Source organism: Manis javanica, chromosome 5 (genome assembly GCF_040802235.1).
Source record: "Manis javanica isolate MJ-LG chromosome 5, MJ_LKY, whole genome shotgun sequence".
In the NCBI taxonomy this organism is placed as follows: domain Eukaryota; kingdom Metazoa; phylum Chordata; class Mammalia; order Pholidota; family Manidae; genus Manis; species Manis javanica.
Window position 1 is genome coordinate 42,530,939 of NC_133160.1, and position 288,358 is coordinate 42,819,296.

General features: G+C 46.4%; 3 protein-coding genes and 3 long non-coding RNA genes across 16 annotated transcripts; 4 read left to right on the forward strand and 2 right to left on the reverse strand.

Annotated features, from left to right (window-relative positions):
• The first annotated feature begins 618 nt into the window (after window positions 1-618).
• DSTN (destrin, actin depolymerizing factor) lies at window positions 619-32,796 on the forward strand. Of its 2 annotated transcripts, none has more exons than XM_017654834.3 (4): window positions 619-767; window positions 26,246-26,553; window positions 29,486-29,562; window positions 31,604-32,796. In XM_017654834.3, the coding sequence occupies exons 1-4, from the start codon at window positions 765-767 to the stop codon at window positions 31,711-31,713; spliced, it is 498 nt and encodes a 165-aa protein (XP_017510323.1). In that variant the 5' UTR covers window positions 619-764; the 3' UTR covers window positions 31,714-32,796. The 2 variants fall into 2 exon arrangements, with proteins under 2 accessions (XP_017510323.1, XP_036878376.1); XM_037022481.2 differs by lacking the exon at window positions 619-767 and adding an exon at window positions 3,681-3,814.
• Window positions 32,797-37,202: 4,406 nt separating this feature from the next.
• RRBP1 (ribosome binding protein 1) lies at window positions 37,203-105,126 on the reverse strand. Of its 6 annotated transcripts, none has more exons than XM_037022477.2 (24): window positions 104,931-105,126; window positions 75,401-77,844; window positions 62,748-62,896; window positions 61,852-61,974; window positions 57,706-57,858; window positions 56,544-56,662; window positions 54,790-54,943; window positions 52,860-52,998; window positions 51,025-51,203; window positions 50,864-50,889; window positions 48,322-48,412; window positions 47,453-47,545; window positions 44,496-44,588; window positions 44,330-44,410; window positions 44,077-44,166; window positions 43,343-43,435; window positions 42,890-42,961; window positions 42,219-42,314; window positions 41,619-41,702; window positions 39,951-40,058; window positions 39,098-39,181; window positions 38,682-38,780; window positions 38,076-38,186; window positions 37,203-37,763 (listed from the first exon to the last, which is right to left on the reverse strand). In XM_037022477.2, exons 2-24 carry the CDS (start codon window positions 77,823-77,825, stop codon window positions 37,728-37,730), a joined length of 4,698 nt encoding a protein of 1,565 aa, XP_036878372.2. In that variant the 5' UTR covers window positions 77,826-77,844; window positions 104,931-105,126; the 3' UTR covers window positions 37,203-37,727. The 6 variants fall into 6 exon arrangements, with proteins under 6 accessions (XP_036878372.2, XP_036878370.2, XP_036878371.2 ...); XM_037022475.2 differs by having other exon boundaries at window positions 38,043-38,186; window positions 104,931-105,125; XM_037022476.2 differs by lacking the exon at window positions 104,931-105,126 and adding an exon at window positions 79,343-79,497 and having other exon boundaries at window positions 38,043-38,186.
• BANF2 (BANF family member 2) lies at window positions 105,121-162,046 on the forward strand. 5 transcript variants are annotated; one of them, XM_073236956.1, is made up of 6 exons: window positions 105,121-105,233; window positions 111,645-111,692; window positions 114,521-114,643; window positions 143,068-143,196; window positions 156,987-157,161; window positions 160,163-162,046. In XM_073236956.1, exons 4-5 carry the CDS (start codon window positions 143,071-143,073, stop codon window positions 157,131-157,133), a joined length of 273 nt encoding a protein of 90 aa, XP_073093057.1. In that variant the 5' UTR covers window positions 105,121-105,233; window positions 111,645-111,692; window positions 114,521-114,643; window positions 143,068-143,070; the 3' UTR covers window positions 157,134-157,161; window positions 160,163-162,046. The 5 variants fall into 5 exon arrangements, with proteins under 5 accessions (XP_073093057.1, XP_073093055.1, XP_017510322.1 ...); XM_073236954.1 differs by lacking the exon at window positions 105,121-105,233 and adding an exon at window positions 105,308-105,609; XM_073236955.1 differs by lacking the exons at window positions 105,121-105,233; window positions 111,645-111,692; window positions 114,521-114,643 and adding exons at window positions 119,947-120,054; window positions 121,712-121,757.
• Window positions 162,047-189,617: 27,571 nt separating this feature from the next.
• LOC118973170 (uncharacterized) lies at window positions 189,618-201,927 on the reverse strand. Its single transcript, XR_012131952.1, has 3 exons — window positions 201,796-201,927; window positions 190,129-190,233; window positions 189,618-189,723 (listed from the first exon to the last, which is right to left on the reverse strand). It is a non-coding gene; the product is annotated as an uncharacterized lncRNA (long non-coding RNA).
• Window positions 201,928-224,777: 22,850 nt separating this feature from the next.
• LOC140849766 (uncharacterized) lies at window positions 224,778-226,011 on the forward strand. The gene is made up of 2 exons (XR_012131953.1): window positions 224,778-225,776; window positions 225,894-226,011. It is a non-coding gene; the product is annotated as an uncharacterized lncRNA (long non-coding RNA).
• A 10,566-nt stretch (window positions 226,012-236,577) lies between these two features.
• LOC140849767 (uncharacterized) lies at window positions 236,578-237,227 on the forward strand. The gene is made up of 2 exons (XR_012131954.1): window positions 236,578-236,792; window positions 237,054-237,227. It is a non-coding gene; the product is annotated as an uncharacterized lncRNA (long non-coding RNA).
• The last annotated feature ends 51,131 nt before the right edge of the window (window positions 237,228-288,358 follow it).

Consider the following 288,358-nt stretch of genomic DNA (forward strand, 5'->3'; position numbering starts at 1 on the left):
ATTAGCAGTGACTCACAGAACACTCGGAACACCCACAGCCGCCTGAGGAAGAGGAAAAATAGGCAGATTTTTCCCCTCACGCGAGGGCCCGACGTGCCAGGCTGGGCCAATAAGGAAAGGATGGCGGGAATCGCACCAAAGTAGGTAAAAAAAAATGCTGGATGCAAAGTCAGCGCCATTGCCTGGGCCCGAGCTCCAGCCGGTCCTCCCTCGGGTCTCCGGATTCGGGGACCGCCCCGCCCATCCTCCGGGTCCCAAGCTCCGCCCCCAGCAACGGCGCACACCTGGCCAGGTGGCACTTCCCGGTCCGGGCTGCGGCGGCTTAGTAGGCGGGGCTCCACGTGGCCCCGCCCCCGGATGAAATGCCTCCCCAACCCCCCGCTCCACTGCTCCCCTCTTGCCGACAGTTGCCAGCCCAAGCTCCGCCTCGCCTCCTCATTCCTAGTATTTGAGGGAGGATCCAGCCGAATAGACCCGAGGTGGTGAGAGGGGGACCCGGTGCCCCAGTCTCCTGCAGGTGGGAAATATCCAGCTACCCGCAGGGAGTCGGGAGGGCCTTCTGGGCGGGGCGCAGTCAGGCCGGCCCGTTGCGTAGCAACGGCGGGCAGCGCGTGACGTAAACAGTTGCGTTTGGGTCCGAGGCGCGCGCCCGCCCCCTGGTAGCTTTGCGCCTCGCGTTGTCTCGCTCTGTTCTCTTGCCGTGAGGAGGAAGCTCCGCAGATTCGGCGCTTGCTGGCTACCTTTCCCGGGTCACTGCGGCGAAGATGGTGAGTGCAGGGGAGTCCAAGGCGTGGGCTGGCGCGTAGCGGGCGGCGCGAGGTCGGTGCTGAGAGGCGAGAGCAGCGTCCTCGCTTGGGCAGGGACCCGGGCCCAGCTGTCGTCCGGGCAGGGAGTGGTTTCCCGGCTTCCGCGGTGCACCAACCCGCTGCGAGCGCCGCACCCAGGGCGGCTCCCGCGCGGCTGTGTCGGGCGCAGCTGCTGGGAGGCCCAGTCGGGACCGTCGCCTACGCGGTTCCTTCCGCCCGGGTGGGTGGGGGGCGGTTAGGCACGGCCAGCTTGAGTTAGGCACCCACTGCCTCGGGGAAAACGGCCGGATCGCGCAGCCGTGGGTGGGGGGCGCAGGCCTTGTTGGCTCAGGTTTCCCCAAGCCGAGCACAGAAGCAGTCAGTAAGCGCCTTGTGCTAGTGTCGGCCGGTGAGGTGTGCCCGTCTTAATAAGGAAAATAAGGCCTTCATCGAACAGCCATAGAGGGCGGAATGATCATTACGAGGATGACCCTGGCATGATGAAGAACGGGTGGCCTTGCAGCCGCTTTGTTTGTGGTATCTGGCAATCAGCTTCCAGCAGCACTGTCTTAGTGCTTGTCAAGCTTGGCGTTGTCTCTCTTAACCCTTCCCTGCCCGATCTCTCTGTGTATGGTTAGAAATTTTCTTTTACCTGTAAACAGTTCGACTCTACAGGAACCTAGCGTGCAGAGGTGTGGGCATTATGCCAGAATACTAATAAAAGCAAATGAAGAAGCTTTTTAAAACTCTCTTAAATTATCCAAGTCACTGAAAAGTGAATTTGCTCAGTGTATTTTAAATGGTGGACTCTCCTTAATTTACATATTTCACCCTCTAAAACTGTCGCTCTGATTTGCTGTAAAACAGTATTTTCAACTTGATGAGTAGAACATTTTGTCATTTCCTTTAGTGTGTGCACACTATTACCATTTTTGGTCAATGATTTGCAGGCAAGGGCTTACCAGACTTTGCTAGAAATATTACACTGTTATTGTATCTGTCCGCTTGGAAGCAGTTGGTACCAGCTTATCTATATATGAAATGTTTTCACTGAATAGCAATTGGACTAGGTAGATAGGCTCAATAGTGAAAGGAAAAGGAATTAACCAGAAGTTTCCTTAATGATGATAGGAATTTCATGTTGTTCAGGTTTGGTTCTTTGTTTTAATTCTGTAAGCTATAAAAGGGATCAGCTTCTTAAAAAATTCTCAACCTCTTTGAGATTATAAATGTATATACTACTTTTTACTAAAACTTTTAATTTAAGTGTTTGAGTCCTCATAATTTTAGGACCGTTCGTTCTAATGAAAGTGCTTGGAAGTGGGCTGAAGCCTGTTTTAAGGTCTTCTCATTTGATACTCTTTTTTGTGTGTGTAAGGTGCTACAATACAAACTATTTTCTTTTTGAAAATAGGACCAATCATTTTAATTAAATGCTTACACTTTAAGTAAAGCTTAGCTTCCGTATTTGTGTATATTCAAATAATATGAGGAAAGAGTCTGTTTTATTTACTGGTTCTTGGGGAAGGAGGAGAAATAAATAAATAAATAAAGATGGGCAGATTCCAAATACATTTTAAACTTGGCTTTAGGGAGGTCAGGAAGACCCTGCAAGCTACTCTTGTTTGGATCCTGGCAAAGAAAGAGTTCAAAATAAAGACCATATAAAGGCTGTTTAGCCTAATCAGCACAGAGCATCTTCCGTCAGGCCAGCTGTTAGGGAATATTGTAAAGATGGAAAGTTCCTGTTTTATCCTAGACTTTGGCACTTTACCTCTATTTGAAACTGTGTCTGTTTATTAGATGATTGGTTCTATGTTTCTAAGTTTTTTTTAAGATTAAATTTTAACTGCTGATGGGCTTGTACATTGTACATTAACAAATCAGTTCCTGGTACTCACCATGTCTTCTAGAAGCACTTGAAAATAAAGCAATTTGAAACCAACTCAGAAGAGCACCCTGAGCACTCTGAGATTAATGTTTCCAAAGTCTCACTTTACAGTGCCAAAAACAAGTTTACTCTCCACAGGAACCACATCTGCACACCCCAAACAAAGCTTCTGTGTACACAGGGTATGTGGCCGCCTCACTTCGGTGTATGCAGGGTATGCAGCCTGAATATAGGGTACATGGCCTCCTGGCTTCCTTGTATGCAGGGTGTGCAGCTTCCTTACACAAAGATGATTTGCTAACCCACCAACTTCCTTAAATTATCTGCTCAGTAGTTCTGTTGCACATGGATTGAGACAGCACACACAGACTTGCCTAGCTCCTCTTGTAACTTATAGTACATTAATTTAAACATAGTATAGCCATGTGGCTTTCTGGGAAATAGGAATGCCTGATAATCAAATCCTTACTTAACCTTACCCTAATAAGAACACTGCTCTAACTGTTAATTGGCTCCGGCTGAATTACAGATGTATTCTACCACTTGATTAGCAAAAACACTGTTACTGGTAACAGCCTAGTGCAATGTGCTGGGCATGTGTTTGTGTGCCTATTTAACAGATGAGGAAACAGACTGTAAAGGATTAAAGAATGGATTGTGACCTTTTCTGACTCCACATCAAGTTTTAAAATAATTTGAAAACTTATTTTGAAACATTTTAAGCTGAAAAGTACACAAAATAGTAAGTCCATTTGTACAAGAAAAGGAAAGGTTAACTTTTTACCATATTTCAGGTTTTTATGTTACCATTGTAGCTAGGTGCACACGTATTTTTCTCATCCCATTCTCTTTCCTCCCAGAGATAACCAATCCTGTGTCAAAGACCTAATGTACTGGCCAATTAAGGAGATGATTTTTGCAGGCTACTGCAATTGGGAGAACATAGTTAATGAGGAATGTCTCAAAAAAGGACGGGTTTCTGGGCAGGCATACCAGCGAGTGCTGAAGAAGCATGGGGATGGGTTTTATCTCATAATAAGCAAGGGCAGAATCCGTTTGTGTTACCTGTTTCTCATAACATAAAATGATGAGGGTGGATTTTTTAACCATCACTGCTTTCCAAGAGCACAGGGTTCAGGTAAACTTCGACACTGTTATCTGTAATTAATATATTCTCATTGATATTGTCATACTTTTAGCTATACATGTGTACATCTGTAGTAATACATATTACCTTAATGTGTTTGTAAATTTCATGTAAATGTTATGTTTCATGTATCATTTTGCAACTTAAAATTAAACTTGGTGAGTTTTCTCTGGGGAAGATGACTTTTGGTTTTAGCTGTAACTCTGATTCTTTACTGAATTGTTTGCATTTTATAGCTATATATGCTATCCATTCTGTTATTGAAGACACTAGATAGTTTCCCACTTTTTCACCCTTGTATCTTTTTTTGGTCTATTTGAACAGTTTTACAGATGGTTTCCGTGTTACACATTACTTCTCTAGCCCCAGTGTGTGTCATTTTGGCATGTATCTGGAAGTGCCTGAATTGGTGGGCATGCATTTGTATTCTTAGTGGTTCCCGTTGGTATCCATCCCATCAGCAACATTTACAAACCTGTTTCTCCATTTCTTTTCACCACGGAGTATTATGAGACTTGAAACCTTTGCCAGATCTGCTCATTGTGAAATGGTTTCTTATCCTTTTAATTTGCATTTCTCTGATTAGTAATAGTTGATAATAATAATAGTTTATAATGTTTTTACATGCATGAGCATCTGCTGAACCTGACCTTGTTTAAATACTCATCAGGTCTTCATCTAAGCTTATTTTTGGAGCCATATAGTAAATCCAGTGTCAAAAGAAAATCCATAAGGATGTGATTGTCAAAGTCAGAACTGCCCACTGAGGACTAATATCCCTTTCTGGCACCTACATTTCTTTGCATGTCTCAAGCTACTAAATAACAGAGGTTCAATTCTGTCTTAATTCTAGTCACCTGCCTCTGTCAGGCTTTGGTAGTAGTTGAAAGCAGAGTGATCCAAGATAAAACTCCATGTTTGCCAAAGCCCGTGGAACTTAACAACCTCTGCTTTACACTTACCCTTTCTTTTTTCCTAGGTGAGATCTATAGCCAAAATGTTAAAACAAACACAGGGGATATACAGGAAAACTCTACTTGCCATTCAGTGTTGTCATGAATCTTTAATGTTTCTAAAAAATAAAATCTGTTTTAAAAAAAAGGAAACAAATTGCCATGCCTATTTTTCACAAATAGAATTGGTTTAAATCAGAATGGTATTTAAATATGCAGGAAGACACCAAATATTTGTATTTTATGTTAATGTAACTGTCTTGCCAATGGGTTTCAGCCCCAGGCAAGTTCACTATGGATTCAATGTGACCAAAGAAATTGACAGCAAAACGTTCTTGGGGTGAAAGTGTTATACCCAACTTTATTTCCAGGTGGCAGTCAGTCACTAGAATCCCATTCACTCAGAACGAGTCTGCGTGCAGCAAGCCGGTCTCTGCTTCTGGGCCCCTCTGTCCGCACAGCCATCCTACACAGTCATCCCACAAAGCTGTCCTCTGGGCCTCTCTGCACAGTCATCCTGCACAGCCGTCCTCTGGACCTCTGTCCTCAGCGCTGCCACCACTCCAGCCTCTGCTGTCCCCCAGCCTTGCAGCCCTGCCACCGTGTCATGCCCAGAGCACTGGGCCGAGCTCTTTATATAAGAGTCGACAGCTAAGTAGTGCTCACAGGTGTGCAATGAGCTGGTCAACCAGGGCCAGGTGAGAATCCTGGCCACAGGAACTCTCATTTTATCCACAGTAACTTTATTATTTTCTTTAATAACTAAGATAATTTGAGGTGAACAGAAACAAACACCACATTTGTAATTCGAGACTCTTGAAAAACTGGGTTTAACATATATGCGTTGTTTTGTCTACAGAGCTGCTCTAGTCTGAATAACTAGGTCTAGTTTATTGTTTGCTGTATGCATACCTAAACAAAGAGCACAATAAATACCTAGAAGATTGTTATTTAAGTATCTTGAGCTTCTTTTCCTTGTAGAATATACTCCTCTATAGATAGTGCATACCAAAAGATTTACACATAACACTTCAGAAATACTTCAACCAGTTTTTCTTCTGTCTCTGCCTTTTTTGCCATGTGTTAGAAATGAGTTTTCACTTGGAAATGTGCTTCTAAAAGCTATCTCCTGTTCATTTTCCTTGAAATTTTACATTGAGAGAAGTATAGAAAAATAAGCATCAGATTGTTTTCATCTCAGTAATACTTGTAATACTCAGTAATACTCAGTAATACTTCTCAGACAGACTTGTTACTTGCATTCGTCATAGAATCTTCTGTACAAGGACACCCGTAGAATTGAGTAGTTTTTAGTTTAGAATGATTCTTAACTCTTTCACAGGTTGGGTTTCTAGTAGCTGACATTGTAATGCCTTTGTACTCTTCACCCCAGTACATGATTTGCTTTGGTATGTTGAAATTGAAGAATCAGATTTTATGTAGATCTTTAAGAAGCAAGTGACTTAAGTAAAAATCCAATTAAAATTATTAAAGTTCAGATTTTAATCTGTTCTTGAAGGTATGAAAAGGCCAAGAAAAAACTGAGATTTGGGCTTTTTTTTTTTTAACATGAGAAGGGAGCATCAGAAATGACTTATTATTGCATAGGATGAACACTTGAAAGACAGAAACTTAAGTGCATACTGTAACAGGAAACTACATTTAGAACAAATTTGTTACTGTGTTTGTGCTTCTGGTTCACATCAGAGGAAGACTATCCCATTCGATATTTGTGCATTACTTTGTTATTCCCGTTTGCCATTTCACAGAAAAGAAAGATGAATTTCCCACTGATATCCCTATCTTGGCTTGCTTTCAGAAAATTGCCATCTTGTAAATGTAATGAGCATTTGTTTTAAAATTGTCTCACGTGGTCCCTTTTTTTTGGTGGTGGTTAGTTATAGAACTAAAAGTACAGGCAAGTCAGACTCCTCCAACTTGCTCTGGAGCGTTTGTTTTCAAGCTCTGGAGCTCTGAGGAATTCTCAAATCATTGAAACCTTGTTTTAAGAATGTTGTAAGTGATCTTTAGACCAATGTTGTCAAATAGAAATAACATGGGAGTTATATATATACTTTTAAACTTTCTAGTTGCCCCATTTAAGAAAAACTAAATTTATTTAACGCAATATATCTGAAATATCAACATTTAATCAATGTAAAAATTAATGAGACATTTTACATCCTTTTTTCATACAATTTGTTTAAAATGCAGTATATATTTTACGCTTACAGCACATCTCAATTCAGATATTCAGTTTTCACTAGAAATATTTGATATGTATTTAGATATAAAATTTATAGTTGAAAAAGTAGATTCATAGACCTAAGTTGCTTGAGATACATAGTTTGCCAGTAATGGAATTGATCATTTTAAATTTTAAGTTAATTAAAATGAAATATTAAAAATGCAGTTCTTCTGCATCCATGGATGTTTTATTGCCCTTGTCTAGCTTGGATTAACACAGTCTACAGGCACACACCTGATCATCTACATTTGCTCTCTTACAACACTAAACTATGTTTTCTACCTTTATCTTGCATCTACCTACCACTTCAGCATTTTATTAAAAATAATAATAATAATAAAGGGATAAATGTGGGATTCACATATAAATCAAGTATGAAAATCAAATGAATATTCATATTTGACCTGATTGTTTATAGTTCATAATGAGTGATCAAAACCGAAAGTTTTTGTGATGACTGCCCTTGTACTGTTCACCATGTAAGAACTTACTCACTATGTAAGAATTCGTTCACCATGTAAGAACTTGTTCGTTATGCTTCGGAAGATTGGAGACTGACAAGAATTAGGCTGGGGGTGGATTAATGATTGTGCATTGAGCATTGACTCCCCTATACAGAATTTTACTGTTAACAACCATTTGATCAATAAATATGAGAGATGCCCTCTCAAAAAAAAATAAAAAAATAATTTTAAAAAATGCAGTTCTTTAGTCACAGTAGCCCCATTTAATGTGATTCGTGGCCACCTTAATAGATCAGCCTTAGACTTTGTGGACTGGACTACTTAGTTTGTAAGGGGAAGTTGACATGGGTACCAACACTGTTAATTCTCTGCATTTCTGCACATGTCTAAGCAGTGCTAAGAGAGCACATGAATTCCTTTTTTGGCACTTAATTAGAATGCTTTGTGGAAGTAGACTATTGAGCTTCTTCAGATAAGGTTTGTATGTTTCAGTAGCAAGGTGCTTCTCTCATAATAGGCCCATGAAGTTGTTACTGAATGAAAATGAATGGGTAAATGAGAGCACATTGGTAATTATGACAGGGCCCGGTTTCCCTTGGAGATGGGTTACTTTAATTTTTTTACTTTCTATTCCCACATACCTTTTTTTAATACAATAGAAATTAAGTTTTAAGTACTAATCTAATTGAATAGTACCTTCCCTTTGTGTACTGCATTGCAATTTAATTTGAGTCTTACAGAGAAAATCCTTGTAGATAGATAAGGCAAGTGTTATTAGAGTAGTAGTGCCTTTAAAATAATTCTAGCATACAGAAACCCCTCAATAAATACCAGTTCCCTTTCTTTCCTTAAAAATGCAACTGAATGGTATTTGATGCTCAGTGAGGCATCCTGAACCACAGAAAATCTCTTGAAAGCCTAACAAATGAAAGAACAAGAAGTAATGGTTCTTAGATAGCTTCCAAGTATTTACTGTGTGTTAGGCATTGTGTTACCTTATCTCGTTCAATCCTTATTTCAACCCAATGAGGTAGATTATTATCATTCCTGTTAAGCTATACCTAAAAGTGTTTGAGCATGGCTTAAGAGGTCTAGGTTTTTTGAATCTTGGCTCTGCCACTTCCTAACTGTATGACCTTAGGTAAGTTACTAGCTGTTCTGTGCCTCAATTTCATCATTCCTTCAGATGGGAATAATAATAGTATCTGGTATATCACAACAGTTTGGGTGACACATATAACTATTTTAAAGCAATGCCTGGTACTTAGTAAAATGTTTATTTATCATCTTGGCCAAAATACATTAAATGAATTTTGATCCTAATTAGATTAAATTAGTCGGTCCTCCCCCTACCTTTGTGTTCTGATTACACCAGTGCATGCTTCAGTAATTATAGATAAAATGAAAAGAGTGGAAGGAGTGCATTAGAATGTGTTTCCAGTTGTTTTATTATTTCTTTAAATGAGTGTTATTTTACTTGGAATTACTATATATGATAAACCTTTTTATAATCAATTTGTTAATTTGATTTTCCAGGGTACTTGATTCTTGATGTAAAACTATCTTGTCTTCCACTCGTAGCTATATTTTACCTGAAGTAATCAATGGAGAATCGAACACAGTTCTTCATTGCCCTCAAGATTGAGAATAGCAATCATTTGTTCAGTAAATAGTTGAGAAATTATTACATGCCAAAAACTGATCCAGTGACTTGGGATACAGTACTGAAAAACAAAGGCCTTCCCTTGTGAAGTTACATTCTAATGTGTGAGGGAGAGAGAAAAACAAAGAACAAATGACAAGATCATGTCAGATAATATAAGTAATAAGAAGGAAATAGAGTAACCAAAAGGGAGTACTGAAGGCGTTGGCTGCTTTTACCTAGATTGTTAGGGAAGGCATTTTAGGAAATGACACTTGAACCAAGACTTGGTGGCAGGGAAGAGCTAGCTAGCCATGTGAAGAGCATTTCAGGCAGAAGGAGCTCCTTAAGTGGAAAGGCCTCGTGAATGACATGCCAAGGAACAGAAAGGTTTGTATAGCTGGACTTCAGTGAAAAGTGGAGAGAAAAATAGCAAATGGATTGTAGGCAAGAGTTAGAACAGGAAGAGCCCATGGGCCAAGGTGAGGAATTTGAGTTTTATTCTGATTGCACTAGGAAGCAGTTGTGTTTGTTGAGGGGGAGGGGCAGGGACTGTTAAGTAGTGGAATAAGATATTTATCTCTGTGGAGATGTACAGATGGGGTCAAAGACCAAAGAGACTATTGGTATTATTTAGACATTTGATTGTTAGTGGGATAATGAGGAGTGATTAGATTATATATTTTAGGGGATAGCTGACAGTACTTACTTAATTTGGATGTGTAGCATAAGGGAAAGAGATATCAAAGATAACTTCTAAGATTTGGACCTGAACTACTAGGTAGTTGGTGGTGTCATTGTGCTGGGGACCTAGTACAGAAGCTAAAATACAATAGTTTGGCAAAAATTGTGGTTTGTAGAACTTGGAGAAATAATAAATTGATCCAGAAGTATTACCAATCTTTAAAATACTATAATTTCATATCTAATTATAATGTACATTCATTGTAGAACATTAATAAAAATTTAGTTGTAATGGCAGTTCCAACCAAAGTAGTAACATTCTACTGTATTTCCTTCCAGACCACTTAAAATATATGCTTATTTTTCAAACAAATATTGTTATGTACCTTCTAGGAACCAGGTATTGTTGTAGGCTCTGGAGATTTAGTAGTATACGAGACAAAGTACCCGTCCTATGAAGAAAACATTCTAATGGGGGAGACAGATAAGAAGTAAGTAAGTGAATAAGATAATTACAGATTGTAATAAGTACTATAATGGAGATAAGGGAGAAAGTGAGTATCTGGAGACTACCAATAACAGTTTTTGTCACATGGTTGAGTTCATCTGCAACATTTTTATATCCTTTATTTCCCATATACCAATGTGACAAGAGCGCCAAGCTAATTCAGTGGGGGAAAGAGCAGTGTCGTCTTCAGCAAATGATGCTGGGACAAATTTAGATCCCTGCTTCACACTATATACAAAATTGAATTCAAAATGTATCATAGACCTGAATGTAAGAGCTAAAGCTATAAAACTTCTAGAAGAAAACATAGGCATAAATCTTTGTGAACTTAGGCACTGGTTTTTGGCAGTTTTCTTGCCATTCCTAGGCAGTGACACCAAAAGCACATATGATGACAGAAAAATAAATTGGACTTTATTAGAATTAAAAAAAAAAACCATTTTCCTATCAAAGAATACCATCAAGAAAGTGAAAAAGACAACCCATGGAATGGAGGAAACTATTTACAAATCTCGTTTGACAAGGAACTTGTATCCAATCCAGAATATATAAAGGACTCTTACAACTCAACAATGAAAGGACAACCCAGTCATGTTGGCAAATGCTTTGAATAGACATTTCCTTAAAGAAGGTGTACAGATGGTCAATAAGTATGTGAAAAGATGCTGAAAATCATTAGCCATTAGAGAAATAAAAAGCAAAACCACAATGAGATACTATTTCATACCCACTAGAAGGGCATAATAAAAAAGGCAATATACATAATGTTGGTAAAGCTGTGGAAAAGTGGGAACTCTCATATATATATTGCTGGTGTGAATGTAAATGGTACAGCCACTTTAGAAAGCAGTTTGACAGTTCTGTAAAAAGTCAGACTTGGGAGTTAACCAAATTAACCCAGCAGTTTCATTCCTAGGTATATACCCAGGCAAAATGAAAACATGTGCCCACATAAAAACCTGTACATGAATGTTCATAGCATTATTAATAATAGCCCAAAGTGGAAATAACCCAAATCTCTAAGAACTGATAACTAGATAGATAAAATGTAGTACATCCATACAATGGGATGTTATTTGGCAATAAAAAGAAATGAAGTACTGACTCATGCTACAACATGGTTGAACCGTGAATATGCTAAGTGAAAGAAGCTAGAAAAAACCAAGACTACATCTTGTCTGACCCCATATGTATATATAAAATATCTGCAGTTCCTTAGAGACAGGAAGTACATTAGTGGTTAGCTAGGTCTGGAGTCAGTGAAAGTGGGGAAAAGAAGTGATTGCTCCGAGTACAGGATTTCTTTTGTGATTCTCAAAATGTCTAAAATTATGTTGTGATAGATGTACAACTTTGTATATACTAAATATGCTAAACTTTGAATATACTAAAACCCGCTGAACTTACACTTTTAAATGGGTGAATTTTATGCATATTAAATATATCTGTAAAAACTTTAAATTGTTTAATGATGCATTACTGTGATTATTTTAAATCATCCTCCTGTTAAACTTTTTTTTTTAGGAGAACAAGGCAGAGGCTTTTATTTAGAGAGAAAGCGAGAGACAGAACTCCTGGCTCAGGCCACGAGGGGACAAGAGAGTCCCCTCTCCTGTTAAATTTAAATCCATTATTACGTCTTGCTCTGTCATCTTTGCACATAAACATTGTGTGCATTTGCATTACTATTCAAAAAAGAGTCCTAGATATGCAATCACTGAATCAAAATGTCTGTGTATGCATATGTATATTTCCAATTTTAAAAATACGTCATCATAGAAAACTTGGAAAATACAGAAAACTGGAGAGAAGATAACAATCACCTATCTTCCCACTGTTAGAGAAAAAGTTTTTCTTTCCGCTATGCTATTTTACATGGTTGAGACTACACTCTCCAAAAACTTTATATTCATCTTGTCTTCTCACTTAAAGCAAATCATAAATATTTCCCCTATGTCATCAACAACTTTTCATGAACATGATTTTAACGGCTGCATCAGAATCTATCCTGTGGATCCACCGTAATTTTCTTTGTGTTTATTTATTGGGACTGTCTGGTTTTTGGTATTATGCAGATTATTTTCCCCAGAATAAATTCCTAGTGGGATTACTGGATTAAAGGGTCAAGGGGTTTGGATTATTTAGAGGTTTTTGGTATAAATGGGCAAATTGCTTTCATAGAGGTATAAATGAATGATACAGTTGCCTATAGTGGAAGATGAATCTGCAAAAATAGGTTGAGATAATAAAGGGCTTTTTAATCTTGGGAGTGAGTGATATGAGATTTTAAGAATAGATGAGAAGGAGTAGATTTGAGATACATATTTAAGGAGGAATTGGTGGGGCTTAGAAACTGAGTGTGACCATGGAATAGAGGTAGGTCAATTAACCAACAACATCAAATCTGTTTCCTATCTTAGGTTCACTGCCATGCTAGCTAATCATCCAGAGAGGAGCCAAATTGTTAAATCAAGGAGAAATCTTTTACCTTTAAGTTATGTGTTCAAAATGATTTTTCTCAAAGGGTCATAGGACATATTTCATATTGTGGTTTTTGAAGCATGGGCTAGAAGTAATGTGTAATTTTTTCCATTCAGGATAATTCACAGAAAATTCATCAGTTTTAGTGTAAGTTCTGCAAGTTTGGGCAAACAAGTACAGTTGTAAAACTACCAACACAATCAAAATATAGAATAGTTACTTCACTACAAACAGTGTCCCCATGTTAATTCTCCCTCCCACCCCCAACAACCACTGATCTGTTGTTTTGTCCCTATATTTCCCCTTTGTAAGAATATCTTACAGATGGAACCGTCCAGTCATACACTTTGAGTCTGCCTTTTTTTTTTTTTTCACTTGGTATAAAGCATGTGCATCAGCAGTTTGTTCCTTTTCACTGTGAATAATAATCCACTCCCCAGTTAAGGACTATAAATCAGTTTCCAGTCTTAGTGAAGGATGAGTTGTTTTTTTTTTTTCCTAGTATTAATGCCTGAAATAGTCCTCCTCTCCACCTTGGCCTTGGATGAAACTACTGATAGATATATCTGATTATTAAATAGTGCTCTTTTTATTTTTTCAGCTGTAGAATTAAGTGGCTATTTAACATGGGTGTAGATTGCAGAAATTTTGAAATGTGTCATTGTGTTTTATGGGATATTGATTTCTTCAAGGTCATGCTCTTTATATATTGACTTCTGTATACATTTTTTTATGTAGCATCCTGAAATTAAGTGATGCTTACATGTCATATGCATAAAAATAAAATATATGTTTGTAACTTTTAAAACAGACTACTAAGAGAACATGTATTGACTAAGAAAAACATTTAAGCAGCTTTATATTTCTGGATAGAGGAGGATCTGTGTGAATGTGTTGGGCAGAGGGGATTGATAAAGATACTACAAGTTAAGGTGACATCTCATTGTGGTTTTGATTTGTATCCCTGATTGCTAGTGATGTTGAGCGCCTCTCATGTATTTGTTGGCTATGTGTGTGTCTTTTCTGCAAAAATATCTATACCCATTTTTAAATAAGATTGTTTTGCTTTTTGCTATTGAGTTGTATGTGTTCTGTATTTTGAATATTAACTCTGTATATCAGATATATGATTTTGCAAATATTTTCTCCTTTTTGGCAGGTTGTCTTTTCATTTTGTTGCTGGTTTCCTTTGCTGTGCAGAAGCATTTTACTTTAATGTAATCTCACTTTTTATTTTTGCTTTTCTTGCCTTTGCTTTTTGTATCATAGCCAAAAAATCATCAAGACCTATATGGAGTTTACCACCTGTCTTTTCTTGAGCTTTATGGTTTCAGTTCTTACAGCCAAGTCTTTTTTTGAGTTAATTTCTGTGTATTGTGTTAAGAAATTGGTACAGTTCATATTTTGCATGTGGCTGTCCAGTTTTCCTAACACCATTTATTGAAGAAAATTCTCCTTTCTCCATTGTAAATTCTTGGCTCCTTTGCTACAGATTGACAGTATATGTATTAGAATGGCTATTACAAAAAAAAAAAAAGGCAAGAAATAAGTCTTGGTAAGAATGTAGAAAATAAGGAACCCTTTTGCACAATCAGTGAGAATGTAAATTGATGCAGCCACTGTGGAAAACAGTATGGTGTTTACTCAGAAAATTAAAACTAGAACTACCATGATATAGCAACTACATTTCCAAATATCAGAAGTGAAAACACTTGAAAAGTATATGCACCCCCATGTTTATTGCAGCATGATTTACAATAGCCAAGATATGGAAGCAACCTAAGTGTTCATGGATGGAGGAATTTGATAAGAAAATGTATGTGTGTACAAGCACACTCATACAAAATGGACTTATTAGCCATGAAAGATGGAAGTTTTGCCATTTTGACAACATGGATGGACCTTGAAGGTGTTATTCTAAGTGAAATAAGTCAGGCAAAGACAAATACCATATGATCTCATTTATATGTGGAATCTAAAAAAACAGCCTCCCCCTACACATCCATACAGGGAACAGGTCGGTGGTTGCCAGCAGTGGGGGTGGCGTGGGGAGGGAGGTCAGAGGGTGGGTGAAATGGGTGACAGTGCTCAAAAGATAAAAACTTCCAGTTACAAGCTAAGGGGAAATAACGTACAGCATGGTTACTATAGTTAATTCTGTATTGTATATAGGAAAAGTTACTAAGCATAAATCTTAAATTTTTTCATCACAAAAATTATAACTGTATGTTGATGGAAGTTAACTAGACTAATTGTGATCATTTCACCATATGTATAAATATTGAGTCATGTTATACACCTGAAAATAATGTTATAGATCAATTATAGCTCAAAAAGTCTTTCAATTGTATCATCTCAAGGATGTTCATGTTTCTATAATGTAGTGAGTTGCCACTTATAAAGTCAAATAGTGGAGAATTTTTCTATCTTTACAAGTTTTTTCTTGTCAGTTATGAGTCTATTCAAATAGTATTTCAGAGGACTGAAGTTTTGTATCTTTAGTAAAAAGAGACAGTAATAGCAGATCTCATCAGGACCAAAATATTCCAAGGGAGATTAATAAAAATTGCTTAGAAGTTTTTTTTTTCTCTCAAAAACCTAAAGTTTAAGATGGAATATTATCCTTGGTGTACACTGAAGAACTGGACTATAGAGGATGGGAGAAAATTTTCATAAGAATTTTAAGGGATAATCATGTTTTCACAACCTGGTAAAGCAGATGATAGTTCTTAGAATAGTGTTGAAAAAAATACTGAGTTCTTGTACTTGGACACAGACTAGTAAGAGAATCAGATAGCCAATAGACAGTTAATTACAGTAATAATATTATGATAGAAATAATTGTATTCTATGTTAGTACATTGCAGGATCACATATCTTAGCTTAGAGGTGCTGGCTGAGGGGCCTAGTAGTAGTTGCCTTCCCAGAGGAGGTGATACCTGAGCTTGAGCCCTGAAGAATTTAACCAGGTGAAGAGGAGGAAGGTAAAGCATTAGGAGAATGTGGTGTGTTCAGGACATCCCAAAGAATTATGTGTGACTGGAGTTGCAGGCTACATACCAGGCAGAAGTGGGAAAGGAGGCTGGAGAGAGAGAGCATAAAGGGCTTGACATGGCATGGACTTTATCCTGAAGGAAGTCAGAAACTCTTGAAAGAAAGTAATGGCATAGGATGATTTGTCATTGTGCTGCTGTCCCCTAGGTTGCCTCCCCCCTCCCCCCACCATTTTTCTCTCTAGTTTTTTGAGGGAAGAGGAAGTACGAAGTATTATGTGCTGTGTCAGACCTATAATACTTACTGTTCCAACCTCCTTTTCTTACTTTCTGCCTCCTACTTGGGGTGGGAAATCATTAAATTTGTTTTATTGGTTAGAATTGTTTTTAAAATAAGATTGCCTATAATCTGAATGAGATAGATTATTTTTAGCAGCTGGGCTTTATTATATCCAATCCACTCTGGCTATTGAGATGATTTTTCTATGTTATTTTGGTGGCATGTATGGTGTTCATATGAGAGTTTCGGTTCTGGAATGAATTTTTTTTCCCCACTAAGAAAGGTGTAACCATAAAATTGGTTTAGTGGAACTCTTTAAAATTAATGTATAGCTAGTAGAATTGCTATTCGATTTGCATAGGCTGTCTCAAGGGCATTGTCTATACTTTGCTGTGAGGTGAATGAAGGGCGTCTATAATTGCAAATTGGTTGTACATTTGAACTATTTAGTCACCCTGGTTTTTGGGAATGAACCAGTGTATTAAAGCACACTTAATTTGAAAAATTTTCTGAATCACTGATGCTGATAGCCTATTTAGTGACTTTGTGTAAATTATGGAAAAGTACTCCCTCTGGATGATGTGGCAGATGGCACTCGTTTAGACAGGTGAAACCCCGAAGGCACATCCCTTGGCTGGTAGAACATAAACTTGGATTTAGTTTGTCTTGCAGCCTTAATAAGGCACAATGATAAAACTATACAGAGCAGTTCTGGACAGTTTGAATTTATCAAGGGATTGGGGATTTGCTGTGTTCTTGCTTGACAGATGTATATTGGCCAGGGACAAATTTTAGGACAAAGCTTATTAGCTCACCCCACAGGTTCCAGTTTTCGTCCTTGTAGATTTTGGTTTACAGCTGTAGGTGATAGAAGAATGACAAGAGGCAGTGTAAATGAATCTTACCTGTGTCAGAGAGGACTGTTCATCGTCCTTTTTGCTCTTGCTGTCTTTGCTGTTGACTAATAGACGTGGGAAAGAAAGATCTTTCAGAAGTTAATATGTTCTTTAAATTCATAGTTTTAATAATAAGAGAACAGATAGAAATTATTGTCCTCTCAGGATTTCTTTTATCTGTAGCTTTCTTTCCATTACCCAATTAAAAACACTGGAAAGTAGAAAGAGTTGAAGACACGCTCTAACGAGGTTTTCCGATTAGTAATAATGAGTCTTCACTTACTAAATGACAACTGCTTTTGCCAGGCACTGTAGTTAGGTGATTTACATGTGTTGTGTTATCAATCCTCTTTTCATAACTCACATTTTACAGTTGATGCAGTAGGTTTAGAGGAGATTACCGTGTTCAGGTTACAAAATTAAGTCTGATTCAACTTTATGTTTACTCTGGTTTAAAAGGTCTTCTAAGTTTAAATGCTCTAAAGTCTGTTTATGAGGAGAGCACAGCAAAAAAAGAATTTCATTTGTAATAGCTTTTGTTTAATATAATACAAAATGAAGTTATCTTTATTGTTGTTATTATATGTCTTGTATTTTCAATTCATTGTTTTGGTTCTCCCCCAATATCCAGGGTTTTTGTTTTGTTTTTGTTTTGCTCAAGGAATAAAATAACTTCTTGTTGCGCTATCTGTAAAAATTAAAAACCTTTGCTTAAAGTTAGGCCTTCTTGTCTGTAGTTTTATGACTATTTTTCATTTTGGTTGTTTTGACTCTTCCAAATTAGCACTTAGGATATTTACAGACAAACCAAAAAAAGTCTGTATTTGCCTCCAAGATTGCTTCCTTGCCCCTAGAAACAGCCAGTCATAATTATTATAGTAAATGAGAACTGAAATCTTGCCTTTGGAGACATTGTTCTGTCACTGCATAGTATAACTAAGATTCCTGATGACATGGGTCTTCTCTAAAGCTGAATAACATACTAGTTTTCCAAGACAGAAAACTATGTAATACACTTTAAAATTTGTTTACCTAAAACATACTATTTTGGTATTGAGAGTTTTATGTGTTAATGTTAAATTATTTAAAATAAGAGAAAATTAAAAATTTGGTTCCTTAATTGGATTAACCACATTTCATGTGCTCAGTTGCCTTGTGTGGTAGTGGCTGCCTTATTGGACAGTGCAGTTACAGAACATTTGCACCATCTGGAAAGTTGTCCTGGACAGCATGGCTCTTAAACAGTGGGAGTTATGGATTTAGTAATTCATGGTCAAGCTTCAAGGTTGTGGTAGTAGAGAGAGTGTCTTAGCATTCATTTACATATGGTCACCTATTTTCCTGTTTTCTGTATGACAACTAAGCCAGAAAGACCTACTGCTCACCCTCTTCCGAAACCCAGGGATATGGGAGGTTGGTGGTAGGGTGGAACTCACTAGGGGATCTAGGGAACTTAAGTGCTTCTCAGACTAATTTCATTCATTCTTCCTTATTTGAACTTCCATGTTTCTTCAGTTTTCTTTGTCCTTGTGGGTTTATGTTCTTCACCTTTTTTTTTAACAACCCCCCCTTTTTTTTTTTCACTTCAGTGGAGTTTTGGTAGGAGACAAAGTAGACGAATACCTTCAGCACTCCCATCTTAACATAGAACCTGTGAGGCCCTCAACATTTTTGTGTAGATGTGCCTGAAGCACTTGTCAGTCTCATTTTATTTGTTGTCCCATTGTTACTTCTCAGAGGCATCAGTTGTTGTAGCCAGAAGCCCAAATATTTTGCAGTCAGTCCTTTTTCTGTTTCTTTTGGCCCTGTGCAAGACATAGTGTAAATAAGGGGGAATCGTGAACCCATTTTTAAATTCCCCAAGTCCTTTGTTAGCAGTCATTCTGAATGTTTAAAAGAGTTGATAGGTTGCAAAAGGAGCTAATGCCTATTTTCTGCCAGGTGTTTGTAAATTGGAAATTGTATTTGTCTGCTATGCAGTATCCTATTTTCAAATATTTTAGACTCTTAGAAATGTAATTTTTTTTAAATTAGTAATTTTCTTTGGTAGGAAAATAGCTTTCATTCCTGTTTTCTCCAGTGAGTATTGGTAAAGAGTAGTTGGTGGTAATTGTGGAGCCAAAGTCAGGTATCCTATATGAGGTTAATAATACAGAAATAGACCATTGTTTCTGATATTTTGGTTTAAGATAGACTGCTATGACTCATTACATTTAGTTTTTGGATTGGTTCAGTTGTTTACAAAAATTGAATCTGAAAAGTTTGATGATCCTTTCAAATATTGCCACCTTATGCTAGAATTCAGAGAATTGATGTTTTAAGTGTGTTCTGCAGTTAGCAACCTTAAAATATGCAGTTACATATTCTCTGTAGCATTTACTTCCTCCTGTTTGTGAGTAGTAACTGTATATAAAGCAGCATACATGGGGTGAATCTTGAGTATAAAACAGTGCCTCAGATGTATTCATTTAATTTCTGAATCAGTGTTTTACAAAAGCTCTTCAGGAAGAGATTCAGACAGGTTTGAGATCTTTTTTTTATGCCTCATGAACAAGTTAAAAACTGGTAGTCAAGTGAGATGAAATACAGTGAAGTAATTGTTTAATAGCAGCCATTTTGACATGGGGATGGAGTTATAAGAACAACTGTTATCCCCCAGTGGTTGCTAGTATGGAACACAGAGAAACTGAAGTTGTGGGGAACATATCTTTTTAAGGTAATCACAGAGCTCTTGTTGTAATAGCAGTCTATTTTTGCTCTCAATGTTTTGCTCTAAATGTTTTCCTTCCAACTATGAAGCAAATTTTGGTGCTATGTTCATATTATCCTTTAATGGTCTTCATTGTTAAAGCTTTGCAGTTGAATATAAATAACTTAGAAAAATAAATTTAAAATAGAAACAGAATTTGATTTTGCTTTTAAAAATACACTTAAGATTTCTTGATAGCTGAGGAATTAATATGTTTGTAATACAAGATTTTAGAGAAATACTGAAAAATAGTGATGGGAGAGCACAGTGTAAAGAAGAGGTGATTCTGTGGAGCAGTGTTATAATGCTTTTTGTTTTAGGATTCACCATAATGTCTCTTGGTAATTACAAAGACACCGAAATGAATACTGCTACAGGAATTCTTAACCATCATAGATGAGTTATATTTCGATGTAATTGGCTTCTTTTGTAATGTTATGTACTTTATTTGGAACATCATTTTGAGAAAGGACCCATAGGTTTCACCAGTGGCCTCTTCTACCTGAACCCAGTCCATGTCTCAATTTCCTCCTCCTCATTTGCCTCTCATGTTGTATGAGGCAGGTTCTCTGTCAGGAACTATCTTTTCATCCTCCCCTCAGTCCCCTTATTCTGGAGTGCTCTAAGTGTGCTTACATGTGAAACCCTGACTACCTTCATGTCCACCCTCCTAGTTTAATCTCTGCTTTCTTTAAACTTCCTTCCATTGGAGTTTATCAGGGACCAATGAAAGTTATACCAAGTGTTGAAGCTTTATGTATACTGTCTTTATCTTCTCCATTAGACAAATAAACTTCCTTGGGGATCTGATTCATCTTTGATTTCCTCAGAGGAAAACAGTAGTGAAGAAGTGTCTATCATAAAGAACTATCCACCTATTTGGGGAGACAATCATTAATTAAATAATCTTAGTATTGAAACTGTCGTAAGGGCTATGGAGTAGAGATACATGGTTTCATGGAAAGATATTATGGTGGTTTTGACTAAGATGACTTTTTTGCAAAGTGAGAATTAATCTGAGATCTGAAGAGTGAATTAAGCAAAGAAGGGAAGTGCTCTCCAGGCAGAGTGTACTATGAGCAAATGCCCTGAGGTGGGAGGGAACATGGCAAATACAAAAGGGTGAAAGAAGGCCCAGGTAGTGAGCTTCAGAGCATGTGTGGTATAGGGCTGGAGAGGTGGATAGGGCCAGATCATGCATTTTAAAGAATTATTACTGCTTTTACCCTCGGAGCACTGAAAGCTATTGAGGTGTTTTGAACATGGAGGATTGGTTTGTGTCTCAGCTCTCTGGCTACAGTGTAGAGAATGAACTGGCTGGAGAGGAGGGGATCAGAAATGGGCAGTCCATTGTATTTGAGCAGCTGCAGTAACAAACCCAGAATCTCAGTGGTTTCACATAGTGAAGATTTCTCTTTCATGCAGAGTCTGGCAGATTTGGGTAGCCCTCTTCTGTTTTGAAGTGTGTCCACCAAAAACACTTTGTCAGGGGAAGATGGAGCTTGAAGACCACTTCTGAAGAGCCAGGCCTGCAAGTGGTTTATATCACTGCCACCTCTGGCTGAGCAAAGTTATCACGTGGCCAGAGCTGACCTTGCAAGGAAGGCTGGGGAATGTAGTCTTCCTGTGTGCCCAGGAAGGGGAAACTGTGGTGCGCACATATCCTGATCTCCCCTTCCCTGCGACCACTTGGGAGGTTATTGTAACAGTTCAGGTAATAAATAGGTGGTAGTAGCTTGGGCTGGGAGGGTGACAGCAGAGATGTAGATAGATGAATGTCTTGGAAAAAGATATGAAAAGCCTAAGAGCTAAGTGAGGTGGGGAAGAAGGAATTACTGAGGTTTGGAGCTTACGTAATTAGGATGGTGATGTGTACTGAGAAAGGAAGACTGACCAGAAGGGGACTTTGGACATACCGAGAGTGTCATAGCCCTTTGAGACATCCAGCTGGGGATGTTAGATAGGAAACTGGGCGTAAAGGCTGCGAGCTCTGAAAAGCAGAAGTCTGAACAATTTGTGAGTCACTTGGGTCAGGTGATTGAAACCTCAAGCGTGGATAGAATCTCTTAGAGAAAACTCAGACTCCCTCCTTTTCCACCTGCACTGCCATCAGCACCTGCTTTCCTCCATAATTGCTCTACCATTGCCCTCTACAATCTCTGCTGACCCTTCAGGTGTCCTCACAGCCCTTTTGCCCATCCTTAGGAGAGTACCTTTGGAACTCCCCATAACAGTTACTCTAAATCTTTACCTCATATGCTCTCATACCCCTACTCTACTCCTGGCTTGTACTTCACAGAGAAAATAAAGCCTTTCAAGCATAGCTTATAGCAGTCTATCTTCCTTCTTTAAGCTTTTATCCTCCCTTTTCCTGTTTTAAAGTTAAAAAGGTACAGGTTTCCCCTGTAATCTCAAAGTGAAGTGTTCCTGTGAAATTTTTTGTAAGCTAAAATGGCATAAAACAAGCAATTACCATTAATTTACATGGAAAAATACAAATTTTTGGAGCATTTCCAGACTCAAAAATAACGTGTCTCAGACTTTTGTGCTACCTTACAGTACATCTTGCTAACTGATGCACAAAGTAAATTGGGAAGGCAGGTGCACACAGTTCAAAGCTCTTGACTGCTTGGCACCAAGATGCCGAGTATTGTTCCCAGGGAAGCATCTTGGCATGCCCTCTTCTTGCTGCTCTGGGTGTGGGATGCCTGTATGATGGCTCACTACAAAACAAACACTGAGCACTATTTCCACCTTTGACTTTTTTCCTAAGAAAATCCTCTTCGTATTTCTTTTGGTTAGTGAAAATAGGTACTAGTGTAGGAATTTATTAAAATCTTAAGTGGCAAAACACAAACTTGAAAAGCAGGCATATCCTTTCTAAGGCTCACTTCCCCAATTTGTGCCCTTAATCTCATCTATCTCAGTTATGAGTGGTTAAGAGTATTCTCCTAAGCCAAATTGCCTGAATTCAAGTCTTAGTTCTGTCGGTCTTTCTATGACCCTGGCCAAGTTAGTTCATCTTTCTATGCCTCAGTTTCCTCCTCTGTAAGATGCAGATACTAGTAGCTATCCCATAGAATTTCTGTGATGTAGAAGTGTCTGACAGTAGTGTTCAGTATTAGTTTTTTTCCTCAGTGTTTTTGCTTTCCTTCTCTTGTTCTTCAAGCTTTTGAACTTTTCATATGGTCTGATTTCCCCAGTCATAAGGCAGTTTGTGTAAAGTTAGCACTCAGTCTTCCCTTTTCCCTTGTGTTTTCTGTCTTTACCTCCCCAGTACCCTGGGTATTCTCAGCCCATTACTCTGGACTTCTGCCCCATTCTCTGATCTCCTGAAATGCACAGAGGCCCAGTTGCCAAACCCAGCAGTCTGTTTGCGTCATTCTCAAATTTGGCAGTGTTTGGTACTGATGACCTCCCTCCTTAGCATCTAGGATGGTTTTTTCAGCCTTCTTTCTCTATCATCTTAGCTTTTGATGTTGATGCCTCCATTGTATTGACTGTAGTCCAAAAATATCTGTTAGATTTTTGCTCATAGTTCCTTCCAGTTACTAACTGGTCATCTCTATCTAGATTCTTGTAGGTGCTTCAGAATTAACATGTCAAACCATCACCACCCCATTTATACAGTCTTTCTAGTCACCAGTCTAGAGAATTCTGGTTCTTATTTGATGTTCTCCTCCATGTTTCACTCAGCTGTATTAGTTCTGCTTTGAAATGGCCTTGGATTTTTTGTTTTCACCTCCACTGCTTGTAAGTTCAGAGTTTATGCTCTAAATATTTGTAATTGCCTTCAAAGCAGTCTTCCTATTTCCAGTGTCTTTGCCAGTTTTTCCATCACAGTCTTTAGTGTTAATTTCCTCAAGCAGAAGTGTCTATAGTATTTCTCACTTCAGAAACCTCCCAGATCTCATTTCTGGTAGAAAAATGCCCAAACTTCTTACTGAGTCTTTCAAGGTACCTGCAAATTATACCTGAGATAATGAGGTTAGTTGCATTATAACTGTAGTATACACATTTACTTTCTGTTTTCAATTACTGACATGTGATTAATTTAATTCCCAAATCAGAATTTAAAGTATTGAGATACTTCACTTAGACATTGACAGATACATTCAAATATTGATTGGTTAGATATAAGACTTCAAATGTTGCCCTAATGCCTTTAAAGATTGGGTGGGTCAGATGTGATTTACAAACCAACATTATGGACTTAGAGAGTTAGAGGAATTGGGATCTGTTTCTAGTATTCAATAGTTTTTCTTACTTTGAACATTTTATCCATCTCTGTTCAAAAAAGCCAAATCAGGATCCTTACTTGCTTAACATAGATGAGCTGTAAAAATCAGAATAATACTATTACTAAAGCAGTAAAAAAAGGTTTAAGAAAAGTAAAAAGTAGGAAAATTTGAAGATTGTATAGCTTTTGAGGTAGTTTTCTACTCTTAATTTTCTGTATCTACCACTTCATTAAATTTGGAGTGTGAAGTGTTCATTTATACAGAAATCTAACCCACAAAATGCTTGAAAGGATGGTTATGATTACACCAACATCTCCAACCCAATTCTGTGGGTTAGGTAGGATTGAAGTGGATTATGATCAGATGTCAATTATATTAGATAGAATTGAAGTGTATTAGAGCTCTGTTAATGAATAAGATGACTAAATGGCCCAATTACCTTAATATTAAGTAAATGCTAGGATCATAGTGTATTTTAACCCCCAGAATTCTTACTTGGATTTTTAAGTAGCAGCTTTATTAAGATAAAATTCATATACCATGAAGACAACTCAGTATATTCACAGAGTTGTGCATCCATCACCACTGCCAAGTTCCAGAACATTCCCTCACTCCAAAAAGAAACCCATATCCATTAATAGTCACTCCCCATTCCCCTCTCCCCTTAGTTCCTGGAAACCACTAATTTATTTCCTGTTTATGGACTTGCCTGTTTTGAAGATTTCATAGAAATAGAATCCTGCAGTGTGCACCTTTTATCTCTGGCAGCTTCCACTTAGCATAATGTTTTTCAGGGTTCATCCATGTATCAGTACCTCATTTTTTATGGCTGAATAATATTATATGAATATACCACATTTTGTTTATCCTTTTATCAGTTGGTAGACATTTGGGTTCTTTCTGCTTTTTGACTATTAGGAATTATGCTGCTATGAGCAATTGTGTGCAAGTTTTTGTATGGATATAGGTTTTCATTTCTCATGTAGGATTGGGATTGCTAGGTCTTAACTCCATATGTAATTTTTTGAGAAGCTGCCAGACTGTTCCCTGAAGCTGCTGCACTGTTTCACAGTTCTGTCAGTAGTATACATAGGTTCAGTTTCTCAGCAGCTTCACCAACATTTGTTACTGTTGTCTTTTTTGTTAGTCATCCTAGTGGGTGTGCAATAGTAGCTCATTGTGGTTTTGATACTTACTTCCCTAATGAATGGTCTTGTATTTTTTCCAAGTGTACTTTTTGGCCATTTTATGTCTTCTTTGGAGAAATATCTGTTCAAGTTTCTTACCCATATTAATTTTTTTTTATAAGGTAGAAGGGAGACAAGTTACACAATTGTTACTTAAACATGTTTAGAACAAAATGCACAGGGAGAGGTCAACTCTTAGTACAAACTAGCAACTAAACCACAATAATTTACCTTTAGAAACTATTTTCCCTGTGACACTGCTTTTACAATATGCAAAAACACAAACAGAACTTACCCAAGGTATTTGTCACATTCTTTCTGTATTGAATTTGGAAACATTTTATATTAAATTTATTCAGATTATTCTTATGTTAAAAAACTAAACAAGTGAAAAGCTGTACCATGTTAAATTTTTTTTTTAATTGGGTTGTCTTCTTTTTGTTCAGCCTCTAAAGGTAATTTATTCTCGATACAAGTTCCTTAACAGATATGTGATTGCCGAACATTTTATTCAGTCTCTGTTCTATGAGATCTTATTTACTCTGATCTTAATTTTAAACTGGGAGATTTTAAAGTGTGACTAATGTTACTGAATATTAATCACATAGTTTTGAAATATGAGTAGAACAAAGACCTTTTAATTCTTCTTTTATGAGAGAAGGATATGCTGGAGGAATGGAATTTTCCCAACCCAGCCACTCTGTCATGTATTATGAAAAGAGTTCTGGGTATTAATACCCAAACTAGGGAGATGACTGCCTGCAGGTGCTGAGCATCCATAAGGAGGAGAGAATCCAGCACCACAAAAAGCACCTTTTCCAGGTTTTAGGGCAGGAGGGGCTGCTATAGCTGAATCTTCCCTTGCTTGCTCCCACATCATAGTGACAAGTGGCTTATGTGTGTAATCTTTTAAAAAGTTCAATGACTGAAGTTAGTGGTTGCAGCTCAGATTTTCTAGTTTTCCTACTGGGATGATATAGTATACCTTAAAATTTTTAAGTGTAACTAGTCTATCACCAAAAGTAAATAACATTTTATATTTGACATGATAAAAAGTATAAACCTCTTAGTGTTTCTCTCTCTCTCTCTCTTATAGGCCTCAGGAGTGCAAGTTGCTGATGAAGTATGTCGCATTTTTTATGACATGAAAGTTCGGAAGTGCTCCACACCAGAAGAAATCAAGAAAAGAAAGAAGGCTGTCATTTTTTGTCTCAGTGCAGATAAAAAGTGTATCATTGTGGAAGAAGGCAAAGAGATCTTGGTTGGAGATGTTGGTGTAACCATAACCGATCCTTTCAAGCATTTTGTGGGAATGCTTCCTGAAAAAGATTGTCGCTATGCTTTGTACGATGCAAGCTTTGAAACCAAGGAATCCAGAAAAGAGGAGTTGATGTTTTTTTTGTGGTAAGCATCGTTATAAATATTGAGCCTCTGTAAAACTCAGCGTCTTATTGTTAGGTTAGCACTTGTAGAACCAGTTCCTGGGGCAAAAGTAACTTTCAGTTACACTATGTGCAGTAATTGTCACTTAATTTGTATTTACAAGGATTCATAGGGTCTTAGCTAGATAGATGTTTGAGGGACTGAACCTAAATTTTAAGCACTCTTTGTCTACTTGAAAGAACATGACGTTCAACAGTTGATTTTTCTGGTGGGGGAAGGGGCAGGAGGTAGATTTCTGTGCATCCTCTGAACTCCTTTTAAAGTAAAATTTATCTGAAAATTCTATCTAGAATACTGAGGAGAAAGTTGTCTCACCAAAATCCTTCTCCAAGATGCCTTCCCAGGAACTAGCCTCCGGCAAAACACTGTCCTTTGTTTGTGCCTCCGTGGTTCGCTGATTTTGCAGTTGGTACTGTCATTGCCACCAGCTGTAACTTGCTCTGTGTTCACACTGTCTAGGAGGAGAGCCACAATGGCTATTTAAGTATAAACTAATTAAAATTCAGTAAACTTTAAAACTTATTTTCTTAGTTGAATTGCCATATTTCAGATGCTCAGTAGCCACATGGGACCAGTGGCCATCTTACTGGATAGAACAGATGTAGAACATGCAGAAAGCTCTGTTAAGTGGACACTTGCTCTAAGTAGTGAAAAGTGCTCGAAAGTGATTTACATAGCCTTTTTCTTTAAAAGGCTGTCTAAAATTAGTTACTGTGTTTTCAAGTAAATATTTGAGATTAGTTGAAGTTAAAGGTCACACCTGTATGTCTTGTGTTTGTTATTCTAATTAATTGTGTTATTCTGCATTTCTTGATAATGGAATTCTTATGTAGATTATTCTCTGGCCCCCTCAGGAAAGTAGGAGTGGTAAATGGCCTCAGATTATGGGGGAGTGAAGGTCCTGTTGATACTTGGCTTGGGCCAGGGCAAGGCAATGAGGGGCTTAGCCCTCAGCTGTGTGCCACCAACAACTTGGTGCTAGGGGCTAGGACCTCAAAAGAATTCTGGTTTAAAGGAAGGTAATACTAGGTCACATCTCCATTCCATTTCAGAAAGCCCTTATTTTAGTTCATTAAACCAAGATGCTGTGAGGAATGTAAGAGGCCCAGGATCACGTGTCGGGGCAGCTTACTGTTGGGCAAGCGTGGCAGCCACAGACACACATACATAAAGATTGTAGTTAATGAGACTGAAGATTAGCACCTTCCTGATTTGAATGAAGGTACATTCATTCAACTTTTATTTCTGCTACATGTCAGGTATTGTGTTGGGCCTGGGAAAAGAGCTATGATTAAAAGGGTGAAGTCCCTGCCCTGCAGCTAAGTGACAGATATGGCAGTTAAAGGTTTAGTCTTTAAATTGGTGAATATTTCCTTCATTTGCACTATTTATTCTGTTTTTCATACTTCTTTTTTCACTATGAAAATGATATGTCTTTATTAAAGAATATTTGGAAAATAGGAAGAAAAGGAAATTCAGTGTTCGTGCAGTGTTTTATTTTGCACTATTGCTTTTTTAAAGAAAAGGTAAAACCTTGTAGAGGTTTTCTGTAACAGACTCTGTTTAGAGCCCAGGGAGTGGCTCTTTATCTTAAAGTGTTTTAAATAACTGGTTAGAGTAAAATCAGAAGGGCTAACACTTTCCCTGCCCCTGAACTACTTTGCATAAGAAAAGTATCTACTTTGCCTCTCACGCAACTGCCAGACCTGTTACTGCTGTGGCTTTGCCTCGATTCGTGGAACCTAAGAATTGGGAGGAGCATTATCTGAGAGACACAGAGACTGCCCTTTTGCTGGTTACCGAGAATAGAATCCTGCCCACTGTGGGAGGAGTGAGCTGGGTGAGGTCCTTGCCAGCTCTCCATGTTAATGACTGAGACAGCCTGGAAATATGGCAGCTAAGTGGAATCATTAAGTGCTTAAAATATTTCCACTCCTTTACCTTTTGTTACTCTGTTGTGTGGAGTGGAGCCAGGCCTGAGGTTTAGTGGTATAATGGGATAGAACTCTTTGAAAGATAAGTAGTTTGAATAGGATGAGATTTTTCTGTCCAGGGTTAATATTTCTGTTATTTTTCCATATTGCTGGTGAAGAGACTTGTGAAGCATATGCTATGCTTCCAGTATTCATTGAAGGGGGGTTAGGTACTGACACTTTTTATAAATACGAGATAAGAGTAATATTGACAATTAAGACATAATTAATGCTGAGTTGCCATTAATTTTGAAAGAAGAAATATTTGTAACATGTTTCATTATGTTAGACTGAGATGGAAAACAAATCTTCATGTGGTCAGAATTTGTTATTGTAACAGGCATAAATGAAGGGACAGGGGAGGGATAAGAAGGAGACTTTTTACTTTATTTGTAATAGATTATTTTTTAGGAAACAATCTGGAACAAAACTGCTAAAATTACTTGCATTTCTTCAGTTGGGGTGGCAGACACTTGATTTGCAGATTATTCTGCAGACACTTGATTTGCAGATTATTCTGTGTACTTTCCTGAATTTTGAAACCTTTTTCCAACGAGAAAGTGTCAAAAAAAACCTTTGTGTAAAGATGGTTATTATTAGCCTGAACTTAAGCCTGAACTTTTATTTATTGATAAAAATGGGGGAAAAATTTTAAAACAGGTTAGGTAATACAATGAATTTTCCAGTGTTGGTTCTTTTATTATGCCATTATTCTGATTTTTAATCAGTGGTTCTCTCCTTTTTTTTGCCTTAGTCTACATGAGCCATCTGTGCTGCCCATCCAGAGTAGTTATTCTCCAAGGAGGTGGGGAAACAGAACAAATTTGAGAACCCTCCTCCATCACTGATGCATATATTTTGCACAATGTAAATTGTGCTTTCTCTGAACCAGTGTTTTCAGTTTGCATCTCTTTATGCAGGGCACCAGAACTAGCACCTCTGAAAAGTAAAATGATCTATGCGAGCTCCAAGGATGCAATCAAAAAGAAATTTCAAGGTATGATCTAGATTTACTTACAAATATATAGAGGTGTGGTGAGCTCCTGGAGCCAGTGCTGCTTTTTTTCTAAGAAGCGCCTTGCTTTCCTTGGAGAGCCTTGGCCACAGTGAAGGGAAGTACTGCCCTTTCTGTAAAGAAAATCCAAAAGGTCGAACCTGGCTTCCAGTGTGTCTTCTGTGGGTTACTCTGGGTCTGAATTATTTTCTCAACATTGTATGTGTATCACTCATTCAGGCTGTTTTAAACTTGAAGATGCAGGTGGGACTAATTACTGTATATTGGCCATACTAAATAATAACTTCACTATTGCTTTGGAATATAGTTGATGTAGCCAAGTTGCAAAAAGGAAAGGTTCATAAATGGAAAGGATACTCAAATCTCTACTTTGTAGTAGTATAATTTTCGGTAAATGACTCATCTGCACCCAAAGGAAAGGGCCCTCATTCCTTGAGCTGGCCAGTTATATTTGACTTGCCGCTGGGTGATGTGATCCTGGTGAGGTGGCCCGAGCGTACTTACTGGCTCCCGCCGGGAGGACATATTGGTATGATGGAAAAGCATGGGGCAAGTGCCTGTAGCCTGCACTGAGGGCTAACCTTGTCTTCTAACTGCTGTGTGACCTTGGCCAAAACCACATAACCCCGTCAGGTCTTGATTCTCTCAGCTGTGGAATGGGAGCTCAGTCTCAATGGTGAGCTCAGTGTAAGCGGTTATCCCACCACCTGCCTGTTGTGCCTAGCTCCAAATAGCTGGGCCCACCAAGGTCACAGGGGCTTGGCCCAGTGTGGTTTTCATTTTATTTGTTTTACTGTGACTGATTTTTGTTATCTTGGGGTGGAACAGGTTTGGCCTAGCTTGTTTTACTAGGAAAACAAAATCCTCACTTCCTTTTCTGCAACCTGCTGTGTACAGTTCAGGCCACGTCAAGTGCTACATGTGTTTGTGTTGATGTTGGTCCATTCCCGAGAAGTCTGTCCACTGGTCAGTTAACATGACTCTAGCTTCAGGACTTCCTCAGTGCGACCGAGAAAGATGCAGAGGCTTCCTCATCATTCTTACTCTGCATTGCCATTCAGTAAAGGGCGTTGCTCTGTAGGCTTTTGATGATAATAAAGATGGTTACCTTGTCTTTTTTCCTAGTGAAACCATCACTGGCTTTTTCTAGTCAGTCCTGAGTTGTCCAAAAGCTGACCTGTTATGCTTTCAGCAGCTTAAGAAATGGTCTTAAAATTATGGAAAATCATAAACAGTGCAACTGTTTAGAAGTTGGCAGCTGTTTACAGAGAAGCTACTGTATTTAGTTCCATAATTGAGCTCATTCTGCAGTGTGGTGATATAATTTTTTTGAGAAAGCAATCAGTAACATTCTGCCTAGCTTTCATTGTGGTAGAGTTCTTAAATGTATAATGTATAATACCACTGAAGAGCTCTGTGCTAGAGCAAAAGGGATGCCATTTGTAAATATCCTTACTCTTCAGTACAGTTGACTAACTCATACAATCAAAACATTGAATTCTTATTTTTACTTGCACTTTAAAAACCAAGAAAAATTATTCCCAGACCTGCTTTGTAACTTTGTATTGAAGTACAGCATATCTGTAGAAAAGCATAGGTCATGAGTTACTGTTTAACTACTTCAGTGAATTTTCACAAACTGAACGTAATGGTAGTTTCTTGATTTAATGACCAGCAGCCCAAAGTCTCCCTGGTGCTCCTTCCAGTCACATCACTTCCTCTTACTTCCTCCACAGGGTAACCAGTACCCTGGCTTATAGCAGGCTAAAATAGCTTTGGCTGATTTTGTATTATACAAATGGAGTCATGCAGAATGTATGCTTTTGTCTGGCTTCTTTTAGTCAACATTATGTTGTTCATTTTTGATGCATGTGATTACAAATGACTCTCATTACTGTGTAGTAGTTCATTGTAGACACAACTTTTCTTTCCATTTTAGAACTGCTCTTTTGAAAGTCTGGTATCTTAGAGATATAGGTAACCTATTGATGTAATTCTAAATATAATTGTTTTTCCTCCCTAGGCATAAAACACGAATGTCAAGCAAATGGGCCAGAAGACCTCAATCGGGCTTGTATTGCTGAAAAGCTAGGTGGATCCTTAATTGTAGCTTTTGAAGGATGCCCTGTGTAGATCATTATTCAGTGCCACAATTCGAAAGCTTCCGTGTTTAATGTTATTCTCTTGCTATATAAGTAAAGCATATGTGTTTAGGCCAGGGTCTCACTGAGGGGGAAGCTGTCTTGCTACCCTTTAGAGTAAGTATTCTGCAAACATGTGCAAATGGCCCTAAATAAATCTAGAATATAAAGTTTTATTGGTGTAAAGTTAAATTCTTACTGGCCAAATACCTGTTTTGATAAGTTGGCATGCAAAGATTTTGTTAAGCTCATGATTTTTAATGATGCAGTTCACAGTACAAGCCATATGAAGAACTATTGTATCTTTAGCCTCAGCAGTTGTTTCTTTTGCTTAGAGAATTGGCCATATTCTGTTACAATTTTGCCCCCAGTTCTTTACTCTCTCAAGCTAAACTGAATAATGGAAACTAATTCTCCTCACAACATGTAGCACTGGTATCTAACTACAGGAAGATGAAGGCAGGCAGTCTTTGATTCTACCCGTTGTGTAATGGAGGCTGCCTCAGAACTGTGTGTGCTTATTATAATCAGCGCTCATCTTGCAAAACACTATTTCAGGCACACAGTTGACTATAGGAAGCAGCTCCCTGCTTCTGCGGTGAGCTCTCCACTCGGGAGACTGTTCTAAGTGACCTTGCATCTTGGAAGTCATGGTGTGTCCTCAGGAGAATGTGCAGTATCTTGTAACAACTAATTATAGTGCAAATTAGGGCTCCATTGTAATACACTTTGTTAACAAAAATGATTAAACAGTATATTGACAAGCTGGGACACATGTGATACCTTTGTGGCTCCTTGAGAATTTTGTTGGTTCTGGTACAATAAGGTGTGGAAGAACATTAAGTATATGTTTCCTCAGGGGCCTTGGAGAACTTCTTCATTTCCTAGAGCAGTTTTATCTGTGTGTGAAGTGGGGAGCAGGCATGCTGGGTGACACCCACAGGAAGCCACTACCTGATGACACTTGGAAGCAATTGTCCTTAACATCACAGGCACCTTGAACAATAGAGATGCATAGTTGAACTTAGAAGTAGCAGTATTGGCTTTATGTAATAAAGGAAGCATTTTTAACTTATCTCTTGTGTATTTATTTATGTGTGATTTGGAAGTAAGGGACTTTTGTCTTCCATATATGGGGTAAGTCATGGAGGTTTGAGTATTTCAGGCAATTAGACTTAAGATCACAGCTCCCTCTTACAGAGTAAGAGTGTAAAAGTCAGGAATCTTATTTACCCAACTACTAGGCTTTTACTCATTTCCTTTCTGATACATTTGGGAGGTAAAAATGGGTATGCTCTAAAGAAGATACTTCTTTCAAAATTGTCTAGAATATAGTGCTGACCACTGGCTTACTGATAAGCTGTTTGTCATTTTTTGGTCCTGAATTTTTTTTCTCTACTGCAAAGCAGTGTTTTTAAGTGACTGTATCGACTGGCCTCCCAAGAAGGAATACATGCCCAACGCTAGCTCTGCTCAAGCAGCAGCCTGTAGACGGAGCCGGGGATTTGGTCACAGAATTTTAGCAGTGTCTTCTGTATGGTTTCAGCCTGACACGGGCCGCTACTGCAGGGCGCAGGCTGTGGAGGGAGGAGAGGCACATGCTCCGGGGCGGGGTAGGGGAGCATTTCACGGAATGTGAACTCTTGGCCCAGAAATGGGGAAGATGTTAACAGTTGCTAAGTGTCTCTAGCTAGGGATGCTTTTGATAAGAGAGTCTTACTGGATTCCTGGGGCTTAGCCCCAAAAATCTACTAACAAGCCCTCCAGGTAATTCCGATGCAGTCAGTTTGAGACCTGGGAAGTAAAACTGCCATATTGTCTGCTTCCAGCAAACCTATTTACATTTTTACCAGTGTTAACCCATTACAGAACTACTTGTAGAAGGCTGACTTAGGCTCACTTAGTGAGTGTTCCCGCCTGAGAAAGCAGCAGGTTAAAACCACTGCTAACAAATGAGAGCCTCACTGAAGTGGTTACCTCAGGGAATATTCATCTCTTGAGAAAATGGTGAACACAATGATATGAATAATAGAATTGGGCTTGGTTGAGTGGTTTCCTTTTTGCAGAGCTGCCCAGTGTTGGCTGGTCCACACCCAGGAAGTGCAGCTTCAGTTTTTTGAATGGTTTATTGCTCTTTGGACTGTTAAGAGACTAGATATGCCCAAAACCACCTCACGTTCATGCTGGGACAGCTCTGAAATAGGGGAAAGTATCTCCAAACTGGGCTGCGGCTGGGAGAGGGGGAGGTCCAGGAGCCAGGTCCCAGGGGAAGGTGCTATGCTGTTTGGCCGCAGCTCTGTGGGACCCGCTGAGCCCCAGAAAGGCAGCAGGGAGGGGAGCCCAGCCCTGGCCAGTGCCCCCAGCCAGCCGGGGTGAAGTGACCTCACTGTCACACAGCGAGCAGAACTGGATGGCAGCGTGGGGGTCTTGTGGTCCTGAGCTCTCCCCCAAGGCACCCCTTGAGGGCTCGTTTCTAACACCTGGGATTTTAAGACTAGGTGAATGGATAAGACTCGAATTGGGGCAGAAAGGAAAACGGTTCGTTTGGGCTTTGAGTCCTGAAGGGTATCTAGTGATTTCTAAAATCCTGTTTTTGTTGCTCATAGGCCAGGCATCCTGCTGTTTGTGCATTTTATTGATAATCACCTAGAGATGAGCAGAGGAAGCTAGTCAAAAGAGCTGCCACTGGCACAATGGGGCTTCTACATCCCATTCCTTGTCTTCCTTGTTTATGGGCTGCATGAACCTGGAGCTTCAGGTCAGCTCTGGGAGCCTCTAGAGGGGTTTAGATGTTCTCAGAGCTCTTCCAGCTCTGTTGGTGGTCTAAACGCAGTCACAGTTCCAAGCCCAGGCTGTGGCCTCTCAAGCCAGGACTGGGGGAGCTGGCAGTGGGCCAGCCAGGGCCTTGTAGTTGACAGGTGTTCTAGCCCAGCTTGGGTGACTCTTGTCTGCACACTGAACTTCATTCCATGTGACCACAAAAGCTAGTTCTCCAGTGCTACAGGGGCCCCACCACATTTGTAGGACAGGGAGCTGTGAATGGCTGGGTGAAGAAGCCGGGCTCCCTGGGTGTCTGTACCTTGTCAAGGAACGTCAGGGGGCTTACCAACCTCTTGTAGTATCTGGCCAGGGCAGCTGCTTCCAGTGTCTTACTGAAGAGCTTTCCTCCCTCCCCAATCTGATGGTGGAACCTTGTCCAGAACAGCGCTGACAAGTCCAGGCTGAGGCAAGGCCCAGCAGGCTGCCTGGCAAACTCGGGTCCCCTCTGCTAGCCTGGGAGGTGCCCCTGCTGGGCATCAGGGCTTCTCTGCCTTTGGTGGGGCAGGTGCAGAGGCTGACAATGATGGGCCCTCAGGGCTGCAGGTGGCCTCCAGAGTGGCATTTTCCTGAGCCCCACGGGGCCCCACCCCTGCACTGTGCCTGCCTTCGGCTTACCCCCTCCCCTCAGGTAGATGCTGGGGCCGTAGCCAGAACCCAGGGAGCTGCCATTGCCTGTGGAGCCCGAGGCAGCAGGCTGGTACCCCCATGTCTCATGCCCTCCCTCCACCTGAGGTCTGCCCACTCCTCCCCGTGCCTTCAGAGGGTGTCTGCACAGCATAGAGGGTCTCAGTTCTGCAGTCAGTATGGCAGGGGGAGGGACGCTTACTGGAAACAGGCTCCCATGGCCATGACAGCTGTTCTGGTGCAATAGTCTGGTGTGACAGAGGTCTGGCCTGACCTTCTCACCAAGAAGCTCACCAGGGCCCCAGACCACCTTGTAGGAGGCCACTGTGCAGATGAGCTGGGATCCAACAGGGCCAGTCCTCCAGCAGAGCCCTGTTCCTGGCACCCATGGCACACAGTGATTGATTCATGGAGCCTGAACACCCCAAAACTAAACTTTGCCTCCACCTGCCCCCACCCCCACCCCCCAGGCAGCCTGATGCACCGCTGGAGTGTTAGAGGTCAGTGTGATGACTCCTCCCTGCCTTCTACCGGGTGAGCTGCCTCCACTTGCGTGGGGAGGCTCGCCCCACCACATGGGACTGAAGGACTTCATGGGGAAACAAGCACACGGCCGGGATCAGGTGTCATGGGCCATTCCGTCCTGTCAGGGTCTTGGCCAGAAACTACAGCATCCATATCCCAAGTCCTGGGGGCTCCCTCTCCACTACAGTGTCTTCCAGAGCTCCAGAACAGGCATGGTTGTCTCTCCTTCCTTAAAAGCCTCAGTGGCTCCTACTGCCTTACCCATCCAGACCCCTTGTCCTTGAAATCTGGTTCCACAGAGCCTTCTTGCCCTCCCCTTCTCGTCTCTGTGCCACTGCACTACTGTCCCCTTGGTCTTGACCCTTCCTCCCCTGCTCTGGTGAACTCCAGTGTAAGCTCACTTTTCTGTGCAGTCTTCCCAGAACTTCAGCACCCTGACCCCAATTCAGCCATGGTATACCAGTGCCTGGCAGCATGGAGATGTGGCCCACAGACCCAGCACCCCTGGAAAGCCAGGCCCTGATGTCAGTTGTGCAGGCAGAGATCAGCACCACCCAGCCCTGGCAGATGCTCAGGGTGGGGCTGGAGACCAGAGGATACGTGCCCCACAATACTGCTCGGAGTCAAGGTCCCCACAACAGCCACCCCAAAGAGGAGTCGATCCTACTGCCTAAAAGGTTTGTGAAATGCAGAGTGGCCCCGAGCAGGCGATGGAGACTCCCTTGGGGCTTTCCCTGGGAGACACTCCTTGGCCTCCCCACCTCCCGGTGGCTGGCCTTGCCAAGTGGGCAGTCCTCCCCAAGCCAAAGCCAGCCATCCAGATCCTTCCCCCAGGACTGAGGCTTGGGAGGGAACACACAATACTGTGCATGGTAGAGGCAGCCCCTTGGCAGGACAGTGAGGCCACCAAGGCCTGAGGCTGCCCGATTCACCTCCAGTCCTGGGTTAGTTCAACCCTCCAGGGACTTGGCCTCTAACTCTGTTTTTTTGCCTAAGCTCCACATTATTATTGCTTACACAGCCCTCAACACACCTCCTGGCACAAGACGGCTGTGGACCACACCACCTTGGGTAAACCTTGGAAGTCTGAGTCTCACAGGAACTTAGCTGGCTGCTCCTGCCCTGAGGCACCTCCTGAGGTGTGCATGGTTGTCCAGGACCCAGCCAGGACAGAGATCCCCTTGTTCATTCAGAGCTCACACAGCAGCCTAGGTGACCATGGCCCTGCTCAGGTAGCCTCAGATCCTCAAGGGTAGGGACTGTGGTCAGCACGTATGACCACAGGCTTCACAGGCCACGCGCTCTCATCCTGCCCAGTGGGCACTGGGGCCTGGGTGGCATCATGAGGGAACAGGAAGCATTGAGTTTCACCCTGACTCCAGAGCCGCTGATCCAGGAAAACAAGAACCACAGTTGTTCTGTCCCTGAGGCTGCCAGCCCCTCTCCGTTCCTCATCCTGGGCCCAGCAGCCAGGTCAGGGAGCCCCCGCAGAAGACCAGACGAGACTGAAGCGCCGGGCGACAATGTTGGTTTTAATGGCATTAACATCCAGGAGGTCACACATCAGTTCTGGTTGGCAACTTCTTCCTGGGGTGAGAGGCTGCTACCCAGCTGGCCTGGGCTGTGGCCCTCCAGTCTGCTCCACAGCCTTTCAGACTCGCCAGTGGGTCTGCCCGCCTCCCGCCCCCTGACCCGCTGAGACCAATTGATTGCACTGATTGACATACAGATACCCAGAGGTCCCGGCCTCCCCAGCACACACCCCGGGTCTGTCACAGCTCATGAGGGCTTTGGCGTCTGCTTGGCGCTGGGCCAGAGCTGGTCCCAGGAACAACAGTGTTTATCAAATGTGACACAGGTTCTTTTACAAACTGGGGGTCTGGAATATCTATTTCTGTGGTTCTGAGACTCTCGTCTCTAATAGCTTCCCTCAGGGCTACTGGAAGTTGGGTCTGGACAACGCCGTGGTGATTGGCTGGTTGGTTTGTAAGGAATGTGTAAGGCATTTTGGTTGGTTGAATAGTTAACTTCTTTTTCTCAGACAGAAGTGCCCTCCTTTGAGCTGCTACCATCCTGTGAAAAAGGCAGGTAGAGGGAGGGAGAGGCTGGGGCCCAGGAGCAAGGAGCACTCCCCTGAGCCCTGGGGACCTGGGACCTACTACCCTGGACTGACACCCCACTCCGCTCCCTCCCGGCCCAGCAAGGCGGGAACCAGAGCTGGGAGACTCGGTGGGCCTCCCGGCAGGAGGGTGGGTCTGGGTGCAGGCTGCCCGCCTGGGCCTGCATCCGAAGTCTGTCCCATCCCCTCAGCCCCCAGATCGGGGCCTAGCTGTCCTGCACCCCCACACTCACTGTCTGGTCCAGCTGCTCCTGCAGCTTCTTCACCGTGTCTTTCTCCTTGGCCAGTTGCTCCTGGGTCGTCTTCAAATGCTCTTGTAATTTGGTGGTGGGACGTCCCAGGTCACTCGTTAACTTCTTCTCTTTTTCTAGTCTCTCCTGTGGGTCAGGGTTGAAGGGAATCAGCCTTCATGTGACTCGCAGCAGGAAAGCCACCCGGCTAAGCTTGGGCAGCCCCACGTCCCAGGAGCTGGGAGCTCTCATGTGAGGGTGCTGTCCCCTCCCAGAGACAGGCAGTGCTGGCTGAGTCAGCTCTGTGTCCTGTGCCAGCGCAGCCAGGAGAGCTTCCTGGGACAGTGGGCAGGATCTGGGGTGGGTTGTTCAGTGCTGCCACCCCTGGACACACGTGGTGGCTGCTGAGCACTTGCACCGTGGTTGGTGCCACTGAGGACTTGAGCTCCAAGTGCTGTTTACACAGCCGTACTGGACATTGAGAGAGCCTCCTGCCCCCCATCTTAGGCTGGAGCCTGCTCAGGGGGCCTAAAGATGGCTCCTTCCCACTCCCAGCCCAGGCAGGGGGGAAGCTGGGGCCAGGAGCTGGCCCAGGGGGTGGGCTCCCCTCCCTGTCTGAGCCCTGGAGCAGGCAGCATCCACCTTTAGTTGCGCAGCCGACTCTGCTTCTGAAGGCTCCGAGGGGCTGATGCTGTGGAGTTTCTCCAGCTCTTCTTGTAGCCTATTCGCTGAGTTCCGAGCCTTTGCAGAGAGGGCAGCAGGGTCAGGGCAAGACGCCTTATAAACGTGACAAGCCCGCTTGGAGGCAGGAGGGTGCCCGGCAGGATGGGACCACAGTTCAAGCCTATGGCTGGGAGGGCAGGCCAGACCCACCCACGTGGGGGGCAGGGGACTGTGTAGTGACACTCCCTCGGGAACAGTGAAGCTCAGACAACCCCCAACTCCCTAGACTTGTGGCAGCTCCAGACCTGTGCCTGCCTGCCTGGGCCACACCACACCCCTCACCATCCCTGATGCTTGTAGCCCAAAAGCTTAGGGCCGAACAGACAGGGCCTGACCTCTTCAAACTCAGCAGTGAGCTTCTGCCGCAGCGTCTGCTCATCCTCCAGGACCACTTCTGTCTGCTCCAGCTGCGTTTTCAGCTGCATGGGGACACCACAAACATACTCTGGGAACCTGGCAAAGCGGCATCTTGGGAGCAAGGGCTCCTGGGCAGGCTGAGACCACGGGGCTCCACTGTCCAGCTGCTTCTAGTGCTCCCTCGGCCTCGCCCTGCCTCCGGCTTGCTGGGCTGGCCCGTCTGCACCTTAGCCAGCTGAGCAGGACATTCCCAAAGCTCCCCTTTGAGAAAGTGCTGCCTCAGCCCCAGGTACGGAGCTGGCGTGGTCGGAAAGAGTTGCTGATGGACCCTCTGCTAACCTCAGGCCCCTTTCATGAGGCCCACAGACCCACTCCAAACCCTGGTCCCACAGCAGCAGCCCCCCACTAATACTCTGGCGCCAGGTCTCTGCCTCCTGACCAGGGCTCTCAGCAGAAATTACGTGGGTCAAAAGTTTGGAGAGCAAGTACCTGGCTAGTGACATCCCAGCATGGCCACAGTGGGAGCTCAGAGCCCCTCATTGGAGGCCTGACTGCCCAGCTCCCTCTTCCAGCCCCTCTTGCACATAGTGTTAGGGTTGAGCCCCCGACAGCTCCCCACCGGGCCCACCTTCCATGCCCCTTCCTCTGCTGTATGGCTCCCTCAGACCTGGGTGACGCCTGCCTTGGCATCTAGGCAGAGCAGGGTGGAGAGGAATGGAGGCTGCAAGTAGTAGCTGGTGTGTAGCCAAAACAGAGGCCTCCAACTGGGGTGGAGAGGGCCCACATGGGCAGTTATTGACAGACATCTGGGGACCTGCTCACCGCCCTAACCTCGACGGGATCCTGCTCTGCTTGGGGGGCCTCAGGGGGGGCAGCCAGGGACCCAGCTACGTCACCATCCTCTACGTGGCTCTTCATCTCACTCAACTGCTGCCTGACCTGAAACAGGGAGGGGTGGGTTTGTGCAAATACACAGCCAGATGCTCGTCTACCTTGCACATTCTCAGACATGCAGATCCTGTAGGAGGACTGAAGATGCTCTCACAGCTGAAGCCCCTATGGGGACCCTGGTTTGGTACCTAACCTGTGTTGGGGTTCACTGTGTACAGGTTCACTGTGGCAGGGGGCTGACACCATGACCCTCACCAGACTGAGCCCAACTAGGTGCCAGTGAGGGGCCCGGGCTGGCACCACTCACGTGCTCTGCTCCAAGGCCAGCCAGCGCAGGGCCCTCCCCTCAGACACGGCAGCCCCGATGGCCACAGCCCACACAGAGCAAGGAAGCCAGAAAGACGAGAGGCAGGCAGCCAACAGGCTCTGACAGAGATTGCAGGCACTCCTGCCTAATGAAGCCCCCACCCCAGAGCTCCATCCCTGGGGTCAGGCGACACGTCCAATGGCCTCCAAGCTGCTGACCACTGAGCCTCAAATCCGAAGATGCACAGCATCTTGCATGGGACCTGGATGGGTCCCTGGCATGAGCTCCCCAGGGAGCATGGGTGGCCTCAGGCCCCATCCAACAGGTACCCCGAGCATGCTTCCTTCCTGCCCTTCCCACAGCCCCCAGGATGAAGACCAAACTGTGCCCCACTGGTAATGAGAAACTCTGGGGGCTTCCTCTGCAATGTGTCCCCAAGGGCCTACCACCCAGACCTGCTTGGACAGCAGCTCTGGTAGTAGCCTTCAAGCTCAAGTGGTGGCTCAGCCTGGACAGCACCTGCCCTGGGGTGAGATGGTCCCAGGTAAGGCCAGGTGACCAGAGGGGGGATCCTGGGGAGCTTGGGGCTCGTGCCCCAATGCAGGGAGCTGCCTGCCACCCAGTGGGGGCTGCTAGCCCCCAACCAGGCCTTTGAGCTCCTCTCAGAAAACCAGATATTGGTACAATGAAATCAAGACTTAAGAAAAAAAGACTGCAGGTCAAAGAGAACACGTTTGTGGCCTTACAGGCTGCTGCTGGCAGCTGTAGCCCCAGGGCCTGACTGGGCAATGCAGGGACGGTCAGTCGCCTGGGCTGAGAATGGGGAGGCCCAAGAGGCTATCTGCACAGCAGGGAGCTCTGCACATCTGCAAATGGGGCACCTGGTACTGCCAGCTGTGCAGCAGGCCTCCCTGCATACCGGCAGGTTCGCCTGAGCGGGTCCGTGTCACCACCAAGGCGAGAAAAGCCCTTGAGCCCCATGGGGGCAAGGCTCGTGCTGAGAGCAGGGTGGAGGGCAGGCAGGCCCACAGGGGCCCCAGGTGACGCTAGGCTCTGACCAGCAACAAGGATGCACCTGGGACGTGGGACCAAGCATGAGCACCATGGTCTGGGCAGCAACAGGCCCAGCTTGGAGTTTCAGCAAAAGTGCAAGGAAGTCCTTCAGCACACCCAACCAGGGCCTGTCCCAAATACTACTCAGTGCATGTCCACTCGGCTGCGCTTCACTACCTCTGCGGGTGTAAAGCCACGGGTGGCACAGCGACCTCGCATGCAGCCCCCACCCAGCCCCACTCACTCACCAGGGCGAGCTCACTGCTTTGTTTCTGGGCTTCGCTCTTGGCCGCATCCAGCTGAGACTGAGATTCTAGTAAAAGTTGCCTCAACTTGGAGAGAAAACAGACCCAGGTGATGGAAGAAAAACGAGAGAAGATAAAAAGCCAGCTCCCATGAGCCATGCAGTCCTGCACACCCCATAACCCGGACACTCAGGATGGTTTATTGGGGCCCAGGCCTCCCAAAGACACTGCCTCCCTTTTGAAGGCTTGTAAGGATGGTGTTCACTATGCACCTTCTTGAATGTTTATGGACTGTCTCTCGCAGAATAAGGTCAAAAGTTTGAGATCCAACTAGAATCAGGGGTGCCAGGTTTGTGCTTCTGAGCAGTCAGAAAACAGTATAAGATTTAGATCTGTTCCCCCAGGGATGGGCCATCCCCAGGCGAAGAATTCTCAGTGGGCTCACCCCTGCCCTGTCCATGGGCCTGCCTCTTTTGAAATCTCTCTGGGACACCTCCTCAGGTCAGCTGCCCAAGACCAGGGAAAAGCCTGGGAAGCCAGATTCTGAGCTCGTGCCAACGAGAGCTATGGGCGAGGCAGACCGAGGGTCCCGGGAGGTCTCACCCCTGCCACCTCCTTGGCATAGCTCTGGCACTCAGCGCTGGCAGCTGCCATGTGCTTCTCCAGCTCTGCCTCCAGGTGCGAAGTGTGCTCCCTCACCTGGACACGGACACGCACAGAGGCCTTGAGTCGGCCAGGAGGGCACGAACCACGGGAATAGGGTGATGGGCTACAAGTCTGACTGGCCCTGGGATAAGGGTGGTAGGAGACCTCTGGGGCCAGCGGCTACTGGGCCCACTAAGGCCAGGCGGAAACAAGTCCATAGCAATAGAACACCCTCCTGAAAATGGCACCCCAGGTCCTGATGGTCAAAACCTCAGCAGTGGGGACAGGACAGCTTTTAGAATGACTTGCTAGGTGGATACCAGGGGTACCTCTCTTAAGGCCAGGGCTGACTGTGGGTCTGAAGAGAGCAGTGGGGCCACTTTGCATATGGCCCACAAATCAGAAGACCATCACAGCAGCCAGTGCTTATCAGGGTTGGGCACTCACAGGGCCCAAGGCCATCCAGGCCACTTTTAGGCTATAAATGGTCCTCATAAGGAAAAGCAGGACTGACGGGATCCCTTAGCCTCTCTAGGACATGTGATCCACGAGGGAAAAATACCTAATGTGGCCTCTGTGGTATTTCCCCTGTAATAAGGAGAGCAGCTGGACGGAGCCCACATGCGTACCTGATCTGAACTGTCAAGTTCTCCTTTTAGCTTCTCTGTGAGCTCTTCGAGCTGTTTCACTGTGACGTGTGACTGCAAAGCAAGGGGGAGGTCCTGTCAAACATGAGGCCCAGGAGAGGACTTGTCCCAGGACCCAAGGGGACTGGGCACCATCTCTCAGGAAGCCCAGAAGTGCCTACCCACTCCATGACCCACAGCCTCTTCCTGGGGTGGGTGGCAGGCGGCAGATGTCATTCTGCAGTGGCACTCTGCAGCATCACCGAAACCCAGCAAACATCAACTCCCATCTCCCCAGTGCCCCAGATCTCATCTGCTTCCCCCCTGGAGCTTATGGTGTTCTGATACAGCTGTCTGTCTCTAGTGAGTGGTGTTTCAATTCCTAGGAAAGGTGGACCCTGGAGCAATGCTCATGTCACTGGAGGCTGGGGAGGGTTTCAGAGGCCAGTCCTGTACCTTTTGGAGCTCCTCCTCTGTGGCGCTCACTTTGGCCTTCCATACCTGCTCCTCCTCCTCCACACTCTTCTGCAGGTCTTTGAGCATGCCCTCCTGGGGGAGGGGGACAGTGAGGCAGAGCCCTCTCCCTGGAGATTCCCGCAACACACACAGCCACATCTTCCTGTCCCCTCAGCTCGTCCGTGATGACCATCTGACTGCCAGCATGGCCCTGCTCTGATTCGTCACAGTATCACATGGGGGAAAGGTGGGCCACAGTCCTGCTGGGGCTCCCTGGCCAGTATGTGGGCCACATGAGGGAATGAGGTCACTAGGACTCTCATCTCTGGTGTCTATGCTGTCAGCACCAGCCACAGTGCCCAGGATGAGGAACATAGACAGGGTTGGCCGGAGTGGGAGGGCTAGACCCAGCATGGCTCCTGGAGTCGCTGAAGACAGTGGCTCGGAACCAGCCATCAGCCAGACGCTCCCCTCTTCCTTCACCAGACCGTCCCTGACAGCCAAGCCCCCTCCCACCACTGAGAGCCACCCCCAAACCTACAACTCAGGCCTCTTCTCAGCTCAGAAGCAATGCAGCGCAGAACACCTTACGCATCCCCTTTACCATTCAGCCAGAGGAAGGGGCCAGGGGAGGCACAGGAACATGACCAAGGAACGCAGGGCTCCTTTCCCGAGGGCCAGTGGGCCTCCTCGCCTCCCCACCTGCCTCCCATGGGCAACCCCTTGCAGCTCACCGTCTCCGCCAGGATGGTGCGGTATTGGTCACACTCGGCCTGCAGAGTGCTCTGGATCTCCTCGGCCTCCCTCAGCTTGGAGGCCAGGTCCTGAGGGCAGGGTGTAGAATGGGTCTGGTTAGCCAAACACAAAGGTTTCTCCTAGCTGCCCCATAAAACAAGTCCAGGCACTCCCTTCCCTTCCCAGGGACAGGGGAGAGCAAGACTAACAGTGGCAGCCCCCGCGAGGTGAAATGCTGGCACCCACGCCTACCGAGGAGGGCTCCATGCTAGCCGGTGGCCTCAGCAGCCCAGGGCCTTTCTCTCTCAGTTCCTGCAGCCACTCAGAGTAACTCTGCAACAAAAAGTGTGAGATGGGGCCCAGAGACACTCCCTAGGTGTGGTGGGGCCCCCCAGGAACCCCCTTCCCTCCTACCTACCTGGTGAGCCGAGTCAGAGAGTGCAGGGACCAGAGCCTGCAGAGCCTCCTTGGTCTGGGCCTCCATCAGGCGGAGCTGCTTCTCATACTCTTCCTGGGCAGGGGTTGGGGCAGGGAGTGGGGGAAGGGCAGTGTTCAGCCACAGAGTTTTAAGGCAGCCTAAACCCCATTTTTCCTGGAGGCACTGGGGGCTCTACCCCACACAGGCTCATCCTCAGCAGTCCAGGGACAAGAATCAAAGGGGAAAACAGGTGACTGACAGGGGCAGTGGTGGTAACTGCAATGGGTCTAGCCACCTGGGCCTGTGCCAGGGCAATTTTAAATGGACTTCACTCTAATGAAGGGGACAGCAGGTACCCACAGGGCAGGTGCAGGGTGCTCTGACGCCTCCCTGGGGGTATGCAGGCTCAATCGTTCCTCAATTTCTGAGCTGTGTGTGTATGTGTATTTGTGCGTGTGGAAGTCCAAGGAGCTGGACAGGAGACAGAGAAGAGATGCATCTCCCATCAGCCACCAGTTAGGTGCTACTGCCTAGGAGCAGCCAGGCCCAGCAACCCGGGAGGGAGGGACAGTCAGTGACCCCACTTTGCAGAGGGAGATCCAGCTCAGAGGCAATAAGAGTGTGGGCAGGGTCCCCTATCCACAACTCCATTTGTGCTGTGGCCATGCTGTGCTGGGCCAGAGCTCCCATCTGTCACTGGGGTTCCCACTCAAAGCATGAAAAAGGAATGAGAGGACGGAGGGAGCTTTATAAAGCAAGCCTGGAACACCAGTGTCCCCTGGAGACAGATAATGCCCTCTCTCCACACCCTGGGGGTGTGGCTGTAGATGTCTGGCTAGAAGAGAGTCCTATCAAATGCAAATTAAAACCACAATGAGATATCACCTCACACCAGTTAGGATGGCCAACATCCAAAAGACAACAAATGCTCGTAAGGATCGGAGAAAGGGGAACCCTCATACACTGCTAGTGGGAATGTAAATTAGTTCAACCATTGTGAAAGCAGTATGGAGGTTCCTCAAAGAGCTAAAAATAGAAATACCATCTGACCCAGGAATTCTACTCCTAGGAATTTACCCAAAGGAAACAAGATTTTATATTCAAAAAGACATATGCACCCCTATGTTTATCACAGCACTATTTACAATAGCCCAGATATGGAAGCAACCTAAGTGTCCACCAATAGATGAATGGATAAAGATGTGGTACATACACACCACAATGGAGTATTATTTAGCCATAAGAAAACAACTCCTATCATTTGCAACATGGATGGAGCTGGAGGGAATTATGCTCAGTGAAATAAGCCAGGCAGAGGAAGACAAGTACCAAATGATTTCCCTCATTTGTGGAGTATAACAACGAAGCAAAACTGAAGGAACAAAACAGCAGCAGACTCACAGACTCTAAGAAGGGACTGGCAGTTACCAAAGGGAAGGAGGTGGGGTGGGTGGGTGGGGAGGGAGGGAGAAGAGGATTAAGGGGTATTATGATCAGCACGCATGTGGCAGGGGGAGGGGGAGGCACGGGGAAGGCAGTGTAGCACAGAGAAGACAAGTAGTGACTCTATCATCTTACTACGCTGATGAACAGTGACTGCAATGGGTTATGCAGGGGGGACTTGATAATATGGGGGAATGTAGTAACCACAATGTTGCTCATGTGAAAGCTTCGTATGACTGTGTATCAACGATACCTTAAAAAAAAGAGTCCTATCTAACAGCCTGTCCACAGCCTGGCTGGACCTACTGCAAGCCCCACCTCGAAGTGAGTGAACCCCGACTGCACTAGAGCCCATGAGTGCTACTCTGAGTGTGCGTGTGGAGGACAGCTGACAAGGGCCCTCAGGGCCTGCACTCAAATCTCAGAAGCAGACCCTTCTTGGCTCGCCCAATGACCCACAGACAATGCCCTTAGCCTGCCATGGACCTGTGACCTTGTGACTACCTTTCAGACCCCCTCCACAGCCCATATTTTGGGAGCCTGAGGACAAGAGCCAGAGGATCCAGAGGCCAGCTCATCTTATCTGACTGTGTGATTGCAAGTCAGGTGACACATCTGGTCACAGCTTTTGCATTTACCACAAGTAGGCTAGACAGGCTCCCAGGTCACATCTGAGGAGTCTGAGCAGTGGGCCAGAGGCCAGCCCTCCACCCAACACCTTGTCTCAGGGCCTCACCTGATATAACCCTCAGGCTTCCAGGAAGGCTCAAGAAAAGTCACTGCAAAGCTCCTAACAAGACAGACATTCCTTCTGAATGAGTGACATGGGGAGGGGAGGGGAGATTTGGCTACCTGGGGCCTTTCATCAGGGACGTTAATATGTGGCCAAGGGGGTGGATGGGGCCTCCACCTGCTGCGGCCACCAGCCATGTCCTCCAGCTCCAGAGGTGACATGGGGGCTTCAGACACGGAGACCCCACATTCCCCCCAACTTGGATGGCAGAGCACAGGACCAAGATGCAGTCCAGGGCCTAAGTGGCTGCTGCTAACGATGTCCTTCCCCACTGATACACTGTAAAAAGCAATCACAGAACCCACTGGGCCATGATTCAGAGGGCCTGAAAGCAGAGGGCCCACTCAGACAAAGCACCGTGGGAGAAAAACCACCTTAAGGCAGCCCATGAGGACAGCCCAAGCCCGGCTCAAAGGCATGCAGTGAGGTGGGCTCACAGCCCCATGGCCTCACTCTCTGTCCCAGCTGAGAAAAAGCAGTCAAGGTTGCCTTTCCCCTTCATCTTAAGGAGAGCTGAAAGGAAGGAGGGAGCGAGAAGGGCGAGGAGGAAGATGCAGAGGCCTGGGGCCCTCTGTGTGCAGCCTCTCGGCCCCCAGCGTGGATTCCTCACATGCTGGAGGCTGCTCTGCATGCAGTTTGTGTGTTCTGCTGACTGCTAAACTACACAGGTGTTGTTAATCAAGTCTCCACTAGCAGGCAAGTCTGAGGACCCGCCTCTGACCTTGGCCTGGGTCAGGGAGCGCAGCTTCTCCTCACAGGCCCTCTCAGCTGAGGCCAGCGCCTCCATGGCCTTCCAGTTCTTCTCTCGGAGGTCCTGGGAGAGGAGACAGGAAAAGGTCAGCTGCCAACTCATCCACTGAGCTGCCTCAGCCGCTCTCATGAGGCAGGGCAAAACCCCCTGGCCCCACTCTGGACCCCACCAGCGGTCTGCAAAGGGAAAAAATGCCCTTTCTATTGGCCCACATCCACTTGGCCTCCCCCGGGCAGCACTGACATAGGTCACAGAGCTGCAGCCCACTATGGGCTGGCAGGGGCATGGGGCCATGAGGTGGTGAGGGTCCTTTCAGGGAGACTCCAGTGTGAGAGAAGAGGGTCAGGCTAGCTCCTCAGCAAGGAGGCTGCTCCCCACAAAAGCAAGCACTGACCCCTTGGCTGGCTTGGGCTAAGCCAGGCACAGGGAGGCACAGGGGGCTCCTTGGGGCAGAGCAGCTGGGCAGCCAGCAGGTCTATGAGAGGCAGTGGGCAGGCAGCCCAAACAGGAGGATGTAATGCAGAGGAGAGGGGCTTCTATGTCCCCTTCTCCCAGTGCCAGCCTCACCACTCCAAGGTGACCACATGACCCAGGCCAACCTGCTCACTATGTCCCCACCATAGGGGCTCTAGGCTGGACCACACAACCCAAGCTGATCCAATGGGAGTCAGCTCTGGGACTTCTGATGGACCCATGGGGTAGGGAGGCCTCCCCACACAGGAAGGTGGGCCTTCAGCCTCGAGTAGCATGACGGGATGATGGGATTTCAAGAGGAGCTCAGCCCCGTCCTGCCTAGTCTGGGGCAGGTTCCCCACAACAGGCCTGCCCTCAGCACGCACGTTGTTCTTCACTTTCTGCTGCTCCACTGCCTCCTTAAGCTCGGTAGCCTCCTTCTCCAGACACCACACCTGGGACTCCAGCTCCTGGAGGCTGAGGGGAGATAGCGGCATCACTGCTGGGCTCCAAGGGCTCCCAGGTTCCATCCTGGGAGGGCCCCTCCTCTGCCTGGGCAGCCACCCCGGCCAGGAGTACCAGCGAGGCCAAGCCACCTGGCTGAGATCAGGCCCCTCCGCTCCCATCACCACCTCACAGGGCACAAACTTTCAGGGAACCTCCAGCAACCACCCAGCTCTTCCTCCCACACATCCCGAGTGCCTCGGAGCTGGGGCACAGACCCTCAAGTCTGCTAGAGTTCTACTCGGTGACACTGGCCACCAGGACTACGGAGGTGAGAGCAGCCACAAGCAGCCAGCACAGGGCTGAGCCGCAGGTTTTCAGAATGCTTTTCTTCCAGCAAACTAAGATCCTTGCCTATGCGGCTCCTGCTCAATGTGGTCCTGCTCTGTCCCCACACAATCAGCCAGCTGGCCCTTCCCAGTGGCCATACCTGGCCCTCAGAAGCCATGCACTGGGCTTTCCCAGAGGACACCTGAGCTAGAGACTCATCTAGTGCTGTGATCTATATACCTGGTGAGATTCTGGGCACCGCTGCTCTTGGCAGTTCACTATAGGCCACCGCTTCCCACTGGGTATGGCAGGACTACCCTTGGTCCAAAACGTAACTGCTGGAGCCCAAACGCTCCTCCCTCAGTTCTGTGCCTGGGCCTTAAGGAATCATCTCTGAAGTGACCCCAGACATCATGGGGTTGGTAAGATGTCACGCCCATCTTTTCACACTTCTTTCCAGATTCATGGGCCCAGTGGGTGTCATCTACCCTCATCATCCAAAAATGAGAAGTCAATACTGTTAGAACCGTACTAGCTGATCTGAGGAACAGGCTCCAAATTGACACTTTAATAAGCTACCTTCCACATTAAGATTTAGTAAGGGGAAGGGCCCAGGGACATGTGAAATCCAAAATCCAGAAGTGGCCCATGCTGACTGGTCAGTACCACTAAAGCCACCGTGAACTCAGGAAAGCAGCCTCTGCTCCATGCTGTTCCCACCAGAGGGTGGCTGCCACCAGGCTCGGGGAGGTGGGGCTCTGGTCACTGCCAAGCAGGTGGGGACATACATATTTTATATTTCTTATCATAGGCCATGGTCAGAACCTTTTGATAAACACCATTCTAGCGTATCCCAGGAGCAACATAGTTTCTGGGTGCATTCTAGCTCTCCTGACAACGCACCCTGGGAGTTTTTATCCTGAAGTTTTCATCTGGCCTTGGAGACAGTTGTTGACTTCCTTGGGTGTTGGTTTCAGGCCCACAGAACCTTGACCCTTGACCCCACTCTCAAAGCTCTGCTAGGACCCTCCTAGCTTTTCCCTCAGGCCTCCCGTGTTACCTAACAGCCTGCCCCCAGAAAACCCCTCAAAAGCATCTCCAAAACAAAGGCCCCCGAGGAGGAAGTCAGGCCACTGCCTCACCTCCAACCCAGGACAGGATGGCTTGGCTGAGGCACAGCTTTCAGATAAACTGAGAAGGGAAAGAACCTGAACAGCATCTGCCAGAGACGCCTGCATGAGGCAAAAATCAGGGCCAGCCCTACACACAGCCTGACTTAGGGGCCCTAGTACTGTGCTGTGTGGTCAAGAATCTGATCAAACGCTTAATCAAACACAACCTCTCTACCCCAACAACACTACGCGAAACAAGGTTCATCCAGGCTTTCTGCAAAGTCACAGGGAAGGTGACTCTCTGGCGGCAGCAGCCAGAACAAGACCTTGTTGGCTGATGGCCTGGGACATGCCCCACCACCTGCATGGGACGGAGGAGGGGACCTCCCACACCTCACCCGTGTAGTGGCCCTATGGGCCCCTGGCCACAGCATCCAGGAACCACCTCCCAAGCCCGTGGTCACCTGCTCAGGGACACATGCCCTGGAGGTGACACAGTCCCAGGAGCCCAGCACCCAGGCTTGAGCCACCCACTCTGGCATCAGCTCTGGCCTTGCCATCAGCAAACTGTCCCTGAGCACAGCCTGGGGCAGGGCCATGACACCAAAGGAGGTCAAGGTCTGCCTGCAAACCGGCAACTCGGTCAGCTCTGAACCCCACTGACATCTCACAGCTGGTTCTCCATACTGGGTGTGTAACCATTTTTCCTATCAGATTTATGACCTCGCTTACTAAAATCCCTCGCCTTGTACCCATGGAGAGAACCTGTGTCCAGCTAGTCCTTCCCCATCGAGATGGACAGATGGCCACTTGGCAAGAGAAGATCCAACCCCCTGTGAGGCTCTCCACACAGATGATGAGTCTTGATCCTTGAAAGCAGGCAAGAAGCTCTTTGAATCACCCTCTTTCCTGCCCAGGCCTGGCCCCTGTCCTCAAAGTCACTGGAGGGATGGGGAGAGGCAGGGGCCTCTGAAAGGGGCTCTTGCCCTGCTGAAAGGCCCAGCTCCCAGGGTCCTGAGGCTGCAGTCCTCTCCCCGCTTACCGGGCCTGCTGCTCTGCTTGGCTGGCCTGCAATGCAAGAGAAAAAGCTCCTTGTCACCATGAGTCTTGCCTCATGGGGTCAGGGCAGGCCCATTCACTCTCAGCCCTCCCACAGGGCAGGCTGGGACCCCAGGTGCTCTCCCTCTCCTCCCTCAAGCTGACCTGGGCATCCTGGGCTTCCCGGGCCTGGCCCGCCTCCAGCAGGGCCTCAATGGACTGGATCTTCTCTGTGAGCTGCGAGTTCTCATCCCTGGCCTCCTTGAGCTTCCCGTGGAGACTGCTCAGCTCCTCGCACTTGCTCTTCACCTCTGCCTCAGAGGACTGCAACTTGCTGTGCAGCTCTGAGAAGGGGAGCAAGGGCAGAGTGTGTTGGGGGCAGGAAACGCTGGGATGGTCTTCCCCCCAACTGCTGCCTTATATCAGGGCACTGAGGGCTCCCCCTCTCCTGCCTCTTCTGTGTGCCTGGGGATTTAAAGACATACTTCTGACCACTGGAGCCTTTATAACTGTTGGAGGAAAGCTCCTCTCTGGCTTTGTTCTCCAGGACCCATTAGGGTAGAGTGAAATGCCCTCAGATCACTCATGGGAAAGGGCAGAAATCTAAAATGGAATCTGGTTGCAGTTTCTAATTTGTTCTCTAAGAGGACTAGCTCATATTAGCTGAGCTCTGCTTAGGTGCTTGAACCCAGCCCTCCCAGCCTCCCTGGCCTCCTCGATCTGGCTGCTCTGCTTTCCCAGGGCCCCACTGTGGCCCATCTGAGAGGCCCATGGATTCCATACCCACTCTGCCAAATCCTTCCCTGTTGACCTCTGAGGTCACCTGGGCCCTGGGCCTGCCCTGCTCCAACCAGCACAGAGAAGCCACGGCACACGGGATTATGCCAGTCCTCTGTCCCACACGTGCTGACTGTTCTCATCACACGGCGCAACCCAGCTCTTCACAGGGACACCTGGGTCCTGACCATCTGGCCCCGTGCCTTCTTGCTGCAGTCACATTTGCTGACTTTCTGTGTTTGTTTCTGGTCTGGGCCAAGTTCAAGTACATTCCCATTCTCAGGGGCCCCATTGGTCATTTCTGCCTCTTCCTGGTCATTGTGAGGCCACCCCTTTCTGTCACTCAGACCTTGGCTTAAACTTCCCCTCCACCTCAGAGAGGCCTCCCTGACCACCCAATCTAAAGCCACAGAGTGGGGTCAGCAAACTAGGCCCTTGGGCCACCCCTGTCCACTGTCTGTTTCTGTAAAGATTTATTGGCCCATAGCCAGGTCTATCTGTTCATATATTGTCTTGGGCTGCTTTGTACTACAGCAACAGTGCTGAGCAGCTCTGGCAGACACTGTATGGCCCACAAAGCCAAAAATATTTACTGTCCGACCTTCACACAAACAGCTTGTAGCCTCTGCTCTAGTTCATGTTGGCTGTTTTGAGTCTATAGAGCCCAGGGCTGTGTGACCTGAGCAGCACACGTTCACGCGTGTCCTCTGGAATGTGCCCGGGACAGCACTCGGCCATGGCAGATGTTCAGGAAATGCTGGTGCACAAGCGCCTGTTGAGCTGTCACTGGCACTGCACTCCTTGTTCTCCAGGAACCCTTATATCCCTGACTTGGCCACCCTCTCCAACACTGGCCTCTTGGGCTGAGTGAGTGAGGACGACCAGGAAGGTCCAGAACGTATCAGCTGAGAGGGTCCGCGAAGGCCCCAGCAGTGCACAGTGGAAGTACAGCCATGCCCCAGGGGCCCAAGGCAGGAGAGGCTTGAGGGGTGTCACCTTTGAGATACCCCTCCCAGTTGTCACAGGCTCTGCCCTCTGCTCCCAGCTCCCCTCCCAACAGGACATATTAACCCACGCCTGTGACTCTGAGGGGCACTCAGGGATCCCAAGCTGCCCTCATATGCCAACAAGGTGGGCCCATGTAATAAGTTCCAGCCCCTGGGCTGGGGATGTACAGATGCGCTTCCTGCCCAGACCCCATGGGCCCACAATGCCACCCTCACCGGCCATCTGCTTCTGCTGTTCCTGGACCTTCTCGGCATCTGCACGCAGGCTGGCATGGCTGGTCTGCAAGCGGCAGAGCTCCCGGCTGACCTCGTCCAGGCGCTTCTGCAGGGCCTCCTCACTCTCCCTGTGGGACACCTGGGGACCAGGCAGAGAAGATGGCCGTGAGCATGCCAGAGGGAGGCCAGACCCTCAGCTAGCTCTGAAGTCGAAGAGGACAGAGAACTCCTTACACCCTGACATCCTGTCTTAATGACCTTTATAAAACCCTCCAGGATTTCAAAGTCAGTTCATCCATTGGAGAAAACCAGGGGGCAACATCCACCCTACCCCTGAAGAGTGGACTCACGAAGCACCTAGGCTGAAGGACAGTTGCAAAAAGGAAAAAGTCCCATTTCACTTCAGTGTGACAAAGAAAGGTGCTTCCTGTAGCCTGAACCTCCCATCTGCTTTGATCTCTTGAGTGGGTCCTTGGAAGGTTCACATTTATTGAGCTTTTTCTATGCAATGCACTATTCTAGGTATGCTGGTTGATCCCCAGCCGGTCCAGGAGACTGTTATGCCCATGTCACAGGTGGCGAGAACAAGGCCGTGAAATCCTGCAGCAGACCCCAGGGGCCTCTCTGGCAGCACCATGAAGGCTTGATGAGGCAGCCTCATACCCTGGCCTCCCTCTCCACCCGTGGTCAGCCACTCCCAGCACCTCTGTTAGAGGGGAAAGAATGTGACTCTACAGCCCAGGCTGAACACAAGACCTCAGGCCTGGGAGTCAGAAGATGCTCAGAGCCTGGGGCTTACTGCTGAGAAGCAGGCCCAGGTCTTGATCCCAGGCTGGGTCCTTAGAAATGTCACATGTACTCGCAACACCATGGGTGCTAGATTGGAGGTTCCAGCCCTAGAAGCACCAGAACTATCTGGAGCCATTAAAACCTAATTATGGCCAGGCCCACCCCAGTGTTCTGATCTGCTGGCTTGGGATCTGCTTTACATGAAAAACGAGCAAACACCAAATTGTCCATCTCAATTCCACCCAAACAGTCCAAACCCTATCTGTTTATATGCTTTCCATCTTTAGTCCCTTGTTTGCAATTTCATGTCATTGTTTTAGTCCCTTCTACAAGACAGCCCCCTGCCCCAAGTGCCACAGCCTGGTCACTTGACTGAGCAGAAATCGGGATCAGAGCCCTCAGGTTGCCAGGACTTCCTTGTTATCCAGTAAAGTTAAATGCACAGCAGGTGTGATTGAGGCTTCCCCAAATCAGGGTAACTGTCCCCCACCTGGTCATCCTGTCCTGACACAAGCCAGTGGGGGCCAAAGTTAACAGGGGCTGACTGTGCCAGACGACGCCCAAGGTGCGGAGGGGACAAGGGGACAACCTTCCTCCCACTGAGAGAATGGGCATCCTCCTGGGAAAACAAGAGCTTTCAGGCCACAACCTGAGGCTGAAAAGAACACCCACTTGGCTTTGAAGCCGGAAGATGCATGAACTTGGCTGGCTCTGGCCAGCTGCAGTGCCAGGGTGGAAGGGCAAACACGGCTCTGGGTGGACCCAGGGGTTCAAATCCTGCCTCTGTATTAGCCTGGACTTGTTGCTTAGTGTCTCTGTGTTTCAAATTTCCTTATTGGTAAATTACAGATAATAATGGCACCTATTTTATAGGGTTAAAATGAGAATGAACTGAATTAAATGCTTATATCTTGCTTAAAACAATGCTTAACACATAGTAAGCACCCATTTGAGGCTGCCTAGCTCCACTATTAATGAGGCCACGGTTGAGGGCTCAGGGTTTAGAGCCCCAGCCCTGCATGAGTTGCTGTCAGTCATGGCTAGGAAGGGATGGTCCAGTGTGGCCAGGCCCGTCCCTGCTGCACAGACCAGCTTAATGGGTGGTGTGAACAGGACTGAGGTGGTTGTCACCCTGAGTCACCTGCAACTGGAGGACCTGCTTCTCGAAGGTGGCTGCCTTGGCCTCCAGAGTCTTCCGTTGCTGTTCCTCCTGTCGCACGGCCTCTGATTTCTCTACCAGCTCCTTGCTGACCTTGCCAAGTTCCTGCCGGAGCTTAGCCAGCTCCGCGTTCTGCCTGCAAGACAGTCACCAGTGCCTTACTGACAGACAGAAGGGACTTGAATCAGCTCTCTCCAGCCCTGAGAGCTGCCCCCAGGTGGCTGGGACTGGTACTCCAAGCCTTCTCCTCAGGAGCCCGATTTTTCATACATGGTTGACTGAGTTTTACAGCCATTACCCAAGCCCCTCCTGCATGATCAGCTGTGTGCGGTAGGCGTCTGTGAGTGAAGACATCTTACCAGCATGGTCTAGGTGCCAGAGAGAGCAAAGAGTAAAAATTCACGAAAGCATCCTATGGGAGTCCCTCCTAGAAACAGCTAGAAATTCAGACAGAAAAAAGGCATGACACTCTTCTCATTGCTGATCTGGCTCCCAGCAAGCTGTGGAATGCAAGCTGACTTGCTTCAACACTCCTGCAGAGCCAGGGGCAGCAGCCCCTTGGAGTCCATGTGCCCTGCTTCACTGGCCAAGGGGACCACAGCCAGGCTGGGAGGCCCCCAAAGTGGGAGGCTGAGGTGCTCTGTGGAACAGACCTGCAGCACTGTACAGAAGCTGGGTGTCAGGCCAGGGAGTAGCTCACAGGCCAGGGAGGGAAACCTGACTGGAAGGAAAATGGGCAGTTTAAGACCTGCCTTTTCCAGCATGTGGAGGTAACCAGTACATCGGCCTCTTTCAGAAGCACAGAAGACACCTCCTCAGGCAGGCCTGGCAGCCTCGCTGAGGGGCGATACCACATAAAACAAGGGGACAGCAAGATGGTTCCCAACCATGAAAGGTGGCATCAGGCCAGCTGGGTAGAGGCGAGAACTCTGGCTAAGCGGGGAAGTGAGTGTCCCTCTGTCCCCATGTTCACCTTCTGCTTGTGGCTACTGGGAGAATCACAGCCACAAACCTCTGACCTGCCTATGGGACAGGACAGACAGGAGGATGTGGGCACACACATATCCAGGGGGACCTCCAGGCAGAAGAGAGAGCCCGAGGCAGGTGGCCCACAAACCTCACTCTGTGCCAGGGGGCCACCAGCAAAAAGAGACACATGGCCCAGACTTCCCTCCCTGGGCCAGCTCCTGGCCCCACCCTCTCCCCACCTGACTTCCACTGAAGGAAGAGGATACCGGTGCTATTTACCTCTCCTCTTGCCAAGAGGGGATGCTCCAGGGGTGGTAATGCAGACCCCAGAAAGTCCCCTCAGGATGCCTCAGGTAAAGAGATATAAATCAAAAGAAAATACAGTGGGGTTTCTTCTGGGCCAGCCTATTGAAACTAATGCTCAATCAGGGACTCAGCACCAGGCTGGGCAAACTGGAGCTCATCAACTCACCCTATGGCCTTGACCATGTGAGAAGATGCCAGCCATGCATGGGAAGGCTCAGCAGCTCAGAAGCAGACAAAGAAGGGGAAAGTCAGAAGGTGTCCGAAAGAAGGGGCCGTGGATTCGCACAGCCAGCCCTGAGCACTCCCATGGGAGGCCCTGTAAGGCTGCCACACCAGAGCCCGCAACCCAGCAGGAAACTAGAGCCTGTGCCATAGCGTGGGGAGAGGTCAGAGGGCCCTCTGGCTCTGGAGCACCCCCAGGATGAGCCAACGTTGTGTCCCACTGGGAGTGCTATGCTTACTTGCTCTCCACCTGGCTGGTGGCCTGGTTCAAGGCATCCCTCAGGATCGAGTTCTCCTGCTGCAGACGGGCCAGCTGTGTGTTGGGACCATTTTCCAGCTGCTCCTGAAGAGTCCGGATCTGAAAAGTCAATGGGACATCAGAGTGCCGCTCGGCCTTCAAAGAGAGCCAACTTTTGGAGCAAGGTTAGTGGGGTCACCGCCCACAGAGAAAACCAAGGGCAGCACATTTTCCACATGAGGTGGGGAGGACCCCCTAACACAGGCCTGAAAATGCACTCAGAGTAGCCCCAGCCACATGCCTCTGCCCTCGCCTCTGCCTCCCGTGTCACAGCCTCCAGGTGGCCGAGTGCTCAGCCCAGAGCCCCAGACGCTCCACACACTCTGCCTCTGAGGTCACTGCGTTAACTCTTCTGACACAAACACACAGCCACAGGCCACAGCCTACAATTACTCCAAGGATGCCTTGTTTCCTGCATTCTGCCATCCCATGGCACCTCCTGAAGCATGCAGTGGGAGGCCGCGGGCCACAATGAGCAGAGCCTGGTTTTGAGGAGACAGGGCCAGGCTTGACAGGCAGCCCCCACAGGCCTCATGCAGTTTTCAGGCTTCTCATTTTATGGGGTCCTCCCAGCTTTGAGTGACAAAGGCAGAGAAAGCATTACTCCAGGGTCACACGGAGGCTGGGAACTTGACCCACAGGCACCCAGCAGATGGAACACAGGGCTACCACTTGGGACAAGGCAGCTTTCCAGAAGTGCTCTTTAAAATGTGTCTTATGTCTTCCTGGTTACTAACATTAAACACACACATGGTTGTTTTTTAGGCCAGTTGACACCACCTGATCTGATGGAACAGCTCCCCCCACCCCTCCCTCCAAAAACACCCTTAACTACCCTCTGGGGATGGCTCTAGGCCCCCCGGCCGATGCCATTGCCCACCACCATCCCCACCCCACACCAATCACACCCCCAGCCGCTTGCTGCCTACCCTCTGGGGATGGCTCCAGGCTCTCCCACCAGCCCTGATGCCCCTGCCTTCCCACTCCCACCAATCACAACCCCAGCCTCTGCCTGCACTCTGGGGTGGCTCCAGCACTGCCCCACACCCCATAGTCCTGCCCACGTGCCCCCGACACCAATCAAACCCCTAGCCGCTGCCTACCTTGCCCTGCAGCTGCTGTACCTCCTTCACATGCTCCCGGTAGCTGGCCTGCATGCGAGCCTGCACAGCTGTGATCTCCTGCTCCCGGGCCATGAGCTGCTTTTTCACCTTGGCCTCCCCAGCTGCAGCCTTGGCCTTTTCTGATGCCAGCTCCTGGGATAAGCAGTGGGCAGAAGGAACGGAGCTTATCATATGGGACCAAAACAATCACAATGCAGCACATCACCTGGGGCTGTGAAGAGCCTGAGAACAGAGCTTGGAGACCCTTCCTCCAAGGTTCTCAGACAGGCCCACGCCAGGCAGCACAGAGAACAAGCAGGAGACAATGAGGGATCCCTGGAAAACCCTGCCAGCCTGACCAGTGGAGGGGTCAGTGTCAGGCCTTGTCCACCATGGAGGCAGTGGGTACCAACAGGAGCTGCATAAAACACAGTCTCTGGGCTCTCCAGGAACACAGGCATGATCCCTGGTGTCTGGGCCCCAGGCATGCCCACCTCTACATGAGTGCCTTTGCCAGGATCAAAAGGCAACCAGCCTTGATAGTGGATGGGTCAGCCCCACTCCTAGAGGGCCTGTGTCTCTAGGCAGATGCTAGGTCCTCCACCCCAGCCCAGTGAACATCTGCTCTTGTCAGTGTCAGATGCCCATGATGAACATGGGATGCTGAGCCTGGGGACCCAGAGCCTCAGGCAGGGGGCAGAGCGTAGGTGGCGAAGGGGTGGTCAAGGGAGAGGGACTGGCTGGGGTCTGTGTCATTCCTGAAAGAATGGCAATGGGCAGAAGCCACAGGGAAGCAGGCGGTGACAATTCAAGGAAGGGTTGATGCAACAGGCTCTTGGGTGGGAATACTGCTCCCTATCCTGTCGGCCTCCAGCCAGACTGGCAACTACATGGTATGGGCCCAGATGGCCTGGGTGACCAATGTCCCATAAGAATCAAGGTCCTGTCCCTTCCCTGTCCTGAGCAGCAGACCAGAGAAGGGGAAATGGAAATCCCCCTATTCCCTTGGCTGGGAGGTCCATCCCAAAGGACCAGAGTCCCCTCCTACCTGAGATGGCACCATACTGAGGCCAGGGAGGGGCTGGGCTAAGGGGGTGGCCACTGGGTGCCAGAGCTGCTCTGGTGTTCCCTGCAACCACCTGGGACCCATTGGGCCCACTTCTTAAAGGCAGTCATCTTCCTGGCTCCACCCAGGCAGCGAGCCCACAGGAGCACAAGATCTATGCTAAACGCATTATTGATTATCTGCAGAAATGGGAGGGTGGCTACCACTGCATGCCGGCTTGGGGACAAGCACAAGTCTCATTCCCCATTTTAAAGCTGAGCTCACTGAGCCATGGAAGGACATGACATCCAAGGCTGCAGAGCAGCTCTAAGTCGCAGGAGTGGGCTGGAACCTGGGACCGTGAGAGCTCACAAAGATTCTAGCAAGGGGGAGCAATGGTGAGGTGCTTGGGCACCTCTAGGAAGCAGGAGAGGGCAACTTCATGGGGATTCGGGTCCACCCGCTTCCTCTGACACATTCCCCACCTGCAGAACTGCCGTGGCAGGGATGACCTGCAGGCATCCCCACACCAGCAATGTGGGAAGCCCATCTCCACTGGGTCTCCCAGATGAGAGCCCCCTGAAGTACATGGGCTCGTCTCTGAAGAAGAAAGCAAAATTCAGAAAGGCCCAACTGCGCCCCTGGCCACAGTGGCAGCCAGCAGTGCAGCCACACGTGAACTGTCCTCTGCCGCCTCTGCTCACCACACAGACACTCAGAGGCTGGCACTGAGCATCTCTCTGGGGACAGCCTTCCCCACCTGGGCAGGCCTCCGGTACTTCTGAGCCTCTACCAGGCTCAGGATATAAAGGTCTCAATTTCCTGGGGACACATGGTCCCAAAGCCACCAGAATTCAATGGGATTTCCCTTTCTCTCGCTGCTGGGCTTTTTTTAAAGAGCAGAGAAAAGCCAGCTTCTCCTCAGGGCATTTGTTTGGTTCTGGCTTCTTTTTCTCACAAGACCACAGAATCCCAGGATTCTTCCTGCCTGTCAAATTCTTAATTCAGTTGCAAGGGTCAGATTTATTTTCTTGAAAGGCATGCCTGGTGGTGGGGGAGTGGCTCCAACTGGAGCCCAGTTTTCTTTGACTGTGCTGGGCAAGGAGCCAGCACTACCAGCTCAGAACTGGTGCTCTGCTCCCTAGGTGGCATGGGCCCTGTGCTGTGTGAGCTCCTGAGGCAGCTGCAGCAGGGACAGGAGGTGGCTCCCACCAAAGAGGCCTGCCAACAGAACACCTCCCAACCACCTCTGCAACCGTGCTTACCCTGAGGGTCTCCTTGACGGCTTCAAGCCCCATCTCCCAGGCCTGAGTGAACTACAGGATGGGGACTAGTCCAAGGTGCCACCTCAGGCCCCAGGCACAAGGCCCCTGGTGCATGAGAAGATGACAGCTGGAAAGACGGTTTTCCAGAAGAGCTGTACCAGAGCCATGTGTGGTTCCTCACCCCCACACACAAGGCCCTGAAGACATGCACAAGCCAGAACAGGGGTGTCAGGGGCCCAAGGATGTTCCTCCTGCAGCTGGTGCCTGACACAGTCCTTAAACCCAGCTCTGCTGGGACTTTGCTCATTTGGGAGACATGGATCGATAGACAACCCCCATGTTTTCTCTGCATCCAGATCAGTCACAGCCCACAAGAAAAATCATTCACCAAAACCCTCTTCTCCAACTACAAAAACTTCTCTACAAGGACAAAGAAAGCAATGTGGAAGGAACTAGAACATGAACGCGGATCCTATCTCTCTCTCTCTTGCAGGAGGTTAAGATAAAAGAACTTCCACATTCTGAGTAATCTAGTTTCTCATATAGCTTTCCTCAATAGTGCTGGGCTAAACGTGACACAAGAATGCAGTAACATGCTAGCTATGCCCAGAAATCTCAACAGAGAAATGCAGGGACCCAGTGTCCATGGACTCCAGGGTACAGGAAGGAAAAGTGGCCATGCACAAACCATCAGAGGCCTCCTCTTCGCTGTGTGCTGGCCTCAGTGTTCACTTGCCAACAGGTGGCCTGCTAGGCTGAGCCAAGTAAGGCGACCAGAGTCACAGGGGACAGATATGATGACACATAACTGTAGTGATGACCTCTGTTCTGGGACAGGAAAATGGCAGCTACAAAAGGGTCCTTGAGGGAGGGAAATCAAACTGAGTCTTTAAGGATAAGGAGCGAATTTCCAGCCAGCCAAGCAGTGAAGGGCAGTTGAGGCTAATGGAAGGGCAGGCAGAGAGGCCCAGAGGATGCAATGAAGGATGAGGCATGTGGGGAGTAGACTTGAGTATAGGAGCTGGTGGCAGGGCCTAAAGAGGCCCTGACAGGACCAGGCCGACACTTAGAGCCCAGGGGGATGCAGTCGGGCGTGGGGAAGGCCCTGGCCGAATGCCCAGTCAGACTTCCCACAGGGTGTGGGATTATTCCCAAGCCTGGGCCATCTCCCTGCACCCATGCCCGGATGCAGGAGGCGGGTGAACAGGGAGAGGGCCGGAGCGGCCTGCAGCATTCTGCTGGGAAAAGACAGCTTCTAAACTGGGTGTGACCTGCCCGGGGGCTGGGACAACCAAGACTTACTCCTCAGGAGGTAAGGGAGAAACCCAGTGAGTTCTGGCTGTGGTGCCACATGTCCTGACTCCCCCTGAGGGACATCCCGCCCCTCATGGCAGCATTGACGCATCACTGACTGCTCCTAACTGACACAAACGCTCCATGCCAGTCATCAGCCGGTAGTAAGGAGCCAGGCGTTCCCTGCAGAGTTGCACCACAGATGCAGAAAAGGGAGAAAAGCAGCCCCTTCATGCCCTCCCCGCCAGTTTTTGCTACAATTATCAAGAAAACAACCTTGGACAGTTGTGTCTGGTCTCCTTCCAGGGTGGATAAAAGGTGGCCCTCACTGTGGGGTTGCCAGTGACATTCTGTACAGCCCCACTGCAGATGGAGGGCCCTAACTCCCTCATAACATCCCCACTCTCTACAGTCCCCTGAGGGGTCCTTGTGGGATGCTAACGGCCAGCAGGCTCCCGCACTCCTGCAGTCTTGGAGTGCCTCAGGCTGAGGAGCCGAACCCAGGACCCCACAGCCTGGGGGCAGCACAGGCTGTGCCTGTACCTTGTTGAGCTCCCTCAGTTTGCTCTTGGCAGCGACCGCATCCTCCTGCTCTGTGGCCAGCAGCTTTTCCTTCTCTTCCAGCTGGCGTTTCAGAACTGCCACAGGGTCGCCCTTCTGAGTGGCCTAGAAATGCCCACAGAGCTGCGTTAACAAAGGGGACGGAGAGACAATTTGTTTGTGCCCCACCCCCAACAGTGAGACCCTGACCCACAACCAGAGCAGCAGCCTGCTAAAGAGGGAGCAGGGCTGCAAGATGAGTGGGCTTCATTCCAACTCCAGACACCTCTGAGGGAAAGGTGCCCCGCCTCAGCCACCCAATCCACCCGGCATGTGTAGGAGCTGCCTGGGCCAAAAGCTTTGGATCAGCAGGGTAGGTTTTAGGAGCACAGTGTTTTCCACTAACTAGGGTGGATGGTACCCAGGGTGTCTGCCTGCCCCACTGAGGGGTACCTCTCATGGCCACTGCTTCATGCTTGACACCCACCTCTCAGAAACCATGTGCAGAATGCAGGCTACTGGCTGACGTGTGGAGGCTGTGGGGACAGTGACCTGATCTGCACTCCAGCTTCCTCCTTGGAGGAGGAGTGGTCATCCACCAGACCTCCTGTAACATAGAGCTCTGTCCTGGCTCTTAACAGCCTTCCAGTTTTGGGTGTGGGGCTCTGGCAGGGCTGTGGCAGAAGCCAAGGCACTTGCAGGGTGATTTGTGCAGCCTGCATATGGGAAGGGGCTGCAGAGTTTTCCCTCAAGAAAGGCTGTTTCATGAACACTGCAGCATAGCAAGCCAGGTGTGACCAGCCTTCATAGGCATCACTCAGGGGAGGCTGGGGCCCCAAGACCAGGTACCCCTGCAACCCGCTGGCCTCTGAGAGGGAGAGGGAGGAGGGTGGGCCCACCTTATGCCAGGTGTCCTGAATGATGCCAGCTTTCTCCGATAGGATCTCAATGAGGCGCTGGGCCTCACCATCATTGAACACCATGCTTCCAACAGTGGAGACCAGGGTCTTGTAGGGAAGGCAGAGAGGGCTGTCGGAGTCCAGGGGCCCTGTGCAGGAAGAGGGAAGGGGACTTACAGACACCAGCAAGTAAACTCATCACAGCCTGAAGCAGCAGGGCCATCAGAGCCAAGGGCTCTGCCCAGCTGCCCAGGCTCTGCAGGCTGCATGGTGAGCCTGCCCTGGGTATCTGGACTCTCTCAGAGCACTGAGAAACAGATGGAACTGCAGGGCTGTACAAGCCTCCCAAGTCACAGTGCCCAAGACACCAGAAGAGAAGGTCTTCAAGTAAAGGCTGAGTTTTCCTGGCTTGGAAATCCCCACTATTTATCATCAAAATGAGCAGAATTAAGCAAAGCATACTGTTCCCAAAGATACTTTTCCTTCCTTCTTTTTCCAGCGGACCATGTGGTCCACCTCTCACCCTGCAGGGCCCAACAAGGTTCACCTCCTGCCATGACCAAGCCCTGTGGCATCTGACTGACCAATGAGCCCATCATTCCCCATAAACACAGAATGCCCCCCCTGCATCCCCACAGTCATGAGAGAGGGACGGAAGCAAAAGGCCCGTGGCTCCAAGGCTGCTTCTCTGTGGTCCCAGGGGAAAGGAGGCTGCTTCCTATACTCAGGCTCAGACCCTACTTCCACCTCTCCCTGGATGAGTGTGCAGCAGGTTTTGGAAGAGGAAGGTGAGGCTGGGTTCTTCCAGAACTGTCCATTTGTCAGTCCATCACACTTCCTGGAGGTCAGTGTTCCAAAGCACTACTGATGCACCCTCCACATATACATTGCCCTCTCATCACTGGCCCTCAGGTGGCCTTGAAGGCAAGAAAAGGAGAACTGAGATGCCCCACCTTAAATGCCTGCACAGTTCCTCATGTTGAGGCCCCAGTCTGCCCAACAGCTGGACGACAGGCCAAATGAGTTGGACAAAGAGAGAAGGCTGTTCTACAGCAGCACCTTCAGTTAAGCCCACCCCACTGAAGATGACAACTGGGGAAGGTTTCCATAGCAACCCTAAATTCTCTGGCTTGTCACAGTATTTTCACTTCTAGTCACAATATTTTCATCACAAGTCAAAGCATTTAGCACGATACCTTAATAAAGGGAATGTGGTGTGTGGGTGAGCTGGTTGCTATGAGCTCCTTCATTTTAGAACATCTCACCTTGGTGAAGCTCAGGAGATTAAAAATAACCATGTTGACATTAAGGCCTAAGAGCTCAAGGGTGAAACAAAAATTGGGGGGGACCTTCAACCTTCTTTGTTGACACTGAAATACATACATAATTTTAATGGTAAATTTATATACACTTAAAATCCTGAATACAGCGAAGCCAAGCTCTCAAGTTCACTATTGGAAGAAAACCCCAGTGTTAGCATGTTGGCTTATGGGCTTCCTGCTTTCCCCCTCAGCCTATAGACAGATGTTTACTGTCAGTGTCTCCCAGAAGAGGGAGGCCCACTCACTTCAGAGACTCTGCTGGAGTGTGACAAGACAGGATGGCCTCTCTGAAGCTGATCACTGCGATGCTTTCCCTTCCTGACCCAGTCTGCTCCTGTGTTGGCCACCAGCCACGTGCGACCACTGGGTGCGAGAAATGTGGCTAGTGTGAATGGAGGTGCACTACACGTGGAAGCACACACCACGATGAAGACTTGATATGAAATGAAAAATAAAATACCTGTAATAATTTAATTGATTGCATGTTGAAATGCTAATTTGGGTAAGCTGTGTTAAATAAAATATATCATTAAAATTAATTCTATTTGTTTACTGTTTGCCTTTTTTAATGGGGCTACTAGGAAAGTTTAAATTACACACGTGGCTCATATGTGTGGCTCATGCTGTATTTCTACTAGACAGGTTGGTCCCTTCTTTCCAGCCATGGAGACCCCCAAAGTTCCCTGCTCAAGTCCTGGCAGCCCCTGTCCCGCAGGGGTCCAAGAGTGATGGGGGCTCAGCCCTCCCTTGAATGCTCTCCCTGAAGACCACCCTACAGGGCCCCCAGGGCCACCACTGCACCACACCTGGATAACACAGCCACACCTCACTATGCGATGTTTCCTTCACAGGCATCATCCTGGCATTCTGGGCAATTATGTGTCCCCTCCTAGAGGGCTGGAGAACAGACCCCAGAGGCTCTGTCCTCAAAACTTCCCAGTACCACTCTGTGAGAGTGTCATTCTAATATACCCTTATTAAAACTTTCTAATGTAATTATATGAAATTTTATTAGACATTTTAGTGAACAAAGTAATGAACACTAAATGAAACAATCTAATGCTATGTTGAGCAAAACTTAACTCTACGCTGCCCACCTCCTACACTCCCCACAGAAACTGCCACGGCCTTCTCCATGCTCAAACACTATCTTTTCAATTATTTTTAGAGAGCCATAACTATATTTTTTCACTAAGTCTTCCAGGTTAGAATGGTGCTGTTTCTATTCTCCCCACGTCTGGGCAGGTAAAACTCAACAATAAAAAGAAAAGCGCTTGAAGTAGTAACTAAGTTCTGGACCTCTGCATGAGTCAGGCTCAGAGCAGTGGCAGCTTACCTCTGACGAGGCACCCGTTCCTGGGAGGAGGACACACCGACTCCATCAACAAATACTGCACTGGTAAGGGCTAACACGTGCCAGAACACCATGTGGGTCTCCAGCAAATACTCACAGACTAGAAGTAATCCTTGGTATTACAAAATCTTAAGGCACTGAAATAAAGTTGTCAAAGACTCAACATCTAATCTGTTAAACAACAGATCTTACCAAGACCACGTGGCAGTGAAGTGCAGTGAAATCAGCTCCTGCAGCCAGCATTTGGCCCACCCTGGGGAGCCTGAGACCAGGAACAGTCGGCAGGGAGCCCTGGGGAAGGTAGGGGGCAGCAGGACAGGGATAGGTGGCAAGGCAGGGCCAGTATCCTACGGCTGGCAGTGATCCTGACCCTTCTGGCAAGGGCCTGGCCCTAAAGAAACTGGAGAGGCCTGGGCTCACAGCACAGCTTCTCCTGAGCAGGGCAGCCTTGGACATGTCTTTCACCTCCAGGTGACAGCTCTGCTGTGGTCTAGGCCAGAACCTACAGAACAGCAGGCTTGCTGAGGAGAGCTGGAAATGAGATTTTTATGTGCCATCTCCTAACCTTTAGCGCTGCCAGCTAACTCAGTGAAAAATAAATAAAACCACTGTAGGGCTGAACAAATACATCTGTGGGGCAGGTCCAGTCTGCAGGTCACCTCTGCCCTTGGATTCAGCTCAGCTCCTTCCCGCCTGTGCGTCCCAGGGCAAGTAGCTTTGCCGCCTTCACCTCATTCTCTCATCTGTGAAATGGGGGTAACAACTGGTCCTCTCTCCCAGCCGTGCCACAAAGACTAAGTTGCAGTGTCTTGGAGCAATGCCTGGCATAGGGTGAAGCACGCACAATCAATCAACAGGGCCACCATTGAGCCCCAGTCACAGGAGAATCCCAGGCCCTGACACCTCTCTGAACAGACCTAGGGAGGAGCTCTGAGTGGGTGAAGCAACTCCGGCCTTTCTCCTACTCCCAGCGTAATGGTGCCAATGCAGAGGTGGTGCCCAGGAGCCAGCCCTCTGAGGAGAGAGCACCATGGCCCAGGCCCTCTGGCTCCTGCCTCGCACTACTGTCCTCCCTCACCAAGGCTAAGGGACAGCATGCTTAGGCAGGCAAGAGGCCCTCTGCCTCCCTGGGCTCTCAGTCATGAGGTATGCAGGGCTCGGAGCATTAACACTTCAAATTCCAACACTACACTCCCTTTTGTGACTGTGCTGGGAGGCTTAATCACCTAAAATTAAACTTGTCTTACAAAAAGGCACTTAGGAGTCTCTTTCTCTTTGTCAACTGTGAGGTCCTTTGAGGAGAATCTTCTCTCTGCCCACATAATTACCAGGATCTCCAATGGGACTCTGCAGCCCAGTGCTGTTTCAGCAGCAGCACCCCCAGTGTCCCACTACTGGAATGCTCCTGTACTGCTCCTGCCCAGTTTACTCAACCAACAGCAAAGGTGGTGGTACTGCTCCCATGTGCTCCACCAGCTATGCAATGAGAGGCGGAGGGGTGGGGAGAGGGACTGTCACCATGGCCCTGGGACATCAAATAGCTCCACCTCAACTTCAACTGTTGCTGCAGATACCTGGGAACCCTGCCCAGAGCCAACAGGTCCAGGGGGTCTTCAGACAAAAAGTGTGCACCTACTGTGTAGCTGGCAGTCTGCAAAATGCTTGGCTCAGAAAGGTAAGTTAGAGGTGAAACTGCCAGCTAAGAGGGAGAGGAGACAGGCCACATGGCGACCACAGAGCACAGCCACACATGGGGAACCTGTGTACCGCCAAGGGAGCAACCCTGGCAGCAAGGTCAGGAAAGGCTTTCAGAACAGGGGATGCCTGAGCCACTGGGAAGAGAGGCCAAAGGCTCAGGGAAGGAAAGGTATTTAAGGAACGGGAGCAGCAAGGACAGGCACTAAGGCTCACAGGGACCTTGGTAGAGTACAGGAAAGCGAGACCAGAGGAGGTTCAAGTCTTCACAGATCCCAGAGATCCAGATTTTATCCTGTAGGCAAGGAGCAATGCCTAGAAAGGAGCAAGATGTGCATCTGGGAAAAGTTATTTCAAAACACGCATGGGGACAAGGCTGGAGTTAGATCAGGGAAGATCCAGGGCCAAGGGCAGTCAAAAAGCTAAGTTGAGGGACAGCGATCCAGATGTCAACCCAGGGACTGACAGCAGAGCCTGCCATGGGGGCTGGGGGAGAACTCCAATGGCAGAGACACTCTCTGGGAATGTCTTTCCTCAGGGAATGGCCAGACCAGTTCCCAGGCCTCTGCCTTAAACACAGACACAGGCTGCATGGCTGCTGCCTCTGGACCCTGTGCAGGTGCCACAACAGTGCAGCCAGACCCCAACCTTAGGGAACCTTTCAGGCCCTGACATCCCCAATCACCTGAGCCAAACTCAGCTTGAAGGCCCCTCCACACCTCCATGAAGCCAGGGCCACACAAGCAATCACCAGATTTAGAGTGGAAGGCAAGCCCCCGACTCCTGCTGACCCTAAGTCCAGAGCATGTCACCCCAACTCAGTGAAGCCGGCTGGTACTCCCACCCCTAGAGACGAGGAACCGGGCCAGGGTTATCACTGGCCTCCCCACTAGCTGCACATCTGTGGATGGTAGCCACAGGGGTCCTCCTGAGCTTGCGGGTAAGTGGCCCTGCTGAGGCCCTCAATGAAAGGCCTACCAAATGCGTCGGAAGCCTGGCTGCAGCACCCTCTGTCTACACCATTGCCCCTCCACACCACGACAGAGGTGGGTTGGAGCAGCATGCACACAGCCACTCCAGGCCTAGCTTGGCTGTGAAGCCCAGTGCTGCCCTGAGGCTGCACTGCCTTCTGATCAGATATAGGCCCCTGACGGGGGCTCCACCTGAGCCCTAACTGCCATGGACACTAACATTTGATGCTTTAAGTGTACCAGAACAATGGGCAAACAATGGCAGGAGAAACCCTAATTGGGGCCTTTGAATTAGGCCTCTTCCTTTGGTTGGAGAAAAAAGTAATCTGTTAACAAACTGGGAAGTGGAGCATTTAATGATGTCTCAAGCAACTTAAAAATTCTGTAGTCCGAATGACTGTTTTTCTCATTATGCTTAGAGATTTCACCCCCAAATTTTAATACAATTTTTATCTGAAAACATACACAAATCATAATGGTTCTTAAAGAAAGACAACCTCTGGGGGACCTCTGGGCTAGATCCTTCCTCGGGCTTCCTATGGTACACAGGCTGGTCTGAGGAGAGCACCCCTCAGGTGACAAGCAGTTACCTAATGCCTGCAGGAAAAGACAAGAAGCGCCAAACTATGGGCTTCCTGACCTCAGCTGCCTAAGGGCAGCAACTGGAGCCATAGTGCCACGTTTCAGGGAGACAGGATGGAGAGCTCTGAATGGACATCCTCTGGCGGCCTCTCTAGGACGTGGTAGTGCCACCCTGGGAGTTGGCTTGCTTCCCTAGGGGATGGCTTGGTTCTTTTAAAAAGAAGAAACAGAAAAGTTGGGTTTGAAGAACTTGCATAGAAAGTGAACAAAGGCTCAAAAGCTCCACAGAGATTCTTCAGAGCTGCAGTTCAAAAGAAAGAACAGCAACCTCAATCTCAGTACACACACGTCTGTGCACTTCAGCCCATAAGTGGGTGAAGAGCGCTGCTGACGGTGCCTGGGCCCAAGGCTCAAGGCTCAGGTTCCTGCTGCTATTTGCTGGCTGTGTGACTCCTGGGAAATCTCAAAACAGGTAAAAACTATGAATCCATCTACAGAACGCTGGGGGTAAATGCACAGAAAAGAGCTTCATAAACCACACACCTAACCAAAAATCTGGTTGAGGAGAACAATGGTGTCACGTTCCTGGTGGTGACAGAACACCAGGCTAGGACATAGCAAGCACACAGTGCATGAAGGCCAGAGACAGGACATGCAGGAGGAAAGGATGTTACTACCAAGTCACCTGCTACAAGTCATTACCCCTGCTACACTCAGGTACCCTGAGTAGCCTTCCTGCTGGGTCTGAAAATCTTTCCCCATATCCTCTGACCTCTGGGGACCACTACCCCTACAGAACATGCTCCAATTTGTGCATTTCCACCTGCTCTGCTGCTCTGGCAGAGGCAGAGGCAACCCTGCAGCACAGCATGGAGCTGAAGGGCCCAAGATGCTGCCAGGCTCATAGTTGGAACCACCTTGAACCTCCCATCTCATCTCAGTTCATGACTATTTACTAGGTGCCCAGGGGCTGGGACAGACTGAGAACTGGCCGCTTTCTTTCCTCAACCTAGCCCCCACGAAAGAGCAAGGACTCCTCTCTGCTGCTCAGATGACACTCAGGGGACCTATGGTCAGGGCTGGGCTGCCTCACAGCACCCAAGATGACAGGAGTTCTGCTTTGGTACAGTGTGGGCCTATTTATTTGACTCTCAACAATAGTTTTTATTGTTTTTTCCATTTAAAAAATAACATGTTACAGAAAAACTGGAAGATGCAGAAAGGTGAAAGGGAGATACCAAAATTTACCCAATTCTTCCCTGCAGAGACAGCCTTTCTCCCATGTTGACTTAGGTAAAGTCACAGCAGGGTGACAAATGCCCATGTCTGAGAGGTTTTCTACTTCCTGAGGCTGGCTGGGCTCTCCTGGGCCCTGAAGTGATGGCCTTCTGGCCCTGGAGTAACAGCCTATGTCTGCAGGTGGACAAGGGGGATCAGCATCAAGCCAGTCCAAGAAAGAAGGACCATGCCTGGAACACCCACCTTGTCTCAGCCTCACTCAGCCACCACATTGTGGAAACCAAGCCCCAGTGGAAGCTTGATGTTCTAGAGCCCATGAAGAATGTGGAGTTTCCAGAACGCACATCCTGTGCTTCCCAAGTCTAAGCCTTTGGTTTGCCCAGGGCCCAAGCCCTAACAGTATTAATCTGGGCTCACTTCCAGGTGCTGGAACAGAACAGCTCTCTTGAAGGTGTAACATTAACATTGCCATTAGCACATGTGGGGTGCAGGGGAGGCAGGCTGGCCTCATTATGTCTGCAGAGACTAAATCTGAGGACAAAAATAAATTTAAAAAAAACCCACCACCACGTACACACACTTCCTGTGAGAGAAACGTGGCTTTCCTAATAAACACCATGCACAAGTGCCACTGTAACAACCAGGGAATGAGGCCTGCACAGTGCTGCAAATACTCCTGCAAATACTTCTCTACAATTCCATGAATCCCCTCTTCTCCAACATTGAGAAAAGAATCTGTGCTTTTTGTTTTGTAAGCAAGTGTTTTCCACATCTGGGTTTCTAATGCTTCCCTAGCATCATCCACGATTCTGCAGTACCACATGAGCCATGGATCAGATGGAAGGCACTGGAGAACACTCATGTGGGCCCTCATTGCTCTGCAAGGATGGGAAGTCATGAAACATCTTTGAAAAGCTGTGTAGCACTGCCTTCCTAAATTAAAAGTATACCTCCTTTTTGACTTAGCAATTACATACCTAGGGATTTACAGATATACTCATACGACAATATGCCTACATCATGGCAGCACTAATTTTAGCAGCAAAAACATCTGCATACTACTTAATGTCCCTTAAATAAATTCCAATACATTCATGTGAAGGAGTGTGACGTGGCTGAGAGCAGCAGCCTTGTGGGTGCTGTGTGAGAGATGTCACCAGTACTCCAGCAAAGAAAGCAAGTTCCAAAGCTGCGTGCACCGCAGGCCCCCTGTATGAGCCAGGGTGAGGAGTATCTCCAGGCTTCCCATGTGAAGTGGGTGGTGAAAGGGAAGGAGTAGAAAGAAAAGACTTTCAATTTTCACCTTCCATGCTTCCATACTGTTTGAGTCCTATTTGCTGGAAGCACAATATTTACACAATAATAAAAAAACAAGGATTAGGAAGGCAGGTGTTCACCGTCAAATTTGACCACATACAAGTGGTAAAAACCTGTCACACAGCCCCAATTTGTTCTTGTAGGAAAATCAGATCAGAAGTTCTGGAAAAGTTCCAACTTGGGCCTGCAGCAGCATGTCTGGTGTCCACCTCCACACCCGCCGGGCTCCCTCTGAGATGCCTGTCAGCTAGGGCCCTGATCCACATCTGTGGTAGACCCCAACTCTGGGGCAGGTTTTGCCGCTGATTTGTCACATGTCATGAACCAGCCACAGCCTCCACGACCTCACTTGTCACATCTCACTGTGACACAGAGGACAAAGGACAACAGGGCACTCATCCTACCTATTCAGGATATAGGCAGACCAAACAAAGCAGGCAGGGAGCTGGGTGGCACCAACACATGGCTGCAAAGGCGTGTTGATTTCCACAGGGTCACCTCCCTTTCTACGGCTCCTGTTCAGAGCAGGGCCGTCCAACAGAAGTTATTATACTCTTAGAGATGTTCATCTGCACTGTCCCAAAGGGCAGCCACCAGCTATGTGTGACTACTGAGCACATGCAATGTGGCTAGTGCACCTGCTTCTCTTTTACTAACTTTTGATTGATTTGAATGTTAACTTAGATAGCCTAATGTGACCAGCAGCTCCTGCACAGGATAGCATGGCCTTAGACTCTGGCTTTCTGGTGTCTGTGGTTAAAACCTCATGCACTGGAGCCCTCCCCTGCCTGAGCCAAGGGCTCCTCAATTCTGGGAAGGAATTCCTTCCTGGCCTGCTCCCCACCAGTAATCCAGAACCCACTCCCTGAGCACCTCCCCACGGTCATTAGGCCACTCCCCACCCTGCCAAAACTACTCACATCTCCAGGCCCCGGAGTTTCTGGATCCCCAGGGCCAGCCACACCAGCCAGAGCTGTGCCCACAGTTCCCTAGAGTTGGGCACACATGACCCCTGAGAAGCTGAGGGTGGACAGACCCTGAGCAGGCAAAGAAAAGCTCACCCCAGGTGGCAGGAGTCAAGGGCAGGTAGCCAGGGCTGACCACACCCTTTTGAGCCAAGGGATGAACACAGGACATGAGGTATAACTGCATGAAAAGAACACAACCTGCCTCTCACTCAGAAACACAGTTTTGGACACAAAGGCTAACTTGAGTAAAATTAATCCTGGATCACTAAACTCTACGTACAAGATGTAATTGCAAGGGAAGCGTAAGCCCCATTCCCTAAGCCAGTGGGAGAGTCCCTGCATCCACAGATTGGTTCCTCACACCCTCAGCTCACGCAATGAAGAAGGCAGAGTGCTAGGAAGGCAGGGGCCTTCCTGCGAATGAGGAAAGGCTCCTGCAGTGGAGTAGGGCCTTGATGACAACAAACAACCCACAACCCACAAACAAAGCATATCATTGGCTCCTGAGCTCACAGTGGGTCTTCAGAGCAAGCCCTGAACTGCACATTTATATTTGGGAAAACCCAGAGCACCCTGAGGAGAGAAGCACACACCTCCTTCTTTACCCTCAGGCCCACAGTCCCCTAGACAGAGGTGCAAATGCATGAAGCCAGGCATTACAAAGACAGTCAGCCTCACCCTTCCTGTCCCCCCTAGCGGTGACTTCGGTATCCTTACTATACCCAAGCATGATCCTGGGACCAGGAGTATCAGCATCCCCTGAAAGCTGGTTAGAAATGCAGAGTCTCAGGCCCCACCCAGAACTACTGAGTCAGAGGGCATCATATGTATCTTAAAACTGGAGAAGCAACAGCACTATGGAAAATCCCTATTTCTGAAGACAGACTATTTCGTGATCTTCACGGAGTTGGGGATGGGAATGGCCTGCATCTACCATGGCGGGTGGCTATTGGGGTGGATGGGTGCTCGAAAATGGCTTTACACACCAGCCATAGGAACACAGGGCTGAAATTACTCAGTGCAAATTCAGGGAAAGGAAAAACTACGTACAAGAAAGAATTTTCCCCATGTTGTTCAGAAAGTGAGTTTCCCCACTCAGATACCCTGAATAAAGAATTCACCTTTCAGATGTCCTATCTGCCACACACATTACCCCGTGCAGCAGTGTTTTCACTGCGGTCCTGTCTTACGTTTCCACAAGGCTGGCTGTGTGGCCAAGCACCTTGGCCATTTTCTCACTACAACTTCCGAATGACATCAGGCCTTCCACCAACTTCACTGAGCTATATTAGTTCTGGCTGTCTTTTCTATTTCCTAGAGTTTGATTTCTTTTTAAATTAAATCTAATTCATGCAACCCTATATTTTTAGAGGGGTCTAGTCTAAGCAGGCTCTTCCTAATCTTGACCATGCTGCCCAAGATCACTGCCTGAATGTTTCTCCTCCCCAAGGAAATGATGCATCCTCCCCTCACTGCAGTTCTTAAGAGATGACCCTTTTATTCTGTGGCCTGTCTGTCCTTCAGCTAGCACCCTATTTGTAATAACAATAGCTTGGAAATATGTTCACACATCAGAGAGAACTGGCCTTCCAAAGGTTACTGAGAAATCTATCCAATATCCTTACCTAATTTCCCCTCCAGATGGGACTTTTATAATACACCCCTCAATAGAACTGTTGTGTAGGTTCACACAGGTCATCAAATTAGACCCACCTAACAAGGGTCTCTATCACCTGCAAATTAGGGCCATTTGATACCTTCCTAATAGTATCATTACATTTCTGTTTCATGCCTTATTTCAAATGTCTAAAGCCATGTGTGGTAATAATGGCTATAGGATACAGGAAGCTATTCTGGACATACCTGGTGTGGGAAAGCCAGAAAACAGGCCAGCTCTCAGTTACATCCATACCTTAAAGACAGAGCAGTGTGCCCCCTCCAGCCTGTGGGGAAGAGCTGAGGCTGAGTGTGTGAGGCCCCTGTGGGGCCAGTGGGCTGGACCTTGATGCTCAGCAAGAGCCTGAAGCCATGGGGCCCATTGCACTGAGCAAATGCCCCCTACCCTCCCCCACTAAAAGCTGGGGAAGGAGGAAACCTGAGAAAAGGTAATGTAGCTTCACAGAAGGGCAAGTGAGGGAACCCAGCTAAAACCTGAAGGTCCTGTGCTGCCTGGCATGGGTCCCAATCTTTTCAGACCCCTAAGATAGCTCATTAAGACAAATGCAATTATTTCCAAATCAACTAATGGCTAGTCAAAGACTTTAAAAGAAAAGAAAAAGAAAACGTAAGACTACTGAATTTAATGAATATGAAAGAGGAGCTCATTAGCCCAATTTCTATAGTAATATGAACTAAAAAAGAAAAGGAAATTAATGTTCTATATTTTATACACACACACACACATATATATGTATATATATATATGTACATACACACACACATACATATCAAATATTCCTTTAAATAACTGGGGTAGAGGTTGGGGAAGAGGGGAAATGCTGGGTGGGTGTGGGGCAGGTACCATTGCTCCTCAAAAACATCCTACCCTTATTCACTCAACAAACATACTGAAACAAAGCTACCCTAAAGTTATCAGGTAAGGTAAGAACAGAATAGACTGACAGAATGCAGTCAGATGTTTAAGAATTATTTGCCAAGACACAGAAGTGTTCTGGATTGTGTGGTAGACAAATTCCTAATTCTTCCTCTCTCCTTGTACTATCACCCTTCTCCCATGTCACCTTGCAGTCTCTCCCAATGGAGTCAGTGGACTTTCCACTCCTTGATGCCGGCTCAGTCACATGACTTGCTCTGGCCAACAGGATGGTGGTTTGAAACATGCCCTTTATAGTTCTGCCATAACCATGAAAAGGGTCTCTGCCCTGAGTCAATGAAGCCTCAGCCTGGGCCCCAGAATGAACACATGTGGAAGAGACCTATGCTTGACATGCAGAAAGGAGCCAAACCCAGTTAAACTGCAGCATGAAGCAGAGCCACTCAGCTGAGACCACCCAGACCCATCAACCATCAGCCATAAGCAAGAATAAACGACTGCTGGTGTAAGCCACCAAATTCTGGAATGTCTGTTATGCAGCCTTGTTATGGCACTAACTGACTGATACAGGTGACTCCCTAAAAGGGAATCCATAAACCATTTAAAGATAGCTTTTCCCTCCAAGTTTATAAAAAAGTCAAAGTTACTTACCAGGCTCACCTTTCTTCTTTGAACCAGACTTCTTCTTGGCACGAGCCTCTTGTTTTGGTGCCTCCTGGCTCTGGACCACATCTGCATTTCTGCCTTGGATGGGAGCTGACTCTGCTTTCTTACCCTGATTGGCAGATGCCTCCACCTTTTTGCCCTGGTTGAGGGACCCTTCTGGCTTTTTGCCCTGGTTTGGGGTTCCCTCTCCCTTTTTGCCTTGATCAGAGGACCCGTCTGCTTTTTTCCCCTGGTTTGCAAAACCCTCTGCCCTTGTGCCTTGATTAGCAACCGAATCTGCCTTTCTGCCCTGGTTGGATGTCCCCTCCACCTTTTTGCCCTGGTTGGGGGTCCCCTCTGTCTTTTTGCCCTGGTTCTGGGCCCCTTCTGCCTTCTTGCCCTGGTTCTGGGCCCCCTCCACTTTTTTGCCCTGGTTGGGGGTCCCCTCCACCTTTTTGCCCTGGTTCTGGGCCCCCTCTGCCTTCTTGCCCTGGTTCTGGGCCCCCTCTGCCTTCTTGCCCTGGTTCTGGGCCCCTTCTGCCTTCTTGCCCTGGTTCTGGGCCCCTTCTGCCTTCTTGCCCTGGTTCTGGGCCCCCTCTGCCTTCTTGCTCTGGTTCTGGACCCCCTCTGCCTTCTTGCCCTGGTTCTGGGCCCCCTCTGCCTTCTTGCCCTGGTTCTGAGCTCCCTCTGCCTTCTTGCCCTGGTTCTGAGCCCCCTCCGCCTTCTTGCCCTGGTTCTGGGCCCCCTCTGCCTTCTTGCCCTGGTTCTGGGCCCCCTCTGCCTTCTTGCCCTGGTTCTGGGCCCCCTCTGCCTTCTTGCCCTGGTTCTGGGCCCCCTCCGCCTTCTTGCCCTGGTTCTGGGCCTCTGCCTTCTTGCCCTGGTTCTGGGCCCCCTCTGCCTTCTTGCCTTGGTTCTGGGTACCCTCTGCCTTTCTGCCCTGGTTGGGGGTTGCCTCCACCTTTTTATTCTGGTTCAAGACCACTTCTACCCTTTTGCTCTGATTCTGCACCCCCTCTGCCTTTTTGCCCTGGCTTGGGGTCCCCTCCTCTTTTTTGCCCTGGTTGTGGGCCCCTTCTGCTTTTTTGCCTTGATTCTGCACCCCTTCCCCCTTTCTGCCCTGATTCTGGGCTCCCTCCACTTTTTTGCCCTGATTCTGGGACACCTCCGCCTTTCTGCCCTGGTTGGGGACCCCCTCCACCTTTTTGCCCTGATTCTGGGCCCCCTCCGCCTTTTTGCCCTGATTAGGAGCCCCCTCCGCCTTTTTGCCCTGGTTGGGGGCCCCCTCTGCCTTTTTGCCCTGATTCTGGACCCCCTCAGCTTTTTTGCCCTGATTCTGGGCCCCCTCTCCCTTTTTGCCCTGATTCTGAGCCCCTTCTCCCTTTTTGCCCTGATTCTGGGCCCCCTCCACCTTTTTGCCCTGATTGGGGGTACCCTCTGCCTTTTTGCCCTGGTTCTGGGCTCCCTCTGCCTTTTTGCCCTGGTTGGGGGCCCCCTCTGCCTTTTTGCCCTGGTTCTGGGCTCCCTCTGCCTTTTTGCCCTGATTGGGGACCCCCTCTCCCTTTTTGCCCTGGTTCTGGGTACCCTCTGCCTTTTTGCCCTGGTTGGGGGTGCCCTCTGCCTTTCTGCCCTGGTTGGGGGCCCCCTCTGCCTTTTTGCCCTGGTTCTGGGCTCCCTCTGCCTTTTTGCCCTGATTGGGGACCCCCTCTCCCTTTCTGCCCTGATTGGGGACCCCCTCTGCCTTTTTGCCCTGGTTGGGGGCACCCTCTGCCTTTTTGCCCTGGTTGGGGGCACCCTCTGCCTTTTTGCCCTGGTTCTGGGCTCCCTCTGCCTTTCTGCCCTGTGCAGCACCAGTGGCTAAGGTACTGGCCTTGGCACCCACTGGGGGTACAACCACCATAGGCACCTCTTTGGGAGCAGTTTCCAAGATTGCAGCCTTTGAGGCAAGAACCTGGATGGAATTCACTATAGAACTGACTGCTGGCTCCACTTTTGCCACTTTTTTCTCCTTCTTCTTTTTGTCCTTAGGCGAGGAAGCTGGCTTCTCTTGAGGCATGGCTGGCACCGTGGCTACAGGGGCAATGACCACAGCAGGCTGGACCAGGGTTGGAGCCACAGCCACTGCAGGTGCCCGCACTGGGTCTTTGAGGAGGATGGTGACGTTGGGGGCTGGCTCATGGTCAGGTATCTTCCCATTGGGTTTCTCTTCCTTTTTCTTTGTTTTCCCTTTCTTCTCCACTGTTTTCTCCTTCTTTTTCTTCTCCACTTTGTGGTGGTGAGTTTTCGCCATCTCCTTACGCTGGTTTGCTAGGGCTTCCTCATAGGACGTCTCCTTCATGGAGAAGGTCGAGACCAGGAAGATGCCAATGGCAGAAACAACCATGAATCCACCAAAGACCACAACCCCCAAGGTTTGAGTGTCGTAAATATCCATCCTGGCTTGCTTCTTTCACCTGCCAAATACATACAAGTAGATTACTTTTTGCGGAAACTGAAGCACTGATAGTTCCTATGCCCAGCCCCATCACCAAACTTGGGGTTTCATTAATTCTTCAGATTGATAAAACCAAAGGAGAAAGAAAATCCAGGCAATCTCTGATGTCATACATTCTTACCCATCCCACTTTAGAAGTGAACAATTTTTATGCAAGACATGAACAAGGTGTAAAAACTGGTGCCAGAAGATACAAAGCAACAGAGATGGCAGAGTGCAGTTATAACTGAAAGACTCAGCAGCCATAACCACAATTCTGAATGTTCACCAGCATTGGGGTCAAAGATCACATGAGCACAAGCACAGGCCAGGTGTAAGACAATGAGGAGAGGTAAGTGAGGACTATAGCAAAAATGGCCCAGTAAACTTGGGAGCAAGTGTCCCCAGCCACAGCTGATTATTGCAGAAATGTGAGCAACTATGCTAGGAGAGCTTCTGCTTTTCACATGAAGCCAGAAGTCCTTTTTTCTTAATGTGAATTTGAGTGATTAAAAAAAAAAACAATGGTGAACTAACCTGAACACTTCTGCAGGCTTTCAGCCACTTGCCTTCAGGCCAGCAGAACCCTGTGAGCCGACCCTACTCTGCTGCTTCCCTTCCCCCCAGTGCAGGTAAACACAACTAGTCAGAGACAGAGAAGAAAACCTCTGCACTGCAATCTGGAGAAGTGATCGAGAATCTGGTGAGGAGAAACAACCTTGTGCAGTGATAGCTCCTTTAGAGTTCTGGATCCTCAATGTGCACATTAGAAACAGGAAGTACCAAGTTTTGGAAGGCCACCAAATAAAAGACTCCAGCTTTGGAATTTCACATCTGGAGACAAGGTGGGAGGGAGGACAGTGTTACCCCCTAAGCAGGCCCACTCCTTGCCCTGGGGAGGGCGCCCTTTGCCTGAGGACACTCCAACCAAGAGGATGAACCAGCCCTCTCGCTGCCCAGGGACCAAGTCCAAAGGGCCCTAAGCAGCCAGACCCACACCTCCCTGGCTGCCAGCACAGGCTAGCTCTGACTTCAGTGGACAGCTCCACCAGGTTTATTTGGATGTGTCCAATTTCTATCAACTAATTTTCATGCTATTATCACATTCTCCCTCCCTGGACAGTGAGAAACAGGGCCTAGCCCCCACCCCCCAATCCCAACAAGAATCAGTGAACAGAATAGAATGCAAGTGTGAAAAGGTGGGTAAGGGAAGGTGCAAAGTCAGAGAAGGGAGCAGGGGAGAGACCCCTCTCCCCTCACCAGCATGACCCCACGAAATCTCTAGATGCTGTGATAGAGGCTTGTCAGTAGCTTAAGAGTTGAGATTCCTCTTTCCTTGGAAGTGGGGGAGGGAAACAGTGGGAATTTCTGAACAACAATCATGAAATTCAAATTTTGACTTTAGGGCATTTTAAAGAAGGACCTGAAAAGGATTGTTTTAAATGTCTAAGCATTATGTTCTAAGAAAAATCACTTACCCCAGAACAGTTTCACTGAGCCTTTCTAATAAAACCCTCGCAGCAAGAAGGTGTGGTGCACTCAGGATAAAAACTTCACAGCATACCCTTTCCATGGGGGCAACTCCACAGGCTGCAGCTGTGACACGCCTCCTCCCGACCAACACAGTCTGCAAGGACCAAGCCAAATCCTTCTGTATATGAAGTCTCAGGCAGGCTCATGGAGCTTTCAAATCCCGGACAAGTGGATTCTGACCTCTGGTCATGGGTTCTGACAGCATGACCCACAGCCAGGCCACCCTCTTATATAACAGTCAAGAGAGGCTGTCCCTGTTTAGCCTTTCCAGGAACACACTCCGAGGCAAGGTACTGAAAAGGAACCAGTGCCCTGCTCAGTCCTGGAGAGATCCAGTTGGCAGGGAGGGAGGGCTGGCAGGGACAAGAAGGCTTACAAGGGTCTGTGGTCAACTTCCACTGCTTGGTGCATATCCACCAACTAAAACTCCCGGTTTTCACAAGGACCTTTCAGAACTTTGACAGCATGGGCACATTCAGGTACAAAAACTACATCATAATCACTACTCAGTCTATTCAGATGACAAAAATCCTCAGAACACTCCCCTTCTCCTGGGTTACCCCGGCTGAGGGTTGCCAGGCTGAGGCAGTCACCAGGCTCCTACAAAGTGGGCTCTATTCCCCACTGAGCACTGTAAGATCTGTGCAGCTTGGTGTGGGCAGAAAAGCCAAGGCTGAAAATTAGCTTTGAATCATACTCAAGTTAAGCAAATATGTGACATGAAAATGTATTCTCTGTTGGGAGCACAGATTCCAGAAAAGCTAGTTTGAGAGACTATTTTTCCTCTGAAGCGCACACAATTGTATGTTTAATAGCAGCATAAATGTGTCTTCCCAACTTCTGCAGATGGAGATGCTCTAAAAAGAAATTACATCCCCACTATTAAACTACTGCTTTAGAATTTCTTTAACAGAAACCTTTCACAGGAAAAAATGAAAAGTCCTTGTCTTAAGAATACACTGAAACATTTAAGGCTAAGGCCATATCACCATGACAACAAAGAAATCTAAGGAAAAACCAGCCTTCCTACTGCTCTGCTGTCAGCTTGGGTGGGACAGAACACCACGGGGAGATCCCAGACTCATAGGAATGATCAAGCCACTGATGCCTCCCAAACATGCTCCCAAGATCGGTGTTCTGGATGCCTTGCTTCTGAATTCCCACCATCATAAAAGGACCCCCACCAGGAATCTCCCCAGGATTTTCCCACAGGGCTGTGGGACCAGACGTGTGCCCACCATACCCCGTATGGCTGACCACAGAGAACTTATATTCTGGAAGGAAGCAGGAGGCCACCCAAAGGCTCGGGTACCACTCTCAGGCTCCGTGGGCTGAAACTCACTGGCCCACCTCAAAGGTCCTGAGAGAATGGCTCTTCTTTTATTCCCAGGAATGATTTGGGGAACAAAAGTAGTGGAAGCCCCAAATTCTTTAGACATGAAATACATCTGCTAACTCATGTGGCTCAACCAGTCCATCCAGTTGAGTCCAATTTGCCAACTGGGATTTGAGTAGATTTTGCAAAAAGACCCTCAATAGTGCCCCTGGGACTGGGTCTCATCACTGATCAGCTGCTCTGCCATGGACCATGTGTGGGTACTTGGAGAAACTGTGGGGGAAGGGGGTACTGGGGGCTGCGGTGTCAAAAGAAAGTCTCAGTCCATTTCCTGGGCACAAGGTGACCTACCAGGAAGGTTAGGAAACTAAAAGAGAACGACAACGAAACAGAGACTCTAGCAGATACAGCTGCCTCAGGACCACTGTCTCCTGATTTTTAAAAATATGAAATATACAAAAGATTAAGAAAAAAATATTGTGACCATCCATTTACCTACCACCAAGTTTATTGAATCCAAACATTTTACCACTTTTACTTCACATATTACATTGTCTCCACAAACAGAATGCAGTACACTGCTCTGAGTGCTGGTGACTGCTGCATAAATGACACTACTGCAGGACATTATTGGGAAAAAATTTTTAATTAAATTTCATTTTTGAGACTTATTTGTATAAATACACATAGTTTTAGCTCATTTTAACTTCTGTATTTTCACACAAACCTGTAGTGTGACCTGCCTCCCAGGTTCCTTGGGTCCGTGTGTAGATTTCTCCACCACGTTCCTGCTGGGTCAGAGGGTGGGCATGACTACAACACCACGCACTGCCAAACTGTTCCCCGAAGGGGCAGTGCCATGAAAGCCCTCCTCCATATACAGCTTGGCCAACATTTCCCACTGTGCTCAAAATTGAGACATGGTGCCCATCAAACAGATGTGACATTGGATTGTCCACATTTACTGGTCCTTCAGGTTCCTTTACTGCTTTACCTGTTCATATTCTTTGCCTATTTTCCTACTGGATTGTTTTTTTTTTCCTCCGACTTATTTATAGGCATTCTTTATGTATTTTGGATATTAACCATTTGTTGTTTTATATGTATTGAAGTCTGTGGTTTCTCTTTCAACCAATTTAGTGTTTTTGATACCAACTTATACAATTAATGTACAACATACTAATATTTGCCTTTGTCTTTCTTGATCCCCAGCTACTACCCCAGATTCATAAAAAGGTTCCCCATTTTTTTTAAAGTAAAAATGTCACTATCCTTTAAATTTAAATAATTATTCACTTATGTTAGAAAGAGTCAATACATCCCTATGGGTCAAAACTCAAAGGAAGCAATGGTTTGTAGAGTGAAAAATCTCCATGACAGCAGGGACGCCAGCTACCCAGGTTCCAACCACTGGGAGAGGAGGTAACGATTGTAATAGAAGTCGCTCTACTGTTAAGAAACTATTTACCTCTAAAAGCCTCAGTAATGCTTTTGGGTACTAGTTTTTTAGTCACCTGGGGCAGGAAATAGATATAAAACTTCTCCCCACCAGTTTAATTACCCAGCACCATTTCTGGACTGGGCTATCTGCTCCCCCTACCCCCACCCCAACACTGGCTTCCACAGCCACTTCTGTGCCATCAAGTCTGAAATATGTATGCATCTGTGACTGGACTCCACATTTTCTTCCACAGGTATATTTATCTATGCCCTGCATCAATAACACCACATTTTTGGCCTATGCATCCCCTCCAAATATTATACTGGAATTTTTATTAGAATCACACTGTATTTACAGATGAACCAAGGGAGACCTGACATTATACACTACGGGAGTTTCCCATAAATGGATACAGTGTGGTGCAGCAGCTATATTTATTTACATGTTGTTTTTTACTTGTGGATGGCTTTTTATGATCTTCTCTATAAAGGTCTTAACCTCTTTTTTGTTAAGATTATTGCTATTTTTAAATGTACTGGAAAAAGATACCTTTTGTAAATTACTTTCTATTTCTAGCTATAGACAACCAGCAAAGTTATTCATTTTTGTGTACATGTCATTTACCCAGCTATTACACTAAACTCCTGTCAGATCCAGTTTGTAGAGTCTCGTAGATTTTCTTTACTTAAAAAAAAAAAATCACCTATAAAGAAAGACATAATTGTTTTTACTTTATAAGAAAAGTATCTCTTGTCTCTTTCTCTCATCTACCGAACTCTGAAACAGTGTTCAACAGGGTGGGAGAGGGGTCTTCTGGGACTCACTCCTGAGTCTTCACTTCTGTTTCACTATTAGATGCTGAGTTGACCGTAGATCGTTGGCAGAAACATTTTATGCAGGTGAAGCTATTTTATGTTTCAAGTTACCTTCCCTTTTCTTAACAATTAGATGCTGAATTCCAGCAAATGCTTTTTCTTTATCACTTGACATTTCCCCTCATTTGAAATGGGTTGAGAATAGTAACATACATTCTAATGCTAACTCACAGATGGTTCTATTGATATAAACCCTTTTTAATGGTGGGCCTCTTCTTTTTTACTATATAACTAGATTTAGTTTGTTCACATTTTTACATGGGATTTGTATGTGGTCTTAAGTGAGGAAAGTTAAAAGTCATTCTCAGATTTTTCTTATGTGGTCTTGGTAGCTAGGTCACCTGAGTCTCATAAAAGGAGCTAAGGATCATCTCTTTTCCCCTGTTCTTTGTAGTTTTAGAAGAACTTGCCTGCAAAACTGTCAGGATCTCGTGTTTTGAGATCTGCTCTTGGAGCGGAGGATAATAGAGAGGTTCATTTTTAACGGCTGATTTAATTTCCTCTCTCTCAGTTTTATTAACATATAACTGATACACAGCACTATGTAAGTTTAAGATATAAAGCCCAATGACTTTATTTATATATACTGTGAAATGATGACAATTTAGTTAATATACATCATCTCATACACATACAAAAATAAACCAAAAAAGGAAAAATTTTTCTCCTTGTGATGAGATCTTAGGGTTTACTTTTAACAACTTTCCTATACATCACATACACTAGTGTTAGATATAGTCATTATGCTATACTTTACAGCCCTAGTACTTATTTACAACTGGAAGTTTGTATCTTCTGACAAATTTCATCCCCTTCAATCTCCTGCCTGCCTATGGTAAACACAAATCTGATCTATTTTTCTATGAGTTTGTTTTGTTTTAGATTCCACATGTAAGACTATACAGTAGTTCTCTTTATCCATGTGGCTTATTTCACTTAGCTTAATGATCACAAGGTCCATCTATGTGTTGCTGCAAATGGCAGGATTTCTCCTTTTTCATAGCTGAATAATATTCCATTGTGTATATGTACCACATTTCTTTAACCATTCATCTGCTATGGACACTTGGGTTGTATCCATGTCTTCACTATAAATTGCTTAAGCAATTTCAATGATTCCAGAACCAGCATTTGGGTTGGTGAAATCAATCTATATAATTAATTTTCATCATTCCTTCTACTGGCGTACCTATTCTTTCTAACTTTTTGGCATGGACATTTACTAATTTTCAAGGCTTTCTTTTTTCTTGCAGCAAATATTTAAGGCAATAAATTTCCTTCCAAATAATGTAGCTTTATCCAGAAACGGCAATGCACAGTATTTTCCCTCTTTTTTTTTGTATCATTAATATACCTTACATGAACAACATTCTGGTTACTAGATTCCCCCCATTATCAAGTCCCCACCACATACCCATTACAGTCACTGTTCATCAGTGTAATAAGATGCTTTAAAATCACTACTTGTCTTCTCTGAGCAATGCACAGTATTTTCATTATTGTTTAGATGTAAGTACTTTCTAATTCCCATAAGACTCCTAAAAAGACACTGAGGTGGCAGTGTCTTTTTAACTTTCCTAACATGTGGGAGCTTTGAATTATCATTAATAATGCCTCATTTAACTGCGCTGTAATCAGAGAATCTGGTGTGTCATATAGGACACAGCTTTCAGACTTTTAACCATGATCCATTAAAGTTTTTAGCTTGATATAGTCCCACTTGTTCATTTTTTGCCTTTGTTTCCCTTGCCTGGGGAGATATGTTCATGAAGAAGTCACTCATGCTTATGCCCATGAGATTTTTGCCTATGTTTTTTTCTAAGAGTTATATGGTTTCATGACTTACATTCAGGTCTTTCATCCATTTCGAATTTACTTTTGTGTATGGAGTTAGACAATGATCCAGTTTCATTCTTTTACATGTAGCTGTACAGTTTTGCAAACACCAGCTGTTGAAGAGGCTGTCATTTCCCCATTGTATGTCCATGGCTCCTTTATCATATATTAATTGAGCATATATGTTTGGGTTAATGTCTGGAGACTCTATTCTGTTCCACTGGTCTGTGGCTCTGTTATTGTGCCAGTACCAAGTCTTGATTACTGGGGCATTGTAGTAGAGATTGAAGTTGGGGTGCAAGATTCCCCCCCCAACTTTATTCTGCCTTCTCAGGATTGCTTTGGCTATTCGGGGTCTTTGGTGGTTCCACATGAATTTTTGAACTATTTGCTCCAGTTCATTGAAGAATGCTGTTGGTATTTTGATAGGGATTGCATTGAATCTGTAGATTGCTTTGGGTATGATGGCCATTTTGACGATATTAATTCTTCCTAGCCACGAGCATGAGATGTTTCCATTTGTTAGTGTCCTCTTTAATTTCTCTTAAGAGTGGCTTATAGTTTTCGGGGTATAGGTCTTTCACTTCCTTGGTTGGGTTTATTTCTAGGTATTTTATTCTTTTTGATGCAATTGGGAATGGAATTGTTTTCCTGATTTCTTTTTCTATTAAGCTCATTGTTAGTGTATAGGAAAGCCACAGGTTTCTGTGTATTAATTTTGTATCCTACAACTTTGCTGAATTCCGATATTAGTTCTAGTAGTTTTGGAGTGGAGTCTTTAGGGTTTTTTATGTACAATATCATGTCATCTGCAAATAGTGACCATTTGACTTCTTCTTTACCGATCTTGATGCCTTGTATTTCCTTGTTTTGTCTAATTGCTGTGGCTAGGACCTCCAGTACTACATTGAATAACAGTAGGGAGAGTGGGCATCCCTGTCTTGTTCCTGATCTTAGAGGGAAAGCTTTCAGCTTCTCACTGTTAAATATGATGTGTTAGCTGCGGGTTTTTCATATATGGCCTTTATGTTGAGGTACTTGCCCTCTATACACATTTTGTTAAAGAGTTTTTATCATGAATGGATGTTAAATTTTGTCAAATGCTTTTTCAGCATCTATGGAGATGGTCATGTGGTTTTCGTCCTTTTTGTTGATGTGGTGGATGATGTTGATGGATTTTCAAATGTTGTACCATCCTTGTATCCCTGAGGTGAATCCCACTTGGTCATGGTGTATGACCCTCTTGATGTTTTTGAATTCGCTTTGCTAATATTTTGTTGAGTATTTTTGCATCTATGTTCATCAGGGATATTGGTCTTTAACTTTCTTTTTTGGTGGGGTCTTTGCCTGGTTTTCATATTAGGGTGATGCTGTCTTCATAGAATGAGTTTGGAAGTATTCCCTCCTCTTCTATTTTTTGGAAAACTTTAAGGAGAATGGGTATTATGTCTTCTCTGTATGTCTGATAAAACTCCGCAGTAAATCCATCTGACCCAGGAGTTTTGCTCTTGGGTAATTTTTTGATTACCGATTCAATTTCATTGCTGCTAATTCGTCTGTTTAGATTTTGTGTTTCTTCCTTGGTCAGTCTTGGAAGGTATATTTTTTCTAGGAAGTTGTCCATTTCTTCTAGGTTTTCCAGCTTCTTAGCATATAGTTTTTTGTAGTATTCTCTAATAATCCTTTGTATTTCTGTGGGGTCTGTCATGATTTTTCCTTTCTCATTTCTGATTCTGTTGATGTGTGTATATTCTCCTTTTCTCCTAATAAGTATGGCTAGGGGCTTATCTATTTTGTTTATTTTCTCAAGGAACCAGCTCTTGATTTCATTGATTTTTTTCTACTGTTTTATTCTTCTCAATTTTATTTATTTCTCCTCTGATCTTTATAATGTCCCTCCTTCTGCTGACTTTAGGCCTCATTTGTTCTTCTTTTTCCAATTTCAATAATTGTGTCTTTAGACTGTTCATTTGGGATTGTTCTTCCTTCTTTAAATAAGCCTGGATTGCTATATACTTTCTTCTTAAAACTGCTTTCGCTGCATCCCCAGCAGTTTGGGCTTTGTGTTGTTGTTGTCATTTGTTTCCATAAATTGCTTGATCTCTATTTTGATTTGGTCATTGATCCATCAATTATTTAGGAGCATGTTATTAAGCCTCCATGTATTTGTGAGCCTTTTTGCTTTCTTTGTACAATTTATTTCTAATTTTGTACCTTTGTGGTCTGAGAAGTTGGTTGGCGGAATTTCAATCTTTTTGACTTTACTGAGGCTCTTTTTGTGGCCTAGTATGCGGTCTAATCTGGAGAATGTTCCATGTGCACTTGAGCAGAATGTGTATCCTGTTGCTTTTGGGTGTAGAGTTTTATAGATGTCTATTAGATCCATCTGTTCTGGTGTGTTGTTCAGTGCCTCTGTGTCCTTACTTATTTTGTCTGGTGGATCTGTCCTTTGGAGTGAGTGGAATGCATTGCATTCTCTTTCCTCCTTTAATTCTGTTACTATTTGTTTCACATATGTTGGTGCTCCTGTATTTGGTGCATATATATTTATAATGGTTATACCCTCTTGTTGGATTGACCCCTTTATTATGTAATGTCCTTCTTTATCTCTTGTGACTTTCTTGGTTTTAAAGTCTATTTTGTCTGATACTAGTACTGCAACACCTGCTTTTTTCTCCCTGTTGTTTTCATGAAGTATCTTTTTCCATCCCTTGACTTTTAATCTGTGCATGTCTTTGGGTTTGAGGTGAGTCTCTTGTAAGCAGCATATAGATGGGTCTTGCTTTTTTATCCATTCTATTACTCTGTGTCTTTTGATTGGTGCATTCAGTCCATTTACATATAGGGTGATTATTGAAAGATATGTACTTATTGCCATTGCAGGCTTTAGGTTCATGGTTAGCTTCTTTACTATCTTACTGTCTAACTTAATTTGCTTATTAAGCTATTATAAACACAGTCTGATGATTCTTTATTTCTCTCCCTTCTTATTCCTCCTCCATTCTTTATACGTTAGGTGTTTTATTTTGTGCTCTTTTGTGTTTCCTTTGACTGCTTTTGAGGGTAGTTCATTTTATTTTTTGCCTTTAGCTAGTATTTGATTGTTCTGCTTTCTTCTCTGTGATTTTATTTTTTCTGGTGACATCTATTTTGCCTTAGGAGTGCTTCCATCTAGAGCAGTCCCTCCAAAATATCCTGTAGAAGTGGTTTGTGGGAGGCAAATTCCCTCGACTTTTGCTTGTCTGGGAAGTGTTTAATTCCTCCTTCATATTTAAATGATAATTATGCTGGATACAGTATTCTTTGTTCAAGGCCCTTCTGTTTCATTGCTTTAAATATATCATGCCATTCTCTTCAAGCCTGTAAGGTGTCTGTTGAGAAGTCTGATGAGAGGCTGATGGGTTTTCCTTTGTAGGTGACCTTTTTTCTCTCTCTGGCTGCCTTTAATACTCTGTCCTTGTCTTTGATCTTTGCCATTTTAATTATTATGTGTCTTGGCGTTGTCCTCCTTGGGTCCCTTGTGTTGGGAGTTCTGTGTGCTTCCATGGTTTGAGCAACTATTTTCTCCCCCAGTTTGGGGAAGTTTTCAGCAATTATTTCTTCAAATACACTTTCTATCCCTTTTCCTCTCTCTTCTTCTTCTGGTACCCCTACAATGTGAATATTGTTCCATTTGGATTAGTCATACATTTCTCTTAATAGTCTTTCATTCCTGGAGATCCTTTTATCTCTCTCTGCGTCAGCTTCTCTGTGTTCCTGTTCTCCAATTTCTATTCCATTAATGGCCTCTTGCACCTCGTCCATTCTGCTTTTAAGTCCTTCCAGAGATTGTTTTATTTCTGTATTCTCCCTCCTTAGCTCTTGCATATTTCTCTGCAGGTCCGTCAGCATGGTTATGACCTTTATTTTGAATTATTTTTCAGAAGATTGGTTAAGTCTATCTCCCCAGGTTCCCTCTCAGGGGAGGATGACTGTGTGATTCTGGTTTGGATAAAATTCTTCTGCCTTTTCATGGTGATAGAGGTAGTTGTGAGCAGTTGGCGCATGTGTCGGCTGGAAGAACAAAGTCCCTTCCTGCTTGCTCCTCGCCTTCCTCTCCTGGGAGAACGGTGACCCCTAGCGTTTTGTGCTGGGCAGCTGCACGGAGATGGGGTCTCTGATTCTTGCCCAGGCCACTGTGGAGGAAGCTCTGCACAGCTGCTGTGGGTGTGGCCATAGCCGGTCTCAGGCTGCTACTCTGCTATGGCGGGGCCGCACCAGAGGGGGAATGGGTGGGAGGCTGTTTATCGCCATGAGGGGCCTCCGAGCTGCATTGCCACCTAGGGGGTTAGGGCACCTGGAGTTCCCTGGATTCCCAGCTGCTAGGCTGAGTGTGCCGGGATGCTGCCTTCCAGCTGTGAGGCTACTGTCCCTTTAAGACTTTCAAAAAGCACTCGCTTTTCTTTTGTCCCAGGGGCACCGGCTGCAGGGACCCGCTCGCATGTTTTACTGTTCCGTTTCCCTAGTATCCAGCGCACCACGCACTTTGTGTCTATGCTCCTGGTGCGGATGACTAAGGCTGGGTATTTAGCAGTCCTGGGCTCCCTCTCCCTCCCTGCTCCAACTCCTCTCCTCACACCAGGGAGCTAGAGTAGGGGTGGCGCTTGGGTCCCACTGGGCCATGGCTTGTATCTTACCCCCTTCATGAAGCGCTGGGTTCTCACAGATGTAGATGTAGCCTGGCTATTGTCCTATATCTTCTGGTCTCTCTTTTAATAATAGTTGTATTTGTTGTATTTTCAATATATACGGTTTTGGGAGGAGATTTCCGCTGCCCCACTCATGACACCATCTTGCCTCCACCCCTCTCAGATTATGGTCATTTTTATAAACACATGTATTCCATGAAGTTAAAGTTTCAATGTGTATCCTTGGATTGAGCTTAATAATCTTCTGTAGAACCAAACTGGTTTTTTGCCTGCTTAATCTAATAGCTACTGAGATCTTTTAAAATTTCCTACCATAATCATAGACTGATCACCTTCTCCTGAGGATCTGTCAATATGTGCTGGATTTGCAGGCCACCTTGTTAGGTAAATGTAAGAACAGAATTGTTACATCATCCTGAAAAAGTGCCTGCTATTCCCCCAAGTATATAGTAACTTCTTTATCTCTAATAATGGATTCCTTTTTTTTCCCATTTAAATACACTTTGATTATTTAAAAAGTTATATCAACTTTTGGGAGGTTAATATTGGCCTAGATTTATTTTCTATTCTCTACTTTCAACCTTTCTGTGTTCATGTTGTAACTGGAACTCTTAAAAATAGCATATAGCTGGATTTTATTTTAAGACTAGTGTGGCAATTTCTCCTTTTAACTGGTAGGTTTAGATGTCAACATCTATTGTGATTTCCTATACAATTGGATTCATTTATAACACTTTTCCCTTGGTTATTCTCCCCTTTCTTTTGCATTCTGTTGGACTCTTCAAATTTTTTCCCCTTTTCCTCTATGGTGTTTTAAAGTTGTAAATTCTATTTCTACTTTGTTTTAGTGAATATTAAAAATATAATTAAAATTTTCCCTTACATTTTTGTACCCTACACACTTGGCCTGATTTCACCAATGCTCCAGCCACCTCCCTAGCAGCAGAACTGTAGAAAGCCTTGGTCCTGTGCCCCTCCATCTGTCAGGAACCCCTTTTCCACCCTGGTGCACCCCTCCCCATCCCCTTCTCCACCTCACTCACCAACACTATTCCCTGTTGTTTTGTTCCAGATAGCTTATATTTTAAATTACCCATATGTTTACCAGTGTATCTACTCATCACTGCTTCTTGCATCTCACTCTCTTCTTGTTGAATCTTCCCAAAGTACAGCCTTGACTAGTTCCTTCAGCAAGGATCTCTTCTCCATCACCTTTCTCGGTCCTCACAGCCCTAACAAAATTCCTTACTCCACCTCCTTCTTCATGAGTGGGTTAACTAGATGTAGACAGCTATTCTTTTCCACTACTCTGAATGTACTACTTTATCTATCTTCATTGAGGCTTTTCCTGGTTAGGAGGAGGAGTTTCTACTGAGAAACATGCTGTCAGTCAGCGTGTCATTCCCTTACCTTTAAAAAAAATCTCTCATTACTTTTAAGACCCACCTTTGGGGTTCTAAGGTTCAACAAAATATTTTTAGATGTGTATTTTTACTTATCTTATTCAGGCTTGCTGTGCTTTCTGAGTTTGAGGACTCAAAATTTTCATCAATTCTGGAAAACCTTGGCTACTTAGTTCTTTGAAGACTTCCTTGCTCCTAGTTCTTTGTGGTACAAGTCTTGATTAGCCTCAGTCTCTCTGTGCTACCATTTGTGAAAACTCCTCACATACATGTTTCACTTCATCAACTGTCTCTTCAGTTGAATCAAATCAGCTGTACAATTAGTTCTTTGATTTATTCTATGTTTTTCCAAGTTGGCCTGTTTTTTCTCTGGTTTTGTTTTTTTCCATTAATGCTTTTCATTGCCTACGTTTATATCTGTAATAGTAATTTTGTACTTCATCTTTGGTGGCACTTAATCATTGGCAATCCTGTCTGGGCTGAGTTTGAGGACTTATCTCTAAAGAGCTGTTTTACCTTTGCTTGACTGGCCCTCAGAGAGCACAACAACCAAGGACTAATTTTTACCAAGGCATGGGACTCCTGTTACAAATTCACAGGGGGCTTTGCCTCCTCTGCCTTGGGACAAAACAAGTAAGTTCCCTTGTCATCTGCCCTTGCTGTAGTCTGTCCTCTCATTGAGGGTGCAGCCCTTCAAAGGTGAAGGCTTTCTGTGGGGGTAAGGGGAGGCTCAGGTCCCACCTCCACCACACAAACTCCTGTTCCCCAAGACATGACAACCCTATCCACACCCCAGGGCTGGCTACTCCTGAAGGATCTCCTCCCCCTTGGTTTGTGAACTCTGGCAATCTCTGTTACCACCTAGCAAACTCAGCTATGCTTTTTAGAGAATGCTTATTAAGTTTAACATTTCTAAATGTTTGGAGAAGAGAGTTTTCAGATCATCTCATCTAAAATTTTAAGAGTTTTCAGATCATCTCATCTCACCTGTTTTTTTCTTAACCCAGAGAAACTAAGGGAAAAGGGAAATACAGTCACTAAAAGATATCCTGGAACAATTTATTTCATGTGTTAAGAGGATGGAAATAACTGACTTCTTGCTTTAAAGAAACAATGCTCCTCATTTTAAAGAAAGATGAAACCCAAAAATTAGAAATGTATTCTATTATAGGACTCTGCTTATTCACTGGCCATTTCAGATCCAGTTTCCATGCCTAAGGAAAAAAAATAAAGAACTGACATGTTTTTGTGTTTCTCCAGAATAATAGTCTTTGGAAAAGTAGGTACTTAAATGGACCTAGATCTTCTGAGAGCTTACAAGAAGCCTACAGGAATCCTGACTTTTCAGAATGGACAGTTAAGATGTGCTAGCACTCTCTAGAAAGCATAGATCAATTCCCCAATTAAACCTCAGCACATCAACATTCCTGTTTGCTGAATGAACGCTGTTACTAAATAAATAACACGTAGGACAAGAGTCACTCACTTAGATGATCCTAAGGACCACATCTAGACAATAAAATAGGTATCATGCTAGAGGAAAATAATGCACACTGTGGGACCTTACAGAGTTTTGGAAAGAGTCTTTTCTTGGTTCTCCACAGGTTTTACACTACTGCAAATGGTGTCTTTTTTAAGTTTCATTTTCTGTTTGTTGCTGGTATACAGAAATGTAATTGATTTCTGCAGGGTGACTTACTTCCCCAGCAACCCTGCCTAATTCTACTAAAATTATCTGTGGATTTTTTAAAAACTTTTTACATATATAAACATATTCCCTATGAATCACAGCTCTGCTCCTTCTTCCTAATCTTCCTATCCTCCTCTTCACTTGTCTTGAATTTCTGCTTAGGGTAGGACCTCTGACATAGTGCTAAAGAGAAGGAATAACAGTGAACACCCTATGTTCCTGATACTAAAGGGAAAAGTTTCGGTGTCTTGCTACTTGGTATGATGTCTGCTACAGGCTTTTTGTAGACACTTTTTTTTTAAAGGTATCATTGATATACAATCTTATGAAGGTTTCACATGAGCAACATTGTGGTTACTACATTCACCAATATTATCAAGTCCCCCACACACATCCCATTGCAGTCACTGTCCATCAGTGTAGTAAGATGCTATAGAGTCACTACTTGTGTAAACATTCTTTATCAGATTCTCGTTTCTCTTGGTTTGGTGTTGTTATATTTTCCTATTAATTTATTTATGCTGCCAGAGCTTGGAAATTATTGCCATGCTGAGATGTAAAAAAAAGAAGTCTTCTATGTATAATGTGCGATACAGCCCCTCCTGTGGATCCTTCAGATATTTTAATAAACACCTATCACACTGATTTATTTTGATTAAGCACAAGGTGTTCATAACCACCATTAATCTTTTTTAATGTCTGCGATGCCCATAGTTAAGCCCCATTTTATGTTCTTGATATTACTTGTACCTTTTTCTTGATCAATTTCACTTGATATTTGTCAATATTATTCATCTTTAGGAAGTTTTGGTTTTGTTGAACTTCTCTACTGTTTTTGTTTTCTGTCCCATTAATTCCTTTCATTGCTACTTTCTTCTGACTGGTTGAGATTTATTCTGGCATTTGTAACCTCCAGAGACAGATACTTACTTAGCTCAATTTTCATGTCTTCCTTTTTAATGTTTGTATTTAAAGTTATGTTTCCCTAAATAATACTTTAGCTGCATCCTACAAGTTTTGATATGTATTTTCATTATCATTTACTTAAAAACATTTCCATTTTCTATTTTTCATGGCCTACAAATAAATGATAGAAGTGTATTTTTTATATTTCTGAATACATGGAGATTTTTCTATTCCTTTTTATTCGTATTTCTAGTTTAACTGAATAATGGTCAGACTACCTGCTTTATATAATTTTAATCCTCTGATATTTGTTGTAACTTACTTTAAGGCCCCAGACCAATCTTCGAAAAATTTGAAGTCAAATATGTGTTAGTTGGCTAGGGTGTTTTATTTATATATAATCATAGATCACATTCCTAATTTTGTTTAAAGTTCTAATCCTTATTGATTTTTGTCTACTTAGCTATCAATTACTGAGATGATGTGATAAAATTCTCTACCTTGATTATAGATTTGACAATTTCTTGTAGTTTTGTCAATTTGTTTTTATATATTTTGTGATTATGTTGATAAGATGCACCCAAAGCTAAAATTGCCAATCTTTAAGCTGAATCAAACTTTTATCATTATGAAGTAACTCTTTCTCTTTATAATACTTTTTTGTATAGTAAAGGTATACTTTTTTTTTTACCAATAATACAGTACACCATAGTGTTTTTATGGTATATCTTTGTTTATTCTTTCATTTTTAACCTATCTCTGGTAAACCGTACAAGAGTTGGATTTTTTAAATGTGGTATGATATCTTTGTATGTTAATCAAGTATTTAGTCTATATATACTTTAATATGAAAGCTGATATATTTGAGTTTAATCTTATTTTTGTGCTATTTTCCCATCTGTCTTGGGTGCTTTTTGTCTCCTTTCCTACTTCTTCTCGGATTTTTTTTAAGTCACTACATTTTTCCCCCTTTACTATTACAAAATACCTTGTTTCTACTCTTTAGTAATTACTTTGAAAAAATAACAACACGTAGGGCTCACAGAGTTACCCCTCTCCACTTGTTCCATTATTGCTTTACCTTAAGTGTTATTTTCATATATTTAATCCTTTTTTCAGCTATGTAAACCCCTACCAAACATTGTTATCCTTTTACATTTGCTGCCCAAGTACCTACCACCTTGGTCATTCTTCATTGCTTATACATCTCACTCTTTTCATTTGGCATTACTTTCCTTCCAAGAACATCCTTGAGAATGCCCTTCACTGAAAATGTGTCACTAAATCTTTGTCTTGGTTTCTGACTTAAAAAGTGATCGTGACTTCACCCTCCCTCTTGTTGTTTCCTTTGGTCACTGTATTCCTACACTGTCTCCGGGTGGGTTTATTTTCTTTTTTGGATGGGTGTCTCATCCACTCTGGAAAATTCTCAGTAATTACCTCATTCAAATACTGGTTCTGTCCCATGACCTTTCTCTTCTCCTGGGTCCCCAGTGAGACATGCTTCTCAGTCTCTCCTCCCTGATTTTTAACTGGTCTAACAAATTACTCATCTTATTTGGTTCTCTCAGATGAAACCTGTTATTTCCTTATGGTTTATCTTCTAGTTCATTTATTCTCTTCAACTTGTTGGGTTTTTAATTACAATTATTGAGCTGCTTACTCTAAGTCTAGAAGTTGTAAGTGATTCCTTTCGGAAATTTGCTAGGTTATTTTAGCTTCCTTTCCTTGTTGGTACTTTCAATCTTGTCTATTACTTGAGGCATTGTAAGAAGCATTGTTTAAAATCTGTGTCAACCACTGCATCCATTGTCTTGTGTTTTCACAGACCTGTTTCTGCTGGTCCTCACGCCCAAAGCTCTGCATTCCTTGCTTCTACTTTAGTAACTAGGGTCTGTTTTCCTTTGCAAATTACATTTGGGGATTCACTAAGCCTAGGATAAAGGTGCAGTTTTTAAAGATCTGCTTGCTTTTGGACTGGGCTGGGAACACTATCAGTCCAGATGCACTCTAAAATAAAGAATTTTAAATCAGCTTGAGAATTTCCTACCACTTAGGTTGTGGGATCTGCATGGGGACAGCCTGTGGGTGCAAATTCTCAGGTGGAGAATGGGCTTCTCCTTCTGGCTCAGCTTTTCCCTGAAGGTCTGTAGCCCTCCGTGGTTCCAGATCTAGGGGGCAGGGTCTCCCATCAAACTGCCCACTCTGATCTCTGCCCCCTGTGCCAGAGATACATCAAAACTCAGTTCCAAGTTTGCCAAATGTCCTTAGTGCTGTGCTTTCTTTCCAGGATTACTTCTGTCACTGGCTTCCTTACATCTTAACTCACTATTTTCCAAGCCTTAAACAACAACCTAAGTGTTCACTGACAGATGAATGGATAAAGAATATACGGTATACACACACAATGGACTACTACTCAGCCATAAGAAAGAATTAACTCTTGCCTTCTGCAACAACATGGACAGGTCCTCAAGGGCGTTGTTATGTAAAGTAAGTCAGACATAGAAAGACAAAAAACACATGATTTCACATTTGAGTAGAATCTAAAAAGCAGAACAAAACCCCAACTCACAGATACAGAGAACAGAATAGCAATTGCCAGAGGGGAGAGAGTTGGAAGGGATCAAATGGGGAAAGGAGATCAAGAGGCACAAACCTCCAGTTATAAAATAAATAAGTCACAGGCATGTTAACGCAAACATGGAGAAGACAGTCAATAATACTGTAGTGACTTTCTATTGTGACAGATGGTAACTAGATTTATTGTGCTCATCAGTTCACAATGTACACAAACGTGTTATCACTGTTTTACACATGACATTAATATAAAATTGTATGTCAATTATACCTCAATTAAAAAACAACTAACAAGACTTCCAAGCCTTCAGAAGGTGTTATTTACCTGTTATGTAGCACCTGCACCTCATCCTGTCCTATCAGAAGACTGGCCCAGACCACCCAGCAGTCCACCCTACCACCAGGAATGCAGTGCCCTTCATTCTTTAAGCTGCTAACTAACACCTGGCATTGTTGTTACTCCTTGCCAAACCAAATCACAGCCAACAAAGCTCTTACAAGACAGAGGAGATGCTCTCTGTTAGGTGACAGGAGGGCTGGACAAGGGAGACCCTCCCTGTTAGGTGACAGGAGGGCTGGACAGGGGAGACCCTCCCTGTTAGGTGACAGGAGGGCCGGACAGGGGAGATCCTCCCTGTTAGGTGACAGGAGGGCTGTGCTAAGGAGACTTCCAAATCCAACCAGACACACCTACACTACTCCCAGGAGGTGGCGGACACAGGGTGTCTTTGCACCACTCCAAGAGGCAGGTGGACTTTCAGATTAAAAATGCGTGTGTCGGGTCTGCATGACATCTCATACCCAGCTGCTGGCTCCTTTGTTATAGGAAGTCCACTTAAGACTCCAACACTCATTAGTTAACCTGGGGGCAGGAGTCTATTGAAGAACTCAACCTCCAGATCTGAGTTCTGCTCAACTCCTCCCTTCTGAACTGTGAGAACAGCCACCTTACCACTCAGATTTGTGTTTAAAAGGCAGCATTCGCTCATCAGCTATAAAATGTGACGATCCTTCACAAGCCCTTTGCAAAGGCCCATTTTTGATTTAACGAATTCTGCCGCCAAACAGTCCCATCTCTGTAACAAAGGAAAACTGCAGCATGAATGTGTTCTCTCTCACTAGTAGCAATGGTAACTCCAACTTCATTCTGGTTTCTTTTTAAAGTCAGTCATTGTGTAATGTATTCCAAACTCTCCAATACTCCTGGTGGCGGGAGTAGACCCAATGGAAATGCAGACAAGTGGTCACCCAAATCAGGTGCAAGACTTTCTATTTCATGTGCTGGAGTACTATATAACAGAAAGAATGAACACAGCTGGCCCAACAGCACGGATGAATCTCATACGTAACATCAAATGAAAGACCCAAAAAAAGTAAATGCCATGTGATTCCATGTACATAAAGTTCAAACACACAAAGAATGAGTCTGTGTATGAGAAATCAGAAGAGCAGTTACCTTTGGAAATGGGCAGACTGTGGGACACAAGAGGAGCTTCTTGATCTATTGGTTAAATAAGGTGTTCAGTTTGTGGAAGTACATGAAGCTGGAGTCTCGAGTGCGTTTTTCTGTTTACGTATTTTATTTTCATAAAGAGTAAAAATATATATATATATACCAACTTTGGAAGGAAAACATATCACACAGATCTTGAAGGAGAAGCATCTGTAATCGCCTAGATGATCTGTTACTGCCTTTCACTCCTGCCACCTCCCAGCCCTCTGCACACATGATGTTGTATCCCCCAGAGAGGCCAGTGTCAAGGCAGGCAGTCACCTCCTGCACTAGGACGATTAGTCTCACAGACCCTAACTGTCCATGGCTGTGCCCACTGCACTGTTCTGAATGACTCTGAAAAACCAAACTGTTCAGCATAAGGCTCAGGAGCTTCCGACTTCAGAGGAAGCAACTTAACAGAGAAAAGAGTGAGTGGACTTCAGAGTCATTGCCAAAGTTGACCTTTTAACTGTCCCTTGACACATCACTGTAAGACTTCATTAAGGGGGGGGCAATAATTCATTTATTCTTTAGCACTGACTCCTTTCTCTCAGTCACTATGGGACTACTACTAAATTCCAAAAAATTGTAGATTTTCTTTCTAATTACTACTAATACCTAGACCACACAAATAAATGAAAATGTATTCAACAGAAATACAGCTACAACTCAACTTTTCAGGATGAGTCTTAACTGAAAAGAATAGTTTTTGATGTAGTTGATTTGTACGTTTTAACTACTGAATGAGAAATTTGAGAAAAACATATTACCTGGACCTAAGACCAGAGCAACACTCTTCGACCATGCCATAAAATGAGCAGGCCAGATCCCCCTGTCAGAAAGTGCTAAAGATCCAGGGTATCCTTTTTATTTCTTTGCCTAACAGCAGAGGTAAGAAGAAGAAAAAGCAAAAAGATGGGGCCAGGCCTGGAATGAGCTCTGCCCAGCTATGGTCGGCCTCACCATGTTCTTTCACCTTCCCTGCTTCCACATGCCAGTCCTTCAGAGGAAAGGAACCACCAGGTGGGGAGGCTGGAGGTTAACCTCATCAACTCCTCTGACTCCTCAGCCTGGCAAAATCTGACCACAAGAAGACAGAATGAGAGAACAGAAGGCTAAGTGCAAGAAAAGAACCTTACCTCCTACCATTAAGGAATGCTCTTGCTAATTGAACATAAAACCTCCTTTCTCAGAGGAAGTCAGCACACTGTTCACACCAAAAACAACGGTTTATATCCTGGAGAGCCAGTCGTCATTGATGTGCTGAGCTGCTCACAAGCCCACCTGATGCTCACCTGCCACACAGGGAAGAGAGATACTGGCTGCACCTTCTCCTCCCGGAACCAGGTGAGTGAATGGGTGAGGCTGGTCCTGAGACACAGGGATGGGCCAAGGAGGGACAGGTAGCAATCACCAGGGCCTCTGCACAGAACAGGACCAATCCCATCTGCCCGCACCCCTCACAGGCATTAATGTTAGTTTCCCAACTGGAGCCAGGCTGGAGGGAATCCAAAAATCACTTGGCTCTGGAAAATGTTTTTTGTGTTTACATTTGATGCTTTAGGAATCCAGCCTACTTCAGGCTAAATAACAATATACTCACAGAGCGCAAGCACTAGAAAATCATCTCTCAGTTAGCTCAGCAAGTATAGGTAGGCATCAACTGCATGCCGGTCACCGTTCCAGGCATTAGGGATATTTGGGGAAAGAGGAGATACATCCCTGCTCTGGCAGAGTTTACACTAAGGTGGCACAGACGATAAAGTCAATCACATATGTGGCACCATGGGTGGCAATAATGAAGAGAAAGCCATGCAGAGAAGTGGGACAGGGAAAGAGAAGGGGTGAGGATCACCAGGGGCTGTCACATTAAATAGAGTGGTCAGGCAGGGAACACTTCACAGATCTGAAGAAGGTTGGGGAACAAGCCATGTAGCCGTCTGGGCAAAAGCTACCCAGAGAACAACAGCACATGCAAAGGCCCTGAGGCAGACACAGGCCTGAGAAACAAAGAGGCCAGTGTGACTACAGCAGAGGTCAAGAAAGCAGGGCTCTTGAAGGCCACTGTAAAGACTCTGGCCAAGGAGGGCCTTGAACAGAGGAGTGACATGACCTGCTCTAGCAGGAGCTGAGGGTGAAAGCAGAGAGGCCTCCTCAGAGCTAGTGAAATAACTAGGAGAGCAAGAAGAGGGGTCTGGGCCAAGGAAGGGCCAGGGGCAGTGGTGAGGCAGGTTGCTTTCTGGCTCTTTTCTGAAGGTGGAGCTGAGAGGATTTGCTGCTGTACAGGGTACAAGTGTGAGAAAGCAAGGAGTTAAGGGTAAACCACAGTTTGTGGCCTGAAAGATGGAGCCATCTGGCCTAGTTTCATTTAAATGAGGAGGAAACTGAAGCCCAGGGAGGAAAAAAGTCATGCTTAAGGTCACACCACTTAATTCTGGGATTAGAAGCCCCCACGGGTGCTTCTCCCACTGCCCAGAGCTGCAGCTCAGCAGGAGACCCTGTGTGGACAGGGCCACCCGATGCCCTCTAACCTCCCTTGACTCACAGATGCAGGAGTAGACAGTGCCCTCTCAGGGACTGGCCGCAGTCAAGAATATGAAAGTAAGGGTAGGGCGCTGATGAGCAAGAGCAAAGGCCCTGCCCAGAGAGAGACACCACAGTCAGAAATTACCATTTTCCCTAAAAGAACCCAATAGTCTTTTTTTAGATTTTAACAATAACAAAAATGTCCATTTTTATAAGATGGCTTAATTGTTCAGCAATACAAGGTTGGTCAAACAAATCTCATGTGCAGGCCAAGTTCAGTCCATGAGGGCACCAACCTGGAACCAGTCTCAAGACAGCCTAAAACAGGCCTGGTTTGCTCATACCTCAATCTTGGTCAGAGCATGGAATTAAAGATTTGGGTTTAAAATGGTCTTTAATTTCAACTTTTCAGGTAGCAAATGACATTCACTATCACTACAAATAGCTGTTAACTTCAGAAACAATCATAGTGGAACCAACACAAGAATAAATAGCTGTCCATCATGCCGGGTTCTTTGTTAACTTTGCTTTAATGTTATTCTACATGGAGCACTAAGATGAGCCCATAAGTACAGCCAAGAATTGAAAATTCCTCCCAAATACTATGCAATGATCCTCTCAAAGTTACATGGAATATCACAGAGCCCGACATGTAGTCCCTGCCTGAGGAAACCACCTCTGCCAGCCAGGTGTGAAAGCACCCGTGTGACAGAACTTGCCAGGTTTGGGGACAGCAGCTGCTCCAGTCTTGCAAAAATAATGGAATTTATAAATTATAAAACTCTCTTTATAAATTAAACAAATTTGCTTCCTGTTGCTAGACAGGTGGGAGATACATGTCACTAATGGCACTTAGAGGAAACACACCAGACGTGTCTGGGTTTTAGATGTGGGAGTCAGGCTGCCTGTTTCAGGAGACCCATCAAAGTTTCTCTAAGAGGATAGCCTCCTAGGAAGTCCCCAAGTTAACTGTCTATAATGCTAAGTGGCCCTCTTGCTTAGGCTCCATTATTTAGAATTAAGTACATAACGTGGGCATACGCTTTCTGTCCAATACCTACAATCCATGTTTGGTACATTTGACCATTACAAGCATTTCGTATTAGGTAGAATCTCTTCAGGGCAGGCCACTATATTCGTGCTGTTGCCCCCTTTTTTCTTGGTATGCAATTTAAAATGCACACACAAATCAAGAATAAATGCTTCCTAAAGGTGGGATCTTATTAGGTTAAAGCTCATGAACTGCCACTAGTCAATTATTTTTGATGTATAGAATGGGCATTCATACAGGTCAACATAATGGTATTTCTAAATGATCACGAGGAACACATAGGCTTGAATATTTAGAAAATACCAGTACCCCTAGACCAATGCTGTCCAGAGAACTTTCTGTGATGATGGAAATGATCTAAATGTGCACTGATCAACATGTCTACTAGCACTTGAAAAATACCTGGTGTAACCAAGAAACTTAATTTTAAATTTTACTTTACTTTACTTGTTTTAGGTTAAACAGCTTTACATGCTACTGTATTGGACAACACAGTTGGGACAGTAGCTTCTCCAGACAAGAACTAGGTCTCATTTGTGTTTATAGTGTTCAAAGGCCATGGGAGACACTTGATAAAGAAATGAAAAGTACCTTCTTGCACTACCACGTTTTTAACTGACCCTCCCTTCTACTGCAGCTCTTAATTTCAGTCTTCTAGTTCTGTGTCCTCCCTCAGGTAGTTACTACCACAGCAAGCGTGGAATTAAAGGGAACTGAAGGTGAACATTCAGAATTTAGATCTGCACATCGCCAGCAGCTGAAGATTGAGTCACTGCAACAGGAGCTGGCCTGACAACCAACCGCCTGACCTGCTGGCCTCCATGTTCTCATCCACTGATTGTGAACAACCATACTTACTCTATAAAATGAGGTTGTTGCAAGGCCTAAATATAGGTCAAAGTTGTAGAATTTGATTCTAAATAGTAAACCTTAAAAATCAAATTGGGCTCAGCTTCAGTTGTTCAATGAGTTAGGTGGATAACTTGCAAGAATATTTTAACAGCAGTAACAGTCTACCTCATTTAGTCAACATTTATTGTATTACAGACTAGGCCTTAACCACTGCAGGCCCAGGATGCACACATGGATAGCACTGCCTCTGTTTCACAGTTCTGACTGACCATTATTTTTTTTCTCCTGACACAAGATTTTATCTTAAGAAAATTCTGGTGTCTCCAAAGAGCTGTTGACTCACTACCTATGTTCACTCACCTGTTAGCTAAAGGTCCAAGTTATAAAAGAACAAGTAAAAGGAGTCTGGGGTCCTAGCACATTTAAAAAGTGTCCCTGTTACTTAAAAAAACAATATTCCAATTAAATAATTTGCATTCAACCACTTAAATGAATCTGGTGCTGTGTAATTACTGCAGCCTGTTGACTGAGGGCTCATTTCAGCAAAGAGCATAATTGCTCAAATGTGACTCAATGATTTAGGATTGACTTAAAACTCTCCCATAACTAAAAAATATTCATGCACCAAGATGCCACTCTACCATCTTAATCTCTACAGATGTTCAGAAAGAAAAGAGTTCTGTTACAGCACAGTGCCTTTGGCTCTACCCACTGGATGCCCCGTTTCCAAACCCCAAGATGCCTTGCTTGTCCCCTCCCAGCCTCAACATGCCAGATGTCCTGCAAGCCAGGTTTGCATTGCTCCATGTACAAGGAAAACTGAACCTAAGAGGTCTGCCCCACCTTTCCTCCCTTGCTTAAATAGAAAGGGAAGCAGCATCTCAGGACCTCAGAACCGGAAGCTTCTTTCTGGAAGGGAAACAGGTTGGCAGCCCATAGTGGGGCTGACCTTTGGAAAGTTCATGAGGGAATTGAGACCTCACCACAGTAAGCAGCAAGCTGCAGAATCACCAAGAACTTCTCTGGTATCACATTAACGGGAAGTTAATATGACCAAGTACAGAGGGAAAGTCAGTAGGAGGCAGAGTCGGTGGGAGAATGCTCCCCAACTTCATAGGGCTGGTGTAAAAAGTGCAGCTGTCCCTCCTGGGAGTACTGGACAGAAGCCCCTGGGGGCCCGTTTCCCCAGACTCCAGAAAATGCTATCCAGGCGTCCTCACCCTAAAGGTGCCAGCACAGTGAGCAAACAGTGACGTGGGAAGCTTCCAGGCACCTTCAAAGTTTCATTTCCTTGGTGTTTTCTACTGACCTCTGACCTCCAGGAGTTATTGCCAAACTGCCTTCTGTTTGTACAAGGTTCCAGGTTTTCCCAGCACTTGCCTGAGAGGTTGCCCTGACCCTATTATGAGTGGGTGGTATTATCTCCAGGCTACAGATAAGGAAGCTCAGGTTCAGGGAAGTTAAGGGACCCGACCCTAGGGTCGGAAAGTGTGGCTTGGGGATGAAATCCAGACCCTGGGATTTCTGGTGTCTGCAGCAGGCAGGCTGGATGGACCCAGACTCCACCTCCCTTCCGGGCCCCGTTAACACCAAAAACCTCATCCCAACAGCAACAGCGAACACTTGTTGACTTCCCCCTACGGGTGCAAGATCTTTGCAGCTCTTCCCTTAAGGACCAGCAACCCCATTTTTTCCAGACAGGGAAGCGGACACTGGCGGTGAAACTGCCTGGTCGGGGTCAAGCGGTGCCGGGATTCCAGAAGCCCACTCCTTGAACCACTACACTACACGGGTCTATCATTTATGACCCATCATCGGGGGAGAGGTCCCTGAAAATTCTCGGACGCCCCAATGCAAGCGCGGATCCTGGCCCGCCCTCCCCAGCCCCCGGGAGCGGACTGGGAGCCCGGGGGGCCGGGGCGGTGCCAGGCCAGGTGCCAACGCGCTTGGCTGGCCGGGCCGGAGGTGCCCGCTTCCGCCCGGGTCTGGCACTGCCGGTCCATTCATAGTGGCGCGGGTGGAGCGGACCGGGCAGGGCTCGAGTGACCCCAGCCCCCACTGGGGGCCTCGATCCGGGCTCCGCGCGGCCAGGCCGGGAAAACGGTGCCCCCGGCCCCGCCGCCAGGGGGAGCAGAGCCTCCGCCCTCACTCCGGGAAGTTGCCACCGCGGCAGCCCAGCCGTCCGGACCCCGGACGGCCCCACACCCGCCGGCGTCCCCTGCATCCCAGCGGCCCAGGCCCAGCTTGTGGGGGGCTGCCCGCCCTCCAGAAGCGTCCCCGAGCCGCTGCCCACAGGCGAGCGTGCTCGGCCCCCGGGACCCCCATTCAATCCCGCCCTCCTGCCCCCCCTCGCCCCCGGCTGGCCTCCGCCGCCTTCCGCCCGCCCCCTACCCACTCCAGGCCGGACTCCAGCCCGGCAACGTCATCCGGCCGCTTCCCGAAACTTAACCCCTTCCTTCGCCAGCTGTGCGCCGCCCCGCCCCGCCGCCAACTTTCTTCGCCCAACTTCGGAGCGCGCGGGCCGGCCCGACGGCCCGGCGGAGAGGGAGGGGTCGCCACGTCGCGCCGCAGGGCCGCCAGGAAGGTACCTCCCGAACAGCGAGAGGCGTGGGGGCCACATCGCAGGTCTGGCTCGGCCGACGCCCCTGCACCGGGTTCGGCTCGGTACACGCCCCCCGGGGCCCTACGCGACCCGAGGCTCCGCGGCCGCATCGACGGCCGGCAGCGCCCGGCGCCGCCGGGGGAGGGGCTGCCAAGGAGACGTGTCACTCGCGGCGCGGCCAGCCCCGGCCCCCCAACGCCCGGCCCGCAAACCGCCTCCGCGGCCGCTGCAGGGCCCGGCCAAGTTTCTTACCTGCAGCCGGAGACGAGTGAGGGAGAGCGAGAGGGCAGGAGCCGCTGCCGCCGCCGCGAACAGAAAGAGAGCAGCTGGCCGAGCCTCCGCCGAGAAACCGCCCCCGAGCAGCTGCAAGCACCGCGACCCCGACGCCGTCCGCCCCGTTCGCCGTCCGCTCCGGCCGCTCGCTGGCTGCGTGCGCGCGTGTGGAGTCGTGGCACTTTCTGCCTCAGAGCTGGCGAACGGCCCCCTCCGCCGGGATCACCGCCTCCTGCCTTCCCAACCCGGGCCAGCCATTCATCGAGTCGCCTCTCCCTATTGGTCAGCGCCCCGCCACTCTGCCAGCCACTAGCCAGTCAGGGCACAGGCGGCCGAGCCGAGGCGGCGGCCATTGGACGGAGAGGAGGGTCTCCGCCTCTGCCAATAGCGGAGGGGTGGAGCTGCGGGGAACCGCGGGGGGCGGGGCCATGGAGGGGCGGGGCCGCGCGGTGCGGCGGTCGGCGGCGCGGAGGCGGGGCGGGGTCAAAATGCTCCACCACACGGGGTGAGGAGCGCAAGCCGGCCCCGCCTACACCAGGCCTGTGGCGCGGCTTGCAGTTGCGGACTTGCGACGGGCATTTCCGAGGCTGGCGGCAGAAGGTTTGAATCCTGGTAACGCTAGGCCTGCGCCCCTGGATCCCGCCGGGCTGAAGTGGCGGTGGGTGTCACCCTGAGCAGGGTTGCGCAACCTGCGAGCAGCCAGGAGAAATGCTTTGTTTAAACCCAGCTAACTTCCCCCGAAGCAGCGCCCTCTCTGGGCCCGGGTGTGAGGACAAATTCTGCTGGGGGTCAGCCCAGGGGGGGAAAGTTCCCATATTCAAAAAGATTGCAATCAGTACTAGAAAGAATTTTCTTGACTAAGTAATTGGTGTACAAAGGCCAGAAGGTACACAAAGAATGAAAGGTGGACATCATTGCACCCATTTTTAGGGACAGTACAACTGAGGCACAGTCTGAGTTACTTGCCCAAATCACAGCTGGCAGAGCAGTAATTACAATCCACCTTAGAGCGTTTTACTCCATGCAGAAAGCGAGGTAAGAGTGTCTGCCCTAAGAAAACTCACTCATTTCCCAGAAAACTGAGCAAATAGTACTACTTCGTTACCACCCCCCACCTCCCCATAAAAGCCAACATTGTCTTTGCATAACAAAATAAGTCTTTCAATTAAGATAAATTTAGGCCTGGTTTTAACCATTATATATCAGTGTCTCTTAAAGCTAACTGTTTGAACTTGAGCCAAAGCCAACATCTTTGAAATTAAGATTTCTGAGAGGCCCAAAGGGTGGCTGCAGCCTGATCTGCCCTCCACCATTTCCTGTGGCTGCAGAATCGTGTTCCTCATACCTATTTCTTGGACAATATCACATATCCCACCTTTTGTCACTGGTACTGAACTAGTTGTTAGAAAGATATGGAAAATACAAGCCATACTGAGAGACTAAGGAGGGTCTGAGTTGAAATTAAACCTTTCATTCTTATTTTTAATCTCAGCAGTTCCTTATCACATTAATGATTAATCAATGGGAATTAACCTGGATTAGCTTTCTACAGCCTTTTTCTAGTTGTGAGCCCCTGCTTGAAATAAGTAAAGAGTCCCAGCTTCTGGTTGGTATATGCTACCAACTAGTTCTAAGTGACCCTGGTTAAACCAGTTAACCTCTCTGAAAATGAGTGTACTTCTCCAGGGCAATCACTGTCCCCTCTGAGTTTTATAGAGGAAATTCATCATTCATTCATTATTTATTGAGTGCCTTCCTGGTATTAAAGCAGCCTAGGTCATACATAAACCCAGTAAAGACCGAAGTGCCCTTGAGGGCCATGCTGTGGACAGTTACCTCCTTTATCTTATTCGCTGTTTAGGTTTTCCCAGAAGCAGATCCTGACAGGAGGGTTTGGATTCTAGTGAATCACTTGGGGGATGATCACAGGAAACTGGTAGAAAAGGGGGATGAGCAGTGAATGGGAAGGAGCTGATAACACAGTATCAAGCAAGTGACCGCTGTGGGCAGCCAGGGCTCAGTATAGCAGGGCATGCCAGGAAACCATGTGGAATGCACCCAAGATATCTTACCCAATGAGGGGTGAGGAGGTGGGTTCTTTGCCTACCCACTCCTAGTCCTCATTGCTTGAGGGCTTTTTCTGGCAGGACTTTAATTCACCCTATCAGCCAGAGAAAGCCTTCAGGCAGAGAAAAGCAGCTGCTTGTGGCAAGAAGCCTTTGGCAGAAGAATGAGTGCCTAGGAGGTCTGGTGGGGTAGGGAGGTGACAATAATGTCTTCTACACAACTGTGACCCAGCCCCTGACTCAATGTCTGCACAGAGTAGAGGCTTAGTAAATAAAATTACAAAGTTCCTAGGAAAGAGGGGTACTCACAAAAAAGGGCTTTGTGTCTGTTCCCTCCCATAATTTATTGTTTGGTTTGGCCTCAACACAGCATACACTTCAGTATGGAAAGGTGGCCTGGCCTGAGCCTTCACCTTTCCTGGCTCCCTGCCCCTTGTCCTTCTCCCATCAGACTCCATCAGCAACACCCCCACCCCCAAGCCCTTATCTGCCACATCACAGCCTTCCAGGGCAGGAAAGATGTCCCACAGCACAGTCCAGCCTCCAGGTCCTGTCTGCTCAGTGCCAGGCACCAGGCCAGAGCCTGCAAACAGTTCCCTGCCATCCACCCAGGTGACAGTCCAGGTGAAGGGCTGTCACATGTAAATATGTCAGAGAGAGAGAGAGGCCCAAGGTGAGGTGGGAGCCTGCAGGCAGGGGTGTTAACCCAGAGGAAGGAGAGCAGAGGGGTGACAGCAGGAGCTGGAAGGAGAAGTGGGAGTCACCAGGCCTGAGTGGGTGAAGGGCATGCCTGATGATCTAAGGTAGCATCCTGCACAAGGAGCAACTATAAGCTGGTGAGTTTTGCCAAAGCCTGAAGGGTTAAGGAGATGAGTCTCAAAGGTGGTTGTAAGGAGCACCAGAAACTATTTTAGGTGACATGAATTCTCTGTATCTTGGTGATAGTGATGGTTACATGATCACATTGCACACTCCTAAGGGGGAATTTGATTTGTATGCGAATTATACTTCAATCAACCTGACTCCAAAAAAGGACATATTGGGTTGTAGTTATGTATTAAAAGCAAATAGAGCATCCCTATTAGGAAAGACTAAATATACAAGAATAATTACCTGGTATGGTCCATTTACTCATGACAGTGCTTTGCTTTCTATTACTAAATTGTAAATATTATTTTAAAAGAGTAGGCAGAAAGCTGAGAATATGTTCTATCGTATAGCACAAAGAGAGGTTTTGTTTTCTCAATAACTATGAAAGGATGATATATGACAAACAATAAAATGTCATGTGAAAAAAAGCCACTGTAACAATATATAACAGTTTACGTCTCAGCATGTGCCAGGCACTATTTAAGATGCCCTACAAACAGATAAAATAAGTTGTTAGAAAAATATGGAAAATTATTTAACTCAATAACCAAATAGGTTTAAATTATTTAACCTTGGAACAACCCAACAAAGGAGATACAGTTATTATCTCCATTTTAGAGATGAGGAAATGGAGGCACAGAGAGATTGAGTAACCTGCCCAAAGTCACAGGGCTAGTCAGAGGAAGTATGTTTGACCTCAGGGTCCATGCGTATAACCACTGCATTTGATGCCAGATTCTGTTCCTGTACGGCTTCAGTGGTGGTGACTCAGCGAAGGGTTTGTATTCAATGGCAGCTGAGATCACTGTCTCTGTAACTGTGATTTTCACCTTGGTTGGGGACCCATTAGCATGGGTGACCATTGCAATAGCTCCAGGGATGGGGCTTGAACAGGGCAGTGGCAAGGGTGTGAGGTGCAAGGGTCCTGGGTGAGGGGTGATTAGGAGGTGAAGTAAATGAGGCTTGATGGCCATGGGATGCAAGGGACAGGGAGGAGCCCCCCAGGAGCCCCTGTTCCTGGCTGGAGTGACAGGGAATGCAGTGGTGTTACTGCTGAGGCAGGACACACAGGAGACTGGACAGGTGGGGAACAGGACTTGGGGAGGACATTGCATATTGTTTTGACATGTTGCATTGGAGGAACCTGAGAGAAGTCCAGGTGGAGATGCTATTTCTGCAGGTCTGAAGCTCAAGGGTTGAGGCCAGTGTGGGTGATACAGTTTGGAAACCTATGCATAAGAGTGGAGGTCCAAACCTTAGGGACAGAGATGATCATATACAGCATACAGAGCTGGGAGTGCACATGGGTAGAGATAGGAGATAGCCAATGCTTGAGTCCTGGACAGAGAAAACCCACAAAAGAGTCTATATCAATCACCTTTTTCTGTGTAAAAAACCATTCCAAAACTCAGTGGCTTAAAACAATTATGGTTTCTAATTAGAGTTCACACATCTGTGGGTCAGCTGAGGCTTGGCTGACCTTGGTTGGCTCACCCATGGGTCTTCAGATGGGCTGGAGATTCACCTTCAGTCTGGGCTTGACTGGAGCACCTTAGAAGCTCTGCTCCACTTGGCTCACTCCCTTCTCCTGGGATCAGTGAACTAGAGAGGCAATTACTTCTCTTGGCAATGGTTTAAGCAAAATAAAAGGAGCAGAAACACACAAGGTCTCTTGAGGGCTTATAATTACATCATATCCACCTCTTTCCGTTGACCAAAGCATGTAATAAGGACAAGCCCAGTTTGAGAGGAGGGGAAATACGGGCATGGTGGGGGGAAAGCAGTGTAGAAATGGTACCACTGATGTAATCTACCATTGAGTCCAAGAAAGATGGAAAAGGCAAATTAGGATAAGATCAGTCCATGGAGGGGAGACGGCTTCTAGAAATAAAGAATAGTAAGCACTGTTAAGTGCAACCTGGAAAACCAGCAAGAAAAAGGCTGGCTTGGTGGTGGGTAGAGGGAATTCCTAATTTGTAGCATTGCCAGTTTCTGTGGTGTAAATACTCCTATCATAGCTGATTCAAGCTACTGAATCACTGAACACAGGTGGGAAGAAATTTGCAGTAACGTACCATTATATACCATGTAGATAACCTTATCAATAATCTCAAGGACATGTATAAAATAGTAAGTGTAGTAAAATAATTAGGAAGTGATGGGACTGAGTACTGTTTTTAAAATCAATCTATTTCATTGTAAGTTTATATAATTAACTTTTTAATAATAGCTATGTTTAATGAACTGCTTGAAAAATCCCTAAAAATGTATCTTCTCTTATGAGCCAACTGACAATCAGCTCTTATGAGCCAGCTGACTCCTCCATACCACTGAATGTAATAGTCATCTGGACTGGAGTGGAGTGTGTGTGTGTGTGTAAGAAAGAGGGAAAAAGTGAGTGAGAGTGAGATCCAATAGGATTTGAAACTTAGAAAGATGAAATACTGTACATGTTCATGTTGACATTCCTGCACACATTTCACTCCCAGTGGCTCTCACTGATGCATCATTATGTTCCTGGAACACCAAGCCCAGTGCCTTGATTCTGGTAAAAACTTGCCTTGGGCTGGATCTCCCCAAAAGACCTGGGAAAAAAGATGTGAGCGAAAGCAATTTATCTGGAAGGTGATCCCAAGGAATCACCGAGAAGGAAGTGGAAAACTGAGGGAAGGGAGGACAGCCAGTGAACAGTTGCTCTGTCACCAGCTGAAGCCCATTCTCACTGAGGAACTCTAGGAGACAGTGTGGTGTATGCCTCAGTTACCCAAACTGAGAAGTGAGGAAGCTGGAGTATGTGTTCACCAATACTATATGTCACTAGTTGAAGGCTGCTGCTGGCATTTCCAGCCCATGCCTTAGAGAAAGCCACAAGGAAGAAGGCTGCTAGTGTTTGCAATCAGAGGCTATTGATATGCACAGGAACAGCGGACAGCATGTGAATGGGGCAGTAACAGTGTTGGTTCAAAATCCATAAATATTTCTTCAATGAATGAGCAAAGGAATGAATGAATGTAGGGCCCTTTGAGCGCCTTTAAACACAAATTTAGTGTTTAAAAAATGTTTAAAGAGAATGCAGATCTTTCTACTCTTCGGTTAGCACATTTATTATATATTTTTGCAAAATCTAGAACAGATTATTTAAATTCTGCAATAGAGCTTTCCAAAAGCAGAGTAATGCTGTTATATAATTAAAGAAAAATCTCTCTAGACTAAAGTAACTGTCAAAAAATAAATAAACTTTACACAAGGAAAATAGATGGTAAGTGTGAACCCAAATCACCAGTTTTTATTGTTGGTAGTGGTAGTAAAAGATAACTTGGGTAAGAATGTTTGGTTTGCTGTCTGGGTGACATTGGAAGTGAGTTTAGAGATAGGAGCTTTTGCAAAAACAAGGATTGACTCGTGGCTGGTTGTGAGTCCCCAAAAAGAACAAGGGGAAAAAACAGACTAATGATGTTTGACACTTTCCTGTTTCTAAAGTGCCTTGCAAATGATCCTTACTAGAACCATGGGAGGCAAATATTATAATTGTTTCCCTCCAGTTACAGATGAGGCAGCTGGTGATCAGAGAAGTACAGTGGCTTGCTCAAAACCTCACACTTACGAATGACAAAGTTAAATAAGCCTCCAAGATTCCAAAAATGACATTTTCCCATGATATGTCCCCTCTGTTTTCCCCATTGAGAAAAGCCAGTGGGGAAATGAGCAGGTATAACAGACCCTACATGAGTTAATGAAACCTTTTGCTTTTCCACAGCCCTTCCAGAACTCCGAGTCTCCCTTTCAGCTTACTCTTTGGATAACAGTGAGTACTTGGTAAACTATCAAAAATGTTTTAGTTGAGCTGAGGACACTATCCAGTTGTGCTGCCTATCTGTGTTGTCCTAGGAAGTCTAGAATCATACTCCTCTGTCTCAGACGGGAAGTACCAGACATGAGAAACACTTCATGGCCCTCAGGTCAGCCTGGAATGGTTAGATGCCTCACACTGGTTATTTGGCTACAAAATCCAAGGGCCACTGAGTTAGGCACAACAGGGCTTCATCTGTCCCTGACAGAAAGCATCCTTAATTAACCTCGCTAGTTAGACGTCTTGGCTCTTCTCTAAGATTACAAGTGATAAAGAACTCAGGACTCCCGAACTTTGTCCCCTGTTCCTGGTTTGCTTATTTATTCACTCAGCAAATACTCATGGAGTACTGCTGTCTGCTAAGGTCTATGCTAGGTGCTAAGAATTCAGCAGAAAGCAAGACAAATAGGGCCCTATGCTCTATCAGCCCATATTATAGTCTCAGGCAATCAATAATTCATTAGACTGACAGTCAGCTTTTAGTAGTTGTTCCAAAGTAAATAGAGTGAAATTGTATACAGGAACTATGAAAGACCTGTCTTCTTTTTTTTCTTTCTCTTTCCAATCCATCCTGCTCACTTTTAGCAAACTTAACCTTCTAAAACCACTACTTCCTTCTTTCTTGCCTACCCCTCAGGAGCCTAAAATGGTTCCCCCCATGTCAAATCTTCACTTCTCTGTCTGACTTTTGTGAATCCCATAGCCTGTTGCCTTCCTACATTCAGCAAGTTCTGCCTGTTCTCATGTGTGCCCACTCTGTGCCTCTGCCCAGAGCATATGCTCCCTAACCTTGAACGATCTCCTCCCACTTCACGTTTCAAAGACTATCTTTGGTCATTCTGGAATCAGGCCCTAAGTTTGCCAGGTCCTCTTTTGTTGGTGTGTATGCAAAGGTAGACGGAACTTGGTTTCTCTCTGCCCTTGGAGAGCCCAGAGAACTGCTTCCTCCACAGAAACCACTGATGCATTTTTTTCCCATATAACCAGCTCCATATAGAGGATGCCCAACACAACTGGGCGCCAGTTTGCAGGTAGAGCCTGTGTATAGGAATTATGACTTGAACAATGATAAAAACTTGTAAGTGGCCTGAGACACACATTCTTCTTTCTGACTTCCTTGTGATTTCTGGTTCTGCAATGAACTGTCTTTAGCTTCACAAAGTCCTTTCTTAGGTCTAGCTTAAATCACTGCTACCTCACTGTGTATTTATTTCTTTAAGTCTTATTCTTTATGGCTTAGGGACAGAGCTAAGGCACCCTGCTTAATGCTGGGTGTCTGCTAAGTGTTCACAGAGTGCATGAGAGTTGATTAGTAAGTGCCTGGCACTTAAAAATCATTATTCTATCCCCTCCTCCAAGTTCTTCCAACCAGACTTAAAAACTGCAGCTCTTTAAACCTTTCTACCACGTCCTTTCCCTAACCACTTAATCATCATGTGGCTTGTCTCAAACTCTGTTAATCAGCTTTATATATATATATATATAGTTTTGAAAAGGGTCTTTAAACCAGAAACAAAAAAAAAAGAAAGTATTATAAATCTGGAAAGAGCCTGCTAGGGCAATTGAGTTCAGCTCTGCCTTTGGGCTGGCAGGCCCTTCAACCAGCTAATAGATTAAGCAGACTGGCTCAGCTCAGGGCCAGCCCAGCCTCCAGTCTAAATGTGCACTGCAGAAAATTTAGATTTGGTGGAGTGAGACCATAGCCTGTAGCTCCACTGACACTCCTTTTCAGACTGCTGATGGTCACTATAGTCAGAAAAATCCAGGCCTGAATAGAATTTAGTTATCTGGTTTAATTTATGCAACTCTCATTCCTTCTGTCGTTTCACTGTGAGTCCATAGACTCACAGAGTCCTGGGTGCCATCTGTGGGGGTGCATGTGAGAGAAGAGAGGGAGATGAACTCAGACTAATTCATACTAAAGTTTTACTGACTTACCATGCAATGCCTCTCAAACATTTTCACCAAACTGCCTCTAATGGCAGAAGATAGTGAAGGTGGATATTGAGGTTCAGGGATCTGGGCTCTAAACCACCTGCATCAGAAAGACCCTAAGATTTATAGTAAAGATCCAAGTGATCTTTGCATTATTCTCTAAAATATATCCACAAAGACAGATTTTCTGGAAATGGAAATCATTTTATGGTAATTTTTATGATATAAGAGTAATGTATATGAATATATAATGCAGATAATACAGAAAAAAGTATCAGGAAAAATGTAGAAATATCACCCAAAGTCTTAAATCCCCAATGTGATATTTTTTACCTTTTCCTTCTACATTATTTTCTGTTTATACATATACATTGTTTGTTTAAAAATAACACAAAGTTTTAAATTATTGATCACTGTGTAAAAAGATTCCAGCTATTTATGTGGTGGCATCAGGTCTAAGCACTGGAAACGGCCCACCGGTTTGCCAAGTTGAAGAGCAGGGCCTCAGGAGTGATCCCTCCAGAAATCATGCACATTTCAGAAGAGGAAGGAAGAAAGCTGGCAGAAGAATGTACTGGATGGGCACTTTAGTGGGTGGTGGGGTGCATTCCTGCCTCTGTTCAGTCTCCCAGGGCCCTGCCACACCTCGGCCTACAGGCATCAGGCAGCCATAGGTGTGCACCACACCCAGGGCCCTCACATGCCTGTGAGCACTTTTCAGTGTACTGGTTTTTCCCTGAATGACCCTCCTACAAACCTAGATTAATCTTCCTCGTAGGGAGGCCTCACCCTCCTTCCACAGAATGCTAAACCTGCCAGTTCCTAAAGAAGTGTTTTCTTTCTCTCAGGCAGGAAAATTAATGAACTCCATCTTTGGCATGGATTAGAAAATTCCACTGTGCCATTGATGGCGCTTACAGAGACTCCAGAACTTTACAGAAACCCTCCATCGAAAGCTACAAGGAACACAGGTAAAGCTGGCCTGATTTCCTTGTTCACAGTCTGGAAAAGAAAGGGAGAAGGAAAAGGAGGAAAGTACCTGGCTGGGGGAAGTGTGCCCAGACAGAGGGAGGTGCTTTCCCGAGCCGTTCTGGGAACCATCCGTCTCTGCAGCGGCACAATGCCCTCCTCATTCCCTGGGTCCTCGCGACATGGTGGCTGACTTGGAGCCTTCTCTCGCACAGAATCAGTGGCAAACATTCAGACTTGTGGCCACTGGGCACGTCTTGGGCAGGCTCCTTCAGCCACTGGGGTGGGTTCCCACTCTCAGCAGAGATGGGAACAAACTGTATTTGCCTCACACATTTCTTGTGCTTAGAAAACAGTTGGCAGACTGAACTGAATAAATATAACATATTACCTACTTATCAATGATAATTTGTTCGTTCATTCAGTAAATGATTTTTGAGCACCTACTGTGCTCCAGGGCCTGGAGATATAGCATGGGCAGAACAGACATAGACCCTCTTCACAAAGGTTTGGGTTGGGAAGTGGACAATCGGCATTAAACAAACAAAATAATTTCAGGCACTAATGACACAGGGTGATGAGACAGAAAATGATAGAGAAGAGGAGGCTATCATAGGATGCTTAGGTAGAGCCCTGAGTGACAGTGCAGCTGAAACCCTGTATTGCCCGAAGCAAACAGATGTGGAACAGTATGAGTGCAAAGTGTTCCAGGAAGAGAGACCAGCATGTGATGAGGTAAGAACATGTTAGACGACCTCAGGGAACTGAGTGAAAGCTAATGAGGAAGTGATGGTAATGAGCAAGGTGTAAGGAAAGGCAGAAACAAATTTATTGTGAGAGTCATACATCTAACATTGTAGAGTGTGTTACAGTCTACAGAGCGCTTTGAACACACACTATCTCCATTCAAGCATCCCAACATCCCTATTATATAAATAAGGAAACTGAAGCTCAGGAGGTAAGTTCCTCAGAGTCATGAAATTAGGAAGTGGTGGGACAGGGACTCTGACCAAGGACTCTGCACAACCACAGAGGGCACTGTCCCCACAGCAGGGGAGAGCCATTTGTATCATTCTTTGGAGTTCATGCAGTGCACAGCCTGAACCACTGTACATAGTGACCCTGTGCCAGCTCAGGTCTATTTTCTCCAAATTTCTGTGCTAGAGGCTGTTGGGAATACAAAGAATAAAGATATATTGCTTCAGAGAAACAACACATGAAAAGATGGTGGAAAATATAAAATAGCATTTGTTTCCAGCAAAGACATTATGAAGGATTTAGTAGGCAATGTGAGGTTTGGGCCTAGCCTGAGGATTTAGATTGGTGGACATACAGGAAAAAAATCCGTAGGACTTCATTGCACAAACATGCAATACAAACCTAGGGTATTGTAGCCCACCATAAACACTTGCCTCCAGCACCTTGGAGCATTTTTAAAAAATGAATGTTTTTCATTCTATCACATTAAAAAAAGAACCATACAGGTAAGATTTTGGCAAATCTGAGAAAAAAATAGTCATCTCTAATCATCTCAGTCATGAAACACAACCACTTTTCACATTTTAGTGTATTTCCTTCTGATTTTCCTCTCTAGGCAACCAATGTATGCCTCTGTGTATGTGTGTATACATGTATGTGAATGCATGTATATGTCAGATATGTCACATACACACACCACAAATAATATACACGTATTCTCACCTTTATGGAGTATAGTTTACATGCTTCAAAATTCACACATTTTAGGTGTGCAGGTCAGTGAGTTCTGACAAAGGTACGCACCTGAGTAACCACCACTATGCTAAAGATGTAGAAAATTTCCTTTACCCCTCAAAGTTGCCTTGTTCTTTAATCCATTCCTCCAATCTCTTCCTCCAAGCCATCACATTACTGAACTTATCTCTGCAGCCTTAGACTAGTTTTGCCTGTTCCTCATCTTCATGTAAATGGAGCCAAGTGTACTCTTTAGTCTCTGCCCTCTGCTGCTCTGTGTACTCATGTTATCATGTATATATCTGTGTTTTTCCTTTTCATTGCTGACTAATATTTCACTGTAAGAATATGCAATAATCTGTTTATTCACTCACCTGTTGGTGAACATTTGGTTGTTTCTAGTTTGGGGATATTATGAATTAAGAAGTTGTAAATATCCTGTACAATTGTGGAGCTGTTCTCATTTCTCTTGGGAGTGGAATTGCTGGGACATAGAGTAGATCTATATGTTTAACTTCACAGAAAACTACCAAACAGTTTTCCAAAGTGATTGTACCATTTTGCAATGTGTGGGAGTTCAGTTTTCTCCACATCTTTACCAACTCTTAGCCTTGCCTCCTTTGTGATATTAGCCATTCTTGTGACCATGTGGTGGTTTTCATTTGCATCTCGCTGATCACAAATGATGTTGAACACTTTTTCACAGCAAGTGTTTGCAGTTGTAACTTTTGGATTTTTTGCTTTTTAAATTTACACTTACTAGTACCATTCTTCTCTGTTAGCCTGCGGTCTTCTTGGCCATTATATTCATGGCTCCTAATATTCCAACAAGGGAATTCTCTGCTATGTATTTAATCATTCCTTTATTAGATGTTTAAATTATTTCCAATTTCCCACATTGACACTGAAATTAACACAGGGACATGTATTTCCCCTTTATTTTAAATTAGTTCATTTAAAAGAATTGCAAAAATAACATGATTGGATCAAAGGTATTTTTGTGGCTTTGGGAGTATAAAAGATGAGGTGACATTAAGACCACTGTCTTTGAAGGCATAAGCTAGCTGCTTTTTAATCTCCTAGCTCTGGGCTGAGGTCTGGGAATCCAGCCAGTTCCTGTGTGTGATCCTTTTGTCTAGAGGAAGGGCTAATGGCTGTTTCATAGCCAATTATTTTTTGAGTCCTGGGTTATGCTGAAAAGGCTAACCTGTTACTGACACAATGCTCTAGTACAATAGGCTTTGTTGTCCCTCTAGCCAAGTTGGAATGTGGGAAAAGCAGAACTCTGGGGTGGCTTGTCCCCTAAGAATGATCTGTGAAAGTGTGCAGCCAAGCAGCAATTGGGTCCAATCAGTGGCAGATTCAGAATTTCTGTACATGACATGTGTCTGATTGGAGGTGGGTAGGAACTTAATTTGAAGAGTATTTTGATGCCATGCACACTGTTTTCATTTGGATTATATGTGTAGGGACTTTGTCAGGGCCAGTGACAATGATGGGGAGGAGTTGAGGGTTTACGGCCCACTGCCAAGGCCATAGAGGAGTCAGACTAACCTGCTCAGTGCCATGTTGTGGGGTGAGTACCTAGGAAAGTGTGTCCATCCTATCAGGCTAGCAGAGACCCTTATGAACCTCTCTCCAATGATGTGACAGACCCCAAAACCTAACAAGAGCCATAATTTATATGGTGCCAGGGCTATCTCCATAGTCCTCTTTCCAGAGGAATTGTCCAGGGAGGTGCAAAGCAAGAGATATTTGCATAGCAAATCAGTCCTCTGCAGGTAGCACATTCAGGCCTCCCTGTGTGAAAGAAAAGGCCTTTTGTCCTGGTTGCCAGGCCCCCTTATCCCCATGGCCTCCCCCTGAGAGGACCAGCTGAGCTCCTCCATTTCCTCAAGGCATCCTTGATGACACTCCAAAAATCAAGCAGCAGAACGCAGCCATCTGCCCCCAAACTCAGCACTCACCAGCAATTCCCAGAAATTCCTGGTTGTACTAAGCCACATGATATGTCTTTCCCCCTCTAAATGTGAACTTATTCACACTCTCTTAGCTTGGGGTCCCCTAGAAGCAGACCCTGAAACAAGGATTCAGGTACAAGTCATTTATTTAGGAGTGATCCCAGGAAACTACAGTAGGGGATGGGGAGGAGAGCCAGGGAGGGAGAGCAGCAAGATGGTGTGTTACCAAGGCAGTTACCCCTGTGGGCAACTGCGCTTGGCCCTGTGGGGACCAAGAGCTGGTACAGATCATGCCTCCAAGTTACCACACCTGCACAGGAGGGAGCTAGGGTATTTATCCACCAACCATTAACAACAGTTGGTTGAGAATGTTTCTTAAAAGACAAGGTGGGCTCCAGCAGCTGGAGAAAGCCCCCAAACAAAGAGAGACAGGTGCTGACACCTGGAAGTCAGGCTACCTGTGTGCACTCAAGTGGTAAAGCCAGAAAGCTACAGTGCATGGACACAGTCAGCTGGCCTCCTCAACATGGCTCAGCCCTGGTCATGAACAGATCCTCACTAAAGCTGGGTGGCTGAACCCCGAGGGCCGGCTGGCTTTGGCCCCAAAGCTATAGCTCCTGTTTTGTTCTCCAGCAAACCCAGAACACTGCCATCAGCAGACAGTGCTATTCAAACCCAGGAGACTAGCACTGCTTACAATTTTGAGCAATGGTTCTCAAGGTTTAGACCCTTGACCAGTAACAGCAGTGCCCTGGAGCTTGTTAGGAATGCACGTTCTTGGGTCCTACCCCACACTTAGTGAATCAGGAACTCTGGGGGATAAGGCCCAGGAATCTATATTTTAACAAGCTCCCTAGGAGATGTGAATGTAGCCTAAAGTTTAAAAACCACTGTTTTAGACTCTAAAATTCAGGACCATTTCCAAGGCAGGGCCATGTGCTCTTTGGTTAGAATGCTTCCCATTCCCAACCTCCCAAATGACAGCACAGAGGGAGAAGGGATGGAACCTCAAGAAACCTTTTAGACTTTGACCCCTTTTATAAGTCTTTTTTTTTGTGGGGGTGATTATTGTTAAGTTGTACCTAATCACCAGTTCCCTCCAATGGAAAACAGCAGGCATACAGATTACAGAAGATAACCTAAAAGATGTCTGTGCTTGATTTAACTAAAGAGATGGACAGAGGGTGGGGAGATTTACATTCTTGTTTTCCTGAGTGAATATTTAAATTATTTTGCTTGCCCTCTGAACACACCAGGGGGCCAGCAGGGGAAAAGCCAGGGGTCTGCCTTGACTTTTAAATCAATCATGAAAAATGTGCAAAGGGAAAGTTGAGCATTGGGGGTACCCCCACTGAAGTCAATTTGCGTGGGACAGCAGTATAAATGCTGGACTTGATCTGCCTGTGTTGACCCAGCCGGGACACATGACACTGGGCTGCTTCCTAATCCTGCTCCTAGGCTGATAGTCTCTAGCAAGGCAGAGACTACTCACTCACTGCTTCTGGAGCAGCTCTGGCCCAGAGCAGAACCCAGATGTGTTCATTTCTTTAGGCCTGTTCCCTGACACCAGCAGTGGGCCCCTCCCCCCACCCCACCCCCCACCGTGGTGTGATATCACAATGTCGTCCACTAAGCATCTTTGGACAGACTAACCCCTTAACCTCCTACGGCTGACCTGCATTTACAGGGCCAAAGCAACTGAGACAAGCTGATTTCCGGTGCCAACCTACCGGCACTCGGTGAGTATTGAGACTTGCTGAGAGCGAGGGAAAGAAATACAACCCCTGGCAGTGGGCCTGGTTCTTTGGGGTCTGCTACTCACAGAGCAGCATTATCCAGTCTGGCAGCCAGGAAGGCACTATAGGACACACTGAGAGCCCTTCAGGAGAGGCTGACTTACCTTTTCCATCCTCTTCCTGAGGTGTTACCATCTGTAGGAAATGATATTCTAATCACCTCTAAGGCCTGTTTTGCCCCCTTTTCCTTCTCCCTGGGCAAAGGTCAATTGTGTGCCTAACAGAGGCTCAGGCAGGGAGGCCAGGCTGTCAGATGGCAAATGTATTGAAGCTTCACTCAGAGTCCCGGCTGAGGTCAGAGGTGGCCACTGGCCCAACAATATGGCTTACAGCAGTGTGAGCAGTGTAACCTTGGGGTGGTGCGAAGGACGCTGAAATGACCTCGCTTCCAGAAATGTGCCTGACAGCCCTTCCTCTCCGTACACTTCGCCAGCTCTCTCTAAAATCCAACTCGCCATGGTCCCAGTGTATCAAATCTCTTCTTTCCCTTTTAGGACAGTGAGGGAGATTTGAAGCCATGATGGAAAATGGGTAGATGGATTAGGACACCAGATGAGCAGTAGGAAAATGGAAGAAGGTGGTGGGGCTGGGGGCAGGGCTGAAAGCCACCTCCCTGAGAGGATGCAGGCCCCTCCCAGCTGGGTCACCAGTGGCTGGGGAGGGCCTTCCACAGCCCACAGAGGGGGACCTGCTCAGGGCTTTGGAGGAGAGCCAGACTCCCCAGGCCTGCACCCCCACAGCCTGCCCATCCACCGCCTTCACACATCCTGCTGGGCTATTCGCCATCTGAGAGAACCAGCAGGTCCATGCAAACGGAGCACACCTCACACACGGGAGGGTTTTCTGGGGCCCATGAGTTTGAGCAGGCTCCCAGCTTTACCTGACTGTGTAAGGCAGAAAGCAAGGTGGGTGGTCGGAGAAATCTTTTATGCTGAGTCTTTGTCATTTCTGCTCTGTCCTATCATGATAGCTGACAGCCTGTCTCTACTTCACACATGACAGTCCAAGAGTAATGGTCCTGCCAAGCCTGTTGAGAGTATTTTCACATCCCAGACCCCACTAGGGCTGAGCGAGAGGTCCTCTGCCTGTGTCAGCCCTCATTTGGAGAGGACAGAGGGAATGAAAATTTATTAAGAACCTACCATGTGTCCGACCCACTACCTGCCTTATTGCTCTGAATTCTTGCCGTTTAAGTAAATCCTACTTAATACATACCACTTACCACTCCTCACAGAAACTGAGAACTATGTTCTATGCCAGGTGCCATGTTTCCAGAGGAACATTAACCTAGAATTTATATATACACCATATACAGACAAGCATCCTCAACATTAAAGTGCTCTGAAAATAGAATGGGCTGCTTTGCGAGGCAGCAAGAGCTGCCTCTAGGAGTGCCCAGGCAAGCTGGGTGCCTCCCATAAACAGGGCTGGGACAGGACCCTTGTGATCAGTTGAGAGCTGGACCAAAAGATTTTTAAAAGCTGCTCCAGATTCTAGATAGAAGGATCTGGGTCTCAGTACCTTGCTAATCTTCCATGTTTGAACCCAGATGTACCAGTCCTTCAAGGGCAGCTTCCTTCCTAACAGCTGCATTTGTTAGCAGGGGAAGACTTGAAGGAACCATAGAGACAAGCTCTGGACCCCAGGTAGGCAACAGGAGGCCAGGCTGGTTAGGGGGTAAGCCAAGGCCACAGAGCCAATTGGCAGAATGCATGTGTATCGAATGAATGAAAAGACAACAGCTCCAGGATTGGAACCAGCCTAAATGCCATTCAAACATCCCTGAGCCCCTCTCTCTTCCTCTCCCAATACTCTCCTACCAAGGTTATGATTCAGTAGCATTTACTGAGCACCTGCTGTGTGCCAAGTGTGTTCACAGAGATTATGTCACATAATCTGCCCCTAACCCATCAGGTGATTGTCATTGTCCCCATTTCTCAGATGACGACAGTTGGGTAACTGCCCCAGAGGGTAGGAAACTTGTGGAGAGGTCACAAACGTAAATGACAATGCAGGTCTCACTAACTCCTGGGAGAGCAGACTACTCCACCTGCTGCTTCACAGGGCAAAGTAGCATTTTCCTAGTATTCTTCTTAAAGGCAAACTGCCAGTGTCTCTCCCTGCCCCTCCTCCCCTTTGTCCTGGCTGATGTCGGGCTCCCCGTGGACCCGCCTGGTTCACTGCCTGGTTCACCGCCTGTGCCTCTCACCCTGATGGGACAAGACAGAATGGCTGTTTCCACACCAACAGATGTTATGCGCCAAGGAAGAAAATATGCTAATCGAAATCAGCATCAGCTAATTGTAGCAATTTCCCTTCTGCGTGTTGCCCTGAAATAGTAGCCATGCTCTGTTCTTTTTTTCACATCAGGGAGCCCCAAATTGGCAGCTTAAATGAGGTTGCAAAGAAGTCAGTTGAACAGGCCTTTTTGCTGCCAGTAACCATGGATGAGGCCTTGAACATGCTCTCCGGGTACAACCCTGTTCAACTCTTTGTGGACTTGGCATCTGGCTGTGGATAATTCAGACACATTGTTGGACTGCATGAGCTTCATTTAATCCTGGGGAATTCTGGAACTCCTAGGGAGTTAATGAAGTACCAAGTTCAAGAGCCTTGAACCTTCGTTTACTTCTGGTTCTATGGCCAGTGCTGGCCAATGGAACTTTCTGCGTTCACAGAATGTTCTCATCTGTGCTGCCCCATAGGGTAGCCATGAGCCACGTGTGGCTATTGAGTACTTGAAATGTGGCTAGTGGGACTGTGGAGCTGAATTTTCAATTTTATTTAATTTTAATGTCAGTTTGGCTTAAATAGCCTTGAGTGGCTAGCTGCTGTACTGGGCTGGATGGAGCCGTGCTGACTTCCATGACTTCATCTCTTGAATTCATTCTCTTGCCCCACCCCCAGCTACCCCCTCCCACAGCCTCACCACCCAGACCTTCCAGCTGTGCCTCAAACAGCCAAGCATGTTCCCTCCTCCGGCTTCGGCACTTGCTCCCTCTGCCAGCGTCACCCAGGCCTTTTTGCAGTTTACCCCTGTTCAACACCAGAGCTCAGGCCAAGGGTGCCCCCCTGAGAGATGTCCCCATGTTGTGCAGTATACTGTCCCCATCCCTACTCCAAACTGCTCCTCATCTCCTGAAATCATTGTGTCTTAGTTTGGGCTGCTGTTACAAAGTGCCATTGACAAGGTGGCTTAGAAACAACAGAAATATATTCCTCACCGTTCTGGAGGCCGGAAGTCCCAAGACCAGGGTTGGGTTCTAATGGGAATCTTCTTCCAGGTTGCAGGCCGTTGGCTTTCATACTATCCTTACAATCCAGAGAGGGGGAGCAAGCTCTTTTGTGACTTATGAGAGCGTTCACACGGGCTCTGCTCTCACGATCTCATCTACTCCTAGTCACCTCCCAGAGGCCCCACCTAGTACCATCAGGTGGTGGGGAGTAGGGTTTCTGCATATGAATTTGGTGGCAGGGGTGGTCAGTCCACTGCACCATGTTTTCCTGACTATTGCTGTCTCTGTAGACAAGAAACTTCAGTTCCCCAAGAGCCGAGTGGCCATTCGTTGGCCACCTCCCTACTGAGAAGGAAAGATAGTCACTGCCTCCAGAACCTTTTGCTGTGTAACAAAATAATCCAAAACTTAATGGTTTAAAACAGCAATTATTAGTTATTTCTCCCAATTCTATGGGTCAGAAGTTTGGTAGGGCTCAGCTCCACATGGCAGTGGTGAGGTTCACTCACTCAGCTGCATTCAGCTGGGGACTGGGCTGGATGAGGCAGCCAGAGAAGACCCCCACAGCCTTCTGGGACTCATAGGTCCCCCAGGTGGCATCTCTACATGGTGAGCTTGAAGGTCTCAGGGTCATCGGACTTCTTATGAGAGCTGGCTTCTAAGGAGAAGCAGAGCTGCCAGCCTCTGAAGGACTAGACCCAGCACTGGGCACCACTTTTATGACTTTCTGGTGCTCCATAAAAGTCATAGGCAGCCCAAGTCAAAAGAGAGAGCAGATTGTCCAGCCCGGCTGGGCAGGGCAGCAGACATTCAGGAAGGAACTGGTGGCAGCCACCTTTGCACACCACCACAGTCACCATGAATATAACACAAGAGTGGTGCTTCTCAAACTGAAATGTGCACACGGACCACCTGGAGTTAAAATTCAGATTCTGATTCAGGAGGTCTTGGGTGTGGCCTGAGACTCTGCATTCCCAGAAAGCTCCCAGGAGATGCCAAGATGGCAGATCTACAACCACATGTGGAGAAATGAGGCTGTTAGAGCACCTCCTGTCAGGGCTGGCCCTGTGCCTGGATTCGGCCTCACAGTGCCCAAAGTACCACTATCGGTGCATGATTCCACTCAGTTAAGCATTGTCCGTCCTTGCTGGGGTCCGCATGATCAGTCCCTTCTCCCCTGGCCCCAGGCTTGTGCCCTTAGCACATTGTGAGGAGCCATCCCACTCCCTCTCCCAAAAATCTCCCATGCATTGCTTCCCTAAGCTCTACATACAGCCCCTCCCTCCTCTTCCCTAACACTTGATTCTCACCACACCCCCTGTGAAGTTGGTGGGTGGGGGCTCTTTCACTTACAGATTTACAACCAAACTCAAACTCATTTAAGGAGAAATGTTGGGTATGTCATAGCTTCAGGAATGGCTGGCTCCAGCCCCTTTGGTTGTTGTCAGGAAACTATTTGTCACTTGCTTCAGCTCTGTATTTCCCCAGAATCTCTCTGAAAGTTGCTGTGAAAGTGGGGGCAGAGACAGCTCTCTGCTCTGTAACCACAGCATGAAGGAGGCACCACTTCTTTCCTTACCCTTCTAGCAAAAGTGCCAGAGTTCTCTCTGGTTGGAACTGCTGGAGTCCTATGCTCACAATAAACCAATCACTGCAGCCAGGAAGATGCGTGACCCCAGTGGCCAGGCCTCTGTCAGGTGTATGCCCTCCTGGAGCCAGAGGGTGAGCCCCGTCCAAGCTGCATGGAATGAGAGCAGGAAAAGTGTGAAAACTGGAAAGGAAAGAGAGCTGTTGGGAAGCCAAGAACTTACCACAATTGGCCATAAAATAGATGTTCTGTGATGGCTGGGGAAGCAGAGGCAGGGGCCTCATCCTTTTCATCTTTTCCAGGCTTGCTGACCCCAGCACAGACTCAGAGGTGCTGCTGAACTAGTAACTTTAGCACCAAAAGAGACTTGAATTAGCCAAAGCATGTTCCACAGCACACTGGCCCAGGGATGTTAACTGATGTTACTTAAACTGCTGTGTGGTCCAAGGAAGCTTAGGAGACAGCAGGTTAGGCCAAGTCAGCACTTGCCTTGCTGTACAGGACTTGTTATGGCCTTGAATAAGCTGGCCTACCCTGCAAATCAAGAGTCGGAAAGATTCGAGGATATTGTTCTTTTGAGTACCCTCTGGGAAACTACTAATCTAACTCTACCCTATGCCGTTTTATAGATGAAACAATTGAGGCCAAGAAAGGGAAAGTGACATAGACAAGGTCAGGCTCCTGCCCAGCTGCTGTGATGGAGACACAGCTGTGCTGCAGAGAAGAATCGCCATGTACCTCAGGCGCCCTGCCCCCACTGCTGGCAGTTTCTCTTTCCTCTGGAGGGTGTTGTCCTTTCTCATGGACATCACTGCACAAGCATTCATGGCATTCATGGCATGGCTCCTGTGAGGGGCTACAGGCCCCCAGTGCTGACCCCTGCCTGGGACCTGCCCTTCACTGCTGCAAACCTGAAGGGAACTATTCAAAGTGCAGGAAGTTCTGTGGGTCCGGACTTAGGAAAACATAGCCACTTGACCAGTAGGATGACGGCATTATGAAGTTGAAGAGGCTGGAAGTTTGGCCACGCATGGATGAGTCACCAACAGCGGAGTGCTGAGGGTGCCAGGCAGGAGGAGCTGAGGAAGAAAATGCTCAGGAACCAGGCATGCACTTTAAATCCAGATGGATTGTGTGTCAGCGCTGCAGTGTGCTGACGTAGGAGATAGTTAGAACAACACCATTTTTGAGGACCTCTCTAGTCTGAGCACCTCATACATGCTCCTTCTAAGCCACTCAATGACCCACATTTATAAAGAACAGAACGTGGCCATCACTTAGCTGGCAGAACTCACTACCATTATAGCTCAACACAGGATTCAAGCTCTTCTCTTTGCCAAGTACACATTCTTGGATGTGTTATTAAACTCTCTGAGCCTCAGTTTCCTCATTCATTTAATGGGGCTAAAATGAGTTCTTGTCCCATAACTTTGTTATGAGGATTAAATACGATAACGTCTGTGACACAGCCATGTGCCTTGCCTATCCATAGCAAGGACTCCTTAAATAGTGACAGGAAAAGAGAGATGGGATCTGGTCCAGGTTCCCAGCTAGTAAGGGGCAAAGCCAAAATCAAACACAAGTCCAGCCAATGCCCTGGCTTGGCCTCTTCCTGCCCCTGTGTTGCCACTCAGAGAGAAGCAGCATTCAAGAGCATCTGGTGATGGCTCAGAGCCCAGGGCAGTGCAAAGGGCTTTTCCAAGTCTTCCTCTGTATAAGAGGAAGGGTGGTATACATGTCTCTCCAGTCTATTCCAAGTGACACTGTGCAAAGACCACGCGCGGAAGAAGAAGATGTGAGCAGGATTGGGTGTGCGTATGTGACCAAGCAGAGCCAACAGCAAGCATGACATGGGTGGGGATCTGCTGTCAGCTCTCAAGGTCACCAGGAAGGAGGAGATTGGTGATGACTCCATGATATTTGCCCCCAGGTTTGTGTACAACGGAAATCAAGTCTTCACTAGTGGATGCTTTTTTTAAAAATTGAGATAACATTGACATATGCCATTATATCACTATCAGGTGTATGATATAATGATTAGATATTTGTATATATTGCAAAATGATCACCCCAGTAAATCTAGTTAATATCCATTACCATACATAGTTACAAATTTTTTCTTGTGAGAAGAACTTGTAAGATCTACTCTCTCAGCAACTTTCAAATGTACAATATAGCATTTTATAACTATGATAACCAGGCTGTACATTACATTCCCGGATGTAGTTATAACTGGAAGTTTGTACCTTTTGACAACCTTTATCCATTTCCCCCCTCTCCCATCCCCCACCTCTGGCAACCACCAATCTGTTTTCTGTATCTTTGAGCTCAGTTTGTTTTTATTTTCTTCAGATTCCACATATAAGTAAGATCATAAGATATTTGTCTTTTTCTGACTTAATTTCATTTAGAATAATGCCCTTAAGATCCATTCATGTTGTCACGTGGCAGGATTTCCTCCTTTCTATGGCTGAATAATATTCCATTTTATATATATATATGTAAGTATATATGTATATATATATACTGCATTTCTTTAGCCATTCATCCACCAGTGGACACTTAGGTTGTTTCCATATTTTGGCTATTTTATATAATGCTGCAGTGAACATGGGAATGCAAATAATTGTTTTGAGTTAGTGTTTTCATTTTCTTCAGATAAATACCCAGAGTGGAACTACTCGATCAGATGACAGTCCTATTTTTAATTTTTTGAGGAACCTCCATACTGCTTTCCATAGTGGCTGCACCAATTTACATTCCCACCAGCAGTGTACCAGGGTTCCCTTTTCTCCGTTTCCTTGCCAGCATTTATTATATCTTGTCTTTTTGATAAAAGCCATCCTAAAATGTATGAGGTGATACCTCATTGTAGTTTTGATATATATTTCCCTTGATGATTAATGATGTTGAGCATCAGCAGATGCTTTTGAGATGAAAATCCCAGTGGGAATTTAAGGGAAGACACTGGGTGTAGTGTCTGGCCACCATGGTGTCTGGCCAAGATGGAAGTGGAGGGCACAATGGTGGTTACGTGTTTGTAGACATCCCTATGGAGAAAGTCAGAACAGGTCCCCAAGAGATCATGTCCAAGGTTAAAAGATGAGAACCTCTCACCATGATAAAGGTTTTATAGGAATTGAAACTTGATAGCAGAGGTTCCTAACCTGGAACCCCTGGTCCACAGCCCCTGAAATTTGATGTCAAGTTGTATTTACATGTGCAAGTTGGGTGTTTTTCTGGAAAGAATGATTCCAGCCGGAAAGCATACTGCTGGCATGGCTTTGTTTTGATGGGTCCACATTGTTTACAGATATTTGAATTATTGCTCAACACTTAAAAATTGGGAATTTACCCATAAAAATCTAAATTTTTGACTTGTCTTTAAATAACTCACAAGATCTGTCCACCTGGGACCTACATTCCTAAGAGAGGCTACCTCTTCTAGGTGGGGTGTGGGACCCCATACAGCCATAGTCCACACTATTTCCGGACCTCCCTGATGAATGTCTACTGTCAGTCATGGTTAATCATTGCCCTTGCACTGTTTTTCCTCACTGATTTATTTTTTTCACTTGCCTGGACCCTCTGGACTTTGCATTTGTGTCCCCTAATCTAAACTTTTAATAGATGCTCAAAAGGGTGTCTGATTTCACAAAGGTCATTGAGACTAAGATCCCTTCCAGCCTAAACTCTTTCCTGGCAATCTGGTGTTGAGACCGGCCCATAGTGGAGCAGGACACTACCCTCCCCAGGCCAGGGAACTCAGAATCTCTTCCCCCTAGAGAATGTAGTAAGGCTGTGTATCCAGGAGTATGTTTACAAATGAGCAGGCCTACCCTTTGATTGCTACAAAACACCAGAAGGTCTCCAGAAATTACTGAAACTCCTTTGTATACTCTCTGCAAGAGTCCTGTTTGCAATACAAATAGTTCATTATCTGCTCAGATGATAATGCAGTAAATGAAACCAATGACAGTCTTTGAGACACCCTTTCTTTATGGCCTTGAGAAAATGACTTTGAATAGAGACAAAAGGTGAGAACACAGTTCTCTGGCGAGGTTCCCTATCTGAAGCCACAGCCAGCAAGGCTATGGAATTCTTTTAAAAAGAATCTTAAGTAGGTCTTGGCATTTGGAAAGACTGAGTTAGTCACTTAGGACCTATTTCTGAACTGAGATTCAGATGCATAGACTCATGCCCTCACACCAGAGACGCGCAGAGCAGGAGGCATCCAGAACTGCTATACTGAGCATCAGTTTTCAAGGGCAGGTGCCCAAAATGTGAGAGCAGAAGCAACAAAGGAAAGTTGAATCTTGGACCAGGCACTCTGACTGCCAAAGAACATGCAGGAGATACATGGCACAGGGGCCTTACAGATCCTATAATGGAACTGATGCAATGCTAAGTGCGCTGTCCAGTCACACAATTCTGTGTATACAACAGGATGACCCCTCCAGGCCCACGGCCAGCTGCTGCAGTCCCACTTTGTATTTGCATAAGTAAGGGAATTCAGCCCAGATGGAAGGAGAGAAAGTGGTTGACCAGAAATCCAATGGAAGCCTCTCTTGAGGACTCGGTGCTTGAGGACAGATAGTAATCTGAGGCACACTTGGGTTTGAGGCCCGACAGTGCCCCAGTCAGTTCATGTTTTACGTGGGGATAATCCTGGAACCTACCCCCTACATCATGGGCAGGTTAAATGAGGTAATACACAAAGAGAGCTTGGCACAGTGCCTCAGGAAGCCTGCATAGGCTCTACCTGCTCTCTTAGGCTGCATTTCCCAGTCCCCCAACCTGAGAATCTAATCTAAGTGCAAGTAGTTAATTTGAGAGGGAGTGCAGGTCACACAAAGAGGGGAGTAAGAAAAGGGAGGGTGGCCACTGTGTTCACGAGCAGGTTGCCACCATGAAGATTAATCCTCCTGGGGACATCTAGAGGTAACTTGGAGCATGCTCGGAGTTGTCCCACCTGAGAGATGCAGGGACTGGGTATTTATCCACCTACTCACACCCATCAACTGGGGCTGCTCCTGGGAGTGTCTTGTCCCCAGCACTCCAGCCCTGCCTACTCACAAGGCAGAGAGCCACAGGTACCTGCCCTGGACCCTGTGGGGATGTGGGCAGGCAGGCGCTGTGCTGCTATTGTTCTGATACTAGTCCAGAAAGGAAAGATCATGGGCTTTGGAGCCCCTCAGACCTGAGCTCACATCCCAATACTGTCCTATACAAGATATGTGACCCTCTTTGCCCCCCTGGGCCTCAGTTTCCCCAGGAAAACTGCTGGTACCACCAAATGAATTTTGAGCATTAAGTGGGACAACAAATGTGAGTCCCCTTTGGTTCTGTTTCTCCCACTTGCCCAAGACCCTTATTCTGTCCCCCACCCCAGGGTGAGCCCTGCTGCACCAGCGCTTCCTCCCAGATGAGCAGGGACATGCTGACATCCAAACCAGTGTTTGCTTCCAAGGCGACTTTTAAGTGATATGTTGTCCTATAGCAATTATCTACCTAGCTATGTGTTAGCATGCTGTTTCCTATTTAGCTATGAACTTTGTGAATTTGCGGCATCCGTCAACCTCAGACAAGCAGGCATAGTGTAAGGAGATCCAGAAGGGAAACCCCAATAGGAAGGGTTTCTGACCCCTGCAGCTCACCCCGCAGCCTTGGGGTTGGAGTGTGGGTGAACCCGGGAGCTTCTGCTGAGTCAGATGGTATGGGAGAGGGCTGCCAGGAAATACAGGATGCCCAGTTAAACCTGAGTTTCAGATAAACAATGAATGACTTCTTTAGTGTAAGTTGGTCTTGTGAAATACTTGGATCATACTTATACTAAGTCATTTATTGCTTATCTGAAATCCAAATTTAACTGGGTATCTTGCATTTTTATTTCCTAAATCTGGCCACCCTAGTCCCAGAAAACACACCCTCACAGGAGGGAAACAGGAGGGCAAGGGCTGAGCAGGACTGGTGCCAGCTGGAATCAGCTTCACCTGATCCTCCTGGAGCTCTGGAGCTGGCACGGGGCCAGCGCGCTGGTCCCACCTGAACACAAGAAGATGGGATTTTTGTACTTCACTGTCAGGGTTACCCCTCCAGGTGTCACCAGGTGTGATGGCTTCCATTGCTGAGGCAGTCTTCTGGGGACAGCCATCAATGGGAGCGTAGCAGCAGCTCTGGCAGCTGGGGGTGCGGCACCTGCTGGCCCGGGAGTCTGGGGGTGGCACTAACCTCACCTGCTACTCTGTCTCTTCAGTTTCAATCTGTCTTGTCACTGTGAGCAGTCAGCTACCCAGGCTGCCTTAAAGATATGTCTGGTAGAGAGGAGGGTCTCCTCCGCTCCACCCTCCCTGGGGAGCCACCCAACTGTAGGGGTAGGGAGAAGCACTGTGCGTCCTTATGGCAGTGGGAGGGGGGTTCTCTGAAAGCTCATGGACTCTCCAGGACCAAGGCTCTTGTCTGCACAGTACCAGCCCCTTAGGGTCTTTCAGGGAGATCTTGGCACCCACTACTGGAGCCTATAGCTTGGTCATTTGCACTGGCTGTGAGGGGGACCTCTTCATTCTGACCCCAGGCTTCAGCTCACCCCCAGCCTTTGAAGCATCTCCTGCTCTGTGCTCTGGCACCAATTCATGGCTCTGCACCACTGTCCCAAACACTTTGGAAGTGGCCTTTGGTTGTCATCTCCTGGTAAGCCTAGGGAAGCAGGCCACTGGGTCCCAAGCACCATTCTCACAGCCTGTCCAGTGTTCCAGACCTTACCCTCTTGAATCTAACATGTCTGTCCACTGTGAGATTTTTGTCCCACAGAGGGAAGGTAGAGCCACTACCCCTATTACCTACTTCCCAGACATCATCTTCTCTCTTGTGGATAACAGAGCATCTTTCTCCTTCCTAGTTCTAGAATCCATGGGTTAGAAGAGGTAGACTTTCCCTTTCCTTCTGTCTTCAAGGGAAAATCCTCCTTCCCAAGGAGACATTGTTTTCCCCTTCTCTCTGGGGCTATAATGAAGACAGAGGCAGAATCAAAAAGGTCTACCCATAAGGTGCTGTGAAGTAAGAAGTTAAAATATTCATACCAGAATTATCCATGAAAGTTAAAAGGTGAAAGCAACCCAAATGTCCATTGATGAATGAATGATAATAAAATTTGGCACATACATACAATTGAATATTATTCAGGCTTAAAGAGAAAATTTTGATATATGATATAACATAGGTAAAACTTGAAGACATTATGCTAAGTGAAATAGGCCAGCTGCAAAAAGATAAATACTGTATGATTCCACTTACATGAGGTACTTAGAGTCATCAAATTGATAGAAAGAGTAGAATGGTGGTTGCCAAGGGTTGGGGGTAAGAGGGAAAATGGGGTGTTTTTATTTAATGGGTATGAAAAATTCTGGAGATTGGTTACACAACTATATGAAAATACTTAACACTATGAACTGTACACTTCAAAATAGTTAAGATGGTAAAATTTTGTGTTATGTGTGTTTTAGCACAATTAAAAACAAAATGTGAAATAGTATATATCAGTGACAAATGCAGATGTCTTGTCTATGGAGGGTAACTAATACACCCACCTGTTCCTTAGATGACTTAGACCAGCCCCTGGCCTTTGCAGAGAACAGGGCCCCAAAAGAGAGGAAATATGTTCACAGGGGAAAGATGTAACCAGAAAGTCCCAGCCAGAACCACCTTGCAGAAGGAGGACATCTAAAATAGATTGGAGAAGGGGGACAATTCTATTCAGGAAAAGAGGATGGGAGACCCAGAATCCTGGGACAGGAGAGGTGGAATGTAGACAAGCTGGGGAGACCGTTGCCTCCTTCAGGGAATGGTTGCAAACTGTCTCAGCTGCAGACACAGTGATCTTAGCACAACCTTACTCAAAACCTCTGGGGTCAGAAATGTTGGGGAATTCAGATTTCTTTGTATTTTAGGAAGGCAATATGGTACCTATTCTCCATCTCCTAAACATTCCCAGTGGAGTCTGGCTCAGCACCCTGTAAACAAAACCATTAATATTCCTGTGGTGAAATGTATAAATATTCACACTAAGTGGGATAATAAAGATTATAAATAGCCTTATGTCAGTTCAGGCCAGGTTTTGCGGCCAAATAAGTTTGTTGTTTTTTTTTTAACCTGGTTTTCAGAGTTTTGTGGATTTAAAAGTGGCAGAATAGGGATTGTCACCCTGTATAAATTTTGTACCATCTGAAGACTGCAAATTAACAAAGACACAAATTGTTGGGAGGCACCAGAAGGATCGGTTCCAAATAATTCAACCTGATTTTGTAAACATGAAACAGAGATGACTTCCCCCAGGTCACACTGCTGGTTATAGACAGAGATGAGGTCAAACTCAGGTCTCCTGCCCCAGTCCAGCACACCCAGCAGGGGTCTAGCAGACCCGGATTGCCCTTTGAGTGAAGTCTGGAATTCATAAAGTCAATCCCCCCTCTCCTTTGGAGTTCCCTGAAAAGCTGACCTCTTGCTTTTGGGAATGCCTCCCCTTATAACTGAGTCTACCCTGCTTCTAATACCTCGATGGCTGGTTTAAGTTTTCCCAGAGCACCTGCAGCAGCTTTGTCCTGTAGGTTTGTAGCCTAAGTTCAAGGCCTTACGTACAGAAGGTGCTTCGTAAAAGGTCTGAGGAATCATTGCATTTATTTGGATATTCATCACTTGTAAACCCATCAGGAGAAAGATTTACAATTAAAGGGTCACGTAAGATAGCCACCATGTTTTCACAGGGGAAAGTTGCAGAGGAATAAAGATCTTGTTTGCCATTGTAGAATTGGAGCTAAGGGCAAGGAAGATAAATATTGCCTTTATTTTTGAATGATGAGCATCAGTTGTCATTGCAGAATGATTTTTTTTCCACCCCCAGTGCCTAAGCCATGGGACTGATCCTGCCCTGGGTCTCTGGGTGGAGCGAGGATGCCTTTGGACTCTGCATAGTACTTGGCACACGGACGGTACCAACACTTATTGAATGAATGGGTGAATGAATGATGAGTATTGGAGGTGTATTAGTTTAGGACTCTTTGTCACAAACAGCACAATCCCAGCTGAAGCTGAATTAAACAAAAGTTGGAAGGCATTGACATCTTTCTTTTGCCCATGCAGTGCTGGGGGCTTCCTTCTCCCAGATCTCCTTTACTCCATGCTGCTTCCTTCTCTCTGAACATGCTAAGAGGGCTCCCATCAGGCTCCGATCAGATCCTACCAGCTGAGAAAGCCTCATCAAGGAGGTCCTTCAAAGGTGCACCAAGAGGTAGCCTGAGAAAGTGGGGAGTGGTGCCCTGCCAGCTGCAGGACACTACTGGGCCTGGTATGGTCTGACCAAATGGAAAAGTCTAGCGTGGATGCCTTCCAAGTCACCTGGATCCAGGCCTGCAAACAGTTATTGAGGATTACTGAGGATTATTCCCTCCTCTCAGATCTGCTTTCCTATGTGCTGCTTCCCCTCAGGCAGCCTCTCAGGCACCAGTGATGGCAAAGATGGTCACTGACAGGTCTTCACTCACACCTGCCAGCTGGACAATCCTTGCAGAGGAAGATAGTTTTTTTTACCAGTAACCCCAACAGCAGTCCCAGACTTGGCCTGAGCTGGGGAATGCGCCCATTTCCGAAGCAGTCGCTGTGGTCTCCGTGATGTGCTCGTTCCTTGGCCAGGCCTGAACATGGCTGCCCCCCTAGAGCCCGGGTGTTGGGAAAATAGAGACTGAGGTTTGGGGATGAGTCAGTCTCCAGAGGGAAGAAGAGGTGCTGGTCCCAGAAAAGAGAGAGCAAATGCTGAGCTGGGTAGACTATTAATGTCTCTTACAGGGGTGGATACCACAGGGTCTTTCCATGGTGAGTGAAGGACACATCTCATGACTTAGAACATAGTGCTTGGAAACAACAAATCTACTTGCTTGTATAACCATAGAAAATTGCTTGATAATAGGCTTGAGCAATAATGATTAAATACAACACCAATGAATCAGCCCATCTATAATGGTACTTACTCTATACCAGACAGTGTGCTATGCATTCAACATTCAGTTAATTCACTCAATCTGAGCAACTGCCCTGTGGGTGGGTGACATTCACTATCCCCACTTTACAGAAGAGGAAATTGAGTCTTTGGCTCAACTCCACTCAAGGTCTCACAGCTAGTAAGTGAAGGGACAGATATTTCCACCCTCTTATTTCTGACTTCCTAGCTTGTGCCTTTCTTTTGCCCATGCAGTGCTGGGGGCTTCCTTCTCCCAGATCTCCTTTACTCCATGCTGCTTCCTTCTCTCTGAACATGCTAAGAGGGCTCCCATCAGGCTCCGATCAGATCCTACCAGCTGAGAAAGCCTCATCAAGGAGGTCCTTCAAAGGTGCACCAAGAGGTAGCCTGAGAAAGTGGGGAGTGGTGCCCTGCCAGCTGCAGGACACTACTGGGCCTGGTATGCCCTGAAAAGTAATTCCTGAGTTGACTGTACAAAGTAGAGCCCTATGTCTTGAAGCCATGAGTTTCCATCCAAAACTGGAGGCCACCTTCCAGTATCTCCTTGGGCCCTTAACAGCTGAAAGCGTAGAGAGCTCCTCAGAGTGAGATGTCAATGCCTTAGAACCATTACTACTCTTCTTTTTATTCTTTCTCTATGAATGCCTGAAGGGAGAGGCCAGAACTGGCCGTTTGAAGAGAGAAGGCATAGCTCTGAGTGGGGCAGAGGTACTGTAAGCCAGGAGTGGCACAGGACAGACAACATTCCCTTGGGTCTCAGTGGGGTGATGAATGTGTTCTGCCCTCACTGCTCCTGGGCCAACCCCATTGTCCCATCAGCTTCACATTGGAGGCCAAGGCCCTCTGTGGGGACAATCCTGAGGTCATCCTCTTGGCTTCCCTCATTGCTGCACCAAGACATAGGGATGGACCCTTAATTTTCTCATAAATCTGCTTAGATTAGGAACTTAGTTCTGCATATCTTTGAGGCTTTGAGCACATAATAAAGCAGCATAATTTTAAAAGGTCATGAGTACTTTGAACACATGAATTTAAGTTTTAAACTGCAAGTAGAAATAGAAAATGAAGGCATTAAGAAACAGAAGAAAAGATGATACTAGGAAGGGAGGGAAGTTTCAGTTCCTGCTGATTTTGCTATATGGCCATCATGTTTAGCTCAAAGCTTCCTACTAGGCTGAGTGAAAAACAGAAATTTGTTGCTTACACATTCTTTTTATCATAAAGGTACAAGCATATCAATTTTGAAAGGCAAAGTGTTTTCTTCACATTAAAAGAAGATTTATCATGTGGCACATTTTCCAGAACAAAATATAGGCAGCAACATTCTCAACAATTACCACATATGTGGATACCCCGGTCCCCTTGTTACCATTCTCAGTAAAAGGTGAGGGCAAGTATGAAGTTTAAACATTAACATCCCAGTTCCCTGGGGCAGGCAATCCTGTATGTGCCCAGATGTAAAGCAAACTTGAAAATAAGATAATCTCTTATTATCTCATTAAGAAGACCCCCCCAAAAAAAGTTATTGGCCATTTGAACTTATAAACCTTTAGGGATGTCTAGAGAGTTAGTCTACATATACTATCTGATTGTATAATTACACACATTTAAGTCACATATTATATAGAATAAGACATTCAGTATTCTAACTGTATTCATTCTCGTCCCCATCCCCGTCTTCTCATGAGTCACTTTTTGAGTCACCTCTTAATGGTTTTCAGAGAATAATAACTTCACTTCTAGCTAATGGTTGTTGAGAGATGTTACTTTTTGAATTTGTGTATAATGTCTCCACTGGACTTTGTATTCAAAGTCCCAAATATTCGTTTTTATGCACTAGAGCAGCCCTCCACCCCACCCCAATTATCTGGTAGAGGTGCGTGTACCATCACTTCCATATAAAGGCCTCTTGTATAGATTTTTATAATGATTTTTAAATGATGTCTAACATTCGCAACCAGAAGGTCATTCCTATGGAAATCATGATTAAATTCCATTGACTCTCTTATTCTGTGTTTAAACAAGTGGATGACCTCCTGAGCATCTAAAAACCAGACTTGGTTAGAGTCATTTCCTGACATTGTCCTCCCCAAATGGTACTTTGTGGTTTGAAACAAAGTAATTAAGAGAACACCCTGTAACAAAGCCTCCTCTGCTGGCAGGACTGGCTAGGCACGAATGGTAGCTCTGTCACAGGACAGCCGAGCACTCAGTGTGACCATGACGCAGCCCAGCCTGAAGCCCACTCAGGAAATTCTGCCTGACTTAGAAGGGTGCTCCTCTGGGAAATAGATGCATGATCTTGAGCAGGACTCTTAAATTCTTGGACCTTGGTTTCTTTATTGAAGAACTGAGGGGTTCAGGCTAGATCAGAGAAGGGTCTGGGGGAAAATAAAGGGGCCCCTGGAGATCTGGGGGAGAACAAAGGGGCCCCTTACCTCATTCCCCAATCCATAGAATAATTCTCCTGTGAGCTATCTTATATAAAAGGATTCCAGGTAAAATTCCTTTGAAGTAAAGACACCCCCCCTCAAAAAAAAAAGGGAGTAGGTCTGTGTGTTCTGAAGTTCTCTGACTTCAAAGACATCAGAGGTCATAGTTAAATCTTCCTATTGATGGCTAATGAGAATAAGATGTGCCTGGTGATGTGGGGTGGGTAGGCACTGCCTACAAGTTTGGGAGCATATGCCAGCTGATGACACAGATGTTGGACAGCCCATGATAAAGTCCCACTTAGCGGGAATCCCATCATCCTAGAAAACCTGCATATAATTTTATGAGAAAGAAATGAATGGCAAGGAAGCAGTAGCTCTCAAGCTTTGCAGCATGTTGGAATCACCTGCAGAGTTCTCTAAAATTCCAACGTCCAGATCATCTCTCATGCTAATTAAATCAAACATTGAAGGAGGTACCCAAGCATCAGTAATCTGTAAATCTCCCAATGTGAGTCTAATGTGCTGAGGAGTTTAAGAATGTAGGGCATTGGTACAGCCACCATGGAAAACAGTATGGTGGATCCTCAAAAGACTAAGATTAAACATAGAACTACTAAATGATCCAACAATCCCACTTCTGGGCATATAAATATCCAAAAGAATTGAAAGCAGGATCTTTGAAAAGATATTTGCACAAGTATCTTCATAACAGCATTATTCACAAAAGCCAAAAGGTGGAAGCAACCCAAGTGTCCACCAGTGGATGAATGGATGAACAAGATGGAGTGTATACATGCAATGGAATATTAGTCAGCCTTAAAAGAAGATTCTGACATATGATACAACATGGTTGAACCTTGAGGATGTTATGCTAAGTGAGATAATCCAGTCACAAAAGGACAAGTACTATATGATTCCACTTAATATGAGGGATCTGGGGTAGTCGAATTCATAGGGAGAATGGTGCTGACCAGGGGCTGCAGGGAAGTGAGGTTGGGGAATAGAGTTTCAGTTTTGCAAAATAAAAGGAGTTCTGGAGAGCAGTTGTGCAACAGTGTGAATATAATTAACACTTCTGAACTCTACACTGAAGAATGGCTAAGATGGTACGTTTTATGCTACGTGTATTTTACCACAATTAAATATAAAAAAACATAAAAAGAAAAAGTGGCATCATGTAGCCTTGCTACTCAAAGTGTGACCTGTGGGCCCACAGTAACAGAATCTTCTTAGGAGCTTGTTAGAAATGCAGCATCTCAGTCCCCACCCCAGACCTACAGCAACAGAACCTGCGTTTTTAGCAAGGCTGCCTGGGTGGTTATTGCTCACATTAAACTTTAAGAAGCGCGAGTTGTAATGGCCTGAATATTAGGCCTGGATTGGAAGATGTAATGACACAGTCATCTGCCTGTCCAGCCTCTGCCTGCCCTCCCTGCTTGTCCCAGAGCCCGCCGGCCTTCTCTGAGCCTGCGCAGGAGGCTGACTCCAGCCACACCCGCCCGTGGTCCTGCTCCCCAGCTGTGACTGGTGTACAGGGAGGCATTGAGCAGGCATTGTGTTGCCTGCTTCTGGCCAATGAAACCAAGGGAAGTTCGGCTGAAGAGGTTCTGAGGACCCCCAGGAAGAAACAGCCTCTTTTCTTCAGAAGTTTCCATGCTGGGAGGGACCTGAGCAAAATCTGGAGGCATCTCAGGACCTTGGGGGCAGCTAGCCTGGTCCTCAGAAACCCAGAGGCACTGAGGGACAAAACCCTGGGGTCCACCTTGCCGATGGGTTTCTGGTGATGGAGATTAGACACACACACACACACACACATATATATATATATATATACACACACACACACACATATGTATACATATATATTGTTAAGACCATCTGAATCAGGGTTTTCTGTTACTTTTAGTCCGGGGTTTATCAATCTTGAAACGATTGCGATTCGGGGCCAATAGTTCTTTGTTACGTGCATTATAGGGTGTTTAGCAGAACCCAATAGCCCTTCCCTTCCTTCAGTTGTGACCAACAGTGTCTCCAGACACATTGGCAAACATTGGGTGGGGGAGACAGTCCAATCCACCCCCAGCTGAGAACCACCATCACAGACGAAGGCACAGATTTCATTCCGTGGGTCCCTGGGGGTAGAAATAGCTGCCTGTGCTCCCAAGTGTGTCAGGGATCCCAGAGAGGCCAGGTGTGTGAGAAAGGTAAACAAGCACAAGGTATCGCCAGCCATTACCTGTCTTTGATGCTGCCGGTGCACTGATAGCAATGTTGTAGTTTCCATTCTTTCTCTTAATAGGCAGAGATGTTTAACGTAACAGATGGTCAGCACGGATTGTGAATGGAATTTTCCCTCAGCAAATTGCTGAGCCCCGCCGGCAATCTCCGGCTCTTCCTCCTGCTCGGAATTCCTGATCTCTTACCTGCCGGGCCCTGAGCTGGGTCACCAATCCTGACTCAGCGTCCCATGTGGCGATGGGTGCCGCAAAGTTCACCCTTTACTCTGTTCTCACGGATTAAGAGAGATCTTCCTGTTTTGCTGAGGAGAGAGACAGATGCTCTCCACATAATAATGTGTCACAGCTCACACATCCAAGTATTTGAGACCTGCAGAGGCAGGGGAGCCTAGACAACCTCTGCTTCACTGTCCCCTTCCTCGAATCAGCCCACACCTCGAGACCACCCTTCTTAGGAGCCCCAGCTCCTAAAATTGGTGCCTTTGGGTTCATCACTTCTTGGAGAGCTTAGTGTCATCTGAATGTCCTCTAGGGTGGGTAGGCTCACAGGGGGAGGTCTGGCGGGGGCTTGGGAGCATGGGAACCAGTGCTGTGGGAGGGAGGCACTTAAGAGCAATGCCTGCATCAGGCTGATGTCGTCGAGGGCTTGCCAAGCACTGGTGCAGCACCAGGTGTCCAGGCTGAGTGGGGTGGGGAGCAAAGACTAGGAGGCAGCCATGGCCCTCAGGGGCTCTACAAGGTACTAGGGTCAGAGTGGTAGACACCGGGATGCTCTCCTAAACTTATCCCTTATCGTGGTGTGGGGGTAACTATCCAAAGACAACACGGCCATCCACCCCTGCATATATGCCAGGCCTTACGAATGTTTTAGGACACATGTATCAGGCCATAGCTCACATTTTAGGGCTTGGCATGCAATGATTTAGACTGGAGAAGGCATGTGTTGGCAGCTTCCAGGGAAAAACTGTTTTCCTTTGGGGAAGGGGACATGGCTTACAAAATTGATTTTGTAGCCTGATTATTTCCACGAAGGGGTCCAGCTGAGAACTGAGCTGATACTAAAGGAAAGCTGAGTCAAGAATGTTACAGGGAGACCAAAGTGGAGCCAAGGCCACATCGAACCACAGGTGATCTACCTCCAGACTTTAGGGTAGCATATATTAATAAAACCTCCTTACTGCATAGACCAGGGTGAACTGGATTCTCTGTTACTTGAAATAAACTGTCCAAACTGGCACAGAATTTTGTACCAGGAAATGGACGATACAATGAGCAAACCTCAGATGTGGATTGGCTGAAAAGAAATACACAGGGAGCAGCAAGGCCATCTTTATTCAAACCAGGAAGAGGTCCTGGTTCAGCAGAATGGCTGGTTAGGCAGGCCTGTTACCCTGGGATTCAGACCTTATGCACATGGAGACATGACGTTTGGAGATCTAATGGGAAACATTCAGGATGTTGGCTGCCTCTCGCAGTTCTCTTGAACATCCTAAAAAACTCAAATTGAGAGGAAACGTGGCCCATCTGAAAGTAGAAAGGGGAGAAAATACCACTTTGCTAAGAGAGGGCCTTTCTGCCTGTGGCCTGCAATCTGAAGTCCCTGGATATTGCTGAGCAGTCCTGCTGGGCTGGAAAAGCTGATTTCTCTGGATGAAGTTGGAACACAGGCAACAAGTCAGGTGACTCAGCCAGAGAAGACGGGGGCCCTGGAAAAACATTGCCCCCAGCTCCCAGGTCTCTCCGGAGTGTCTTGTCTTAAGGACATCCAGCTAGATAAAGGGGGCAATTGACTTACTGTGAACAGGCATCTTGGAATCAGATGAGGGGCAAGGAGCAAATTTGGGGTGCCCGCATTTCAGAGATGAAGGCAGATGTCACTAACCTGAGGAGCAGGGCAGGGGCAAAGCATGAAGGCCAGTTGCTAACCGAGGATTCCAATCTGAGATGACCTCCAGCTCAGACTACCAGCCCATGGGCTTGAAGAGAAGAAATGCAGTAAATTCTTCAGGGAGCTGAGTTGCCAAAAAAAGCCATCAGTTATGGCCTTAGATTGCCCATCATCAGGGCAAAACCCAAACTTGTACCCATAAGAAGTGGGGTGCTAAAAGAGTGACTCTCCTTGGAAGGCATCAACTCCATGCCCACTCAGATGTTAACAAGGCATTCGTCAGGGAAGGTATACCCAAACTCAGAACTTGGCTGACTGAGGAACCTGGTTTACCACCAGGACAAGGAATCCTCAATATTGGCTCAATATTGTGTGTACTATTGACCAGTGAGAACTGAGTGTGCTTCTCATTCTCCAGTTCTCCAAATGGAGAGTTCCCCTTCTGGAAATTCTGCAGATACTCTGCTCTTCCCCAACATTGCTGGCTATGTTGATGGCGGTAAAGTTCAAAATTTAGTACATAGGATCCATGAATAGCTACTTTCAGGTGTGATGGAGAGTATGATGCACCTCCCAGAAAACATGAACTTGAATTTGAATCCAGTAACTGGTTGAATCATAGGGCTTTATCCTCTGAGGCAGGGGATCAGTCTGTTTTAGCCTACTGTGGGCATTTCTGATGATTATGTAAGAGATGGAGAATATATCAATACTGGGTCATCCAAGGGGTGACCAAAGTGGTCCACATTATGGTTCCCATTTTAACACCCATCTCCTCTTCTCTGGATAATGGTCCTGATTTTAGTTCAGGTAACTATGCTTGAACTCACAGCTTATATGGCTTAGAGAAAGCTGACTCTACTCGCAAACAACACTAAGCTCACATTGGTGACTTTTGAGACTGGATGTGGCTCTGCTTGGACACATTCTCTCTTGGAGTGAAGTTCAAATGTTGGGAAACATGAGTGCTTGTGCAGCCATTTCATCACTATGAGAGAACCAATTGATACTGAGGCCAACACAAGGAGGAAACATTTCAAGAATCAGAGAAATGGAGCTATGATGATGACTGTATCATTCCCACCCTTACACTTAGGCTTTTGAGTTTCGTAGTGTCTTCTTTAATATTTGATGCATTCTAAGAGCTTTCTGTTACTTGCCACTAAATAGCCATTACAGAGTGTGATGAACGCTAAAATAAAAGTATGAGTAAGTGTTGGTGGTAGGTTAATTAGCTAAAATAAGCAATGTTTCTTTAATCATTTAGTGTGGGAAGAGTTGGAGGGAATCCACTGTAGTTTTTAGCATTAAACACACTCTTCTGGTGAGATTTATTAGACTCGTCTATGGTCATCATTACACGTCTCAGGCCATCCAGGTGAGAATGGATGTGTAAAGGCCTTCAGTGTAGGGCATTGCACCTGACATATAAAAGTCCCCAGTAAGTGTTGGATGGTAGAAAGAAGCCTGCCATCTGTTGCCCAAGGCCCTCACTAGGCTGACGGAGTCCAAAGTTCATACACATTAGCCACCTCCTAACCCTTTTCCTCACTGCTGTTGCAGAGCATGGATCTCATGTCTCCCAGGCTGAGAGCATTCCTCTGTGAACCCATTGGAGAAAAGGATGTTGCCTGTGTAGATGGGATCAGCTCTGAGCTTGCAATCAATTTGGTCACCAAAGGTTTTAACAAGGTAAGTCCTTTTTCTTATTTCTCCAGCTTCTCTTCTCAACCTCACTTCCCTTAGTCCTGCCAGGTGGCAGCTGCTGCCACATGTCCCTACAAGTGGCTATCAGAGAGCAAAGCTGCCACTTGGCAGGGCGCCACATGCTCCAGTGCTAGGACCCCACGTGCTTGGGCAGCCTCAAGGACCAGTAGATGATTGGCAAATTGGATCACTTTGGCTCAGAGCAGCTGGGATGGGCATGATTCACTTGGTGCTCAAACACCCAGGGGCCGACAGAAGTGAGCCAGCAACCTGTGTCTGGAGCTAAGCTGTCAGGATGGATGATTTGCTGCACTCCTCACCCCCGTGGAGAGACTTGTGGGGTCTCACTTGCCCTTCCTGGTAATGGCAGGTGCAGTAACAGCAGCATGAGGTCTACACCAGCGTAAAAGGATGTAAGTTGTTGCAGCCCAACAATGGCCTCCATGATATGCAATGGAATCTGAATATTCTTTTATATGTAACTACTTGTATTTGAGGTGCTATGACAAAGCTATTTGGAACTTTAGGAGCAAATGGGAGATGATGCCAAAGAGAACCCAAAGAAAGTAAACACATACAGAGGCGGGTGGGAATTCACACAGAACATGGCACGCTCAGCCAAGGGAGACAACAGCAGCAGAGTTGCTGCTCTTTGTTCCCTTCTGTTTTTAATGTCAGTCTACACCGATGGGCACAAAGATGTTGCAGAAACACCCAAAAAAGCTGGGAACTGCCCCAAGCACACTGCTAACCAGTTTAGTTTCCACCAGCACGGTGCATGGCTATTTCCAAGGACATCTGAACTATTGAGCCTGTGGTTTTCTGATGACTTGTGCATTGCTCTGCACCAGTTGTTAAATATTCACCCCAAACTATTAGCCAATAAGTGGTATTGTCAGGAAGGTGGAGCTCCATGATCAAAGTAGATTTGGTTCTTTCTTCCCAGATGAAGGACATAGGGCCATTCTGCAGCAGGTAGTGAAGTAGGCAAGTCTGATTAGGCAAGACATTTTAAATTAAAAATTCTTTTTCTAAAGAGATGATTATCCCTTTTACTTTTCTATTGAGGTGTAACATACCAACATTGATATGAAAGGTCCAGGTCAGTGACCTTTTACATTTGTATACCCTCATGGGCACACCACCAGAATGCCAGGTGGTCCCCTTGTGCCTTGTCCTGGCCAATGCCATCTCCCTCTCCCAGAGGCAACCGCCACGCTGGTTTCTACCACGATTGATTTAATGTTTCCATAGCTGTGAGATTCTGTTGCTGTTGTTCAGCCAAATTCATCATTTAGAAATATTTTCATTTATGTACAATAAATTTTACCTTTTTCAGTACACAGTTCTACACATTTTTTTAATTTTGGTATCACTAAACTACAATTACATGAGAAACATTATGTTTACTAGACTCCCCCCATCACCAAGTCCCCCCCACAAACCCCATTAAAGTCACTGTCCATCACCATAGTAAGATGCTGTAGACTCACTACTTGTCTTCTCTGTGTTGCACAGCCCTCCCCGTGCCCTCACCCATTATACATGCTAATCATAATGCCCCCTTTCTCCCCCCACCCCCTTATCCCTCCCTTCCCACCCATCCTCCCCAGTCCCTTTCCCTTTGGTAACTGTTAGTCCATTTTTGGGTTCTCTGATTCTGCTGCTGTTTTGTTCTTTCAGTCTTTTCTTTGTTCCTATACTCCACATATGAGTGAAATCATTTGGTACTTGTCTTTCTCTGCCTGGCTTATTTCACTGAGCATAATACCCTCTAGCTCCATCCATGTTGTTGCAAATGTTTTCTTCTTATGGCTGAATAATATTCCATTGTGTATATGTACCACATCTTCTTTATCCATTCATCTACTGATGGACACTTAGGTTGCTTCCATTTCTTGGCTACTGTAAGTAGTGCTGCGATAAACATAGGGGTGCATATGTCTTTTCCAAACTGGGCTGCTGCAATCTTAGGGTAAATTCCTGGAAGTGGAATTCCTGGGTCATATGGTATTTCTATTTTGAGTTTTTTGAGGAACCCCCAAACTGCTTTCAACAATGGTTGAACTAGTTTACATTCCCACCAGCAGTGTAGGAGGGTTCCCCTTTCTCCACAACCTCGCCAACATTTGTTGTTGTTTGTCTTTTGGATGGTGGCGATCCTTACTGGTGTGAGGTGATATCTCATTGTGGTTTTAATTTGCATTTCTCTGATGACTAGCATCTTTTCATGTGTCTGTTGGCCATCTGAATTTCTTTGGAGAACTGTCTGTTCAGCTCCTCTGCCCATTTTTTAATGGGATTATTGGCTTTTTGTTTGTTGAGGTGCATGAACTCTTTGTATATTTTGGATGTCAACCCTTTATTGGATCTGTCATTTATGAAAATATTCTCCCATACTGTATGATGCCTTTTTGTTCCTTTGATGGTGTCCTTTGATGTACAGAAGCTTTTCAGCTTGATATAGTCCCACTTGTTCATTTTTGCTTTTGTTTCCCTTGCCCAGGGAGATATGTTCATGGAGTAGCTCATGTTTATGTCCAAGAGATTTTTGCCTATGTTTTTTTCTGAGAGTTTTATGGTTTCCTGACTTACATTCAGGTCTTTGATCCATTTTGAATTTACTTTTGTGTATGGGGTTAGACAATGATCCAGTTGCATTCTTTTACATGTAGCTGTCCAGTTTTTCCAGCACCAGCTATTCAAGAGACTGTCATTTCCCCATTGTACGTCCATGGCTCCTTTATCATATATTAATTGACCATATATGTTTGGGTTAACATCTGGACTCTCTATTTTGTTCCACTGGTCTGTGGCTCTGTTCTTGTGCCAGTACCAAATTGTCTTGATTACTGTGGCTTTGTAGTAGAGCTTGAAGTTGGGGAGTGAGATCCCCCCACTTTACTTTTCCTTCTCAGGATTGCTTTGGCTATTAGGGGTCATTGGTAGTTCCATATGAATTTTTGAACTATTTGTTCCAGTTTGTGGAAGGATGCTGTTGGTAATTTGATAGGGATTGCATCGAATCTGTAGATTGCTTTGGGCAGGATGACCATTTTGACAATATTAATTCTTCCTAGCCAAGAGCATGGGATGAGTTTCTATTTGTTAGTGTCCTCTTTAATTTCTCTTAAGAGTATCTTATAGTTTTCAGGGTATAGGTCTTTCACTTCCTTGGTTAGGTTTATTCCTAGGTATTTTGTTCTTTTTGATGCAATTGGGAATGGAATTGTTTTCCTGATTTCTCTTTCTGCTAGTTCATTGTTAGTGTATAGGAAAGCAACAGATTTCTGTGTATTAATTTTGTATCCTGCAACTTTGCTGAATTCCAATATTAGTTCTAGTAGTTTTGGAGAGGAGTCTTTAGGGTTTTTTATGTACAATATCATGTCATCTGCAAATAGTGACAGTTTGACTTCTCCTTTACCAATCTGGATTCCTTGTATTTCTTTGTTTTGTCTAACTGCCATGGCTAGGACCTCCAGTACTATATTGAATAACAGTGGGGAGAGTGGGCATCCCTGTCTTGTTCCCAATCTTAGAAGAAAAGCTTTCAGCTTCTAGCTGTTAAGTATGATGTTGGCCATGGGTTTATAATATATGGCCTTTATTATGTTGAGGTATTTGCCCTCTATACACATTTTTAAAGAGTTTTTATCATGAATGGATGTTGAATTTTGTCAAATGCTTTTTCAGCATCTATGGAGATGATCATGTGGTTTCTGTCCTTCTTTTTGTTGATGTGGTGGATGATGTTGATGGATTTTCCAATGTTGTTCAATCCTTGCATCCCTGACATGAATCCCACTTGGTCATGGTGTATGATCCTCTTGATGTATTTTTGAATTCCGTTTGCTAATATTTTGTTGAGTATTTTTTCATCTATGTTCATTAGGGATATTGGTCTGTAAGTTTCTTTTTTGGTGGGGTCTTTGCCTGGTTTTGGTATTAGAGTGATGCTGGCTTCATAGAATGAGTTTGGGAGTACTCCCTCCTCTTCTATTTTTTGGAAAACTTTAAGGAGAATGGGTATTATGTCTTCTCTGTATGTCTGATAAAATTCCGAGGTAAATCCATCTGGCCTGGGGGTTTTGCTCTTGGGTAGTTTTTTGATTACCGATTCATTTTCTTTGCTGGTAATTGGTCTGTTTAGATTTTCTGTTTGTTTCTGGGTCAATCTTGAAAGGTTGTATTTTTCTAGGAAGTTGTCCATTTCTTCTAGGTTTTCCAGCTTGTTAGTACATAGATTCTCATAGTATTCTCTAATGATTCTTTGTATTTCTGTGGGGTCCGTCGTGATATTTCCTTTCTCATTTCTGATTCTGTTGATATGTGTAGATTCTCTTTTTCTCTTAATAAGTCTGGCTAAGGGTTTATCTATTTTGTTTATTTTCTCAAAGAACCAGCTCTTGGTTTCATTTATTTTTTCTATTGTTTTATTCTTTTCAATTTTATTTATTTCTTCTCTGATCTTTATTATGTCTCTCCTTCTGCTGACTTTGGGCCTCATTTGTTCTTCTTTTTCCAATTTCAATAATTGTGACTTTAGACTGTTCATTTGGGATTGTTCTTCCTTCTTTAAATAGGCCTGGATTGCTATATAATTTCCTCTTAGAACTGCCTTTGCTGCATCCCACAGAAGTTGGGGCTTTGTGGTGGTGTTGTCATTTGTCTCCATATATTGCTTGATCTCTATTTTAATTTGGTCATTGACCATTAATTATTTATGAACATGTTGTTAAGCTTCCATGTGTTTGTGAGCCTTTTTGTTTTCTTTGTACAATTTATTACTAGTTTTTGTGGTCTGAGAAGTTAGTTGGTAGAATTTCAATCTTTTTGAAATTACTGAGGCTCTTTTTTTGGCCTAGTATGTGGTCTATTCTGGATAATGCTCCATGTGCACTTGAGAAGAATGTGTATCCTGCTGCTTTTAGGTATAGAGTTCTGTAGATGTCTCTTAGGTCCATCTGTTCTAGTGTGTTGTTCAGTGCCTCTGTGTCCCTCCTTATTTTCTGTCTGGTGGATCGGCCCTTTGGAGTGAGTGGTGTGTTGAAGTCTCCTAAAATGAATTTCTAGGAGACTAGAAGTTGCATTCTATTTCCTCCTTTAATTCTGTTAGTATTTGTTTCACATATGTTGGTGCTCCTGTATTGGGTGCATATATATTTATAATGGTTGTATTCTCTTGTTGGACTGACCTCTTTATCATTATGTAATGTCCTTCTTTATCTCTTGTTACTTTCTTTGTTTTGAAGTCTGTTTTGTCTGATACTAGTACTGCAACACCTGCTTTTTTCTCCCTATTGTTTGCATGAAATATCTTTTTCCATCCCTTGACTCTTAGTCTGTGCATGTCTTTGGGTTTGAGGTGAGTCTCTGGTAAGCAGCATATAGATGGGTCTTGCTTTTTTATCCATTCTATTACTCTGTGTCTTTTGATTGGTGCATTCAGTCCATTTACATTTAGGGTGATTATTGAAAGATATGTACTTATTGCCATTGCAGGCTTTAGATTTGTGTTTACCAAAGGTTCAAGGGTAGCTTCTTCACTATCCAACTGCCTAACTTAACTCGCTTATTAAGCTATTTTATCAGACTCTGATGATTCTTTATTTCTCTCCCTTCTTATTCCTCCTCCTCCATTCTTTATATGTTAGGTGTTTTATTCTGTACTCTTTTGTGTTTCCTTTGACTGCTTTTGTGAGTAGTTGATTTTATTTTTTGCCTTTAGTCAGTATTTGGTTGGTCTATTTTCTTTGTTGTGATTTTATTTTCTCTGTTGACATCTATTTAGCCTTAGGAGTACTCCCATTTAGAGCAGTCCCTCTAAAATACCCTGTAGAGGTGGTTTGTGGGAGGCAAATCCCTTCAACTTTTGCTTGTCTGGGAATTGTTTAATTCCTCCTTCATATTTAAATGATATTCGTGCTGGATACAGTATTCTTGGTTCAAGGACCTTCTGTTTCATTGCATTAAATATATCATGCCATTCCCTTCTGGCCTGTAAGGTTTCTGTTGAGAAGTCTGATGATAGGCTGATGGGTTTTCCTTTGGATTGGTCACACAGTTCTCTTAATATTGTTTCATTCATGGAGATCCTTCTATCTCTCTCTGCCTCAGCTTCTCTGTGTTCCTGTTCTCTAATTTCTATTCCATTAACAGCTTCTTGCACCTTATCCAGTCTACTCTTAAGTCCTTCCAGAGATTGTTTTATTTCTGTATTCTCCCTCCTAACTTGATCTTTTAACTCTTGCATATTTGTCTGCTGGTCCATCAGTATGGTTATGACCTTTATTTTAAATTCTTTTTCAGGAAGATTGGTTAAATCTATCTCCCCAGGGTTTGTCTGGGTAATTGGGAGTGGATCAAATTCTTCTGCCTTTTCATGTTGATAGAGGTAGTCGTAGGCAGTTGATGCATGTGTTAGCTGGGAGAACAACATCCCTTCCTGTGCCTTGCCCTTCTCTGCTGTCTGTGCTGGTTATCCATACAAGAGGAGCAGCTTCCAGTTTTATTTCCTGGGCTGCCATGGGCAGGATAGCCATCGGTGCAGCCCAGAGCCCTGCGGGAAGAGGCAGGCATGCCAGGTGTGCTCTCCTGTGAGAATGGCAACGTTTCGTGCCCTGTCCCGGCTTCCTCTGTCTGTGCTGGGCTGCTGCGCATCAGCGGGGCCTCTGAGTCTGGCCCGGGGAGCTGTGGAGGAGGCTCTGGGCAGCTGCTATGGGTATGGCTGCTCCCAGGCTGCTCCCCTCCTATGGCAGGGCCATGCCAGAGGGGGAATGGACAGGAGGCTGTTTATCACCATGAGGGGCTTCAGAGCTGCATTGCCGCCCAAGGGACTGGGGCACCTGGAGTTCCCTGGGATTCCCAGCTGCTGGGCTGAGTGTGCCGGGATGCTTCTGTCCAGCTGTGGAGTTCCTGTCCCTTTAACACTTTCAAAAAGCCCTTGCTTTTTTTTGTCCCAGGGGCACCAGCTATGGGGACCTGCTCACAGATTTTAGTGTTTCATTTCCCTAATATCCAGGCATGCATGCACTGTGTGTCTGCGCTCCCGGTGCGGATGACTAGGGCTGGGTGTTTAGCAGTCCTGGGCTCCCACTCCCTCCCGGTTCCAACTCCTCTCCTTCCACCAGGGAGCTGGGCTGGGGGGCGTGCTTGGGTCCCACCAGGTCACGGCTTGTATCTTACCCCCTTTGTGAGGTGGTGAGTTCTCGCAGATGTAGATGTAGCCTGACTGTTGTACTGTATCTTCTGGCCTCTCTTTTAGGAATAGTTGTATTTGTTGTATTTTCAAAAATATATGTGGTTTTGGGAGGAGATTTCTGCTGCCCTATTCATGCCACTGTCTTGGCTCCCCAGTTCTACAAATTTTGACAAATGCATGCAGCCATGTAGCTGCCACCATAATCAAGACATAGAATAATCCCATCATTCCAGAATGCTCATATTCCCCTCTCTCTACCCCTGAAAACTGCTGGTTTGTTTTCTGTCCCTACAGTTTGCCTTTTCCAGCCTGTGTCTTTAAAATGAGGATTATAGGTGGGATGACAGGCATGTTTAAGATAAAGGAATGAATGAATTGTGGGAAATTTTCAGGTCTCTGAGAACTTGCTATACAGGCAGGACTGTAGGTAGAAGAAACTGTGCCTGAGTGTGGCCAGGCCTCTGGAGATGTGCTCCTCTTGTGTTCACAACCTTCTGCCTAGCTCTGTGACTATCCCTCTACTTCTAGGTACTTCTTATCCCTAGAATCACTAATTCCAGGCGCTGACACTGTTCTCTTTTGCTTTAAGCCCCTCACCCACCTGTGAATGTGATGGGGGTTGTCATCTCTACTTTACAAATGAGGAGACAGAGGCTCTGGGGAGTTAGTGCCTTGACTGAGGTTCCCAGTGAGGATGAGAATAGCCAGGGTTATATCATCACAAACCACACAAGAAGATCCAAGGCTCCATGCTTACCCTAGCACAGAGGGGGCTTACACTGAGATTTGGTGGTGAGACCCCATATCAGGGCCTGGAGCCTGGCAGTGCCTGTAAGGGGATCTAGGGAGAAACTGTGATGTAGCACCTACAAATGAGCGTGAGCTTCTGGGTGAGGACTGTCCTTAGGAAGGGCAAGCAGTAAGAGCCTCTGCAGCAGGCAGGCCCTGGCAGAGCAGGGGTTTCAGTTTCAGCAAACAAAAATGCAGGCTTCTACATCTTTTTAATAGACTTTATTTTTAGAGCAGTTTTAGGCTCAGAGCAAAATTGTACAGAAGGTGCAGAGATATTCCATATACCACCTGCTCCAATACATGCGCACCCTTCATCATTATCAACATCCCCTAACAGATGGTATATTTGTTATAATCAAAGAATCTACATTGACACATCACAATCACCCAGAATCCACAGTTTACATTAGGGTCACTCTTGGTGTTGTTGTACATATTATGGGTTTGGACAAATATGTAATGGCACATATCCACCATTATAGCATCACACAGAGTATTTTCATGGCTCTAAGATCCTTTGAGCTTCTGGATTTTCATACCCTGCCTGCAGGAGACCTAGGGAGGGACATCTTTCCAGGCCTCATGCCATCCTCTGTCTTTGCTGAGGTGGAACTGTCCCCCATCCCAGACCCGGATTTCAACCAGGGCTGCTTCTCTGTGAGCAAGCACTGCCTCTGGTTCTACCCTCACTTGGGACAGCTCTTTTGGCTGTGTCCCAGGGGTGCTGCTCTTTCTGTACCCATTCTGAGGGCCTGTTGGCATGTAGATATGTTAGGCTGCCCTCAACCCCACTTGCTTGGGCTCCTCTCTTGTCCATCGGCAGTCTCCTGAGACACCCAGGTGCTGTGCCCCCCTGTGATGTATCTCCATGCCTCTGTTGCCTTGTTAGGGTTGAGGCTGAATGGAGGCAGGCGTAGAGGTCAGACTTTCGCCTCTTCTCCAGTGGAAGGCATGGGGAGCTGGAGGAGATTGCACTTTCACCCCTCTGCACTCTTCCTGAACTTTGGCTTTGGCATGAACTATTCTCTGGCTCCTGGTTTCAGTCATGGCTTTCTTGATTACACTATGGATTCCCCCAGATCTCTTCAGGAGCTCAAAAGTAAAAAATATGTTTGCATTCTTTCTAGGTTATTTCATGTCTGCCCTTCCCCTGGGTAGTCAGCTGTGGCCTGAGGGTCTGGATTTCTGCTGTCCAATATGGTGGCGACTGGCCATTTATACCCATTGAGCACATGTCTGAATTGAGATGTGCTATAAACATAAAATACACCCTTCAATTTTAAAGACTTAGTACCCCCCAAAAAGAATGTAAAGTATTTCATCAACAATTTTTAATGATATTTAATAATAATGTTGAAATAATATTTTAGAAATATGAAGGAATATAAAAAATTATTAGAACTAAGCTCATTTGTTTCATTCCCTCTTTTGCTATGGCTGCTAGAAAACTAAAAATTACATATGTGGCTGGCTCACATTAGATTCTTCTGGACAGTGCTGGTCTAGACTTAACGAACAAAAAGCTGCAAGGAAGAAAGGAATTACCGAGAAGAGGAAATACACGGTGCACAAGACACTCCAGGCTTTTCACAGCCTGACTCTAGCTCTGACTTATATTCTTCAGCCCAGCTCTCCACCCCTACCCACTCCCGTACTCAAGCCAGATTGTCCATGAACCACAGACACATATGGGACCACCATTCTGCAGACCTGGGGCTTCTCTTGAAAAGGACTTTTATCTCCTTCAAGACCTCATTCACAGTCCACCTCCTCTGGGAAGTAAGTCTTCCTTCTGCCCACCCACCCCAGCCTAACTGGCTCCTATTTCTGAGTACTGAGTATTCAGTGGGACCCCTCTGGCTGTGATGTCTGTACTATTGACTCTTCTCCTCAGATGGCCCAAGAACCCACACTCATTATAGTAGAGGTACAGCTTGCCTTTGGTGTTCTCCCACATCTCCTCTGAGGCAGAGGATTGTTCTATGTTCTTTGCACTACTCCTTACCCTGTGGAAAGCCTGCCTGGACCTAAGTGAATTTCCAGGCACTCAAGAAATTCAGAGATGTCAGGCAGTTCTCTGTGGGCTGGGTGCTTAATTGAAGGGTTATTCCAACAATGCAGACATAAGTTTAACATCCCAGAGAACCCAGTTTGGCTCAATGCTCTTTGAAGACACTATGAAGTCATATCTCTGAGCCTAAATCTTCCTCCTCAAGGGTACTTGAAAGATCAGAGGGGAGTCTGAGTTCTGGGTACTCCCCGGTTTCCTGAGCCTCTCCTAATAGCAGAATTTACACATGATGTTTACTACATGTCAAGCACTGTGCTAAGTGTATTACATGTATTTATTTCATTTAATCTAAAAAATCCCGTTAGGTATGCTATTTCACCTCCATTTTACTAATGGGGAAACTGAGACACAGAACAGCCATGTGACATGCTCAAAATCATTAGAGGTGAGAAAGATGAAATTTGAATCTGGGCAGACAGGCTCTGGGGTGAGCAGTAAGGCAATGGACCCCAATGCCTGACATCTGGGCCCTGCAGGGAGCCAGTCACATCAGCTTAGGGTTACCTTGCATAGGGTTGCTAGATAAAATGCAGGATGCTCAGTTAAATTAATTATTTATTAGAATTAAGTGTGTCCCAGGGAGACAGGAAAGAGAATGGAGGTAGGCTCTGCACTGGATTGAGCATGTACACTAAAGACAAGGAGTTTTAAACCAGAAATAACAGAGATAGTGAATTTATGAGATAGTTTTTGGCTGTCAGTGGCCATGAGGTCTGAAGAGTCAGCATCTGGTTATAGCAATGTAAAGTGAGTTCAGTGCAGGCACTGAAGGGCGGAGAACTTTGGCAGAGGGAATGTAGGAGTTTGAGAATGAGAGGGCTGAGACTATGTAGCTGTTTGAAAAGGTCCAGTGTCATAGCGAGGAAAAAATTTTAATTAGGGAAAACTAGGACCAGTTACCAGTACAAAATGAAGATGTAAGGCCACTTGTTCATATTTATTAAGAACTTCAAGATGATGGCAGAGCATTAAACCAAGTGGGGGCCCTCCCAGCATGGGGCCTGTGTGACTGGGTCACAAACAAGGGAACTCAACCCTCAGGCAGATGCAAATTGCTATTGTTCAGCAAGGAGCTGGTCAAGACCTCCTTGGGGCAACTCCCTGGTGAGAAGCCCCACTGCTTGGGCTTGTCACTGAGGGGAGTCTGCCCTTGAGCCACCATCCTGCCAAGTAGACAAAGGCTGCCGCAAGCAGGCAAGAACATGCCAGGCTTCAGTGGGACCACTGCCCAAGGCAGTGGAAGGGTGAGAACATCTGCACAGCCTTTCTCTTTGTCATGCTCCCAACCAGGAGGCCAAGGGGCATTTTCTCTTTTCCTTAGCTAGGTGGGGACTCACTATGCGGCCAGCTTGTGCATGACCCCAATGGGAGCCCACAACACTAGCTTCCCTTGGGAGCAGGCTGACGCAAGCTAGCTTCCCCTCCCCGCTGCTGGAAGGTGACAGGGTGAGACCAGAGAGAAAGTGGAGACAGGGGCATCAGATTGCAACTTGGCTCTCGAGGCAGCCAGACAAGGCCCCTTCTCTGCAGCATTCCTGGAAAGGTTGCCTCTGGTTCTGTGCAACACAGCGTTCCCCGGCTTCCTGGCAGCTGAGCCTGGTGCAGACATGGAGGCTCCCATTACCCGGCCTGCTGACGCCAGCAACCAGGCCTCCACAATGGCAGAGGATGCCGCAAGTGCCAGGCCAGACTGCAGACAATCAGGGTATGTCAGGTTGGGGCTGAGCAAGACAGTCAGCCTTGCGGATTCCATCTGGAGATGGGTACAGGGTCCGTGGGAGGATCAGATAGATTAAAAAGTGTCAGGGGTCTGGAACTCATCAGAGGTACTCCAAAGGACCATTTTCTATTATTACTGTTATTATTATTATTTATTATTTTTTTATTACTCTCATTACTGTTGTCTATCATTGGACAAATTCCTGTGTCCCTTGCCCCTGTCACACTTATTCCCGCACCCCTAAACCTACTGCAGCAATGGCTCAATTCACATGCAATAAATGCTCATTTTTTAAACATTGAGCTAAAAACCCGTCTCAGTAAAATCACCCCTGAAAAGACAAAGATGCTGATAAGGGCAAATAAGATCATTCCAGGCAACTAGACTGCTTTTTTAAAAAGTAGCAGTTTAAAATGACCATGAAATCCCGGCTTTTGTCTCCTTTCAACAGCTAGACCATGACTAAAAATAAAAAATCCCAAAGCCAACACTTGGGTACATTTGACAACTGGGATTCAGCTTTGATTTAATTTCTCTTTTAAAAAATATGTTCCCTTTGGTTAAGATGAAGTTTGCCTTGTTTAAATGAAAGTAAACAGATGCCAGCAGGGTTTCCTGGAGAGGGCCCAGAACTCGAGGCCTGGACACTGGTTCTCATTGTTCTGGGCAGGAGAGCCGCAAACCAGCCCTAAGAGATGGAGATTTAATGTGACCTGAAATGTCCAGGCATCACCCTTTAGCGGCTCAGGCAATCTATGGCCATATGGTCTTGGATGTCCCTTTCTCCATGTGGTCCCATGCTCCTCGTCAATAATAGCGTGTTAAAATAGTAAGAGGAAAATGAAACCCTGCAGGGCAAGTAGAAAACCAGAGAATGCCATAGCACCACAAATCACAGTGTACTTGATATTTATTCTGTGTCTTTTTTATCCCCAAAGTCTCTTCACCAGGGAATAATGGGCAAGGTGTAACTCCTCCCACAGGGCTACATGTCCCAGGACAAAAAAAGAATTTGCATTTTTCTAATGTTCTCACACTGAATTCACTTAATTCAATTTTCAGAGTGTGGCAGGCATATTGAGTGCCTCCAGATGATGCAGAAAGGGAGGCAAGATCTGTGGGTTCACACTTCAGGTTAAGTGAACAGCCTGAGTTCACACAACTGGTTTGCAGAAACAAACTGGTGCTAAGATACCCTTCATCTGCCAGTCCCTTGCACAGTAGTTCTCGATGGAGACAGATGCTGGCCCTAGGGGGACATCTGGCAATATCTATAGATGGTCAAGATGGTCGCAGTTGGGAGGCTTGGGAGGTGCTACTGGCATCTAGTGGATAGAAGCCAGGGATGATGCTAAATGTCCTACAATGCACAGGATGGCCCCTCCCTCCTCCAACACAGAATTATCCAGAATGGCAACAGTGCCAAGGGTTAGAAACTCCTCCGTGCTCGAGCAATTGAGAAACTGTAGGGTGCGGAGCATCTCTAATGCCTCCTGTGTGTGTGCATGCATGTGTATATTAACGAGAGAACTGCTAGATCAGAGGCTGAAAGGGAATATTAGAGGTACACTAAGCTCTTGCTTCTCAGAATGTCCTGGGCTGGCATTAGCCAGCAGCATGTTAGAAATGCACACTCTCAGGCCCACCCCAGACTGAGTCAGATCCTGCCTCTTAATGAGATCCCAGGTAATCAGTGTACTCACTGAAGTTGAGAAGGACAGGTTCTGGTTCACCCCAGACCAGACAGCCCCCAAACCAGTCCTGAGAGTAGTGCATTTAACCTGGCCTTACGTCTCTCCAAGGGCCGGTCCTGGAATCCCCATCATTTTGAGGTCAGGGTTTCAGTGACTGCCACTCTCCCTCTAATCAGACTGTCACCGCCTCTTCTGATTTTCACAGGAGCCCTGGTGTTGGGGAGGAAGAGCACACCTGAGCCAGTTTATTATAACCTTTTCCATTTTCCTCCCTGCCTTGCTCCCTCCCCACAGGCCTACATCCTGTTGGGACAATTCCTTCTGATGCACAAGAATGAAGCCGAGTTTCAGAAGTGGCTCATTTGTTGTTGTGGTGCCACCGAGTATGAGGCCCAGGAGAGTTCTAAGTGTCTGAAGGAGTGGTGTTCTTGCTTCCTATAAACACGTGCCTCCTTGATCTGCTGCCTGGGTAAATGCTGCATTCAATACCAAGACCCGGGTTCAGAGTCATTATTTTTGCTTTTAACTTTTATAATGTTCTTTGTAAAAAGTAATTCAAGAATATAAGAAAGGACACACACAGGAAAACTGACCCCAAAGTGACCACCTAGGAACAGCTATCTATCATTCACCTTATGCAACCATAATGTCAGATATCTTGTAAGTTTAGATACAAGAACAATTTTATTTTAAAATGGGAGTTAAATTTTAAGTCAGTGTATTAGTTATTTATTGCTGCATAACAAATGAGCCCAAAATGTAGCAGCTTAACACCAACAATAATTTTCTCTAGTATAGTTTCTGAGGGTCAGGAGCTGAAAGCTGCTTAGCTGGGTGGTTCTGTCTCAGGATCTTCTGTGAGCTTGCAAACTATGGGCCAGGGAGCAGTCATCTGCCTGGGGGTGGAGAACCCTCTGCTAAGATGGCTCATTCACACAGCTGTTGGCTGAAGGCCTCAGCTGCCCATAACGTGGCATCTGGCTTCCTCCAAAGCAGGTGATCCAAGACAGAGTGAGAGCACTAGCAGGAACCCCAGTGCTTTGTATGACCTAGTTTTTAACTCATACAACATCACTTCTGCCTTGTTCTATTTTTAGAAGCAAGTCACTAAGTCCTCAAGGGAGGAGAATTAAAGTTTCTTGAAATAGCAAATAATATGCAGATATATTTTTAAGAGCCCCACAATCAGGTTTTTGAGGTATAATTCACAGTAAAACTTGCCCTTTTAGTTGTGCAGTTCTATGAATTTTGACAAATGAATTGTCCTGTAACCACCACCACAATCACATGAAAAGCATTCTCATCACCTCAAAGAGTCCCCTAGTCATCCCTGTGCCCCTGCCCAGCTGTTGGCAACCAATGATGTGTTTTCTGTCCTTACAGTTTTGACTTTTTCAGAGAGCCACATAAATGGAATCCCACAGTATGTAGCCTTTTGAGACTGGCTTCTTTCACTCAGCATAATTCAGTTGACGTGAATCCATTATACTGGCTTTTTAACCTAAGAAAGTTTTAGCATATGTTGTTGGCACCCAGCCCATATTCTGTGGGCATTCACTGTTCTAGTAGAGTCCAGTAACTTCCCTCAGCAAGCACCTAGGACCCTCTGCCTGAGGGGTTCTGTGGCTACGGGAATGGGACAAGTCCATGAACAGGGAAGGGTAGAGGTGCTAGGGAGTTAATGCCAGGAAAACCCTCAGTGGAAGCTGATGGTTAAATGCCCCAGCTTCCTTGCCCTTTGAGTGGGACATCTCTGAGGCAGGCAACCCCAGCTTCCTAGTGGGGTTGAGCCCAGCTGCTCACAAGCACTCCTCTGCTCTTAATGACCCTGACATTTGCTTCTTCCCTTTCCTGTCTTGCTTTCCTAACAGCGTCTCCTGGGGTGAAATATTCAAATTTTAGCCTCAGTCTGCTTCTGAAAGAACCCAACCTAAGACAAAAGTGTTAAAATTTTATTTTAACAGAAGAAAAAAACTGAAACTGAAAGAATTGCTACACTTCACTTAATTTTTTTCATCACTAGATATAGTCATTCTAAATCAATTTCTTCTGAGTTTAAAGAATAATACGGGGAAAACAGTAAGAGAAGTTAGTCTTAGTTGTTTATTTAAGAGCTTATCATCAAGCATTGTTAGTATAATTATTTTTAAAATCACAGCTTTGTCATTCCTGAGTTCTTTATTTTGATATATCTCTTTTTCTGTTGAGTTGGCCTATTAGTCAGAATAGGCCAGACTATGCTGCTGTAACAAACAACCCCAAAATCTCAATGATTTAACCAATAAAGATTGATTTCTCTCTCATGCTGTATGTCCAGTATGTCATCAAGAGAATTCTGTCTGTTGTAAGCACTATGAGAACTAGGTAGATGGAGATTTCCTTTCAATACATGCTTTGTGAGTTACCACCAAAATAGGATGGAGCCATGGTGAATCACTGTCTTCCAAAGTCTCTTTCCAGAGTGATACATTCCACTAATATTCCTATTTCTTGGTCAAAGCAAGTCATGTGGTCATACCTAACTCCCAAGGCAAAGACTTCTGAATTTAAAAGAAGTGGACATATTTGGTGACAGCATTAATCAAGACGGCAGCCATCAATTAAGTTCATAACTTCTTTTTCCCTGAATGCCTCACATATGTTCTATTTTTTAAGTTCAAAATATGATTGGGATATTTTTACTGGGGTCTGTTTACCTGTTTTTAGCTCTGCTTCTCTAGCTCTTCCTAAGGAGAGGCCAAAGGGAAGAGTTCCAGATGAGCTAACTGGTTGGCCAATGATTTAAATAGCTCCATCTCCTAAGATCTCAGGTCCTAACTGTCAGGAGCCTTTCCCTTGCTCCCTCCTGCACAGGCCACTGTTCAATTAATTCTCTACTGAAATAGTTACGGTATTTAAAAGTCACCCTTTTTCTAAGACAAGAGCTGGTTGGCCCTAGAGAAAGGAAAGGGGGAAGGAGCTCTGTCCCTCAGTCTTTCCACACACCTATAAATTACTGAAATACATCCCTTTAACCCAGTTAATATCTAGGATCCTGTAGAAAAGTTAGGGATCTGAGAAACCTGGAGGATATGAACCCCCAAGAGTGAGGAGCCTCTAGAGAGTCACCCTAGCACAATATTGAAGACCAGAGTACCTGTTCCAGGTGTAGTGTAATTGGAGGGGACCTGAGGATGGCCCTTGTTCGCTAAAATCTTTCCCACAGACAATAAGAATCCTTTCCATCAGCCATTCATTCCCTTGTGTTGATTCTTGTTTTCCTCAGGTAATATTAGCTCTAATTCTTCACTTCTCCCTAGATCCCCCACCTTTGTCATGTAATTTTGCAGTCCCTCCCACTAGAGTCACAGTAACTCCCAGACTGTTGACTTACACTTAGCCATGTGACTTGCTTTGACTAATGGTGTGAGGTTGAAATGACTTCTGGTTCTGAGCTCCATTGCACATTTCCATTTGCTCTCTCGTTCCAGTGCCAACATTGAGAGAAGAGCTAGCCCCTTGATAACTGCTGCCCCTTCAGCCTGGGCCCCAGAATGAACCTGGGTGAAACTGACCTGAGTCCAAACTGCAGCACTCAAGGCCAGCCGGACTTGCAGCTTGATTCAAAGCTGCCCATCTGTGCCCAGCCTGGATCAGCCAACCTTCTGTTGACACTCAGGTGTGTGAGCAAGAATAAAGGGTTACCATTCAAAGCCACTACTGTTTGGGATGGTTTGCTATGCAGCAATATCTAACTGATACATTCCTTCTGGTCTAAAATCCTGCCAAAGAGTACTGTCCAAGTCCAACCAAACCTTTAGATGGAGCAATAACCCGGAGTAGGTGAAAGAATGTTGTCTCTGTAGCCAGCCAGACCTGGGTGTAAATTCTAGCTCTGCCAATCACCACCTTATCCTGGATGAGCTACTTACTGAGCCTCTGTTTCCTCATCTGCAAAATGGGGGTAGGAAGGTAGTTATCCAGCCTTGGTGGGTGGATTAATTGAAATAGTATATGCTAGGTGTATGATGCACACTAAAGTTGTTTCTGTTCTCTTCTGAACCTGGTCTCCTGAGTGGTCATCTCATGGCTTTAGTAAGAGGCAACGGGAAGAAGGAAGAGCAAAGCAGCCAAGGTATTAGGAGATGTATCTTAGTTGAGCCATTCCAGAAGCAGACCCTGAGACCAGGGTCTGAGGGAAAGTAGTGTGTTCAGGCATGCTCCCTGGAAATGCCAGTAGGGGAGTGGGGAGTGTGGCAGGAAGGGGAAAGCAGCCAATAACTGTACCATCATCATTCATCACTGTGGGCAGCTGGACCTCAGTCCTGCTAGGGAACTGTAACGTTGATAACCCAGAATAGAGTGGCCTGGCTCCCCACACCTGAGAAAGATCCTTTGGTAACTAGTTACTACAACCCATAAACTTTCACTCCTTCTTGTTGCCAAACCCCTTACATAACATTGCAGTGCCTCTTGCCAAGAGGCAGAGTCTATCTCACTTCCTATTGAATCTGGACTAACCTTGTGACTCGCTTTGGCCAAAAAAACGTGGCGGATGTGACACTGCAGCAGCTGCAAGCCTAGGCTTCTGCATGCTCTCCTGTACCCCTGTGACCATCATGCGAATTAGCCTGGACTGGTTCCCTGGAAGATGAGAGACACATGGCACAGCTGTCTCCACTGCCCTGGCTGATAGCCAGACAAACTCCAGATATGGGATTGAGGCCATCTTGGGCCAGCCAGCCCATCTGCTGACCTCTGATACATGAGTGAGTCCAGCGGAGATCAGCCATGCCTGGCCCAGACCAGAAAAATCACTCAACTAATCCACAGATTTATATAAATAAATCTTACTTTATTTAAATCTTGTTTTAAGCCATTATGTTTTGGGGGCTGTTTGTTAGGCAGCTATAGCTAACTGATAGAATTCCCATGTGAGACCTCAGAGTGTGGAGTATATCCAGGTATAACGTGGGAGCCTCCTACTTATTTTTTTTTTTCTGAGTGATATCCTAGTATATGGTGATAAAGAGAGGGATTACCACAGCCCCTACACAAAAGCCAGGCAACTGTAGTGCTGTGGAGTGGGGAAAACAATGGAAGCTATGCTTCAAATAGAGAATTTTTTTTAAAGTGTGACTCAGAGTGGAAGAAGGCAGGGGAAACTATGACAATTTCAGAGGGTGAGACGAGAGTTACCAGTTGTGTGACTGGTTGTGGGAGGCCTGAGGTGATTTACTTCTTTCTGGAAACCTCTGAAACAAAGCTGACTCATGGAGATAAACCTTTTAGCAAGTGTTTATGGAAACATATATATGATTTTAAATGTTTGCTGCTCTAAATCTTTGCAAGCAGAAATACAATTACTGATTGAGCACACACTACACCAGGTACTTTAGTAGCATTCCACAAATCCTCCTTGGGTGAGGTGGGGGGCATTTTCTCTGTCTTACAGATGGGGAAACTGAGGACCAAAGACACTGAATAACGTAGCTGCACTGATTCAGCTAGTTGTTTCAATCCTGGTCTGCCTGACATTAAAGTTGTGCTTGCTGCCTGCAGAGCCTCCCTCGGTAGTGGTGGTGGTGGTGGTGGATGGATGGTATATTTGGTGATTTAGCAGTGCTCTCAGGCTCAAAAGTAGCACCTTCCAGGGACAGACAGGCACTAGAAGGGACGAAAGACACCCAGTCAAATGGTCATGGAAAGATGACCATGGTGTCCATGGTGTGTTAAGGCAGAAAGCAGTTTACTTAAAAGAACCATTCAACAAATATTTCCTGAGCATCTACTATGTGCCAGGTGCAGTTCCAGGAACAGCTGAGAACTGAGCAGACATAACTGTCTTCTCGCAGGAGCTGGCATTCTAATAAGAGAAGGCAGAAAACAGGTTAATGAATAAAATATAATAAAAAGTAAATAATGTAAATGTGGATGGCATGACGGGGGATGATCATCAAAAAGCCTCCACAGGGATCCGGGCGATGCTGCGGTTGTGGCTGCGTCCATCCCACCGTTTCCTGGACTTGCCACTGGAATGAGGAGGGAGATGTCTAGGCTGGCATGTGCATACAGTGAGACAACGAATTTGAGTGGATCTGTACTGTTGGAACTCAACCAGGAGTTGGGAGGGGTGCAAGTTGTAGCACTCCAAAATCTTATGACTATAGACTATCTACGGTTAAAAGAACATATGGGATGTGAACAGATCCCAGAAATGGGTTGTTTAATTTGTCTGATTTCTCTCAGACTGTTCAAGTACAGTTGGACAATATCCATCATATCATAGACAAATTGTCACAAATGCCTAGGGTGCCTAACTGGTTTTCTTGGCTTCACTGGAGATGGCTGGTAATTATAGATTTGCTTAGTTTATGTCACCGTATTCCTATTATGTTAATATGTGTGCGCAAGTTAGTTAGTAGTTTAAAACCTATACATGCTTAAGGTACTCTACAAGAAGATATGTCAAAGAAATAATCAATCCTCCCATGTTTTCTTCCATATGCTACCTCTATAGCTTTTCTTCTTCCTTCCTAATTACAACCCTTAAATAGAATTCGTGCCTCATATTGAATTTACCGAGCATCATAATTCCTCCAGCTGGTAAAGATACCTCGAGACAAGTGTTGGGCATAGAAGCCACAGGGCATAAATCTGCAAAGAAGTAAAAAGCTAACCTTTTCAAACAATATGGCTTCTCTCTCACTTACCAACTTTACATCTCCCTTTATGGCCCGGAAGATGACTGGTTAGCCAGAGACGGGTAAGATTCCTCAAGGGAGGAACAACCTAAGGCACAGTCACAGGGGGGCCATCAGGTGAGAAATCGGGGAACAACAGTGGTGAAGCTTAGAACCTCACCCCCCTCTGTTTTGAAAGAAAGCTTCTGCATCCGTGGATGTTTTATTGCCCTTGTCTAGCTCGGATTAACACATAGTCTACAGGCACACACCTGATCATATACAATTGCTCTCTTACAACACTAAACTATGTTTTCTACCTTTATCTTGCATCTACCTACCACTTCAGCATTTTATTAAAAATAAAAATAATAATAATAATAAAGGGAGAAATGTGGGATCCACATATAAATCAAGTATAAAAATCAAACAAATATTCATATTTGACCTGATTGTTTATAGTTCATAATGCATGATCAAAACCGAAAGTTTCTGTGATGAATGCCCTTGTACTGTTCACCATGTAAGAACTTATTCACTATGTAAGAATTCGTTCACCATGTAAGAACTTGTTCGTTATGCTTCAGAAGATTGGAGACTGACGAGAATTAGGCTTGAGAGGGATTAATGATTGTGCATTGAGCATTGACCCCCCTATACAGAATTTTATTGTTGTTAACAACCATTTGATCAATAAATATGAGAGATGCCCTCTCAAAAAAAAAATAATAGCACAATGTAAAAAAAAAATGTATACCAATGATACCTTAATAAAAAATATCAATTAAAAAAATGTGGATGGCATGAAATTGATATTTTGGGGGTCAAAAGTGGTTTATTACCCTTATTGCACAAACTATGCTATAGCACTGTTTGGCCTGGCCCTGTTGATTGCATTTTTCTTGGACCAGATCAAAGGACTACTGGGTACTAGTGGCCAGGGTACTAGGCAGATATTTAGAAGAAATGGGTAATGATGCTGAGTGGTTCTGGGAACTGTGGACAAATCACTTGACTTCTCTGTGAAATGAGAATACTGGTTCTCCTGTTTCCCAGTTTAGTTTTGAAAAGAGCTCAAAAATGGACATAAAGACATTGTAAATAGAAAAGGAGGTGGGGGGCCCTACAACAATGTGGTGTATAGTTATTGCATTATTTTTCGACAGCAGCTCCAGGTGGCTAATGGAGGCAGCTCCTCAGATCCTACTGCTTGGGCACATTAGTCGGTACCAGCTAGGTTATGCTGTGACAGCCACAACAAAAAAGCCCAAGAATTCAATGGCTTAACACATTAAAGCTTTATATCTCACTCCCCTCCCATGCCCCCTCAGGGCTGCTGGAACAATTCTGTGCTGCCCTCACTCTAGTAAACACAGCTGCCCCCATCTTGAACATTAGAAGTTTGCTGCAGCAGAATGAGAGGCCTAGGGGTGCCTCACACTGGCAATTACGGGCTCTAGCTCAGAAGGGGCAGGTCACTTTCACTAACAAATCATTGGCCATAACTAGTCATACAGTCCTGCCCAGCCCCAGGGGATCCAGGCAGCACTGGGGCGACAGCACAAATCACTGCCGTGGGGACCCCTTCCAGGAAGGGAGTGAGATTCACAGAAAGTCCCTGAGAAGGCACGATTCTGTGCCATACTTGTCCCTTTTCTTTGTCTTTTTGCAAAGTGACCACCATCACTAAAATATAGGAGACTATTAATAACTCCCTCCCCAAAAACTACCATCCAATATTTTCTTGCATTTCTTTCCAGGCTGTCTTCAGTTGCACAAATATACATTGTTAACAATAGCCTTATTGAAATATATTTCACACACCATAAAATTCACCCATTAAAGTGGTACATTCAGTGGTTTTTAGTATATTCAGAGTTGTGCAACCCTCACTGCTATTTAATTTCAAGATATTTTCATCACCCCAAAAAGAAATCCCATTATCCCATTAGCAATTCCATTAGCAGTCATTCCCTACCCCCCAGCCCAGCCCTTGACAATTACTAATCTACTTTCTGTCTCTATGGATTTCCCTGTTCTGGATATTTCATATAAATGGAATCATGCAATGTATGGTCTTTTGTGACTGTCTTCTTTCACTTGGCATGATGTGTTTAAGCATGTACATGTGTATATTTTTAAAAACAAATAAAGATCCTATCACATGTGTTGTGTCCTTCATTTATAGGTTTTAAACATTTTCTCTCATTATTAAATCTTTGAAAAATATTTTCTAACAGTTACATAGCAATTAGTCAAATTTACATGTAATAATGGGTTGAATCATGCTCATTTTGACTTTGGGGGACTGTCGGCTTTTTTCACCATTATAAACAAAGCTTTCATGAGCAGCTATACATTTGTTATTAAATGAATGAGTGAAGCCTTAAATATAAATATGTGCACTATTTCTCATTCTTCCTTTAAGGGAGATGTCTAGAAACAGGACTAAATAGGTGATGGACTAAGTATTAATCCAGGCTAGACAAGGGCAGCAAAACATCCACGGATGCAGAAGATTTCTCTCAAAACAGGGGGGGTGAGGTTCTGAGCCTCACCTCTGTTGATCCCCAAATTCTCACCTGATGGCCCCCCTGCGACTGTGCCTGTCTTAGGTTGTTCCTCCCTTGAGGAATCTTACCCGTCTCTGGCTAACCAGTCATCTTCCGGGGCCATACAGGGAAATGTAAAGTTGGTAAGTGAGAGAGAAGCCATATAAAACAAGGACATTTTTAAGGCGTTGATTCTTAGTGCAAATGCTTTTCTAGAAAGATTGACTCAATCTGCTGTCATGGCTTTGAGTTAGTCTAGTCACATCTCAGAGTAAAATCCAAATTCCTTACAAGGGCCAGAGGCCCTGCACAGTGCGGGCCCAATGCCTCCCCGACTGCCTCTTCCCTCCTCATGACCTACCCTCTGCTTCAGCCATGCTGGCCTCCTTTCGGTTCTTAAACACACCAGACCCCCTCGGCAGGGAGGTCATTGGTCTCTGCATGGTGGTTCCCTGTGCCTGGAATGCCCTTCCCCATTCTTGCAAGGCTCACTGCCTCCTTCAAGGCTTTGCTTAAATGGCACATTCTCAGTGAGGCCTTCTCATTAAAAACGTCCCCCAGCATTCCTTATCTCCTCTCCTGGCTTCATTTTAATTATTCTCCGTAGCATGTATCACCTCCCAATATACTGTGTACTGTTTTTATTATTTCCATCCACTGAAACTAACCATTAGAACCCAGCCAGGAGCCTGGCCCGGGTAGGCACTTAAGAAATTTGTTGGGCTGAGCTGTCGGGGGACACCGAGAGCTTCCTTATGAAATCAGGATTCACTCTGACCTTCTCCCTGGACATCAGAACAGGCTCTAGTCTTCTAACAAGTTCTACTCAGCTGTTCTTTCCTGACTCAGCTTGGAGTACCTGGACAGGTGCTGTCTCAAGGACTGTTTGTTCTGCCCTGTAGTGAAATCTGGAAGAAGCTGAGCCTAACAGATAAGCCTGCTTTTGACTGGGGAGTACAAAGGTTTGTTTCTAGAAGGAAAGCAAACCTACTCAGGCCCACAGAGAGCAAAAGGTGCCAGTGGCCTACCCAGCACAGCCGCTGCCCCTGAGCTGCTCACAGGACAGATCAAGTGCTGTGCTCCCCCGAACCTCCCAGGGAGCAGGCTTCCCCTGCCCAAACATGGAGGGCAGCCACCCCTCTCCACAGAGCAGGTGGTTTCTCCGCACAGGTTGGGCTGTGGTGCAGGCAGGGCCAGGAGAGGAAAATCCACAGGAAGCCAGGAAATCTCCTCTCTGGCAAGTCTGGCAAAGCAGCAGGGAGTCCCTCAGGAACCTCCCATTGTGGGGCATTTCCTGCCAGGCTCCTGAGCTTTCCACTGCAGGCAGAGGTTCCAAATTCCCAAAGCCATACAGCAATGTTTTTAAAGGGTCCATAAGTCAATGGACAAACAATGCCTCATAATAAATGATCTTGGGGTTAGACCTGCAGCAAAGGAAACAAATTGAGAATAGGTCCCAGTCCCAGAGCCACTCTGAAATTGCCTTTGCCAGCAAACTGAGCCACCTTGAGGGCCACAGTGCTTTCCTTCCTGAATTTCCCTGTAAGTTCATTGCCCATCCAGGTCCCTCAGGACCCAGCCACTGTGGGGGGGCCACTCACTCCTGGCTCAGAACATTCTTGGAATTCCTTCTTCAGAATGGCCTCTACCATCCATATTGTTCACTTAAATATTCTCAGCATGGCAAATCTTTTTTCTGCAAGTCCATTTGAATTTTGGGAAAAATAAAGTTATTTAGAGCCAACTCTTACAGATATGATGGGAGATCAGGTTATGGAACATGGCTTTAAAAAATTTTTTTGTTGAAGGGTAATGGACACACAAAAAGGGGCATACGTCATAAATGAGCAGCTTGCTGAGTTTTTGGAAATGGAGTACCGCCAGGTAACCACCACCCAGGTCAAGAACAGACCATTACCAGGTCAAGATCAAGAACAGCTCGGTGGCCCCTCATACACCTTTCTGACAGGCCCACCTCCCCAGCATGTCTGCTATACTGACTCCAGCTGCAGAGATAGGTTTAGGCTGCTTCTGAACTTGATGTAATGGGTGCCTGCAATATGTACACATCTGTTCTGGCTCCCTCCACATGTTTGTGAGACTCATGTACGATAGCAGGCAGCAGTTCTTTCTCTCCATGGCTGTATACTATTCCATTGTCTGAATAAACTAGTTTGTTCGTTGACTATCACAATAATGCTGCTGAGAACATTTCAGTATGTGACTTTTGGTGGATGTATGCCCTGATTTATGTTAGGTGAATTGCTGGCTGGTAGGGGATATGTATGTTTAGCTTTCCTGGATGCTACCACACAGATTTCCAATGTGATTTGCCAATTTGACTCCTGCCAGACATATGTGAGAATTCTCATTGCTCCACATCTTCACCAACATTTGGTATGTCAGTCTTTTTAGTTTTATACATTCTAAGGATATCAGTTTTAATTTGCATTGAGGAACATGGCCTTCATTTTTTTAAATTTTGTGTCTGTAAAGGAGCAAATGGAAGTTCACATTATAGCTCTATTTATAATAATACTGAAAACAAGGTCTGGAGAGAAGCTCCCCAGGACTCGGAATCAGGCAGCAAAGTGGCAGTGTCCCAAGGGTTTACTCACCTGGGAGCAGAAGAACATCAGGGGAACTTCCAGGGAGGTACAAGAAAGGACAGTTCTGAGATCTATGGGGGATAGGCAAAGACACTCAGTTCTGCATAAAAACAAGATTGATCAATGATAGTCCACTATTTGCCAGACATAATATTAAGCCTTCCTTGCATCTTCATAAATGGAAGATGATAGAATATTGTTTGCTTTGTATGTGGGGAAAATGAGGGACAGAGAGGTTAAGTTATTTTCCCAAAGTCACGCAGCCAGTGATCAGAGGAGACTGGACTCAACTGGAGCCTTATTATAGCTAGGCAAGGTGGGGCCAGATCAGTCAACACCTTGTGTGTGATTCTCATATCTTTAAATTTTATCCTGATCATAATGGGGGAGAGGAGGCACTGGACAGTTTAAGTAAGAGAATCATGTCACTATGACCGCAGCATGGGGAAGGCAGGAGGTGGGAAGGCAGGACTGATGGTGATCACAGGAATCCAGGTAAGAAATGGTGGGGTCTTAGCTAGGACAGTGTTAGGGCATAAAATCAAGGAGAGAGATTTATGAAATATTCTGTAAGCCACTGTGCCCCTCCCCAGGACTTGGGGACTGATTGGAAAGTAGGGGGAAAGAAACAGGTTTTTAGGGGGTACTGATGCTTTCTAGTTTGGACGTGTTTAACTGGGGGTATCTGTGCAGCATCTGAGGGCCAATGTCTTGTAAGCTGAATTCAACAAGAGAATTGGGGCTGGAGATGTAGCTCTGGGGGTTACCAGAACACAGGTCGGGGAGATGTGGCCAGTCAAAGGTGGCAGGAAGAGGAAAGGAGCTGGGACAGAGTCAGGGGAACTGCAAGCTTTCAGGGGCAAGACGGTATAACTGGATACACTTGAACACCAAGAAGGAGCAGTCAGAGGCATGAGAGGGAAACTGGGAGAGTGGTTCTATGGACCATCAAGAGAGGAGAGAGTCTCCAAAGGCAGCATCCATTCTTCAGAGACCGAGCAAGAATATAACCAAAAAGTGTCTATGAGATCTGGCAGCAAGGATGCCTCTGGTAACCATAACAAGTCCCCTTCAGTGGGGACAGAAGCATTGCAGAGCGTGTTGGCGAGTGTAGAGGAGGCAGTGAGGTGGGGACAGCAAGACTAGAAATGACTAAGAGCAGGGACCAGAAACCTTGGTGGGCTGTGAAACTGGAGGCCTCTCAGCTTTCAGTTCAATGCCATGTTTAATGGGTGTTTTTCAGTGTGTGTGTTTGTGTGTCAACAACCTCCTTCATTTGATTAGCTTTTGGGAGAAAACCTTCTTTCCACTCCTTTACTATCTTCTTGGAGAGTGTTTACAACCACTTACAAAGTGTATATTCATGCACATCATCTCTCCTGGTCTGATTTCAGGCTTATTTTGAGTTCTTATAATTGTTTTAAACCCTCACTGGGGTGGGAGATGGGCAGGATCCATACCTTTCAACTTGTCACATCATGCAATGTGATCTAGAATGGCATGTCCTCACAACAAGCTGCTTTGCTCATGTCTGAGCCAGTATCTGCCATCAATGGCTCAAGAAGGAAGTCAAGGTGTTAGAAAATTCAATGCAGTGACTCATGTCTTCATTCCCTGATCTGTTCATGCAGGCCAGGAAACAAGAAACAGCGGACAACAGGAAGGACCCTCTAATCAAGTTGGCATAGAGGAAAAATGTGTTTTTCTGGGACAGATTCCTCAGTGTTGGCTTTGACTTCAGTGGCTGATACATGAGAGGAGTCACCTAGGGATTCCTTAATATAGATTCATTCATTCATTCATCAACTAATATTTATTGAGAACTGTTGCAGTTTTTTTTTTAATGGCAACAAGTTATTTCATATTTTCCCCCTCAAGAATGGGGTGTAGATTCCATTTTAACTGCTTCGACCTTTGTGACTTGTGAGGCACGTTCTAACCTAGTTCACTGAAAAGCTAAGCCACTACATAAAGAATCTGATAACCCTAAAGTTGCCAGACTGGGTTCTAGCCATTCCTAGCTGAGTCCCACCTCCCAACCATTCAGGCCCAGGCATCAGATATGTGAGTGAGGAAGACCACTTGGAAGTGGATCCTCCAGCCCCAGCCCAGCCCTGTGAGAGACCCCTACCACTCCACACTCCAGTCTTCCCAGCTGAGGTCCCAGACTTTGTAAAACAGAACAAGCTGTCTCTACCAAGCCCTGTCTGAATCTACGCACATGATTAAATTGTTGTTTTATGTCTCTAGATCTGGGAAGGCCATTATGAATGATAGATAGCTGGGATAAGAACCGGTTATGTATTAGGTGCTATTCCAGGCACTACAGATAAACAATAAGCAAAATAGGCAAAGTCCTGTGTGGGGCAAACACTCCACCTGGGGAAGACAAATAATGTAAATAGTGACTCAATGATTCATAAAAATAAAACCAGGTAATGTGATAGTGATGCCAGGCTACCTTGGGGTTGGTAGGGTCAGGGAAGATCCATCATAGGAGGTGATATTTGGGCTGAAACCTTAATGACAACAGGAAGATCAGGAAGAACAGCAATAACAAGGGTGCTAAGGGTGCTGGAGGAGTAAACAGCAGCCAGTGAGAGTGGAGAGCAGTGAGGAAGGGTATAAGTAGGGGAGACAAGGTCAAAGAGACAGGCTGGGTCAATCACATGGGGCCTGTGGGTCATGGTGAGGAGGCTGGATTACACCTAAGAGCAACGGCAAGTAACATGGTCTGTACATTAAAAAGATGGCTCTGGTTGCTGTACAAGATATGAATTGCAAGAAACAGGGGAGGAAAAAGGTACACCAGTGAGGAGCCTTGTGTAGTAATCCAAGTCAGAGATGGTGGTAGCTGACTAGGAGGTCGTGTGGGGCTAGCAATCAGAGGATAGAATGAGGCTGTGTTTTTGTAGTAGAGCTGACAGCTCTCATGACTGGATTGATTGTATAGAGCAAAGAACAGGGAATATTCAAGGATGACTGCTAGGTTTCCCTATGTCAAATAATTTTGGATTGTATTCTAGGCATTGTGGATGCTGTTTTGTGGAGACTCTGGATTTGATTTTATTCCTTTTAAGAGTACTGGTGCTTGTTTGTTTGTTTTTTGGCTTGTTTTATAAAGCAGTAAACTTAGCTAGACTCAAATTGCAAACTCTGCCTTTAGGGCAGCAGTTCAAATCTCACTTCAGTTCTCTTAGCTTTGGCGGGGCTGTTGGACGTCTTCCCCACACATGCATGGTTGAGGGGTCAGCCAGAGATTTGGACAGAGTTAATATATAGAATGTGGGGCTGATCTCACCTTTCTGGGGTTCTCTTCTCACTTTCTAGCAGCTGTGGTTGCCCAGACTCTGTCTTCTGGTTCTTTAAGCCAGAAAGACTGCAGGTTTGCTGTTGGAATTTTAACTACTCTATAGAGCTCAGGCTAGGAATTGCCCTCAGGCTAAAAAGCCATACAATTTTTTTTAAATGGGAAACTTTTCCTATGTCACTCTGTAGTGCATTCAGGCAGTTTGTTTTTAAACTTTTATTTTGAGGTCATTGCAAAATCAAATCCAGTTGTAAGAAATAATAGAGAGATATTCCTTGGGAACTTTACTCAGTTTCCCCTATGGTAACATCTTGCAAAATTATAGCACAACCAGGATATTGACATTGATTTAGTCAAGATACATAACATTTCCATCACCACAAGGATTCCTCATGATTGCCCTTGTACAGACACACGCATTGCCCTCCCCTACTTCACTCCTTCCTTAACTCCTGTTCATCTCCAATCTGTTGTCCATTTCTAAAATTTTGTCATTTCAAAAACATTATATAAATGGAATCATACAGTATGTAACATTTTGGAAATTTTTGTTTGTTTTTGCTTTTTTTGTGTGTGTGTAACATAAATTCCCAGAGATTCATCTGAGTTTAATCCGTGGTGTAGAAGCACCATAGTCTTTAAAATTCACCTGTTGAAGGACATCTGTGTTCATCCCAGGTGTTGGCTATTACAAATAAAGCTGCTATGGACAAATGTATACAGGTTTCTGTGTGAACAAGTCTTCTCTGGGATAAATGCCTAGGAGTGCATTGCTAGGTGGTATGGTAGTTGCATGTTTAACTTTTGAAAGAAACTATGAAACTCTCTTTCCTAGCATGGCTATACCAGTTTACATCCCACTAGGTATGAATGAGTGATCCAATTTCTCTACATCCTCACCAGCATTTGGTGTTGTCACTATTTTTTTATTTTAGCCATTTTGATAGGTTTATAATGATATCTCATTGTGATTTTAATTTGCATTTCCCCCATGGCTAAAGATACTGAGCATCTATTCACGTGCTTATTTGCCATCTGTGTATCCTCTGGTTAAATGTCTATTCATTTCTGAGCTTTCATTTTTGCAAAGAAAAACAACACATGTAAACCTAATCTCTGTTCCCTGCAAAGCTCCTCATTTGCAGGAATCCTATCTTCCACCAGCTGAGTCTCTCCTAGTCAGGGAATTGTTACTCTAAGGCTCAAGATATGATCATGCATGTTAATCACCCATCAGATCAGTGAGGAAATTGGGGAGAGAAGAGGCAGCAGGCCAACTTCGTGGATTCCTTAAACAGATGTGGATGGGATTCCTTCTATCTCCACCTTATGCCCCCTTTTCTGATTAGAGCAGAGGCTCCTGACCCAGCTGTTGGAGCCCCATCCTTCTTATATTTTCCTCAACCATTTTTTACTACAGCCTTTCTCAAAGCCACAAAAAGCTGGCCATACTGTGTTGTACTTAGTAGGTGCTCCATAAATATTTGGTTTTGGTAGACTAAGTCCCAATGGAATATTTGGTGTGAACATGACAGAAACCTAGTTAGAGCAAGTGTTTGTTGGAAGCAGTAATTTCTGAGATGAGGGAAGGGCAGGAGTAAGCCTGGATCTCATGCAACTAGGGTCTATAATCCAATGCTGCCACTACACTCTCTCTCACTCTGGCTCTCATCTCTATCTCTCTCTCTGCCTTGCAGCCTTTTTCTGTTGAGCCACAGACTGCAACTTCCACAATGCAATGAACATGGTTGCCACCAGCCCTGGAACCTCACATACTTAGCACCCACCAACAGAGGGCCTAACCTTTGGTTGAAGTTTTAAAAGTCCATGGGGGGCTAGAGACATGCAATGATCAACTCAGTAGTAGCCAAGAAGTGGGCCACCCTGATGGGTGGTAGGGGAGGGATTGTTCCTCAAAGTGGGTAGACCCAACCATAGATATCCCCTCCATGTTGACTTCCAGCTTTAAATGTTTGAGTGAGACAGATGGAAAGCACACGAAGCTCATGCCGTCCTGTGTTCTCTCTTTCCCAACCTGGAAGGTCGGCTTGACTCCAGCTCAAATCCCATCCAAGCTTGGGAGAACATTCAGGTCAGCCTCCGCTGTGACCTCCTGGGGTTACTCTAACTTTTGATAACTTCCTCTATGATTAAGGGTAATGCTAGCTGCTGTAAAAAATAGGCCAGTGCACCACAGTGGGTTACACAAAACAATTTATTTTCTGGCTCACTTAATGTCCAATGTGTGTATATGAAGTGAAGGTTGCCTTCTGTGTGTTAATTCAGGGATCTAAATTCCTCTGCATTCTGCCAGAAAGATGGGAAAAGAGAAAAAGAGGAAGACAAACCCACTTCATAACTACATCACCTCTATTCACATTTCCATTGGTAGGAACTAGTCACCTGACCTTTCCAGAATGCAAGGGATGATGGGAAATGTAGTTTCTGGCTAGACAACTGCTTCCCAACCGTAACCTTACGCTGTGTAAGGAAGAACATACATTTTGGTGGACTGTTGGCCATAGTGCCACCTCTCCCCTTCTCCTCCTGCCCATGCAATCAGCCACCCACAAATGAGTGCCTTATTACCCTATGCTTCCTATCTGCTAATCTCAATGTCCACAACACCTGGAGTTCTTGTCTTTGTCACTCAGAGACCCGGCAGACTAATAGATTAATGAAAGATGGTCAAACTCAGCCAATAGTATTTGAAACCAAATTGGCAAGCTATGGTCTGCAAGCCAGCTGCCTACTTTTGTAAATCAGTTTTATTGCAACCAGGACAGGGACTAGGGGGAGGTGAATGAGGCAAGGTTAGGCAAGTGCAAGATTGGATCTTGTCTTCATTTAAAATGTTGACATGTTGTTCATCCGGATTTTTTTTTTTTTTTGCTTTACTTTTGAATTTTAAAAATACTACATTAAAATGTTATTTATCCCCGATGAAAGAGCCATGCATATACAATGGGGAAATGACAGCCTTTTCAACAATTTGTGCTGGCAAAATTGTACAACTACATGCAAGAGAATGAAAATGGATTATTGTCTAACCCCATACACAAAAGTAAACTCAAAATGGATCAAAGACCTGAATGTAAGCCATGAAATCATAAAACTCTTAGAAGAAAACATGGGCAAAAATCTCTTGAATATAAATATGAGCAACTTTTTCCTGAATGCATCTCCTTAGACAAGGGAAACAAAACAAAAAATGAACAAATGGGACTACATCATGCTAAAAGACTTCTGTACAGCAAAGAACACCATCAGCAGAACAAAAAGGCATCCTACAATATGGGAGAATAGATTTGTAAATGTCATATCTGACAAGGGGTTAACATCCAAAATATATAAAGAACTCACCCAAAAAGCAAATAACCTGATTAAAAAATGGGCAGAGGATATGAACAGACACTACTCCAAAGAAGAAATTCAGATGGCCAACAGGCACATGAAAAGATGCTCCACATCGCTAGTCATCAGAGAAATGCAAATTAAAACCACTATGAGATATCACCTTACTCCAGTAAGGATGGCCAGCATCCAAAAGACAAACAACAACAAATGTTGGCGAGGATGTGGAGAAAGGGGAACACTTGTACTCTGCTGATGGGAATGTAAATTAGTTCAACCACTGTGGAAAGCAGTATGGAGGTTCCTCAAAAAACTCGAAATAGAAATACTATTTGACCCAGGAATTCCACTTCTAGAAATTTACCCTAAGAATGCAGCAGCCCAGTTTGAAAAAGACAGATGCACCCCTATGTTTATTGCAGCACTATTTACAATAGCCAAGAAATGGAAGCAACCTAAGTGTCCATCAGTAGATGAATGGATAAAGAAGATGTGGTACATATACACAATGGAATATTATTCAGCCATAAGAAGAAAACAAATCCTACCATTCGCAACAACATGGATGGAGATAGAGGGCATTATGCTCAGTGAAATAAGCCAGGCGGAGAAAGACAAATATCAAATGATTTCACTCATATGTGGAGCATAAGAACAAAGAAAAAAAACTGAAGGAACAAAACAGCAGCAGACTCAAAGAACCCAAGAATGGACTAACAGTTACCAAAGGGAAAGGGACTGGGAGGATGGATGGGAAGGGAGGGACAAGGGGATAAAAGGGGCATTATGATTAGCATACATAATATAGGAGGTGGGGAGCACGGGGAGGGCTGTACAACACAGAGAAGACAAGTGGTGATTCTACAGCATCTTACTATGCTGTTGGACAGTGACTCTAATGGGGTATGTGGTGGGGAATTGATGATGGGGGGAGTCTAGTAACCATAATGTCACTCATGTGATTGTATATTAATGATTCCAAAATAAAAAAAATACAAAGAAAAGACTAGGAACAACAAATGCTGGCTAGGATGTGGAGAAAGGGGAACCCTCTTACACTGCTGGTGGGAATGTAAACTAGTTCAACCATTGTGGAAAGCAGTATGGAGGTTCCTCAAAATGCTCAAAATAGAAATACCATTTGACCCAGGAATTCTACTTCTAGGAATTTACCCTAAGAATGCAGCAGCCCAGTTTGAAAAAGACCTATGCACCCTTATGTTTATCGCAGCACTATTTACAATAGCCAAGAAATGGAAACAAACTAAGTGTCCATCAGTAGATGAATGGATAAAGAAGATGTGGTACATATACACAATGGAATATTATTCAGCCATAAGAAAACAAATCCAACATTTGCAACCACATGAATGGAGTAGAGGGTATTATGCTCAGTGAAATAATCCAGGTGGAGAAAGACAAGTACCAAATGATTTCACTCATCTGTGGAGTATAAGAATAAAGAAAAAACTGAAGAACAAAACAGCAGCAGACTGACAGAACCTAAGAATGGACTAACAGTTACCAATGGGAAAGGGACTGGGGAGGAGGGTGGGAGGGGAGGAAGAAGGGGAGTAAGGGGCATTATGATTAGCCCACATAACATGGGGTAGGGGGCACGGGGAAGGCAGTATAGCACAGAGAAGACAAGTGGCGACTCTATAGTATCTTACTATGCTGATGGAGAGTGACTGTAATGGGGTATGTGGGGGGGACTTGATAAGGGGGCGAATCTATTAACCACAATGTTGCTCATGTGATTGTATATTAATGATACCAAAAAAATGTTATTTATCCTGATTCCTGAGTATCATGGTATCCTTTAAGTTTTACCCGAAGGGAAGGCAAGTGGGTCACTTGCTCCCTGCCCTGGTCCTTCCCACTCTGAAGAGCCCGTACTCTGAGAATGTGTCCAGCCCCATGAGAAGGGCAGGGAGAGGAGGAGGGGCTCCCATCTCTGTGCCCTGGAGAAGAATCCTGGAGAGGAACACTGTGCACTGTACCCCACAGGCCTCTGCTGTACAAGTGCACAGCATGGGCAGGGGGTGGAAAAGTCCCAGTTAGTCCTGGGGGCTGCTCTCCTCCCACCAAAGCTCCTGCTGCCTCTGAAGTCAGCCCAGGGACCTTGCTTACCTCATTTCCCTGGGGGCACTTTGATTTTGAGTCCTGCAAGCTTTTCAGACTGAAGCCACATCTCAACAATTAGGTAGAGCAACACAACTGTCACCTGTTTGAAGCTGTAGATTCTTCCCCAGAGCTATTTGGTTTCACTTCACAGACCCCAGGCTTCATTCCTTTTTGCTCTGAAGATGATATTCTCTTTTTCTCTGTTTCTGTCTGTCTCCCTTCTTCTCCCACTTCTAAGCAACCTCTTCACCCGTCATGGTGTTGGCACCTCCAGCCCCTCTGGCTTTGGGGAAGGTGCTGGGAAGAAGGAGGAAGAGAGGGGACTGCAGCGTCCAGACTCCAGCAGTTTCTTTGAAAGTCATGGTATGAGGGGAGGTGGTTGCTTTCTTTAAAATAAAAATGGGATGTTTCCCAACCAAGTCAGATACCTTGCACCCCAGCACACGAGGAGGACCTAGTCCCTCAGAAAACCACGTTACTCCTCTCTCAAGAAAACACCATGCTCTATGAATTAATGGAGCTGACGACCACATGCATTCACCCCATGGCCCCGCAGTTCCCTCCCAGATGCTGAAGAGTAAAACAATGGACATGTTCAGGAAGGTTCAGAGTGTCATGAGTCACAATTACCCAAAACTGGAAACTACCCAAATGTTCATAATCAGTAAAATGGATAAAGAAATTGGATCAATAATAACCATAATAAATAAACAATTGGATAAATAAATGGCATACAATGGAATACTCTACAGCAATGAGAATAAACTATCTACAATATATACATAAACATCATGTTGAGCCAAAGAATCTAAACACAAAGGGATGATTCCACATACATAAAGTGTAGAAAGGCAGAGTGAATCTCTGTGATGGTGCACCTCATGGGGTACAAGCTGGAGGGACATGCGGGGCTCATACTGCAGGGGTTCTTGTGAAAATGTGGCAAGTTACATGCTTATGCCACATGCTTATTTCTATATAACTCATATTGAAATAAGTCAAAAGCAAAAAAAGTGTCTGTCTCACCTTCCAGTTGGCCTCTTGGACTTTATGAGTGGTGAGGGGACATTGGGAGGGGAAAAGGAAAGGTGCCCCTCAAGCCTCCTGAATGCCTCCTTGTGTGGGGACAGCCCTCGAAGCTGGCCCACCTCCCACCCCAGAGTAGCTAAGCAGGGCCAGCCACACGGGCTGACACAACACTCCTGCCCCCAGGACTCAATTCCCAGCCTCCAGTGTAGCGGAGGCACACACTCAGCCAGAGCTCAGTACAGCCTAGTCAATGCTGGCTGGCAAGCCCTGCCTCTCCAGGGAAGAGCACATGAGCCCTCTTGAAGCAGGGCTGAGATAGGGTTGGCTATCACCAGCCTGCCAGGGCCACCATGCTCCAAGGCCACCAGCACTCTTCACACTGGCAGCTCAGCCCCCTGTGGCCACACTGTGTTCCTCCAGCCTCCAGAGAGGCCAGTAGCTGTGGGGCAGCTTTCATGGACACAGCTGGCAAATGTTCATTGAGTACCTACACTGTGCCAAGCACTTTACTAGACACTAACAACCCTTCCTGTGCTCATGACACTGATGATTATAAAGCAAATACAAAAATAAACAAGGCTATTACCAGTTTTGACAATAAAATAGGCTGGTGGAGAGCAGAGCCACCACCCCTAATATCCATGGGCTCCAGACAAGAGTTCAAGAGGAGATCACGGGCCTAAAGCCAGCCCCCATCTCTCCCACTCTGTGCTGTCCTGCTTCTGAAGGAGTCTTCACAGGTGTGAACAACCAAGTGCACCCACACTTTCCACCCCCTGCTCTCCATGGTGATGCACCTATGTTGTGATCTGCCCACAGGAAGACAAACCCAGCAGTGCTGGGCCACCTGAGTAGAGGTGTATATAGCCCGGGCTCTGGGTGAAGTGCCCCCTCATCAATTTGGCCTCTTCTACTCCTTGCCTTTGGGGAAGGGCAGAGATGAGGAAGGGTAAGAGCAGGGCTCAGGGCCAAATCCCTGTGCACCTGGTTCTAATGGCAAAACTGATCATATTAACTGGGGTAGGCGCTGCCTGGGGGGAGGAGGTGCCACATGGGTGCCACTGTGCAAAGACCTGGGTAGAGCATCATAGGAAGAGGCAGGATGGAGTTTACAGAAGGTCGGCCAGTGTACCTGGAGCAGATGGACCGAACAGTTCATAGAGAACTGAGGGTTTTATTCTCAGGGCCATGGGGACTCATTGGAGGAATTGTTATTTCTTGTTTTGAGGTATACTGATACATGGTGAAATGCACCAATCTTAAGTGTACAGATCCATACATTTTATATATGCATATGCCTGTGAAACCCCCATCTGAGCAAGACCTAGAACATTTCCAGTGCCCTGAAGAGCTCCCTTGTGCCCCATCCCAGTCAAAACCCCCCACAAAGGCAACCACTATTCTGACACATGTCACCAAAGATTTGCTTTGCCTGTTTTTGACCTTGAAATAAATGGAACCATATGGCCATTGGCTCATTGACATCTGGCTTCTTTCACTCAACATTCCGTCTGTGAGATTCACCTATTTTGCCACAAATAGTGGCAGGTCATACTTTTTCATTGCTGTGTAGTATTTCTCCATGTGAAAGTACCATAATGTTTACCCATTCTGTGTAGATGGACAGTGGGTTGTTTCCAACTGGGGGCTATTATAAATGAAGCAGCCATGAATATTATTGGCTAAGTCTCTCAATGGTCATGGGTATACATCCTGGGTGCATGTCCAGGTGGGAAATGCTGAGCCATAGAGTAGGTCTGTGTTGACCTTAATAGATCCTGCCAAAGAGTTTTTCAAAGTGGTTTGAGAGTTTGATGGAGGGTTTCAAATGAGAGTCTGGTACAGCCTGATATATTTATATGAAAGGTCAGGTCAGCTGCTTTGTGGAGAAGAGCTCTATGGGGTCATTGTGAAGGTGAGGAGACCAGTTAGGAGGTGGTGGAGTGGTCCTGGTAAGCAGTGATGAGGCACAAGTGTGGCTGGCAGCAATGAGAATGAAGAAAATGCCATTCCACTTAGGTTGAGCTGATTGCCCAAAGCCACAGGGCAGAGCACAGAATCAGTCCTGGAATGTAGAGATTAACCTAGCCCAGTAATCATCCCCATGAGCCTTTCTTGTCCTCACTCCAAAACTCTTTGGACTGTGGGTTCTGCAGCCCCAAGGGCTAACAAAGCTGGTATTGGAAGCCTCAGAGAGAAAGCAGACCTGCTGAGAACAAGCAAACAGCTGGCTTTCCTTTCCCACCTAGAAGTCACTAAATCATGCTGATTTTTCATACTTATTTATGGCCCCCATGCAGCTCCCCAGATACCCATGTCCTTGAGACCCCAGTGGCAAACACCCAAGATTTTTCAAGCCTTGCCCACTCTCTGCCCCAGGAACACAGTCTGTAGACTGTGAAGGGAGGGCTCCCCCGGTCCCACCTACCTGGCACCTTGGGCAGCTAGTGGTTGCTGTTAGCTGTATCCATGCCTGGCCAGCATGGAGGTGGGGCATGGCAGGCTTCCTCCACCCATAAAAATCAGAGCATCTGGAAATCCAACAACACACAGGCTTCCCATTGGGACCAATCAAAGTAGGTCTCCCATCTGGACACAGGCTAACTGGAAACGAACCACCATCTCACTCACTGTGCAGAGGTGACAGTGGTCTTCATGGCTGTGAATCCTCCAGGAGTGTCAATATTATAAAATACAGTGTCATCAGGACTTTTTGAAGTAAAGACAGAATCCATTCCCAACTGGTACAAAGAGCAACATAACGAATTCCCTGATTTATGTACCTGAGAAGTCTAGACATAATGTCTTCAGGAATAGCAGGCTCCAGGTGCTCAAAAACACAGGGCTCCTACTCTCTTCAGTTTTCATCTCTGCTTTTCTCTCTGTTGGCTACACTAGCCAGCTAGTTCTCTCCATGTGATAGAAAAATATGGCCACCAATAGAAGGAGCATATGTCCTACCTGCATGTTAATCTCAGAAAAAGAGAGGGCCTCTTTATCAATGCAGTTCCCGGGGTTGGCTCTCCTGACACCTGGGTCAGGTGTTCAACTTGAACCAATCGCTGTGGTCAAGTGCATCAATATGCTGATTGTCCTGCAGGGAGAGGGTGCACAGAAAGAGAAGAAAGGGGTCCCCAAAGGAAACTGGGTGCTGTTTACAAAGGGGAAGTAGATGATGGACAGCCCCAAACAGAGATTTTTTTAGTTGTATCTGGTTGCCTCAAACTCTTATGCTTTCCTCTCAGGAAAGTTGCTAATAAACTCATTCCAGGCAGCCTGGGAAGTGATGGAGGCAAGCACAACTAATTAAATAACTAAACAAACACACACTGGACCGAACATTTACTGGTCACAAGATTGTAAACTGCAAGAGCCTAGCCCAGGGCCTAACTCATAGTAGTAGATCAAGGGTGGCAATGCCTAGCATCACCAAGAGATGGCTGTTCTCCTTCCTGCTGGTCCCAGACTGGCCTCAGAATCCTTCTCAACACAGCATTCTGGATAAAACTAATCACCACCCTTTTCGATTGCATCACCTCCTCTCAAAGTCACCCCAGTTCCCCAGTATTGCTCAACAAAAGTGCAGTGACATGAAGCACAGTTTCCCCATGCTGGGCACACATGAGCAAGTCAGTTTGTTAAAGGAAGGCAGTCCTCTGAGTCCTCCCCTTTCCTGTCAATCTTCCCCTTGGCCTAAGCTCTGATAAGTGTTGACAGCAATCTGTTTCTAGAGAGTATCCACAGACCTTTAACAGGTAGCTCCATAGCTCTGGCCATCCCAAAACAGCCCTTACAGCAGTGGTGTGCTGGCACACGTCTAACAACCAACTCTCCAGAAGAAAAGGCCCCCCATTGTAGCATTTGCCAATTTCCATGGTATAAATACTTGTGCTGGAGCCAATTTCAAGCTTTCAAATTGATGTTTCTGAAAATAGAATTGGGAAGACATGTGCATAGTCAGCTCCTGAGAACTGACAGGCCCTGGCTTCGGCACCCCACAGCCTTAGAGTACGTTGCATCTCCCATGTGATTCTAGAACCACATCAGAGTATTCTTTGAGGCTAAGTTTCTCCAACAGGCATTCAAGAACATTTGCTTACAATCCCATACAGAAGGCTGAATTCTCTTTTAGAAGTTAGGGCCACCTCCAAAGTCAAAGTTGACATCACTTTAGGCTCTGGAGTGAACTGGGCAGGGAAGCATGTTAACTGACTTCACTTGCAAAATCTACTCTGAGGGCTTGTATACCTTCAGCACATCAGTTCTGCTCTTGCTCTATGATGTTCACATTTAATCTACTTACAGACAAAAATAATGAGTTAAAGTTTTTTCCCCAAAAATTCATTATAGAAAACGTTTAACATTTTTTATAATACAAAAGTAGTGTATGACCATTGTGACCCAGCTTCAAGTATCATCAATTCATGACTTATTGCATTCACACCTGACCCAATCTCCACCTCCTGGATTATTTTGAAACAAATCCCAAACATCCTGTCATTCATCTCTAAAGATTTTAATAAAAAGCAATACCATTTTAATCTGAAAAACTCATTCAAACTGAGGTGTAAGTAACTGAGCTGGTCTAAATCTCAGCCCTCTCTGACCTAGTGGAATTTTTAACTGGCCATAAGCTGGAGACTGGTATGCAGAAATATAAGAATGAGCAATGGCATCTCACACCTATTTCCTGCAGGGAAGTGGGGAGGTGAGACTTTTGGGGGCTATTGATGGGATGTGAATTACAGCCTGTGAACAACTAGCTCCCGCTGCTTGCCAGGCCATGCTGGTTACTACTCCCCATCAGAGGCTTGCAAAAAAGGATATTTGAGTTCAATTCAAAGAATGCTCCAATTTTGTTCCAGTCCCTAAGTTTCAAATATATAGATCTTGTTCCAATTCAGATTGATTCGTTAGGATTTTTTGAAGTGGAGTTGGAGGGTGGCAGATGGATAACCCCAAGTCATCTTGGAGCTGTGGGAGAACCACCAGCTACTTGGAGCTCTCTGAGTCTTCAGACCTGAATGCATGGGAGGGTGTCCTGGCCCGGATGCGTAGGAGGCAGTCCCCAAGAGGGAGGGCATGTGTTCCTGCACCCCACCCATCAGGGGTGGCCACTTGGGCATCCACAAACTGTATTCAAGAGGTCAACTTGTTTTGTCTGGCTCTTGTAGCATTTCTTTAGAAGATGTGGGCAGCATTTACCAGTACTGATCAGTTGGGAGGTTTTCCATAAAAACCCCTTGGAGGCCCATCCAACAGCTTTTCCTCCCACCTCATGCAGGGCAGGCTGGTGACTGAAACCCCCTCTCTCCCCAGGGGCCTTCACCCAGTGACAGAAGGATGTGAGAGGAAATAAACAAGCCAGCTTCCTGGCCCTCATGTGGGCAACTCTGCAACCCCAGGTGGCCTGAGGCCCACTTTTAGCTGCCCATTGACACCCTGACTGGGCTTCTTTCCCATCTTCCCTACTTCCCCACTCTCCTCCATGTGCTTCCAACAAGCGCCTCCCAGATCATCTGCTGGCTCTAGGTCCTTGTCTGATCTGGGAGAATTCAACCCAAGACACATTCCAGCAACTCGTGAGCCCATTCCTCCCAGTTATCAGCCTGTCCCCTGGCTGGGAATGCTGGAGCACAGAGCGCCACTGTAAAAGAGTCGTTGTGCAAGGGCAGCTGGCCCCAGAGATCAAAGAGGCCTCTGCATTCAGGAAAATATTGGGTCAAATAGCAAGTCATTTAGAAAAGCTCTCAAGTACAGCATTTCCCGAGCTCTGCAATTACAGTCTCTTTCTATGCTTGCTTTAAATGCCCTTGCAAACAGCTATTTACTCTCTGGCCTGGGGCACCACTGAAGGGCTCATTCTAAATATATCAGACAAACTCACAACCCTCAGGTTGCCTAATGCATATTTGTGAGAGTCGCTGAGCCTGTGGTTGAGAGCCTCCACATAAAGCCCAGCCACGATGTGCGTTTCAATCACTGCAGTTCTCTACTCCACCTTCCCCTTCTGCCCACCCTCTGGAGAAGCCACAAGGAATTTCTACAGGAAAGAAAAAACAGCAGAGTGTTGAGATTCATTGTTAGACTGGCTCCCAGAGCAAGAGCGTCACAGAGTTTAACACACACCTGGAGCTTAAAATATGCACCAAGAAATATTTGTCAAATAAATTCTGAAGGCACGCAAGTGGCTTACTTTTTCTTCTTTCTCTTCCTTCCTTCCTCTCTCCCTCCCTCCCTCTGTCCCTCCCTTCTTTCTTCCGGCACAAAGTATAAACAATGCCATTGCTTGTGAGAGGCAAAAACTGGAAGCTGCCTTTGTGTCCACGGGTCTGGGAGGGTTAATTCCGTCATGTGTGCTCCTCCTAATGTAATAAGCAGTGGCCTTTCCAGAGGGAGAGCTTTATGCTTTGAGCTGAATGTACCTCTAAGACATATTGTTACGTGAAAGAAAAGCAAGCAAAAAATGCTTCTAAATGCATGAAATACCTCTGGAAGGATAAACAAGAAATGGCCATCAGGGTTACCTCTGGGGAGAAGTAGAACACAGGCAGTAGAGGTGAGAAAGACACTTCACCTTACATGATATATATAACACAACAACAATAAAAATGAAGAGAAAGGAGCTGTTTTCTAGTCTGAATCCACTAACCATGGTGTGTGGTCTCATGATGGGTTTCAGAATTCCATGTGCGCCCCCTGACCAGTGTCCGGCTCAGAGCAAATAGCCCATAGGCCTCTCTGAATAAAGCCAGTGTGGCCCTGTATGTGGTCCCCAGACTGCCAACTTTGCCTCCTCTAGGCAAAAACAATGACCATGAGAATAAAGTGTTCTAAGTACAAGCCGTTCTTCATTCCTTAACTTCATTCCTTTAACACCTATTGAGCACTTACTCTGTGCCAGGCAGTGTCCTCGGCTCTGGGGATACAACAGAACAAGACAGCTAAGGGTCCCTGCTCCCGGGGCTTGCATTCTAGCTGGGAAGTGGGGGGCACAGGATTGACAAGTTAAATAGGTCACGGAGGCAGTGTGGTAAGTGGTGGTGAGAGCCAGGCAGGCAGAAGAGCAGTAAAGTGACTAGGAAGGGCGTAGGGGGAAGGTTGCAATATTAGGGTGGCCAGGGACATCCTCATTGAGAAGGTTGAGGCCTGAGAAGGTGAGGGAGTGGGCTCAGAGCTATCTGGGGGTAAAGCCAGAGGGACCAAAACCCCACTAGGGTCCAGAGGGACCAACCCCCTCCTTCATTTGTGTCAGGGTCTGGGTGCCCCGGAGTCTCTAGGATTCAGAGACACCTGGTTCCATCCCAGTGTTCAGAGTCCGGTGGAGCCAGAAGCAAGAGGAGCAGAGGGCTGGGTGCTCACTCACAGTCCCTGGACAGAGATGCCCCATGGGGCCCAACGTCTGCCCCCACTCAGTTTGGAGAAAACAAGCCCCAGTAGCCAAAGCAAAAGTAAATACTCCCAGGATACTTCATCCTAAATATCCCTGTACATGGACTCTCCCAGCATGGGGGACAGTCCTCAGATCACTCTTCTTGCAAAATGACCCACTGGGGGAAGCAGGGAGGGGCTCTGGAGATTCACCAAAGTTAGCTGGGGGAGCATCTGGGCCCAATGACAGACTAGCGCCCTGAAGGTGCGTACCCGCCCATCTGAGGGAGTGCCTTCAAAGCATGCCCACTTCCCACTGCACCTAAAACCTTTCCTTTTGCCCAAGGATGAGGGGAGGTAGGAGAGGCGTTCCCAAAAATGCCTCCTGGAAACTACTCCTCAGCTGCCCAGCAGAGAGGAGCACTTAGGTTGCTGTGAGCCACTCGAGGAGCCCTGGTCCTAACAGCCGCAAACTGGAGCGACCCGGCTTCCACCAGCAGGAGGATGTGTGAACAATGGGCGTGCGTCCACACTCAGGACACAGCACGGTAAGGACAAGAATGAACTTCCATAACACACAGCAGCGTGGACAGGGCCCAGATACGCGATGTTGAGCAAAGAGTGCACATGCAGTATGATTCCATTTACATGAAGGTCGAGGATTAGGTCAGAGTGGTGACTGATATGGGGGTGCTTGGCTTGGAGGGAGTGTCGGGGATGCTCTGGGAGCTAGCAGAGTCCCACATCTCTATCTAGGCCACACAGCCATGCACACATGTAAACATCCAGCAAGCTGCCCACTTACAAGTCTGCCCTTTACTGTCTATAAACTATGTGCCAGTACAGAAGTCAACAAAATGAAAAGTAAAAATGTAAAAATAAAGGCTGGAAAAGGGGAAGAGGTAGCCAGGAACTGCTAGCTTTTGTTGTCCTATTAGGGGTTCCTGAAAAGCCTTGAAGTGAGGGTCCTTTTCCCTCCACCCCCTGCACTATCCCCACCCAAGCCACTGTCACTTCCAGCCCCACTGGGTTCCCCAATTGTCCCTCTTGCACTCAACCCCACATACAACCCAGAGTTTACACAACCATCAGAGAGAGCACGTGTGACCTACTTAGAAATGGGTTCTATAGGGAGAGGGAGATGGGGTGTAGGGGTGATGCAGGGTCTTTTCAAAACACAAATCTGGGCAGGCTACTCCTATAGTTGACTCTCTTCAGCAACTTGCTAAAGGGTAAAATCCTAATTCCTTAATATGGTTTACAGGCCTTTCCAGACCTCAGCCCCATCTCCCACCAAGCCCTCCCTCCTTCCCCATCTCCCGCTGCCCTGCAGAACCCAATTCAGGTCCCTAAATAGGTCACATGCCCCTTTCACCTGCTGAGGGTGGTTCTCTTCCCCGTGCGCCCACAACCTGCATGGCCACCCCTCTCCCTCCCAGCCCATTCTCCAGCTATCAGTTTTCCCGTCTCTCCCTCTGAGGAGCTTTCCCTGACCCCTCCTGGGTCATAGCATTCATTGCTCGGTGGTACAGCCTGCTTAGGGATCTTTATCTCCTGCCACATGAAGCCTCAGGAGTGCGGACACCTGCCTGGAAGGGCGACTGTGAGGGCCCATGACATACATGGGATGTGCCCAGTGAGTGCCAGGCACTCCATGCATGTTAGTCTCCCTTCCCTGGAGCTGGGGAAGAAGGACTGGGGGTGCAGAGACTGGGTCCCTCCTGAGTCCTCGAAGGGCCTCAGGGCTGGGGTTGGGGCCAGGCAGACTCTAGGCCAATGGGCTAGGACTCTCCCTCTCTCCCGGCTCTCATCCACTCTGGATAACAGTGCCCTTTCCCTGTCCGGGGAGGAGAGGAAAGGCCTAGGATGAGTGTTTGGGAAGAGCTTTGGGAGGATTCCCTATTTCATTCTTCACAACTGTGCTTGAAGTTCCCAGGAGACCTTTTTGGTGGTGGCCACTGGCCTTCAGCCTGTCCTTCTCCCCCCGCCACTGCACCAAATGCTGGTTCTGCCTCCTACCTGCGGCCCATTCTATCAGGAGAAATGATTGTGGTCATAAGATTCCTCCTGGGGATTTAGCAAAAGGCTGCCTCCTGGGTGAGTTCCAGAGACAGCCCCTTCCTCTGACGTGCGTACTACCTCCATCCACTCGTACGCTGTCCAGTATGGCAGCCACTGGCCAAGCATGGTGATCAAGCACTGGAAATACAGCCAGTCCATCTCATGAGTGCTGTCAGCACAGAGTGCACACTGATGTCACGTAAAAAAGATAAATATCTCATGAATCATGTGTTAAACTGACTACATGTTGAGATGATAATATGTTTATAGATTAGATTTTTAAAAATATTAAAATTAATCTCACCTTGTTATAAGTTGAATTGTGTCCCCCAAAAAGCTGTATTGGAGTCCTAACCTCCAGTACTTTAGAATGGGACCTTGTTTGGAAATAAGGTTGTATTTCCTCATTTAGAAATAGGATTGCAGAAGTGATTAGTTAAGATGAGGTCATCCTGGGGTGGGTGGGCCCCCAATCTGATGTGACTGGTGTATCCTTATAAGAAGAGGAAACAAAGACACACAACAAAGGCAGAGATTGGAGTGATGTGTCTACATGCCAAGAAATGCCAAGGGTTGCTGGCAATCACCAGAAGCTGGACGCGACGCGATGAGGAAGGATCCTCCCCTATAGGTATCAGAGGGAGCAGGGCCCTGCTGACACCTTCATCTTAGACTTCTAGCCTCCAGAAGTGTGAGACAACACATTTTTGTTTTTTAATCGCCCAAGTTTGTGATACTTTATTACAACAGCCCTAGGAAACTAATACATCTCTTTTTCTTTTTACTTATTTGAATGTGTTTCCAAGGATCTTGTGAAGTAAGCATGCTATTATTTCCACTCTCCAGATGATGAAACCTGAGATTGAGAGAGGCCAATGAATGTGTGTAAAGTTGACAGAATGAAAGACACAAACATCAGAAACATGTTTCAGACCTCAATGCTCCTTCCATTGCTGATTGGAGATATTTGTCCATCCCACACTGTATAATGAGCACCAACAGTCTGCCAGGCACTGGTCTAGGCACTTGAGATAGATTAAGGAACGAGTCAAGGATCCTAGCCTTGTGAAGCTTAAGTCATAGCAGAAAAGACAGACCTTAAATAATAAACATAATGAATAATACATTATTGATTGCATTAGAGTTAAATGTTATGTGGAAATAAACAGGACCCAGTGAGGGGGTGGGAGGGCAGTGCCAGGGGGTTAATTCACAGTGCTGAATAGAGGGTGAGCATCAGCCTCATGAGTATGTAAGATTTCAGCTAAGATGTGAAGGATCTCAGGGATTAAACCCTGCTGATATCTGCAGGAAGCATATCCCAGCCCAGGGTACAGCCAGTGCAAAATGAAAGCATGAAGACTTGAGACATAATCAAGGGAAGTAAGGAGCCTTCCAGGTGGGTATAGACGCTTGTTGGAATTGCTGATTCTGTTTTTCCATTTGAATGTCCTCTTCATACCTCTCCTGAGCCTTGATGGCAAGACCCTTCCTGGAGAAGAGTCCCAGAAGGCTCCTCTGGGGTTGTTTCGCACCAGTAGATGGCTCCGCCATGTGAAAGCCTCCCCACTACAGGCAAGGTCCAGGGGCCACACCCAGCCAGGCTTCCTGGGTGAGAACTAAGCCTGTACACAAGGAGGTAGCATGTCCACCCACCAGGGACCGTCCAGGGCAACACTGGGCCCACCAACTCTGGGAGATCTGGGTGGACATGTGGAAGACACCCCCCACCCCACCTGTATGGAGTTAAATAGGCTGCTATTCTTGAGTCTTGAGGAGATTTGGGCACGGGGTGGGAGCCAAAGAGAGGGACCATTTTACTTACCTGAATGGCCTGGAAGTATAATGACACTTGTGTTACTGTCAGCAGTGAGGTGAAAATACGTGCAGATCCTTTGTTTAAGGTGGCCTCAGCCCCAAGGACATGAGGCATGGTGTGGGGGATATTTTTGGAAGCTATCCCAAGAAGAGAAGCCAGAGGTCAAGGTAAAAGTTTCTCCTTTCAGGACAGAGTGTGAGTCTGATAGCCCTCAGGCTTTTGTGAGCATGTTACTTGTGGATGTTAAATTGTACAGTGTCACAGTTAATTACTTAGTCCAGTAAAGACACCATCACTCTTATGAAATACCAACATTGTATGTTAATCACATTCCCCAGCCAAGGCAAAGACAGAAACCCAGCAGTGAGAGGCTCCACCATGCTGGGTGTCCCTGGTGTCCCCACACGCCTCATTAGAGTGGTGGGGTGGCAGCCACATAAAAAAATTGCGATTTCTCCACTTGTTCTGGCCAGAAGCGGCAGGCCAAGAGGCAGTTGATATTTTAGGCAATCAGAGAAGCCAAAAGAAAACTCTCTACCCACCCTGTGGCCCACGGCCTCCATGCTGTTTGCTAGTCTCATCTGTCCTTTTTTCCATCTAGCATTGCTCAACAGGATGGTGGCTGTGGAGGGAAGCCCTCTTCTTGTCTGGGGACAGAGAAAAGGGAATAGAGTGAGGGGGGATCCCAGGGTTAGGAGATAGGAACCTCAACCTCTCGCCATTCCGTACCATCCCCTACGGGTATCTGTTCTAATTCAATCACCATTTTTCAGATGGGGAAATAGATACCTGCCCAGAGGGGGCCAGATCCCATGGTTGTGCCTAGGTCAAGACAGCAGACCTCTAAATGCATGTCCTCCTTCTGCCCACACTGCCTCACTCGCTGAGGTCCAATGGAACAATGGAAAACAACTTCCAGGAAAATAAAACCCGTGTAGACTTGAAAACTTGAGAGAGGGTTGAGGACAGACAGGCTCATCCATAAGCGTCTCATGTGGGAGTCTTCAAACTGCATTCCAGGAGCACATGGACTCCTCGTCGGGGCTTCCAGTGCTGTGACCTTGGGCTCTTGTTCCCCACCCCACCCCACCACCCCTGATCACACCAGATCTCACTTCTTCTTTGGTCTATAGTTTAAGTTCCCACATTGGATTTCACTTAAAGAATTCATTATGTGAAAAACAAGGTTGGGATAGAGAACAAACTGTGGTACAGCCCATCAGTGTAATAGTAATCAGCATTGCAGAGGAATGGGTTTGTGACCCACCAGTGATACAGATGGACTTGAAATGCATTATGCTGGAAGAAAGAGTGCACACTGTATGATTCCATTTCTGTGACATTCTAGAAAAGATAAATGGTGGGACCAGATAGCAGGTCAGTGAGTGCCAGGAGCAGGGGTGGGAGGGACTGAGTGCAAAGGGCTGCAGGCTTTGGATTCCGTGGGCACGCTCTGCATCCTGAGAGTAGTGGTGGTCACACGACAACATGCACTTGTCACAACTCCCAGGGCTATACAGTACAAGGGGTAAATTTTCCTGTACCTAAATTATATCTCAATAAACCTGACTTAACTGAGAAAAAGCTTGGAGATCACTGCCAGAGAAACCTTTCCTTCTAAGGAGGGGGTGTCCCCCTCTGAGAGGCTTTTACATGCTAGGCAATCAGCTAGTTGTTTTAGCACATTTATTAAAACTCAAATTTTCATATATATAATCCTCACGATGATTCTATGGAGAAGCTGAAATTTAACAGGCTAGTTGTGTCAGATTGCATTTTCCAGAGCAGCAAGAGATAATGTAAAAAATAAATAAAATAATAAAATGCTGTGTTTTAACCCCCTGGGTTTGGGGGGTGATTTGCAGCATATCATTGGAACACCAGGTAAGCAGCTTGAGGCGGCTCCACGGCCAGCACTTGCACCCTGCATCCCAGGTCAGCCCACCCTTCTGCTCTGCCTTGTTCCAAATAAGGAAGACCCAAGCCTCCAGATAAAGCTATAGAGAGGAATCTAAAGGCACCACTTTCTGGGGCAGCTCTTCTCTGAGAACCAGGGGCCCAAGTGGTGCCTGGAACATAGTAGGTGCTCGATAAATGTTTGGCAAACAGAGAAATTGGTTCTACACTAGAAGCTGACAGAACAGTGAACAAGATGCAATTCCTGCTCACATCTAGACTGCTCTTTAGGGAGGAGATAGCAATAGTATGATGATTTTAGACACTAAGTGCTGGGAAGAAAAAGAACAGGGCTGTGTAATCAGGAGGGATTGGCTGTGGTGTGGAGGTCAAGGATGCCATCTCGAGCAGGTGACATTTGAACCTGAAGGGTAAAAAGATGCCAGCTTTGGGCAGTGAGAGGAAGGAATGGCCAAATTAAACAGCTAAAACACATACACACAACTTTAAAAATAGAAAAGAAAGACTCAGGCTAGAAGAAGCTTCACTTATTCTAGAGAAGGAAAAATAAAATGAAAAATAAATGATAGCATGGAATTAAGGACTGGCATTTGGTTAGGAGTTCAGCTTGCCACTAAGTCCCTTGTGCAGCCTTGAAGCTGTCATTTTCTCTTTCTTGGCCTCTGTTCTTCTTGGTATTAAGTGGGGAGTTTGGGTAAAATCAGGGGTATGACAGAGCCAGCAGGCACCGCCTGTCAGAGTAGATTGTGGACCTCTTCTCCCAAGTCCACATTCAGTGATGTCATATTGGTAGGTTGAAATGGGCCATTAAGGGAATATTTACACCATTGAAATTGGCAAATGCTGCAAATCAGGACTAATCGTTTTGTTTTGTTTTGTTTTGAGAGCTGGTTGTTAACTATTTATCAGCACACCACTGGGGCTCACAACCACATGTGCCCTGGGGCTCAGAACAGAAGCTGGTCTAGATACATGCTTCTCAGACTCTTTTGCTGAAGTTTCCTAGTGGCAGAGGAGAACTTATATATCACCCCAGAGGGCTGGGATCTCAGCATCTTGGGAGAATTTTCCTTAAAATCTCCTATTGTCATTTTTAATTCACAATTTTACATTCTATACCTTAGTGTGTCTATGCTACTAGTTTTCTCACACATTCAGAAAAGTAAATTTTTATTTTCCTAACTTCAGAAAGATGCATGTTGTTAATTCTGTGGGTTTTTTAAATCACACACACACACACACATGCTCCTACATGGCTAAGTTTGCCCTGTGGTCAAGGTTGGCATTATTCAGCCTCTCCAGGTATAAGGCCTTCCTCTATCCATCTCTCTCTCCGTCCCTTTTCTCTTTCCCTTCCAAGCCCAAGGTCTTCCCTGACTTGGAGCTGGTCTTGGACACTGGAGGGAGTAAACCAGCCCTGTGAGCCCAAGTGTGAGGGTGTGTGTGCCCTGGGGCTCAGAACAGAAGCTGGCCAGGATCTGCTCTTGACAGAGGTGCCCAGGCCTAGCCGGCAGTCATGCCCACATTCTCAGGAGAGAGCAGCCGCCTGGCTCCTTGCAGGTGGTCCCCCAGATGCCAACAGCAGCCATGGGTTATTTCCCTGCATTCGGAAAGGAAGGAGAACTTTCCTCTCCTCCTCCTCTGGAAGTGTGTGGGCTTACTCATCACCCTGGGGCTAGGTCTGGGAGATCTGCTTTCTGCAACCTAGACTCCAGGCTGCCACAGCTTCCTGACTGACCTTGGACGGATGGTTGTTTTGTCTGTCCTCTTTTTCCACAATCAGCTGCCACTCATCTCACTGCTGGGGATGGACAGCTGGACAGATGTGTGAGGCAGCCTCGGGAAACAGACAATAGTGCCAAACACAGAGTTGGCAAATAGGCTGTGCTGCCATCCCATTGAGAGAGGAGCAGAGACCCAGCCTCCTTGGACGCCAGCGTCTGGGGTGCTAAACCGACTCATGGAAAATTCCAGAAGAAATATACAAAGCAACACCATCCCCAAAGGAGACTAGGGAACTCTGCAGAGGGGAGAAGCCAGAGCGTGATGGGAGTTGGGGCAGGAGTGGGGGGCAGGGGCAGACTCCACCATGCCACCAAATTGGCACCAAAGACATCAGTGGCCCTTCATTGCTAATTCTGTGGCTGCTCTTTGTAAGTAATCTCACCACCCCTTAGTCTCGTTTGGACTGATCCTTCACTCTCTCTTTCTTAAACCTCTCTTCTCTCCTGTCTTACTTGGGGTTCGTCCAAAGCAGAATGCATAACAAGGACTTGCATGCAGGTTGTTTATGTGGGAGGTGGTTCCCTGGAAGCAGGAGTGGGATGCAGGGAAAGTGAGGCATGGGAAGTATATGTGTTATTGGACTATTGTTTCAGACAGCCAGAGCCCGGTTCTGCCCAGGCCCTCCAAGGTGTGAGGAGACAGGCTCAGCAGATAAGGATAAAAGAAATTGGATACCTTCATAAAAGGTAGACTCTGACTGAGTTGAAGATCTAGACTGAAACACTAACTGTCTAATTCAGAGAAGACATCATAGGAGAGCACCTTTGTGGGCCAAGGAGAGAGAAGGATTTGTTAAACACCTTCAAATGCACAAACAACAAGGCAAAATACTGGTAAATTTGGTTTCATCAAAACTAAGGATCTCTGCTCAACAAAGTTCACAGACAGAGCAAAATGAGAGAAAGTATTCACAATGTCTAAAACTGACTAATTAATATCTAAGATATTTGCAGACCTCCTGTAAAATCAACAAGAAAAAAAATTAAAAACAGAAAACCCAATAGAAAAATGGGCAAAGAGCATGAACAGGCATTTATAGAAAAGAAAACCTGAAGAAGGCAAACAACTATTTAAAGGAAAACTTAAAGTCATTAGTAATCAGTGAAATTGAAAATTAAAATATCAATGAGACAATGACTTGTAACAGAAACACCTGCTGTTGGAAGATTGGAACAGAAGCACCTTCACCCTCCTGGTGATATAGGTGAGAACTGGCACAGCCATTGCACATCTTATTCAAAAAAAAAAATGGTCACCATTCTGTGACCCAGAGACTCTACATTAAGGCACTTCATTTTTCCAACCATGAGCAGTTGAGCTTCTGCATGAAAGCATGGTTCTGGGGCTCTCCACACCAGTGCTTTCCCCACCCAGTGCCCTCCCTGAGCAAGCCTCACTAACACAGATGATGTCACTAGAGGAGAAAATGAGGAAATGGCAAGTGCCAAGGGGCCTGCACTATTTTTGCTCCTGAGTTTCCCTTACTCTCCAGTGTCCAGCCTGGGGATGTGAGTGGTCACAGCCGAAAATTCCTACAGGCTCCACCTGGCTGCCCACCAGTGCTTCCTCTGCCCCAGGGGCTCCCACCCCACTGGGCACTTCAGCAGAATCCTGACCCGCCCCCCAGTCCCTACCTCACCACTCTGTGAAAGCTGCCATATCCAGGTTCCCCAAGCTGCAAGGGGTTAGGGGATAGTGTGATTGTGGGTTATGAATCAGAGTCATGTCCAGTTACATAGTTTGGGGTCATCCAGATATTTGTTGGTTTTACTGCCACGCCCCCAGGGCCAGGCTGATGGAGGGAGTCAGGACGTGTGGGTACTGACTTCATAAAGCAGCCACGTCCTTAACGTTTAATGACTTCTTTTAAAAACCTGCTCTAGGTCTTGCTTTTCCCCCTAGTCTTGTTTTTACCACCCACCCCACCCCATGAATGGGAACATACACCCTTGCTTCCTTGCTGTCAGCCAGTGAGATGCTCTACCTTCTCGCGGATCACTTAACACGGTGCTGGGCTTTTTATTGAGCCTCAAAGAATGTTTACTGAATGAACAGCATGTGCACCATACATGTGTGAATACACCACATACAGCCTCATGGATACTGCAGTTCTCAGTCTTGGCTGCACTTTGGAATCATCTGAGAAGCTTAAAGAGTATTGAAGCCAGGTCCTCCCTATTAGATGCTGATTTGATTGGTCTGGGTGGGGACCCAGGTTTTGGGTGTTTAAGAATTCCCAAGGTAACTCCGTGTGTGTGCAACAGTGGCTCTCAGGATCACTTGGAAGATGCACTGAAGGCAGGTTTCTGGGCCCTGCCTAGAGTTTCCCACACAGCAGTTCTGCTGTGGGACTCCGGAACTGGCACTCCGTGCAGCAGGTAGAGGAAACAGGGTAATGTCTTCCAGGGCAGCGTACAGAGGGGCAGGAATAAGGAGGGATCCAAGGAGATGATGAGAAGGTGGTGTCTGAAGCGAAGCATGAGGACCCAGGCAGAAGGCAGAGTACATGGATATGGAGTTGGGTGGGGCAGTGAGTGGCAGATCCCACAGGGATTTGAGAAGCAGGTGAGGATAAGCACCTGACTTTGCTGAGATGAGGCAGAAAGTGGAGCCGAGGCCCCCTTTGCCCTTGCTCTTTGGATTTCCTGAGGGCTGGAGTCAGGTAGGTCAACCACACCATGTTTCTCTGGACAAGCCTCCCTGCCTCCTCTCTGTCCCACCACCCTTCTCTGCTCAGTGACCCTTCAGGACATCAGCCAGGCTCTGTCACTCTCCTTGCTTAAATCCACCCAAGCGTTTCCCCAGGGTGCCTGGAATAAAGTTCAAACTCCATCTGCAGTTGACCACAGCCTTCTAAGGAGGCCATGCCAGTCCAGTATGGAGTGGGCCGGGTGCCACTGGCAGAAGGGCTGCAGGGCCCTGAGGATGTGCCACAGGCCGTGCCTCCCACTGAGCATGTTGGAGATGGGAGGCCCGTTCTGGGGGACATGAAGCTTTCTCATGGGCCACTTTAGTTCCAGGGCTCCCCAAAGGCCTTGCTGAAACTTCCTAGAACTCTGTGGAGTCTAGGACACTCTCCCTCAGCCCCCCTCCCTGGGGTCAGACTTAGAAAATCCCTCAGGAATTTTAGCCAGGCTTCTCCCTGATTACCTGAGGAGCTGGCTCCCCTAATCCGCAAGCTTAGATAGATGCAAAGGAAGCAAGTCCCGCTACTCTATCAAGTGCTTTCTGCCCTTCCTATACATGGAGGGGACCCATGGTCTTAGGGCAGCTATCCTATGCCTAAGATCTGTGACAAGCAGTTTATTAAGGATGCATTCCCAGGGAGAACTCGTAAGGCATGGAAAGAGTAGGATGGGGAAGAGGAGGCAGCCAGGCAGGCTGGCCTACCACGGCACCCTAGTGATCTCACAAGAATCCAGCTAGGCCACGTCAGAGAGGCTTGATCCACAGCTTAGCTGAGCGTGGTAGGCAGAGCAATACCCCGAAGATGTCCCCATCCTGGTCTCTGGAACCTGTGACTATGCCACCTTAGGTGGCAGAAAGGCTTTGCAGATGAATTAAGTTAAGGATCTAGAGATGGTGACATTATCCTGGATTATCTGGTTGGCGGGATGTAATCACAGGATCTGGGTGAGAGGAAAAAGTGGTGGGGCAATGGAAGCGGGGGTCATGGGGTGTTGTTTCTGGCCCGGCCACGAGCCCAGGAATTCAGGCGGCCTCCAGAAGCCAGAAAAGGCAAAGAGAGAGATTCTCCGCTGCAGCCTCTGGAAGGAGTGTGAGCCAGCAGCCCCTTGTTTTTAGCCCAGAAAAATCCATTTCAGTCTTCTGGCCTCCAGAGCTGTTAGAGAATAAATCTGTATTGTTTAAGCCAACAAGTCTGTGACGGATTAGAGCAGCAACAGGGATCTGACACCCTGAATACCAGTCCTGCTGGGGAGCTGAGGGGCCGGGAAGAGTTCCAGGCTATCCCCTGGCCTCCCTATCTCCCTGCTGCCCCCAACCTGGGCCATCGGTGGGGGTTTCCCCCACCTCCATGGAGCTGCGGAAGGATGAGTCTCCCGGCTTCTTGGCCTGTCCCCAAACTTCAGCTGGGCTCTTCAGCAAAAAGGCATGTTGTAGTCATCTGGCTTCTGTTGCATGGTGCCTCCTTTTTGCTGTGCGGGATAAGGACCTGGGGAGCTGGCATCTTTGGCTTACTATTCTTTTCGCTGTCTATGTGAGTAATGAACTGCCTGAATCTTAAAGTGGCATGTTGTGTATTCATCAGCAGATGCAGCCGGGGCTTGGTATTGGCCTGTCCTGTATGTATGCAAGCTTGACAGTCCCAACCAAGTCCCACAGGTTGCTGGGGGCAGAATTACACCTGGAGGAAAGGAGCTGGGCTTTGTCCTCTGCCACCAGTCACTGGCTACAGGCTGCCCTCAGGGAGACTTAGATCCAGCCAGTGTGAGCACAGAGGCCCAGTGCCAAAGGGCAGCTCCCCAGGGCCACAGGTGAATATTAGCAACAAAGCACACAAAAGCTGGAAAAGGGATCCCAGTAGGCCAGGGAGGGAGAAAAGAGATGAGAGTGTGGAGCCTGCTACACCTACCAAGAATCACAGAAGGCTCATCACAGCATTCACTGCTGGGGAGATGGATACTGAGGCCTCACACCAAAATGGATTTGGAAGCCCATCCCACATGCCCATGGAGCACTGCCCAGTGCCCAGCTCCTGGGCAGGAACCAAGTGTGCAAGTCAACATGACTGCCACATCCAGGCAGCAGCAGTGGTTGTTCACAGACCAGGAAGAGGCGGTTGTTTCCTTCAGGCAACAATACAAGTGCCCAAGCCTGCACTTTTCATGCCAAACTACTCGTGGAAGCCAGTGGGCAGTCAGCCACCCAGGGTTCTTGGAGCACAGAGCTGCAGAAGCTGACTCAGCCCCCAACCCAAACACCAGGCCAGGCTGACCGGGTAGCCCTTCCGTGATGGCCCAGAGAGGAAGCCTCTGCACCCTCGTCTGGACACACCTGTTCCTTTCATTTGCTCCCATCTGCCACCTGTCTCCATCCACCGTACACCTAAGACTTCCGCTCTTGTATTTTCCCACTGGCTGTCTCCTCTCTGCTGACTTAGAGATGCCAGGGACCCACAGGCCCCTGGAGCATTGCTCAGACACACAAGACCTTCAGGGACAAAGAGGGGTTTCACTCATGACCAGGAAAAAAGATCGGAGTGAAGGAAACAGGTGTAAGTCAGAGGGTGGCAAACATTCTCTATAATGGACCTGGCGGTGAGTATCTCAGGCTTTGCAGGCCACACGGTCCTTATCACAACTACCCATCTTTGCTGCTGCAGCTCAAAGGCAGCCACTGACCCAACCGTAAGCCATGGGCCTGGCTGTGTCTAAGGGAAATTTTTATCACACAAACAGGCAAGGACCTGGATTCAGGCTGCAGGCATAATTTGTCAACCCCTGGTTGACAAGAATCCAAATTCACAGAATCCAACAAGTCAAAATTAGAAGGAACTCTAGAAATTCCTTAGTCCAGGGATGGGAAATGGGTTTCAACCCTCCTGCTGCTCTGACTGCTCAGTAGTGGCTGCCTGGATCACTGTGCTGGAAGTACTGAGGCCAACACATAGCTCAGAGGGAAAGGGCCATAGCTGACTAGCGCCCCATGCCATGGGTGTGGGGGTATGACAGCGCCAGGGACTCATATCAGCCATTTAATTAATCAAATGCCCTCATTTTCTGTATGAATCGCTAGATTCCAGAGAAATTAAATGAGTCTCCCAGGGCCACACAGCCATGGCTCAGGAGTTGTTTGCCAACTGGCTTCTTCATGTTACTCTGAAGCAAATTGGAAAGTTATATTTATTCCATTGTGTCATCGCCACATCTAAGCCAAAGAATTCCCCATGGCCCCTTCATGCCAACTTTACCAACTTGGTCCCTTGAGTGCAAAGTGACAGAGCCCTGGACCCCATCTTGTCCTTGATATGTGAGAATTGACATTTGGAGAACTTTCACACCCATAAAAACATCCTATTTCTGATGTCAGAAAAATTAGGAGCGCTGTGTGCCAGACCTTGTTCATGGTGGGGCATGAAGTGGCCCCCATGATCAGCTGTGGTTTCCCTTTGCCCCCGGAAATGCCCCCCAGGCACCCGGTCACTGCCTGAGGGACCCTGGAGAGCTGGCCGACCTGGAGCCTGTGTCAGCATTCTGAAGCCTCAGGCTCTGGTGTTTCTCACTGCGGGTCTACTTTCTAAGATGCAAAACTGACAGATACTTTATTAATGCCAGTTAATAAGCAATTCACAAAACAGGATGCAGGTCGAACTTTTGAAAGAATCTTTTTAAAGATTCCTCTTTTGAGACACTGGCTCTTTGAACACTTGTTCTTGGACCATTCCGGCTCAGAACCCAGCTCCATGCTCTGAGAAGCCCCTACCCCCCAGACAGGCCATGGGAAGGGGTGCCAGGGGACAGCCCAGCTGGAGCAGATGTGAGCCACTGGATCGAGGAGAGCCATCCACAGGGGACACTTTCTGAGGCATCTACCATCTCCTGGGCCTGAGGACACCATCTGCCTCAGCTCCATCCACACTCTGAGTCCTGCCCATTGCCATCCCCAGCCACCCCTGTGGGAAACCTGACAGCCTGGGGAAGGATGGCGACAGGAACAAGGGATCACTTCTGTCTGGAGAGAAGCTGACCATCAGGTGTCCCCTTTGGGTTGAAACAGGTATTTGCTCTATTTTCCATTTTTCTATAAATGTTACTAATTTTCATACAGTGTGTTATAATTAATAGAATTCCTGATCCTTCTTGGTCCCTTTGGATAAGGCTGGAAGGCAAATATGATCGATAGTCCATTTTGCTGAAGAGGGACCCAAAGGCTCAGAGAGGTAATATGACTTTGCCCAGATGCCACAGCCAGTAAGTAGAGGAATTTGGAATTAAATCTAGGGGCCTTGACAGGGTTTGTTTTTCTCCTATACCACACTGCGTCTCTGTTTTGTAAGGTGGGGGAAATGGAGGTGTAATTGAAAATGCTGTTCACCACTCAATATCTAGTCTCCATTTCTGGCTTGATAACAGAACCTGATTTTACTCAGGAAAGGACTGTATCCAGCTAAATCTACATTTTCCGGTCTCTCTTGTAGAGAGATGTGGATGTGTGACACTGAGATATAAGCCTTAGTGTTGGTGGGGCTTCCAAGAAACCTTCTTCAAAGGCATCTGTCTCAATTGAGAGAAATACTTTTTTGGCCGTTCCTCCTTCCTCCAGCCTGCAGTTCATACAATGGCTGGAGCTCTATTAGTCATACTGGGCCATGAGGACACTCTCAGGGTTGAAGCTACTTACTGCAGACAATGGAGCAGAAAGGTGTAACAAGGTTGGGTTCTGCCCTGGATTGCCTACCTCTAAACTTCTTAATAAGTGAAAGAATAAGCACTTGGGGATTTGAGTCACTATTTTTCAGGTCTCTGTTATAGTCAATTATAATTTCAAATTCATAAAATTTATGTGATTGAAATAAAAGAGTTGTTGATGTAAAGCACTGAGACTGTGGGGTTGTTTCTCGTGTAGCATCACGACAAAAGTAACTGACCAATACAAGCTACCTGAAGATCATGCTTTACCCTCTCCTCTCCCTCATGCCTCGCATCCCCAAGCCCTAAATATTCCTCAAAGTTCCCGCATGCTCTCCAACATCTCTACTTCTGCCTTAGCTCAGGGCTCACCTCTCTGGGTCACAGTGGCTTTCCAGTGGCCTTCCTGCCTTTAGGCTGGCCTACCTAGGTGCACTTTCTCTAGATGAGGGTGAGTTTCTGAAGTGTAGTCAGATCCTGGTCCTCCTTCACACGGATTTTAGTTAAGGGCTTCCATACGTGTATGCCACTCCTTTTCCTGGGACCACTCTCCACCCTGAACATAACTCACTTTCAGCTTCCCTCAGATGTTACCCCCAACTCTCCACACCCAGTCTCAGCATCTTGCTGAGCGCTGCCCTACCCAGCACCCTCATCCTAACCCCCTTTAGGACATTATTGAAATTACCTGTGTCTTGTCCAACTCCCCCATAAACTGTGAGCAACCTGAGGGCAGGGCCTGAAGACATTTTCCTAGAATAAACTCAGCCCAAAGGCCTGAGCCACCGTTAGCAAAGGAGATAATCGAACATCGCCTCATTCTGGAGGAGGGGCTGGCTCTCAGAGGCAAGTGGCTCCCTCTGCCTAGATGCAGTGGGTCTGACTAGAAAACCGGAGGCCGGAGGGCAAAGAATGCCAGGGAGTGAGAAAAGCAGAGTCAGAGGGGGGAAAGAGGGGAAGAAGGAGAGAGGTGAGAAGAAAAACAGGGAGAAGGCAGAGCTGGGGCTCACGGGCCAGGGAGGCTAGGAAAATGGAAAAGGAGTCAGGAACATAAAGATGGGGGTCAGGAGGGATTCAGGAGGGAAAGAACCCAGGCAGGGGCCAGGCCTGTTTCCTGGTCAGTCTCCCTCCACTCACCTCTCTCCACTCCCCAGCAGAACAGGCTCAGGCCATGTGTGCAGTTGGCTCTGGACTCCAATTCACATGCCAGAAACATAAACCAGAGGGTGGGAGAGGCGTGGGGCCCAGATGGGGTGAGCCAGACTGTCCAACACACAGGATGCAGGGCCATGATGCCCCTGTGCAGCCACCACAGAGGCAGGCCAAGAAATCTAGACATGGACGGCAGGAGGAGGGACACTGAGAGTGTGGCAGGAGGGGCACGAGGCCAGCACGGGGCCCAGCTTGTGAATCAGAGCAGTGTTTCTGGGAAGGGCTGGACCTGCCAGGAATGTGGTTGCAGAACGCACATCTCAGGACACTGGAGGTTTTGTCCCAGAGGAGGCTCTGAGCAGAGCATCAGGACCTGTCCCATGTACTCAGCGTGGAGCCTAGAGAAGCACAACTGGGGTACAACTGGCTGGAACCTCCAGAGCCGCTGATCATCAGAACCACTGTGGGCAGGTGCAGAGGGTGGGAGGCTTCAAAATACAGAGTCCCAGACCACATCCTAGAGACTGATTCCACAGGGCTGGCGGAGGGCCTGGCAAGCTACACGATTTTTTTAAGTTTCCCAGGGATTGTAAGAGACAGCAAACTTAGAAACTATTGATCCAGAGCAGGAGTCACCAAACTTCTTTTGCAAAAAGCCAGATCCTAAATATTAGGCCAACCTGTCTGTCATTAACTACTCGATTCTGCCATGTGTATCATAAAAGCAGCCTAGATGACCTGTAAATGAATAGGTGCAGGGGTGTTTCAGTAAAGCTCTATTTATGGACCCTGCAATTTCAGTTTCATGGAATTTTTACATTTGTGAAGTACTTTTCTTAGTTTGATTTTTTTCCCCAACCCTTTAAAATGTAAAAACCATCATTAGCTCAAATCCAGTGTTGGACAGGACTTAGTCTGAGGGTCATAGTTTGCAGACTCCTGCTCTGGCCAGTGCCACTGAGAAGACGTAAGTGTAGAAATTGACAGCACATGTTTGGAAATGTTCATAGCACCTGGACGCTGCTGTGATATCCAAGCCCATATGGTAGATCCGGCTTAGCCCTAGTCGGTTGATGGGGGATGGCGTGGCTGGTGCCAGGTACCATGTGCTGTGTCCTGGTCTCACGTAGGAGGACCACATGTGGTTGGCAATGGGCTAGAAGGTTTAAAAACTGGTTCACCCCAGAAGGTTTGAAAAGTGGTGATCTAAATTATTCCTTTGACCCAGAGAGGATCTGAATCCTCCCACCATAATCTATAACCTCCCTAAAGTCAATAGTCATAATTACAGCAAACAAAACAAATTGTGCATGAATAAAACATGATCAAAAAGGAAAATACCAAGCCTTTAGTGAAGATCCTTTGAGTCCAGTTATAATGTATATTTGCATATTTTTTCTTTGGATTTGTTTTCTAAGTTTCCTATAAGGAACAAGGATGGATTTTATAATTGAGGGTGTTCTAGGTTTCAATTTTTTTTTAAACAAGAAGTAGCTTTAAAAAAATTGTCAGGAGAATAATTTCCCCATTGGACAACCCTTCCCAATATCTCCCCACACTTCAGTCAGTAAGTCTTTATTTACATTTAATCCACTTCTACAGAATCAGGCCAAGAAAGAAGAAAATGGAAAATTTACATTGTCCCTTCGATGGCAGAGCCCAGTTCTTGTTATTCGTCGTTCTTTTCAACAAGAGGTTCACGGGCTGGGGCTGGAGGGGTCAGGGCGGAGATGCTGCGTCATCAGTCACGGGTGGGCGCACCGCCAGGAGCCCCAGGGGAGCAGAGCACTTCTGACACCGACAGCCTCCACTCTGGGTCGTCTGCTGGACTCTCCCCAGTGAAGGTCACGGCCACTCAGGAACTCCGGGAAAGAATGTAGGAGAAAGTTCAGGGCAACTCAGCCTTCTCTAGGGAAAAAACACCACTCCAAGTGTCCAGGGATCATGGGCCTCCAGGGACCTGGGTTCAAATCCTGGCTCAGCCACTTTTTGCTGTGGAGCTCAGGCAGAGTAGCAAAGTTTGCTAAGGAAAATTGGGGTAAATAGTATGATCCTCCCAACCCCAAGAGTGTCACAGAGAGCAAGGGAGTCCACAGGCATGAAAGCTGACACAGGTGGCTCTGAGATACTAGCTCTTCCTTCCAGCTCTGATGACCCAGGTTAAGATCATTACCACAGGCAAAGGGCAGGACACAGATGTGACATACTGAAAGGCTCTGCCACTCCAACTGGCTCCTAAAGAAGACATGAGTTGTGAAGAAGCGATCCATGCTTTCTCTGTGGACTCCAGCCTGCATCTGAGTGCATACCTTTGCATCTACCTATGTTCCAACCTCAGCCCCATCCCAAAGGGGCTAGGAAGCCTGCCCAAGATCAGGATTTTATTTTTCTTTGCTCAAAATCTGCACAGTCCAGTTTGGCAGCCACATGTGGCTACATGTAGCTGTTTAAATTTCAAGTAATTAGATTTAAATGAAATTAGAATTTCTGTTCTCTTGTCCTACTAACCACATGTCAAATGCACAGTAGCACATGTGGCTGCTGAAGGAGATAACACAGACAGAGCCTTGCCATCATCCCAGAAGGTTCTGTGAGACAGGCTGTTCTAGTGGCTCAGTGGGCCTCCAGAGGACAGCCCTGAACAGGGAAGAATTCTGGTGGCCATTTGCAAAAGCATCCTCTCATTTCTGCAAAAACACCTTCCCTATTTTAAAACAGAGATTCCATCTAGTGTCTGGCATGTTTGGGGGACACACTATGAGAGGGCAAATCCCTAGGCAGGTAAGGTCTGTTGGCTCCTGCAAGCATCAGGCCCTGCTCACTGGTTGTCTGCTCTTAAAAAATAGCTGATAAAGAGGTGGTACTTCTCTTTTTTTTAAACCGAACTATTTTAAGGAATGCTGGTTTCAAAATAGCTTGATGCTATTCACAGGATGGAAAGAGAAAGGGCAGCTTTAAGCAGCGAGGATCCCTGGAGCCACCAGCACTGCTCTGTGGGGGCCAAGACAGTGGACTCAGGGCTCCCCAGATCCTACCTGGGGCTCCACGTTCCCCTGGCTCCCATCCCAGGTCCTCAGCAGGCCTGAGACATGCCAAGGCTCGCCTTGGAGACTCCAGCTCTGCTTCTCCAACCTTCTCTCCAAGACCCTCTGGAATCTTCGTTTCTGTTGCAGCCCGGGCTCTCTCCCTCATGAAACAGTTTAAGCACAGATTCAGATCGCAGATGATTGCCCCTCCCCCAGAACAGGCAGGTGTCAGCATCCTCAGGCTTCACCACTGCCAGGAGCTCTGGCTGGCCCAGCTGCCAGCAGTGACCTCTGTGCCTGAGCAACACCTCTGGCTTTGCAGGGTCCACGTCCACATGTAGGCAAGGCCGTCCAGAAGTGTGCAAACAATGTTCCACAGTGCACAAAGTCCCCAGCACCCCATGCCCCCATCCCTTCATGGAAAACTGTCCAAGGCCCTGTCCCAGTGGGCCCAGAATTCCTGAGTCTCTGCTGCCCATGGCAGTCACCTGGCAGCCCCGCCCCTTTGGTTGCTTCCTCTCCCCTCCATTTCCTTCCCCACAGCCCTACCAGTATTTCCTAGAATCACCTCCCAAATAAACCATTGACCCTCAAAAGCTTGTTTTCAGGTTCTGTTCCTAGCAGAACCCACCGAAGACAAAGACTAAATCCCCAGGTGATTCAAGAACAGCACAAGGAAGTTCTAGAATCAAGTGAGGAGTGTGTGGTTGAGATGGAGGAGAGCCTCTTTCAAAATCCACAGAGAAGATCTGAGTGACCTCTCAGAGATGGAGCCCATCTGCTTCTTGTGGGTCTGGAGCCAAACGTTTGGGGTCCCCATGGCTCAAGGAGACCTCCAAGATTCAAATAAATACATCTAGACGCTCGGACTGAAATGGTGTAATGGAATCTGCCCATGCCCCAGCCAGATAACTGTTGGGAGGGTTGAAAGGAGCAGAAAGGGGCACATGATTTTCCCCTGGAAGATTAGCTCAATGCCCTCACCCATGAGGGGCCCTGGTCCCTAGCAGAGGCCCAGTCCACTGGAGCCCTTGTCTCTGCAGGGGCACTAGGGGAGACCCCTCCATGCTAGGGAAGCCTCGGTGAGCACCCAGAGCTCGCTGGAAGCCAGAAGGGGTGGGTGTGGGATGCAAGACAGTGTGGTCCTGGGGCCATGCCCAGCCTCCTATGCCTGTTCAGGAGGGGACAGCAGGCCCCCTTGCCACAGACAGATGCCCGCTTGCTGCCTCCTCCCCCTGCCCAGCAGGCTGACACCCTCCCTGGCTTGGTCAGAGCACTCTTCCATCCCTGCCCCCCACAGCACACCAGGCCAGTGACTCGCAGAAAGGTCTCAGTGCCAGTTCAGCTCCAAAGGCAGCCGCCACCTGGCAGAAAGTGAGAACTCGACAACGCCCTTGCTGGCTCTCACAGGAACCCGGTCCTGCATCAGTGAGCCAAGGTTTCCTCTTGTTGCAGAAGCCAGTTTTTCTGTCTGATTCCAGGCTGCCCTCACAGCTCCTTCCAGTGTGGCCTGCACAAGACAGCTGGGTCCACAGCACAGGCAGCTCGTTGCCTGGCTTATCAGGCTGTTTAGTTTTTAACATGTTATTGTGAACTAATTTTAGACTTACAGAAGCATTGCACAAGTAATACAGAGGGTTCCCTCGTATTCTTCATCCTACTTCCCCTCATGTTAATGTCCTCCACACACAATTATCAAGAAAATTAGCACTGGTGAAATTAAGTTAACATTTGTTAACTGCAGAGCTTTCCAAATTTCACCAAATTATCCAGTAATGTCCTTTTTCTGTGGCAGAATTTTATCCATGATCCCACATTGCATTTCTTCTCAGCCTCCTCTGGTCTATGACAGTGCCCCCCACAGTCTTTCCTTATCTCTCATGACCTTGACATGTTTGAAGAGTCCTGGTCAGTTGATTTTGTAAAATATCTCTCAATTTGGGTTTGTTCAATGTTTTCTCATAATTGGGGTGAGGTTTGAGTTTTTGGAGAGAATTCCATTAAAACGATGTATCATCATATCAAAGAGTTCATAATACTAGTATGTCTTATTACTGGTGATGTTAACCTTGATCACTTGCCTAACTTGGTCAGGTTTCTCCAATATAAGTTGAATTATATAATATATACTCTTGGATGCCTGGCTCTCTTTTTCTCAGCATGGAAATCCATATTGTTGTATGTATTTTTTGTCCCGTTTCATTGCTGCATTGTTCCATTGTGACCATACCACTACCTCTCTCTATCTCTAGAAGAGGTGAAAACATCAGCTATCTCCCTCTCCATTGCCTGGAGCAGTATTTGTGTTGGCACTATTGAATACAGTTGTGCAGTGCACAACCTGTGCAGCTGGACATAGTGACCCATGATCCAAGGACTACCTGGATCACAATCCAGCATCTCAGATTTCTTTACTCCAGGGGATTGTACTGCTAATCCCATTTGGGAAATCTGCAGGAAGGCCAGCAGGCTGGAGAACCGGGGAAGAGTTGGTGCTGTACTCAAGTCCAAAGGTAGACTCCAGGGGCTCATTTTCCCTTAAAACCTTCACCTGGTTGGGCCCAGCTCACCCAGATTGTGGAGAGCTGTTGGCTTTCTAGTTTAAATGCTAATCTCATCTAAAAAAACACTTTCACAGCAACATCTGGACTAGTATTTGACCAAATATATAATTTCTGTGGCCTAGCCAAGTTGACACATAAAATTAACCATCCAGCAGGCTATAGTTTCTGACCTCCATTCACAAACAGGTTTCGAAAACTCCAACTCCCTACAGCAGCCAGTGCAGAGACATAAGTGTGGAGGCTTATCAGATGGAGTTCACCTCCTTACCTTGAGGAAGAGTGGGGACTGTGGCTAACTAGGGAGCCCATGCCTCACTGAGACAGGGTGGCCCATGCTTTGCCCCAGTCCACTGTCACATGGCAACATGGTGTATCAGCAATGCCAGACACACCAATTTTTTCAAGGAATACTGAAATCTGGAATTCTATGTGAAATTATCTATTTCTTTAATGCTGGCATTTAAAATTTTTAAATATGTACAGGACAAATAAATCCAAGAATAAGATGTGCTCTTGGGCAGTACACTGCTTCTCACACTTTAACATGGACCAGAATCATGTGGAGGGCTTGTGAAAACACAGGTGCTGAGCCCCACATTGCATTTCTGAGCCAGTAGATACAGAGTGGAGACAGAATTTGCATTCCTAACAAGTTCCTAGGTGAGGTTGATGCTGCTGGTTCAGTGGTCAGTCTAGAAGGAAAAAGACAATATAGGGAGTCAGGAAGTGATGGCCACAGACACTGAGGGCCTGACAGGGGTGGCCTGGAGCTGACCTGGTCGTTCTGCAGAGGAGTAGACTAAAGCCAATTTGGCTTCAGGACTGGGACTCAGGGGGCTGGACTCATAGCCATGCCGTCTAAGGACCCTGCTGAGGGCTTGGTTTATAGAAACTCTGTTTAGTGGGTTGAATGATGGTCTCCAGAAAGATATGTTCTTGTCCTAATCCCTGGAACCTGCAAGTGTGACCTTATTTAGAAAAAGGTCTTTACAGATGTAATTAAGTTAAGGATGTCCAGATGAGATCATCCTGGATATTCCCAGTGGGCCCTACACCCAGGAAAAAGTGTCCTTACAAGAGACACAAAGAGGAGAGACACACATGAGAAGAGGAGGGCTTATGAACCCAGAAGCAGAGAATAGATGGATGCGGCCAAAAGCCGAAGAATATGCCAGGAGCCCCCAGAAGCTGGAAGAAGCAAGGAAGGGGCTCCTTAGAGCCTTCTCAGGGAGCACAGCCCTGCAGAAACCTTGACCTTGGGCTTCTGGCCTCCAGAGCCATGAGAGAATAAATGTCTTGTAAGCTACCCAGTTTGTGGCAATTTGTTACAGACACTTCGGGAGACAAATACACCCTCTCTAAATGTTGTCTGAAAAATGAAGAGGGAAGTGAAAGGGGTTTTGGGAGCTGCCAAGTGCTATGGAAAAAGCTGTGACCTACGTCTGGGCTTTTCAAACCTAAGCCAGACTCCCCCACAAAGGTGAGGTGGTCCCTCATCCCCAGCCTCCTCCAAGGTCACTTGACTTCGCTTCCCCATGGCTCGTGGACAGCCAGCTGGGAGCACAACTCGGCTTCCAGGCAGCAGCTGCCCTCCCACCATCCAGGGCCCCTGGGAGGCCGAGGCTGGAATTCCCAGGCCACAGTCAGTAGCCCCCGTAGGAGGGGTGGAAAACCACGCAGAATCCCTGCACCATCTCGGTGGGGCAAAGGGCTGGCTCTGCTGGTCCCAGGGACACCCCAGCGGCCCTGCAGGAAACAGGGCTCGCCCCACTGGTGGCTCTTCTCCAGATGCCCCGTCCTGCCTTGGCTGGGTTGGGTCCTATAGAGGCTGCTCTCCAAAGCTAAAAACAGAAAGGAGATTTTCTCCAGCTCTTCTGTGATGCTGCCAACAGCTGGGTCTCCCCACCATCCAGTCTGGTCTCCGCCCTTCCCAGGACACGAGTTAGAGGCTCTAGGGTTCAGCCAAGATGAACCTGGTCTTCCAGTGCTCACTGGGGCCTAGACACCCCCCTTTAAATTAGGAGGGGCCCCAGGCAGAGGGAGCACCCACAGTGACCAGAAAATCAAGAATTAATCCAAAACCCCCAGGGGAATGCCCCGTCTCTGCTCTCCAAGGAGGCTGTGCCAGCAGACAGATGTGCAGGCTCCTCCTCAAGCCTCCAGGGAGGAGATTTTCTGGCAACCCCACTCCACACATTCCTTCTCTCCCTACAGTTTACCGCATGTACTCAGAATTTCCCATTAAGATAGGGGGAAAATGATCTCAAGTCCATCTCAGGAAACGTTGTCTCTGGCCAGCAAGAGGCAACAGCCTGTGAGGACAAGACTCACTGCCATGCGATCCCTCAGAGGCTGGAAAATTTGGGTTCCAAATCCCTACCCTCTCCCCAGAACAACTGATTCTGAAAAGAACTTCCAGAGTTTCTGTTTCTCTTTCTTTCTTTAAATCATAAGCAAATACCTTTTGAATTTTTCCTTTGGCCAAGAGACACACGCCCCTGTGTCCAGCCCCCAGCAACACCCACCACAGGGGCCTGTGGCCCAGTCCGTGCCATCCAAGCTCCTTGTAAGCCGGCGGCGAGGCAAACAGACCCCCAAACCGTAGAGGTGGAGCTGCAGCCGGTGTTGTGGGTGTGGTTCTTGGGCTGCAGAAGGCCAGGGGTGAGCCCATAGGCAGGGCGGCTCCTGTCGTGGCCCCACCTTTGGCGCCAGCCACGAGTCTCAGCCTTATCATCAGCTTCTGTGAAGGGGTCAGGAAGGGGTCCTGAAGGCACTTTTCCCTCCTAGAGACTCCAAGCAACTGGATTCCCTACATTCAGCATCCTAGGAGTTTGCCTAGCTCTGCAGCCATTTGCATTTTGTCAAGCTGGGAATGATTGAAATGGTCCAATCTATTAGCGGCATTCCTAAAAGCAGTAACATTTTGCTTCTCCTCTTAGCTTGTGCTTCCCTCTGCCCCCCTCTTCTGTGGGTAAAAAGCTCAGAGGGATGCCATGAGGTAGTCCTGCCTTCAGCCTTCCTGGGCTCCAGCCCTGCTCAGCTGTGGTCAGCCGTGCAGGCAGGTCTGCCCCTCACAGTCACAGGCCTGAGTCACAAGGCTAATTGGAGGCCCACGAGCCATGTATCTGAATATTTAAGTATTGTAAATCAAGTAAGTGAGCTGTTCAATAAAATACGTTCCATGCTCCTACCTTGATTATATACTTCCATAAGACCTGGGAGGCCAGGTCTGAATTTGGAATCCTAGGGCTCTGCAGAGTTCCACCCCAAAAAATAGCCATGGAGGGAGAGCTGACCCAGGCAAAGCCTGGCCCGCTGCTCATCCCCCAACAACTCCATCTGCTCCTGCAAAGCCTTCTTGCACATGTGCATGGCCACTCCACCCAGAGTTTCAGTTCCACCCTTACTTCCACAACAAACTGTCCCTTGGCCACTCCTGTACCTGCTCCAGTCACAGGTTGCCTTTGGGAGAATGAACACTGGGAGGAGACCCATGGTTCTTAGAGGAGAATTTGGGTAGGAAAGCCAGGTCCCAGGTGCAAGGGAAAGGTCCAGAAAGGTCTCACAGGCTCTGAGTAGTCATGTCCCATTAGCCCCCCTTCTCCTCACCCTGTGGAGAGGGTCATAACCAGAGAAGAGCCTGCACAGGGCCCTCGAAAATACAGCGTCTGAGGCAGGGTCCCCCTTGCTGGGGTCTAGGGCAGTAGTGGTGTGACCTTGGGGCATTTTCTCAACTTCTCTATGCTTCAGTTGCCTCAGCTATAAAAAGGAAATGACAGTAAGGCTTGCTCTTTGGAGGTGGTGTGAAGATTGACTGGGATGAAGCAAGTAAAATGCTCGGGACGATGTCTGAAATACAGAGAGTAAGTACTGCTGCGTAGCAAGTGACTTCAAAGTTTAAGGACCTCAAACAAACCACTCTGTTACCTCTCATGATTCTGTGGGTCGGGAATTCAGGGAGAGCTAGGCTGGGTGATTCTTCTGCTCCTGGTGGCATCTATGGTGGTTACTCAGTGTCCTGCTGGCGGGCTGGTGGGTTGAAGTGAAAGGTTTACTCGCAGGTCTGGTGCTTTGGTGGGGACAGCTGGAAGGCCGGGCTCAGCTGGAACATCGATCAGCGCACTCACATGGGACCTCTTTGGCAGGAGGAGCTCAGAGTAGTCAAGCTCTTTTGTGGCAGATCAGGATCCCAGAACAGGTGTCCCAAGAAAGGAAGTGGAAGCTGTCAGATGCTGTAGGTTTGGGCCCAGAAACTAGGACAGCAGCACTTCTACCATTTTCTATTTGCCAAGTGGCCACAAAGCCTCACCTGATTCAAGAGAAGGGACACAGACTCCACATTTCAATGGGAAGAGTAGCAAAGAAATTTGTGCCTATCTTTAATCGATCATAGATGGAAAATCAGAGCTATTATAATTTTTCAAACAAGGGAGACAAGAACGGTGGGGGCATTTTGGTCTATGACATAATGAAGTACAAAAAGATCATTTTTGGAAACTTAATGTTCAGTGCCACTCTTAATTTAATGCTCTCCCCCTTAATGCTGACCCCAGTACTTTACCCACCCCATGTCCCATTCAGTAGATTCTCATGTGTGTCAATCCATACAAGCAAACTGGATCCCTAATGAGCACAGTGCATGTCACAAAGTGTTGATAGGAGGATGAATGGACTTGCAGAAAATCTCTACCTTCCCTCATGAAGCACACAGTCTAGTGAAGGGAATGAGGAAGAGATCCAGTGGTGTGCTGGGAAGCCAGCTCTCCAAAGGGGTGGAGGTGAGGGGGCCTGATTTGTAGTGTTTGCTGATTTTCCTAGCAGCAATCAACAGTGGTTGATTTCAAATAGCCAGCATGATCTCACTGAAACAAGAGCTGGGAAGAGATGCACAAGATAGTCTCCAGCACCCACTGATGGTATCCAAAAAATGAAAACAAGATGCAAGAGAGACCATGTGTGGTGGGGTGCAGTATGAGGGCATGGTGCCTGCTGAAGGAGACAATAATTGTGATGAGCTTTGGAGGATAGGTAGAGATGAGTGAAGGAAGACATTCTTGGCAGGAGGAGCTTAGAAAAAGGTCCAGCAGTGGCAAAGCCCAGGGAATATCTAAGCACAGTGAGGGGCAGATACATGGAGAAAAATGTTTAAGATCTGACTGGGAAAGGTAAGGCAGGCCCCAAAGATGGAGCGACTGGAAAGCAGAGCTGAGGAGGTAGCACTTAATTCACCAGGCAATGGGGAGCCAGGGAAGGATTTTGAGCTGAGAGTGATGTCATTCAGAAAGAATAAGCCTACAACAGAGTGGAGGGTGGAGTGGAAGCAGGGTGAGCCTGGGAGGTGGAGACCGGAAATAGGACTACAGGATTGACTCTGATGCTCCAAGGGATTGGGGATAATTTGTTAGTTTGCTCTGAAGAGGTCTTCTCCCAAAGAAATTTGAAATGTTAGTGGTCATTTGTTGAAAATAGTTCCATCTTCCAGACCAAGAATGAGAGGCTCTCTAGTGGCAGCTCACAGGGGAGATTTTGGGGACAGGGGACTTCTCCAAGGCCTCCCCTGTTTTTCTCCAGAAAGCAGCCTCCTTGCATAGGACCCAGCATCCTTGACAGACCCTCAGAGGCCTCAAGTCCCTCTTGGGTACCTGTCTCCACAGTGACAAAGGGAAGCAGGGACAGGAAAAGCCAAGAGTGTTCTCTGACACCGAGAAGCCTAGGGTTGTTCGGGCAGTGGCTCATCCCTCTTGCTCCATCCCAAATGGCAGGAGGGTGGGTCATGAAGTTACATGTGCCCCCGCCCCCCTGCCACGCCGTGCTCTGTAGCCCGTCAACTGCGTTCAGATACACTTTCCTGTTTAATCATCTTATGCATCCTGAGAGTCGGGATTTATAGCTGCATCTTACAGATGAAGAAGCTGAGGTCCAAAGAGATGAGGGGCTTCAACATGCAGAACGTGGTAGAGCAAGTTCCTGCCCAATACTCTTGCCTTAGAATGTCCAGCCTCTTTGAGGACACAAAACTTGTGCTTGTAAAATAATCAGAAGGAAATAAGATGCCCTTTCTGTGGTCTCTTCCACCTCATCAACCCTGATGACCTGGCTCTCCAGAAGCCCTTTGGGTCCCATCAGGACATCCTGCTTGTCCCGTGTTTACTGCCCAAAAGCCACCCTCCCAGTTACCCCAAATGAAATCACCTCCATTCATATGTAACCAGAACATAACTGGGTCCCCGGGAGTCCAGGCTGAGCACAGAGCTGAATCAAATGAAATAGGGTCCTCTCCCAAAGCCTTTAAATGTCTTTCTAAAGTCTCTAGAAGAAGCAGAGGAAGGAGTTGGGAGGGAACCATATTTCAAACCCACAGCCAATGACCAGGGGTTCTAAAACCCCTGTCACCTGTCTCCCTCTCCGGAGTCCCCAGCACAGGGCAGGTCCTCAACCACCTTTCAGCTGTCGCTCTCAAACCCCCAGTCCCTGCTGGCTTTCTGTATGGCTCCCCCCTCTTCCTTCCTCCCTTTCTCTGGCACACCTTCCCCAGGAGATTTTCCTTCTGAGTGTAGCTCCGAGTCCTTTCTTTTGAAAATCAGTTTAGCCTCTCCAGCCTCTGGCATCTTCCAGTTGCCTCCCCACCCATTACTCCAATTAACACAACATATAGCCGGTGAGGAAGGCCAGCAAAGTCCAAGAGTAAAGGCTGCGGACAAAAACGTGTTTGTCACTGTCATTTATTTTACCAGGTGATATGGAAAAATTCTGAGCTGCAGCTGAGGGTAGCTGGATATTATCTCAGACGTTCAGTAAGCATGCCACCTGGAGTAAGTCACGTACCTCTTGGACCTTGGCAGAGGAACAGAGACTGAGTATAGCAGCCCCTCACTGTGTGATGAGAGACTGTGAATGTTGAGCCTGCTTGTCTGGAGATGAGAGTGCTAGGCAGAATCAGATTCTGGAAAAAATGCATAACCTGAATCTCATCATAAGGAAAAGGATAGACCCAAACCAAAGAACAATTCCTAAAACAAGTGATCTGTGGTCCTCAAAGATGCCCACGTCATAAAGGACAAAGATAGGAGAGCAGAGAGCCATGGAAACTGAATGCAGTGTGTGACCTGGATGCCATCCCTGATGAGGATGGGGCTTCTGTAATGGGCATTATAAGGACAGCTAAAAAATGTGCACATGGATCCTGCATCAGAGAAGAGCCTGGAGCCCATATTGTATCTCTTGGACTTAATAAATTGCACTAAGGGTGTGTAAAAAGCTGTCCTGTGTTTGTAGATACACTGAAACATTGGGGGATAAGCAGCTGGAGATCCCCAACTTTTTCAAATGTTTTGGAAATGAGTAATAGTAGCATGAATGTGTATATATGTGTGTGTATGTTATATGTATCATATATATGCTATACATATGGAGAGAGGGAGGGGAGAGTGCAAAATGTTAACAATTGGGAAATCTGGATGATGTTTGTCCTATAAGTTACAAGTTTTCTGTGAAGTATTTCAAAACAAGAAGTCAAAAACATGATACACAAGAGCTCTCTGAGGGTATGAATTTGAATCCATCAAAGAAGCTTGTTACTCAACTCATTCATTCAACAAACATTTACTGAACACATGCTATATGACAGACATGGTAGGGATTAAGACACAGAGAACAGAAGACCTGGTCCGGAAGGCCAGCCTAGGGCTAGGCGAGTGGTGGTTTCCATGGTGCTCCTCCCCCTTCCACAGCAAGGCCCCCAGAGCCCCAGAGGAGGGCCAGGGCCTGCTCCAACCCTCACAGGAAGAAATCTACTTTGCCCAAGGTTATGCTCCAATTGGCATCTGCTCATCTGGGGGTGTGGGTAAAGGCCTGGCCCTGCGCCTGGATTCTGGATAACTCTAGAGGCAATCCCAGCTCCGGATCCCCTACCGGGTCAGCTCAGACCCCCACTGAGACAACATTGTGGCTGATTTCCTCCTTTTGTCCAAAACACTCCACGAAAACCTTCCCACACATCTCAGAGTTTGTGTCCAAGGAACCTCTTCAGTGGATAATGGAGTCCCAACAGGGAACAAATACCATGGTCAGATTAGGATAATTTGAGGGAGGTTACCAAAGGAGCTATTTGCAAAGGTGAGGGTGAGGTGTGTGGGACCACAAGGGACTGCGCAGTGATCTGGGTCTAGGGCAACTAAGCCATTATCACCCTGGCACCTTCAGTCCCCAGAGACAGAGTTGTTACTGGAACGAAGGAGAATGTTTGGAGAAGGCTGTCCTGAAGGGAGAAGTCCTTCAGTGAGACAGGGAGGGAGCTGTGGGATTAAATGTCCTTCCTCACTCTGTGTCACTGTGCTGGCCCATGCCAGGGCTCCACACTGACCAAACCCAGCCACAAGTCCAATGTGTGAACACTGTTGATGCACCTGGTGTGTGCGCCAGCCCCTGGACTCTGGGGTGGAGACAGTGAGGGTGGGTCTGGTGGGCAGATGGAAGTAGAAGCCCTGATACTCCACCTTTGGATCTCAACACCCCTTTGAGAATCTAATGGAAGTTCTGAACTCTCCCAGGAAATAGAACTTAAATACACATGCAATTTTGTATCTGATTTTGAAGAATTCCAGTATGATCTCCCAGGAAGCCACTGCACCCAGGTTACATAAGTGATGCAGTTCAGTGGCATGGTCAAAGCAGAGCCACAAAATCTGGGTTATTGAAGGGAGGAGAAAAGCAGAAAGTAAGGGCAGGGGTGTGGATCTCATCTTACAAAGTGGGGAATCGAGAGAAATCAGCAGCTATTGTTGGAATAGGAGTTGGTCCTACAGGAACCCAAAATCATAACAAGAGGCTCAGACTCTGGGACTAGTGAGCTAAAGCCTCATTTTAGCTATCGTGGAGTGAATAGCTGTTGTTGGAAGATGGTAATTGAGGAAATGGAGGTACATGTTTGTGGTTTGGAGTCTGGAGCAAAACCATAAGTGCCAAAAGTGTCTGGAGAGAAGGATCTGGGTGAACAGGGGCAAGTGTAGCAGGGAAGATGCAGTCGCTTTCATTGTAAGCTATTCTGGTGTATGAGCTGTTACCACGTGTATATATTACTTTGATAAATGTAGGTTTATTGTAAAACCTTGCTTTATTAGGATTTGCCTTTATCTCTATCCCTACAAGGCCCCAGAACCAGTCCAACCCAGGTATCCTACCAGCAGGCTGGCCTGCTCCCAGCTGCGGAGCAGAAATGGCCCTGCTTCAGCAGCCTATGTCTGTGTCACAAAAAACCCTAACACCTGGAAAGTCAAAACAACAAAAGTGTATCATTTCTCACAATTCTATGGGTTAACCAGCTGGTTCTTCAGCCTTGTGTGGTGTCTGCTGAGACCCTGGAATGGCCAGAAGATGCAAAATGGCCTCAGTCATGCTGCTGGGCTGAACTGGTTGCCATCTGGGTGCTCAGGGAAGCTCTGCTCCTCTCTGCGTGAGCCTCTCCACTCAGCCACTTGGGCTTCCTCACAGAATGTCAGTTAGGTTCCAAGAAGCAGCAATTCAAGAGGCAAAGACAGAAGCTGCAGTTCTCAGCAGCCTCCACACTGGTGTATCATGACTTACACTGCATTTCATCAAAAGAAGTCAAAGGCCAGCCCAGATCCAAGGGCAGGAAAGCTTCATGGCCTAGACTGAAGGCCCCCACGTGACATTGCCCCACTGCCCCCACAGTGCTCCCCCAGCCACAGTCTGACTCACTAGGCTGGCACTTCCTGCCTGCAGTTGTGTTCTACACACGTCCCAGCCCTCTCAGGCCTGTCCTGTCTGTCCTCAGTGTGCAGTGCAAGCCATGCTTCCAGATAGATGTGATCACCTTGGCTCTTGGTTTTTGCTGGTATCTTGGATTTGAAACTCCCTGATGACACAAATTAAGTCTTCTAAAATGCTTAGTGAAGTCACTTTACTCCCTGCCTGGAGGGTTGTAGTTAACAAAGGCAATCAGCACTAAAATTACTTATCTGTAAATATATAAATTATATATCCATGTTTTGCAAGACTGCCACCTTGCACAGCTCCTAGGAGGCACTGTTCACACTTTAGGCTATGTAAGGGGTATCCTTGGAGTGATGTAGTGTACAGCTCAAACAACTGAACATGGCCTCCCTGGATATAGATGTTCAGTAAGGGTACCATATCTTTCATTTGGCCTCTCTAGTGTAAACATCTTTTAGGTCAGTGACTCTCAATTTAGCTGTAACTATAGTCACCTGGGTAGGTCACACACCACCAACTGATTAACTCTGAATCACTTTAGGGTGGGACCCAGTATCAGTCTTTTTGAAGGTCCCTAGGTGATTCCAAAGTACAGCCAAGTACCCTCAAGGAAGGTGTATGAATCTTTGAAAAGGTTTTATTGATTGTTTTTGTAAAAGTACAAGCTAGTTAGTATTCCTTGTAGAAAAAATTTGGAAGTCCCAGAAAAACCTAAAAAACAGAACAAACCCACTTCTGTGTACAATTACGGTACGGGGACTTTTCTTTTTTCTATGAGTATATTTCTCTGTGGAGGTGTACTGTGCACTAAAGGTCTGTTAGCCTCCATTCTGCTTCTCTCTTCAAAGGAGAAGGAAGGGGAGAAAGATGCTGTCGTGAACTCTGCTTTTCCCTCTGCCTCAGGATGGAAGTGTGAAAAGTCTGCAGAGATTTTTTAGCTCCCGCTTTAACCTCTCCTAGCCCAAGGGACACTGTAGAACTAGGTGTCAAAAGTCAGCCCAATGCCTTCTGCCCCAGCCACTGAAGAGAGTCTGTCATTAACCTTGCTGGGCCTTGGCCTTGCCCTTTGGTGAGAGGGCAACACACTGTCTGTGGTGGCTCCTGGCAGGTCCAGGTAGAAGCCCGAAGGATCCCTGGGCCTTCTCACTCCCACAGTGGTGCCCAAGCACCAGGCCCTCGGGTCCCCTGCCCTGTCTGGTTGGGCCCTGAGTTGCTGATCCAATGCCTGGTCTGGTCCCCTAGGAGCTCGCTTCTTCCCAGCACTCCAGCCCCAGGCCTGAGGAGGTGGAAGCCGTTCACCTGCTGGCCCACGAGCGGCTGAGCACCATCTACCACAAGACATCTGCTTCTTTATCTTGGCCCCAGGTTGGACCTGCTGCTGCTGGGTCACCACAGAGAACCTTCTCCAGCACCCAGCCCTGAGAGTCCCTCACACCTGCCCCCAGCCCTACTCTGATGCCTCCTGTCAGGATATGGAGGATTCCCAGGCACATGCCCTCTCCACAAATATTTATTGCAAGCCTGTGACATGCCAAGCACTGGACCTGGTGCCCCATTAGAAATGGATCCTTCCCCTGGAGCAAGAGGGGAACAGGATGTCCTGAGAGGGACTTAGTGGGTTACCTGCCTAGGATTTGAGGATGGCTTCCTGGAGGAATGTGTTGGTAGATGAGACACACAGGATGACAAGAAGTGGGTTAGCTGAACGGGACCAGGAGTGCTCCAGAGAGAGGGAACAGCAGGTACAAGGATCTGGGCAGATGGGAGAGGCTGGAAGGGAGGACATTGTGGTGGGGCCCCTGCAGGCAACAGAGTGGGATGAAGTGTGCTGAGAGGCAGTCAGTGCCAAAGCACCAGATCCTGTGAGGGTCTTAGCTTTCCAAGGGCCTTCCATGGTTTCTAGGCAGGCAAGTCACGCAATCAGACAGACGCACACATTGAACTACCTGGTTAGAGGCAGGAGCCACCAGGAGATGTTTCCCTGGTGTCTCTGAAGAAGACAGAAACATGGAATGGGATTTGTCTCCCAGGAAGGGAAATGGGTTGCTGAGGACAGGAAGGATGGCAACTCTGAAGTATGTATGCTTTTATAGCTTCTGGATTTTATTTCATGTAAATACAGCAGCTATTCAAAAATAAAATAAAAGCAGATCAATCCTGCAAAAAAAAAAAAAAAAATTTTACCTGATTCTCCTCAGAAGAAGCAATCCAAATTGAGGGGTATTCTGTCAAATGAATGACCTGAACACTTTAAAATGTCAGGGTCACAAATGACCAAGCAGGTTGGAAGAAGGTTCCAGATGAGAGGAGATTGAAGAGACCCATCAGTGCAAGGCAAGACATGTGATTAGAGTAACTGGCAATATTTGAATATGGGCCGTAGGGGGAGACTAGGTTTGTATCATGGTTTTGTCTTATGAAGGGGAATGTTCACAGTCTTAGAAGATAATATGCAGAAATATCTAGGTAAAATGTCAGGATGTCTGTAACTTATTCCCTAATATTTCAGTAAAAAGCCAAAAAAAGGAACAAAGAAGGAAATATTACTGGTATTTGTTTTGGACCAATGTATAAGTTTGTACAGAGAGAGAGAGTTAAAGCAAATGTGGCAGAATGTTACTTATTAGTGAATGTAATAGTTATTAGTCTTGCACCTGGTTTCTATGGTTTAAAATTTTTCAAATGAAAAGTCATGGAAAATTAAGATAAACATGAAATTTAAAAAACTTTAAAACAATTGCTTATGAAAGGAAAGAAGAGTGAGTGTTGGCAGATGCCAGAATGAGTGTTGTAGTTTTTTATATTTTAATCAAAAATGAAGTCCTCCCATTTACCGAGGTGGCCAGCAAATCTATCACGGCACCTCTAGGGTGACAGAACCAGTTAAAGTGTGTCCAGATGCCCTTTTAAAAACACTTTCGATGCCACAAAATGGGTGAAGCACCCCAGTGTGCAGGGACTGAGGAAGTACACATTCAGAAAATTCTCAGTTCTTTTCGAGCTCATATACATTTCCAACAGTGTAATGTCCTGACCTTTCTCACATGCCAAGCCAAAGTCATTTTTCTTTGAATAAACTCAGATTTAGAAAAAGAAAGCAATTATCCAGGTGGCCTTTACAGAGTGAATGTTATAATGGGCATTTCCAGCACTGGCAGCAGGAGCTGGCAGGGTGATGCCCAGAGACTTGGGTCACATGGACTCTAGGTATAGGTAGGAGTCAGTTTCACCAGCAAATACAGAGTGTGGACTGGCCACTGTGTTGCCCATACAATAAGAAGTGGAGACAATGATGAATAAAACTCATTTCCATCCAGGGTTGCCCAGCAGCACATGGGCCGTGGAAAGTTTTGATGGTACTGATGGGAACGCCAGGGTGTGGGGTTCTGGTTGGCTGGGCAGGGCCCGCAGTGGGGATCCCAAGATGCACTGTAGTATAGAGAAGTGGGGATGCTAAAGATAATGCTCTTGAGCTTGACCCTACTCACCCAGGGCCGCCTGGCCCTCCCTGCGTTCAGCCTGAGCATCTATGAGGCCTGCAGCCCACAGCTTTGTGATGACAGCACCCTAGGTAGTTAGGAGTTCAGGCTCTGGAGTCAGAGCTGGGTTAAAATCCTTCCTTGCTATCCACAAGCAGCTGAATCTCTCTAGGCTTTGTTTTCTTTCACCCCAAAAATGGGGTGGTGTGAATATCCACCATGAGTGTGCTCTGACAGTGAAATGAGTTGAAACTTCTTAAACCCTAGTATCAGCGAGCACAAAATGGGCATCGACAAGTGGCAGCCCACAGAGACTGGGTCAGAGTGGATCAGGGGGACTCCTACCAGGGCAATGAGCTGGAAGCAGAGAGAGATGGAGAAAACCACATTCCCTGGTTTCTCATTCCAGAGCATTGGTGACACTGTGGGGAGGGACAGGAAAGGAGGGACAGAGCCACGATGGCAATCACGAAGCTGGTCTCCAGGGAAATAAGCTCCCTACCTGTGAGCTTTTGCTTCCCCAAGTACAATTTGCAAGTTTGGATTTTGAATGGAACTATTCTAGAAAACAGGGCTGAGTCCAACGCAGCACCAGCAGCCCAGTGCCCAGCAGCCTCCCTGCTGAATCTTGCCAAAGAGGGGAGTTTCATAACTTATACCCATGGGGGGAAGATGGATCACTCAAAAGATCCAGTTCATTGGGATGAGGCGGTCCCCGATGGGCTGGAAGCAGGCCTCCGCACCAGGCCCAACTGCGTCAAGGAATTCCAAGGAACAGCAACCCTGCCAGCTGTGCCCTCCGAGCGGCCTTCCACCAGACCTGTGGTCAAGTTGGGCTCAGCTGTCTGCATCCTGTAAACTCACCCTTTTTTCTGCCCCAGGTTTTCCCTTCCGTGTCTCAGTTAAGTTTACCTTTTGGAAATTTTCAGCCCCATCTTGGCATGGTAAAGGAGAAAGGAATTTTTCCAGAACTAAGTCAGAGGTGTTGGCTTGGCCGGGTTGGGAGTGGAGGGAGATTTCAACGAGAACTTGGGGGCTGCTGTGGCTGGGCTGATACAAGGGATCACGTGAGACCCGAGAAGTGGTCCTGAGCCAGGTCAGCCTGCTGGCTAGCCTAGAAGCCAAGATGTCTTTGGGTATCTCTTCAGCATCTCATTACCTCTCAAATCTCCTTCCCCCAGCACCACTGATGTGCAACATAGTGCTCAAAAGTCCCGCATAGGCCTGAGCAGATGGGAGGTGACTCATTACTGTGGGCCCTGCCATCTCCCCTCCATATCTCCCTGACTTGTCTCAACCTCTCTCCAGTTGTACCACAGAGAAAAATTACTGGGGAAAAAGAACCCTCTGGGACCCACACAGCTGAAGTTGTTGAGAGCAACTCAGAGGAGACCAAGCAAATTCCAGTGAGGCCGATGCTCCCTCGGCCCTGGGGTTTGCTCACCACTTGGGATCTTTGGAGCCTGGGTCCAGGCTGCATTCAGACCCCTAATACCAGACCTCTGCCCAGCAGCTGCCTTCTCCACGCTGGCTTCTTCTCCCATTGCATGTTGATTTCTTGCCAAACCATTTCCCTCCTGGCTCCTAACTTTTGTCAGGAAATAAATGAAATCAGCACTTGGAAAGGTAGAAGGGAAAAAACAGCTGCTTTTAACAAAATGGGATTGGGGGCGGGGAAGCAGCATGGCTGATATTAGTGGAAAAGCAAGAGTCTGGTGGGGGCGCAAAGCTCAGAGCAAGAGGAGCAAACTCAAATGCCCGCTGGGCCTAGTGGGCACTGTGAGACAGGCTCCATAGTGTCATTGGGGGCTGTATTCTGCAGGTAGGGACACATGTGGTATCCACATTAGCCATCCTCTGGCCGTTCATTTTCCTCCACCTTAGAAATGTGGGTATCAAAAATATTTCTCTTTCCTCTTAGCTTTCCTATAATAAAAATAACAGAGCAAATGTTTGGGATACAATAGTGGTGGGGACTGTGGCATCAGGGCTACCAGGTGAATGCTCAGGTTAGGCAGATTCTGTGACACCCATCAACTGTGGCTGTGTGGAGATGTGGGCCTCTGATAAAAAATCTGACCCAGAGATCTGGATGTTTGTATAAAAATCACCTGAGATTTAAATGTCAGAACTAATTCAGAAGCTCTAAGGGCGTTATCAAGACAGCTGGGCTTCGCAAAATGCATCTGTGGGCGGGGCTGGGCCTGAGGGTCAGAGCCTGAGACCTCAGGTTTATGAGTGAGAGCTGAGGTGTGGACTCCGCAGGGTGTTTGGGCCGCAGCAGCCTGTACTGAGTGGTGTCAGCACTCCACCTCAGATCTTGCAACCATTTTGTGTTCCTGACCCCTGCCAGCTCTTAAGTGTTTTTGCCTCAGGAAGTGCGCCTCTGGGGCTCTTCTTTGCGGGGCATTCTGCAGGCTGCCAGGACCTCCATGCCTGGACACAGCTAGCCAGAGGTGCCTAGAATTTTCATTCTTCTCCCAGCCTGCCAGCCTTGCTGAAGGACTCATGAGAGCTGAAGATTGGAAGTCCAGCTCTCTGGCCTTGAGTCAAAAGGCTCCCAAGTGTCCCTCACACTCCAGAGCTCCCCAAAGCATCCAACTGAAGACACCCTCTGTGGAATCTTGCCTCCTCCTTATTCTGATCTGCTTTCTTCAATCCCTTCCGAGCTTCTTCTGGGAGAACTTCCTTAATTAATCACAGGCACCTGAGCCCTTGTTCCTGAACCTCTTCTGGAGGACGTGTGCCCTCTCCCCACTCTGTAGACACAGCCAAGGGCAACGGGCAACTGTTCCTACAGTGGGGAAAGGACAACTTTGCCAGGAGCTGATACAACAGTTTGAGAGCCTCAGAGAACATGGCTGTAGAAGGACACTGCCTTGTCTGAGAATTAACTTAGGACGCCTGGGCACCTCCTACAGCCTCTCCACTCCCCCACTGCACCCTACCCCTTCATCCTTCCTCCCCTCTCTCATCGCATGGCAACCATTTGTGTCTCTGACCCTGCCCTGGCCCAGGGTGGGACTTGACTGGTATAAGCTAGTTTCAGCATATCCTAGCCCCCTGGCAGAGTGGCTGGTACAAATATTCCAGACTGAAGTCATTTTGCACAAGGAATTGCCGTGGAATGCTACAGGGAGTGGTGCAGAAGTGATCCAGTTATCGTGAGCCTGGAAATTCTGGACCTCAGATACAATCTAAGGAGTGTGCAGGCTTGGAATATGCGGGAAGCCAGCCAAGAATAAAGTTGAAATACAGAAGAAGACAGGTGAGAGAGTTGAAGAAAAGAAGCCAGACCCCAAACCTGGTTTCTGTTGATTGCAGCAAAAAGCATCCTGGCACTTCCCAGGAAGGGAAGGAAGCCAAGAGAGGGTGCTGTTCTGAGCCAGTTACTGCTCCGGTGCCTGGACAGCCCAGGATGACCAGCAGGAGAGGGTCATGTGCCTCTAAGTTATCCCTACAAAGAAGAAGGGAGCTGGGGTATTTACCCAGCAGCCCCCAGCAGCCATTGGGGAGCATAGCTCTAGTTCGGGGCGTCTCAAACTAGAATCATCTGGGGAGTCTTCTTTAAGATCATGATGCCTGGGGCCCATCTCTAGGGATTGTGAGTTAAAAGTCTAGGGTTGGACCTGGACACTGAGACTGGTAAAATCTCTGTAAGGGATTCGTGTGCCCAGTATAGTTTGGGAAGCCCTGGTCTCACTTATTTCTCAGATTCCTTTGAGCCCACAAGTTCAGGGCCTCCCTGAGCAAGTTCGGCTGAGTCTGGAAACTCTGAGAAAGTCATCAGTGCAGCTGGAGATAAGTCACTCTTCGGCTGGGGTTGCAGCTGGTGGTGGCTTGAGAAATGAGGTTTTTGGCCTTAACTCCACTGTTCGTGCTCCCGTGACCATAACGGAGCCAACCCACAGACTTGCTTTTTAAAAAGAAAAAAAATTCAAGCATATTTTCCAAAGTTTAATTTCCTTCCAATGTCCTGAAGAAACCTTCCTAAAAACTTATGCTGCCTCAACCCCAGTCTCTGGTAATAACATCGAAGATTTTGAAATTGAGACCCAGTGTGACTTTGCTAAAGTAAATAAAACCCAGGGGAAGGAGGGAAATTAAAAAGAGCATGGGTCTAGGAGCTAGGCCTCCTCCAAGATGGTGAAAGAGGGAAGCTGGTTGGAGTGGGGGAGGGGTTCAGAATTCTGAGGGGTTAAAAATTCAATAAAAGAAGGGAAATGCCCTGGGGTTATGGGATTTAGCAAATACAAACCCAGAAAGACTAATTCAATTTGAGTTTCAGATGAACAATGAATAATTGTTTTTAGTGTTACATGCATCCCACTAACTATTTGGGCCATACTGATATTAAATATTGCATGGAGCATACTTACACTAAAAATAACATGCTTATCTGAAATGAAATTAATTGAGCATCCTGGACTTCATCTGGCAACCCTGAAACATGCAGCCAAATATAGATTAGTCTCAACCGGTTATGACGCCATTAACTAGGTTAGGTGTGTGAGTCAAACTGAGTATCTCTGTGCTTAACTAGACGTCTCTGGTCTTACCTTGGCGTCCCTGGCCCATTCAGGTGTCTGTGGCTTTTTCCTATTTGTAGGTGGAGTGGAAATACCTGGAGAAAATGATGTGAACATAGACGAAAAGGGGAGGGGAGAAGAAGAGACAGGGTTCACGCAGGGAGACTGCTGAGACCTCCAGCCCCGATTCAGGGCAAGAATGTGCCTTTCTGTAAACCAAGGATTTGGAGGGAACGTCTGCAGAAATAACGGGAGCTGCTGCGCCCCAGCCCTACAGCGATGGGAAGGGGACTGCAGCCTTAACCACACCCCACCAACCCCACACTCAGGGCCACCCCTTTCCCGTCTCCCAGCCGCCGTGTGCCCTACATTTTTCTCCCGGCGTTGCCTCCTTCCGCCCCCTTCTCCCCCCACCTCCAATCCCTCCAAATTAGGAAGCCGGGGGCGGTGAAGGGGTCAGAGGCTGCCTGTGGGGCTGCCTGTGGGGCTGCTCCCCTCCCCCGGGCTGAATCCAGCTGCCAGCGCGGCAAGGGAGGCGGGGCGCGCAGCTGGAAGCAGTCGGCGCGCGCGCAGCTCCAGCACCCGTGCGGCCGGCCGAGGTCGGAGTGGGAGGCCAGCGGCGGGCGCCACGTCAAGGTGAGCAGAGGCCTGCGGGCTGCCAAGGGCTGAGTCTGCCCCTGCGCTGCAGGAGGCGTGGCGGGGAGGTGGAAGATGACTTGGCAACGTGATGAAGCGCCACATCCTCCGGTCCAGACTTTTCAGCTCCCAGGAACTGACCCAAAGAAAATAATAGAGACCAAAGAAGAGAGATGTGTCCGGAGATATTCACAGCGGCATAAAGGGAAATGATTTAATAAATCTTGGTACATCAGCACAATGGAATTTTTTTTATGTCTTCTGGCGTTCATTAAGTGTTCACTTGGTAGCAGGCACCCTACCAGCTACCAGGTTTACAAAGGTGGGTATAAGCCTCTTTTAACCTGGGGTTCACAAGAACAGTGATGGCAGTTAAGAGCACAGACTCCAGAACCAGGTAGGGCTGGGTTTGAACACCAATCTGTCTACTCATCTGTGAGCTGGGGACACCACATAGGGTGAGGATGCAATTAGGTAATACATGTGAGGCTCTTGGCAAAGTGCCCGGCGTGTATTTAAAGGTCTCAACAGTTACCAGCTGTTGTTACTACTATTACTATAGGAATGTGATAGGTGCTATAATGGATGTATAAACTATAGTGCTAGTTGGTGGTAGGATGATGTGCTAAGTGCCATAATATAAGGACACATAAATATTAGGAGTACCTAGAAGAGGAGGTGCTAAGTGCCACATGGAAGAATGTACAAGCTCTAAGAGCACAGAAAATGATGTGTTTAATTCTGCCTGAGGATGTCACCAAAGGCCCCTGTAGTTGCTAGCTCAACTGGGTCTTGCAGGATGTTAGAAGTTTACTGGACAGACAAGAAAGGGAAAGGCATTCCAGGTGGAAGCAAATAACATGGGCCAAGAAGAGAATAGAGAAGGAGCAGGTGAATTCTGAGAACTACTTCTAAGTGTCTTGTGAGAAGAAGCAGATTAGTGTCCAAGGTTGCTGCTCTTCACTTCCTTGAATCTGTCCTCAGTCACACATGTGCTAAGTTGTCCTTCCTGCTGTGACCATCCAGACCTTGGATCTGCATGCTCAAGACCCCACCAGGCCCAGCCCTCCATCACAGAGAGGTCTCCATTCTTCTGGTGACCTCCACAACCTGCTCAAGATGCTTTGAGGCCAACACTGAAAGGGAAGATCGCGGGTCTTCATTTGTCCTTTTCACAATGATTTCAGCCCCTGTACAAATTTTCTCATCCCTTTCCCAGCAACATTTGAGCCCTTCATATTAAGAGACACTGGGAGGAATAGGGTATTAAGAGATACTGGGAGGAATAGGGGTGAGCCATTTTTTATGTCCATTGACCCACATACAAGTGAAAAGATCCCAAGCTCTTGAAAGAAAGGACTGTGGTGATAATAATCATAATAGTTAACAACACGATAGCTTCCTCTCAAGCATTTACATACACCATTGCTGTGAATCACTATTCTTAACCCCTGGTTTTAGATAATGGAGCTGAATTTATCTGTTCAAGGCCATCTTAGTAATGGTAAATCTGAGATTCAAAACTAGGGCTACCTTACTCCAGAGCCTATTCTCTTACCACTAGGCCATGCTATTTAAAAAGCTAAATGAGCCTAGTTAGGGCTTTATCAAGAGTAGAGAAAAGGCTTGGCTACTGACTTCCTCACTTAGAAAAGGGTGAGGTCACAGCCCAAAAGGGGCCACAGACCTATATAGACCTGAGTGCCACACTGTGAACATCCTCTATGCACACATGCCGTGTCTGTATCAGTTAGGGTTTCTCAGCACAAAACCCAAACCATCCAAGGTCTTTCAAATGAGGGAATTTAATACAGGGGATTTGTTTTGCAGCTTTGACTTGTGGAGGAGCCAGACTGGATGAGGTGACCCAGAGCTCAGTAACAGCAGGAAGTTGTTGCTGCCACCACGAAGGCCAGGACAGAAGGGACAAAGGAAGATGGTGGGGTTACCAGAGCCTATGGTTCAGGGCCACCTGGCAGGAACTAGAGCCACAGCAGAGATGTAGCCACTGCCAGGGCCACCACCAGAAGGGCTTGTGGGATGGGGTGTGGATTTCTAACCCTGACAACCACCCTTCAAAGTAGTTCATTTTACCCCATTTTAGAGATGAGGAAACTGAGGCTTGGAGAGTTAGTGACTGAACAAACCAAGCTGGCCCAAGAGACCACAGGTCAGTGAGGGCCTGAGTTGGCCCAGGTCAGTGTGTCTTCACTCATGGCTCAGGCCAAACCAGTTGCCTCAGGGACTTTGTGAACTAGGAGGGATTCACAAACAATAGAAGACAACGTAGGACTCTTGAGGTTCCAAAGACTTGACCTACATAGGGTCAAGTTCAAGGGCCCTGAGTGATGATGGTGCTCATGGCTCCTTCCTCTTCATCTCTGCAAGTTACAGTTGCAGCCCAGAGAGGAAAGTGATATGAAACCACAGCCAGGACTCTGGTGCAGGACTAAGGGAGATTTTCATTTTCCTCTTTGTACTCTTCTGTATTTTCCAAATTTTCCTCAAAGAATATGCACACCTTCATGAGTGGGAAGGATAGATCATCTTCAGGAAACACAAAACCAGTGTTACACTGCAGACAAAGCCTTTAGCAGGAAAAACATTGGGGCAAAAGATGGTGACTGGAGGGAAGACTGTCCGCAGCCTTCTCCCTTGGGAGGAGACAGAGCCAGGAGCCAATAACATGTCATGGTCTGGGCTGTTCTTCATAAACACACATTCACACACACACACAAATCTCAAATGCACACACACATACACCTATACATGACACATAAATGTACAAATATAATGTGCTCTTATCCACATGCCCACCCACCACACACATGCCTACATACACACATGTTTGCTAATACATGCACACTCAGAACACAGATATATACATACATTCCCATGTACACATACCCACAAGGGCACACGCACATAAATGTGTATATGTTCACATCTAAACAGAAGTCTCTCATACATCACACACATACACATGCACACACACATGCAGGCTCATTCTACTTCACTTTTTAAATGGAACTTAGCAAAATTTTGCTGGCACAACCATCTTAAAGGGTTTCCCTTGCCTCCTCCAAGCAGCTCAAGATGACACCACCCTGGAATGGGGATGCCTGCCCACTTTTGTTCTGAGATGGCCCCAGAACATGCCCCATAAGTGCCATCTCAGGGGCAGGCTCCAGAGAGCACTTACCTCTGACTCCCTAGCTGGAGGCTCTGTCTGTTCCCTCGAGCACTGAGCAGGTGTCAGCTCCCAGAAGCTCACACCCAGAAAGAACCCACACCCTCCTAAGTGGCCCCACAGTGCAAGGAGAGGCTGAAGTGTGCAGAGTCCACACTTGCTCCAAGGAAGCGTATGAAGCCAGCCCACCCAGAAAGGCCCTTGGAGGCAGAATGCGTGCTTGGGTAAAGCAGCTGCTCTTTCGTGGGCCTCAGTTTCCTCAGCTGCATTGGAAGGCCTCTCAGCTCTAAGGACCAACACAGCATGTCCCATGGAAGCTACATCAGGGCCTGTAGCTCATATTCCTGTCTGAGCCTCCTGATCCTACAGGCAGCTAGAGAGGAATTTAATTCAGAGGATGAGTGCACCCAAAGTCCTTGGCCACCACTGTTTATTCCCCAGGCTCCCACAGTCACTGCCACTATAAATAGCTCCCTCCACCACAGAGCCCAGATGGCCTGGCTGGGAGGCCAGGGGGTGGTAAACTCCCAAGCGGTACATTTCCCCCCACCTGCCCCCACAGGTTGACCACAGACAAGTGGTTTGCCAAAAACATCTGCCCACATGTTTCCTGGATGACATATTGAGCAGCAAAGGGCCTGGGGTAAGGGGCACAGCTGGAAGCTAAGGGCCTCCAGGCTGGTCTTGGACAAAAAGAGGGTAGCAGACACTGTGTCTGCAGGTGTGGGGAGAGGGTCATGTGGGCAAGTCATGGGCCAGTGGCTTTTGATCACCAAGGCTGGGGACCTGCTCATGGTGAGCTAAGATTCCCCTCTGCAGCAGGGTAACCTTCCAAGGAGATGCCCCAGCAGAGACTGAGCTTAGGGCTTTTTCTTCTTTAGAGAAAGACCTTGTCCATTACATCGCAGGATGGGTAGGTGAGGACAGGAAATCAGCTTCAAATGTCCTGAATGTGGAAGAAGAGGAATGAGCCCCCTATAGTCCAAGGAGTAAGGAGTGGGCCCACCAGCAAGGGGGAAATTCCTGAATGCCCAGCAGTCGTGCTGCCCTTGACCCTGGTAAGAGATGCCCCTGCTCTGGGTGTCAGGCCCTACAGAGCCCCACACTGGTTCTTCTGGGCCTTGTCCCTCCTGTCTGTCAGGGAGGGAGTTGCTGGTGCCAAGGGGAAACACCCAGCTAGATGATTCCACCTACACCCTTCTTCTAGGATAGCATCACTGGCTGAAGGGGGTTCCTGGGGCCACTATCTGAAAGATGTTTACCCGGGAAGCTGCAGTAACAAGGGTTCCAGTAGGCAAACAGAGTCCAGGTCAAGTGGTTCAATAGTGAATTAATACAAGGAAGGAGTTACAAAGGTGTTGGAAACAACCTAGAGATTAGAAGCAGCAAGAAACTGTTACTTCCCTAGGGCTGGAGGGACAAATGAAGAGAGGGTATTATCAGAGCTGGAATCATGTCTGGCGGGAGGTGGAAGTAGGAAGGAGACACAGCCATCACTGGAGACAGCAGAAAAGTCTTGAGGGAGCCTTCCCGGGCTTCTTCCTGCCTCCCAGGTGCCAATCTCCCACCAGGGCTTCCCATTGGCTGAATCTACCGGAAACCAATATGCAAGGGAGCCTGGGAAATGTAGTCCACAGAGTCAGGCCCCCCCCCCCACCGCCCCTGCCATAACACAGTGTGGAGCAGGGAAGGGAGGCATGGATCAGATGGCAAATAGGAAAATGAAAGGCTCCACTGCCTTTGCTGTGTAATGGAGATGAAAAGGTCTCCCACGCTTACCTGAGGGCAGGCGATTGCCCCAGCAGTCTCTTCTGATCCATACTATCTGGAGAAGAGGAACACGGAGGGAGAAATCTCTGTCACCCTGACCCCATCAGCAGGGAGAGTGGGAAGATGACCTTCCCTGGCACTGGGGAGCCAGCATATCTGGATTCCCAGTACTTGACCTTCTCAGTGCAGTGGCTCTTGGGGGCCCTGCCAGGCAGAGCTGAGAATCTCACTGTTTGTTAGCAGGCAGGGATGGCCCGCATTACGGGGAAATAATAATAGTAGCAATTGCTGTTAAAGCATTTACTAGTCTCGACACTAAGCTTCCAGCTTTAGGTGGATTATTTCATTTAGTTCTTTTAACAACCCTCTAAGATAAGCACCAAGGGTGTCCCATAAAACTCAGAAAAAAATTATCACTGTCAAAAAAAAAAAAAAGCATGTCCCAGGTGTCCACAAACAACTGAACAAAGTCAAAGCCCTGAAACTGAAAAATGAGAACATCCCAGAAGGTCTGAGTATGTAGTGAGGTTGTTTGAAGCCAAATTACACCTTTGGATCTCAAAATAATTTTCTATTAAATGGATAGAAAAAAATTAACTTGTGTATATATTCTATGTAATAAAGCATGCCTCATCACTATGTATGTTTTCATTTAATATTTATGTGATTCAACATTGTAAAAGTTTCACATGACATATTTTAGAGGAAGAAATGAGAGAGCAGGGAGGTGGAGTAACCTGCCTAAGGTCACACAGCTTGTCAATGAGAGACATTGTGTTATTCAATGATGGAGTGAACTGCTAATTAACCCTCTACACACTATTGACATTTCTCCAACTAAACCAGTCAGAAGGGCTTAATATTGAATAGGTATGTTCAGACAGCAACCCAGGCCAAACACAAACTGGGGGAGAGTATGATGCCATCTTGGCATCCTCGTCAGCACAATGAGTACATTGTGTGCTAAGGGAATGAGAAGAGGGTCAGGCCACACCCATGGTGGTAACCTGCAGAGTACAGTCAGGAGCCTCTTGGCTTTCCCTGGATGCCCCTTTAAACCAATAAAACGTCCACATCAGGAAGGGATGATGGAGCTCTCCAGGCCCCATTGTCATATGCAGGCCCAGAGGGATTGGGTGACTTGCCCAAGGTCACACAGCTGTGAAAGGAGACGCTCACCCTGGCCTGCAGCTGCAAATCTATTTCGGGACCTGCTTCCTCTCTGGTTCTCTAGAATACCTCTTTGCTGCTAGAGAGTTTCGACAGTTCAAACCTAGAGGGCAGAATGGGTTGGGGTTGAATTTTCACCCACTCCTTCACAAGTTACAGGCAAGATTTTACTCTTGAACTGATGGTAGGAATTTATTATTTAAGACCTAGCTCTCTGCCTCCTGACCCTGCCCCAAATACATTAGAACCTTCTTCTCCCTCCCTCCCCTCAAGGCATAAATATTCTACAGGGCAGAAAAGGAAAATTTGTGAGTTTTCCTGTTCCTGGTGGGGCATTTCCCAGAAAAAGTAATGAAGTCATCGCCACTCAATAGGAAAAGGGCAGATCCCAGACTACAGTCGCGTGGGACAGACAACATCAAAGGAGAGGAAAGCGCATCTCTGCTCAGATATAAGGCCACAGATTCCAGGCCTCTTGCCTAACTCTTCCATCAGGGAGCCAGTGGGCTCACATCTCCCACATTCCTATAGGCTGTGTTTAGAGAAAGATTAATAATCCACCAGAGCTCATGTTCTGTGGGGGCCAGCAGTGCTGGTACCTCCTGGAGTTCCTGCTCAGAGCTAATGATCTGCAGGGAGCAAAAGGCTATTTCTACCTCACTCAGAGATGGACAAGCCCATGGAAAGCCAAGCTACTTCTAACTGGGAAGATGGTATTGTATCAAATAGCTTTTGCTATGTAACAAACCACTGTAAGACTTCATAGTCTGAAACAACGGCCAGTGATTTACCTCATGATTCTGCAGGTCAGCAATATGGGCTGGACTCAACCAGGTGATTCTTTGGTCCCAGCTAGGCTTACTCCTACATCTTTGGCTAGCTGCTGGGTTTGCTAGGCCTAGCCGACCTAGAATGGTTCAGCTGAGATGGTGGGCCTCTGCTCCATGTGGCCCGTCATTTTCAGCAGGGTGATCTGGGCTTTATACATGGTAGCTGGCAGGATCCCACAACAAGAGCAGAAGTGCTCAAGGCCTCTTGAAGCCCCAGCTTAGAATAGTCATCAAGTCACTTGTACCATATTCCAACAGCTAAGTCAAGTCACAAGGCCAGTCCTGATTCAAGGATTGAGAAATGGACCCCAGCTCTTGATGGGAGAAACTGTAAGGTCACATTGCAGAGGAACATGCATATAAGGAGGAAAGAAGGATTATCACCATATTTGCTAATGATCCTCTACAGAAGTCCATTCTAAATTCTTTTAGGAACAAGGTAGGGCCTCCAGAAGGTGGGGGTGGTTGGGGGACATGTTGGGGGGAGGTATTGAATAAAACAGTCATCCAAGCAAAGATTCTGTGGCACCTCCTGATATGTACCTACTAAGTGCAAATGTTAAGCCTAAGCAGTGGGCAGCCCCTTAAGCAGGGGTGAGCTGAAGCACACGAGTGCTGGTCCATGAGAGCCAATGGTTAAACATTCAGGAATTTTTGAGCCTGTTGCTAAACTATCATAGCCTGAAACTGGCCACAGCAGGAGTATTTACACCATGGGAATTGGCAAGCAGGTTCAAATCAGATACAAATCAGAGTGCTTTTTTCCCAGACAGCTGGTTTACCAGTACCCTACTGCACATTTTCTTTTCTAATCTAATGAGTGAGGTGGGCAGATACACAGTGGAAAACTGTAACACACTAATTCCAATGTGATGAGTGCAGTACAAGATGTACACTGAGACTGGAGACTTCAGGGAAAGGAACAACTAGTTCTCAGGGAGGTGGAGATCAGGTACAGCATCATGGAGGAGGTGGCCTTTCAGCCGGGCCTCCAAGAGTAATTAAATATTGCTATGGCCAGAGGTCAGGCTACAGCCTGAGCAGACAGCACAGCAAAGGTGGTGTGTGGGGCTGAGGCCACAAGTTATCACTGGTTAGTATCAGCTTAGCTTCCAGTGACAGAAAAAAACCCCATCCAGCAGTGACTTGAGAAAGTCAGCCATCTGATTCTCTCCCCATCATGAAATTGGAAAGGCAGTTGTCCAGCGCAGGCAGCAGCTCTGTCCCCTACCCAGGCTACACCCCACCTACATGTTCTAGACTCTCAGAGAATGGGGCAGGAACTTCTCCCTCTCTCTCTCCTTCTCAGGAGCAGGGCATTGTCCACCAATCCTGGTTTTGACACCCAGCTTCCTCCTCACTGGCTGTGTGAGCCTGGACAAGTTGCTTAATCCTTTTGAATCCTGGTTTCCAACTCAGTAAAATGGAGTGAAAGTAACTCACAGGGCCACAGGGATTTGGTGGCTGGCCTGGGGTGGGCACTCATCAGGACCGGGGGTGTGTGTATAAGAGAGATAGACAGACAGATTGGTTCTTTCCTTCTTTCCAGACCCTGTCAGACCCTCCCAGCCTGCCTCTATCTGCCCTGAGGGGTGAGACCCTCTCCTTCTCAGGCTGGGATGTGCAGGAGGGCTGTGGTGGGGAGAAGGCCCTGGGGGCCTAGCCGGTGGAGCTTATCTCCAGGTGGGCAGCTGTGCTAAACCTTGACCTCTTCAATCCAGCTTCACTAAGGTGTCACTTCAAAGGTCTCTGGGGACACCTAGCCTCAGCCCTCAGTTCCCAGCCTGTCCACTTTTGCCCACAGCCCATGCCCCCTAGAAGGAGACTGGACAGGCCCGTTTAGGTAACACCTGCCTAAAAGGCCTCTTTAGGTAACAGTGCTGACCCCTCCAGTGGCAAGGGGTAGGACTGTCTGGTTGTGACAGGACCCAAGTACAAGCTGGGAGGCAGTGGAGGTGGGAAGTTCTCTGGGTCAGTGATCCAAGCAAATATTTGGCAGATCAATGCTCACAGTTGATCTTGACAGTCCATCATCTAGGTCATCAGGAAGTGGCTTCCAGCCACTCTCCCACTTTCCTGCCCTCACGTGGCATTCAGGAACAGACATTTCTAGCTGGGCTCAGGGGCCGACCCATCCTCATGGCCGCTGGCCCAGAGACCCCTGCCTTACCCACCTAACCCTAGTCCCTCCTGGTGAAAGGCCAGCTCACTTGCTCTGCTCCTAACCACCTGGCACACACCCCTGTCCCCCCCACCAGCTGGTGAGGCCATCCCTCTCCCAAGCCCTTGAGGGAGAGCACCTCAGAGGGAGTGAGGGAGCTGGACCCACATCCCGCTGAGGCTGGAGCAGGAGTCTTACACTCTCGGAATGCTACTGAGCATTGCCCAGAGCCCTGCGCCAAGAACGCACGCTGCCTCTCAAAGTGCTTTGTTCCACTTATAGGAGGGCTAAAAATACACTGGCACCACCAAAGGCGGTCCTCAAGAGCCCAGGGGAGCCAGCAGTGGGGAGTAGCTACCCTAGCACCTGGCACAATTCAAAGGAGAAATGCAGTCCCCTCTTCTATACAAAATTAACCAGCCTCCTGGGCCCCCCTGCTGCCTTTGTCTCACAGGCTGGCCCTTAGGTTTCTTCTCCTAGAACCTGTGCACTTCCCTGCACCCCTACTCCAGCCCAGCTTCCTTTCTCTTCCCCAGCCTCGACCACCTTCACCCCTGGGTGGAGCCCGAGGCTGCCTGCATGACTATGCTTTTACACATGTCAAAACAGCAGCTCTCCTGCAAAATACCCAAGAAGCTTCCAATTCCTGCAGCAAAGCCACAATTAGCAGCAAGGCTAAAAAATGAAAATCCCCTTAGTGGGCAATAACGCAGTGGCTTAACTTCAAGAACCATGGACACCCAGCTCTAATCAGTCTTAATCTTTTCAGGACCTCAAGCCTCTTTGAGAATCTGGAGAGATGTCTGAACTCAGGAAAAGAACTCATCAGCAGCATTCACCAAGCAATTTTAGGAATTTATAGATAATACGAACCCCACCCAGGATCCCACTCACACCCCGAGTGAGGAACCCTAGATTTGCTAAAAGCCAGGCACTGAGGTAGACAATGAGATGGAAAGATAAACGAGAGGACTGACTTGCAGACAGATATCAGCCAACACCATGAGTGTGGGGAGAGGCGGGAACCCTGTGTGGTGGGATCAGGTGTGGGGAGGAGGGCCAGGGTTTAACTAGGGTGTGGAAGAAGGGAGAGTACATTTGAATGGAGTTTTGAAGGATTTTGACAAACATGATTTTCCAGAGAGAAAATACAAGGTTAGAGACTTTGTGTTCTTCGCAGGGCAGAAAAAGGGAAACTGTTTGGACACAGGGACAACCTAAGGGCATGTAAAGGAAATGAAGGGCGAGTGTATTGGTTTTCTGCTGCTGAGTAACAAACTGCCACACATGTGGAGGCTTAACACAACACACTCTAATTATCTCACAGTTTCCATGGGTTGGGAGCAAGTGCAGATCTGCTGAGTTCTCAGCTCACTAGAGGCAAAAGGTGTCAGGCTGTGACCCCGTTGGAGGTTGATGAGGGGAAATCTGCTTCCTGGTGCATTCAGGTAGTTGGCAGAATTCATTTCCTTGCAACTCCCAGGCGGAGAACCCTAGCCTCCTCCTGCCTCCGTCAGCTCCTTGGGGCCCAGTGCCGTTCCTGGCTGCCCCCTCCACGGGCCATTCCCAGCATAGTTGCTGGCTTTTTCAAGGCCAGCAGGAGAATCTCAAAAAAGTGAGCTGAGAGAACCTTACATAAATGAGCACATAGGGGAGTGGCACCCCACACTGAAGGGGTAGAATCCTGCAGCATGCAACAAAGCAGAGAATGTGGGGCTTCTTGGAATTCTGCCACAGTAGAGCATTCCTGGAAAGAGGGTTAGAGCCCAGGTGTGAAGGCCTTTGTAGACCATAGTTCGGAGTAAGAACTTTATTTTGTGTGAGACAGGAAGGCTCTGAAAGGGGTGAAGATGGAAGGATAAGAATGGAGGCAGAATTCATTGCCCTCTTGAAAGGTGATTGCCATGGTTTGTGGTGGAACAGATGAGGGTCAGTAGCCATGGGGATGGAAAATAACGACCCCAAATGGCTGACCCACATTTCCTTTTGGTTTCTATTCCAATATCCCCAGATAGGTAAGGCTCTCCCTGTCTGCCAACATAAAATCACCACCTTGCCTCCTCTCCCAACCCCTCACCTGGCCTCCTTGTATTACAGGTCTTAGCACCACTTGCGTTTGCCTATTTATCTGCTTATTGTTTTTCTCTCCCTTGCAGAATGTGAGAACTTTCTTTGGCTTACTGCTATGTCTCCAGCCACTAGAACAGTGCCTGGCTATAGTATATGGTCAGTAAGTATTTGCTAACTCAAAGAATGAATGAATGGGTTCAAGAGATACACTTGTACAGACTTGCTAATCTCCACCCAACTAAAATGTGGCAGTGGAAGAAGGATGCCTTTGTGATACTCAGGTTTCTAACCTTGATAGCATGGGTGGTGACACTCACTAACACGGGAAGGAATTGATAAAATAGGAAGTGGGCGCAGGTTTAACTTTGGTCTATGGGGTCCCAGATGGTTGTGGATCAGCCAGGGCAGAACATCTGGTGGGAAACTGGAAATGTGAGATTCAGACCTTTAGAGGTAAGTAAGAAACAAGGGAATAGATTTTGTAGCCAATGCTACTAGGGAATAGATGAAGTCAAGGGGTCATGTGAAAGAAGAGAACCGAGGATACACCCTGAGCAGAAGCAGCCAGTGTGAAGGGTAGAGAAGATGTCGGGGGCGCAGGGCACAAAAGGAGTTCCTAGGAGGAAGGCAGGTCATGTTCAGTGCTGCAGAGAGTCCAAACAAACAGGTGGAAACGGAAGGGATTCAGTGATCAGAGGGTTAGGGGGCACCACCTGAGAGCAATCTCAGAGGAGTGGAGGCTCCTCCAAGAAGGAACCTGGGGTAATTCTGAGAACAGATTTGATGGTGAGGAAGGGAGGAGGGAAAAAAGGGATATGAAAAAAAATGTGGGCAGAAGAGAATCTGTGGTGGACAAAGTGCAGGCTTAGTAAACTCACCCTGAAGATTCCTTCCCAATCTGTGGGACAAGGGCAGGCCCAGAGCAGCTGAGGAAAGAAGAGACGGGCAGAGAACACATCTGAGACTCTTGAACCTGCCCATGACCTTGGGATTATCCTAGATGTTGAGAGAAGCTCAAAAGGAATATTCTGTGGGAGTGAAGTGAGGTCTGTGTCTTTTACTTTGAACCTGGTAGCCTTTGTGACCTCCTCAACTAGGAGAGGCTGACAGAAAGTTGGGTGACTTCGCCCTCATGGTTAGACAGGGCCAGGCAACTTCCCCAGGTTCCTCTCTCTTGAAGACATATGTCTTTGAAGCCCTGAGCCACCATGCAGTAAGTCCAGCTACCCTAAAGTCTCCACAAGAAGAGCCACCTCCTCACCCCCACCACACCCAGCCTGGCCTCTGCTGAGCTCCCAGCCAGCACATCCAGGCCATGCCTCGCCTCTCACCATGACTCCTGACCACAGTCTGCCTTGTCCTCTGGGGTTTCACAAGGCCCTTCCCCCTTGCCCCACTGTGCACTCCTTAGGAAGGCAGCTTTATTCCCGATGTATACCCTGCCCAAGCCCCAGAGTGATGAGTAAGCAGGCCCTGGGGGGAGTGATAAGGAGCAGGTCCTATGGTGGTGGGCACGATCACCTGCCCGGCTCCCCGATCCCCACCCATTCCACTCCAGGAAACACTGAATATCCAGACCATCCCAGGCCCAACTGCACTCCAGGAAGAAACTGGGCCGGCTGCCCAGAATTACACAGAATGGACTTTGGGCTGATCGCCCAAGCTGGACTAACATCCCCACCTTGTTAGGAAGGGCACTCTTTCAGGAACCAAGGCCACCACTTGTCACGAAAGCCAGATGTTGGCAGAGCAGGACAGACAGGGTGGAAAGAGCCCCTTGGGGTAGATGGGGTGCATCCACCGATGCCTCTTCAGCCCATTGATTGGGGGAGAGTGGGAAACTGTCACATGCAGCAAATTCTATCATCCTCAAATTGTAAGCAGCCCAGCTGCTTCTGAGAATGGGATCCAGGGCATCTGGGACTCATCCTCCTCCTCCCAGCCGTTAGCAGTGAGGTAGTCTGGGAGCATAATAAGATGGTACTACTTAAAGCAAAGCAGAAGTAAAAACCAGGAAAAATTACTCCATAACCTGTCACTGTGTTACACTATGTCTAATCTGTACCTCCGGGGTATTTAATATAGGTTTGACTGATTTTTTTAACTGCTTTATTCTCACTTATCTATTCTTTCAACAAATATTCATTGAGCATCTACTATGTGCCAAGTACCATAAGAAAAGGACATATTTTCATAAATACATATGCAAGGGATATCTCTGGAGCAGTGGTTTTCAACCAAGTTCCCTGGGGACGTTTGTCAATGTCTGTGGACATTTTTGGGATCTAGTGGGCAGAGGCCAGGGATGCTGCTAAATACCCTGCAAGACACAGGATGCCCCACCACAAAGAATGATGTGGCCCAAAATATCATTAGTGCTGAGACTGAGAAGCACCTGGTCTAGAAGACTATATAAGGAGCAGGTGAGCAGAGGGTACCTGGTGGGGTTGGGAAACTGGGAGGCCATGGTGCATGGCTGTGCAACATGACTGTTTTGCATTCTGTGCCCCTTTGAGCCATTTTGTACTGCACTTCTTCCCAGGTACATGTATCACTTATTTTTTTTTTTAAAGAGTAACTATGACTTGTGTTAGCCATAATTATTTGGTGGTCTTCTGATTGTAGAAGGAAAGGAATTCGAAAAGATACAGTGCCTGGTGCCAACAGCCTGTGAAGTCACCAGTGTCCTCTAAACCAGGGCTTCTCAGCCTCAGTGTCACTGACATGGACCAGATCATTCTTTCCTGTGGGGACTGTCCTGGGCTCTGCAGGGTGCTTAGCTGCCTGACTTCTACCCACTAGATGCCAGAAGCACCTTTCCCCTCAGTCATGACAATCCAAACTATTTCCAGATATTTCCCAGTGTCCCAAGCTGGAAGGAATGCCTCTGGTTGGGAACTACTAAGCTAGACCTACTCTGAGCAGTTCCAAGCATGAGTAAGTACCCATTTTCTGGCCCTGTCAACTTACAGTCCAGCTGGACCCTCAACTAGACATATAACCGTGAAAATAGGTTCAGGGTCTTGGAGCAAGTGGGGTGGGGGGTCCAAGTCACCCACAGATCCCTGAGCATACAGACGGGCCTTGGGGCTTCTCATAAACATCCACCTATTTCACAGAGGAGGAAACAGAGCAGGGAGATGATGAGGCCAAAATCACACAGTGGATGGTGGCCGGGTGAACCTGAGACAGCTCTATGCCCTGTAGCATCCCAAGATGCCCCTCAGAGAATTTCCTTGTTCTTTATTATTCCTGGCTCCATGCACACCCTGAAGACTCCCAGTACCCCCTCTTGAAAGTGAATCACCTACAATGGTGTGTTTTCTGCGCTCAGTGTGTCTTTCTAGGTAAGTGATCACTAAGCTGTTCCCTAGCACAGCAGCAGGCTCAGGGGGAACTAGCTGGTTTCGGGACACACACAAGTATCCGCTAGATGCTGGAGGATCAAACCAGCAACTAGGAGCAGCAGAACTCAGGAAATGTCCCCATTACTGTGGCCTTGGCCCCTTTTGCAGCCACAGGCAGCTGAGGCCTGGGAAAACCAGTTTATAGAACTCTCTGACTTCTCCACAAGAAAGGCAGGGAGGAATGGCAAGAGAATCAAAACCCACCTTGCTTCAGTTCCCTGGGGAAAGCAAGTCAGAGTGAGCCTGGCCTTGGGCAATGAAGTCAACTAACCAGTCAGTCCCTTCTTTCCTCTTGGGGTGAAAAGCCAGGCTGCTCTTCCCACGGTTAAAAAACCAGGCTTTGAAGGTAGACTGACTGGGTTTAAACCCCATTCTGCTACTTCCTGGCTGTGTGATCTCAGACAAGTCATTTAACCTCTCTGAGCCTGAGTACCTGCATTAATAAAATAGACATAATAACAATGACCTTCTCACAGAATCATTGGAATCAGCTGAGATAAAATGTGTGATGTTCATAGCACAGTGACCAGTACATGGTAACTATAAGTTGTGTGATTTCCACTGCTGTTATTTTATTACTAATTATAAACATAATAATAAATGCTTTACCACAGCTCCTGAACTGATAAGTGGAGCCTGATACAAATTTTCACAAATGTAGTCCAGTTTGGGGACAGGAGGATTGGAAAACTAATGAGGAATCTCTGGTCATTTGTATAACATCCCTTCCCCCAATACTGGAAAATGAAAGGGCCTTTAAAAAAAAAACATTCTCACAGTGTTTTAGCTCATCTGAACAGCTAAGACACTATTGCTACCTTCATGGCTTTGGCTGTTTTCCAGCTGCGGTGTTCTTCTCATTGATCAGAGAGAAATCCCCAAGGTCTGGCAAAGGAAGCTTTTAATTGCTCTGGATGGACTGATTTTTGGCTTAGCTGCTCAAGCATATAATTGAGTGAGAGAGAGAGAGAGAGAGAGAATGAATCACTTTGAGATTGCTTTGAGATAAATATGTAGTCAGACCTCCCCCTTCCAGACCAGACCTAAAAGATACCCCTGGCCTGGCTCCCACAAGCTCTGGGGAAGGGGAGCTCAAAGCAGGAACTGCATTTTCCTGACCTTTAGCAAAATAATAATGAGTGATAGTAGCAGTCGCTCTCCTTTATCACTTGTGCTTGCTCTAAGTTGGATTTCCCCCAAGCAGACCCTGAGACAAGCATGATAGTCAATGCTTTTTTTTGGAGGGAATCCTGGAAGCACCAGGGAGGAAGTGGAAAAGATAATGGAAGCCGAGGTCAGCCAGTTAAGGATGTGCTATTATGCAGACTACCGCTGGGGCACCTGAGGCTCAGCCCCCAGGAACCATGGTGGCCAGTGCAGAACACACGTTCAGCACCCTGTCCTTCGAGGGAGGGAGCTGGGGCATTTATGCCCCGAGCCCCATCAGTCACTGGGACTGGCTGCTCCTGGAGGATATTCATTCCAGTGCAAGCCCCAAAATCCGGGGCAAAAAGCCACAAGGAAGAGCAGTGCAGAGCTGGGCCTTCTGGAAAGGGGATGGAAGGTGGGGTACCAAAGAGTCAAAGTAAATGCCAACCCCTTATGATTCCCCATTTCCCCACTCAAAAGATCCAAAGGTCTTGTGACCTAATTGAACATTGAGTCTTTTTTTTTAAGTGAATGAAGTAGTTAAATATCTATTTCTAACAATTGACTTAGAGCATACCATACACGCCTGCAGTCACAAATACGTGATTGCTCTACGCTTGACAACAGATCCATTTAGAGGGTTGCTTTCTTGGGCCTCATTCTATGACCCAATTGCCTGCCAGCTCTTCCAACTCATCTTTGCACCCAGGGGCTTTGCCATTATCAAAGCCACCTTTTGAGTCATCTGAGTTTTCTGTAGCACATCTCCTTCCCTCCCCTCTCAGTTCTTAACTGATACCACATTTTTGGAATCTGGAGAATGCTTTCCACAGAATTTTTATCACAAGTCTTGAGCATCTGTTTGCATAATATTAGGGCAGCTAGTTGATCCATTCAACCTGAGCGTCAATCTGTGATCTCCATAATGTAACCACTGATTGTAGGGCTTTCTTAAGTGTCCTTAAAGGACTCATTCACACTCACATTGCAGTGTAAGGAATCGGTTCCAAACCTGCATTAAACTTCCTAGCCTCCTTTTAGCAATTCCTTCAGGTGACCTTAGTAAAGGGCCAAAAGAAGCACCAGTGGAGGTCGTAAAAGGGACTCACCCAAACAGCACCTAGTTGTTAAAAAGAAAAAAATCGAGAGCACCCACTGACGTGGAAGACTGTAGGGGGGCATTTCTGGAAAATAAAGTTTCCCTTATCCTGGGGATCAGCTGGAGAGTGGGGACATCCACACATATCAAAATGCTCTGAGTTAGTGGTTACATGCATACTCCCCTAATCCTCACAACCATCCACACAGTGGGGGCCTCTCATCCTGCCCATTTACAGATGGAGAAACTGAGGCTCTGAACAGTTCAAAGAGCAGTGGAGTGACAGTGACAGATGTGACTCCAAGATGTGCACACCCTCCCCCTTACACACTGCCACCCTGATGGGTGAGGAGAAAGCCCATGGACTGACTGTAGACTCCCACACCAACCGGGAAACCCCGATGGGGAAAAAGTCCCAGGTGACCCAGCAGCACAGTAAGGTCCTCTCTCTGCTACCCCAACTTCCACCATTCCAAATGGGAACTTCTACAAGGAAATACAAAGAAAGAGTTTTCTGCATGCAGGGATATGGGGCTCCTTCCAAGAGCATTTCAGATGCACAGGCAAACGTCTGCAAGAGTTTTAAAAACAAGACAAAACACAAAAACCTAGACTTTCTTTTCTTTTCTCTTTTGCTGATTATCCAATCACACTTGGGGTGTTTGCTGATTGACAGAGCAAAAGAACCACGAGGACAGTAAGGGAGAGAGGTGGGACTCCCAGGAAAATGATGGGTCGTGGAGTCCAAGCCCAGTAGGGCTGAGGTCACTGCCTTCTGGACACTCAGCCTCAGTTTCACCATCTGCAAAGTGGATGCTGATCCCTACCTAGAAGAGTGGATGAAGATTAAGTAGAATGCAGTGTTCTACTCAGAACTCAGTAATATGAGTCCCCTTCCCTACTATCTCAGCCAGCCACTCTTTGAACACCTTCTAGGCACCACACACTGTGGGAAAATTAAAGACTGAGACAGAGAGAATCATCATCTCACCCAATGGGAGAGAAAGAAAGAAACATAAAACAACCACAGTAATAACAGGCCCCTGTGCCCTTTTGTATGCACTGTCTCTGTCATCACCATTTTACAGATGAGGACACCGAGTCCCCAAGATGTGAGGAATTTGCCCACAGTCACATAGTAAGTGGGGCAATTTCAACCCGGGTCTGACTGGAAATGGAGGAGAGTAGGCAGGGTGAGGAGGGCTGTGAGGGGCTGCAGTGGCACACACTGGGCCCCTCCGGAGCTGGGAGGGTGCCTGGATGGAGGAGAGGAAGGCGTTCCAACAGCAGTGGAGCCCCCCCACTTCCTGCCCTCTGCCAGACCCCGGGAGCCTCACCTGGGGGGCAGCCGATGTGCCTGTCTGCCAGAACTCCCCCTCGGCCCCTCTGGAGGGCACCCCAGGCCTGGCACCAGCAGCCATGTGTGGGAGCACCCTGGTCTCCCCAAGCTGGGGGGTCAAGGGAGCCCAGGGACCGTACTTGCACCCCTGGGTCCCAGGTAGTGTCTCCTGACTTCCAGAAGCTAGGATGTGAGCTCAGAGAAAAGGAAGAAACAGGGAAGAGAAGACAGGGACCTGATTTCCCCCAGAGGTTCCGTGAGAGGGAGCCTGGAGCCCTGGGCTGCTGAGTCCCTGCACAAAAGCCTGGGCACCCAAGGGGCACTGGGGGTCTCACTGGAAGGCTGCCCTTGACCTTGTGCTCTCATCTCTTCACAGCTGTGATGTGCAGAGGGCTCTCAAGGGCAGGGTTTCAGTTTTGCAAACAGATCCTCAGAAAATTGTGCCTCCCAGCTCCCCGCAGCCAGCCACATCAGCAAAACATACCTCGGAAGGGAAGACTGCTGTCAACAGGCTGGGAAGCAGCCCAGGACCCAAATGCAGTTTGGGACGTTCTGTTTTAGATTAGTGAGGGCCGTTGCTTCCCACTAGTGACAATAACCAGATTTGGGGGTGAGCTGGCATGCCCCTTATCATGAACAGCTGGCAAACAACCCCCAAAGCCTACCACAAGACTGGGCTGTCTTACAGCCCCAACAGAACCTCCAGCTCATTGTCCTCAAGAGGGAATGAGGGGATTGCACAGGGTGGCTGCCAGGCCCCTGCCCAGCTGGGACATTCTCTCATTCCATGCTTTCCCCTTGGGTTCCTTTAAACATTTCCACAAGGTCTGGTACCAGGATCCCTTAGCAATCCCCTCACTACCTAAAAAAAGGAATATGTGTACTTGGGGCTGATAGCACTTAGCTCACAATTTAGCTTCAAGTAGACAATTGTCATTTTTTTGGTAACATTTTCCTATTTGGAGAACAGGGGGAGCACCCGTTGTGTGGATCTTGGTGGGGGTAGGTCCCTGCCTCCTATTCCAGCAGGCCAGGGTAAAGGCAGGCCTTGGCCCAGAGAGCTGGGACTTCAGATGTTAAGGGAGAGATGGAAATACTCAGGAACCATTCAACATTCCTTTCAAGGAGACAGCAGCTAGTGGCTGAAGCCGGCAGTGGCATTCCCCCAGTGGCAGTGTCCAGAGGTGGTTTCCCAGCAAGCCCATCCCTGAACCTTTGCCTGCAGTCCTGCCACCAGACCACCCATGGCTGCGGTCAACTTTGGGCTCTCTGTGGATTCTGCAAGTCCCCCAAAATCTCCCAGTATATTCGTTTTTTGCTTAAGGTTAGCTACAGTTGATTTCTGTTGCTTTCTCTTGGCTGTTGCTACGCCTTGCTGAGGATGAAGCAGCAGACAGCCAGGTTTAAAACAGATGATCCCTTCCTTTGGGGCAGAAGAAAAGGGAGTGGATAAAGTTTGAACTCAGAAACACCCAGGTGATGCTGGTCCTGGAAAGGAAAAAAACATGCACAGTCAGGGCCCTGGTTGTTACCTTGGCAACTCAGAATCTGTCACGTGCTGAGTATGGGGCTGGAGGACATAGTCCATGTGCAGGGAGATGGGAGCAGGCTGGCAGAGAAGTGACCACAGCCCCAGGTCGCCTGGCAGCCTCTGGTTCTCCAGGCTGCCAGAATCCTCCTGGGGACTCTTTCTCCCTTGAGGTCATTTGAATGGATCTCTGCTCCTTGCCCCCAAACAGGCTTCAAGGAGTATAATGAACTTGGAGCCATTTCCTCACCAACACCTACCATCCCTGCATTTGGGGGAAAGGTTGCAGAATTGTTGAATGAATGAATAAATTGCAAGTGGTATGACATCCCATCATTTCACTTCTCTCAGAAAGACCCAGGACCTTCCTCTTCATCCTCCACTTGTTTGTCTGTGGGTACCTATTAGTGGGCACTCACGATGTGCCAGGCACCGTGCTAAGCTCAGCACCTTTCAGAGGTTATTTTCTGAGCAGGTTTCTGAGCCAGTTTCTTAAATTTAAAGTTTGGCTCTACCTCTTGCCAGCTGTGCGATCTCAGGAAAATTACTTACCTCCTCTGTGTGTTGGTTTCCTCACCCATAGAATGGGGACAATGCTGTACCCTGCTGCAGAGCGTTCTATTATGCAGTTTAAATGTTTGCTGTGTATCTACTAGGTGACAGTGCAAAGTGCTGGGGAGACAGCTGTCACGGAGCCCCCAGTCCCTGCGCTCAGCGGCCACCCCAGCCCCCGACGCCTTCCGGGGCTGAGCCCGCTGGCCCCTGACAGCCCTTGCTGAAGCCCTGAACGCCTGCCTGGAGGGTGCGCCCTGGGGGTTCGCGCCTTTGGGCTGGGAAGGACGGAGAGACCCACGGCAGGAGGGATACCCTCTGGTCAAGGGTGCCCGCTGCATCGCTCCCTGAAGCTAGCAATGTTTAGCTCCATCTTTTCATAAAATACAGTGAGACCTGGAGTAAAATCAAGGGAGACTTGCCCTTCATCTGCGAAGCCTTGCCCAGCTCTGGTCGGATTGGCAGCGAAAGCTCAGGGCTAGCTGCGGGGCTGGCCGAAGCTTGCCACGTAGCAGAGCCAGCCTTCCGTTCGCTAGCCCGGCCCACTCCTCAATCTGCTTCTCATTAGCTTCGCAAGTGAGCTGTCGGGGCAGGGCTGGGAGTGGAAGGTGCCTGGCCCCTCACACCAAGCTCCTCCTGCCTAGTCTGGCTCCCCCACCCGAGCCCTGTCCAGCAGCCCAGCCACGCCTGCGGGACTCCTCTCTCCACCTCCCCAGGTCCTCCCTCCCCTGTGCCCTGTCGTGCGCGCGCTCGCGCGCACACACACACGCACGCGCGCGTGCACCTCTGGCTCCACCCTGCACAGGCCCTTCAGGCTTGCTTTCCTGTCCTAACCTGGCACTGTAGCCCAGAGGATCAAGGGCACACGGTTCAGCATCCTCCAGGCTCGGGTTCAAATCCTTGTGAATCACTTGCTACTTGCCTGACTGTGTTACTTAAAATCTCTGTGCCCAGTTATTTCATCTGTAAAATGGGGATGATAGTAACACTGTCTGCCTCCTAGGGTTAGTGTGAGGATTAAATAAAATAACACAAGTAAAGAGCCTGGCTTAAAATCAGTGCTAGTTGCCTAGAAGCATGAAAGGGACCAATTAGAATTTGGAGTATTAATCTTCCCAAAGAGACTTGCAGTTGTTCAAAAGAGCCCTGTTTTCAGGGACAAGAAGGTGTTTTTTAAGGATAGGCACAAGGGAGTAGGAGACTGAAGCAGCCTCTCTATATATTCTGGATATTTCAAAGGCAGCCAATTACACATTCTGTATTCCTTGAGCATTTACTGAGCGCCATCACTGTGTCAGGCACCACGTGGAAGAACCAGCCTCCTGCAGATCCAGGTGCTTTCAGAACCAGAGGCAGGAAGAAACATAAAAATAAAGGTTCACCAAGCAACGTTACCGAAGGCAGTAATAGAAGAGTATAGAAAGTGCTACAGAAACAGGAGAGGAAACAGCCCGGAGCTAATGGTTATAGCCAGGAAACCTTCCTGGGGGGACAGGGAGCTGGGGTTCGAAGGAGGCCACCCCATGGACACAAGGCACCTCTCTTCCTGAGCAGTCAGGTGGGAGGTCCCATTTGCTCTGCAAAGAAAGCAGGCAGAATTGCTTAGCCCTATTGACTGATGAAAAAATATAGACACTTTGACTAAGTGACATCTTCCCCAAGAGCAGACTATCAGTAAAGGGATATTCTTTCCCATCCCAAATCGCCAGCTCTTTGTGCTTCGAAACTTGTCAGGAGTTTGCCAGGAAGATGAGAAGATGAGGGGGAGGATCAAGGCTGGAAAGATTAGCCAGGCTGCTGTGGGGGCCACGGGCCTGGTATGGGGTCTGGACTTTGTCCAGTGTGGGCTCTGGGAGCCGGGCACGGCAGTGTCCACACCCTCACATTGCTCCTCAGGCTGCAGGGCCAGTTTGTCCTTGTAATTCCCAGAACTGCCCTGAAACCGGACACCTCACCATTATGTCCAGTTTAAAACACAGTGATTTAAAAAGAAGCCTGCAGGGGAGAGAAGGGGAACCCCCTGAGAAAATCATTTGCTCACAGGCCCAGTTGCTGGGACCCTCGCTTTTAAAACTCAGAACCTTCAGCAAGCATATTGACACCAAGCGAGGCAGACCATCAGGGTCCCAACAGCCTGGAATGAGAGTAGGACAGAAGCCCAGCTCTGGCTGGGCTGTGCAGACAGGTCAGAAGGCTGTGGAGGCTTTGACCTCCCCCTCAGTGCTGCAGGAGGGGAGTGTGAGGAGGGCAGGCTGGGGAGGCAGGGAGCTCTCCTGCAGGCCAGGTAGCAGGACAGGGATGGGTTTGGGAGGGGCTGAGGTCAGATGGAGCAGGAGGTACTGTGGGGCAGCCAGACTTCCCAGATAAAATTAAAGGACACCCAGTTGCATTTGAATTTCAGATAAACTAGAAGTAATGTTTAGTATAAGGTGCCCAGAGATGAGGGCCATGGCAATGGGGAGGAAGAGAAGGGAACAAATTTAAGATTTGATCTGGAGATAGGCTCCATGGAGACTGGCAATAAATTGATGTAGGAGATGAGGCTGTGGAAGAAGTCAAGGATGACCCCAGGCTCCAGGCTGAAGCAACAGCATGGTTTGTAGGGCCACTAAGTGAGAAAGGACGATGGAGCAGGAGCAGATTAACAGGGGGCCTGCTGGTTCCATTCTTGGTGATGGTGAATTGGAGACGTCTGTCTCAGCCCTAGGGGGAGGTTGTAGGGCTTAAGGAAGGGCCTGGCTAGGGAGCCACCAACATGTGGATAGTTCTGGACACAAACACCTAAGCAGTGCGAACTCAGAGAACAGAGACAACGGTCCAGAATGAGATCTTGAAGACCCTCAACATTTGCAGGTCACTCAGAGGAGGAGGGCAGCCAAAGAAACTGAGTCAGAGCAGCCAGGGAGGCAGCAGGAAAATCCATAGGAGTGGACAAGACAGCAACCAAGGACCAAGATTCTGGAAGGCTAGGCCTGACCAAGCTGGAGGCTGCAGGGAGGTCTGGTAAGGTGGGAAGTAGAAACCAAAGTCAGCCTGCTGTGCCTGGAGGCAGCAAATATACCCTCGTCCATCAAGAAATCCTACAGTGTCAGTGGGGGTGGGGGTGGGAAACAGACAGGTGTCCATCAGCAACCTCTGGGGCAATTCCCTGCCTGGAGCCATAGAGACAATCTTTCCTGCCCTCTGACAGTGGGACCCCAGACCAATCAAGTGAAATAGAAATTGTAAACGGACCTTTTAAAATATACTGAGTGATCCAGAAGCATGTGAGGGGTGAACACACCATGGTGTACACAAGGTGGAACTGATCCACACAACATGGATGCATTTCAAGCCCTTATAGGGACTGGAAGAATCCAGACTTAAAAGAGCACAAGCAGTATGAGTCCATTTATAACATGTTCTAGAACAGGCAGTACCAGTTAGTGATGAACTAAGGTTGTGAATAGGGGCTGGCTCTGGGCGCAGGGTTGGGTGGACTGACTGGGCAGAGGCATAAGGGAACTTCCAGGTGATGTCATGGTTTGTACCTCGATAGGGATTTAACTCACGCAGGCGTGTGCATTTTCCAAAACCCAGCCAATGGTACCCTTAAGATCTGGACATTTCACTGTGTATGAATTTTACCTCTCAAAATGAACTATAATTATTCAACTCTGATTAACGATATACATGCTGAAGTGTTTAGGGGTGAAGTGTATTGAAAGTTGCAGCTTTCCTTGGAAGATATAAAAAAATGAGGTGGGTTGATGGATAGACAGAGATGGATGGATGTGATGAACCAAACAGAGCAAAATGTTATCCAGCTGGTGGGCATATGGGTGTTCAACTTTTCTGTATGTTTGAAACTTTTTATAACAAAATATCTGTGGAAAATAGACAAAAACGGATGTGAGAATAGTTTTCATCCAACCCAAAGACATATGTTGATGTCCAGATGAACCCAGGGACAGCCCTTAACTTCCTTCTCCCCATTCAAACCCTGTTCCCTCCAGTTACCTGGATACTGCAAGGAACATCTCTTCCAAGCCTTTACTGAGCCAAGCACAGTCTCCTCTGTGCATCTCTCCTTTGGGGCCTCAGGACCTGGGTGGTGGTTAACTCCAGGGGTGCCATGTCCTATTCGCCTTTAGACACACAAGAAGACAGGGACATGCTCAGGTGAGGTGACTTGCAGAACTCCAGTGAGAACAAATTGGTGGTTACCAGAGGTGGAGGGGCATGGGATGTGGAAAATGAAAGAAGAGGAGTCAAAGGGTACAAACTTCCAGTTATAAATAAGTCCTGAGGGTTTAATGTAAAGCATGGTGACTATAGTTAATAACGCTGCATTGGGTATTTGTAAGTTGCCAAGAAGTAGACCTTGAAAGTTCTTATCATGAAAAAAAATTATATGTGATGGATATTAACTAGACTTACTGTGATCATTTTGCACTATATACAAATATCAAATCATTACATAGTACACTTGAAACTAATATGTTATATGTTAATGTGCCTCAGTTCATATATATATACATATATAGAGAGAGAGAGAGGGAGAGAGAGAGAGAGAGAACATGCTGCACATGAGCACACGAGCAGCAGAGATGCCCAAAGCTGTGGCGTGAGTTGCCATCTGACTAAGGGCCAGCCAGGCAGCCTCTTACACCAGAAAACTGTCCCTTCTCATGGAGGATACCCAGGGCGAGAGGCCAAACAGCGGGACTAGAGTGAAGGAGAAAAGCCTGCATAGGTCGGCCAGGAACTGATCTAAAAAGACAAGGCTCTGGAGCCTGTGGGAGGGTGGACAGCTGGGCATCCTGGCCCCGGGGATTCAGATTGGGATACTTACCTCACTCAGAGAGTCAAAATACAATCAGGCTTCCAAACAACTCTTGGACTCCAGTGGTTGAAACATGCCCTAACTAATTTGCCCATTGGTTGTGGGTTTTGAATACTGTTCTAGCCGTTCTGTCTATTCATCAGGGGAGTAGAAACCTCCAGTACCTCCCCTGCCCCAGACGTATCCTGAGGGATGTTCATCACAGGGGGAAAGTCTGGCAACAGCCAACATGTGCATGGTGGGAGGTGCTGGTTATGATGGTTTATAAATGCAGTGGAATTCTATGGAGCTATTGATTAAAAATCAATGAGGTAAATCTATGTGTCCTAAACTTCAAATGACTCAATTATTAACAAAATAATAACATTAAAAAATATAAATGTAATGATCCCATTTATATAAAATTACATGGGGGTAAATGTGTATAGATATATATAAATGGATATCTATACAGGTACGTGAGCAGGGTAATCAGGTTAGGTGAGAGGGTGTGGTAGCTGTCTACTGTGTGGGGTCCCCTGGCTGGCCCGAGGAAACCTTCTCCTGGGACCTCCCATACCCTGGACACTGACTGGCCCCCTCGACCCAACCTGTTCTCTTCCCACCTGTCTCTGTGGGGCCCTCACCCCAACACTACACTGGAGCTGCTCCATGGAAAACCTGTTCCTGCACCTCCCACCACCCATCGCACCCCCGCACCTCAGCTCCTGAGCCCACAAAGAGAGCCTGTGTTGGAGCCGTGGTGCTGAGCCAGCAGACAGCCCACACCTCCCCTGTGCCTCTCAGCACAAAGGCTGGTCTGTGCACCCCACCAGGAGGGCCCCCAGCATCCCTTCCTCTGCCAGGCCCTGGGATCCAGTCATCAGAGTCACCCATGAGGCTGCCAAGTCTGAGGACAGCCAGGCGGCCCCTGAGACAGGGACATGCTCAGGTGAGGTGACTTGCAGAACTCCAGAGTGTTCAGCAAGGAATGCCGGTTCCAGGCTCTCCGGCAAGGCCTGGACAGTCCCAGCCACTTGGAAGCCCCTCACTCCCTCTAGGTTCTGACCTCCTGGTGGCTGAAGGCTTTCATCCAGCCCCCACCCACCCAGCGGGGTCCCTGCCACCAACCTTCCCACAGCCTCCAGCCCATTACTGAGGGATTCAGAGACCTGCCCTGGTCCCCACTGTCTGCAAACAAAAGTCAACCCACACACCCAGGCATCCAAAGTTCCCCTCACCAGAGCCACCTTCCCCCCCAAGATCTGCCCACCCCATTCTTGGGCCTGTGGCTCCAGCCCCATTTGCCTTCCAGCTCTTGAGACACTTGTGCTCCAGATGAACCCAGGGACAGCCCTTAACTTCCTTCTCCCCATTCAAACCCTGTTCCCTCCAGTTACCTGGATACTGCAAGGAACATCTCTTCCAAGCCTTTACTGAGCCAAGCACAGTCTCCTCTGTGCATCTCTCCTTTGGGGCCTCAGGACCTGGGTGGTGGTTAACTCCAGGGGTGCCATGTCCTATTCGCCTTTAGACACACAAGAAGTGCCCTGTAAGTGGGCCTTGGAAGAAGCAGCTGTTTCTCCTCCATGGACCGGGCAGCAGCACTCAATGCCCCTCCCTACCTCTGGCCCCCCCAGGGGGTCACCTGCACTTAGGTAGACAGTGTCCCCCTGGGACCTGCATGGCTTGGCTTGGCCACCTGGAGGCCTTCCCAGCCACTCAGCCTGCCCTCAGAACAGGCCAGAAGTAGTGGGGATTTATTTCTCCAGGAGCCTCCCTCCACCCACAAGGGTCGGGAGCTGGTGGATAAATCCTGCAGCTTGCCCTTCCCGGTGGGACATTGCTGAGGGGCATCCTACCCAGTTCCTCAGAGGACCCCGGTAGAGTGGAGCCCCAGGTGCCCACACTGGTAACACCCACAAGTGCACCCACCATTGGCCTCCCCATCCTGTCTCCCAGGCCCCACATCCTCCCTTGTGCTTTGGGGAATCCCCTGGCAGATACACCGCTGGCACCCAGGTCCCCGCTCATGCCTGCTATGGTATAGAACAGCACTCCAGGCATCCTCCCAAGGCTTCAGGCTCATTCCTGCTCATTCACAGGGGCTTGTTAATAGCAAGGACAACTGTTCTGGGTGCCCCCTGCCCCACTTCCCCTGAACCTTTGGGGGCTGCCACTTCCTGGGGAGAGCTAGAATTTCCTCTTTAGGTCAACCCCTGGTCCTGGCTGTCAGGCACTCTGGCTGCTTCTCCAGAAAACTCCACTGTGCACGCCTGGTCCCCAAGTCCTATGAGCTCTGGAAGGTTAGGACTCAGCTGCCCTCTGCATCTCAGATCATTCCCTGCCTGTCCTGCACCCAGGACATCTGAGCCTGGGACCATGGGGCCTGGGTGGCCAGTCCTACTCTTCTGGCTGGATCCAACCCATTGAGGAGATTGGGGGTGGGGAGAGTCCACCCCTGGACTCCTCCCTGCTTCATCCAGTTCTGGCAGGGGCTCCCAGCAGAGGATCTCCTCTCCCCAGGACTGGAAGCACCCTTGCTCCCCAGCCCTTCAGGTGGAGTGTGCAACAGCTCCTCATGGCTGCTAGCAGGGCTTTGACACCCCTTGCTGGTTCCCTCTACTCTGCCTACCCAGCTGTAAGTGCCCCTTCATTAGGAAAATGTCCTTGGCAGTCCCCGGGGTGTCTCTCCCATCTCCTGGCTTATGGCCGGGACAGCATCTGGCTCCTGCAAACCACAAAAGTTCAGCATTCGACTCAGATGGCCTCGGTTCAAATCGCAAGGCCACCATTTACTTCCAAGCTGCTTGGCCTCTCTCAGCCTCTGTTTCTACAAAATAGGCAAAATAACAGCAAGGCTGGCCCTTGTACTCTCAACATGGCAAATACCAGACGCCTCTTCCAACCTGCTCAGGAGAAGAGGGGATTCCAGAAAGGCACACGGTCCTGAGGAGAGTGAGTGGACACAGGCTCTCACCACTGCTTCTTTTCATCTCTGCAGCTCTCTTCTTCTGCACCTTTCTCTGCCCCTCCTTGAAGGCAAATATGGTTCCCCTTCCACTCACAAGTTTCTATGCTTAAATAAATATAAACTTCACTCCACAAAATGGGTTCACACTTGCATACTGTGCTGTGATCTGCTTTATTTGCAGGCCACCAGGCACCTGTCCTGTGTCACTGAATTCTTCTCCACTAAAGAATAGTTGTACAGAAACATGCTGAGCAGCCACCTGAGCACCTATTGGATGCATGACCAATATTTATCTTGTTGACCTGTCCCTTAGTCTAGGACGCTTTTGTAGTAACTATCACTGATGTCTGGAACACATGTCCTTTCCCTGGAACCATCTCCAGGGTCCCTTTTGAAGCAGGGAACCAACTTACTCTCCATCTTGATTTCTTTCCTCTGCTCTTATGCCTTGATCTGGCTTCCATTTGAAGCTCACAACAGTGCATGTGGTGGCAGACCCAGCATCCTCTCTCTCCAGTCCTGCTTTGACTCACTGAACTTTCTGGAGCTGTTTCTCTTGGGATGAAATTATCTTCAGCTTACCCCATGTTCCCTGGCAGCAGTGACTTTTAAACCATGGTTGACTCTTGCACTGAAGAAAGGCACACAGCTACTCTTCCTGCCTTCTCCAAAGGCCAGCTCTGCTCCGTAAGTTCAAACAAGAGAATTCGACTGAACACACACATCCACATCTCTCCTGAGGCCTTCAAGAGAAGAAGAGGACACTGCGGAGCTTTTTAAAATATTGTACAAAATAAGATTTTGAATATGATGTCAGTCACAGTCCCTGGGGACACAGATGGCACCCTCAAACTGGGCAATGTGAGGGAGTTTTATAATAATAGAGATATATAAAAATTTGTATAATATGTATAAACAATAGAGATATATAAAAACTTGTATAATATGTATAAACATATCATAGTTTTAAACAAAGAGACTATTTACAGAAGTATAGGCAGTGAGAGGCCTCCCAAAGGTGAGGGAGTGATCACTGGAACCCAGAGAGAATGACTGCGTGGGGAGGGTCCCGGACAGCAGCTGGGGCCTGTAGGAAATGGATGCACCCAACCCGTGGGGCCCAGAAATGAAGGAGCTGGGGGTACAGAGATCCAGACCTCCCTTATCTTCTGCCCTCCCTATATCCTTCCATTGGATAGACCTACCTGGAAAGCAGATGTCATGGCTCCCCATCCTTGCTGGCTTAAGTGTCCAGCATCCCAGGACACAGATCAGAGAAGAAAAGGAGCAGGGGCGGCTGGGAGGAGAGCAGAGGGGGAGGGCAACAGAAGCTGTATTTTCACAAATGCTGTGAAAGTACGCAATCCAATTAGAAATGATAAATCTAATTTATCAAACTATCATTTAGTTTTAGAAACAAAAACTAGGGAGTCACTGTTTGCACAACTAAATGATTTTTTTTTTTTTGGTTTTACAAACATTTCCAACTAGTTACCTTTAAATAACAAACTTTCCCCCACAATTAAAGTGTGGTTCCATCTATGGAAAATCCGCTTACTCAGAGCTGTTCAGGACCCCAGACATTCAGGTAAATATGAGGATGGAGTAAACTTCAGTTGGCTTTGAATTAAGCACATTTCCCGCAATATTCCCTCCAGTGGCCTCCTTGATTGCATCCAAGTCAGGAGAGGGCAGACATCTCCCCAGAAGGAAATTAGAGCGCTGTTGAAGTGGGGGGCAGATGCTGGAAGGCTGTAGAATGCCAGCCAGCCATTCCACGAAGGTGCAAATTAACTTGCAACAGTCACCCCATTCGTAAGTGCCTGAGCCCTGATCGAAATACCAGCCTGTCCTCCCTGGCAGCTAGCACAAATATTCCAGGTGGCCCTTCCACATGGCACCATGATCTGTAAGCCTCCAATCAGCAGGGCCTTTCCCAAAGTCATTCTCCCTTGGTGCTCCCATCAGGAAGATCCAGATCTACCTGTGCACCCCTTACCTTGGGCAACCTGGCCGCCAGCGAGTATTTTCCAAGGAAAGTCCCTATAATGGGGTCTCTTAGTGTCCCAGGTATGAGACATTACTACAAAGTTGTACTTCACTGATACTAATTTAACATATGACACCAATAGATAGACCCCACTTCTAGCTCTGCTCAAACCCAAGATCCTAGCCACCCATAACCCCAGGTCAGCAGACATGCAGGTGAGTCCACCATACCAGCACCCGCTCCCAGGGGCCAGTGTCCTGCCTGACACGTCATGTCAAAGACAGAAGTCTTGAAAACACACGAACCTCAGGGAGCTGGCAAGACTGTTTTAAACATGACATGCTCAAACCCTCTCTTTCTACTAATTAATCTCTTCTAACCTTATAACAGTGGATAACGGTGGCTTTATAAACTTGGAAAACAGATCCACGAAGTACCACCGTGAACTGAGCAAGGACAAACGGTACCAAGGTCAGAAGACACTGTGTGTTTAAAAAGCTGTTTTGAACAACTGACCTTTTCAGACAAATCCCAGCAAAATTTCTCCCTTGGCACTGTCTCTGAAATGGCAGAGTCGGGAGGGTGTGCAGGGCATGGTGGCATGTCGCTGACCCACTCAGCAACACCTCCTGTGCCCTCTTGAAATGCCTATTGTTTCCTGATGTGGTGGCCGTGAACTGGCTGGTCCATTATGTCATATTTCCTCAATGGAGGACATTGTCTCCTGCCAGCAGCTCCACGGCACTTGTCCTCACAATGCAGGGCCCTCACCCTCACACCCTGCTCTGTGGACAGCATGATGCGGTCCTGGCAGGGCTCAAAGGAGGCCTTCACTCCCTCCCGGCATGTGCAGAAGGGCCCCTGGTGGGACTGGGGAGCAGAGATCTCTGTCCCAGAACTGGGGCTGGACTTGGCCAACCTGAATCAAGCAGACTTCATCACCACCCTCCAGCCCCAGTCTTTCCTGATTGTCTTCTAGCCACATCACATCCCCACCTGCTGTTCGGGTGGTAGCCAGGCTTTAAGATGGATCCACCTCCCGGCAGTCCAGCCCTCGTGCCATCCCCGCCCACATTGCAGAGGGCTGACCTGTGTGACGGGCTGTGGGAACAGCACAGTGTGACTAAGTCATAGCGGACATTGTGGCTCCCATCTTGCCCTCTCTGGGAACACCAATGGCCGCGTGGGGAGGCCCACAGGGAGAGGATTCGAGGCCTCCTGCCCACGGCTGGCATGAGCTTGCCATCCATGTGAGTGAGCCATCCTGGAAGCCAACTCTCTGGCCCCCAGTCAAGGCTTCAGGTGAGGGCAGACCCAGCTGCATCTCGATGGCAGGCTCATGGGAGACCCTGAGCCAGGACCCTGCTAAGCCACTCCTGGATTCTGGGCCCACAGTAACTGTGAGACATTAAAGATTATTGTTGCTATAGGCCACTATGCTTTGTTACACAGGATGATTTATTTCATAGCATTAGATTAATATTCTGAGTGATCAAGTTCAAAGAAGTCAGCCTCCAGGAGCTCCTCCTGAGGTTCCAAGTGTAGTGAAGAAGGGCAGGGAATGGACATGGCAGGACAAACGTCACTAATTCAGCACACTTGGTTTCCTGATCCCTTACCAGCCTGCCTCTCTTTTACAAAAATGTAGGTGTTAAAAATGAAAGGTTGTCCAATGCCCTCCAGCCAGGAACGACGGCCTAGGACCATCCCCTCCTATGAACTGGACACTACCCTCCCATAAAGTGAAGAGCACAATAAAATTATCTTCTTATTAAAAAGCTACACTGCATTATTGGCTACTAATATCCTGAGCTCCTTTTCATGCTAACTACTGCCCAGCCAGACCCCCTCAACCAGTTCTGTGCTGGGGTAACAGATTTCTCTTCAAAATCCAGCTTTTTCTCTTATTAGTTTCATCTTGACTTTAATCTAAAGTTCCAATCTGTTAAAACAACTTTCATCTTAATTGAGCTATGACTTTGACTCTTCCCTCCAACATGTGTCATATTTGATGCCATAGTTTCTCACTATCTTCATCCAGAAAGTTGACTGAAATAGTGTTTTGGGCAGAGCTAACCCCAGAGTCCTGTGGCCCTCCTTGAATGAACACATTACAGAGAGTTGTGTCTCCTGCCATAATCCCCTGGAAACACTTTTCATTATCAGTGGGTTTGCCAAGTCTTCAATAAAATACTGGCTGGACCCAGGCTTATTCTCTCTCTTCACCACCACTGTCTACAGAGGAATCATCTTAGCATGTGTATTAGTTTACAGCAGCTGCTATAACAAATGATCACACACTGGGTGGCTTAAAACAATGGAAACTTCTCTCACAGTTCTGGAGGCCAGAAGTCTGAATTCAGTGTCCCTGAACCAAAATTAAGGTGTCAGCAGCACTGTGCACCCTCTGGAGGATCTTGCGGGGAATCCATTACTGCCTCTTGGATCTTCCAGGGGCTGCTGGCATCCTTGGTGTGGGGCCACATCACTCCAATCATCAGTCCAGCATCATCAAATCTCTCTGCTCTGTCTTCACATCACTTCCTCCTCTGCCTGGGTATCAGGTCCTGTTGCCTGTCCCTTGTAGGGATGCTTGTGATGACATCTAGGATAATTTATCTATTTCAAGATCCTTAATCACCTCCACCAAGACCCTTTTTCCTTATAGCATTTACCAGTTCCAGGGATTAGGATCAATATCTCTGGGGGGCTATTACTCAGCCCACCACCACTTGCCACCATTCACTCCCACCAAGTTTTTAGTGGATACAAATAGGCTCTGTATGCTCTGCTTATCATTTTCCAAAATTCAACTGCCTCTAACTTTTGGAATCCACCTGAGACCTATTCTTCCCCAAGTCACATGTCTAAATATAAAATGTAATAAACAAAAATAGCATTTCTCAAGTTTGCCATTATTGCTGGCTCTCCAGCTCCCTAGAAATCTTGGGGATCCCTAGAATGTATCTCTTAAGTAGAGGCAGCCTAGAGGTTGACATCATAGTTTCTCAACTCAGACTGCCTGAGTTTGAATCCTGGCCCTGTTACTCTGGTCCACTATATTTTCCAAAGATAGCCACTCAAATATCTCCCATCCTCGCATGCTCTTCTGTAGTGTGGACTTGGCCCCCATCCCTCTGAATCTCGGTGAACCTATAAATGCTTTCTCCAATAGTATATGGTGGAAATGACCCTGTGCTATTGCCAGGCAAAGCCCTTTCCTGGACTAGCAGTTTCCACCTCGCTGGGCTCAGTCAATCCACAGAACCATGAATGATAAATTGTTGTCCTAAGCCATTGAGCTTTGAGGTGGTTTATTATACTGCAATAGATATTCAGATGAGCTATTTATTAACTGTGTGACCTGAAGCAAGTAATAGGCCTTAGTTGAGGTTCCAGCCAGGAGCAGACCTGGCAACAAAGACTTGGTGTGTATAGTTTGACTGGTTGGTGATTTCAGGAAATTCAGGTGGTAGAGAAGGGAATTGAGGAAGAGAGGAGAAGAGAGCACAGAAGGAAAGCATTTATGAGCAGGTTATCATTATGATCAGTTCTGCTGAGGGCCCCTGAGAGAGGATGTAAAACTCACCTCACAGTTCTCTCATCAATAAAATGATGCAGCCACTGTGGAAGACATTATGAATATTCCTCAAAAATGTAAAAACAAAATTATTGTATGATTCAGCAATCTCTGTGCACATATCTAAAATAATTGAAAAGTGGATCTCAAAGAGGTATTTGCATACCCATGTTCATAGCATTATTTGCAATTGCCAAGAGGTGGAAGCAACTCAAGTGTCCATCGATGAATGAATGGCCAAATAAGATGTGGCATATACCTACAAGAAATTATTATTCTGCCTACAAAATAAGGAAGTTCTATCACAAGCTGCAATATAGATGCACCTTGAGGACATTATGCATAGTGAAATAAGCCAGTCAGAGAAGGACAATACTGCATGCTTTAACTTGCATGTGGTAAAGTAGTCAAATTCATAGAAACAGAAAGTAGAATGGGGGTTGCCAGGGACTGGGAGAGGAGGAAGAGGAGAGTTGTTCAGTGGGTAAAGGGTTTCAGTTTTGCAAGATGAAAAAGTTCTAAGGATCCTGCACAACAATGTACATTTGGTTAACACTACATACATGAACTTAAAAATGCTTAAGAGGGTAAATCTTACATAATGTGTTTTCTACCACAATAAAAAATATTATCTCATCACAGAGCAAACAAGTTGGGGTGTTCACCATCAATTCCTGGCTGAGAGTCACTCTTGGGTGTTACCTCCTTACACTCCAAAACCAGAGAACACCCCTGCCAAGAGGTACGGTGGGGTGTTGGGGGGGACCGCCAGCGCACACAGGGACTCTCCCAGAAGACCTCCAAGTGACTGAGGACATTAGATGGTGCATGGATGCAATCTGCCACATCATTCACCTTTGAGTCTCAGTTTCCTGGGCATGAGAAATACCCACCTGGACAGGCAGTTGTGAAAGCTATTCTGGGGGACAGATGCTCCCTGCCTGCTGCACCCTGGGTCTGAATCAGGGTACACACTGCTTAATCTCAAGTTGGAGCTCCCCCCAACCACACACCCTGCCTCCCTCCAACTCTGGCTTTTATTATTATGGATCATTAAAACATTTTACCAACTCCAAAGTTTTGGGGCTAGCTTCTGAGTTTTGCAAAGACCAGACGGTGGTTCTGGGCTCTCAGATGCACCCTTCGCCTCCTCCCTGGGTTTGACTCTGTGCTTGGCTCCATTGCTGAGTGAAGTGGCCACAGATGCAGCCCTTTCTCTCCGGCCTCTGCAAGCATGACATCACCTTCCCCAGAGGAGACTGGCATTTCCTTATTTTGTTGCATGCTCCAAGCACAGCATTAAAAGCCCTTTCTGGAGGCTGGGAGGAAATGTACCAAAATATTAGCGGTGGTTAGAGAGGGCTGTAGGACTTAGAGACTTGCTGTTTTCTTCTTTATACTTTTTGTATTTTCCACAATAGGCAAATTTTATTTTTTTATTGACAGAAAAACAAAGTCGTGTTTTTTTTTAAGCAAGCAATTTAAAAGCCCGTTTGACTGCCTCAGCATTCTTCATAGCCTCAGCTCATCTGGCTGTCCACTTCACAGCCATTATTCTCTCTGTTGTCTCCTTCTCTGTCTTGATCCCTCTGCCTTTAAACATTTGCTCCTGTCCTTTGAAAATCTGTGCTCAGCGCAGTTGATGCAAATCGCCAGTCTCCCCCTATGCTGCTTTGATTTTCCTTCACACTGGGAGTATGAGTGATCCAAATTTGTTTTAAAATCTCCCAAACCAAGAAACTGACCTCATGTTCTCCTGATATGATGCACGAAGAAGAACACAACACCCCTTTCCTGGCACTCTTGCCAAAAATGTACAACCTGAGTCTAATCACAAGGAAATACCACAGAGACCCAAAATGAAGGACATTTTACAAAATAACTTCCTACACACTTCAAAAAGACTGCTGTTGTGAAAGACAAAGGAATTTGGAGGGACAGTTCCCGATGGGAGGAGAAACAGGACAGCCATGTGCAGCATGTGACTCACGATATTGTTTTGCTGTAATGAACATCATGGGGACTGTTGGTGAAGTCTGAATTTCAGTAAGGTTTGTAGATTAAATCACTGTATTGAGTTGATATAAGTTTCCTGAGCTGGGTAATTGCACTGTGGTTATTACAAGAGAATGTCTTTCATATTTTTAAAAATGATACCACTGAAGCTTTGGGGGGTAAAAGATATAATGTCTGCAACTTATTCTCATATGATTCCAAAACATAATACACAGAATCTGGATGAAAAGTAAAAAAAATCTTTGTTGTTCTTGCAATTTTTCTAAAAGCCTGAAATTCTGTTAAAATAAGAAGGGAGAAGGGAAAGAAATCCCACAAAGCTCAGGCACCACAAGTATTTCAGCCCCGGGACTGTCCTTGCCTCACATGTGCACTTAGTCCCATGACAAGAATGTCCTGTCTGGGGGCCAGTCCCTCTCTCACCCACAGCTCCAATTCTTCACCAACCTTTCAGAATTCCCATATGGGACTATCTTATCTAATGAAGACAACAAGCCTCCCCAGATCCAGCACTAACACAGGAATCCCCCGCACTGTGGATCCCCATAATTAGCACAGTGGTTCTCAACCTCAGGAAACTAAAAACCCCAAAGTTTAGAAAACCCTCTCGGTTGGGATCTATGGCTGTGGACCCAAGCACCAGGGCTTTAGAAAGCTCTCCAGGTAATTCTATTGAGTAGACAAAACTTTAAAAATTTGACTATGTGTCCCACCCAGGAAGACTTAAATATTTCAATGCCCAGACTACATTCCAGACCAATCAAACCTGAGTCTGTAGGGTTAGGAACCAAGCCAACAGATGTTTTTTCTTTTTAAAACTCCCCAGGAAATCATATATCTATGATGCTGATTTTTAAATGCAAAAATAAATAAGAAAACAATCGAATACAAATTTTTGTAAATAAAGAAAAACAATCAACTGGAAACAGGGGATTCCAAAAAGCAGCCGAGTTTGATAACCAGTGATTTAGAACAATGATCCTCAAACATTAGCTTGCCTCCAAATCATCAGGTATGGTTTGATACAACACAGATTGCTTGGTTCCACCCAGAGTTTCTGATTCGGTAGGTCTGGGATGGGCCCCAGAGTGTGCATTTTCAGAAAGCTGCTGGTTAGGACATGCTAATGCTGCCAGTCTCGGGACCACACTTTGAGAACCACTGATTGAGACAATCCTGACAGCAATGTCTTGACACCTGAGGGCATGTCAGAAACGCAGACTCTCCGCACTCCCAGACCTCTCAAATTAGAATCTGCATATTAACAAGATTTCCAGGTGATCTGTGCCCATAGGAAAGTTTGAAAAGCATTGTTTTAAAGGAAATCTGCACCATCTCACACACATTCAAGTGCCTTAGGGTCTTGAGCACTTAGGACTCTGGCTAGGATGGGTGCAGGTGAGGAGAATCCCCATCAAGATGACAAAAAAACCCTCTAGTAAAAGTTGGCTAACATAACCCAGACAGGCTGGAGCAGCCAGTCTGCTGGACCCAGATGGGAGTCCCAGCTGCTCTGTTTTTCCAGCCCCCACCATGGCCAGAGGGAGGGAGAAGGCAGAGGCCAAGAAGGGGTTAACCATCCAGAGAGCACAGGTGAGGATGAAGACCCTGCCCCTTGGAGTTCAGCCCTCTGTCATGCCCCTTTGCTTTTGACCTCTGGATGAATGAAGTTGACACAGAAGCCTGACTCCCAGGCAATTCCTGGCTAATTCATTTGCTTGATGTCCTTGACCTGGGATTTCTCCTCAACCTGTAGAACACTGAGCAGAAAGACCAGCCCAGAGTTGGGTGATCTGTCACCACCATGCCGTTGGCAGCAGGGGCAGCCGGCCCATTTGCTGAGCACTTACCATATGCTGGTATTACCTGAGGGCTGTCCCTCACTCCCTCCTCACCATAGTTTTGAAGTTGGTGTCATTACCCCCAGTTTACAGATGAAGAATCTGAGGCTGAGAGAGAGATGAGCTAAGAAGTCCAAGACCACAGCAGATATGAAGTGGCAAGGCCAGAACTGACTCCCAGATCTCTCTGGCTCCACAACCTGAGCTAAACCAACCTGAAGCGCAATAGTGATTGGGGACATTGGTGAAGAGGGAATTAACTCTGTTCTTGCATCTCCTCTCTTGCTTTTTCCTTTGCTGAAATGATAGAAATAAAAATGATTCTTCAATTGTGCTGCCTGGTATGGTGACTACTGGGTACATGTGGCTATTTAAAGTTAAATTAGTTAAGATTAAATACAATTTAAAATTGATTTTCTCAGCCAGACTAAGCATGTCAAGTGCCCAGTAGTTACACGTGGCTACTGTTTACTGGCATCTGACTGCTCGGATTGTAGAATAAATTGGCAAAAGTTCTACTGCACAGCACTGTTCCAAAAAATTTTACATGCCTTTCACTACCCAAGGTCATTCTTATCGAACTTCAAATCCACAAAATTTACTTTTGCACTGTTTTCATTTGCCACATGGAAACCAAGATTTTCAACCTTGGGAGAATGAGGAACTAGAAGGGAGGCGCCGAGTGGTAGCACATGGAATTACAACCTAGCCCAATCAGGCTCTGGAAACTGGCCAGAAGCTGGGGCCCAAAAGCCTTTGGTGGGTTATTGGGGATCCACAAATCTAGGACAGATCCCATGCCAAGAGAGGATCAGCGATGAAGTGCCAGGAGGAGAAACTGAGTTAGAAAATCCACCCACTACTAGACTGAAATCTCCAGTATAATATCCTTCATGCCTAGCACAATGCCTGCCACCAGTGAGATATGTAATAAATGTTAGCTATTTAAATGATTGATTGATTGATTGATTGATTCTAAGGATCCCAGAACTGCACCACTGAGCATTTTATCTCTATAGCATTTTCTTTAACCAGTTGAACACATATTATGAAGTCAGTGCAGAAACAGGATTTACTGGTTCAAACAACTTAGCTGACACAAAAGTGTTCAATAATCAAGAAAGATTAAGAATTTACGAAATAATTAAGAACAAAAAGACTTCAAAAGTTTTTGAGTCTCTGATAAAACATGAAAAGATGCTCTGGTTTTCTCCTGCGGCAGAAAGGAAAGATGGCTTGCCTGATTAGATGAATCAGACCCTAAATGGTTCATTTATCTGTTCAGTTCACAAATACTGATTGGGCTGCTTGGGAGCCAGGTGGCAAAGGAAATGAGCTCGAGGCTGCTTATCTGAGTCCTGCACACAAAGGAACATGATGCATCCATAGTCAATCCCTGATCTGAAAGTCATCCTAGGCGGAGCATACAGGTCCACAAAGCCCGGACCGGGGAGGGCAGCCTACAGTTTCTGAGGACTCTCCTGGGGCCTGGGGACCCAGATGCCAGGAGACACACCCTACTGGGTGCAGATCTTGACTTGGAAGAAATTGCAGTATAGATAGTGATTGAACACATCTCTTACATTATGAAGTTAATGCAGAAACAGGATTTACTGGTTCAGCGTAATTCATCCATGGTATTGCATGTAATAGCACTTCACTCATTTTCTTCCTATGCGATATACAATACATTGGTCTGTTCTTTGATGAATGGGCATTTGGGTTGTGTTTAGGTTTTGGCTGTTATCAACTCAACTGCAATGTACCGTTTTGTACATGTCCTTTGGTGTGCATAAACAGCTCATTTCTTGTGAGTATATATCCAAGAGTGCAATTCCTTGGTCATGTGTAATTGCTTGGACTAGGGAGGACCCCCAATGACTGGGGAGGTTTTACCTGGGATCCAGCAGGCTGATAAACAAATATGAGTCAGTGTTATATTAGTGAGCTGGTAGCCCAAGGCTGCTTATGAGCCAGTTGTCCAGAACTGGAGGGGACTCAGTGTATGGGATAGCTTCAGAGGATAGAAGACAAGAGTGAAGAATATCATTCATTGCATGATCCACAACACACTGCCCTCCCCCAAAAATGAACGACAGCCCCCTTATTTAATTTTTTGAAATTTTCTGGATTCCAGTCTTGTGCCCCCCCTGTTCTAGGTTCTGGGAAGTCAGGATTGATAAGCTTTAGGGGACTGGTGTAAGATTCATTAAGAAGGCTCCTTCTTGCTCTCATTCTCTTCACAAGCCCATCTGAATCCTCTCCCAATTCTTGGCATAAGTAAGGCACTGTTTCATGATACTTGTACCTCTATTAAAAGGCCTCAGATACCCAACAGAAAAAATTGGGCAAGCAATGTGGACAGACACTTCCCACAAAGGGATACCCAAATGGCCAGGAAACATGAGAAGATGCTCAATATCAGGGGCTACAGGGAAATATAGATTAAAGCTACAAGTTTCATGACTACACACTCATTTCAATAACTAAAATCAAACCTCTGAAAATGTCAAGGGTGGGTGAGGATGTACAGCAACCAGAGTGCTCATATACTATCAGTGGGAGTATAAAGTGGTAACATACACATGACCAAGCAATTACACCCTTGGGCATATACTCAAAAGAAATGAGCTGTTTATTGCACACCAAAGGACATGTACAAAACTGTACATTGCAGCTGAGTTGATAACAGCCAAAAGCTAAATGCAACCCAAATGCCGATCCATCAAAGAACTTATCAATGTATTGTATACAGCACACACAAAAAATGAGTGAAGTGCTCTTACACGCAATAATATGGATGAATCTCAGAAATGTTAAGCAAAAGAAACCAGACACAAAACAGTACATCCTGTATAACTAAATTTTTTTATTAAGGTATCATTGATATATAATCTTATGAAGACTTCACATGAGCAACATTGGGGTTACTACATTCACCACTATTGAGTGCCCCCCCACACCCCACTGCAGTCACTGTCCATCAGCGTAAGATGCCACAGAGTCACTACTTGTCTTCTCTGTGCTACACTGTCTTCCTCGTGACCCCACACACATACCATGTGTGCCAATCCTAATTTCCCTTGATCCCCTTGTCCCTTCCACCCCATCCTCCCCACCACCTTCACTTTGGTAAACACTAGTCCCTTCTTGGAGTCTCTGAGTCTGCTGCTGTTTTGTTTCTTCAGTTTTGCTTTGTTGCTATACTCCACAAATGAGGGAAATAATTTGGTACTTGCCTGTCTCTGCCTGGCTTCTTTCACTGATCATAATACCCTATAGCTCCATCCATGTTGTTGCAAATGGAAGGATTTGTTTTCTCTTTATGGATGAATAATATTCCATTGTTTATATGTGCCACATCTTTATCCATTCATCTACTGAAAGACACTGAGGTTGCTTCCATATCTTGACTATGGTAAATAGTGCTGCAATAAAAATAGGGGTGCATATGTCTTTTTAAATCTGGGATCTTGTTTCTTTGGGTAACTTCATAGTAGTGGAATTCCTGGGTCAAATGGTATTTCTATTTTCAGTTTTTTGAGGAACCTCCATATTGCTTTCCACAATGAACTAATTTACATTCCTACCAACAGTATAGGAGGGTCACCCTTTCTCTGTATCCTTGCCAGCATTTGTTGTTCCTTGTCTTTTCGATGTTTGCCATCCTAACTGGAGTGAAGTGATATCTCAGTGTGGTTTTTATTTGCATTTCCCTGATAATAAGTTATGTGGAGCATCTTTTCATGTGTCTGTTGGCCATCTGAATTTCTTCTTTGGAGAAGTGTCTGTTCAAATCCTTCACCCATTTTTTAATAAGGTTATTTGCTCTTTAGGTTTTGAGGCATGTGAGTTCTTTATGTATTTTGGATGTTAACCCCTTGTGGAATATGTCATTTATGAATATATTCTCCCATACTGTAGGATGCCTTTTTGTTCTACTGATGGTGTCCTTTGCTGTACAGAAGCTTTTTAGTTTGACATAGTCCCATTTGTTCATTTTTGCTTTTGTTTCCCATGCCTGAGGAGATGTGTTCAGAAAAAAGTTGCTCGTGTTTATGTTAGAGAGTTTTGCCTATGTTTTCCTGTGAGAGTTTTACAATTTCATGACTTACATTCAGGTCTTCTATCCATTTTGAGGAATAAACCTATGGAGTTAGACAATAATCCAGTTTCATTCTCTTGCATGTAGATGTCCATTTTTTTGTTGTTTTTTTGTTCTTTTATTTATTTGGGTACCATTAATGTACAATTACATGAGGAACATTATGGTTACTAGACTACGCCCATTATCAAGTCACTACCACATACCCCATTACAGTCACTGTCCATCAGCAGAGTAAGATGCTGTAGAATCACTGCTTGTCTTCTCTGTGTTGTACTGCTTTCCTTGTGTCCCCCATGCCCAACATAATGTGTGCTAATCGTAATGCCCCTTTTTCCCACTTATCCTTCCCTTCCCACCCATCCTCCCCAGTCCCTGTCCCTTTGGTAACTGTTAGTCCATTCTTGGGTTCTGTAAGTCTGCTGCTGTTTTGTTCCCTTAGTTTTTGCTTTGTTCTTATATTCCACAGATGAGTGAAATCATTTAATAATTTTCTTTTTCTGCCTGGCTTATTTCACTGAGCACAATACTCTCTAGCTCCATCCATGTTGTTGCAAATGGTAGGATTTGTTTTCTTCTTATGGCTGAATAATATTCCATTGTGTAAATGTACCACCTCTTCTTTATCCATTCATCTACTGATGGACACTTAGATTGCTTCCATTTCTTGACTATTGTAAATAGTGCTGTGATAAAAAGAGGGGTGCATATGTCTTTTTGAAACTGGGATCCTGCATTCTTAGGGTAAATTCCTAGGAGTGGAATTGATTGGTCAAATGGTGTTTCTATTTTGAGTTTTTTGAGGAACCTCTATACTGCTTTCCACAGTGGTTGAAGTAATTTACATTCTCACCAGCAGTGTAGCAGGGTTCCCTTTTCTCCACTTCCTCACCAACATTTGTTGTTGTTTGTCTTTTGGATATTAGCCATTCTAACTGGTGGGAGGTGATATCTCATTGTGGTTTTAATTTGCACTTCTCTGATGATTAGCGATGTGGAGCATCTTTTCATGTGCCTGTTGACCATCTGAACTTCTTCTTAGGAGAAGTAACTGTTCAGCTCCTTTGACCATTTTCTAATTGGATTATTTGTTTTTTGTTTGTTGAGGTGTGTGAGCTCTTTATATATTTTGGATGTCAACCCTTTATCAGATATGTCATTTATGAATATATTCTCCCATACTGTAGGATGCCTTTTTGTTCTATTGGTGGTGTCCTTTGCTGTACAGATGCTTTTCAGCTTGATATAGTCCCACTTGTTCATTTTTGCTTTTGTTTCCCTTGCCCGGGAGATATGTTCATGAAGAAATCGCTCATGTTTATGTCCAAGAGATTTTTGTCTATGTTTTTTTCTAAGAGTTTTATGGTTTCATGACTTACATTCAGGTCTTTGATCCATTTTGAATTTACTTTTGCGTATGGTGTTAGACAATGATCCAGTTTCATTCTCTTACATGTAGCTGCCCAGTTTTGCCAACACCAGCTGTTCAAGAGGCTGTCATTTCCCCATTGTATGTCCATGGCTCCTTTATCATATATTAATTGACCATATATGTTTGGGTTAATATCTGGACTGTCTATTCTGTTCCACTAGTCTACGGGTCTGTTCTTGTGCCAGTACCAAATTGTCCTGATTACTGTGGCTTTGTAGTAGAGTTTGAAGTTGGAAAGCAAGATCCCCCACCTTATTCTTACTTCTCAGGATTGCTTTGGCTATTCGTGGTCTTTTGTGTTTCCATATGAATTTTGGAACTATTTGTCAGTTCGTTGAAGAATGCTGTTGATATTTTGATAGGGATTACACTGAATCTCTAGATTGCTTTAGGCAGGATGGCCATTTTGACAGTATTAATTCTTCCTAGCCAGAAGCATGGGGTGAGTTTCCATTTGTTAGTGTCCTCTTTAATTTCTCTTAAGAGTCTCTTGTAGTTTTCAGGGTATAGGTCTTTCACTTCCTTGGTTAGGTTTATTCCTAGGTTCTTTTTGATGCAATTGTGAATGGAATTGTTTTCCTGATTTCTCTTTCTGCTAGTTCATTGTTAGTGTGTAGGAAAGCAACATATTTTTTCTGTGTATTAATTTTGTATCCTGCAACTTTGCTGAATTCAGATATTAGTTCTAGTAGTTTTGGAGTGGAGTCTTCAGGGTTTTTTATGTACAATATCATGTCATCTGCAAATAGTGACAGTTTGACTTCTGCCTTACCAATCTGGATGCCTTTTATTTCTTTGTTTTGTCTGATTGCCATGGCTAAGACCTCCAGTACTATGTTGAATAAAAGTGGGGAGAGTGGGCATCCCTGTCTTGTTCCCAATCTCAGGTGAAAAGTTTTCAGCTTCTCATTGTTAAGTATGATGTTGGCTGTGGGTTTGTCATATATAGCCTTTATTATGTTGAAGTACTTGCCCTCTAACCCATTTTGTTGAGAGTGTTTATCATGAATGGACGTTGAATTTTGTCGAATGCTTTTTCAGCATCTATGGAGATGATCATGTGGTTGTTGTCCTTCTTTTTGTTGATGTGATGGTTGATGTTGATAGATTTTCAAATGTTGTACCATCCTTGCATGCCTGAGATGAATCCCACTTAATCATGGTGTATGATCCTCTTGATGTATTTTTGAATTCAGTTTGCTAATATTTTGTTGAGTATTTTTGCATCTACATTCATCAGGGTTATTGGTCTGTAATTTTATTTTTTTGTGGTGGTCTTTCCCTGGTTTTGGTATTAGAGTGATGCTGGCTTCATAGAATGAGTTTGGAAGTATTACCTCCTCTTCTACTTTTTCGGAAAACTTTAAAGAGAATGGGCATTATGTCTTCTCTATATGTCTGATAAAATTCAGCAGTGAAGCCATCTGTCCCAGGGGTTTTGTTCTTAGGTAGTTTTTTGATTACCAATTCAATTTCATTGCTGGTAATTGGTCTGTTTCGATTTTCTGTTTCTTCCTGGGTCAGCCTTGGAAGGTTGTATTTTTCTAGAAAGTTGTCCATTTCTTCTAGGTCATCCAGTTTGTTAGCATATAATTTTTCATAGTATTCTCTAATAATTCTTTGTATTTCTGTGAGGTCCATCATGATTTTTCCTTTCTCATTTATGATTCTGTTTATGTATGTAGATTCTCTTTTTCTCTTAATAAGTCTGGCTCGGAGCTTATCTATTTTGTTTATTTTCTCAAAGAATTAACTCTTGGTTTCACTGATTTTTTCTATTGTTTTATTCTTCTCAATTTTATTTATTTCTTCTCTGATCTTTATTATGTCCCTCCTTCTGCTGACTTTGGGCTTCATTTGTTCTTCTTTTTACATTTTCAGTAATTTTGACTTTAGACTGTTCATTTGGAATTGTTCTTCCTTCTTTAAATAGTCCTGGATTCTATATACTTTCCTCTTAGGACTGCCTTCACTGTGTCCCACAGAAGTTGGGGCAATGTGCTGTTGTTGTCATTTGTCTCCATATATTGCTTGATCTCTGTTTTAATTTGGTCATTGATCCATTGATTATTTAGGAGCATGTTGTTAAGCCTCCATGTGTTTGTGAGCCTTTTTGTTTTCTTTGTACAATTTATTTCTAGTTTTATACCTTTGTGGTCTGAGAGGTTGGTTGGTAGAATTTCAATCTTTTTGAATTTCCTGAGGCTCTTTTTGTGGCCTAGTATGTGGTCTATTCTGGAAAATGTTCCACGTGCACTTAAGAAGAATGTGTATCCTGCTGCTTTTGGGTGTAGAGCTCAGTAGATGTCTGTTAAGTCCATCTGTTCTAGTGTGTTGTTCAGTGCCTCTGTGTCCTTACTTATTTTCTGTCTGGTGGATCTGTCCGTTGGAGTGAGTGGTGTGTTGAGGTCTCCTAAAATGAATGCATTGCATTCTATTTCCTCCTTTAATTCTGTTAGTATTTGTTTCACATATGTAGGTGATCCTGTGTTGGGTGTATAGATATTTATAATGGTTATATCCTCTTGTTGGACTGACCTCCTTAGCATTATGTAATGTACTTCTTTATCTCCTGTTACTTTCTTTATTTTGAAGTCTATTTTGTCTGATACTAGTATTGCAACACCTGCTTTTTTCTCTCTGTTGTTTGCATGAAATATCTTTTTCCATCCCTTGCCTTTTAATCTCTGCATGCCTTTGGATTTGAGGTGAGTCTCTTGTAAGCAGCATATAGATGGGTCTTGCTCTTTTATCCATTCTATTATTCTGTGTCTTTTGATTGGTGTATTCAGTCCATTTACATTTAGGGTGATTATTGATAGATTTGAGCTTATTGCCATTGCAGGCTTTGGATTTGTGGTTACCAAACGTTCAAGGTTAGCTTCTTTCGTATCTAACCATCTATCTTTAACTCACTTATTATTCTATTATAAACACAGTCTGGTTATTATTTCTCTCCCTTATTATTCTTTCTCCTCCACTCTTTGTATGTTAGGTGTTTTATTCTGTACTCTTTTGTGTTTCCCTCGACTGCTTTTGTGGATAGCTGATTTTATTTTCTGCCTTTAGTTAGTATTTGGTTGGTCTGTGTTTTTTGCTGGTATTTTATTTTCTCTGGTGACATCTATTTAGGCATAGGAGTACTTCCATCTAGAGCAATCCCTTTAAAATACCCTGTAGATATGGTTTGTGGGAGGCAAATTCCCTCAACTTTTGCTTACCTGAAAATTGTTTAATCCCTCCTTCAAATTTAAATGAATATCTTGCTGGATACAGTATTCTTGGTTCAAAGTCCTTCTGTTTCATTGCATTAAATATGTCATGCCACTCTTTTATGGCCTGTAAGTTTTCTATTGAGAAGTCTGTTGATAGCCTGATGGGTTATCTTTTGTAGGTGATCTTTTTTCTCTCTCTGGCTGCCTTTAATACCCTGTCTTTGTCTTTGATCTTTGCCATTTTAATTATTATATGTCTTGGTGTTGTCCTCCTTAGGTCCCTTGTTTTGAGAGATCAGTGCATCTCCATGTCCTGAGAGACTACCTCCTTCCCCAGATTGGGGACGTTTTCAACAATAACTTGCTCAAAGACACTTTTTATCTCTTTTTCTCTCTCTTCTTCTTTTGGTACCACTATAATGAGAATATTGTTCTGTTTGGACTGGTCACATAGTTCTCTTAATATTCTTTCATCCCCTAGAGATCCTTTTTTTATCTATGTGCCTCAACTTCTTTGTATTCTTGTTCTCTAATTTCTATTTCACTTTCATTTACGATCTCCTCTACCTCATCTAATCTGCTTTTAAATCCCTCTGTTGTATGTTCCATTTTGGATGCTGTGTTTTTCAATGTTTCTATCTCTTTCTTGAAGGCTTCCCTGAGGTCTTGAATATTTTTCTATAGCTCCGTGAGCATGTTTATGATTTTTTAAAAAATCTTTATCATGAAGATTGGTGATTTCAGTTTCACTTATCCCTCTTTCTGGTGTTTGTGGGATTTTGGTTTGTACCAGGTTCTTTCACCATTTCATATTTGTAATGGTTACTATGGAATAATAACTTTGTGTAGGCAGGGCCCTCTAGTGCCCAGAATCTCTGTTATCTGGAGCTGCCCAGCACCTGGAGCAATGGGGTGGGAGGGGGGTTCTCAGGTGAGTGGTGCCAGTGCCTGCCAGGAGGAAAGAACTCTTTGCTCCTTCCCAGCTGCAATGCCAGCCTCCACTGCCAGGGCCAGCAGGCTGAGCACACAGGGAGAAGCCTCTCATTTCATCCCTGTAGCTGCTGTAGGTGGTGCTGCCCTCTGGCTGGCCTGGTGCAATGGCAGAGGCTGCAGGTTTGCAAACCGAAGCTGGCTGGAAGGAAGGAGTGACAGGCTATGTACCACATTGGGGCACCTCAGCTTGCATTGCCAGCCATGGGGATGGAATACCTGAAGCCCCTGAAAGTTCCCAACATGCTGGGCTGAGTGCACCAGGACAATTTTGTCCACCTGTTCTTTCTCTTGATCAGCAAGCTTTGTGTAATCCTTGCCCCTTTAGCAGCCCTCTCACTCTTGGGAAGTCTCTCAGAGTGCCCACCTTTCTTTTGTCCCAGAGTGGCTGGTTGTGTGTACCTGCTCTCCACAAGTCGCTAGACTCTCTCCTAGTATTCTGCCTGTCTTTGCTTTCCTACCCATCTAATCTCCAGAGCACCATGTAATGTGGATTTGTGCTTCTGGAGCAGATTTCCAGGGGTGGATATTTAGGAGTCCTGGGCTTCTACTCCCTCCCTGCTCCATTTCTCTTCCTCCCACCAGTGGGCTGCCATATCATGGCTTTGCTACTTTACCCTTTCTGGTGAGGTCTTCTTTTCCCCAGCTGTAGGCAGTCTGTTGCAGTCTCCTTTCTGGTCGCTCTTTCAGGATTAGTTGTATTTGCTGACTTTTCATATTATATGTGATTTGGGGAGGGGGTGTCTTACTTCTCAGGCTGCCATCTTTAAGCCTCCTGATATCTTGTATGACTAAATTGATATGAAGTTCAAGAACAGGCAAAACTCATCTACAGCAACAAAGGTCACCTGTGGGCAATGGGGGTGAGGATTGGCTAGAAAAGGGTTTGAGGGAACTTACTGGAATGATGGTAATGTTCTCTGGGCTTATCTGGCTGGTGGTTCCATGGATATATACAGAGGTAAAAATTTGTCATACTGTCCCCTTAAGATTTGTGCATTTTACTTATGTATATTATGCCTCAGCAAAAGAGTAAAAGCAATTAAAATTTTTGGGTCTTTTGATAAAACAATTGATAAAAACACCACTGAACATTAAAAGTGAGCAGGTAATACAGTGAACAGGTCATCTGGAGGTTTAATAGAGCAGCCTCAAATACAGTCCCATCTCCAAGTTCCTTGGCAACTGTTTAAATCCTTACTACTCATGGGCACCAAACACGATGGGTCCCTCTCCAGCCAAGTAGACTGAGGCCTAGCCCACCGCTATCACTGACTCATTGTCCTTTTACAGCACATGGGGCCAAACACACAGCTCCCAGTACCCTGGGAGGCCAGACCTGCTCAGAGTCTTGGAGAAGGCCCATCAGGTCCATAGAGGAAATTTATAATCACCTGCATGCCTTGGCCATGAGGACTTGCCTGTAAGGAAAGATTGGATGAAGGAAGGAACATTTTAGGATGGTCCAATATTTAAAACTCCTTTTACTCCACTGGAATTGTGCAGCCCCAGCAGTGTTGCACTTTAACTGTGGATGAGGAGTTACCAGGCTAGCTCTGCATGGCGGAACCATGGGGAGTTTTGAAACAAGTTTCTTTGATGAACCCATCCCCAGACCAACTGAATCAGGACTTCCAGCACAGTGGTTCTCACAGTCTTCCTGGAACAGGAGCTCTTAGAAATGCAAATTAGCAGACCCACTCCAGCCCTCCTAGAGATTCTGGAGCCACCCCAGGAACCTATCCCAATTTCTCTGCCTGCCAGACATTCCGACATGTGTGCAAGTGTGAGGCCACTGCTTCATTAAAAGTCTGCATTGCTAACAGGTTCCCAGGGGATGCAGCTGCAGGTGTTCTGGGGACCACACTGTGAGAACCTTCACTGTCTAACAGGCAGAGCCAAGCTCAGAGGGAGAGGGGGGAATTCCAAGCTACCCAGGCAAGTGACTTGGATGCAGATGCAGGTTAATAAGAGCTTTCACACACTTCCATCATCTAATCTGGCAGGAGGCCCACACCTAAGCAGGTGAGGCAGTTACAGGAGAAGAAATAGTTTTTCCCTCAACATGACCCAACTGGGGCCTCTTCATCTCACAAAATGGCAATTTGAGGTTCCTGGTGTTGCAGGATTTACTTTCTAGGTGCCTAACCCTGATAATTTGTTCTGGCTCTACTGGACCTGGAGAATTTTCTGGCAGAACACTTAAAATAAAAGCCTCAATTTGGGAAAGACCTGATTTTACCCTCAAAGGTTAATCTCTGGTCCAAGATAGATTGAATATTGCTTGAGGGTTTTAGCCCCAGGCAAGTTCACTATAGACTGAGTGAGACCAAGAAATGACAATGGACTGCTCTTGGGATAAAAGGGTTTATACCCAGCTTTATTCTCCTGGCGGTAGGTAGAGCACTAAAATCATGTCTGCACCCCACAGTCTGCAGGCCTGTAATCCACCCCTGTCACTGGGCACTGAGCAGAGCTCTTTATATACTGACTCAGTCAGTAATGGCTAATTGCCTAGGGTGTGGAAGCTGTAGCCCATCAGGAGACCAATTACATCATCAAGTACTTTAGGGTCAGGTGAGGTTCCTGGTCATAGGAACTTCCATTTTTGAAAGGAAGGAGCGAAACACAGCAGCAATTCACCGGAGAATTCCGCTTTATTAGGGAAAGGTGCTGGGTTATATAGGAAGGGGTATGAGCTGATTGGGGTGTTACTTCTACGGGGCTGGTGGCTGTTGGCTAGGTGCTGGGATTGGGAGGGGGGCAAGAGGTGATTGGGCTTCAGGTGGCGCCGGCGGGAACCGAAGGCCCAGAAGAGAAGCAGGAAGTTCACCATCTTACGGGTGGGGACCCTTCATTCCCCCCTTTCTCCTCTATGGGGTTGCGGATGTTGCTTTTTTTTTGACTGCTTCCTGCTGAACGGGGGTGGAGAAGGGGGTGAGGGCTTGAGGACTGGGGGGAAAGGGTTGATAGGACTCCCCACAGTAAGGACGAGTAGATGTGGACTTCTTCAGGTTGGAAATCAATGAAGGTTCCCTGTAACCATAGGTCGAGGACTTGTTGATTCCAATGGTGCCAAGAGGACACGGGTGCCAGAAGCCAGGCATCTGAGGCCATTGTTTCCAGGAACAGTTTCCAGCGGAGAGAGGGGTCCATCTCAGCATGTGGTGGGGAGGTTACGTGAGGGTGAGGGATCTTCTGTGGCTAAAAGCTGGTAGTTCCTGAGTAAAAGCTGGTTGAAAGTTTGATTAGAGATTTTACCTACTTGGGATTCGATAAACTTTACTATACAAGGCAAGAAGAGACAGGTGAGAAGAATGATTATTATGGGGCCTGCAATGGGCCACAGCCAGGTGAGGAAGGGGTTTGTTAGTATTGAAGAGAATGGGTTGGAATTGGAAGCAGAGTGGAGGCTGGAGGCAAGGTCGGTGAGTTTGGTAATGTCAGTTTCTACAATGACAGATTCGTTGATGTAATAGCAGCACTCTTCTCAAAGGAAGATGCAGGTGCCGCCCTTTTCGGCTGTAAGCAGATCTAAGGCCCGCCAGTTTTGAAGGGTGACCTTAGCTAGCAAAGTGACCTGTCTTTGGAGAGAGGCCAGGGAATTGGCAGTGGATGTCAGGGCTCCCTCAAGTTTGGCGTTGAGATCTCTAATTGCCCATAGAGAGTGACCCAAGGCTTCTCCCGAAAACCCTGCCCCAATGGCTGAGGTGGTCAAAGAGATACCGACCATGATAGGAAGGAAAGCAGCCCTTCTTGTGTGCAAGGGCAAGAGAGGTTGGAGCTCAAGAAATTCTGCCATGCTGTAAAGTGTAAGCTGTGGGATTAGGGTGACGAGAATGCAGGGTGTGCTGGAGTTGAGAAGCAGTGAGTTAAAAAGACTGCCATTACACCAAAAGACGTGTCCCGGCTGCATAAAAGTCTTAGAGCCAGAGGTAGGGGTGTGAATAGAGAGACAGTGAAGTGTGCTGGAGGGGGGAGGGGTTGGGCCTACACAGTGGTGGATGGTGAGATTGTTTGTGTATTCTGGTTCCCATAGGGGTATGTCTGCCAGGGGGTGGAAGGGTTGTCCTTCTGCGTGAAAGGAGTAATTGGAAATGTTAAGGGGCACGACGGCTAGCAGTGGGTGCTGTAGTGATGTGCACAAGAAACAATTGGCGGTGTTAAGGGTGTGGTTGAGAAAGATGGTGGTGTCCTGAATGAGCTGTAACCAAGAGTAGGAGGAATTGGAAGAGGGGCAGGGGTGAGAAGATGAAGAGGCACCGTCAAGAGTTTGGATAAAGACTTTTTCGGAATGTTCAATATCGGATGCAACTTGAGAGATCTGGGAATGAGAGGGAACATACTCTCAAGAGATATGAAGGGTACCATGGGGGTCAAGGACCCCCACATAGTAAACTGAGGCTGTGACTCCGGCGGCCCATCAAGAGTCCCAGGGATCTGGGATTGATAAGGAGAATGAACCGTTGGGATATTTCATTAAATGGATGGAGGAGTAATACTGTGGGTACCGGGAGTTACCCATGTAGTGAATGGCACAAGACCAGTAGGGACATCCCCCGTAGGTGTCTTGCCATCACCTGCAATAGGCTTGTCTTTGGTCAAAGAGGAAGCAGAGGTAGGGAGAATAAAGGTAGCTGCTAGTGAACACTTTGGTGGAGGGAGGAAAGTGGAAGTATAAAGGCCCAGAGTAGCCTTTTAGAGGGCAGTCTAATGTGGCAATGAGGGCAGTAACTTTTGTTTGATGATGTGTGTAAGTCTGTCTGACTTTGAATCGCCATACAAAGGAGGCTGGGGTGGCGGGGAAGACAATAGGAATGAGGAAAAAAAGCGAGAGAGCAGTAAAGGAGGAAAAAATCATGATTCGGGTATGGATGGCAAAGGGGGTGAATGGGAGATGCAGAGTTTCAAGGGATCAGAGGGATGAGGTGTGGTAGAGTAGACAGCATCTTGGGCTGTATCCGAAGGACTCTGGATTGTGATTGATGGGTCTTGGGTGTCCAGAGAAGGTGGGTCCTGGGTATTTGACTTGAACCTGGAGATATGAATCCAAGGGGTGACAGAGTTATCAGGCAGTGAGAGCTTGGCGGCCGAGGGGGTGCAGAGAATAACTGGGTGTGGACCTTCCCATTTCGGGGTTAGAGAGAGCTGATCCTCTGGCAGCTTATAAAACACTAGTTGGCCGGGCTGTAAGACAGGAGGATTTTGGGAGGCAGATGGATCAGGAAGGAGACAATCCTGATATTTCCACAATTCAGTGTGGAGGAGAGAGAGCAGCGGTGTGGAGGAGAGAGAGCAGCGGAAGGGCCATATTGGGAGGAATTGGTCCTTTGTGGACATGATCTCAAAGGGCGACAAGAAGGAAGGTTTCTTTGGGAGGGCCCGAATGCGGAGTAGAGCTAAGGGAAGTAAGCGAACCCAGTCAAGGTGTAGTTCTAGAGATAGTTTGGTCAGGATGTCCTTTAGAGTCCTATTGGTTCTTTCTACTTTTCCTGAAGCCTGTGGTCGATAAGGACAATGTAAATGCCAGGGGAGCGAGAGCAACTTGGAGAGGTTCTGGGTAATTTGGACAGTGAACTCAGGGCCGTTATCTGATTGGAGGGAAGTGGGCATCCCAAACCTAGGAAAGATCTGGGTGAGGAAGATAGAGGCAACTGCGGACGCTCATTTGTTAGTGGTGGGGAAAGCTTCGACCCATCCTGAAAATGTATCTACTAACATGAGTAGGTATCTGGTACGCCATACAGGAGGCATGTTAGTGAAGTCTATTTGCCAATCTGCGGTGGGGACATTACCCCTTGCTTGATGAGCTAGGAAGGGTCGGGCCTTGAGGGGGGTATTAGGGTTAGTGTGTTGGCAGATGGTGCACCTGCGAGTGATTTGGTTAAGTAGGGTTTTGTCTTCAGGAGAGAGAGAGAAAAAAAGGATTGTAAAAAATGGATCAAGGAGGGTGGAGCCAGGATGGCGGCGTGAATAGAGCAGTGGAAATCTCCTCCCCGAAACACATAGAGCTATGAAAATATAACAAAGAAAAATCTTCCTAAAAAAGAGACCACAGGACACAGGACAACATCCAGACCACATCCACACCGGCAAGAACCCAGCACCTTGCGAAGGGGGTAAGATACAAGCCCCGGCCCGGCGGGACCCGAGCGCCCCTCCCCCCGGCTCCCGGCGGGTGGAAAGAAACCGGACAGGTTTTTTTTTTTTTTTTTTGGCGAGTGCTTTTAGGAAGCCTTAAAGGGACAGGGACCCCGGTGCTAGGGAGGCAGGGCAGCGGGACTGGTGAGCGGGTGCCTGGGACCAGCGCCTGAGGACAAAGAATATCGCGCGTTTTCCCCTGCAGGACTGGTGGGTGGGTGCTTTTTGGAAGCCTTGAAGGGACAGGGACCCTGGTGCTAGGGAGACAGGGCAGCAGGACCAGTGAGCGGGTGCCTGGGACCGGCACCTGAGGACAAAAAAAATCGCGTGTTTTTTCCTTTTTTTTTTTTTTTTCTGTTCCCTCTCTCATTGTTGCTGTTGTTGTTTTGGTTTGGAGAGTGCTTTTTGGAAGTCTTAAAGGGGCAGGACAGGTCACTTAGACCAGAGGCAGGGAATCTGGGAATCTCTGGGCACTCTAACCCCCTGGGCAGCAGGGAGCACAGAGGCCCCTTACGGAGATAAATAGCCTCCCGGCCACTCCCCCTCCAACGGGGCTCCACCATTTTGGAGGAGCAGCCCCAGCCAGGCCACGCCCACAGCAACAGCAGAGATAAACCCTATAGCAATCGGGCAGGAAGCAGAAGCCCTGTCTGCACACAGCTGGCCAGCACAAGCCACTAGAGGTCGCTATTCTCCCAGGAGAGGAAGGCCACAAACCAACAAGAAGGGAAGCTCTTCCAGCGGTCACTTGTACCAGCTTTGCAAACTACCTCTATCACCATGAAAAGGCAAAACTACAGGCAGACAAAGATCACAGAGACAACACCAGAGAAGGAGACAGACCTAACCAGTCCTCCTGAAAAAGAATTCAAAATAAAAATCATGAACATGCTGACAGAGATGCAGAGAAAAATGCAAGAGCAGTGGGATGAAGTCTGGAAGGAGATCACAGATGTCAGGAAGGAGATCACAGAAGTGAAACAATCCCTGGAAGGATTTATAAGCAGAATGGATAAGATGCAAGAGGCCATTGAAGGAATAGAAGCCAGAGAACAGGAACGTATAGAACCTGACATAGAGAGAGATAAAAGGATCTCCAGGAATGAAACAACACTAAGAGAACTATGTGACCAAGCCAAAAGGAATAATATTCATATTATAGGGATACCAGAAGAAGAAGAAAGAGGAAAAGGGATAGAAAGTCTCTTTGAAGAAATAATTGCTCAAAACTTCCCCAAACTGGGGGAGGAAATAATTGAACAGACCATGGAATTACACAGAACCCCCAACAGAAAGGATCCAAGGAGGACAACACCAAGACACATAGTAATTAAAATGGCAAGGATCAAGGACAAGGAAAGAGTTTTAAAGGCAGCTAGAGAGAAAAAGGACACCTATAAAGGAAAACCCATCAGGCTAACATCAGACTTCTCGACAGAAACCCTACAGGCCAGAAGAGAATGGCATGATATACTTAATGCAATGAAACAGAAGGGCCTTGAACCAAGGATACTGTATCCAGCACGACTAACATTTAAATATGATGGCGGGATTAAATAATTCCCAGACAAGCAAAAGCTGAGGGAATTTGCTTCCCACAAACCACCTCTACAGGGCATCCTACAGGAACTGCTCTAGATGGGAGCACCCCTAAAAAGAGCACAGAACAAAACACACAACATATGAAGAATGGAGGAGGAGGAATAAGAAGGGAGAGAAGAAAAGAATCTCCACACAGTGTATATAACAGCTCAAAAAGCGAGCTAAGTTAGGCAGTAAGATACTAAAGAAGCTAACCTTGAACCTTTGGTAACCACGAATCTAAAGCCTGCAATGGCAATAAGTACATATCTCTCAATAGTCACCCTAAATGTAAATGGACTTAATGCACCAATCAAAAGACATAGAGTAATAGAATGGATAAAAAAACAAGACCCATCTATATGCTGCTTACAAGAAACTCACCTTAAACCCAAAGATAAGCATAGACTAAAAGTCAAGGGATGGAAAAACATATTTCAGGCAAACAACAGTGAGAAGAAAGCAGGGGTTGCATTACTAATATCAGACAAAATAGACTTCAAAACAAAGAAAGTAACAAGAGATAAAGAAGGATACTACATAATGATAAAGGGCTCAGTCCAACAAGAGGATATAAACATTCTAAACATATATGCACCCAATACAGGAGCACCAGCATATGTGAAGCAAATACTAACAGAACTAAAGAGGGAAATAGACTGCAATGCATTCATTGTAGGAGACTTCAACACACCACTCACCCCAAAGGATAGATACACTGGGCAGAAAATAAGTAAGGACACACAGGCACTGAACAACACACTAGAACAGATGGACCTAATAGACATCTATAGAACTCTACATCCAAAAGCAACAGGATATACATTCTTCTCAAGTGCACATGGAACATTCTCCAGAATAGACCACATACTAGCTCACAAAAAGAGCCTCAGTAAATTCCAAAATATTGAAATTCTACCAACCAATTTTTCAGACCACAAAGGTATAAAAGTAGAAATAAATTCTACAAAGAAAACAAAAAGGCTCACAAACACATGGAGGCTTAACAACATGCTACTAAATAATAAGTGGATCAATGAACAAATCAAAATAGAGATCAAGGAATATATAGAAACAAATGACAACAACAACACTAAGCCCCAACTTCTGTGGGACGCAGCGAAAGCAGTCTTAAGAAGAAAGTATATAGCAATCCAGGCACACTTGAAGAAGGAAGAACAATCCCAAATGAATAGTCTAACATCACAATTATCAAAACTGGAAAAAGAAGAACAAATGAGGCCTAAAGTTATCAGAAGGAGGGACATAATAAAGATCAGAGAAGAAATAAACAAAATTGAGAAGAATAAAACAATAGCAAAAATCAATGAAACCAAGAGCTGGTTCTTCAAGAAAATAAATAAAATAGATAAGCCTCTAGCCCAACTTACTAAGAAAAAAAGAGAATCAACACAAATCAACATAATCAGAAATGAGAATGGAAAAATCATGACAGACTCCACAGAAATACAAAGAATTATTAAAGACTACTATGAAAACCTATATGCCAACAAGCTGGAAAACCTAGAAGAAATGGACAACTTCCTAGAAAAATACAACCTCCCAAGACTGACCAAGGAAGAAACACAAAAGTTAAACAAACCAATTACAAGCAAAGAAATTGAAACAGTAATCAAAAAACTACCCAAGAACAAAACCCTGGGGCCGGACGGATTTACCTCGGAATTTTATCAGACATACAGAGAAGACATAATACCCATTCTCCTTAAAGTGTTCCACAAAATAGAAGAAGAGGGAATACTCCCAAACTCATTCTATGAAGCCAACATCACCCTAATACCAAAACCAGGCAAAGACCCCACCAAAAAAGAAAATTACAGACCAATATCCCTGATGAATGTAGATGCAAAAATACTCAATAAAATATTAGCAAACAGAATTCAACAGTATATCAAAAGGATCATACACCATGACCAAGTGGGGTTCATCCCAGGGATGCAAGGATGGTACAACATTCGAAAATCCATCAACATCATCCACCACATCAACAAAAAGAAAGAAAAAATCCACGTGATCATCTCCATAGATGCTGAAAAAGCATTTGACAAAATTCAACATTCATTCATGATAAAAACTCTCAGCAAAATGGGAATAGAGAGCAAGTACCTCAACATAATAAAGGCCATATATGATAAACCCACAGCCAGCATTATACTGAACAGCAAGAAGCTGAAAGCATTTCCTCTGAGATCGGGAACCAGACAGGGATGCCCACTCTCCCCACTGTTATTTAACATAGTACTGGAGGTCCTAGCCACGGCAATCAGACAAAACAAAGAAATACAAGGAATCCAGATTGGTAAAGAAGAAGCTAAACTGTCACTATTTGCAGATGATATGATACTGTACATAAAAACCCTAAAGACTCCACTCCAAAACTACAAGAACTGATATCGGAATACAGCAAAGTTGCAGGATACAAGATTAACACACAGAAATCTGTAGCTTTCCTATACACTAACAATGAATCAATAGAAAGAGAAATCAGGAAAACAATTCCATTCACCAGTGCATCAAAAAGAATAAAACACCTAGGAATAAACCTAACCAAAGAAGTGAAAGATTTATACTCTGAAAACTACAAGTCACTCTTAAGAGAAATTAAAGAGGACACTACTAAATGGAAACTCATCCCATGCTCATGGCTAGGAAGAATTAATATCGTCAAAATGGCCATCCTGCCCAAAGCAATATACAGATTTGATGCAATCCCTCTCAAATTACCAGCAACATTCTTCAATGAATTGGAACAAATAATTCAAAAATTCATATGGAAACACCAAAGACCCCGAATAGCCAAAGTAATCCTGAAAAAGAAGAATAAAGAAGGGGGGATCTCACTCCCCAACTTCAAGCTCTACTACAAAGCCATAGTAATCAAGACAATTTGGTACTGGCAAAAGAACAGAGCCACAGACCAGTGGAACAGATTAGAGACCCCAGAAATTAACCCAAACATATATGGTCAATTAATATTTGATAAAGGAGCCATGGACATACAATGGCAAAATGACAGTCTCTTCAACAGATGATGCTGGCAAAACTGGACAGCTACATGTAGGAGAATGAAACTGGACCATTGTCTAACCCCATATACAAAGGTAAACTCAAAATGGATCAAAGACCTGAATGTCAGTCATGAAACCATTAAACTCTTGGAAAAAAACATAGGCAAAAACCTCTTAGACATAAACATGAGTGACCTCTTCTTGAACATATCTCCCGGGGCAAGGAAAACAACAGCAAAAATGAGCAAGTGGGACTACATTAAGCTGAAAAGCTTCTGTACAGCGAAAGACACCATCAATAGAACAAAAAGGAACCCTACAGTATGGGAGAATATATTTGAAAATGACAGATCCGATAAAGGCTTGACGTCCAGAATATATAAAGAGCTCACACGCCTCAACAAAGAAAAAACAAATAACCCAATTAAAAAATGGGCAGAGGAACTGAACAGACAGTTCTCTAAAAAAGAAATACAGATGGCCAACAGACACATGAAAAGATGCTCCACATCGCTAATTATCAGAGAAATGCAAATTAAAACTACAATGAGGTATCACCTCACACCAGCAAGGATAGCTGCCATCCAAAAGACAAACAACAACAAATGTTGGCGAGGCTGTGGAAAAAGGGGAACCCTCCTACACTGCTGGTGGGAATGTAAATTAGTTCAACCATTGTGGAAAGCAGTATGGAGGTACATCAAAATGCTCAAAACAGACCTACCATTTGACCCAGGAATTCCACTCCTAGGAATTTACCCTAAGAACGCAGCAATCAAGTTTGAGAAAGACAGATGCACCCCTATGTTTATCGCAGCACTGTTTACAATAGCCAAGAATTGGAAGCAACCTAAATGTCCATCGGTAGATGAATGGATAAAGAAGATGTGGTACATATACAAAATGGAATACTACTCAGCCATAAGAAGTGGAAAAATCCAACCATTTGCAGCAACACGGATGGAGCTGGAGAGTATTATGCTCAGTGAAATAAGCCAAGCGGAGAAAGAGAAATACCAAATGATTTCACTCATCTGAGGAGTATAGGAACAAAGGAAAAACTGAAGGAACAAAACAGCAGCAGAATTACAGAACCCAAAAATGGACTAACAGGTACCAAAGGGAAAGGAACTGGGGAGGATGGGTGGGCAGGGAGTGATAAGGGGGGGAAGAAGAAGGTGGGTATTAAGATTAGCATGCATGGGGGGGAGGGAGAAAGGGGAGGGTGGGCTGCACAATACAGAAAGGACAAGTAGTGACTCTACAACATTTTGCTAAGCTGATGGACAGTAACCGTAATGTGGTTGTTAGTGGGGACCTGATATAGGGGAGAGCATAGTAAACATAGTATTCTTCATGTAGGTGTAGATTAAAAATTAAAAAAAAAAAAAAAAGAAAGAAAGAAAGAAAAGGGGGATTACTCCTTGATAGGATAAAACTATTGGTAAATCAAAGATCAATGCATGCTTTAAATATCCTTAATGTTGATCACTTAAAGGGTGTCAGATGATCAGCTATGGAGGTACTCTCTTCTGATAATATTCCTTTCTCTTAATAAAAAATAAAAAAAGCAGTTACTGTGTGCTGACCTCCAATGAGTTCTGCACAGTGGTATAGAGGGCATGTCAAAGTGTGGGCAAAGGGTCTGTTTGTTTCTATGCAGAAGATCAAGGCCTATCTTGGATACCCAGAAAATGAACTAAGATATGATATGAGGAGGAGCTTCCGGCATCAGCACTCTCTGGAGGACTTGTGCGGGGGGATGATCATCAAAAAGCCTCCACAGGGATCCAGATGATGCTGCGGTTGTGGCTGCATCCAGCCCACCATCTCCTGGACTTGCCACTGGAATGAGGAGGGAGATGTCTAGGCTGGCATGTGCATACAGTGAGACAACGAATTTGACCGGATCTGTACTGTTGGAACTCAACCAGGAGTTGGGAGGGGTGCAAGTTGTAGCACTCCAAAATCTCATGACTATAGACTATCTATGGTTAAAAGAACATATGGGATGTGAACAGATCCCAGAAATGGGCTGCTTTAATTTGTCTGATGGTTCAAGTACAGTTGGACAATATCCATCATATCATAGATAAATTTTCACAAATGCCTAGGGTGCCTAAACGGTTTTCTTGGCTTCACTGGAGATGGATGGTAATTATAGATTTGCTTTGTTTATGTCACCGTATGCCTATTATGTTAATATGTGTGTGCAAATTAGTACTTTAAAACCTATACATACTTAAGATACTCTACAAGAAGATATGTCAAAGAAATAATCAATCCTCCCATGTTTTCTTCCATATGCTATCTCTATAGCTTTTCTTCTTCCTTCCTAATTACAACCCTTAAATAGAATTCGTGCCTCATATCGAATTTACCGAGTATCATAATTCCTCCAGGTGGTAAAGATACCTCGAGACAACTGATGGGCATAGAAGCCACAGGGCATAAATCTGCAAAGAAGTAAAAAGCTAACCTTTTCAAACAATATGGCTTCTTTCTCACTTACCAACTTTACATTTCCCTGTATGGCCCCGGAAGATGACTGGTTAGCCAGAGACGGGTAAGATTCCTCAAGGGAGGAACAACCTAAGACAGGCACAGTTGCAGGGGGGCCATCAGGTGAGAATTTGGGGATCAACAGAGGTGAGGCTCAGAACCTCACCCCCCCTGCTTTGAGAGAAATCTTCTGCATCCGTGGATGTCTTGCTGCCCTTGTCTAGCCTCGATTAATACTTAGTCCATAGGCACACACCTGATCATCTGATCATCTACATTTGCCCTCTTACAGCACTAAACTATGTTTTCTACGTTTATCTTGCATCTACCTACCACTTCAGCATTTTATTAAAAATAATAATAATAATAATAATAATAGAGGGAGAAATGTGGGATGAACATATAAATCAAGTACAAAAATCAAATGAATATTCATATTTGACCTGATTGTTTATAGGTCATAATGCATGATCAAAACCGAAAGTTTCTGTGATGAATGCCCTTGTACTGTTCACCATGTAAGAATTTATTCACTATGTAAGAATTCGTTCACCATGTAAGAACTTGTTCGTTATGCTTCAGAAGATTGGAGACTGACGAGAATTAGGCTTGAGATGTATTAATGATTGTACATTGAGCATTGACCCCCCTATATTGAATTTTATTGTTGTTAACAACCATTTGATCAATAAATATGAGAGATGCCCTCTCAAGAAAAAAAAAATGGATCAAGGATTGGGGGCTAGGATGGAACAGATCGTGTAAGAAGCATAAGAGGGACTCTTTGTCCTGGGAACAGAGGGTGTCTTGTGATAAGGCTAAAACCGCAAGGGCAGGCGGATTGTTGCCTGGTGCGTTTTCTGATAGGGCAATTGACCGGGCTACTCTGTCAGCTTTGTTGTTACCTCTTGTAATGGGGGAGTTATCCTTTTGATGTGATTTGCAGTGGACTATGCCCAGTTGGTGTGGGAATTGTGAAGCCTCTAGAAGTTTGGTAATTGAGGCTGAATTAGTGATGGAATTTCCTTTTGTGGTGAGGAGGCCTCGTTCTTTCCATACTGCCGCATGAGACAAGAGAATGTGGAATACGTATTTGGAGTCAGTGTACAGTGTGAGAAACATGTCCCAGGCCAGAGTGCAAGCTCTGGTGGCTGCAAATGAGTTCGGCCTGTTGATTGGTTGTTCCGGGGGGTAAGGCTCGTGCCTCGATGACATCTTCAAGGGAGACTACTGTGTATCCTGCATAATGGATGCCCTCATGTTTAAAGGAGGACCCATCAGTAAACCAGATGAGGTCGGAGTGTGAGAGGGCTCCTTCGGAGATCGTGGAGTGGCATGGAAGGAAGTTGTGAAGGGCTTCCAGGCAATCATGCAAGGGAGTATGAGGAGAGTAGGGCAGAGGAAGAAGAGTAGCCAGATTCAGGGGGGGCCATGGGAGGAAAGAAATGTCTGGATTTTGGAGGAAAGAGGATAGTAAGGTCAGGAGTCTGGAGGGAGGGAGATTCTGTAAACTTTTGTACGTTAAGAGGTCCTTTAGGTGATGTGGGGACAGAATGGTAAGGGGCACCCTGAATGTTAGTTTATGAGCTTCTTTCTGCAAGAGCTGCCCAGCAGCTAATGCCCGTAGGCTGGGGGCCCATCCCCGAACTGTGGGGTCTAATTGCTTGGAGAGATAAGCTACTGGGGCAAAGGATGGGCCATAATATTAGCCTAAGACTCCTAGTGCTTGACTGGACCTTTCATGGATGTATAATGAGAAGGGCTTTGACAAATCAGGAAGATGGAGAGCTGGGGCTTCCACAAGGGCTTGATGGAGCTTAATGAAGGAGTGCTGGGGTGAGGAGGATAATGGTTCTTCAGGGGGGCCCTTACTGAGGTCGTATAGGGGTCTTGCCAACAGGGAGAAGTTAGGGATCCATGCTCTAAAATACCCAGCCAGGCCTAGAAAGGAAAGGATTTCTGTCTTGTTTTTGGGAACAGGCAGTTCAGAGAGGAGCCATTTTCTGTCTAAGGTAATGGACTTTCTTTGTTGAGATAGAAGGAATCCGAGGTAAGTGACAGAAGGGGAAGAGATTTGAGCTTTGACACAGGATACCTGGTAACCTCTGGAAGCTGGA

Excerpts from the sequence above, each read along its gene's own strand:
- DSTN (XM_037022481.2), top strand. The coding sequence starts at position 3,761 with ATGATGAGGGTGGATTTTTTAACCATCACTGCTTTCCAAGAGCACAGG. Across the intron at positions 26,554-29,485 it reads GAGTTGATGTTTTTTTTGTG|GGCACCAGAACTAGCACCTC; the intron begins GTAAGCATCGTT and ends CTCTTTATGCAG. Across the intron at positions 29,563-31,603 it reads AATCAAAAAGAAATTTCAAG|GCATAAAACACGAATGTCAA; the intron begins GTATGATCTAGA and ends TTTCCTCCCTAG.
- RRBP1 (XM_037022475.2), bottom strand. The coding sequence starts at position 77,825 with ATGGATATTTACGACACTCAAACCTTGGGGGTTGTGGTCTTTGGTGGA. Across the intron at positions 44,167-44,329 it reads CTAGCATGGAGCCCTCCTCG|GACCTGGCCTCCAAGCTGAG; the intron begins GTAGGCGTGGGT and ends CCCTGCCCTCAG. Across the intron at positions 41,703-42,218 it reads ATGCCAAGGAGGTGGCAGGG|TTGAGGCAACTTTTACTAGA; the intron begins GTGAGACCTCCC and ends TTTCTCTCCAAG.
- BANF2 (XM_073236956.1), top strand. The coding sequence starts at position 143,071 with ATGGATCTCATGTCTCCCAGGCTGAGAGCATTCCTCTGTGAACCCATT. Across the intron at positions 143,197-156,986 it reads TCACCAAAGGTTTTAACAAG|GCCTACATCCTGTTGGGACA; the intron begins GTAAGTCCTTTT and ends CCCTCCCCACAG.